A 288,358-nucleotide genomic window follows, 5' to 3' on the forward strand; every position below is an offset into this window, starting at 1 on the left:
GGGAGGGCTGTAGGTCTGAATACACTCCCCACATGAACCATGTGTGTATCACATAAATAGTGTTTAGCTGTGTAAATGTGGGTCAGAGAGCAGGGGACCTGGAACAGGCCTCAAACGCAGTGACAGAATGGTCACCACCAGCATCAGTACATCAGTCCACTCTCAGAGAGACACAGATAGTCAGCCCGGAAACAGATCTACAATAAGCTAGACTAAACAAGGTGTGCAAGGGTGTGTGTGTGTGTGTGTGTGTGTGTGTGTGAGAGAGTAAGAGAGATTATGATTTGAAGGCCTTGAGGAAAAACTCATTCTGCAGATAAAAAACTGGAAAGTAAGAGTACAATGAGTAACGGCAGAAAATGATAACAGCAAAAAATCTGATTTTCGATCAGAGAATTCATCATGCATTTAAAAGGACACTGTGGTCAAGAGGAAAAATACAACTATAGCTACATCTGTTGTAAACATGTCTGCTTTCCTCGTACAGCAGTGCCACAGTAGTCTCTAGAGTGAGATATTCCAGTTTAAAGACTAGGAAAACCCCCTTCAGTGGCTAGGCTAGCAGTCATGATTGGGTGGCATCACAGGGATTTACAAAGGTTATGTATTAAGCTAAGTATTATGGTTATATTTGTGTAATGTATGCTGGGAACTGCAGTGAGAGAACAGTGACGAATAAAAACATGATCAAGCTGATTAAGCTGTGAGATACAATGGTGCACAACACAATGTTATGTAAAATGACAAATAGCATATTAAATTCTGGTTTCAGCATATTCAATTTTTCTTTAACTCCAGGTTAACATGAGTCAGTTAATGATCAGATTTCTTTCTGAAGGCACTGACTTTGCTTTGCAGTTCACCAGTAAACCCCCTGTGATGTAAAATGCAAATGTCTTGCTTCACGTTTACTGTACAGGTGCTGATGTAGAAAGAGAAAAGATATCATAATAGCAGTAAACACCGATCAGCCTTCACATTAAAACCACCTCCTTGTTTCTGCACTCATTGTCCATTTTATCAGCACCACTGACCATAGAGGTTCACTCTGTAGTTCTACAATTACAGACTGTAGTCAATCTGTTTCATTTCATACTTTGTTAGCCCATTATACTCTGTTCTTACCCCCATAGAAAAGGAACGATAACATCAATTCGTCATTTTGGGCTGGAACTGTACTTTTTGTGCAAACAAACATTTCTGGTGAAAACAGACTCAAAGTGAGTCATCATGAACAAGAGGAAGGGTGGCAGTGAGATTTGCCAGTTTTTTGGGCAGCCTCAGAAAAAAAGAGAAGTAAGCTAGGAGCAGTAGGAAAATGAGTCAGGTGACAGACGTATAGAGGAGCATAAGAGAGTTAGTGTTTTTTTGATATAATAATTGCCAGTCAGTTGTTTACTGCTAATATTTCTTTCATGTTCACTCTGGTGCATTCAGAGTAAAGAGAGAGAGGGAGAGAGAGAGAGCATGAGGATGCTGACAGAGCAGGGAGAGCAGGTGACATGTACGTGAGAAAAGGAGCCAATATTGATGGACCAAATAATGACATCACAACAGTCTCGTACTAATAGTAATTTAAGACGTGAATTTCAGATATTTAATATGTAAGAAGTATGGGTTCTTGTATATCCACCCCTGGTTGGAAGAACAGGGTGAAAGGGGGTAGCAAAGTATGCAGACAAAAAGATGGACTACAGTCTGTAACTGTAGAACTACAAAGTGCACCTATATGGCTAGTGGTGCTGATAAAATGGAAAGCAAGTGTAGATATGAGGAGGTTGTTTTAATGTTATGACTGATCAGTGTAAATGTATTGAATAACCTAATTACTGGGCTGAAATCCAGGTGTTTGATTTCTTCAAATTTAAAACAGTTTTACTCTGATATAATACGCTGTTTACGTAACGTTACGCTGTGCATGTAAACGCATTCAGTGACAAACTACTTCAGTCAGTAAAATATTCAAGTGAATATTGTTTGTTCATATCTCAGTCTCTGGCTGACGGCTATAGTTCAGGAATAGAAACAGATGCTTGACCTGTCCCTGTTGAATCAGTGGCCCAGCCTATAACACACGCGCACACACACACACACACACACACACACACACACACACACACACACACACACACACACAACCCGACTGGCTTGCTTCACTGTGTTTGGTGTGACACTCTCTGGGTGAGGCTTTCAGGGTGTCGGCTGTGATGTTTAATTCATTCAACGGTGTGTGTATGCATCCCTAGCCCACGCCATCCACCATCCATCCAGAGAAAGGGTGAGGAAAAGAGGCAGGGGAAGAGAGAGAGGAAGAGAGAGGGAGAGAGAAGTTGATGCAGGGGAAAAAAGTGGGTGAAGCGAAAAGGAATCTGCTGTATATATAATATATAGAAATAGAGTAAAAGAGCACCTTTGGGAATGCAGAAAAGAGTGACAGGAGAGAGGTAGTGAGAAAGGAAAAGGAGGAAAACGAGAGCTATGAGGAGATGAGAGCGTCTTTGCTGGAGTCACTGGGGAGTGTGGGGGGATTGAGATAGAGTGATGGACTGTCATCTTTTTCAGCCCGTTCATCTCTCACCCTCTCTCTCCAGCTCGCCTGAACACCATCCGTCAGCAAGAAGACACCAAGCTAAGCCTCGTACGCTGCTGTGTGGCTGTCTGTGAGGGTCAGTTTCAGTTCACCTAAACTTTCTAGTGGATGGGACTGCACAGGAGAGCCTCTGTGTTAGGGGTGTGCAGGTGTGTCTGTGGATTCAGGTCAAAAATGAATTAATCAATCTTTATAGGCCATCTTTGTGTTTGTAAACAGAGATGGCGTGTTATGTGGGCGGAGCTTAACAGGTGGCAGAAAGTGACAGCAGTGTCAGTGTAGGAATATAGGAATATGGGTCATCATTCACGCCTTCTCCAGTTATTTTAATGGTTTTCCAGCAGACGACAGGTTCTTATACACTAATAAGCTAACTCTTAGCAATAGGGTGAGGTTTCCTCACTCGTACTCACTGTCAGATCATTGGGTCAAGGATCCAACTAAATGGATAAAGTTACAGTGTCTGGACATCTTCATATACCTTTTGGAAAAACTCAGCCTTTCTAAGACAGAAAAACTCAATTTTGTACTTTACGGTCAGGTCCAGGACCTTGAATACTGATTTTGTTGGATGGTTTTTGTGTACTGACGTGCTGCCTAGGCCAGTGACAAGGACATAAAATATAGCTATACAAGATCTGGGCTATTATAAACAAGTCAAACAACTATATACTGATGGCGAACTGCACTTGCACAGCTGGGTTAGTATTACCTCTTTGTTTAATGTGTTTGAACAACAGCTGCGTTACAAAGTAGGGCGGGTCCTCGGTAGGACTATCCTATGAAGAATCCTCCTTAGTAGCCTATTGGTCACACAAATGGAACAGTCCTAACAAGGCTGCATGGTGACGTCACCAAAAAGATCCCACCTCTTGCAACTGTGGCGCAAAATTTGTGATGGAACTGGTGAGAAAAAATGGAGCCCTTTGCATTGTGTTTGTTGCTATGTAGCTAATACATCAGCAAGGTTATGTAGTACCATAAACTACATATATATCGCTGTTGTCGGAAGAAAACCTTGTATCTTCAAAGTGGTAACTTTACAGGAAAAGGAAACAATATACTTTACATTTAAGTCAATGGAACCAGAGTTTTTTCCTAGTCATTTTGGGCTGTTTCTTTTGGTCCATTCTTAATTAAGTTTACACACAAGGTAAAGGGCAACAGGCATTTTCAGATCATGTAAAAAACTGAAAAACAACAAAAATGGAGATACAAGGTTTTGCTCCGACAGCAGCTATATACAAATACTTCTGATTAAAATACAACATTTGGACAAATCCTTTAATTAATCAATCATTTTACACTTTATAAGGTAATGAAGATGAATACAAGGATAAATGGATGAATACATTTAAAAATAAGCTCTGCTCCAACGGCTTTCTTTTCTGCCATTTTTGTAGTGCTGTTTTTTTTTCTTTACGTTGTTTGTGCGCAGAGAACTGTGGGTAACCAAAGGCCTGTAAGGATACATTAGTTGTGTCCTTGAAATCACTCAGAACATAGGCTGCATTTCTAGGCTGTACACAAAGGATCCTTCACTTTGGAACATCCTTCTATGACGTAGCCGCAGCTGATGAACACAGCTAATGTAAATCACTAGAACTACTGCTGCTACTACTATTTTAGTGTATGTTAAAATGTTGTCTAGTTATAGTGGGTAGCGCTGTTGCCTCACAGCAAGAAGGTCCTGGGTTCGATTCCCCAGCTGAGTGAACAGGGTTCTCCCCGTGTCTACGTGGGTTTCCTCCTAAAGTCCAAAGACATGCCGTCAGGTGAACTGGAGATGCTAAATTGCCCCTAGGTGTGAGTGAGTGTGTGTGAATATATAAGTCTGTGTGTCTGTGTAATGGACGGGTGACCTGTCCAGGGTGTTTCCTGCCTCCCGCCCAATGACCGCTGGGATAGGCTAAAGCATCCCCCACGACCCAGGATGATAATCGGCTTAGATAATGTGCATGTGTGTGTGTGTGTGTGTGTGTTTAGTTATAGGTCTAAATATTATTTCTCTAAATATGATTTCATGCTGTAAGGTTAATGTAGGGTTAATACAGTTAGCTGTTAGCTGCAGTGCCCTCTATGAATTGCATATGTAAATATATCTAGATCTATTGTCTACATCAAATTAATGCTCTATTGTAGGCAAATCATGGCAGGACAGGGTCGTGCTGCAGCCATGCAGCCGCACTGCTCTTCAAGATTGAGCTGTATGTCAGGATGGGAAGGACAAACACAGCAAGCACATCAAAGGGTGTCTTTGAAGACAGTATTCCATAAAAACGAAGGTCATTTGTTTTTCTGTTCTTATTCTGGCATCTAACAGCACAACAAGACAGTTTTTGTCATTATTCCGTTGATCTTGCAAGTTTCACTCCTCTTGTTTTCTGCTACCACAATGCGCACACAACTGCTAGTGACGCAACCGTGACGTCAACTCCAAACTGGTCTATTAAAGCACATTTATGTAAAATTAGAGGGAACCCGCACTGTTAAGACTTGTATGCCTTAAAACAGTGTACATGTCCAATCTTATTAAAACATGATGTATAAACTAAATGGAAATGTTTAGCTTACTATAAAAAACATGAAAAATAGGTGAAATCCCTTTACCAGTAGGCTGCCAGTGTCACAATGCAGTGATGTCATATGGTGGAGTCAGTTCTAAGGAAATTAAGACAATCAAAGCTTTTCCTTTGGACAACATGTTCTAGCTAAAGGTGGAAAGGCTGAATGATGTATTTGTATTAAATGAGATATTTAGATATTTAGATGGGGAGCAGCGCTGCTGGAAAAACAGCATTGGCCAGCGTGGCTGGTCAAGAGCAAAACCAGCATATGTTGTGTTTTGAATACTGCTATGCTGGTCTACTGTAATCGGGGTAATTAGGAGAGCTGGAGAATTTCTGTCCAGTTAATGTATAACCTCATGCACATGAGGACAAAAACGCTCAGACAAACAATACATTTTACATTTATATATATGTCTGTGTTTAGGGGTTAAACCAGAGGTCCCCACCTCAAGTGGTACAGTCCCAGTTTGGTGATGGTAAATGACTCTTGTACAGTGGATAGAGATTAGATGAAGGTAAAATTAGCTGCTTCTTTTCATTTCCCTGTTCCACCTTAAATGATGCAGTACTGGGCATTCAGACACATGTATGGGTGCTAGAATGTAACTGCAGCACTATTTAAGGTGGAATGGAAATTAGTGTATCCAATTCAGTGCAGTGGTGTGAATCTGGTACTGGTTGAAACAACATTCTGTGCTCTACAGAGTTTACTGCTTTTTATGCATTATCGATGTACCAATTGTCATACATTAATCATGCGAAGCAGCAGCAAGAATTACAAAGGAACTTGGTGGCACAGAGAAGACAAAAATGAAAAGGCTTCATTTTATCTTGGTTATCTCAGTGTAGCATAGAAATAATAAATGAGAGTAAGAAGTGAAAAAGGTGAAAATACACAGGTTTATAAATACAGTGAAAATTTGGGGTGGGCTGGTCTGCATCATGTAACTCCCACAGTGAAAGTCCCACTCTGGTTCTGCTTAACAGAGTTCCCTTTATCCCATATGTATAAATGTGTTTTGCTAAATAATTAAAAAAATATATTTAAAATGTAAACTTTGTTTCAAATACCTACTATTTTTGAATAATTCAGCCAAAAGTGTCATGAATAAATGTTACAACATGGGCTAAGTCATCTGCAACCAAAATCTATGGTGTGTGAGCAAGACATGCTTTCCACCATAAATATATGCATCAAATACATAACACTAGCGAAAATGAGCCAAACTAACCCATCGTGTGGAGCCTGTACTTTAACCTGATGCTCACACTGAGTTGAGTTTCAGAATCATGCTATACTACAGCCACCAAGAGGGTCTTTAAAATAAAACAGGTCTGAATTCTGTGGCTTATTAATCAGAAAACACCAAGGATGAACAAAGTTACTTTTATGGTACAAAAGAGGTCTCAAGAAATATCTGTCCAAATGCTGTGAAAATCCATAAATGATGAGGCCATGGTAATATGAGAAAGTGACCAGAAGCATGCTTTTACATGAACAATCCATGTCCTTGTATAAGGCTGTACCCCTTGCTCCCCTTTACATTATGTGCCACTTATCATCACTCTCAGAATAAAGGTGGTAAACTGTCACTGGGGTGGTACCATCAAGGGTTCTTCTTCAGTACCTTTTATTTATGAAACATGATTGTACCATGCTTCGTTGTAGCTTTAAGTTCCATCAGATCCATACAACCTGTCTGATTCCAGGCTTTTTATTTTATTGTTCTGTTTTAAAACATTATGAAAAAGTAAAAATGCGTACCTTTCATATGGGAAAAACTTTAAGGTACACAGCTGGACCTCAAGACCACTGTTGTAGCTTTGAGAGTACTTTTACATTGTTTGTACCTTCATGAACAAAAACAACAGTACCTTTTTTTTCTGACAGTACACTGAATACTATACCGTACTGTATATAACACAGTCAATGACTGCAAGGCTGTTGAGTTCACAGTTGGAAGTGGGAGACCTGCAAGCATCCTGTCAAGCTGTTTTAAGTTTCTTGGAAAAAAAAGTGTTTACTTAATTCAGTTTTATGGATTATTAAATCCAAAAGAGTTGTACCACATAAACTACTTTTAATGTTGTTTAATGTATGTATGGAATATTTACACCACCCCTTCAGCAGGTGTTAGTTTAGGGGAGAAGAACATCAGATAGAAAACACAAAGACCAAAACCATTACTTTTTTGGTTAAATTAGCTAAACATTCTCAACGAAGTAGGCTGTGGTTTTATACACATTTCAAATCATCACCCTGGTTTTAACTCTGAGCATGAGGCTAAACATCCACAGCTCCAGTTCACTGAAACTCAGCTGCTGCCCCAACGTTTAAACTGAGGCCGCTGTTGTGACAGTTAGCCAGAAACTGTAGTTTAAAAAGCTGCATATTTGGTTTTCTCAGGAAAATATTATAGAATAAACAGACAAAGGCCAGAGATAATTAGTTTTATTCAGGTTCACTTGTACACATTGTTCTCTTTTAGGCTAGATTTTTTTTCCATGGAAAAGTCAGAGCCAAATGCCATTGTGTTTCCATGGCAGCGGGTTTACTGATTGGTTCTGAACATTATCGTTATGTTAAAGCGACATATACATTAGTTTGATGTTACAAGTCATCACTTACGGATTTGTGACTCAACCAAATTTTGTAAAAGGATAGGATGAAATTAATGGCATTAACTAAAGACTTTATACCCAAACTTAAGAATAAACTGTCACAAACTTGGTGCAACCCAATTCCAGAGAGCTACCTTCCTACAGATCCTAGCACCAACCACAATTTGCCAAACCTGCTCCAGCTAATCAACCTCTTCCTAAGTCCCTGATTGGCTGGATCAGATGTATTAGAGTTAAGTAAGGGACAGGGCAGCTTACTGGATACAGGTTGGAATTGAACTCTGAAGGAAGGCAGCACTCCAGAACCAGGGTTGGAGACCACTGTTCAAGGCTATTATAGACATCACTTCATGATAAAAAGCCCTTTGTCCACCAGATGAGCTTGAAGTTATGTAAAAATACCACACAGGCCACTTCTCTACATTTACGTCATGGCTACTCCTCCTTCCAACCCGTCTACTCACACAGCACCTCCTCTTCCCTTTTCGCCTTATGTGAAGAGACGTGCGCAGAGCACAATGAAAAACTCATCGAATGTAGAGTGGACAAGCACATCAAACATTTATACCTAATTAACATGTGATTAAAGGCGGACAGCAGCTGTGAGACCACTCTCCACAGTCCAGCCTCAGCATCTGCTCAGCAAAATACATGAACAAAACAAGACACAGGTAGGCCAGGGCCTCTGATATATTAATATATTTATTATAATTTATTAGACTTTTTCACACTTTTTAATCGATATCCATGTTTAGGCACGCTATATGGAGATGGAGAAAAGGTCAGGGCTGTGAAGGTTTGGTCAGCATGCCTGTCTCGTACACAACAGCAGAAAAGAACATAACATGCTACCATAGTGGAGGAGATCAAAGCACTTATTTTCAACCATGTAGTGGTGAGTGTGCAGTCTTATGCATGGATATCGCATCAGAGAGAGTACAAACGTATTAGCACAGCGTAAGTATGGTTATGTAGGAAAAAAGTACACAATGTTTGTATGCATGTATGGATGCGAGCGTGCATGTATAAGTGTGGATGTCCTGTACCTGTGTGTATGTGTACATTTGTGCAGTTCTTCTGTGAGGACTGCTCTGCCCAAATCGTGCAGACGGATGAGCTGACACTCTTCTAACTTACCTGCTGATGTGCTACTGTACACTACTGTTCAAATGTTGAGAATGACTTGACATATAACAAATTTGCTGGCCCTCTCGTTACGAGATCACAAGTTTGATGCTTGATGATTCCCCTGGTGGGAGTCCAAAGCCCCTTTCAGACCTTCACTTTTACCTGAGAGTTTAAATTAAATGGGAAGTGTGAGCGCAAGTTGTTGGATTTGCAATCGCCGTAAAGCTGATGCAGCAACTGATCAGCACGAAAGGCAGAAAATTACCCATATATATTATTACCAAAATTGATATATTACTGGGAAATACAGCAACAGCTACATTATAGCCTGCAAAGTGGAACATTTTTGTGACCATTTTTTTTTTCACAGTTAAATTTGTAGGTTAGTTTCATGAGTGAAAATGCCTCAGGACTGTGTTTCGTACACGATTTTAGAGAGAAACGGCAAAAATCTACCCTACTTTTATGTGTGGATGCTACTTTGCAAAAGCGGCACAACATGGCAGGCAAAAAAAAAGTTTCTGTGACGCTCCAGTCAAACATTTGCAAGAGCAAAAAGTCATGGGGGTGTATTTTATTGTTACATTCATTCAATGCTATTCTAACTTCATTTGTCATTTCAGAATCATATGTGGTCTATTCATCATTCTAAAGACAATTTTTTTTATTATTTCTATATTATTAGAAATCTGTGTAGTAGCACAATCATATTAGAATCATTTTATATGTGTATCTGGAATGAAACTGGATTATTGAAATTGACATTGATACCAAACTTCTGAATGCTGATTCCTAACTTTTGAACAGTAGTGTAATGCAGCAGGACTTGCAGTGAAAATCTTTTTGGGCCTGCATTCAAAAGGAGAGCTGTTTTTGGAGGAGTCTAGACTAATATTATATGAACAGAATAGACCTGATCCTAGATCAGCTCTCTTTCTGGAGCCCACACATCATTAGAGTGAATCTGCTTTTGGCCCGAGGCAGAAGAACATCGAGGTACACAGACTTGAGCATTCCGAGGTATATCGCTTGTTAATTCAACTTGTATCATTTGCTCTTAGGCTTGGACTCTCATCCCTGTCTTAATATTAAAAATCCAAGGTAAATGTCCATGATCCCAGGGTGTAGCCATCTTTAACAACTTTGAGGCAAAGGGTCTAATATCTCCATGTTAACTGTGGGATATGCAACCGAAGGCAAACTGTTCAGTTCGTGTTTTGTGTTGCGTCCTGTCCTTCAAGAGTGTGGACTTTTTCAAAAGTTCAACACTGAAGAATATCTTGACTACCATCTTTCCTATTTTGACATTTTGCAATATCATGGAACATTAAGTGTCAAATTTCCCAGTGGTCATCAAATTACCTTTCCTCAAATGGTTCCCCTTCCAGAAGCATACAACAGTAAAAAAAAGCCCTCTCATTTCAACCAAAACAGAAGAGTCATAATTTATCACTGTAAAATGGTTGCAAATGGCCCAGGGACACCGAAACTCAGAACAGATGCTATTTAGTTTGAGTAATTCTGTAAATGGAAATAGTCTTTTGAACGACTTCAGCGCTATGCTCATAAGCTTCATATCTAACATTACTCTTTAAGGAAACTTCCTCAGTGCAGACAGAAAGTGTTTCTGCTATTTCAATATTCCAAAGTCACAGTACATTTATAGTTAATTCTACATTCCTTGTTAGTCACTAACAAGGATTAGAGGCCAACATTAATTATTAACATTAATAATTAGTGACAGCTAAATAAATATGACTATATCTAAAAAATGCCCTTGAACTTATACGACTCCCATGTAACAGGTTCTGAAACAAGGCGGTCAGCAGCTTTCTACAGTCAGAAGAGCAATTATATGCTTCTCTTACCACTATATCACTACACACCACGTCAATAATCACAAAGCCATTGGCGCCGCGTCCTTCTCTGTAGCAGTGATGCTGAGGCTTCATCCAGCCATGAAATGGTAGCTCTTGGCTTAATTGGAACACGCCTTCCCCATGTGCATCTCAGTTGCAGCACTCTTCTTGTAAACCATGGGTTAGCTAACACGAGATACAGTCTAATCGATAACATTCAATCTGCTACAGATTCCCATCTTGCAACATGAATCGACTTCATGCACCCTTTAATTTCACATGCCACTCTCGCCCTTCAACACAAACGGGAACTGTTCCTTTAGATCAATTCCTAATTTCCTTCGTCGGCTTCACTGGAAGGCTAGTGATATGTGTCATGCTACAGTTGTGAGAGTGCGGTTAGTTTAAGCTACTGGACGACTTGAGGTTTAAGACAAAGGTGACAATGACCAAGCAATGCCAAGATTAGTCCACTTGACCCAGCAGTTCCATGTGCTTCATAGTAATAAAGATAACAGTGTATGGCCATAATCACACGACAGTGACAACTCAGGAAAGACTGGCAGACAGTGAACGATACTCCCCTTGATAGACATCAAATCTCTTTTTTTTCTAGACACAATTCCTCCTTTTCTAGATTTTTATAATCATATCTTAATAATGTTATTTCATATCTAGTTTGTTTCTTTTCGTGGCAGCATGACGATCTAGAGGAGGGAGGTCTAATCTTCTGTAGAACACACCCATCCTTCCTTCATGAGAAGAATTACTGGCCATTTTCCAATGTTTTACAATGGATACAGTTCCAATGGAAGTTCCCACTTCAGGTCCCATTTAGGTCAATTTCCATGGGTGTCACGCATGTCAAACTGTCTTCATTTCTGGGGATGAGAGTATACAATTTCTACTCCAGTGCTGAAAGTAGATGGGGTTGGGGTGTAGCACCCCCTGTGGAAGGGTGGGGTGGTCTGTCGCTTTAAGACACCTGGTCAAAGTCACAGTGCAGTTCAGACTGAGGGAGGGACTAGCGGGGGACTTGGTGCTGTGATAGAGGAACGTTGTGGGAGCGCGATCACGGGGACAAGCAGAACAAGAACAAAGAGATGACTCGTTAAACGAGGCTACAACAGACAGTTCACACGACAGAAGGAGACAGCAGACTGAGAGGACGAAACAGGGGGAGGAGGGAGGGTTAGATAATACACAGATGTGCAAAATGCAATTCTTACGCAGTTCTTCCGTTGTCATGTAGAGAGGTGAAGAGGAAGTCACAGGAACAGGATGAGAAAGTGAGAAAAGAGACACAGGAATAGATAAAAAAAGAAAAAAGGAAAGAAGCCAGTACCCCTACTACAAGGATTAGGAGGTCTAGTGTGTGGCAGAATATCATGCTAGTCTGCACAGCGTAACTAACAGGTTCTATACAGGTTACTGTCAGGAAGAGGAAGGTTAAAGTGCTACATTTGATGAGATTACATACAGTGAGTGGGGCTACTCTGGCAGTTAGTCTCAAAATGTCCAGTTCAGAAAAGTAGAAGATCCGTGGTCCACATCCTAGAAGTTCTTCTCGGTAGAGGAAGAAGAACGCAGAAGAGAAGCCTTGAGGGGCTGGTCTTGGGGGGGGGAGTGGAGGGGAGACAAAAGGAGAGAAGAGGAGGTGACACAATTGTAGATCAGGTCTGGTAGAGGAGCTGAAGAGAATGGTTCAGGAGATCCTGATGTGGTCTGGGAGGCTGGTACGTGTGCTGCTGACATTTGAGAAGACGGTCACAGGGTCATGTGGTGTGGCTGGTGGGTCTCCAGGAATGCTCACGTTATGGAGAACTCTCCAGAGAGGCTGCAGAGAAGGACAGAGAAAGAGAGAGGTGGGGAGGAGAGGACATGAAGATGGGGTGGGAGGGAGAAAATGAGGAATGAGGGGGAAAAGCGAGCGCGAAAGAGTGTGAGAGAAATGACATGAGGGATTGAGGGAGATCGAGCGGAAGGAAGGAAATTAAATGAAAAATAACAAATACAATTTGAGGAAATGGAAGAGGTAAAAATGAACATGGGCAGGGAAGCAGAAAGCAAAGCACAAGACATTTTAAAAACGAATGTCGATGGGAAGAATTTAGCCAGATTAAAAATAAAAAAAGACAGAGGAGGAGGAAACAACAGGAGGAGGGAGAAGAAGAGAAAGAACACAAGCTTAAAACGGTGGTTATAGTGGTAAATCAATAGAAACATGGTTTAGCTCTAGCATAAAAAGACAGTGAAGGGTCCCACAGTATCTGTATATGTCAGTGAACTGGCACTCCACTAGCTCATCTGCCCTGACAGAGATAGAGAGAGAGAGAGCAAACATTCATATGCCTCTGACATGCCCCGACATGCAACGTGTGACGTGCGGGATCACAACACAACTGGCTCAAGACGTATCTGACACTCAGCAGTCGACAAGTGCAGTTAGATCTTACAGGAAAACACCAGCTGAGGTTACCGTATCAATCTGTATTGAACGAATCACAGCTAAAGTGGTCAGCATCATAAATCCGTACATACTCAACATACTAAATCACAATCTCCATCTCTTGGAGGACCTTATTAGAGCGTATACACTCGAAGAACATGCATTGCCTCCTGGCGAGTATCTGAAATTCATTATCATGGAGCGTCTTGACAAGCTGTCAACGCAACGCAGGGCCTCCATCTCAAGCAGATGCACAGGCGCTGTTGTTGAGTGGGGAGTATGAATGGCTGGCTCTGGAGGCTTGGAGGCTGAACCATAAAGCAGCTATTTTGTTTCTGGAGATTCTGAATCAAGGTCAAGAATTTTCATTTACTTTGCCAGAAGGAGCACCAACATGACAGCTACCATACGTGCACACGCAAGCTCACCAAGGCGCGCACACACACTTTGTCAGGTCAATTGTTGGGAGAAGTGTTTTAAGCCCAATCTCTGAGGCCTAAAAGTAGTAAATGGAGAGTTTTTGGGGAACTTGCTGTTAGGCAGAACAAAAATAACCCATCCTTATGCTTACTGTTAGTAGGAGTTTAAGGGTTTTAAAACAGTGGGCCTCCATGACACCTTGACGTTAGGAAACCGCAACCAGAATCAAAATTTCCAATGTAACAGAGCCACCCCTAACTACCTACCACTCCGAAGACAGGTTAGTCATTTCAAAGACGATCACTAACGTTTATGTTCTGTTTAAGTTTTGTTTGTTTTGTTGAAACCAAACAATAAAAATTGCCATATTCACTATATGTTGTAGGTACACAGTGAATCATTCACTAAAGCCTAACTAAATATTACTGGAGTAGCCTGTTAACCTTTTGCTTTCTACCACGCTGCTCAGCCTAGACTTCAAACATTTAATTTTACTTTATTTAATGCAATTTGTGACTACAACCTGAAGCATTAGCGCTATCCTGCTGGTGTGGGTTTCCTCTTTTTCAGTGATACTCAAAAAAGCAAGTTGTGTTCTAATAGCAACCCCCCTGTGGAGACAATCCATCAAGAACTTGAATCTTAAATCAATCTTTTTTTTATTAACAAATAGATTTTAATCAAGTAATCAGGACAGCCATATTAATATCCCTCTAAATCTCCATCAAAAAATCAAGTGAGCCAGACAGAGTTCTCATTCTTGGCCAGTTGCCCTCTTCTCTTTGATTAACCATCCTAGAGCCAAACGAACGACGACAGTATGAGTTTAGCTCAGAGAACGCACTTGATTCTCCTTCACCCCACTGACTCCATCCTCAAACAATGTGATTTACTCACAATGGAACACAGGAAGAATACACACAGTTCATATGCTACACATGACATGACTACGTTCTGTTTCCTTTCCAAACAAAGGATGTTTATCATCGTAACCTTCCCTTGACGCAATTTATAGTGCAATAAAAGATGACGAAGATAGAGTGTTAGATCTTTTTATCTCTTCCTGCTCCATACTGCCTCGGTGGAAATGATAGATTGGATTCAAATGAATTACAGATGAGCAGCCCAGAGAGAGAGAGAGAGAGAGAAAGAGAGATCCTAGAGAGAGCTCTGGAGGAGAAGGAGCTGGAGGCTACCTATGCATTCATAATCAGTTCGTACCTCTCCCATTGAATTCCAGCTCAGCCCCTGACTGTTCCAAGCCTAGCTTCTCTCTGCCTAAAACAGCCCAAAGCCCTTTGAGCTCCATCATGACTGACAGCTCTGCCTTTGTAGTGGCTGAGGAGCTTCCTGATTGGATGACTTGCAAGGTTTTTTGGTGACTCTGATCTACTGTGGCTTCTGTTTTGGCAAATGACCTGCGGCTACGTTCGAGAACACTGAAGGGGGATAACCGATTAGAAACGGCAGTGGAGGTGAGGCCTTGCATGTTTGGTACTGAGTGCTGAAGGTATATGCTTGCCATCCATTCATGCAGTGAACTTCTAAGGAATTAAATGTACCAGTGAGGAAAGGAACCCACAAACCACCATGGTGTTTCACAGATGTGTGGGCTCACTGATTAATGGCGATTAGATGGAAAGCTATGTAAGAAGTGACAAGGTGCAGTTATTTATTCACCACAGCAGTGCTCTGAAGTGGGCTGCTCTTGAATTTATTACCATAGAATGGGCAATCACTGTAAACCTAGGTCCACACCAAAACACAGCAGTTGGTCTACTTCAGAACCCACATGTGAGTTCAGAGCATTGTTGGGCTTTAAGCCACTGCTTAGTTCTCACCAGCTTAAAAACACTGCTGGATATTTCTCATAGACCACACATAAGAGCATAGTTTTGGATCTGCTGCTTGTAGCCTGTCAGCATACGTACAAAGCTTAAATAGGTCGTCCTGTTCCCCCACACTTTTAGTTCCTGCCCTGATTTCTGATAACAAACAAAAGAGGGAAGTTTTTCAAACAAAACTGCTCATCAGCATAACCCGCAGAGGTTAAGTAAATAGGTCTATTTATGCAGACGGAGTCGTTTGCTCTTTGTTCTGACTCTCATCATTGACGCTCCCATTTGTCGCGTTTGCTTCCTCCCCTCCCGCTCCCTCTCTCCCTCCCTGGCTGTGCTGAGTATAGAAGAGGCACGAGGAGAAGGACTGTGGAGAAAGGAGGCAGACAACAGCTGGTTTAGGCACAGCACCGGTTCCCCTGCTGACTGCAGGAAGAGCTGTTGAATAAATCACTTGAAACAGCATCCTAATACGCTTTTAAAACATTCAACATTTGACAATTAAACTCTCTTCTTGGTTTAATCAGAGTCAGATGAATTCATCGATTACATTTTTGACCATGCATAGTGTGAAGAGCCACTTAGCTGAATATACACTATTAAACCTATTTCATATTCTAAGCAATAGACTATTTAACAGCTCAAGAGTCAAATGATGGCCGTTTCTGGTGATTAAAAATGATTATAATAATTAGATTACATAATGCAGTTGTTAAGTCATTATTGTTTTTTTTTAAACTGACATACTTTCACTGAACCTGCATATTCTATTAATCTATTGAGCATTTCAGACCGTGATAAACCTCTGAAGATGAGAGCTGTGGTGGGTAACAGAATCCCACCACTAAGGACTTTCAGTAAAATGAACAAAATTTATGAAAGACTGAAAGCTTTATAGTGCTGCGTTCAGTCATTCCCCAAACTGGTTGAGGAGATGAGCTAGGCAGATGCTAATTATGCTAAGCTAAACAGCTCTTATGCTGTACTGAAAAAAGAGAAGGAACGAAAGCCTTTGATGTGGAAATGCTGTGGACTTCTAGGGGGTTAACTGCACTCTTTACACCGTGTGTATGAGTAAACGTGTAGTGTGTATAATTAGTAGGGCTGTCAAATTATTAAAATAATTATTTACAGTTAATTGCATTCTTTTGGGCAGTTATTTGCGAATAATTGCGTTTGTCTTATTTGCTCAAATTTGAAAGAAAAAAAAAGAACCAAAAAGCAGTGCATTTTGCTCTAGCTATATGAGTTGACAAAATATGGCTCATACGAACATGTTTAATATATTCAATAATTCATTAATATTATTATACAATCACCCTTAACATTAAAATCACAGAATTAGGGTGAACGTAGTCCAATTTTCATTACCAAATGTCCAGTCAGAGTAACAGTGGCTGCAACAGCACTCTTGCTCGTTGTGTTAAATCTTATTTTGAGAACTTATTTTGAGAACTCCAGCTTTCCACTTTTCTATTACTTTTGTTAGTTTGTTGGTCACTTGCTTAGTTGTCCCAAGATCACTGTCCAGGGTAGTCTGCTGAATTACTGACACCTTGTTTTGTTGCAAGCGATACTGTAGACTTGATGTACTACAGTGATAAACAAATTCACGGCATGGCAGTAACTGGAAATAACTTGTTGTATCAAGAGAGCAATCAATGAAACATCATTTAAAACCTGTATTTGAATAAGAGTCACAAAGTCAGTCAGTAATATACAGTCTGGGAGCAGCTGGTTGGAACTACAGAAGATTTGAAGGGTCAAAGCATAAAACCGTGTTCACAGCGTTAAAAAATGAACGCTTTATTTATTTTTCAACTTTGACATCACTAATAATGAGGTCTAAATAAATATATCATCCTATGTTCTTTAGCTACAATTGGAAATTTGGGTTCATCAATAAAGTCTGTCTCTGTGTTTGCCTCTCTATCTATGTCCCTATTAATAAATGCATTAATTACATAATTAAGCAATTACTTGAGAAAGAGGTTAAACAGGCAAAAAGTGTAGCTTTCCCTTCAAAACTAGTTGATTTATTCAACAGCTCTTCACACAGTCTGCAGGGGAGCTCAGCATAAGAGGCAGGTCTTAACCAGCTGTTCTCTGTATCTTTTCTTCACTCTGTTTATGCTCTCTCAAACTAAGCACAGCTGGGGAGAGTGGTCCTGATAGGGATGAGCGAATGGGAGGCAGAGGAGGACAACATTCCGGTTAAATCAAGTACAATGAAAGGCATGGCTGGAGGGTTGCAATCGTGGCTAGGATAAATTTGCACTCATTCACAATCAGGTAAAAACAAAACCATGGTGACGATGCAACTGCAACTGCGTAGTGAATCAGTCTGACTCACCTGTTTCACCGTAAACACAAACAAAACAGAGAGAAAAATAAAACATGATGCTCGGGGAGATCAGAGTGGGAGAAGCTGGAATTAACTCTGACAGCGAGGAACCTCTCCTTCCTTCTGTGATGTAGTGGTGCAGCGCTGGCTGTAGCCTCAGAGTCAACGGTGCATGGAGTCTGGCTGAGTTTGACACTGATAAATACCTGAGGAACTGGTCCCACTCGAAAAAACACTTTCTCTCCAATCATTAACCTTGTAAAACCTAACCTCCAGCCTATGATTAACGACACTCCATTATAGCCCTATTAGCTACCATTATTAGAGGCTGTATTGCACATACAAATACAACAAAGTTTGCCAAAAGAGGAAGAAGACTCATATAGGTGTTAACTGGATGCACTGTGCAGTACCTTATATACTGATGAGGAATCCTTCTGTCGATAATAACTTAAGAAGTTTGTATTTTATCTTTTAGTAGTTAACCAATTATCTGTTATTGTGCTCTTCCACTTCTCAGGGTGCTAATATTTATAACTCTGAATACATTTAGCACTAGAGGGAATTTTACAATATGGCCTCAAAAGAAAAGAGTATTAAAAGATAGAACACAAGAGCACGCAGAGAAGGATAAAGAGAAAGAGGAACAGCGCAAGTGAGAGAGAGCGGGAGAGAGAGAGAGAGAGAGAGAGAGAGAGATTGAGTGAGAGAGCACACAGATGAGGGGAGGGCTGTATTCCCTAATGTGGTTCTGGGTGTAGGCTCTCAGCTCCTGCTCAGAGGATTACTGCATTTACACTTCAGCTTAAAAATAGCCCCCGTGATAATTTATTTAGCCTGAGCACGCCTGCCTGCATTGTGCTCCTAGAGAATGGCTTCCTCTGCCCGAGGCATGATAACCTTCCCCGTACCGCACATCTCCTGTCACCCCACCTCAAACACCCTCCACCCAACCGCCAAAAAACATGCAACTGCAACTATCACCACCTCTTTTCCTCTTAATCACATTATGCCAAAACCACCACATCATCAAAGCCTGGTAGGGATCTGGAAGGGTGAAAAAAAGAGCTTCTAGCAAAGCTCAAGCATTCAGGCTTGCCCTTGAGGTTTGTCCCTCTGTTGTTCTCAATCTCTGCTGCGAAGAAATAAAGAAATAAATAAAGCCTTGAGGAGTTTGATAAGAAAAAGAATGAGGTCCACAGCTCCCCAGAAATGAGTCCATGGAAAACTTCGAACTTGTCAGCAGCAATTACAGCAGACATTGATAAGGGGTGTAGCCAGTAGCACTCCTTCCTAGGTTGGAGGAAGGCCTGTGGTGCAGAGTGGAGAAAGCCGGCCAGAGCTAATCGGTGAGGTGCCGAAGCTCATTAGCCTTTCATCGGTGGGGAAGAACTCTCAAAAGAGCTCTAAAAAGGGACAACTCGACACTTTCAGTTGCTATGATCCATGTCGGCCAGGAAATGGGTCCAGGAAGGAATCCTAATGTTTTGACTCAGCGCTTTATCTCCATAACCTTGAGATTCATTGGTGAATAATGACTCTCCTTCGTGAGTTGACATTGCTCATATGGGAAAAAGATATTGTCCACTGGCACCACCAAAGCGCTGGCGCTTAGCTTAGTGAGGATGCTAAATTTTGTATTCTGTGACATAAAATGGAAGTGCAGATGGTATACATAATGTGTAGGCTAATAAAGAGGCAGAGAATATAAAAAGCTATGAAGTTTAAGACAACGAGGAAATTTACAAACTTGGAGTCGTGCCTTATGGCGCAGTACATTGTCATGACATTTCCTTGACCTTGCTATAAAACAACAGAAGTCTTTTCAATTACCCTTGATAGTGCTATTCTTTGATACAACTTCAAAACAGATATAATCAGCAACTGTTCCCATAAAGAAATTATACCTCATTCACAAACTATACACAGAACTCATAAGCATGAAAAGTGGGTCATGATCATATACGAGTCTGAGATAAAAGTGCTTTGTGTGATCAGCCGTTCTTTATGACAGTAAACAGCCGGCCTTAAACGTCCTCACAGCTCCACAATATGTTAGTAGATGTGATGGTGAATTTCTAACGACTAATGGAGCTTGTGGAAGACTGGGAAACTGGGTGTGGACTCGAAAACGGCGCCAAGTTAAGAGCATTAAAGAAATCAGGTTGAGTGGTTTGGACTTGAAACACAAACTTTTCTCAAGCTGCACTGCCCTTTTCCCTCCAGAGCTCTGCATGGCCCAGTGCTTTGTGGGGAAATGAATTCTACAGTAAAGTAATTAAATCAGAAATCAATTCAACAAACAATTAGTCTGGGAGAGGAGAGTTCCTCCATGAGTGTGGGTGTTGGGATGTGGGCTGACTCATTTTGGCTGATTACAAACATGCTTTCTTTCCTTTTTTTCCCCCTTTTGGTTTGTTTTTCAAGAGGCAGGAAATTCTACTCAGGGCATGTCTGGGCTTAATTACCCAGGTTTTGGAAGGAAGGTCTGTACTAAAGTTACAGAAAAGAAGAATGGGAAAACAGATGGAGGATAAGGTAATATTCCAGTCACACCTCAAGTAATATTCCAGTAACATGATCAATGACTGGATGATGATCGTCAATGGTCATGTGCTTAGTTTGGCTTTTGTAAATCAGGCCCTTTTATGTATGTCACAGCGTAAGTGCAAAAATACAAAGGCTAAAGGCACCAAAGGTCAAGCTCCAAGTGTGGTTACTTGAGGCTGCGTGCCCTTCCGACAGGCATCAGCATCAGCATACATCATATTCTATACATTATGAATCACATTAGCAACTGTAGGCTATGTAGGTCGCATCAGAAAAGGGTGTTTGCCAAGCAACTAAATGATAAATATTAATAACAAGAGTGCATGGGGACTCTGGGGAGCGCATGTCGCCATGACGACTCGCTTCCTTCCATCTCTGGCATGTTGGCCCCTCGTCGGCTCTCATCAGCGAAGAAACCGTCGAAACAAACCTGCCAACTGATTAGCCAAGCAGCAGTATCCAGAGATCTGTGCCAAAGAGCCATTTTTAAAGAGTTAAGCTCTTTAAAGTGTCCTTCAAACAAAAGACAAGGCCAGTTAGAGAGAGGGCGACAACACCGGTTAAACAGGTATGCACATAGATTGCGCATTTGCTGATGACTAATGGGCAACCGTTCATTTGTGTTCCAATAAAACGTGTCGCCTGATCAAACACCCACTCCCCACTGAATCATGGAGGGATACATCTGTCCTGTGAGCTCAGTCCCGCCTTTTTCAGCCCACAGCCAATCAGAGTGCACAAACCATAAGCTCAGCAAACATGGCTGTGCTCACTACACAGATCTCTTGCTGAAGACGTGCTGGGGAAATGATGTATCTGACTGTGCCAGCGGGATTAAGGTGAGACTCAACACAAATGAGTCACTCACAGCAAAAGACTGTTAAACAATGACGCAAAGTAGAGAATGATAGAAGCATAAAGGAAATGACAGGAAAAGGGCGAGAGAGAGAAAAGGCACCGTCCTTGTTATCCGTTACAATTAAAACTTTTCTGCTGGGAGCTCTGGGAGAGCTCAGTGAAGCAGTGACACAGTTGCAAATCAGTCTTCTCCTAAAGCACCTATAATAATCAGTCCTTTTATGGGCATGGGGACTTGCCCACGTTTTTCTCTCTCACTGCAATTATATTAGGAAAGGAAAAAGAAAAAAAGAACACAAAGAGGAAATGATTCAGTGAATCTTAATCACTCTTCAAAAAGGAATCCAAGGAGCAGAAAAGCCCAAGAAAATAAGCTGACTCGTTCTCAGCATTGAAATCAAGTCTGTAACTCAACCAATCACAGCAGATCTGCTGGACGTGGGAGGGGAGAAATTTGTTTACACAGCTCTGTCTAATGCAGAGTCAACAGACTTCAACTGTATGAAGAGGCTGAAGGAGAAAGCTGCATGGAAAATGGCCTCAGTCTTCAGTACTGAACCAAAATATAAATTTTCAATGAATTCAATCCAATTTTTTTCTAAAGACACTAGTTAATTTAGCAGATTTGTCTATTTATTTGAAGACATGTCAATAGGTAAGCAAACACAGTGAAACACTCTGCTGTCATGGTAAAGCTGCTGCTTAGTGACTTCCACACTTACAGTGGTTTCCACAGGTACAACATTAACTGCAGATTTATTTACGGTTGCTGTATCCATCCCTACAGCTGTTGATGCCGAATCCCAGGGTGTAAAAAGTGTAAAATGCAAAATATTTGTATGATTCTGGAATTCAGTGTTACATTAAAACTTAAGCAAAGTTTGAATAAAAAAAAAACAAGACAGAAATATAATAAATCACAGCTTAAAAACAACTGATCAGACCTATCACAGAACTGTCTGGTTATGGTCCTTATATTCTGATGAGCACGCGTGATTGACATCCTACAGTCTCTTGGTCCCAACACTCCCAGATTCCCAGCCTGCTGCGCTGCTGAAGCAGAACCAAACACAACAATGTGAGTGAGAAGGAATTATTGAAGTGGCGTGCAGGTGGTGTTTCAGATCCTGCAGTGTTACCAAAACAACCAGCTTTATATCTTAAAGAAGGTAAGGTTCTTATTCACTTTACTGCAGGATGTGCATCCAGGTGTAATGTAGTACATGAAGAGGCCAGATACAAGTGAGTTATTTTTAGTGGCATCAGATTTAACAGAGTCCAGAAACTGCTTAGCAGAAGTAAGAAAAGCCGGAATATCTGTGGATAAAGGAAATATAGAACAAGGAAAACTGAACTAAAAGAGTTCAATATAGAACTCAACAAAGAGAAAGACAAATTTAAAGCCAACAACATACAAAGAGAGAAAATATGAACTAGAAGTATCAAATCAAAGCAACAAATTGTCACAAAGGCAAATGCAAGACACTAAGCAAACACAGGGTTGTAGATACACTGAGAATAAAGCAGAAACACCTGTGGCTAATAATGAAAGGGTGGTGCTACAGACAACACACAGGTGAGACAAATGAATGGATGACAAATGAGCTAGCCTAAAATCTCAATTATGCTTGCTTAGGTAGCTTTTGCTTGTCATTAGCTTTACCTTGGTATGTTTTACTGACTCTGAGAGAGATTGTGGGGGAAAACAGCTAAGCTGCAAACCACACGAGCTTTGTAATTAGTGAGGACACTGGTTTTGTATGGAAATGTACCAGTTCAATTTGTATTGCTGTAGCAGGAGTGAGTAGGTTTTTTTTTTCTTTATCAGATTTGTTAATTACAATATGTAAAAAGTAATTAAATATATGTGCTTTATTGGTAGATTTCCAAACGACCAAAGGAATCTAGTAAATCCAAAGGACCTCAATATCTCAATATATATTATCTGTCAACTGATATATCAATCTCCAGAGACTTTGAGTTTCTGGGTCTTGAAGCTGGAACTCTTCTCAGCACATCCAAAAGCTCCAGCACTTCCCAGGTTGGATGCTAGCCGCCTGGATGCAGACGCTGGCACTGTTGTACGCCAGAGGATGTAGGCTACCAGAGCTGGTGCATCAGGCATGCTGATATAGCACTGGCACACCCTCCTGCTAATCATTTCTGACATAAAAAAGCAGCACTGCACACCACACCATCCCTATTAGCTGCAGAACCAAGAAAAACAATTGAAGAAGCCTGACAGTGGAAAGTAAAACAGTGCCATTACTGCATTTGTGGGTTTTTAAGACCTGGTGCTGGTGTGTGGAGGTGCACGTGTCAGCGGGTCTGCAAGCATGTGCACTGCATCTTGATCTATACATAGTGTGTATATTTCATCTAGTTTACACCCCAGCTCTCAGCGTTTCTTTTTTTTTCCCCCAGCTGCATCAAACTGAGGTGAAGATGGGCTGTCACACACCACGGGAGCGGAAGAAAATGACAGGATTTCATTCTTCATTAAGGGAGGAGAAAATGAGTTTGTCTTCACGGCTCGCTGCAGTGCAGGTTTGCAACAGTCTGCTGTATGCATGGTGGCAAGCAGACTCCCACTCATTTTAATGACATTTACAGAGGAAAGGAGCACGTGCCAAAAAATGAGAGCAAATTAGAAAATGAGCCGGGATCTTGATGAATGTAATTTGATAAATGGTTATTACCATTTCTCTTCAATTCATGCAAAAAAGGTGCTTTTTGAGATTCAATCCCAGAAGCTAAAAATAAAAAAAAAATAAATCCAAACAGCCAGATAATCATCAGGGCCACGTCTTGGTCATTGTCATGTTTTCAGCATAATGATGTTTCTGAATAGGGCAAAAATTAACATCTTGAATTGCAGCCTTATTATTCAGTTATTACTTTATTCAGATATTACTATAAAATATCCAGTTACTATTATGAATCTAATATGTGACTTACGTAATAATGAGAATAAGAAACCGAAGTGTGGGCCCAATACAGTATATTTCATTAATTAATTAATTACCCTCTGATTGATTTAAAGATATGGACATTTTATCTCCATTTTAACAATATTGAGAGATGGATGTCACATGACTAAACAAATAAAACTGAAGAAACGTCTATGTAAAATAGTTTGTAAAGTGTAATTGATAGAAATGCAATTTTCTTGTGAGGAGAGAGTTAGGACACACCCACATTTATTGCTACTTAAAATACCTAAAATTAGAATCCGGTGCAACACATCAGCTGCAAATGATTAGAACATCTCTAGAGAGGATTCTGCAGGAGACTGTCTTATTTACACCTCAGACATTTAGTTTGGTTTGCACTTGATTGTTGAAGTGACTGGTATCACCATGGCAAGCTCCAAACAGCTCTCTGATGCCTTCAGATGGAAGGTTGTAGATGCATATGAGTCTGGGAAGGGATTTAAAAACATCTCAAAACAGGTACATTCATCTACCATCAGAAGGAGACTGAGAAGTTTGATTTTCATGTGTGCAAGGTGAAACCCTTGCTGTCAAAAAAACCAAAACAAAACAAAACAAAACAAAAAAAAACACAGGACCAACAGAGTCCAGACACTGAATAGCAGAAGTAAGAAAAGCAGGAATATCCATGGATAAAGGACAAAAGAACAAGGAATAATGTGCTTTGGACAGATGAATCCAGTTTTGTTTTTTTAATATTTGGGCACGGTAACAGACAACACGTTTGGCACAAACCAACCACAGCATTTGAGCACAAGAACTTTATACCAACTGTGAAGCATGAAGGTAGAAATGTCATGGTTTGGGGCTGCTCTCAATCACAGAATCCACTATGAATTCTTTATTGTATCAGAGGATGCTTTAGGAAAATGTGAGACCTATCTATCCAAAAACTGAAGCTGAAGCAGAGGCGGACCATGCAACATGGCAATGACCCAAAACATTACAGTAAATCCACCAAGGAAAGGCACAAAGAAAGAAATTCTTTGAAAGAAGATCAAATATTGATATATTAATATTTCTTAAAGAATAACTAAATATTTATTAGGATATCCTAATGTTTTCATTAGTGACACACACATACACACACATATATACACATACAAAAATGTAACTTTTTAGGGAAGGAAAATATTTTGATACATATAGTGATTTTATATATATATATATATATATATATACATACACACACATTATATATAGGTATATAGGTATATTGTGATTGATGTATCGATATATAAACTTTCAAGTTTTTATTCCAACTATATTTTGATTAATCCAGTTATTTAATTTGCCCATGGTGCTGGAGCCTATCCCAGCTGTCATTGGGCAGAAGGCATAATTAACATTAAATATTTCACATTATACTTAATGTTTCCTTATACAAGCGATTTCTTCTTTCAAACATAAAACACCAACCTTATTTTGTAAAGCACCAAACTGCAAATCAAATACAATCTTTAGCATAAAAGAAACAATAAAAGAATAACATATTAATAAAACCTGCGTGGCAGTCCAAGAATTGTTATTGGGATAAGCTGATTCAAAAAGAACTTAAATAAGAAAAGCTCAGTTTTCAGTGGCCTAAAATGTTATTTTTGGGTGGCGGGAGACCGAAAAACAGAAAAACATCTATGAAATCTGTTTTCAAAATGTAACCGTGGTAATGAAATGGCATAATTTACTCCCACAGGAACCATATTTTTATATGATGTTAAAGCAGAGCCAGTTTAACTGCACAGCACTGCCTGTTGTACTGGCTGCAGCAACTGTTATAATTAAATGAAGTGATTCACTAAACCTGCGCTGTGTCGTTCCCTTGTAGAGCATTTGGCAGTGGGAAGCATGTATTATCTTCTTAGATGCCACGGAAGCCTGTGATTGGGTTGTACATTTGATCAAATAAGCCAGAAAAAACAATGATAATGAACTTTCCTTTATAATGTTATTTTTGTTTTGACTCAACTTTAATATCATCAATGAGTAGATTCTTTGTTTAGCTGATGTTATATCAGTGGTGAAATGAAAAACGCTTTAGCAAGATTAACACTCACTCTAACTTTTACAATCTTCTGTCCAGCATGTAGTATAAGCAAAACGTGTGGTAGGAGCAATTTCTTTCAATCAGGCCCCTGCTAGCATGCCTAACAAAAGCCTTTAGAAAGCTGCAAGGTAAACCAGCCCTCCATTCCTCTGAATGGCACATTAATGACAGTACCGACCAATATCTTCATACATTCCATGGACAGAGGACTCAGCTGGTGGATGCGGCTAGTAAGTTATTTCATTAGCAGACCAGCATGACAGCTGCTGACAAAGCAGAACCTTGGTTGGGCAATATACAATAACACGTCGTACATAAAGATTTATATACGAAGAAACGTATTTGCAGATCTGAATGCTAGCATGGCCAGGCTTCAGTAATGACTGCCACTGCTGGATATCTTAATCAAGACATGGGCAGGATGGAGGGGGTTGCTGGGACAAGTGTTTAGGAGAAGTAAGTTAGTTTTTTTTTCCCCTCATAGCCTGATGCTAAATGTCTAAGCCAGTTTCTCTACACAACCTGCAATTAGAGCATCACTTCAGGGCATCCCAGTTACTGAGTCAAACTATGCTTCTGATGGGTGTGCTGAGATCTTGCCGCGGGCTGAACACTTCTTGACGTTTACAGTCGAGAGACGGCGGTAAACAGGGATGTTTGCGTCAGCTGCTGGCGAACACCTTTTACGTGCACATGCCACACATTAATAGAGGTTAAACAGTGAAAATGGTTTACATAGAGATCTGGGAAATGCTCAGGCTCTCAAGGAATCCACGGCTTGTAAGGCAGGACAAATGAGAGAGGACAGAGGCATTCTGTGAATTCTGATACTGAACTCAGCAGACATTATTTTCCCCTTGATTCCCACTAAACGGAGACGTTTCTGTGACTCCTTTGGGGCTGTAATTCCTTTGGGGTTTTATGATGTTCATGACTTTTCTTAGCTGGGTTTATCTAAGCCATCGTATAGTTTATGAGATTGCTGCTTACCACAGTGGGGGGAGAAGGAGAAGTCATATCTTAACAAAATATCCTCGGTTAACCCTGCCTTGAGCATAATGAACAGTACATTTGGGACATAAGCAGAGTATGACCCACAGCCTATATATTCCACAGCTGTAATCAGTTTTCAGGGCATGAAAATATGTATATGCACACTCAAGCATTCTTCCTTTCAACAACAGCAGGCTCTTTCTTTTTAATACATACAAAACAGTCCTGTGGTTTCAGGCCATAGTCACATTACAGGGTTAGAGTGGCACAAATCTGTATGTGACACAGATCTGATTTCTTCAGAGCAGCGCAAACACAAAATCTCATCTTTTAAAATTAGATCAGAGACACTTTCAAATGTATTTGATGCATTTCTGATACATTGCCATTCTGAACTGACTGGAATTCATGTATGTTTTAATCAACTCTGCATGTTGTTAGTAACAACAGATATATGCATCGCTTACAAACATGAATGTGACATGCCAAACAAATGATTCCATGAGAAAAAAAATTGAGTGCTCAGATGACGTTATTCAAACATTCTCAGGATGCTTCTTTTCATTGTTGTCTATGGAGCAAAGTGCACCACAACTAAAAGGCACACTTCCAGCCAGCACAGTGTGCTTCATGTTTTTAAACCAAGAAAAGCTTACAATTTTTGAAATAATACACATTTCCATAAATGTATTCCATCAATGTTACTGAAGATCAAAAATTCCATCGTAGTTCAACTGAGAGACGTCCAAAACATACAGAAATGGCATTTTATAGGTACTTTGAAAAACAAAGTTGAAAACTATTTGACCTCCCATGAAAGGCGTTCAACATCACACATGATTTTCTTTGTGTTTTGTTACTGAACTATTTTATGTATTCCATTGATTATTATATGTCATTTTCGAAACGTACCTTACTTTTACATACTTGTGAATCAAATGCACCAACCTGCCAGTAAGTAGCATCTTCTGCTTCTTCTTTAAGCGTGAGACATGGTGCAACTTGCGTTTCAAATACGCCACCTTACACAATCTCCCCTATGCTTCAAATGTAGTTGATTAGCATGTTTGAGCTGATTAAGACGTGTCTAAAGTTTGTTTCTTTAGTTTTTGCAGGGAGCTACATGGCGAATGTAACTAAAAAGTAGTAGACGTGTATATCCCAAAATCTTCCTGGTCACATAAACTTCTAATATATTTGGAAAAATTTGATGTTTCTATGTATGTTCCTTGATCTTTGCGATGATATAGTACAGAAATATGGTTTAAACATTTCCTGAATCTGTAGAGTCTGCCCTTTTGATTCCAACTTATTACAAGATCATACGTGACTCACCTCTGGAGTTATGAGGCTATGAAAGGGCTGAAATACACATCCTCTGTCTCTCATTGTGTGTACTAGGTGGATTTGTGTGTCTGTCTACATTTTGTGTGAAACTGACCAATGGAAATGATGAATACTCTTTTAATAAGTAATCAATAGATTAGGTATTGATTAAAAAGAGAATACTGATTTCTCTCACAAAGAGGTAATATAGGAAAATAATAGGCTACAGGCTGTGTGCATGGGAAATTCAACCCTTAGTGAACTTTTGAACTCACATGGAAAGTTATACAAGATGACACTGTCTGGACAGAACGGCCTGGTACAAGCAGGATAAGACCAGTTTTTTTAAAAAAGGATATTCTATATATTTTGATTTAAGGGTGACCAAGAAAGGTGAAGAATTTGAGCATAATGGCGACTAAAATGGAATGGAAACTTTGTAAAAAAGGGCAGGGTGATTAAGATAGAATTAAGATAGTTATTAGTGTAAGTGTACAGTAAGAGTTAGAGATTCAACTATATGTCCAGGCCCTGAGCTGTAGGGAAAGCTCTGGATCATGACAGACATATAGGAAATCACTAGAGACTGACCCATCAAGTCTAAAACCCTTCGTTCTTCATTCAGTCAACAGCTGAGACATGAAATGGCATGCAAAGAGTTTATAGCGACTGAAGTTGCTTCAGCGGTTTTGCAAAGTTGCGCTGAAGATAACAGAGCATTTTGATATGAAACATATTGGTACCATGTTATATGTAAGTGCTTTTAAATGCAAATTTAAAAAGATATGCCTTTAGACCCCAGAGGGTTAAGCCTCAGAGGAGAGAAAACTCTTTGGCAGAGATGATGCAGCAAGCTGTCCCACAAACAGAACAGAGCTACACTGTATAACACACAGTCTGAAAATGACTCTGCCACGGACTCAAAGCACCACACTTAATCCTTTTTTCTTTCTGTTATATCTCTGATACTTATGCCATGTGGGAAAGGCTGCTGAGGACAAAGAGGGACAGAGTGAGGAAGAGGAAAAGGTGCAGGCTGAGAAGGGTCAGCCCTAATGGCCTGATGACACTTCCCATGAGGTGTGGAGAGACAGGACAAGAGACGATTATCGCCAGCCATGCTTTTCTCCTCTTTAGCTCGAAGAGTCTTTAGCTCTGAGATCACCACACAGGACTTTTTTCTCACATCCGTACTGTGGAGATGCACTAAGAGCTCTTCAAGCCCTCTCTCTGGAGAGCCAGTGCTATGGCCCTCCACCTCTGCAGAGGGCACACAGCTTCAGCCATTTCAGGATGCTGATATTTTACTGTCGTTAAAGGTCATATACTGATGCCTGCATTTATATTCTAATGCATATTTCAGCTCTCTGAAATAAACGCCCGGATCTGACAAACTTATTTTGATTGGCACTGCGAAATAGGTCTTGGCATTCAGCATACTTTATCAGCAAGTCTCTCTCTTTATTTCAAGAAGTGTTGTTTAGTACCGAACTGAGAGCATTTTTTATGGCTGTCCATTTAGAAATATAAGTAAAGCCCAGACCAGCTTGTGGCTGGGAGAGGAAAAGGGGTGCATGATTTGGACGAAATACTAGTATTGCTTTTTATTGGGAATTTGCTTAATGGTTACTATTAGAGACCACTAGTTTCTTGTAGGGCACTTTCAGATCCCATTAGGAAACCATTAAATGAATCTGGTATCAGTCCCAGCACACTTGTTAAACCATCAGAATCTTTTATACATCTTTACAACCCATCAGGAAGCACAAAACAGAATTAATGACTACTGAACACCACCAGGAACAGTTAATGGCTTCTATGACTTTTTTTTCAGCAGGGATGAGATTGACGATGCATTGGCGAATCTTTTTCCTGACATATTGGTTGATTGGTTAGAGGGCTCATTTGCATATTGTAGTATAGTGTAGTCAGTATAGACCTCAGAAGTCGTTATTCTGTATTTGTCGTTATGTCCAAATTAGGAGCCCTGGGTCTAAGCAGATTTCTCTATGAGAAAAATGAATGGAGATTTTAAAATGGCTGCTATTAAATCCTCTGGTAAACACAAATGCTCAAATAGAAGCTGATACACTTCTCCATATGGACATTTTTTCTCTGAATGACACTTTGTCCTCTAAATTACGAGGTCGTTAAGGAGCTGAAATACAAATACTGCTACATGCCAACTAACACTGCTGTGGTGACATCATAGTAATAGGAGTGGCAATGTCAATAAAATTCCCCATGCAAACAAGTAAGCTTTGTAAATTTGGTAGTTAAGCTGTTTTGGCTGTAGTAGCCCACTGTTTGAGTTGCCTGTCTTGGTAAATAATTATCTTGAGGTTTAATAGTAGACTTACTTTTATGAGACATCATTTCAATGCGTTGTAGTAGGTATGTGGCGTTATTGGTGTTTCTACTGCAAAACAACCTCCTAATTCAGAGGATTCAGTGATTTTTCCATGTAGAGTTGCCAGCAGTCCAGTTCAGGACCAGACACTGCAGTTTTAAACTCCGTTGTCCAGTGTCTAGCTGGTCCGGAGGTTAAAATGTCTGGTTGAGTCTCACTTTAAATGCATTCCATCAATTGAAGAGGATAAAGTACTGCTCTAGTCCTGTCATTACGCCTCTCTCTCTCTCTCTCTCTCTCTCTCTCTCTCGTGCAGAGATCTTCAGTTGCAGGACGAGTGCTTTCTGCAGCTGTCTCAAATCACATATACTGTACTCAACAGCACGTCAAATTAGTATACCATCAACAGTGCCATTGCTATTCTGAACATACTTTATGGTACAGAAGTATTCAGATTGAGACACAGACTGCATGTAGGCACATAACTATGTAGGCAAAGTTAGGCCACATTATGGCCTGTGCAGGATACAGCTGTAATTTCTCTTACAGCTACTTTCAAAAAGCAATTATATGCATTTTTATCTTATGCATGGGTTAGCCTATGGAACACTCGGCGAATAACATTAGGTAGTTTTCTTGTGGTTTTGTTTGTGTTACATAATGGCAGAACAAACCGTCGACTGGAAAACTTATTTGTAAGCACTTAACGAGTTTATTCTATAATGTTTATGCATTATTTATGTACTTTCTTCAAGTATGAAGGAAAATGTCGACAAAGATAGAAGACATATTTTTAATCCACCTCCTCCCAATAAATGCAGTCCAGTTTTGCCACAGCCAAAATCTGGCAACTCTACTCGTGGGGAAAATGTACAGAGTACAAATCCATCCGGTTTGGAACACTGCTGTTTACCACATGACATGACAGCATTTTTCTCATGGAAAACTTGTTTACACCCAGAGTTCCTCATATGGGCAAGATGCCGATCACAGAATGAAGCACACATTCAGAGGTCTGCTGCAAAAGCCAATATCATGACAACAATTAACAAATTATGTAATGCACAGACTGGCACTTGTATGCAGTTGAACCCCCATCTGATGCACAAGGCTAATGGGAGTTAACAAGGCCTCACGTCTATGTTGTGTAGAGGGGCCTCTGACTCTCGCTTGCTTTTTTCCTCAGGGGCTTTCCAGCCCTTGCTGTAAAACATTGATAATTAAGGCCAAGTCAGGACTGTTCTGGTCACTCTCATATATACACCCTTTTAATTGCCTTTGCATGTGACAAAGCCAAACAAAAAGGATCAAAGGGTCTGTTCTGGTTTGCCCCCATCTCTCTCTCTCTCTCACTCACTCTTACACTCTCTCTCTCTTCAAGCCAAAAGGTGATTATTCTCTCAAGCCCGTCTCAAACAATCAGCACAGATGGAGAAGAGGAAGGAGCTAGGGTAAACATTAGCTTTGTGAGTGAGGAGTACACAAGCTCTGCATATCTAAGCCCCCTCTTCCATATGTGACCACCTCATATGAGTGTACACACTCCCCCGCACTTTCAGGAATGAATGCACACACCACACGCATACAAATACATACACTCTCCTGCATAACCCCCATTTATGCAGAATGCACCATATGCCTTGTCTACATTCTAGGTGAACATGCTTTGAACCCTTAATTGCACCCACAGTCTAACTGCTGGTCCGGCTGCAATGATAGCAGCAATATTTGGATCTTTACCTTCTGGCTTTTTCCATGTTTGAAGAAAGGAGAGATACAGGACTAGCCAGCTCCATCTGCTTATCATCAAGTCTTTAAACACAAAGTCCCTAGTGTGGATGAGCCGTATCTCCAAGGCAGTGCACGTCCATTGCCCAGTGACTGAACGGGCAATTTAATTTTAAGTTCCAGTGTCTGAAAACTGGTCTTGACAATTATGTGATGTTACTTGTTTAACTTTTATGTATAATTTCTTGCTGCTGCACATTTTTATGGTTATGACAGCACTGATCACCATGGGCAATGTCTGAAAAATGAGATGCTGAAATAGTGATTACATTTTAGTGCACCTCATAACCTATTGTGCACTACATTGTGCATATTGTGTGACTTCAGCATAAAAACACCCTACAATGCACATGTTAGCATGCCAGTCCCTACAGAAATTCACAAATTCAATATTTGCAAAGTCTTGCCATTTTGTTCAATCGCCACATTGTTTCTGCATTAAAACATACAGTTTTTTTGCTACACGCTAACAAGCTAATAATGCTGAGTTCACATTTGGCTACTAATATCTCAGCTACAGGAAAGGCAAACCAGTTCCCAAATGTTTTGCATGAAAGCAGGACACAGTCATTCACAAGATTCTCCTATCTGTCCTCACCAGTCTCGTAATCACAGTATGTAAGTGGCTCGACTCCTATCTGGAAGGTCGCTCATCAGTTAACGTGGAGAGGTTTCACATCCGCTCCTTGCAGGTGCTCCACTGGTGTCCACAAGGCTCACAAGAGTGCTGGGCGCTCTCTTGGTGATGTGTTATCCTCTCATGGCTTCTCTCACCATTACTATGCTGATGACATCAAACTGTTCCTGTCTTTCCCACTTTCAGACAGTCAGATTTTCAGTTGCATGTCAGCATGTCTGGCGGACATCTCTTCATGGAAGACAGCCCACCTCCTGAAACTAAATCCTAGCAAGACTGAGCTGCTATTCATCTCTGAAACAACAGGTCCTCCATGACCATGATCTTCCCCTTTTATTTAAGAACTCCTCTGTCATTCTGTCTAAAGATGCAAGAAGCCTCGGTGTGATTCTGGATGGCCAGTTATCGCTCTCATCTCATACTGCAAATCTGACTCGGTCATGCAGGTTTCTCGCCTACAACATTTGAGGGATTCGACCCTTTCACTCTAGGGAGGCCACCCAGGTGCTTATTCAGTCTTTTGTCATGTCCAGGCTTGACACTGGAACTTGCTCCTGGCTGGCCTTCCCATGCGGGCCAACAGGCCCTTCTAACCGATCCAGAACGTAGCAGCACGGCTTGTCTTCAAACTTCATACGTTCACTCATGTCACTCCGTGGCTGCAATCCCTCCACTGGCTTCCGGTAGCTGCCTGCATCAGATTTAAAACCCTGATGTTGGACCAGCCCCTTCCTACCAAATGGTAATGGTCAAAACTCAATCCGCACCTAGAGTCCTTCAAGCTTCAAGTACAGCTCGGCTTGACCTGACATTCTTCAAGATGCATGGAAGGTAAGCATTAAGACTGTTTTTTCTCCTGGCACCTAGGTGCTGGACAGAACTTCCACTGGCTGTCTGAACAGTCCCTTGCTGTCTTCAAATGCTGGCTGAAGACCCTTCTCCTTGTGAAGCACTTACATGAACACTATCCTAGCATGTATCAAAATGTATTTTATTGTGCTTACGCTATGTCTTAATTCTGTATTATATACCTTCCTTTCAAGTTAACAGCACTGGCTTTTGCTGATGGTGTGTTAGCTCAAGGACAGTTTGGACTTATTTGCACAAGCTAGGAAACATTTTCTGAGTGGACAGCAAAGCACTTTTGTAAGTCTGCTAAATGCCATAAATGTAAATGTAATGTTGAGTCTAGACTAATTCAGAGTATGAACAGAACTGCTAGATGTTCCACCAAAATAAATTAGATGGCACTGATTTTTTTGACTGTAGAATGACACTTATTTCCTTTACAATCAGTTTCAGGGTACAATTTCAATGTAAAATCTTAAAAATCCTCCTCTTCAGGATTATTTAATACAGAGAACAAAGAGTCATGCATTTTAGCCAAAAACCATCACAAAAAACAGCTGTGAGATAATCAAATTCGACATAGAGTTGTGTCAGTTGTGAGAACACTTTCAAAATTCTATTGTGTTTTTAACCTAAAAACAGTTCTGGGATCGCACATTAAGCAGCTAGGACACCTTGACAATACCCAAACCCCATCTGTGCCACCTCAACACTTCAGAAAGACTCTTCTGCTGCCAAGTCATGTGTGAGGAAAGGAAGCCACTGAGAGCAGAGGATCTGCCTAAGCCTGTATGCAGGAATGCTGATTCTTCATTATGTTTGTTCTTCAACACACAGAAACTACACACTTTGCCAGCTGATTACATCAGTAAGGTAGGTCACTGCTCCAAATGTAACCAACAGAACAGTAAGAAATACTGTTTTCAGCAAAACTACATTTTATTTCTCTGAATTTCTGAACTCATCATTATATAGTATTTGGTACAAGTGGTGTCCAAGGTAATGTGTAAATAGCATGTTAATCAGATACATTTTTAGTGACAATAGCAAGAGTAGTAAAAACAAACTTTCGTAGTTTGGCCCTTTAAACCCCCTGTAGTTCCAGCCTGAAGCTCAGCTGCTTGCGTGCTGTTACCATGACTCCGCCACTGTAGCCCTCTCATTCAAATACAGCTTTTAAATGGCGATGGTTGTCTTGATAAAAACACAGTCTAAAATGCAACTGCATAATGGCCACAAACGTGCATCTAAAACATCATCATTTCCAGGCATTGAGCTCCAGTGAGAGACAGCTCTGTGTGAATAGTTTTGAGAGCACTGACCTTAAGTTGGAGAGGGCAGTGACCTTAAGAAAAAATCAATTGAGATAGAAAAAATATGAGATAAGCATGCTTAAGTGTAAGCTGATCCCTGGTCATCAGTACAGCCCTGTGATAGTGTATTAATACAGGCCTGCACCACAGATCTTTGGCCTCAAAACACACAGACAACCTTCTGAAAGCACCATGAAATTTGCACATTCCCTCTCTGTTGTTTCCCCTGCCAAAACTCTGAGTATACACAAAAGCTGTATCTATATTTCTTTTTGTAAAAGTTATAGCAGCATCTATTTTTTGTGTAAACAAAGTTCAGTTCCAGAAAGTCTTTTTGATATTCCAGGCCTCCTTCAGCTTTCAGTGCATCGCTTTCTAGCAAGCTGTGTTTGGCATCAGTGAAAAAGAAAATAGAAAACTAATGTGAGCTTTGCAGAAGCTATTCTGAAGACCGGTACGTGTCAAATGATATCTTCCATATATAACTTCCACCAGACACAACTTTATAATAAAATTCTATATACCAGCATGCCTTGACATTTTTTGGCACCTGCTCTAGCTCCAACTTCCTCCATTCACCCTAATTAGAAGCAAAAGCATATGGAAAATGAGACAAAGATGCTTAACTGCTTCATGCTGTTCTAATTTCAAGTGTACCACTGTACACCGGCCCTGTCAGAGATATTTTCCCTTATTCATCAAAGTTGCATTAGTAAAAAGAGTGTAAATGTGACCACCTTTAATGATGTACAAACTACTCTGCATCTAAATTCATGAAACCTTCGTAAGACATGGAAATGACCAGAGATTTAACGCAAATGACAAATCTGCTTCAGTGCATGAAATCAAGCGCCAGCCTACCAGCACCTTGTTTACATATCATTTACATGAAGCACGCTCTCCTTCAGGCAGATATTTCGGTAGGGAGCTAATAAAACGAAAGCATTCAGCGACTTGTGAGCCAATGGCTGTGCTTGTAGGTGGAGTTTGAGGTTGGAGTAGCGAGTGCGCTGCTCCCCCTACTGACGACAAGTTTATAGTGTTAAATTTATGATGACAGGAAAGAACAAAAGGTGAGCTTTTTTTTTAAATGGTATAATGATGTGATTGTGTAGTCTGATTATTTTTCTAGAATAACATATTTAAATGCAGTATTATTTGATATGTATGAGATGCTTTGGCACTAGCCGTGTTTTGTAGCTTTCATTTTTTGTGCAGTGGCAGTAGAATAAAACAAAAGCACAGTGTAAAATGTCTTTAAACGGAACATGGAATAGTTGCAGCATTTCTTTATACCAATGTACATGTTAAGTAAGTACATCCACTTTAGTATTACAGGCCTTTAACCCTTAAATACCAGCAAAAACGCAGTTATTTCTGCATGTTATTCTGTAATAACATGTTTTTTTCAAAATTTAGTTTTATCTATAAGAAAACTTTATATTTTATTTGTTTCACAAACTACTATTTTGAACATGTAAACTGAAGAATAGGAATATACTTTATTTACTAGTTGAGAGGGACAGTATCACTGTCGATACATTAGGTTAAACAGTATTAAAGGGGAATTCCACTGTTTTTTCTAAATATTTGGGTAATTTAGTTGTTGAAGTAGCAAGTGTGAAAGAAGTATGCTGGTGTGTGTGTGAGGTTTGATAGCAAGTGTGAGAGAGTATGATGGTGTGTGTGAGAGTCAAGTTTGAATATTGGCCTAAAGGGCATCTCATATCTTTACAGTAAATAGGACCCAGGGGTTACAATTTCAACAATGCAAATATAGCCATTTTATTTACTATCCAAAATGACTAGTAAACCTACGTGTCTTGTGAGTTTTTCTAAGTAATGTTGATGATGGTGAAAAAAGTTAAAAATATGGAAAAAATAAGCTTTCATTGGGGACTGCATGTACCCCTCCACCATAAATGCAAAAAACATTTAAGGCCAAAACATCACAAAACAATCATAAAACAATATGTCAGGCATCCAGCAGCGTATTCACAATCTATCATTTAATACCTTTCTGTGACAGAGCTTTTAATAGGCATTAATCTCAGTTCAGATGTCTGGTTCCTATCACCACCACTGTGAACAATTCTGACTGGGTACATTTCTCTAGAACAGAGCATTTCATGTCAGACCACTCAGACAGACCTTGTTTAGATCTATACCATTTAATTATAGAGAAAGTTTGAAAAACTGGTGGAACTCCTCTTTAATAATTACAAGGCCTAAAGCACATAAGAAAAGAAACAGTGTCAAACACGGTTCCAAACTGTAGATATAAAACCATTTAAACCACCTATTCTGGAGGACTTACTAAAGCATTACATAAATGTCCAGGTTTGCTGCTGTATTCCCTCCCACATTTTAGTCCTGTTACTTGCTGGTGGTTTTCTCTTCTCAACTATCCATCCATGTTCTGCAGTAGACTATATTGTTATGCCTCCAGACTGTTTTTTTGACATTCTTTTTCAATAAGACACTGTTAATGCAATTTCTGCAGGCTCTTTTCGGAGAAATCCAGCCGGTGACAGGCGGGCCCATCAGCTGAGTTGGCAGGGGATCTGGGTTCAATATCTTTGTCAGATATATTGTAATTGTGAGGGGCAGTGTGGCAGAACCCGCTGGTTGGGATATTGCTTTGTATTTCCCCAGAGTCCACCTTCGCCTCCTCCAGTTCTCGCTCTCTTTCCCTCACTCTATATGTCTCTCTTTCTTTCCTGCTTTTCGCACTGTTCTGGGAGAAGGGATGGAGGAAGGCCCAGGAGAGAGAGGGTTTGTGTCTCGCACACTCATCCACTCGGCCTGCTGGAGCACGCTGATACAGTGATCCATTTAAAAGCCTGCATGAGAAGCAGGTGTCTAAGCAACTCCCTGAAAAACTGGCGAAGTGAAACAAACAGGAGGAGATACAAATATGCTTCTATATGCAAACGAAAGCACATGCATTCACATAGAAATGCACCTCCGAGACCAAGAACTGGGCAATATGACCTTCAAGCAGTATCTGAATTCATATTTTAATTTCTTTGTTTTGCACACAGAAACACACTCACTGCACTGAAATGCCAAACAAGGGTGTTTAGTGGGGAGTTAAATTCATTTAAAGGGCCCATTTCATGGAAAAATGAAGATTTCTTCACAGCGTTTGACACAGCGTACAAACAAAACTGCAAAGGCAGCCGGTTCTGAATTCATTGTTTTTGTGATGTCACGAAAAAGCAACACATTATCATATATTCATCTATTTAGCCTACAGCAATTTATTGTTTCATTCTAAGGCATAACTGGAAAATTGTGATGTAAAACAAATTAAGACTCTTTTAATACATAAAACCACTAAAGGGTAATAAGTGGACTTCACGTGTAAAACATAACATGCATGAAAAAAAGCAGAATATGGGCTCTTTAAAGGAAAGCAGGGTGAGCTGTGTAGAGACACTGGGACTGCTATATTCTCCTCCACCCCCAGTCTGTTCTTGTTCTCTCTTTCTTTTCCTCCTCTGTCAAAGTCACTCTCTCAGCCTCCCTCTCTGTCTCTCAGTCCCAGTTGACTGAAGCCTGCTGGCCGTTAATCCTGCTCAGCCGCTGCCTTTCTCCTGCACACTGTGTTATTAAACACAGGCCTGTTTTAGTCAGTGGGATTAAGAGGGACTGAGTTGTGAAGTTGTAAAAGTCGTGTGGGAACGCAGTCAGCTCACCATCTCATGCTGCGGTGCTGTGATTGTGCTACAAATAAGGCTGCAACTAATGATTATTTCTAGAATGTAGAACTGTATTTGATTACTCTTATGTTACCTAATGTCTCATTGGTGATACAGTCAGAGACATTGGCTTTGTCCCCTATATCAGCTCCAGAGTAGTTAAGACTAATGCATGTCCATAGTGGGCATAGAAATATATGTGGAACATGTGGAGCTGAAGCTTTCTGTGTGTTTTTATGTTTCCTATCACTTTATAAAAGAGACACTGTACTGCCTTCATTGTTGGATGCACTGCAATAGTTTCTGAGCTCCCTTGTGCATACATTCAAATTCAGATGGCTAAAGTTTTATTACTTTTATTTGTTTTAGAAGAGTAATGAAAAAGGTGATATAAGTATCTGCCATTCAGAAGGAATCACAATATATTACAACTGCTGTTATCTTACTTAATAATAACTTATACAGTTAAATACTATAAGCTACACACCAGGAGCTATTTTAAGATGTTTTTGAAGAACATCAGGAAGTTGTTAAACGCTAACTATTAGTTTACAGTAATTCCACATTTGGTTATCTGTCTAAGATTTGACCACCACTCCAAACACGAGGCATTCAGGTTGTTAATTTCATAATAACTTCGTTCTCAATATTATACAGCCTTCTCAGTCATTAATGAATTTTCTACAGCCATGTTAATAATTCTGGATTTGTTCATTTTTGCAGCTCCCTACAAATTAGTTACAGCCTGTAAAGTTGTAGAGGAGTACTAGCATCATGACTGACTAACTTTTTGCTTCACTGTCTTGTAACTGACTAATTGAATCATTATATCTTTAGTTTACTCTCACTTTGCTCCTTTCACAGCATCATCATCATCATGTGTTCAACAACTATTTCTTTTACGGTGCAACAAAACAATAGAAGCCATGTCACCCCCAGTGTTAGTTGTGTGGGGCCAGACGTGATCTCTCGTTTGTAACAAGAACGTCTGGGGATATTCATGAGCAATTTGTGGATAAATGTGGGTGGGAACAAACTGAGTGTGAAATTCCTAAACCAATTCAATGCCTCGGGAAGATGGAGCTCGAAGTAGAGGTGCGCTTGTCAACTCTGTCGGACAACAAGGCAGCTCTATTAGCAGCCTGTCTAGCTTGTGTTATTAACTGTTCTCCAGATGTTAACAGAGTACAAACTTGAAGAATTTGGGGTGGGTTTTAGGGGTGGACTACCCTTGTTTGTGGCAGATTTTGCCACAGTTCAGCACCAAAAATTGAAGTTGTCTCCAAAAACTCTTTTTATGAGCTCACGTCTAGACATGCAAGACTACCTCAGTGTCTCCTGCAGTGTATTTCAATTTGTCTGAACAGCTGCATATATCATATAAACACTGCAGAGCAACATAGAATCAATTTGTTTTTAAATAAATTGATGTTGTCACTTGTATTATTTCCATAATCAGCGCTGTTGATGACTAACTGACTTTGTCAGCTAATCTTCAAACTTGAGTTGCAAACTCCAAGAGAACGGTAAATGCTGAGAGAAAGAGAAAGAGAGATAGTGAGTGAGGGTGAAAAAAGGCCCTCCCCCTGATACTAAAGCTCTCCAGGTGGCTTTGGCTCCTCGCTCACAGGCCGTCTCCCACTTAGCCTGTCTCCAATCAGGTCCTGTGTGCAAGCTCTATCAACCCACTATCGCATCTCCCGCTGCTGGAAGCTCGCTTAGCACAGATGACAGTGCCTATGGCTAATGAATACAATGCAAAAAATGAGCTGATGTGAGGGGCCCGCAGGCTCAGGACTGCTGCAGATAAGAGGCTGAAGATGACGAATGGCCTCGTGCACAGCACCGCACAGATAAGCTGCTCAGAGGCAAGTCTAGCTGGGGACACATCTATTGTTGACCACTGTGAATACCCGGTGCTTAAGCGCAGAAAAATGAAGTGAGCCACATAAACATGCATTCAGTGATGGAATGCCTAATTAAGACAAAGCGGGCCACAAATCTGTCTGACATTTCGCCAGTGCCAGAGGGGCTGCCTGTCGGCATGGCAATGCATTAAGATTGGGCCAATGACAGCCTCCACGGAGAGGCTGTCATCCAATCTGATAGTGGTTTTATCCCTGACATCCAATCAGAGTTATCAGTAATCTTTGGCTATGTACATAACTAGGCTAATCTGAACGGGATGAGAGGAGATTCTTCCAAATCCACTTAATATTCATATTGGCACAATGCAAACTGATAAGAATGAAAAGTAGAGGTATGAACACTACATACAGGGAATAACCCAAATAACATTAAAAAAAAACAATTACTCATCATTAATCACTAATATAGTTATATATTACTATTTAAAAGTTTAAATTCACTGTTTTCAATGTAACAAAAGCAATGTTTTTACAGAAGAATATATAAAACTATTCTAATATTCTAGTAGGGAAGAGCAGGGTCCAAACGACCACAGGGTAAAATGTAATATGGATATTTTATATAGTTCAATAGCAGAATTGCATCTTTCTGTATTCCCACAACAATGTCATCTGCAGACATTTACAGCAATCAGACAGACTTTTTTCCAGATTCATGCTGAAGACATCATTTATGTTTTTTATTATTGAACTGCATAAAGTCAGTCACACCCATATTATTTTAATCTCATCAGGCTAAAGAACAGCCTCCACACATCAGAGTTAGTTTTAACACAGTGTTACAACTAAGCCACCTAAATAAATAATGAGAAAAGTCCATATCCCCCACATAAATTCAACATAGTAATTCCCATATTTGACACAGCCTCTTTTCACAAATTAAATCAACAATTTCTTTTATGGTGCGACAGAACAATAGAAGCCATGTCACCCTAAGTGTTAATCATGTGGGGCCAGACGTGATCTCGTAACGAGAACATCTGGGGACATTCATGAGAAGTTTTGGGATAAATGTGGGTGGAAACAAACTGAGTGTGAAATTTCTTAACCAATTCAATGCCTCATGAACGTGAAGCTCAAAGAAGAGGCTGACGGTGTGTTCGTAATCACTGTCAGACAGACAATAAGCCTGCTGTTAGCTCATGGATGTAATATAAGTTAGCACAGAGGAAAAGTCCCCCAGAAGTTCCAATTAAGCATGTAGATGTGTGTCATGTGTGTCAGTCTCTTTTCACAAATCATACTTATTATCTCTTAGCTATGCTCTTCCCTATTGTGCAACTTCGCAGGTTTCAAATGATTACATCACTTCACTAAAAAATCACGGGAAATAGTCACATTATAATATATATATATATATATATATATATATATATATATATATATATATATATATATATATATATATATATATAACCAACAAAGATTACATGGCAAAAATGACTAGGACAAGTGATTCTAAACTTTTGAATGGCAGTGTTTATGTATTCACTCTTCAGGGAATGCTAAAGCAAGTATACATATCAGCGGAACTTTTCCCGAATCACAGATAAAGGAAGAGAGACAGAGAGAAAGAAAAGAACAGAAAGAGAGGGATCTTATCAGCGTGGCAGGCATGCAGAGATCAGCTCAGGGATCAGAGTGGAGCGAAGGAGGGTCACACTCAAAGACTGAAAGCAGCTTTAGATTGGCCTTATCACTGCAGCACTACAGAGAGGGAGAGGGCAGCGGGGTTGGCGGCGGGGGGAGGGAGGGCTGACCGGGTGCGTCAGCACAGAGGTGATCAGCCCCATCTGTGTGATGTGGCTCCAGACAGAGCAGACAGCCACAGCCAGCAATGAGATTTTGCCCTTGTTGCCTAAGAGATGGCAAATATTGTGCTTACCATGAAGTGCTGCTTATGCTAGAAAGAACTGGCTTACGCTGCCATCTGATAACATTCTTCAACCTTTTACAAACACAAACTGTTGTGGGTCAGAAGGATCTAAGAACGGCTCAACCAGGTTCAGTGTTTCCTCCACACACCGGGTCAATTTATTCGCTGAACTTTTTTTTATTAATGAGTTATTAATCTTTAGACTTACTATTCCATGATTGCTATGAATTATTTGATAACAGTAATGAAATTAATATGTAAGTTAAGTAGTTATGATGCTGTGCTCACATTGTAAAAAAACATCTCTGCTCCTCATTGGAGTCAACCTGTGTATACAATGATGTGACTACTGGCTTCATTTACAACCAGTAGCTTCATTTACATTTGCAAGCAGCCTTGTAAATAAAGCCACAGGTGATAGCATTACTGGAGTAAAAGCAGTGGTGGTCCTGGCTGAATGGGAATCAAACCTGCTAATCACTAGGTGTTTTGAACACATGCAGACATATTGTAGTACATGTATCAGTGTGTTTGCGTCAACATTCAGGTTTTACTGCAGATGACAGGACTTGAGCTACAGATGTGTGAAAAACAATCAACTTTTAGATGCATCATGATTCACTCTTGAAAGATTTTGAATTGATTTTAAAAAATCATCAGATTTTTGTACAGGATATAGGATATACAGGATGCCTTTCTCTAGGAAAAAAAAGTTCATGTGCAACCAGAGACTTTATAAATTAATCACAGTCCAGCTTGGAGGAGGAACTCCATAAACTCCATGACCTGCATGAGTGAGTCGGCAGAAGGAAGTCTTACCTGTGACCTCATCACAAAAGCCAAGATCTAAAGTATGCAAAACAACACCTAGATAAGCCAGAGGCATTCTGGTAACCAGTGCTGTGGGCTGATGGAGTAAAAATGAAACTTTTTGGCCACAATCAATAAAAGTCTGATGGGGGAAAACTAACACCATTTGATGAATTGAACACCTTGCCAATTTTTAAGCATGATGGTGGATCTATTATGCTTTGAGGCTGTGTAGTAAGCAGTGGCACAGGAAACACTGCATAGGTAGATGGACAAATGGATCCCACTACAAGCAAATGTTGCACCATCAGTCAAGAAACTGAAGCTGAAAAGAGGCTAGATTCTACAACAGGACAATGACCTCAGACATATTTGAAGCTTTTAAAATGGCCCTCACAGTTCCCTGATTTAAACAACAATGACCATTGGTGGGTAGACCTTAAACATGCTGTGCATGCAAGACGACCCAAGAATATTGCAGAACTAGAGTGTTCTGCAGAGGAAGAGTAGGTGAAAAATCTTGAAACAAGGAAAGAAAAACTCTAAGCTGGCTACAAGCTTTCGCAAGCTGTGATCTCTGCCAAAGGGCTGTTACAAAGTACTCACATAGTTGGGTGTCTACACTTTCACACATTTTATTTTATTTTCTATTTGTTAATCAAATATAAAGTAGCTGCAATAAAATTTGCAGAAAATAGAGCTGCACAGAGAATCACACCTTGGCATCCTGAATTGAAATTGAATAGAATTAGGAGATGCCTAGATTTCCACCCCTATTGAACTATGAGTTGTTGAGTGAAAGTTGACCAAAAAAGGAACACCTGGTTTATACCAATGCTAAGACATGATGGGATAAGTTGGGAGAACTGAAGTCTCAACAGAACGTTTTGCCATGTTGTATGCTGCTGTTATTGTTGGTCATGGCCCGTGTTTTGCCACTTCTCCTTTGAGAAACATAAAACAGCTGGTCTGCTGTCTTTCATCTAATGTCATAATAAAATGACCACAAGAAACTGAGGAACTGAAGAGCGGCCTCACATACAGACCCTTGTGGTTTGAAGCGTTAATGGATATGATACCTGTTGTGAGATCAGCAGAGTTTGGTATGTCAATGTCCTATATGAAGGTGGTCCAAAGAAGGAGGCATGTTAAATCTAAAGATGTCTGGCGTCTTATGAGGTAAGCTGCCAAATGCTTTTTTGTTGTAAAAGTGGTGATGTGCCAAGGCTTGATGAGTCAGACTGGGATTGAGTGAAAAGATCCCAGCTGAAACACTCGGCAGCAGGCTGCAGTGCTACAGAGGCAGGAGGAAGGACAAGCTGTACATTCGCTTTACATTCAGATTGCTTTGTTATGAATCATCGCCCAGAGCGGAACAAATTGCTATAAATGGCACTATTACCATAAACTAGAGGGTAAAGAAGACTTCAAATTAAAGTCTACCGCACACACATACACATCCACATGCAAGCAGTGTAATTATGCGAATGCGTGGAGTAAATACAGCCGGCTGGTGTTTGCTCTGTAATTGATTTGGTGGAGCTGCTTTGTTGCTTAATGGCCAGAGGACACGGCACTGACCTGCAGTGCGGGGGTGAGGGGGAGGGGGGGCGTTGTGGGCAGGACAAACAGGTGCGGTTAGATTTGATTTGTCGGGATGCCGAAATGCTCGGGAAGGCTCCCCTTAATCATGCAGCTTAATTAAAAATGGCCTGCATGGCGCAGGACAGACAGCAAATCCCACCGCTGCCGCCGGTCCATACCAGAGTGTAAAATAAACCATGCCCCCCCACCACCAGCAGTCATAATTAAGCGTAAAATGAGGGCAGTAATGAAGGCGTCACGGGCACTTGTGTGCGATCAGATGGAAACATATTACGAGGGGCCGTGCAAAATTGAGGCACTGTGGAAATGAAGTGGTCAGAGGATGATAGCTAGACTTTTGTGCTAGCGTTTAAGCCCTCCAGTGTAGCCTGCAGGTTTTGGCCTTGGGTGTGCCAGGCATCGACTGCAGAGCAGTGGCTCAGGGGGACAGAGACTGATCCTACTCTGTTTGAACTCAGTGAGCCAGATGTGCGTACAACCACAAGCACAAAATGTGCCTCAATATGCGCCCACATGTCTAAAAGCAATATTCGCTTTACTAATGGTATGTGTTCACTGCACTTGATTTTTCATGTGGAATTTTATCCCCATTCATTCTCAACAGTGAGTAGCAAAAAAATGTGCCAGTGATTGTGGGATAGCGAGTGGCACAAACATGACTAACGGCGCAGCAAGAAAAGTTAAGCTGGTTCCAACTTTATGCAAATTACACACAACAGCTGTGCAGTGCTGACCAATCAAGTAAAACCAACTTTCCATTGTGCATGCACAACAAGGATGTGCCTACATAGTTACGTCTGAACCACATGGATGAAAAGTAAATAAAAGTTGTCTGGGTTTCCTGTTCTGTACGATCCAAACATCAATGAATAAAAAGACAAAAGTAAGGCTACGTTCACGTTATAAACCTTATATTACATTGCTCAATTCTGACTTTATGCTCAGATTTGATCTTTCTAACTTGATGGTTTACATTCATGTAGGTAAGTAACTTTAAATCTGTCTTGAATGTGAACAAACTTGTGTCCTGAAATGACCCACATGTGCATATCCTAACATCATGTGAATTAACCACATGTAGCCAAGATAATTTGCTCTGAATAGCTCTCAGCCATTTATTATTAGAGCATGACGAGGTCAAAAATGGTCAGATGCACTGCTTTTGTAGTGTTTACTGGAACTAACTTCAGGTTAGGCGCTGCTGCCATGTTAACACTGAATGATGGCACATGAATTCCACATGAAAACACATGAATTTCACTCTTAGCATTCTCATTTAGATAATGAGGCAATCGGATATGTATCCAAACTACGACCACATATGAAAGTGGCTCAGATCTGATTGGCAAAGATCAGGTTTGTGTGTCCACACATCTCTGATAAAATCAGATCTTGTCACATTAAGGCAAAAATGATGGATTTGTGCCACTTCAGCCTGGTAATGTGAACACCTAATAGAACACCAGCCTAATAGACGTACCGCAGAACACGTTAGTGTTTCTGGTGCATTTCGCAAATATAGCAGGCTAATCTTTCTTGCTGGTTGATAGACTGTGTAGCCAGCCAACATACACTGAACTATACTGAGCTTTTTAAGTCTGAGAGAGTAGCTTACTTGAGTAGAGAATTTATTTGAAATACACACTGACTGGTTCCGTCGGGCTCTGAGTTGTAGACAGATATGCCCCTCAAGCGGCGAAATGCTGGCGAAGAAAGTGGAGGGAGAATTTTGCCCGCCTGCAGCGGACAGGTACCGTGCATATTACGCAAACAGCGTGTAGCCCTGGCCACTAATTGCACAGATGTAAGGCATAGGTTTTAAGAGGGGCAGTGAAATAATGGAGCCAGCAGTCAAGCAAGCTAGAGACAAAAGAGAAGATGAAAGTTGAGTGACAAAGAGATAGCCGTGTTGAGCTTTCTACCAGAACATTTTACAGGGGTGTTATTGTACTCCGGCATGGAAAATACTGTTTGGGAAACCATGACACGGACTGCGTATGCTTGTTGCAGCAGGATCACAGCATATTTACTGATGCGTCTTCATACATATCTCTGATCCCGAGAGTTTAAAAAGAGTTATTCTGATGGTAAACATTTTCTCAGCATGTGTTCAAGGCTCATGCCTCAGTCCAGATGCTGTGTCTGCAGCCATTGTTAAAGGAAGTCTCTTAACAACACCTCTTTTAAGGCCCTAATGCAAATGTATGCCTTGTTTTAAACGGTGGAGGAAAACTGTTGCAAAACTATTCATTTATAAAAAGAAAATGGAATATATAAATCAGAGGCTTTTTGTGTGAACCTCTCTCGTTTTGGATGGACCTCCCTCAAATGCATATGCATGAGGAAGAGTAGGGCATTACCATGCACACAGCCTATGAACTTATAGTTTAGGCTGAAACTGGCACAAAAGGCTTAACACACAGAGCCCAGGGTGTCTGTCTAAAAGACTAAAAGGAACAAAGTGCTAAAGGTTAAAATAGCTTATGAAATTAATAGTGCAGGACTTCCTTTGCAGTATTCTCCTACCTGAACTGAATCTTTGGCAGAGTCTGTTAGTGTCAAGTCCCTGTGTACTTTCCACTCCAAAGACTTTCATTGTCAGTCATCTGACATGACATCTGCAAGGTTTGGTTTCATTAAAGCAAGTGTACTGAAACCAAGAGAGAACAACATGAATTTAAGAAGCCTGTTTTACACACTAACCCACCTCTACTCTTCCTCACACGTACACATAGTGGGTAACAGGTATGCAATAATGTTCTTATACAATACATGGCAATGTAAAAATGTGATGATGTGCAGTGTGGTGCTGGACGATACAGGGTGGCATGCAAAAGTTTTTTTTTTTTCTGTATTTCTGTAATTCTGAATAGTTAAGTGAATTGACCATGAACTGATCTCCAAAAGGCGTAAAGTCAAAGATGAAACATTCTTTTCAAAATTTTAAGAAAGATTAGTCTAATATTTTGGTTTTGTACAATTTTAGAGTGAAAAAAGGAAAGAAGCACCATGCGAAAGTTTGGGCACCCCAATAGATTTCTCAGATACCTTTTACCAAGGTAATCCAAATTTAAGTAGCTTATAAGGACTCACAATCATCATTAGGGAAGGCCAGGTGATACAAATTTCAAAGCTTTATGAATATTCTGACTCCTACAACCTTGTCTCAACAACCAGCAGCCATGGGCTCCTCTAAGCAGCTGCCTAGCACTCTGAAAATTAAAATAATTGATGTCTACAATGCAGGAGAAGGCTATAAGAAGATAGCAAAGCGTTTTCAGGTAGTCGTTTCCTCAGTTTGAAATGTAATTAAGAAATGGCAGTTAACAGAAATGGTGCAGGTCTGACTGTTTGTCTGCAAAAGACGATCAGGAAGATTTGGCATAGCAATGAGCAGAGGTATGTTTGGAGAAAAAGGGTGCAATATTTCAGGAAAAGAACACCTCTGTTAAGCACAGTGGTGGATCGATGAGCTTTGGGCTTGTGTTGCAGCCAGTAGCATGGGAAACTTTTCACTGGTAGAGGAAAGAATGGATTCAATTAAATATCAGCAAATTCTAGAAGCAAAAATGACACCATGTGTAAAAAAGCAGAAGATAAAAAGAACATGACTTCTTCAACGGGATAATGATCCTAAACACACCTCTAAATTCACAATAAACTACCTCATGAGCGAAAGCTGAAGGTTTTGCCATGGCCCTCACAGTCCCCTGACCTACACAACACTGAAAATCTGTGGTTAGACCTCAAAAGAACAGTGCATGCAAGACGGCCCAAGAATCTCACCGAACAAGAAGCCATTCTAGGTAATTGCATCATCTGATCACCAAAAATTGTCAGCTTAACCCACACCAACACATTCAACTTAACCCTCACTAACACATTTAGCTTAACCCACACTAACACATCCTAAGTAAACCATATTACCACATTGAACTCAACCTACACCAGCACTCTCAACACAAAACAGTAGCTTCAACTTAGCCCAATGCAGCACCTTAAACCTAACCCACTCCAGCATGTTCAACCCATTCTAGCAGCTTCAACTTTACCCATAACAGGCCCTTTAACTCAACACACACCCGTAGCTTCAACTTAACCCACTTCAACATGTTCAACCCGCACCAACAGATTTAACTTTACCCATAACAGGCCCTTTACCTCAACAAACACCAGTAGCTTCAACTTAAGCCACACTAACACCTTCTTCATCCACAACAGCATCTTTAACTCAACTCCATATAAAATTAACATTTTAAAGTATTGTGAAAATACAGAATCATGAACTTAGTATCATGAATTAAATTGTGACTTAGTAGGTAACGTTGCACTAAAGAACCAAAACAAGTATGCTGTAGCAATATGCAAAGCAGCATATCAAACATCACCACAGAAAACAGCTCTTGAAGTGAATACAAAAACTGAAATTAAGATTCTGTGGCAAACTAGACACACTGCCAGAATGACAAACTTAATACAAAACTGTAAATAACACCATGCAATGATTATAACCCACTACTGTGCAATATCATTCCATTTTACAGTCACTTTCCCAGCAGAATGAGCCAGTGGCACAGTGCACTCCACTGACAGTAAAATCAAACTCCTGATTCATTCGTGACAGGCTGACACGTGACCCAGTGACAGCTCATCAGGGCACAATAGCTCTCCTCCACAGTCTCCCAGACAAACTGCCATGCTGCTCTTTCAGGAACATGACTGCTTAACAACTGCTGAGATTAACTAGCCTCATAAAGCAAATGCTGCAGCGCAGCGCACATCCAACATGGCTGCCCCCAACAAGTTCCTGCAAATGAGATAACAAATCACATCACATGTAATAAAAGGAGCCACTACATAGACTCAGGCCAAGCCATTGAGGTCATCTGCTGACCGTGCCCCAGGGTTGGATAACGAGCCATCAATCAGGGGCTTATTTGGATGCCATTGGCCACGGAGCAGCACCATCTGGGCTCAACCGTCTGGCCTGTGTTGGAGCAGGTGACTGCTGCATCATTCCTTCTGCTCCTCATCTCTTCCTCTCCAGAAGAACTGCAACATCTCATTCCATTAAAGGACTCGTGTTCTACATTTTCTGTTTTTATTCTTTCCCCTTGAAGTGTGTTTTATGTACAAAAACATTACTATTTTCCAACACGTCATTATTATTTTCAACCTGTTGTTATCGCTTATGATAGTATGTGGTGAATGGAATATGTGCTGTTTTTGAAACTTCTCCATTTAGGGATTATGGAGGGAATGGTATATTTCGATAGTTTAGCAGTGTTTATGGGTCAATGACAATAACAAGACTTTCAAAGTGATCATTTAAAAGTTGTATATGAAGGTGATGCTCATATGATGTTCATTTTTGTCTAGTCTTTGTACTTGGACACCTGTATAGACTTTTATTCTTGAACTCAATGTTATACTTTCCTTTTTTAACAAAGACTATTATAGTAATAACACATTTTCATGGTTTTCCTGGGGTCAAACCACCTGAAGCCCAACCATGACCCATACACACACACACACACATCTTCTAAGCCGCTTAGCCTTCTGGGTCACGGGGGGTGCTGAAGCCTATCCCAGCTGTCATCGGGCGGAAGGCAGGATACACCCTGGAGAGGTCACTAGTCCATCACAGGGCAGACAGACAGACCCAGACATTCACTCACACCTAGGGACAATTTAGCATGTCCAATTGGCCTGACTGCATGTCTTTGGACTGCGGGAGGAAACCGGAGAACCCGGAGGAAACCCACGCAGACATGGGAAGAACATGCAAACTCCACACAGAAAGGACCCTGATCACCCGGCTGGGGAATTGAACCCAGGCCCTTCTTGCTGTGAGGCGACAGCGCCACCTACCACGCCACCGTGCCGCCCCCAACCATGACCCAAACATGACAATTTTTTAAATATTTATGAATGGCCTACTGACCTTTGCATTGCACCATTAAGGTCACTTAGGGACTTCTTTATGATGCAATACACTGCTCACTCTTTCTTAAAAGCATGTCCGAATGAAGGTGCTTTGTTGTTAGTTGCCACTTGGCATTTGAAAAAAATCAGCTGAATACTTTTGAAGCAGCAACATGTTCTGATGGTATAGGTTTCACAAATAAAATCATTTTATTTAGAATTTTATGTGACTAAATTACTCTAAGACACTACTGGTGAAAATGCTTCTATTTTGCATTCCTTTAATACAACATTTTCATTACAAATGATAACAGCAGCATAACAATTTGAGTGGAAAGCAGAATCTTTACGTGTTTGACAGAATTTCAGAATATCTTAGTATTCGATATGTTCCCTTTTGCTTTAATAACAGCACCTGAGCTGACATGGACTCCATAAGTTTGTGATCAGTAAGTTGAACCCACCTGAGAGTTTTCTGTGTTTAAATAGTAGAAAGACTGACCAGTAGAAAATCTGACCTTTTTGTACAAAAACCTGAACTTGGTCAATGTCACAAATTTTCATCAATTTGAATAGTGATCATGTCATGTCATTGACTCTTATAAAGAATGTTAAAGTTTTGTTTTGAAAATGCAAAGAAAATCCATTTTTATATAATGTGGACTCTTTAACAGTGATTCTTTTCCTGTCTGCCATACAAAGCAAGAGTGCACACAGGAAAAGAAGATTCAAAGCACACACGTCTGAGGCGGAACGGCTTATACCATAATGGGCATTTCAGCATCAGATGACTATCTAAAAAGGTGTAAGACTAATGTGAACAATTAGAAGGGGCAATTACATACAGGGGGCAAAGTGACAAGCAGTAAAGTGGGTGTGCATGTCAAGGGGTGGGGGGTGGGTCGGCACAGGTCCTGAGAGACATTCTTCTGTTTGCCGTATCAAAGGCTTGGGGAAGATCAATCAGCCGGAATAGCTAAGAGACCTTTCAATGAACTAGCTTTAATCTCCCCCAAATGTTACAATCAAACTGAAAGTTAGCATCCTAAAGATGACCCAGGGGTTTAATAACTATCGCTGTGAAGACTGTAAATCTTTAATGGAGGGCAAAGTAAGCCAACGGCAACCCTGATGCATGCGCACACATACACACAACACACACACCAATACAGTATGAATTAAAGAGCTTCGGTGACTCATCTGCAACACTTCGGGCATCTTTTTGTCTGTAAATATTTATTATCTGATCACTATCAAGCTCTGAAACCACTAGAAACCAAATGGCTCTCCATGATGAATAAGCACTCCAGGTTCGGTGACTCTGAAATTCACCACCCAGAACTTAAGTCAATGAGATCTTGGCATCGTCAGCTGTCTCCATTATGCAAGCACCGGAACAATTACAACCACTTCTGCAGTGGGAAAGGAGGTGAATGTGAAAGAAGAATAAAACAAGCCAAGAAAATATTGGCTATGTGACATAGCTCAGAAATTGGCAAGGGTACCTACTGTGGCTAAAGGCATCTTTCAGTAGGGCTATTCCAGCCAAAATGCCATATAATCACTCCAGGGCAAATGAAGCTGTACCAAGCTGCATTCTCTGGCTGTCTTTACTGTATACTGTTGCTGTTAGATCAAAATGTTGTAATTACAATTTTTAGGCATATATCGATATGGGAATTGTGGGATGACGCTGATATCTGATACCTGTGATATACATACCTGTGAGAGATTGGGACTACATCTACCTGGACTACCATTATGGGTATATATCACATTTATTTCTAATGGGTTAAAAATGCAGAAAAATCGAATAAAATGCAGAGATTTTAGTAGCCCAGCATCACCTAAACATTCTGATCTTCTGAAGTACAATGTATGTAGTCATATGCAAAAGTTTGGTTACCACTGGTCAATTGATTTTTCATGTGAAAATACGTTAACACATCCTCTACAGAGAACACACTTTTGCATATTTTAATGCACAATAACTGTTTATTTGCTGATTTTAATATGCTAGAAAAAAATTAAACTTAAAATGTGACATTTACACACATTACGCCACATTTAATGTCTTATTTTTCCCCAATATGTTAAAACGAACAAATAAAAAGAAATTGTGCCGTAAATTTCGCATACAAATGTATGTCATCAAATCTAAACATCTGTCTGATGCCAATATATTTTTGAGCAGTTATCTGCTGAAACCGATATGATCCTGATATCACTGTGCATTTTTTCTTACAGCTGCCCTTTAAATTGTATGAACATTTCATGACAAAATGGAAATAGGAAAAATGGAATAGAAAGGAATAGACCAAAATTTCATTGTATACATTAAAAGTTGAGCACATCTAATGGATATTTATGACCTTGACAAGCAGGATTTTTATAGATGTCTACAATGCTACACTTAGACAGAGAAAGACAGAGAACAGGGCTGAAAGATTAATTGTTTTCATATCGACCTTTCAGATTGTTTATGAAAATAATGGATGTGGTGTTCCCTGAGCCAAAAAGCCAAATTTCAGAAACAGGAGAAAATGGCTTAAGTCTCACTCTGATTTCAAACTGGACTTAACCATGCCTAGGAGAAGTACCTGAAATCAAGAGGAGATCTCATTTAGAATATTTTTTTTCTCTGGGGCATATCTGTGAAAGCAGCATTAACGCTGGACATGTTTTGAAGCAACATAAGCTGCCTTCTAGAAGACATCTTTTTCAGCGATGTCCATGCTTATTTCAACATGACAACACCAAGAAACATTCAGCATGTGTCACAACAGCATGCATAATCAGAGAGTGTGGGTTGCCTGGCCTGCCTGCAGTCCAGAACTGTCTCCCACTGAAAACGTGTCTTAATAAACTAATAATATCACAACAAAGGCTCTGTGCGACTACACAGTTGAAGACCTGTATAACAGAACAATGGCAAAAAAATTCACTTTCAAAACTTGAGAAAGAGAGAGTCTTCAGACCCAAACCATTATTAAATGCTGTTAAAAGGAAAGGTGATGTAACACAATGGTGCTCCTGTCCCAACTTTTTTTGGAATGAAATTTGGAATGAGCTTATATTTATAAAAACAATAAAGTTCGTAAGGTAAAACAAAACAAAACAAAAAAAAAGTGTTTTGGTACTGTTTTTAATTTAATACAGGTCAAGCAGAATTCACTAATCATTGCTTTCTGTTTTTAGTAGAATTTCACATATTGTCCAACCTTTTTTGGAATTGGATTTGTAAATAGTAAAGTGAATTGAATCCATCCATAAGAACAGGGTGCTATTCGAGACTTTGTGGAGCAACAATGGCTAACCATGTTCATATTTTTTAGGCATGTCCAATTATCCAGCCAATTTGGAAGAAAGTACAATCAATAATGAAGGATATCCTGAGAACAAACGTTCGCGATACATACTTTGTTCTCTACTTCGTACAGATGCCAAAACCGGTGCAAGTTAAAAACAAATATTTACAAAAATTAGTATTGGTGGTCTGCAGAAAAGCTCTTACTCAAAAGTGGCTACAGATCCAATAATATCTCTGTCTGGAAATTACAAATGAAATTTGCACAAATTGGAAAGACTTACTTTAAGGCTCCAAAGAGATACTTTTATAAAACACATAACCCGAACCTCCCCATACATATTTAACAGACACAGTTACGTAGCCCCTTGCAAAGCAACACTGTTCACAAAATGAGATAATCCTGTGGTCCTGATAAATCGTTTTCTATACTTTAGATATTGACTCTGAATACCAGGAGAATATGTGACCATGAGCTGTAATTTTATTTAATTTAAATAATAAATAATTAAAAAAAGTTATTTAATTCATTTAATTTTTGGTTATTCATATGCTGACTTCTTTCTTTCTCTTGTCATAAGAAAATTATAAATATAAAGCAAAAAAAAGGTAAGAATGTCTTTTCTTTCTCGTGTAGAATTACCATTTTGGAAATACAAGGTTTATTCTGAAGACTACAATATGACAGTGGCTCATTAACTGGACTTTGACTGATAATCATGGGCTTCGTGTGAATCCACAGACATGCTGCAAATTTTGACAGTCCATCATCTCTATATCTTAAGGCCTGTGCGCATGCACTAACAGTACTGTCTGTCTTAATCAAGTCCAATCTTCTATAATTACAGTCACTCTTCTATGCAGAAAATGACTACAGAGATTAAAACACACAACAGCACAAAGAAAGTTACCCTTCGTCTGTTCATTCACAGGTGTTTGGGTCCGTCCTCTCTGCTTTGCGCAAACTGAAAACTGCAGACAATAATCACTTCTCATCCAGCTCACCCACAGAGATAGGGAAAAGGGACATTCGGGCAGGCAATTAAACATGAAATGTGCAATAGCACCAATTATGTCTAATGATGGATTGTTGGATTGTTGATTAGTGTTTGAAAATGCTGTGGGATCTCTTTAGAAAAGAAGAAAATGAGAGAGGGGAACAGAGAGAGAGAGAGAGAGAGAGAGAGAGAAAGCAAAGGAAACACAGTGTGTCAGAGAGAGAGCGACCACACACACACACACATTTGTGTGTGCATGCTGTCACAGCAGGAAGAACCATACTCAATAGTGCACTGAAAAGCCACAATCAGGCTAGCACAAGCGAGAGGGGAAAAATTAGGCTTGTTTGTTGAAAACCTGTGTGATTCCGTGAAGAAAATGCATCATAATGGGCCAGTTTGCTGAAAAAAAAAAGGTTTAAGAAGTCACAAACTCAAAAGCACCAATCAGTTTGACGCAACAGGGTCATCAGGTGCTGCACTTGGCTCATGCGCAGCTTGACACAGTGTATTTTTCAGCACAGCTGAGACCCCATGGCCCCGTCAAGGTCAGCAACTCCACCAGTTGCAAAACCGAACACTCAATGACGCTTGAGAGCTATGAACTAAAGCCAAGTGACCTCAGCAGCTGGACTTTGAGAGCGTCCTCTAACAGACTGAAAATACACAGCTGAATGGACAGTGAACGTGATGTACTCCATGGAAGAGTAAACTGAGGCAGTATTTACACAAAAACAGCACAGAGATCCATGTGCAGCCATTAGCACTGTCTTAAAAATGAAGGCTCCTGAGATGTTCTTGTGTTGGATGTAAAAGTTCTAGGAAAAACATGTTATTAAAAAGTAAGGCTTTAGATTAAGTGGAGGTACTTTAAATTGTTGGAAAGGTTGTTCATGCTTACACATCTCATTTACAAAATGATTCTTAGAAGAATCATCCACTGACAGCTTCTTCATAGAGCCAAAAGTGGTTGTTCCATGATGGTGCACTAAAGAACCAAAGAATAGAGATGATGGATTTTTATAATTACAGCACATCAATCAGAGTCAATATAAGCCATTGTATTCTTAAAAATAAAAGTTCTTACATGGTTCTTGGCTTGGACAGAGGGTTCTAGGAAAAAATTGGTATTGAATAGGCCTGTGGACGGTCATGGGTAAAATTTCCACATGATAGCAAAAACTCACTTGCTGCCAGTTTAAAAAAACCTTGCATCCCTACTAATAATTTTATGCAAACCCACTTGTTTTCCAACAGGTGAGAGTAACAGAACTTTTAAACATGTTGGTGATGTGACTTCCTACAATAATACTCCATTTACTATACCTAACATAGATGAGATTATTCTAGAAACATGGATATTGAGCAGTTGAATGCGCTCGAAGATATCCTTCCTGAATAAAAAGCCATCTGCGGTATGGTGAACATTTCCAGACATCCTCAGACCTTAGCATCAGGTTTCAGACATCAGACAAAACAGCCTTGGCCAAAAAGGCAAACGGAGTGGCCACAGACAAAACGGCCTTGGATGGTAAAGTTTCTATGACATTCACAGCTCTGCTTCTTTCTTAGTAGATAAACCACAGTGTTGTGATCAAATTACAGATGACAATATACTACAACCACAAATTTTACTGAACTGCGCTATTGTTATGTTCTTCAACTTAATGCACTGATACCCCCCAACATATATACACAGTGCCCTCCACAAATATTGGCACCCCTGGTAAACAAGCAAAGCAGGCTGTAAAAAAAACTCTTTGTTTATCCATTTGATCCTGCATTCAAAATATTAACAAAACTTTTTTTGATGTGCAATTATTGGAGAAAAAAAACTAAATCTTGTCAGGACATTAATAATTTTCTCAAATGTGTGTATTTCACATCCAATTATTGGCACCCCTTCATTTAATACTTTCTGCAGCCTCCCTTTGCAAAGATAACAGCTCTTAGTCTTCTCCTACGCTTAATGAGACTGGAGAACACATAGCACGGGATCTGAGATCATTCCTCCATACAGAACATCTCCAGAACCTTCAGATTCTGGGGTCCACACCGTGGACTCTCTTCTTCAGCTCATCCCACAGGTTTTCTATGGGGTTTAGGTCAAGGGATTGGGGTGGCCAAAAGAAAATCTTAATTTTGTGGTCAGTAAACCATTTCTGTGTTGATTTTGAGGCGCGCTTTGGATCACTGTCGTGCTGGAAGATCCAAGCTATGGCCCAGTTTAAGCTTCCAGGCTGAGGCGGCCAGGATTTGATTTTATTTACCTCTGATACCATGTATCTGAATAAATAGTCAAGGGCATTTGGGAGAAAAACAGCCTGAGAACATCACAGATCTCCCACCGTACTTCACAGTGGGGATGGGGTACTTTTTTGCATGGCTATCTTTGTGTCCTGGCCAAACTCACCTCTGGTGCTTATTGCCAAAAACCTCTATTTTGGTCTCATCTGACCATAGAACATGCTCCCACTGAAAGTTCCAGTTTGGCAAACTGTAGGTGCTTAAATCTGTTGGTCCTTGATAGCAGAGGCTTTCTTTTAGCAACCCCAAACACCTTGTGGTTATATAGGTGATGTTTGATTGTAGTTTGGGAGACGTTGTAACCCCAAGACCTAACTAATGCCTGCTATTCCCCATCTGTGATGATCTTTGGAGATTCTTTGTCCACTGTGAACCATCCTCCTCAATGTGCGTGGGGTCAGGATGGAAATATGTCCTGTTCCCAGCAGATTCTTAACATCTCCACTGGTTTTAAGCTTCTTAGTTATTGACTCATTTCCTGACTTGTGCAGCTCAACAATGTTATAAAGATGGATGACTGAGGGAATTTGGCCCGTGTTTCATTTCATACGCGTGCGTGTGTGTGTGTGTGTGTGTGTGTGTGTGGGTGTGTGTGTGTGTGTATATGACAATAAAGACCACTTGACCTGCTATCACTGTTTTCTTCTGCCTTCACCTCAGTGTTAGGGGCGGTTACAAAATTACCAGAAACAATTGTGTAAATGCTTTGCGTAAATAAAAATTAAAAGAAAAAGCAAAGAAAAAAAAAAAGCACACAACCATTTACCGCATTTATTTTCCATGCTATTACCAGAATAAAAGGATTCTGTTACCAGCACAGGCCTTGTATTGAACTTTCACATTATGTTGAGAGTCTTTAAACTTTAAAAAGGCTATTGACACTCTTACATCCCATTCAAAGAACCATCCATTCACAGCTTCTTTAGAAAACCAAAAGTGGCATCATTCCATAAAAACATATGATAACTATAATAAACTCTCCCCAATTTTACTTTACTGTACATTTCATGCATCATGCCCCTTCATAATCCTTACTTTTTAAATATTCTTTTACATGCTCTCTCCCTTCAGACACCCTTTATTCTGTCTTCTCACATTTGTGCATCTCTAAACTGCACACCCTCTGTCTCTTTATGCTACTCCTAGCATCTAAATCAGTATCAGTTTAAAAGGTACAGCCTCATGGAGCCTAGGCCCACTCAGTGACCCAACCCAGAGAGGAAGAAAGCTTGCAAATATCTTATTAACAAGCCTCAGTGGAGTGGAGGAGTGATATGAACTGCCCAGCCCTCCTTTAATGCCCACACTATTGATTCTGTTAGTGAGGTTCATAGCCCAGTACTGGGTATCTGAATGCATGGCAATGGGAGGCATACGTGGCTCAGCGTGAGCGGTTGTGCAAGTGTGTGCGAGCGGGTACAGCTCAGTGTGAGTGTATGAGCACTGTGTGTGTGTCCTGGCGTCTGGTGGTCCCAGAGCCTGGTGGTTTTACGCTGGAGACAAGGGGCAGACAGTGCGGAACCGGGCCGATGTCTTTTTAATGGACTTTGCTTCTCTGTGTAAGCTGATGAACGAGGCTCCTCACTGTGAAACTCGAGCCTCCAGGCACTTCATTGTGAACTCTTACTGACCCGACGCTCCGCTCACTTTCACTGACCTGCTGTACACTCCAGCCCCATTTCCACTGTACACAGGCCCTGTCTATTCCTCAGTAATGTTTATCTCTGCACTGCATTCATTACAGCTTGATGAAATATGTATTTATACCAAGTATGTGCATCTTTGACCTCACAATGATTCGATTCAATTAGGATTCATGAGGAAAGGATTCAGTGCATCACAAAATCTCAAATTTCATGATACAATTCAATTTTTTTTTCTTTGTACAATTCAAAATGATCTTTTAAACATACACTGAATACACAAATATGACTAGAGGAACTTTTTATACAGTAATGAATTACATACAGTACAAACACATTACTTATCTTCTGGATATTTACACCTGAAAATAGCCCAAGAATTGTCTTTCGGTCTACAAATGAGAAAATACTTCATTAAATGTTATTACAATCAATAATAATTGCTTCTAACATGTCAAACTCCATGTAGTTCAGCTGCCACCTTCAGACTGATCCCTCACAATCCAGTTATTTTTTTACACTAACATCCATCACCCAGATGACAGACGAGGTACTGTTGAATGATTCTTTGAAACGCAAAATCTCTTAACTTGACATCAAAACTGAGCATTTTTTCCTTTTTTTTAGTTCATGTCCCTGGTCGCATTCAGCACAGCTTATCAAACCATTCCATTTAAAGACAACTTTCCAAGTTTAGTTACTTTTGCCTGCCTCTAAAACATCTTCTGATTTTTGTTTACGTCACCAGCTGCTGGGGAAAAATATAAATCATGCTTTATACGCCCCCCCTCACCACCCCCACCTAGGAAAAAGTAAAATAAAATAAAATAAAATACAATAAATGAGCTGTGATTTTTAGGGACACACAGTTTCTCAAAATGTTTTGAATACCAATGATTGTGTTTTCCTTTGCAATAAGTTAACACATAAAAGATGATGATGACATCAGCGCTCATCTGCACTGAAACAATGTAGATGTCTAAACCACCTTTGAGGTGAAACATTTTCAATATGTGCTTTGAAAAGAAAACTCAGAACTTTTGCAAAATCTGCTCTTCACAGCAAGAAAGACACTTTGATAAACATGAAGCTGAGCGTTGCAAAATATAAGTATTAGTGATCAGCCGTTTTATATTAATGAAGCCTTTGCAAGTTTTTTCCTTTGGTTGGAAAGTAACAGCAAGAAAATTCAAATTTTAAATGAAGGAAAGGTGCCCCCCAACTTTTGACAGGCAGTGTATATAGTGTGTGCATGTGTGCATGTGTGTGTGTGCATTTATGTGTCTCATTCTCTTTGTGCAAACCCATCCTGCCTTGGTGTTATCCCCCTCTCCAGCAGGCTTAAAGACGGAGCTTCATTAAGTGCCTGCACATGTTGCTCATGCCTCACTGCTCCTGCTTCCACTGTCCTTGAGAGCCCCGCTTCTCTCCTCACTCACTCACTCACACACACCCACCCACCCATCCACTAAGAGAGGTCTACATGCATGTACATACACACCCCCATCCACGCATATTTATATGTGTATGTGTGTACGTGTGTGTACACACACACACATATATATATATATATATATATATATATATATATATATATATAGATAGATAGATAGATAGATATGGTGTCTAACTTTTGCATAGTACAATATATGTAACTACCTATGTGTAATAATAATAATAATAATAATAATAAAAAAAATAAATGAAAAAAAAAATGTAATTCCCACATGTAATACACACACAAACATACATTATCTAAGCTATGGGGGCTGCTGGAGCCTATCCAAGTGGTCATTGGCCAGAAGGCAGGACCTATATTTAAAAGTAGATGCTATATACAATACATAGGTAAGTATCTGCACGTACTAAGTATTTTCTAAGACTAGACCTAAACCTAACCCTAATCTTAACCTCAGTAAACAAAAAGAAATTACTTTCTGGTTTAAAAAAGAACCTTAAGCTTTTGTAACAAGCACTTTATCACTTTTTATCAATTTGTTGGGCCTGACGTTGTAGACTACCTTGCCTTTCTCCGGTTTTCCTACACGACAGGACATTTTTATCCTGAAAATGTACAAAAATAGCCTCCACCCTCCCCCAACAAACACCTATATCTAAACCCACAAACGCACATGACTGTGTTGCATTCTCACTTTCCTTGCTTGTCTCTGGATGAATGAGGCTGAGATGGGCCTCTTTCTGACCTTGGCATTCAGCGCCCACAGTGTGCCATACTGCAGAGAGGGAAAAGCACAAACCTGCAGAACTAAGATTAGACCAGCATCGCCGCTAAAGAACATGCGGCTTAAAGTGGAGATGGAAATGGGGAGCTCTCACCTCTTCGTGTCAGGGGTATTTTAGTCTCAGGTGGGTGGTGGAGGCAGTAAGGAAATATTTCTGATGGTACTCACATATAGATGTATGACTGCAGTCACTACAAGGCAGCATGAGATCTCTACAGGATTTAAAGCAGCTCTCTATACTATCAATCACCAATGAAATCTTTATACTATTTTCCATCAAAGTTTTTCTGTCCTGGTATCCTTGACGTGGCTTTGCTCTGCCCTAGCACCTTCCCTCTCATCTCTGTTTCACTCACCACCTGTGTCTAACTCTGTGTAAATATAAGTACCCCGGTTTTGTTTAGTCTCTGCAAAGTCTTGCGTGTGGTTTATTCCCTCTGATTTTGAGCCATGTTTTCTGTGTTACTGTAGTCTAGTTCTTCCTGTTAGTTCCTAATTCCTATGTTTTCCCATTCCTGTTTCCGAGTATCCTGTAATTTTCTGGTTTTGACCTTCGCCTGCCTTCTACCTAGTCTATAACATACGCCTATGATTACCCTTTCTGCACTCAAAACGGTCCCCTAACTGTCAACTTTGCTGTACAAATTCTACTGCTACTACAGAATACTACAAGGCTAACTTTCACAGTGTAAACTGCTTCTGTGATATGATGAATTTTAAATATTAATTATTTTTGTCTTATGTATCTCAGAATAGTCCAAATGTGTTGCATTAATGTACAGCTGTAGGCAAAAGTTTGAATACACCTGGTTAAATTCTATGCTTTGTTGATTTTTTAAATGAAAATAAATTGACATTTTCTCTACAGAGAACATACTTAAATATGACATTGTATGCTAATTCCAGAGCACAAATTCTATTTAGTTGCTGAGTTTAACGTACTGGGGAAAAAAAAGATAAAATATAAAATGCGCTGTAACTTTTGCACAGACCATATTTTAAGTTTTATTTTTTCCCAAAATGTTACATTCAACAGATAAAGCCCAAACTCTCTGTCTTAGGGGCCAAAGTGTAATAGGCTATGTTCACATTACCAGGTTGAAGTGGCACAAACACTGTTTTTCATCTTAATGAAGTCCTATCAGGACTTCATTAATATATTATAAGTATTAATATGATACTTTACATAAGGGTGAGAGAAAATATACAGAACTCCTCGTTACAGTTTCCTGTCAAATTGTGTAACAATCACCATAATGTGCTTGACATACCAAAAATACAGTGAGCTACAAAGTCAATTGTCATAACGCGAGGTCATTTCATCCCAGAAAGTGTTATGACATGACCTAATATCAGGAAAAACCTGTCACTTGACATTATAGCGTTATATCAACTTGACAGTGAAGCTGACAAAAGCAGCCTTTATGACAACTGACGCTTATTGGAACCAGCCTTTATAAATGTTTATGTAGGTTTATGTCAGCTGTCATAAAAAGCTTATGTAATTGTCATGTCGCCTTTTGAACTTGACCTACAGTAAAGTGTTACTATAGCCATTCTTTTATGTTCTGCACATAGGTAAAAGGGTTACTCTCAAAATCACATAGTTCTCAAACTGGGTGCGGTCAGTGAAATTACACAGGAGTTAAACAGTGATTTTACAACATTACATAGTTTCCAAATGCACAAAGCATGGAACTCAAATTCAGATCATCCCACCAGGCAAAAATGTTTTAAAACAGAAAGTAAAAAAAAATGACCTAATCTCCTTGAATTTCTGATTAATTCCTGGGGAATTTTGGACAGTGAGGCTAAACTTTGTGCAGCCATATGTTCAAGGACAAAACATTTAACCCCTTACATGACACTAATTTACTGTGGTGTGCTGTGTATCATAACAGGCAAGCATCAATATAGACTGAAGCCTTTTGTAACTAGTCCAAGCACTGCACAGCCAACTTTCTGAACTGTGCAGTTCACTCCCTCCATAATGAGCCCCAGTCTTTAGTACGCAAGTCAAAGAGTCTGACTAATGCGCAAACTCATCTAATACGGCCAGATTGTGCTCCCATTAAAAACGAGTCACAAGCATGAGAGAGGACTTCATTATATGTAATATCTCCATGTGGCTTGAATTTATGGAGGCATTAAATGACAGGCTATTCTTTTCTTTCTTCTTTTTTTTCTCCCTCTTCAGCAAGACTTAATCACAGCTTCCCAAACAGGACTGAGATAGTGTCTCTTTTGGGATCGCCAGGGAAGGCAATTTAAAAAAAAACGAAATTAATCTGACCTTCTGGAGGAGAGAGGGAGAATTTCCCAGTGTGGATCTTGAGGCTCTGGCAGATAATGACACCATTCGGCTTTTTTTCTCCTTCACGACCCCCCCGAGCAAGGAGCGCTGAGCCCACTCCAAATCCCCACAGCACATACTATGCCTCCATAATGCAAAATCCTTTAGATATGTTAGAAACATGACTAATATTGTTACAACAAGGATAAAATACTATCATAGATGTTTAAAAATAGTCTCTTTATTATTGTTGCAGAGATATTACAAGGCCTCCAGTTTAGCTTTCAGCTTAGAAACTGCTTTTAAGCTGCTGTACTAGTCTTGCGAAGCCAAACGTGATCTTGTACAGAGAATACACGTCTGGGAAAAACCTGTTAAACATTTGGTGCTGTTTGGTGGCGAAATCCGCTGCAAATAAAGGTGTGACCCCTCTAAAACCCACTGGCAAATCCATCCTTCATGCTCTTTTGACGTTCAAAGTAAAATTGATAACACAAGCAAAACATAGCTAGCTAGTGATACCCTGTCATTAGCTCATGTTCATTATTTTAAATGTTTCATTAAATGCTTCGAGTTAGTTTTATCAACGATGTATTTGATGCACAAAATCGAAATCAATGGAATCACTTCTGAAGACATTCACTCAGGAGAAAGAGATGTTTTGGCTTGTTTGCCAACAGGATATGGTAAAGTTTTAGCCTACCAAGCTTGGCCTAGCTGTGGACAAATTCACATCATTTCTCAGTGGTGAGTACACATATTTATTTATTTTTAAGTAAATATTGTTGTTTGCTATGGATAACCAGTGTCCTTTTTGCAGGCTTGTTATCTGTCGGATGACGCTGTTAAGTGCACCATCACCTCCTACTTTGAGCTCCGCCTTCATAAGGAGTTAGACTGGCTTAGAAAATTCACTCTCGGTTTGTTCCCATCCTGATGCGTCTACATTCCACCCATATTCAGCCCAAGTATTCTCATGACTGTCCCAAGATGTGTATTCTTTTTTGGCACAAGCTTGCGACTGTCCCCGTGAGACTAATGGTTCACATGCTTTGAATTATAAACCTGCTGGGCAAAATGAATGATTTAAATGCATACAGCCTGGCACCATGCCTAATAAAAGACATAACTACAGCTAATTTTACATTTACGACTACCACTAATATACCGCAAAACCAGCTTTACACCAGCCTTACACCACAGCCCTGTGATGTACTCCACTACACCAGAATCCACACACTTCAGAAAAGAGACCCTGAAGACATTCAATGCACTACAAACAGCTTGTGAAACCCTCATAACACATTTAAGCATCTTAGAAGTGGATGCACCCTTTTATACCCCATGGGCATTTTACACATCTGTGATGTAAGTATTTTAAAGAGTTTAAAGTTTTACGATGATGTAAAATACATATCTTAAAATACCGGTTTTGTATCTCCTCCACTCCTTAAAAGAAGCTCTTTGGCAGATAAAAAGATTTTTCCATCACTGCCAGTTGGTTACTGGTCACACTGCGTGTCCATGGGTTTGATTAATGAGTTTTAATAGCCTGCTATGAGGAATGCTGTCCCGTGTAATTAATGGCGGACAACCTGAAAGCTTGAAAGGGAACTACAGAGGTTTGACCTCTGTGAATTCCTCAAAGTATAAGTAATAAGTTAATTAACATACAAAATATAAATGAGCACCAAGTATGCTGTATCTCCAGCTTCTGCAGACATGCAAGAAGAAAAACCATTAAAAAAGGAAAGTAAGAAGGAACGTAGAAGAAATATGCACTCACTCGCCAAAGAATAAACTGTTTATGAAACCTGTTTGTTTATGCTTTAGTCATTCTCCACTTCCTGAGCTGTCTGGAGCCGGGATTCATTAAACAAACGAATGGTGAGAACATCTATTTTTATCATCTAGATGCACGTCGCCTTCATCGTGTTGAAGTGGATGATTATTTGATGTAGTCATGGATACAGATTTGAAGGTACTTTATAAAACACTAATGAGAAGTATGTGTGTCAAAATGATTAGCAAGGAGCAGTTTTCACAAGCCTGCTAAACAATTGAACAACTGCATTCCAAGCCATCTGCTGTGCTTGTCTGAAGACCATACATGTCATTAATGTCGACAGCTTGTTATTTATTTTTGATGTTAAGACATTATCTGTCATGGGCTTGTACAAGCGTCAACTTACATAAAGAGAGAAAGGAATCTGTCCCTTCTGGACACAAGATATAGCATTCAAGTCAAGTTAAAATCAGACTTCGGTTCAGTCATTTTCACGTAAACACGCATTAAAAAAGATCTTAAAGGCTGTCTAGCACCAACATAACCCTTTTCCTGAAGAGGCAAAGCCGCTGAGTGAAGCACTTCAGACGTGCGAAAATAATCTGATTAATGTGCTTCATCGAAAGCATGCTGAAAATGGGAAAAGCTTGCTCCTCTTAGCGAGGCTCCATGCACTGAGTCATGCTCCAGACTACTCCGCATCAAGAGCACATCCTAGTGTGCACCAACGACTGCACAAACTCAATGATCTCCTCAGGCTAAGTCAGCTCTGATGATGACAAAAGTGACATGAAAGACAACAGTGAATCAGTTCTTTCTGCCCAGCGGTCTGCTACACGGGCTATGAACAATAAGTGACTGCTACTGCTTGGCTGACTGTAACTGATAAAGCCACTACTTTCCAATCATCCTGCTGGCATTCAGGGAGCCAAGATCTAATTATTTTCCTTCCATGGCCCAATGAGCCTTAAAGGTTAATTACCGTCCGTCTGCATGACGCTGCCGGAGCGCCAGAATAGCTGCTAGTCCATCAGTGTGGACGGAATGGTAGCGCTAATGTAGCTTCTGCCAAACAGAGCTAGCATCTCTGTCACAAAGTTTGTCCAGCTTTTTTGCATTCAAGGATGCTAATATCTCCAGCCAAACATAAAAGCTGGCTGCACTACCGTGTGAGGCAAAGATCTGCTCTTTTCTGCCAGCACTAATACGCTCTATACTTCCACTGTTTGTTTGGACAGAAGGCACAGTTAACAGTTCAGTCAAACAGACCACTTTCCCAACACTGACAAGCTGGAAAGAAGCTATAGCTAGCCCAGTGTGCAGCAAACAGGCCTTCACCATCCTCTCCTCTCCACTGTCTGTCAGAGGCTAAAGCTAGCCTGTCGTGAGCTTGCTGCACTTTCCTTCTTCATGCTGTCAACTAGTGCTGAATCAGGACCCCGCTGTGTCTATGTGTGCTGTCCATCCTCATGTCTGTCAGGGTGCAGGCATGGGCGCACCAAGCACACTATCTTGGTAGTCAGTCTGCATCTCTGAGAAAAGAGGTCAATATAACATCTGTCCATCATACATATGTCAATTGGTTACAAGCCCCAAGCAAGTGCAAGGTCTTAAACTCTGAATAAGGCTGATATAATGATGTGTTATCGTTATCGATATAAAATATTCAACAATATGCTTTTCTAAGTATATTGTGGGCGTAGTCTGTATACTTAGACCAATATATATCAATCAAAGCAATGAATTAAATGACAACAATCAGTTTATAATACCTTACAGTCAAAGGCAGCTGACTAGAGGCCTGGATTAGGCCTTTATCTTGTGTTATTGAATTGTTTTTATACATTTTTTAATTTTTCTAACCTGTTCCTTCTTAAAACAGTTTTGATTTCCAAGTGGTGAATTACAAAAAGTTTATTTTAATGTAATTTATGGCACTCCTACTTTTTGCCTGTTCCAATATGTTGCTCAGAAAACCTTATAAAAAAAAACCACAATATCACGATACATATCTTATACCATGAAAATGTCTTGAGTATTGCGAGGTCGGTGTGGCTGCATGTTTTCATTCCAAACACGCTGAAGTACACCTGATTCTACTTAACTAAGCAGCTGGTCTTAGTCTAACCTACAGCCACACCAGCCCTCTGCGGTTAAGATTGGGCACCCCTGCCTTAGAAGTTCTGGTAAAATACATGGCCTCAATCTCTGCATAGTTTACATGGTCTTAATAACACATAATAAAAATTGTAAAGCTAACTGTCAAATGGATCTATGACATCATCATCATCATCATCATCTATAAATATAACCACAACAGAAAGAAGTGAAAGACGACACTTCCTTGCAGTTAGTGGAATCTGAGTCTGAAAACAAATCTTGTTTCGGTTCAAGTACTGTAAGAGTCACTGGACTATACACTGTTCAGCCACATTGTATTTACACAGCTGAAGTACTTTAAAGTTCAGGGCACACCAACCCAGCATATTCTAACTATCCTGACACTCTAATATTGGCAAGAGTAATTATAATGTTCAGAAAAAGAAGTGACAAGCCAAATCAACTGGTGTGAATTGGGCGGTAACTGGGAAAATTATATGTATTAATGATTACAAAAGGTACACCACCCTACGATTTAGAGTTGTTAGTACTTGTTACTGGATTGGTTTTCAAACGGCCTAATTATGCTGATATGACGTGTGCTATTGTTGAGTTTCAGTCACAGGATTTTTCTTCTGAGGCCACAATTTTCAGGGCTGGATTTCTAACAAAGTGAACTACATGTGAAAGATGGCTTAGATTACTTACCCTACTTCAGAAGAGAATAAAACCTCGACAAAGTGAAAAAAAGTAGGCTGTGATCCTTATAGAGCAACAGCATTTGACTGGCCAGTTTTCAGTGGACATGCCAGTTTTCAGTGGAATACGCCAACAATGAGCAGAATATGCCCATCACAAATGGGGTATGTCACTGATTTTTATCCTTATCTCATTTAAACGATCAAAGGAATATACATTTAAGTCAAAATGTGTAAAATGATATTATATTGCTATAACATCTTTCAGTTTAGCAGACTTAAGATGACTAGTTTACTAAGGTTCACTATGCTAGCAGTGGTTGCTAAAGGCCTAATTGTAAAAGACCTAACAAATTACATGTTTGACTGATTTTCAAAGTGAAAATAAGTACACATCTTTTAAAAATGACTTACTCTAACACATTTTTCTTGCACAAGTACTGTTCATTTGAACTTCACATATTAAAAAAATAAAACAAAATTCAGCATGCACAAAGGTTATGGCACATTTAACAAGTTATGTTTTGGTCCCCTGCCCCCCCCCACTATGTTAAGGCAAATGTGCATATAGATATTTTTTACTGTGTGTTCTCTGTAGAGGATGTGTTCATTCATTTTCACTTAGTAAATCAAAAATGATGCACTTTGACCAGTGGTATTCAGACCTTTAAATACAACTATATGCAAAGTTCTTAAACAGCAACCTAGCTAAATTAATCTGACATCTGTAGAAGCATTCTGTAGAATGCCACGTGGCACTTGACTCAGGCATAAAAGAAAATGATGTTTCATGAGCCACTGGTACATTTTAGATCAAATGGCATATATGCCAGTAAAGAGCGGAACCTGTCATTAATTTCTGCAACCTACTAGCCGGTCACTGCCACCGGGATCTGATCTTTTATAAAAGAAAAAGTCAATTTTAGTCAGGTAAAATGAAAGGATTTATGTTAGCTAATTTATAGACAGACCACAGTGATTAGGTTTTGATCACAACAAAAGGGAATGAGGGAGGCTTACCGTGGTCAGCCAGACCAATCTTGGAAATAACTAAAGTTTATTCTGAATATACTGTGCAGCTGAATACATGAGAGAGGGTAACAGAATTCACTGACAATCTTAATCCCTCGCTTCCTTTATGGTTATTGCAACCAACAGCATAGAAAATGAAAGGCATCTCAGTAGCTAGAGCAGTACGTCCCCACAGCGCCCCAATATACAATAAGAAAATACATCCCAAACACAGTTAACGGGCAGATTTCTTGGGATGAGCCAGAACTAAATGGCAAGAGAATGGGCTAGCACTATCTGAGATACTACTAATGTGTGATCTGTGAGCGTACCTTGTGTGAGGAGCTGCAGGGTGCGGACCTCCTCTCTGACACGAAGCTGCAGGACCTGTTGAAGGATGTACTGTCTCTGACTCTCCTGCATGATCCCCATTCTCTCAAGCTTTCTGTCCGTCAGCCTCATCAGAGCTCGGCCTGCGCACAGACACAGATAAACACACACACACACACACACACACACACACACACACACACACACACACAAATAAGAACTTATCTGCTCCCACTTTATTTCAGAGAGAAACACATCAGCTCAATAACTGCAACAGTAATCATAATGCTAATAATTTGTATTTACACAGTCCTCCTACTAATTACTTACAAACTCTTCAACATAACAAAAATGTGCAACATGCACTGAACTCAAACAGTGAATTGTGTTTTGCATTTGGTTTAAATGCTTGTAATAATAGGTCCCTAAAGTAACACTGGACTGCATATTACAATACATTACAAGGACATAACAAGGATAAATACTGTAATTAGCGAAAGGAAATGGACTGGAAACTTCTGCTCCAGACAAAAGACTAGTCAAGGTCGGATGAAGTTCACTGCGTTTCATTCTTTTTATTCTGCGCACTTTCCTCAACATTTCCCATTTCCTAATGACACAGTTGCCGGGGGCAGAGTGAATAATCTAAGTAATATGAAATTTTACTGCCTCAGCTGATAATTGGCATTTTTGCATGCTGAAGCACTACGTGGCTGGATCTCCATTAGGCTTAAGGCGCATCTCTTTGTATGAGTAAAGGTCGTAAGCACATCAGGGTAAATACTTAAGTTTTGGTTGCTTCCACGAAACAAGCAAAAACACAGCATCTTTCTTCACCAAAAGGCTAGTTAAACGAGTGGCACTCAGCCATCAAACAAAACATGCACTCCTCTTTTCTTGTTTGATGATACGAGTGAAGAGAGCACTCTCTCTCATTCTTTCTGTTCGTGCTCAGCCAGTTCTCCCAGGCTCTATTACCTCCATCCCCAATACCATGTCAGGCATTCAAAGCATGTCACAAGTACTGTGCAGAAGTCAGAGACTACTCCTCATTTATTTCATTTCACATCAAAATGGCTATTCAGTAAAAATGATTTATTTCTCAGCATCATAAACATATGGGCAAAAGTATGTGGACATCTGACCATCAAACCTATACAAACTAGTTGAATATCCCATTCCAAAACCATGGACATTAATATGGAGTTGCCCCCCATTGTGCCTCCACTATTCTGGGATGGTTTTCCAAAAGATTTTTAGTGTGTCTGAATTTGTGCCCTGAATTTGTTGAGTCATAAAAGCATTTGTGAGGTCAAGCACTGATGTTGGATAAGAAGGCCTTGCTTGCAATCGATGTTCAAATTCATCCCAAAGGTTTTCAGTAGGGTTGAGGTCACGGCCCTGTGCAGGCCACCGGAGTCCCTCCACACTAAACTTGTCAAACCAGGTCTTTACAGACCTCATTTGGTTCACAGGAACACAGTCATGCTGGAACAGGACAGGGCTTTCCCTAAACTGTTGCCATAAAGTTGGAAGTATATAATTGTCTATTATGTTTTTGTGTGCTGTAACATTACCCTTCACTGGAACTAAAGGGTTGAGCCCAAACCCTGAAAAACAATCCCAGATCATTATCCTTCCACCACCAAACTGCTGGTACTACGCATTCTGGTCGGCAGCGGTCTCCTGGCATCTGCCAAACCCTGATTTGTCCATCAGAGTGCCAGATAATGAAACGTGATTAACCTCTCCAGAGAATATTTCTCCCCTCTACTCAAGAGTTCAGTAGCAGCGCGCTTTACACCATTCCAGCCTTTCTGGGAGACCTGCTTTCCCCACCACCAAAGTTCAGTCTTACAAATTGGTTGCATAATTCTCATGACCCAAGTAACCCCATAAACATTAAATGATGTTGAGGTCTGGACTCTAGGGTGGACAGCCTAATGTTGTGAGAGCATCAGCAGCTTCTTTGTTTGACAGTTACACATCCTTTCAGACTCATAGTGCTGAGTTGTCTTCTCACAGTGGAAGGAAGAACAGAAACACCTGTGATGTTTTGAGATCTGAAGCAAGAGTGGTGACTGATTTTCTCCTCTCTCTCAAAGATGAAAGCTTTAAGTACTGTTTATCTGATGGTGACACTCTTTCTATTTTCTCTGCATCTTCCACTCTTTTTTTTTTTATCTCCAGCTTGGAAACTCCTGTTTTTTCACTTGTCTACCGTTGACTTTGTCTGTCTTTAAGCAAGTGGATTATTTCACATTTAATCTCCCCAGAAATGTCTCCTAAAAGTTAATAAATTGTATTAATGGACATTTTAATTAGGAATTAAATCTCTTTTGCACAGCACTGTACATGCTGCATGTATACAAGGCTGCTCAAAACTCTCCAACCAATCAGGCCTCCAAATCGCTAACCACCATTTCTACAAAGAGTGAAATGTGGAAATGGAAATAAAGACATCAGAATTGAGAGGATGATGTGGAAAAACACAAGAAAGCCTTTAATGGGTGCGATTATCTGGACCTTGAAGAGTGAACTTGTCATAGAGTCAGCATAGGTCAAACAATGTGGACATGGGAAAGTGTGATGATAGAATGAAAGGAATGTGGAGGAACGTGGAGATACAGAGTGCCCCTTTTTGTTTGTAAAGCTTGATAGAAATGGGACATCGTTTCATAAGATTATTGACGGGGGGAAAAAAACACAAGCATAGCAACACCAGCAGTGTTTTCATGCCTGTCGCCAAGCAACAAATGCATCAAAGGACATATCAAATTTTTGCTGACATTTACAAATGCCTGAAGTGTGTATCTGGCCGGTGAAAGCACAGATGGGTCTTGTCTTTAGTCAGGCTACATTGGAAGCGGAGAATGGGCGTGCGTTGTTGTGTAGGTTGATGCGATCAGAGGAAGGCGTCTCCGTCAGCTGGACGCGGGCCAGGCTGCCTCTTCATTTGGCAGCCGTTGGCCAGAAAGGCTCAATAAGGAGCTGAAACTCAGTGTGCCTTCTTTCTGACTCAGTGCCTTCAGAATCCCACAAAGACACAAGAGCGGATGAGTCAAACCACAGCTAATACAGAGAGCTGTGTAGCGTGGCAGAGAGGAGAGGGAGAGCAAAGGGAAAGGAGAGGTACAGAGAGGGGAGATAAGAGAAAATGCGAGGATATTCAGGAGAAAAAGGGAAGAAAAGATGAAGTGAGGAAATTCAAAGACAGTGGACTGGACAAATCATACACCAAATAAGCTGCAAGGGAACCCAGGAATGAAACCACTCAAATGTGTGCTACAGTGCTCTATAAAAACATTAGGGATGTTTCTCAGCTGTGACTGGCAAAAAAGAACCACAAAGGAACCACAAAGGAACATCAAAGGTCACAGAGCAGGAGCACCATCACAATACAATAAGCCAGCAGAAAGACTTTACAGTTCATCCGAGTCGACAATCTCCCTACAATGCACTGCATGTCAAACAGAAGAGAAACAAACCATAAAAGGCAATAAGACTGCAAGGCCAATGCGCCTGTGGGGCCTACACTACCACCCAGGACTATGAGGAAGTCTGCAAAATACAATAATTTGGGTCTAAATATCTGTAAATAATAATTTTCCACTCAAAAGCTCGACAGACTCTTAACAGACTTCTACTGAGTGAGATCCATCCGTAACATCTGCACAAACACCACTTGTGTTTGTGTGATCCAGAGTGATTGAAGAAAATTGGCTTTGCTCTTTCTGAATGACTATAATGGTCTTCCTTTTCCACTGCTTTTCAAAGGAAACAGAGCCAGGTGACAGGGCTAACAGTATCAATTGCTGTTTATTTTTTTTTCTTCCCGTATCCACTCATTTTTGTCCAATTGACTGGGAAAATGATTTAAAACACTTCAGTGTCCTGGACTACAGGATATTGATTTGATTCAAATTCTTCTTTTCACTTGGCTTCCTCCAGACGCTAGGTGCTGATTCTGCTCTGCTCATGCTGACGTCCCCTCAACTAAAAGAGGCGATATCAAATCGCTGCCAAGAACATACATAAAGGTTAATGCTTGTGTACTCCTACACCATTTTTTGTCCTCTCCTTGATAAATGGGCTCAGTTTAGACTCTTTCTCCCTCAAACTCAGCCCTCCCACCCAGGGGACACATCCTTTTTACATGTGAACCAAAAGCCCTGCTAATTACTGCTCCATCCACCAGAAGAGCAAAGAGGGAGTGAGACAGTGAGTGAGGACATCAGGGCCTCTGAAGCTGCAAGTTAACCCTGCTTTCTCCTGCTAAACTCTCACAAAATGGCGAGAAGTCAATAAATACTGTAGAAAAGGATGGTGATATGGAATAAATGTGAGGAGAGTTAAAAGCAATAAGTAATATTTATATATTATAATATTTATTCTTTTCCTGAGGTTTGTGAACAAGCTGGAAATTACAAAAATGCACCAGCAAAATAGTAGTGTCACACTTCAAAACAGACTATGAAAAAGTATGAGGACAAAGTTTTAAACCAACATTAAATACTGTTTTGACAAGTCTATAAAAGCCCAAAGAGATCTGCTCTTGATTAGCACTTTAAGAATGTTTTAGGAAATTCATTGCTTTTATCTGCAAACATCCAAAAGGCAAGCTTTGCTGGTTCTACTTGTCAATAAAAATGGCAACAATGAATCACAACACTTGAGTTTCACGTATGTATGACTATTTATTAGTGATAACTCATATTTCAATAAAACAATCCCGAAGTAAAACAAAATTTGGTTTCTTTAAAAACTTGTGATTAAAACCTACTGTGAAGAGATGACAGAAGAGTAGAGCTGAGTTAGACACTGCTCCTCCGGCACAAGCCTGCTCGTCTATGCCACACGAGGCTACATCACACTGCTATAGCAACGGCTGGATCCATGCTGGACTTGGGGTCTGGATTTAGTGCATACTTCTGGGTGAATAACTTGCATCCAGTCAGCATGGAAGCAGCTCAATTTACAGCATAATTTAAATTTAAGCATAACAGAAAAACAATGGGCCTCATTTACCAACATCTTCCTAAGTTTTTTCTTAAATTTGTTCTGGAGAAAGGTCTCAAGAAAAAGTCTACATCAGATTCATGACGTGTTCTTAAACTGCAGAACTGTTAGCACCTTTGTGCTCTTGAGTGTGTGTAGATTCTGTCATTACCTAAGAACAAATCTCAAATAAGAAAATACAGGTAAATGTCAGAATCTTTGTAAAAACTGTGTATGTGGGTTTTAGGAAGAAATTTCTTCTTAAGAATGGCTGGTGAATGAGGCTCATTGACAATAAGGGTAAAATCTGGGCTGTAGTATCAAACGTACACAAGTATTTTATGGACTTGCGTTTTTCCCGTTTTCCAGTGTTCAAAAGCAGATAGAGCTGCTATAAGTAGTATTAATTCGTGAGGGATTCCATTTGACTTTTATAACACTTGCAACTGAAGTCAACAACAATTTACCAAATACGTTACTTTTCCAGACGAAGACAAAGTTGCCAAGCAACCAATAAGAGCAGAATGCAAACTAAGACAGCATGTTGCTATTTTTAGAATTATTGCTTTGAAATGAATTTGACATAAAGCAACATAAGCAAAAAGAAGCTTCCGCTATGGGCACTTACGCCAACCAACGAGCAAGTGCATTTGGTAATATTTCGCACTTGGCAGAGAAAAACTGTAAATCTAGACATTTGTGTGAGTGCGCAGAACAGTGCAATATAGCATTTCATATCGGCCAATAAGGTAAGCTGACCAGCAAGCAAGGTACATAATTAGCCAAACTAGGTGCTTTTTAGTTTCATAACATGAACAAAAAAACTATTAAATCACTTATTGTGGTTATTATACCAGCTCCAGCTCTCTCCCAAGCATGTGGGAAATTAACTAGGACTACAACTGTAAGTTAATGTGGTTCATGTTTGGGTCAGTTCTTGTTTTTGCATGTTCATGATTAAATGTTCATGACAAAAATTAAACACACAAAGTCACAAAATTATTGACCTGAAAAGATTAGTTGAGAAAATCCTTCTGTTTTTCCAATATCTTGGTTAAATGAGTCTCAGGATTAGTGTATTAGTGAAGTGCTACCTGCATTATCCACCCAAAAGTTCTTTGCTGTAAATCTTATTTGTCCAATACACTTATAATTGTATATTTTTACTATACATTCAATTGTTTGGTGTTCTAGAAGTTCAGATACATATTATGATGTAACTTACCACAATACTGATAATATATTTTGTCCCATTGCCCACTCCTAGGTTTCAGCTGGGACACGAGAGAGAGATGTGGGTAGCATAGGGAAAGCTCCTCAGGTGAGACTGTGGCATACTTCACATAGTTTAGGTGCAGCTGCCTTCATAAAGCCTGAAGGGCAATCTCTCCCTTCCACACAAGCAGATCTGTGCTTGGTGACTGGCAGGCACTCAGTCTGATGCAAAGCCTGAAGGAGTGTCTGGCTCCCACACACCCAAACAGCCTTTAGCCCCAAAGACACCATGATCCACCCTCAGCACTGGCCACACAGAGATATCACCCACTTTAATTGAGGTCTACAGCTGTGGACTGAATATACCCAAGGAAACATGCCAACAGGCCATTTTAGAATAAATATCCTAAACTGATTAGTAACTTCGGAAGATTAGTTTAGGCACATAGTCAATTTAATCTTACAACTGACCAAATGTATTGCTGACGATACATTCAGAGACTCTGATCCCCTTTGATTCATCAAAATCTATCGCCAGAGTAGTTGGGGCACGTGCATGCGCACGACACTGAAAATGTATCAATGTGAAACTGGAGCTTTCTGTGTGCTACTGGTATTTTCCATTAGTTTATAAAAGAGGCATGATGCTGCCTTTATTGTTGGATATAGCTTCTAACACATTCAGAATGGAATTTGGAGGGGTTATTAAGAGACTAATATTTCGCTGTTGTCAGAAGAAAACCTCCAAAATCTCCAAAATGATAACTTTACAGGACAAGGAAAAAATCCACTTTACTTTTATTATAAATCAGTGGAACCAGACTTTTTCCAAGGCGTTTTGAGTTGTATCCTTTGGTCCATTTATCATGAAATTTACACACAACGTAAAGGGCAACAGGCAAAAATGACAAAAATAGAGATATAAGGTTTTCTTCCAACAACAGTGATTTATTTGTTTCATCAGAGTAACAATTAAAAGTAGCTGGAGTGTGAAGCATGTTCCGATTCATATGTCTGCTTGCTAAAAGATCTATGAATTTTCAGCTTTCTTAGATTAAATGTAATCTACTCTTCATTGTTGATAACCTGATGTCTCAATGCAAAAACATAACCTATCAAAATGCCAAGATTTTTGTTCAATTTATGTCATGAACTACCTTTTACAACAAGAAAACATACGAAAAGGAATATACTTCACACTTCAGTCACCTTGCTTGGAAACATCACAGTGCATCCAATAATAAAGGCAGCATTGAGCATCTTTTGTATAGCGATAGAAAAACGCAGAAAGCTTCAATTACACATGCATATGCATTTTGCGGTGCTCAACATGAACTTTACGGAAGGGCACTGAAGTCAAATTTAGTATTCAAATTATGAATTATGAAATGTTGTTTGAAAAATATTTGAATAATACTCCCCTCCTTAATAAACAAATACATAAAGTGAAGAATTCTTAAGGCTACAGGGTACCACAGTTTGGATGCGTATAGTAGACACCACCAGAGACAGTGATGCAACTCAGTAACATCTTACTCCTACTGTACTTTAGTAAACCCAGAACCAGACCATAAATCCATAGTATGTCAAACATGGCTTGAAATTTACACAGAGAAAGGCAGACAATCTAAAGTCCTTCTTGTTCATCAGTTCTTTTCTGCTATGCCTACTATGTGTTATAGCTACGCTTTGTACCATCTGCTAATGAGCATCAGAGACCTTCTAGTGATGTGGTGTGCTCGCTGATTATGTGACAGCCTTTAGCTTTGGCTGCAGTATTCTTTCTATGCTTCCTTCTCTGGACTAAATAGGTAATAAACTCACAGGCTTTTCGTTCTCCTCCAGTGGAGTAGAGAGTTCAGACGTCTCAAAGTTCTTCAATATGAGAAAGTGTAAAGTTAGACAATTAGACAAGTTCGGCAATTACAGACTGTAGTCTATCTGTTTCTCTGCATACTTTGTTAGCCCCCTTTTACCCTGTTCTTTAGTGGTCAGGACCCCCATGGACCCTCACAGAGCAGGTACTATTTGGGTGGTGGATCATTCTCAGCACTGCAGTAACACTGACACGGTGGTGGTGTGTTAGTGTGTGTTGTGCTGGTACGCTCACTGTCCACTCTATTAGACACTCCTACCTTGTCAGTCCACCTTGTAGATGTAAAGTCAGAGACGATAGCTCATCCGCTGCTGCACAGTTTCTGTTGGTCATCCTCTAGTCCTTCATCAGTGGTCACAGGACGCTGCCCACAGGACACTGTTGGCTGGATATTTTTGGTTGGTGGACTATTCTCAGTCCAGCAGTGACATTGAGGTGTTTAAAACTCCAGCAGCACTGCTGTGTCTGATCCACTCAGACCAGCGCAACACACACTAACACACCACCACCGTGTCAGTGTTACTGCAGTGCTGAGAATGATCCACACCCAAATAGTACCTGCTCTGTGAGGGTCCATGGGGGTCCTGACCACTGAAGAACAGGGTAAAAGGGGGCTAACAAAGCATGCAGAGAAACAGATAGACTGCAGTCTGTAATTGTCTGATAAAATGGACAATGAGCGTAGAAACAAGGAGGTGGTCATAATGTTATGCCTGATCGGTGTAAGTGTGTTAACTACTCTGGTGACTTTTCAATGAGATTAAGAGAGAGTTAAAGGGGACAAAGACAGAGTTGAAGGGAACAATATCTCTGAACAGACTGCTGTCAAGATGTGAGGTAAGATAGGCTTAAAGGAAAAGAGTAGATTAAAGGCAGAAATAGCTGATTTTTGCCTGGCAAAAAGGGTTAATCTTAAATCCAGCACGTAACTGCAGCCTGAATGGCAACTTTGTAAGTCTGAAACACTTGAAAGACATTTATGTTTATTTGACCCATTCTATTGGTAAGTCTGTATTGATTTTAGGATAGGAGGACAAAAGTGTTTGGCATTTAATCAAGTGAGGCAAGGATTAAGATACTGAGAGATGGAAGACAGGAATGGGGCTACAAAGAGAGAGAGAAAGAGAGAGAAAGAGAGAGAGCTATCAGTAAAAATTGGCTTACTGATCCTCATCTGTAATTGTGTTCACGTCCTAATAAACCAAGGCCCACTTCTCCCAGCCGACTATGCACAAGAAAGCCTCCTCTAATGACATGCTGATTTCATTGGAGAATACTGAAAAAAGGGGGGCATTATTCTAATGGCTAAGAGCTACTCCTTCCTAATGAGAGCTGCTCCACACCCGCCGTACAGAAATCAGTGCCCAATCACGGCCTGTTCTTCACCACCCTCAGCATAAAGGGACAGAGAGATCCCTAAACTCAGGCTTAGGCTTTGTGGCTGAGAAGCCACTTGGAGAAGGTACAAAGCCTCCATTTACAACAACCTACTTTAGAGAGCTGAGATTCAAGAGACGGATCAAACTTTTCTTCCGTAGCCTGTCCTCCCTGCTGCAGTATTCAGTTTAACCTGAGTTATGCTAATGAGGTGCTCAGGCTGGAACCACATTTTATAGACATCATGCCACTATAACAGTCTTCACAGCTGAACACAGGGCCAAGTTTTACTGCCTGACTGTTCAAAGTCAAGACATGAAAGCATTTATGCATTCATCTAAAATGTATATGGTGATTATAAAAAGGTATTATGCCCCAGAACACAAAACAACAATAGCTCTATTCATAACTCATCTCGTTTCTGTGTTTAAAAATCATAGCTGTTCTGCCTGATCACTGCTGAGCGCTCTGGCCACGGCAGCTCTATGAACTATCAGCAGTTCTGTCTGATCTTTCCTCTTATAATGCTAAAAAAAAGACCCAGATGGGATCTGCATCGCTCCAGAACCCAGAACAGTGCAATTTTGGCTGCTAGCACCTCATCATCTCCCTCACAGTAATGACCGCTGAGCTATGGAGCGCTCAGCACAGCCATCACATCAAATATCCCAATATACCAGAGCCACTCACAACAGCTGCTGCCTGGAATCCCTTAAACTAAACTCCACAGGTTTGGGCTGGATATTTGAGAGGATTTAGGCAGGGCTGTTCATGGAAAAGTGGCATGATTAGCCAGCAGATGTTGCTGCTTCCATTTCTATGGGCTTAGTGCTCCCAGTGGTTATTAAAACTTTACATATCTGATTCTGGCTATTATGATGGTTAAGTTGTGATTAGACAAAATAGCTGGTTTGAGGAGAACTTACATCCAATATTGATTTTGCTTTTTTGCCATTATTCACCTATTGTATATCTTCATTAGAACCCAACACCTCATGTTCACCTACTGCCATTCATGTGGTCATTTACACATCAATCTCTAAAGTCTCTTCTTGTCCATAGCGGTCAAGTTTGAAAAAAAGAAAAAAAAATCAAGGGAGGTGGTGGGTTCACCCAACAACCATGGGATGGGGGGTGGTGCAGCAATTCAGTATCGCTCACTAAATAAAATGCTAGATAATTTATTGGTGCCTCTTGACATTTAGAAGGTTTAGAATATTAGTCATAAGGGTAACACCCATTACCATAGTGTTAGCAACACATCTGAGAGTTATATGTCACTAAGTTAGCTTAGCAATTCTCATTCTGGAGATGCAGTTGGTAGATCGCTTTTTTATATGATTTTTTTTTTTTTATCTTTTATTTAATGAAACATTAACCCTTGTGTGGTGTTGGGGTCTGTGGGACCCATCTTCAATGTTTACCAACAGAAAAAATGATGCGATTATTATTATTATAAAAATGATTGTATTATTATTTCAACCTCAGATTCTCTGGGCTTTGCTCATTTTCTGTGAAGAACATATAAAACAACACATTTTCCGTGACTTGACACTGTACAGCCCCTACACATTCATATTAAACATGTGGTGTTATGGTGAACTCACAGGGAATAAAAGTGTGGAGGTGCTGTGTCCCTCCACTCTGTTCTCCTCTGTCCTGCTGTTAGCGTGTGTGTGTCTGTGTGTGAGGGTGGACAACATGGACATGCTGACTGGCTACAGCTGCTAAAGGAGAACCCTATGCTGGCCACTTGTGATATTTTAAGCATTTGGTATTTTACATAAATTGTTATGGCTGTATTGATTTAAAAAACAATGTGGTGGGTCCACCAGACCATTGAGTAACAAACACATGAACACCACACAAGGGTTAAGACAATTCTCAAATATTAAGCACAATTTTCAGTTTTATTATCTTCAAACATCCTTCACTAGTTAATGGGTATCATCTCTGTTTTCCTTCTTAAAGACAGTCCAGAGATCATGCTCACAGATTTTAGCATTGCCTACGGCGGGAACACTTGTCAGCTCCAGTAAAAATCTCCAGGCCACAGTTTGCTTAAAAGCCTCCCAACAGAAGCTGCAACTTTACCATGTTCTCCCACGACTGCATTTTCAAACTAGACCAATTGGTGGGAGCACCGCAAAGCATGCAATTCTAACCACCTCATGTTTGATATGAAATGTGTAAGTCTCACATAGGGATGTATTTTCATGTTAATCTTATGGATTACCACAGTTCAAAAGAGATGCCGGGGGGGGGGTTGGGGGGAGGTTGTTTGACAAGGGGGATGGTTTTTGTCTAAGGGGGGGGTGGCATCCCCTCAAATCAAGCCCTGTTTATGCCTTTCTTAGATCAGCAACTATGCAACATAACCAGATAAAGTGAGTAAACTGGTTCTAAACTTCTGGATAAAAAATTTATGATTGAACACAAAAACTAAATGAAGAGCTGTAGTGGCATTAGATTTGACCTTTAAGGCCTATCAGCATGTCCTTCTAAAAGTCGATATGAGCTGCAGCTTTAACTCAGGCTTCCTAGGGTCACTTCTTGATCCATATTTCTCCCTTGGCACACAAAATGCTGAAGAAAAGTGAAACTTGCTTTAGAGGACATCCAGATTTAAGTGGTTTGTCATCTCAGAACGGAAAAACAGGATTGACAGTGAGAACTGAAGGTTGCTGAACAACCTCAAGACAGCAATGAAAAAGACTCTTCACTGGATTCTGCATGCACAAAAGGAAAAACAGAGAGAGAGAAAAAGATTCCTCTTCGTTCTCGAGCCAAGACTTCTAGTATGTCAGCTCATGGGTGCCTCACTTACACTGATTCTTCATAAAACTATCATCAAGCCTCGTAAATAAACCCAGCCTTTTAGCCACACCCTCAGTGCAAACTCCCCCCCCCACCATTCTTTGGAAAAAAGGAGCATGGGCGGCTGAGGCCAAAACTCTCCAGATTCATTTGCTTTCCACTGAGGACATGAGCGCAGAGCCTGTTAACTAGGAGCGTCCCAGCTGGTTTCATTTAGCCTGACAGCAGAAGATCTGGCTGGCTTTCCTATCTGCCTTCAGTTCTTTCACTTTCCTGCTGCAGCCCCCCAAACTCCAGGCATGTGTGCACAAAATCTGCCGGGGTTTTAGTGTTAAAGTTTGGAGAGCCAGTTTATGATATACAATCCAGTTCTAGGTTGTCTGACAACAGCCCTGAGGCTGATGGGCCCGGCTTGAGAGGAATTCCCAAACTGGGCAGCCTTGTAAAGGAAACTAGCTGAAATAACAGCAAAAGATCAAATATTACTGAAGGTCTAATCCAGACCTAATTTGTGACACTACAAAGCTGCAGTAGCAAACATCAGGCCTCTTGTAAATGTGTTTGTCTGCACTGTCAGCTGGGGCCTACAGTACCTCAGGATAGTGAAGCTCTTACATGAACTTACAAAAGCCACAGCATGACCATTGACATGCACTATAAATGAGCGTACCCAGAGACTGCTGTATCTTTTCAGCTAGAATGTGAATCAATACAATATGGTGCAAAAGTCAGAAAACATCTTTCATTTTTTTTCATTTGCGGTCAAAACAGCTATTAAGTACAGGTCATTTATTTTTCAGGAGATATTTCTAAGGTGGTCAGTTATAAGATGATCCACTTGCATAAAAGAGGGGAAAGTCAAAGGAAAATAAGCAAAAAAACAAGAGTTTCCAAAGATGGAATTCAAAATACTATTAAAAGATATAGAGCAAGTGAGACTCCTAACACCCTTGCAAGACCTGGTAGACCAACCAACAAAACTGTCCTTTCTGTCCTTCCTTTCACTGTGGGAAGACAACTCAACACCATGGGTATGAAAGGATGTGTAGCTGTCAAGAAGCCACCACTGAGAAAATGAGACCAAAAAAGACAAAAATTTGGAAACCGAACAATGAAGCGGCTGGTGTTCTCAAAACAATGGACTGACCACCCCAGACCTCAACATCAGTGAATGTGTTTGGAATTACTTAGATCGCGAGAAGCAGAAAATGCAACCAACTTCTAAGACTGAACTTTCAAGGTGTTTATAAGAAGCATGGAAAAATAGCTCCGCAGATTTCTTTGAAAAAACGAAAACATGTCTCATAAAAAAAGAATGGAAACTAAGAGTGGACACACTAAATACTCAGAATTTTGATATTATATTTTCTGTTCTGTGTTTTTCCTGACATTAGAAAACGAATAACTTGTACTTAATGGCCGTTTTGACTGGAAATTAAATAAATGAAGGGTGGGGTCGTCTCTGACTTTAGTACAGCACTGTATGTGATGGTGCTTAAACAGAAGCTGCCATCTTCACACCACAGGAAGAAGAGAATCAGAGCCCAGAAGCTTAAGCTATACGTTCCATATGACTGATCATGGCAAAAAGTCAATAATGCTGTAACTATAAAAAAACAATTGTAACTTCTTTTGAGCTTCAGGGAACTAATTAGTCCCTGGAATCATGTAATAAAAACGCAATCGTTAAACGTGCTATTATTGTACTAAAATTAGGCGTGCATTCTAAACGACCTCTAGAGTACAGCTAGCTTCAGTCTCGTTGTGAAATCTTGCCTCCTTGAAATGCTATCATTTGATACTTAGTCTTCAGCAGAAAGTCACACTCCTGTGTAGATACAGAGAGATTTCTGTGTCTGCATAAAGTTCATCTGCATAAACACCCTCTCTCATATTCACACACTTTCATGAATGAGCCCCTAATTTCAGCCCAATTTCATAGCCCGCCTGCTGGCTGGTGGATGGTTAGTGTGGCATTGTTGTGCTGTATGGATTTTCCACAGCCCCACTGCACGATGGCCCGTGGGAGCAGAATCTGAGTGAAACTCAGCCCAGCGTTTGATTGTGTTTGACATCCATGCCCCGGTTCAATCAGCAAGTCTGCCTCTCCCCTCGGCAGATTACACAGTGCGAGTGCACCTTCTCTGCTGATTACACCTACGCTATCAGAAATATGTGCTTAACTCATTTACCAAAACCACTCACTGCCTCTGTCTTTGTAATTACTGTAGATTAGGGACTAATATCTAATTATGCCTTAATATGCTTTAATGCATTTTTAATGACAGCTCGGTGTTCAAGTCAAACCCGGGGAGTCTGCCGGGAAGCAGCGAGGAGGTATCTTGGCAATCTAGGGCTGGCGACGGAGAGAAGAATGTTTATCTGTCTGGATGAATTCTCCCTCTGATGGAAACGAACCCATACTTTAACGTCAGTTAGTCACAGGAAACATGTTGCCTGAAAGCAAATATGCGACTTTTATAAATGGAACAAAGCCATCTGTGAGAGGTTTTATCTTCGGTAAATAAATAAAAAAAACATTAATGTCACTAAACTACATACAATGTATATTAAAACGGTTGCCAGCAAAAACGGTGGCTGTTCCACTATTGTTGAAATTCTTGTAAAGAACGCTTGGTTAGATGAATCTCTTTAGACAAGAGAATTAGAAAGAAAGCATTTAATATTCAAATAAAGGCACTTGTTTGAGATTAATCCACACCAGTGACTTCCTGAAAGGGTTCCATTTGTATTTGAGTTCTTGATCAAAACAATTTCTTTTCTTCACACTGTTTTGTGATTTGAGTCCTAATCTTTTGTTTATTCTAATGAAGTGAGTTGAGCTACGGAGGGCATTACAATCACCAGAGAGAGATGCAAATTGCATTGTGTGACTAATTGGCAGGGCCTGGCGTTTATTAACTAGATTCGGTTAATTAATGTTGGATGGCCAAACTGAGTTGCTTGCATATTCTGTGCATATTTTAAGGCTAATTGGAATTCACATTACCCTGACCTTTCACGCACAATGTAATCAAGATCCTGTGAGTCACATTAGAATGATTCAGGGAAGGACATGCAACTGTTTTAACAGAGGCTGCATCTAATTCAAATGACCAGTCCAAGTCATGACAGGTAAACAAGGAGTATTTTCAAGGGAGTGAAACACAGTAGATCATAGCGGATTTAAAGGAATTTCCTGAGGAAAAAAAAACTGCCAGGGGTGGAAAAAGTAAAAGGGAGTTTCTAGGCCTGCCCCAGTTATTGACTATTTTCATTTTTAAACATTTAAATATTTTATAAGAATAAGAAAAATCTCCCTTAGTAACTAAATAGAAAAACATTCTTGTTGTTTTGATAATGATGATTACTACTGTTGTTATTTTTACTAATGTGTATGTCTGTCTGTCTGTCCTGCGATGGACTGGCGACCTGTCCAGGCTGTATCCTGCCTTCTGCCCAATGACCGCTGGGATAGGCTCCAGCACCCCCTGTGACCCAGAAGGATAAGCGGTTTAGAAAAAGTGTGTGTTATTTTTACTATTACTACAAATATTGCAATTATTTCTTCTTGTTCTTCTTCTTCTTATTATTATTATTATTGTTATAATAACAACTGCATAACATCTATTTATATATTTTGCTTTTTGACAGGCCTTGCGATGGACTGGCGACCTGTCCAGGGTGTATCCAGCCTTCCACCCAATGACAGCTGGGATAGCTCCAGCACCCCACCGCAACCCAGAAGGATAAGCGGTTTAGATGATGTATGTATGTATGTATGTATGTATGTATGCTTTTTAACAGGACTTGCCGCAACAATATAAGATGAAAAAAGATCACAACACGTAAACACAACATGTGTGATAAAAACACGTAAAAATGTTTCTCATTAAAATGCTAAATTGGGGATGCTGTCCAATCTGGCAACCCTAAACAGGTTGCTGGTTCTGACTGAACAGTGATGAGCGGTGTAGCAAAGTAAAAGAAACAGAGTCTTTTTAACCATCGTCTCAAAAATGAATTTTTTGTTCCAGAATTATAAAACAGAAAAGCCTTTTCCATTTTGTAATGTTTTAGTTATTGAATTTATTGAATATGAGTGAATATTTTTTGCAGCCCCAGAAATTGCAATCTCAAAGTTCTTTCAGAATACAGTGAGCATAATTTAGGACTAAATAAAATTTCTTACGAGTGATTGGCCCCGGAAAGAAATAAATCAGAAAATAAAAGGGTGCCCTTTTACTGACTTTGACATTGATGATCAAGTATTGATAAACAAGCACGTTATATCCTGAAGTATCGCGTTAAACAAGACCCCCACAGACCTAATAAACATTAAAAAGCAATCAACTCTAATCCAGGCGGTTGAGGCAGTGACAATTAGTGCGTGTGTGTCATTATGCATGAGTTAGTTCATTTAAGCACAGAATGTGTGTGTGACCTTGACTGGGCTCATTATGTTGCCAACTGTCATGGAGGATGTGTGTACCTGTGATATCGTGCTGTTTGAAGGAGTCGCTGTAGACTTGGTGCTGGTTGGGGCAGTGCTTCTTCAGCCACTTACACACGTCCTGTTGGGTCCACAGAGCCACCGGTTTGGACAGCTTCACCGTCCCTGGCTAGACAAAAGAGACAGACAAGAGTTCAGACTTAACAGATCAAACTTAGTTTAGACGCAATATTTCTAACTCTAAACCAGTCAAATGTCATTCTTCCACGTTTGATGTACATCTTGTCCTTGAAGCGTGAAGAGAAAGCAATGATATCTAAGGTTTAAAAACTGTTTTACCACCAGTTACATGGGAGGTAAACACTCATGTGTTTGATCTTCAAAAATGTTTTTCCCTCTGATTATAGTAATAAGTGGGTCAATTTCTAATGATTTAGTTATAATGAAGTTGGGTAGTTAGTGTTTTATAGCCATGTCTTTGGGCTTTGCTAGCTGACCCCCGCTAAAAATAAAATACCTGCTATGCCTCTGCATTATGAGTTACAGTCTAATTTAATAACTAATCTAATTTAATACTTAATCATTAATTAATTAATCATCAATCATTAATTATTAATTAATAATTTACCTACAATCTAATTTACTAATGAATGGACTTCAGGCAGGGGCTGTTCTGTGTAATCTTGACTAAAATAAAAAAAGGAAAAAAAGATTTTTAAAATGTTTGAAGATTAGGACTGTGGATAAAGCAGAAGAGCAGCTGTTTTACAACTGTGTAAATAATCTTTTGCCTAATTTTGAAAAATAAAGCCTAATAAGCCTTATGAATTGTCAATGGAAAATCAATGTCATGTATGTTTTTGGGTACTAGGGCTCTGACACTGATCAATTTTGGAACAGAACTGATAATATTAATATCAATTTTATAGAGCAGAAAACTCTGATAATATTGGTCAACATAACCATCAGAAAATAAACAGACTCCAATTGTTTGAATTACACAATGGTTTTACTGCTTGATATGATCAGTTGTCAGATATGTTCACGTAAGTTCTTAATTGTCAAATTTCCTCAACTCAAACAACTCACAAGGTCTTGGTGGTAAGGTTCCTTACTTCACATCCTCGTACAGGAAGAAGGGGATACTGCTGCATCCCTAGGAATGCGTTCAGGGACGAATATGGCATTAAGGACCAATGACAGCTGAGAGCTCATTGGCAAAATCTCAAAATGCAGTCACACACACCATCCTGAAGGCAGAGGATGAATGTCCAAGTTGATTCTTTGGGCTGCCTTTCCTGAGGGCTTACTCATCGTTCAGTCTAAGACTGCCAGCCGAGGTAAACCAATGACTCTCACGCTCTCCTAAGTGCTTCCCTTCACTGAAGGCAAAGGAGCGCGAAACAATGGCCGGATCTGTCCACTCATCCCCTCGCAAGGTCTAACCTAGCGTGCTAGCTAGTTTTCACAGGCAAGCTAATAAAGCAATGACACAGCTCAGTCAAACAGCCAGACACTGAGTTGCCAGAAACCAGTTCCTGTGTGTGTGTATGTGCATGTTCTATGTGTATGGGGGCTACTGTCCCCACTAAGAGCAACCCAGTGCTAATTAACCCAATCTGCCAGCCTCTGAGACCAAGAGCACATACTATTCATGCATGCTTTCACTCTGACAGAGCGCTTCACTGAGCCGTGATAAGGTGCAGTATCTGTGAGGTGTCATGTGCGCTGCTTTGAACAGTGGTGGTGCAGAGATCTGGAGGATGCATCCAGTAGCCACGCAGCTCTGGGAGGGAACTTTGCTGTATGAGGATTTCCAGCCAATTAGAAAGATGAGTGACAGAGCTGTGGGGCAGGAATGAGATGAAAAATCTGAGTGGAGAAAGCTTTGAAACTCTCTCTCTCTCTCTCTCTCTGTCTCTCTCTCACACTTGCTCACTGAAACACAGGCACACAAGAAAGGAGACTTTATCATTCACAAACATTAGCTGACATGGAAATGGAGAGCCAACCCAACTGTGAATTTGACTATGGAAATACAAACAGCAAGCAAACACGCATGCCAAGTCTCTTTGTCCTTGGTATAATTAGACAATGCAGGTATTTTCATGTTCCTATAGCAACAAAGCCAAGTCAAGCTAAAGTCATGAATACATAAGCAGCACAAAATCACCCCATCTGTGAAGTTTCTAGCGCTCTGTCAATACAGCACGACTTCAAAGTTCTCAAGAGAATGTGAAAATAACATAAAAAGAAAGCCAGCATGTTTATCAATAAGGATTATACAAGGAGAATGGAACAGAAAACATGTACCTTCTGACAGGTATTTTCAACCAAATCTACTTAAAAATTCATTCCAAAAAATTAAAGACATCGCCAGGCCATGTTTCAAACGGTTTCATGAACTCTCCAGTATTCAGGTGAATTCTCTCCTCTTCTCCAATGCAATGCTTTAAAATATTGATTGAGATTTTCTTTTTTTTTTTTAAGCATGTCAGTGGTTTATTTTCCAAAAGCACAGAAAGGACTCTCATCTGAAGGCATGCTTGAACTGGATTGTAGCCAAAAATACACCCCAGACACTCTTGTGAATGCAGAGCGCCACCTCGTGGCACATCATTCCGACTACCCCACAAGTCCTAGCCTGCATCTTCCTCATCTACAAATTTCCCTATCAGTCCGTCTCAAGGCCTTTTGCCTGAAGCCACTGCCCGTGATTGGGCCGCTCCATTAATTAACTGCCCATCACGGTCACATTTCCCTGCCTAAGTTTTCTCCCCCTCCTCATGAGATGTGAAGCAAAGGCTCTCCGTTAATTATTCCCTTCTATGCAGTGCTGAGAGCGTTTGAGCAGACAGCTGGAGAAAATAACGCGCTGCGCCCTGTGAATTCATAAGCGCAACGGACGCCCCGTGTTTAAATTGGATTTACTCAGCGAGGGAACAATTGAGCACATCAAAGGGCTTGAAAGTCTTAAGAACTTTAGTGTCAGGAGAGCGCCGGCTGATTAGAAACTCAGAAAGCAAGCAAAGCTCCGTCCTGATCAGCACTCTGCAGGTTGCTTACAGGCTGTAGTGCTTATGTACAGTACCAGTCAAAAGTCTGTAAACATCTGCTCATAAAGGGTCTTTCTTAATTTCTTTTTAACACTTTCCACATTTCAGAATAGTGAAGACATCAAAGCTAAGAAATAAACAAAGATGTAAGTATAAGCGACCAAAAATGTTAAAAGAAATCTTAGATTCTTCCAAGTTTATATATATATATATATATATATATATATATATATATATATATATATATATATATATATATATATATATATATAAAAGACGAAAGTATTTGGACACACCTCTTAATTACTGAATTCAGGTGTTTGATTCAGTACTATTGCCACAGGCGTATAAAATCAAGCACCTAGCCATACAGTCTGCCCCTGTTGCAAGCCAGTTTGCGAAAATCAGTTTTTGAAAAGCAGAGGCATTTATGAACCACAGCCACTCAGACACGAAGTGGCAGATCACATAAAGTTACAGAGCGGGGTCGTCGAGTGCTGAGACGCTTAGTGCATAAAAGTGTGATTCTCTCGTACCAGACAAACAGCACCCTCCTTATAGGTATGACGTTGTTTGTACGGTGCGAGAGAATCACAGTGCACTTAATACCACCGAGGTCCCTCTTTCACGCAGTGAGCATCAGATATATTTCACATATGTCCGACACAATTTTTGATTTTGAGGTATTTAAAAAAAATGTATAAATATCTTGATTCTATAGAGCTATAATTTTAGAATATACAGATTGATTAGGTTTTATTAAACACCTGCAACACCACCATAAACAAAATAAACCCCAAAATTCCTAACCCCTACAATTTATAAGGTCTTCAGAAAAACAGCCAGTAGGGCTGGGCGAAAATGATAACAATAATCATTGTGATATAACTTTCCTTGATATAAATATAAGGATGGTTGATATACTTTCAATATAATAGACCATTCCCATTACGTCCGTGTTCTAGCGACAGTCTTGGTGGCGTTTCCCACTGCAAGAGAAGTGACGCTACTCTGTTGTCGCCACAAGAGGGCGCACTTCCAAGTTTTTCAACATGAGGGTTGCCGAATATACTTAGATGTAAACGTCTGAAACATGGGGTTTCCCTGTTTGAGTGAGTGATCGGCGATCCGTTCTGTGACAAATGTGAGTGACAAGATAAGTGGCATTTAACTGTACTGGCTCAGAGCGAACTCACTTCTATCCTAATATCCTAACTAGCTTTAGTAGCCTCAAATCATGCTCTACACAACTACAGTGCTGTTTTACAGCGCTCAGACAGTCATATTTTAGTATTAGTGCATTCCTAAGCAGCAAACGTGAAACAAAGAAGTGGGTTCATGTCAGTTACAGCACTGATTTAAACAAAAGTAAACTGAAGATGCTGTATATGTTGGCATGGGAGAGTGGGAGAACGCTAGTTTCCCAGGCTAGCTGTTTACAGCAGCTGGCTAACTTGAAGCAGCGCTCTGTCACTCGCGCAGCATGGCCGCACTGATGTTACTGTAGTGGACAACAGTGATGAAACAGGACAAAAGAGACAGACCTTGGTAGCAAAAACTGTAGTGTGATTCTCTCGCACTAGACAAACAGCATCCTCCTTTTAGGTATGATGTTGTTCATCTGGTGCGAGAGAATCACAAGGTCCATCCAGATGTCTGCTAGCTGGTGTTTAAATACAGTGATGTGCTCTGACATGGATGTGGTAGGAGTGATAGGAGTAAGGCGGTGTGATCCGTCACTGACATACTGAGCCAGCTAATGTTTACTGCTCGTACTAAGCTGACGTTGAGTTTAGCAGCAGGTAGCCTTACACTTGTCATCACACAGATAAAAATAATCTGTTTCCTTTTTAAATTATAAATATTACAAAAATCGTGGCCGTGCTGTGGGTGTAAGAGTGCTGCTTTGACCAGCTGGTAGAAACAGCTAGCCTGGGAAACTTTCTCTCACTATCTTATGACAGAATTTGTGAAATGTTCCTCTGTGTGGCGAGTGTTTGTCATGTTCTGACCATAACAAATAGTTTGAAACCACAATTAACCATCTAGTTTCTTCAACAACAAAGCAAAAACCAGCCTTTTAAACTTTAAATAATGATTTGACACTTGTCGTGACAATTATTGATATCGACTGATATGAAAATATTTAACGTATTTAACATTTTTGGCTATATCGCCCAGCCCTAACAGCCAGTCATTTGAGCGTGGGTGTGTCCATATCATCCTCCAACTCCAACCACTCCTGCCCACTTTCTTTCGACAGGCTGCACTGTGGTTTCCACAAAAGACGATGCAAATGAGAGGCACTCAGAAGAGACGAGGGCAGTACCGGCGATACAGCTTTACATTTCCGTATACTGTTTCAAATATATATATTTTTAAGTATTAAGATTGTTGAACCCTTAGTATCAAAACATACAGTTGTATGCAAAACCTTAAACTTTACTACGTTCTGCTGATTGTCTAAGTGAAAATATGTTTACGCATTCTCTGCAAACTTAAATTTGGCATTTTTTAGCATATTTTAATGCATAATAAGCTTTTTGGTGCCATAAATTTTGCACAGGCCACATTTTTGTTTTTTTCCCCAATATGTTAATGTCAACAAATAAACAGTAATTGTGCATTTAAATGTGCAGCTCTCTGTGGTCTCAGAGGATGTGTTACCTTTTTTTCAGAAAATCAACAACAGCAAAAAAACTTTTGTGTGTGACTGTATTGCTGATATCCCTGTTGGTCTCTTCCAAGGGTCTTGTACTTCCTATTTTTCATGGAAACCAACATCAGTGAACAAAACTAGGCATTCTGGGTGCATCTTATAAAGAAGTCAGAAGGGAGGGGATGGAGCTTGTTTTAACTTGAAAAAGTTCGGGCTGCCTTCAAATTATGAGTTAACAGAACAAGAATCTGTGATTTATGCCCTGTCAGCTTATTATTTAAAGTTCCAATAATTCTACATTTTAAAGTAGCCTGGACACTAACTTTTTAAAGTCAAAACCCAAATATTTCATACACCCACTCTCAAATGACTGGGCTTTTTTCCTGAAGTCACTTATAGAAGTTGTAATTGGATTTGACTGTTATAGGGCTGGCAGGCACTGGAAAAGTTCTATTTGAGAACTCCTTTACAAACTACAAATAAAATCCTGACTCAAATCCTCAGCTCTAACAAGATCTTATGAGATAAGTATTTTCCAGAAGGACGTTACTTTGCAGTCTTTTGTAGACTGTATATATATATATATATATATAATATATATATATATATATAATATATATATATATCATATATATACATATATATACACACACACACACACACACACACACACACACACACACACACTATATATATATATATATATAGACACACACATACATATATTCTAATACTGGAGGAGCCTACATGCTGAGGTGGAAAGGCATAAATATTGTCCTGGTGCTGTCTGGCCAACACTGCAAGGCCTTTAATCCTCTGCTGATCCACATCTACTGATCAGCTTCTGCATAAACGTTCATCTAGAGGGCTGTTTCTCATTAGGGTTTGAAGAAATACAGAACGTTCCGTTACAGCTGAAAGTATCCAGTAAAGAAACACACCTGCACAGTTCTTCGAGTTCTTATTGTTTTTTCTTCTTTGATTTAAAACAGAATGGCTTATGGGGAGATGTGCCAATGATTTATCATAGCGTCAAGCCATCGCTATATTTGTATCTATTTTAAACTAAGAGAGTACTCCAAGTTCATGTAAAGCTCATTTGCTATTAGACTGAGGACAGGAATTCACAGGACCCATTTGTTATCGAGACCAAAAAAAGAAAATATGCCCCACAGAAGCATGGCTCAGTAATACATCACAAATGATTAGTCCACAGATTATGCTTAGCTTCACACAGAGAAAATGCCACACTCTTTCTAGAGTTCTTTCTGTAGTGCTGCGCATAATGAATTCCAATGACATCGTTTTTTATAAATAGTGGATTAGTTTTTTTCTGAAGTTGATTATGAAGAATGGACTGACCTAAAATGCCTAAGATTCACAAACACAAAGATTCACAAACACAAAGCTATCATTTATTTACAAATAAACAAATGAGTGAGCCAGCTTTACCAAGACTAATTCAGGACTAATCCTGGCTCATACTACACTGTTAAAGGCCATTTTCAGGATTCACCCTTAGAAGACTTGCAAGATTTAATGTTATTGTTGTGTTACACTATTTGATATAATTAAGCATTTACAATTTTTTTGCTTAGTAATTAATGACAGTTTGTTACATGGTGCACTGCCCTTACATTCAGTTAACAATAAGACTACCCTAATAAAGTGTTTGTGAATGGTTACAAATTAGTTTATTAATCATTATTAATCAGGGCACAAACAATAAGTAATTGTCACACAAATAAAAGGCCAATAGTGACTTGTTGCTTGTCAAACAGTGAGGCTACATTCATCCATCTTGTTAAACCTCAGATCTTACAGGTTACTTATCTTATTTGTCTTCTCCACCAGTCAGCATTATACCTTATATCAGCATCGTCAGTTATCCATATTCATCAGATACAACAGCTTACTGCTGCTGTTTTTCTTTGTGTTATAACTGCTTATTAATGATTTTAAAGGTGTTTATGACCTAGTTAATCACCATTAATAAACTAATTTTAAACCATTCAAAAACATGGCAAAAAGTACTTTACATATAATAGCGTTTCATCAAATTCAAATCATAATGAAGTATCTCTTCTTCAGCATACAAATACAAATCCTGTACTGATTTAACATACAGAATGAGCACAAAATCTCTCCCCTTGTTTTAGTGAGCTACGAGTGAAAAATGATCAACGTCAAATTACACCAAGCTTTTGTTATGACTGTTGATAAGTGCCTCTAACAAGGGTTAATCTGTGCATTATTATTTACTATTTACTGTTTTAAGATACTGTATCTTTATAAAGTGTCACATATTACGTTGGAGGCATGGTGACAGACTTACCCTGGACAGCTCTGACTCGGAGACTGAGCGCTGAGGTGGGGATCGGCGCTGGAAGCCCGGACTCTGGTCGTGAAACCCTGGGCTGTCGTCATCCAGTCCTGGGCCGTGGTCAATAGGCTCTTCCTCCAGGTTTGAAGTCACATCCTCTGTGCACACCTGGTGATCGATCCCATTCTGACTCAGGTTGCAGTGGACAGCTGGGGAGAAAAAGAGACAACTGCCAATTATTCATTTTTATAACACATTTAAAGGTAACACTGATGTACTAGGCTTAGTATCAAAACAAAAAGATGTAAAGTCTGACTGCAGTAATAATTCAGAGAATTTGCACCTACAGCTTTAGGAAAACGAGAGCTGGTATGATTTTGACATGATACAGACTCTAGAGAATTTTAGAATGAGGTGCCAATTACAAGCTGTGCCAATGAAAATTAAAACGTGCGTCAGTAACATTACTCTTAGCGCAAACCTATATCACCACATCATCACTTCACCGTCTGCAGCCACATGGTGGCAGCACACACCCTGTATGTGATCCACACACAGCCTAGGAAGGTGTGAAGGTTATGAACATCAATCTCTTTTTACAATGTAGAAAACAGTGCATAAATAAAGTGTCACATTAAAGACTAAAGCTCAGCAGTCATCTGCACCCTTATGTTTCTGGTTGCTTCTACACATCCCAATTTAAAAAAGGATGACCTACAGGCCCACAAAAGGTCAAAATGAATCAGTCATATGCAAAAGTTTGGGTGCTCCTGGTCAAATGACATTTTGTTGATTTTCTAAGTGAAAATATGCTAACGCATCCTCTACAAAGAACACACTTCTGCACCTATCAATGCACAATTACTGTTTATTTGCCCAATTTAACATTTGCTGAATTGCAAAAAAACAGAAAATGTGGCCTGTGCAAAAGTTGAGGCACATTTTATATGTTATTTTTTCTAAAAATTGTGAATTAAATTGTGTATTAAAAATCGAAGGAAACGCAGCATTTAAGTTTGTTCCCTGTAGAGCAGTCGTCACCAACCCTGATCCTGGAGATCTACCTACCTCCAGCGCTAATCGTCCTCACCCCATCCGTCTAATAATTGCTCTCAGAAGTCCTTGATTAGCTCCAACCCAAATCTAGGTGTGCTAGATGTGGGTTGAAGGTGATACCCACAGGAAGGCAAATCTTCAGGAGGAGGACTGGTGACTACTGCTGCAGAGTATGCGTTAAATATATGAGTGGATCTCCAAAATGGTAACTTTAAAAAACATCATTAACATTTATGTATGTATTAAAATTAAGTTAATGTAACAACATTTTTTCCAAGTCATTTTGGAATATTTCTACTGGTCCATTCATCATGAAATTTGACCACAATGCAAAGGATAACTGGAGTTTCCAGTTATGCAAAAAAGTAAAAAACAACAAAAATGGAAAAAAGGTTGTTGTGCAACAATAACAATATTTATATGTACATACATATAAATACACATACATTGCTTTGTTACATATATAAATCACTGTGTATGTATGATTTAATGCCCAAATGATACTGCAAGCATTATTATAAATAGAAAGACAAACCTAAAAATTATCAAACATCCCTATCTACATTTTAATGTTTGTCATCAACCTCAGATTAACTCATATTCATGCTTATTTCATGCATCTGTTGAAGATTTCATTTCGCTGTCTATGGCACTGACCAGAGACCTTTTGTGCAGCACAGTTATTGATGCCACAGAGAGGGAATTATGACAGTTAATTAACCGACTGACAGATAGTTTGATCGACTGAATGACTGAATAACTAACAACACATGAACTGCATGTTAATTGAACCCCTCCTTTACATAAAAAGAAAACAAACAAACAAAAAGTCTTTAAAAAGATTTAAAGGATGAACTAGAAAAGCAGTCACAGGGACACTGTGATAGAGTTTAAGGGTTTGGGAGCCAAAGCACTGAAGAAGGACAGTGCCTGATGATCTAATGGTATGGGGGATTGTGAGGATGAAAGACTTCAGAAAAGTACGCAGGTATGAGACTAAGAGGGTCTTTACATGCTAGAATGAGATTACTTAAGTTCCTATAGAACAGACATCTGCAGATCACTAGGTTAGTGTGAGAACTCTGGCTGCTGAATCATGGCGGCTGAGAGCGACTTCTCAGTGTTACACTAGATGGCACCAGATAGCAATATCAGAGTTAGGCATGCATAATCACACTGAGACAGGATTTACTGTTATATTTTTAAATGCCACATACAGCCTGTGCCTGTCAGGGTGACCCATAATTGATTAAAATGGATCATGTGCCATACAGGCCTTTAACATTTCTAATGCAATGATGCTGAAACAGCTTGACCACAAAACTCTCAAGAAAGCCTTAACCATAAATTCAAGCCAGACACAGAGTCCAGTTTAGCCTGGATTTCTTTATGAATCACAAGCACGCTGTTCTCTGTGCCACTCAAACCAGCCAACTGAAGAGCCTAATCCGTACACGGCACTTCTGAAGATTACTCTTCAGCCACGTCTGTGACAAGCTTCGACTGCAGAGCGTCAGAGAGGAGAAGATGACACTTGCATAAAGCTGCTGGTCATGTCACTTTGACAGAATCGAGGCCATGCAGCACTCAGAGCTTGTTCTGCCAGCGATTACAAGAATCCAACACGGAATTAACAGCCAAGAATAAATATCAAACACTTGCTCAAGCAGGAGAGAAGGAGGGAGAGAGGGGGAGAGAGAGAGAGAGAGAGAGACAGAAAGAGAGAGAAAGAGAGAAAGAGACAAAGGGAGAGACACAGAAAGAGAGAGAAAAAGGGGAGAGAGAGACAAAAAGGAGACAGATACAGAGAAGAAAGACACATACACAGAGAAAAGATAGAGGGACAGAAAGAAAGAAAGAAAGAAAGAAAGAAAGAAAGAAAGAAAAAAAGAAGCAAGAAGAGGAGAAAAGAGAAGAAAGAAAGAAGGAGACGTGAAAAAAAAACAAAAAGAGGAAATGGAGAAAGAGGGAACGAAGAGAGGAGAGAGAAAAAGAAAGAGTAAGACTCATACAGAGACGTACAGCAAAAAAGAGAGAAACAGAGGTTAGAGGGAGAAAAGAGACTCATACAGAGAAAAGACAGAAAAAAAGAGAGAGAGATAGAGAAAGAGGGAGAGAGTGAAAGAAAGAAAAGCAAAGTGAGGAGAGAACAAAGAAAAAAAGGAAAGTAAGAAAGAGGAGAGAGACTCACATACAGGGAGAGACAGAGACAAAGAGAGAGGGAGAGAGAGGAAGAGAAAGAGAGAAACAAAGAGAGGACAGAGACTCATACAGAGAGACAGAGACAAAGAGAGAGGGAGAGAGAGGAAGAGAAAGAGAGAAACAAAGAGAGGACAGAGACTCATACAGAGAGACAGAGACAAATACAGAGGGACAAAGAGGAGAAACAGAGAGAGAAGAGAGAGAGTGAAAGAAAGAAAGAAAGAAAGAAAGAAAGAAGTGAGAGACAGAGAGAATGTACTCCTTAAATTTTCATGCTTATCCTGTTGCTTTTTTGTTGCATATTTTACTTACACATATTATCACATCTAGAAAAGAGAAAAACAAAGTAAGGGAAAGAGACAGAGGCAGGGAGAGACAGAGAGGAGAAAGAGAATTAGAGCGATAGAGAGAGACAGAGAAGAAAGAGAGTGAGTGAGAGTAGGAGAGCGAAAAGAAAAAGAGAGAAACAAAGAGAGAAAGTGAGGGGGTGCTGTGGTGAACAGTTTGCTTGTGATGAACATGTCTCGTGACGTGTGTCCACAGCCTGACTGAGACGCTGAGTTTTCTTTAAACATTGAAACTCTACGTTGTGACATCACATGTCTGACGGCCCACTCTGTACAACGAATGCAAATAACTGCTGTCAGCAGTGCAAGACTCCAGCTTTCTTGATGTTCTCGTGTATAATTCATCAGTCAGACACTAAAATGATCAAATAACTCTGTAAAAGCGCTCCTGCTGGAAGACGTGCGTCTCTCACTGACGTTCTGCCTCAGTGTTGCCCACCTCTCATCCTCAAAGCAACCAAGAGCATTATGTAAGATGGCCAGTGAAAGTAAGCAGAAATGACCGCTGTGTGCCAGTGGCTCTGGGACAGCAGCTCCATCAGAACAAATCGCCCGAGTCGCATTTGCCTCGTCCTGTTGCTATGAATGCTGGGAATATTCCCTGGCCTTCATATATCTGCTCCACACTAGCGAGAGCGAGCGGCTCCACAGAGAGAAAGCCTTTAAACAAAGGCAACTTAGCATGCACGGCACAAAGCGCTTATCTTCTCTCTGTCCCTCACTGCTCCCTCCCTCCCTCCCTCCCTCTCCCTCCCTCCCCTCTCCCTCCCTCTCCCTCCCTCCCTCCCTCTCTCCCTCCCTCTCTCCCTCCTCCCTCCCTCCCTCTCTCCCTCCCTCCCTCTCTCCCTCCCTCTCCCTCCCCCTCCCTCTCTCCCTCCCTCTCTCCCTCCCTCCCTCCCTCTCTCCCTCCCTCTCTCCCTCCCTCCCTCCCTCCCTCTCTCCTCCCTCTCCTCCCTCTCTCCCTCCCTCTCTCCCTCCCTCTCTCCCTCCCTCTCTCTCTCCCTCTCTCCCTCCCTCTCTCCCTCCCTCTCTCCCTCCCTCTCCCCTCTCTCCCTCCCTCTCTCCCTCTCTCTCAAGCAGAAAAGCTCACCCTCCTCCTAATGTTCACTCACTCTACAGAAGAATAAATTATTCATCTAGCTGAGTATGGCTGAGCAATACTGAGAAAAGAAAGGTGGTGGAGAGAGGGGAGAGAGAGCGAGAGAGAGAGCAAAACAGGAAAAGGATACAGGGACAGAAAGAAAAAAAGAGATAGAGAAAAAAAGAGTGATGAGATTTAGATGTAAGTTCTTGTCATTTTAATGATGCAGATTAAATGTAGTCTAAATATAATCATGCTAATAAAGCTTAGAAAGATAAAGAGTGATATAAACACAGAAAGAGAGACTTTTAAACCCCATTATTGATCAGATAAGATTTTACATGTTAGAGTAAAGAAAAAAGCGCATAATAATGAGGATCCACAAAATTCACCAGTGAAATGCTATCAGCCCTGTATCACTAACAGATGCAACACTTTGACCAGCACACCACTCAAAACCAGAAATATTATGAGTGCTTTGATAAAAAAACTAATTCAACTCTATCGTGTGATTCCACTAAGGCCTGGAAAAATTTTAAAACATTCACCTCCTGCCCTTTAGACACCAACCTGAAGGACTTTCACACTGAAAACTTTGATTGTCCCACCAAGAAATTAGCCAAAGTACATTTAGAATGCTGAACTTTAGCGTATCTACAGCCAAAAATAAACAAAGTCCAGGTGAACAGAGACCCCAGCCCTCTGAGCGCTCTGTCCAGGAGCTCAAACAGAGGACCCATCCTCTGAGTGCTCTGTCCAGTAGCTCGAACAGAAGAACCAGCCCCCTAAGTGCTCTGTCAAGGAGCTCGAACAGAGGACCCAGCCCTCTGCGTGCTCTGTCCAGGAGCTCGAACGAACAGAGGACACAGCCCTTTGCGCGCTCTGTCCAGGAGCTCGAACGAACAGAGGACACAGCCCTTTGCGCGCTCTGTCCAGGAGCTCGAATTAATTTTTTTTTTTTTGGCTTTATAGTTCAAGTCATACTGTGTTCTAAATCACATCAACATGTCTACGGCATGTACTCATGGGACTATGGACTATGCTTCCAGTGTTTGTTAGCAACATTAACCTAGTAGCTCCAGTTTTAAATAAATAAAGCAGATTCTGAAATAAAGAAGATTCTGATTGATAGAGAATGTATTATATAAAGTTCTATATAGAACCTTTTTTGAAAATGGTTTTAAACATCACCAAAAAGGGTTCTGCTGTCGCTATGATGCCAAGCTTGTACCAACAGAAGAACATTTTTGATGCTGTATAGAACCATATACAACACATTCGCCATCAATTAGAAGAGCAATTTCACAATGCAAACAACCCTTTAACCCTTGTGTGGTGTTGGAGTCTGTGGGACCCATTTTCAGTGTTTACCAAAAGAAAAAAATGATACAATTTATTATTATTTCAACCCCAGATTCCTTGGCGTTTGCTCATTTTCTGTGAAGAACATATGAAATAACACAGTTTCATTGACTTCACACTTTATACCCCTACACATTTATTTTACACATGTGGTGTTGGGGTGAACCTGCAGGGAATAAAATTATGGTAGGTGCTGTGCCCCTGCTGTTAGTGTGTGTGTGTGTGTGTGTGTGTGTGTGAGTGTGGACAACATGGACAGGCTGCTGACTGGCTACAGCTGCTAAAGGAGAACCCTACACTGGCCACTTGTGATATTTTAAACATCTGGTATGTTTACATAAATTAAATTAATTATTAAAAAAAACAATGCAGTAGGTCCAGCAGACCACTGAGTAACAAAAACATGAACATCACACAAAGGTTAAGTATGCAAATGGTTCTTTGAGTGTTCATGGCTCTACACAGAACTGCTGTCTTTACTAAAGAACCCTTGAAGAAACATTACCTGTACAACTGACAAGCAGAGAGGTTGAGCTATACTCCCTTAATTTTGAGGGTATCCCAGTACCACTAGTCTGGAAACACCTATGGAGAGATCATCTTGAGACAAAGATTGTCATTTCAGTGATGCTTTGGCAATACTGTAAATAAGTAGGCCAATGCCAATAAAGCTGGCCTACTGAATGAATTCAACTGAATGTAACTAAAAAAGCAAGGAGAGGAGAGAGAGAATGAAATTAGAGGAAGAATGATAAGAATGCAGAAAATCAAGGCATGAGGAAAGAGAGGGGAAAAAAGAGAGCCTCTGAGTGAAACAAAATGGGGAAAAAAAGGGGAGAAAAAGAAACGCAGAACAGTCCAGGTGTGCAGTGTGAGTATCAGAAGAAGGCAGCAAGACTCTCTGTGGGGAAAGTTCAGCTGGGGGCGGAGTGCTGGGGTCTGGGAAGGAGTGATCAGGGTGCGAGGGGTGATGCTACTGGGTAGGATGCTTTTTTTACATCATCTTCTAAAAATAGCTCAGAATGTTCTTCGCCATCGCCTCTCAGGCATGCGCAGTGAAGAGTGGAGAGAGCGAGCGAGCGTGAGGGGAAAGATGAGGAACGCATCACTGAGCACACCCCTCCCTCCGCCTCATTCACACAGGCTAACGAGGAGGAGAAGGTGAGAAGGCGCTGAATGAACACTCCATCGATCCCTCCCTAATGGCGGCAGGACAGAGATAGGTCTAACAGAATTAGCCTCCCTAATGCAGTCAGCGGAACAGACAGCCTGACCACACTTTGCTTAGCATTTGTAGTGCTTCAGTGCGCTTGGCAGGGGTTTGGGGGGGGAGGTCTGCCCGAGCTTGTGACAAGTGCATAATCAGAAGTGAAGCTGGGTTAGGCTGTAAGTTTCTGCAAGTGGAGCACAGCAATTTGTTTATGACCCAGAAACAGAGCGTATACACGCAAGGTCAAGCTGAGTCACCATTGGCTCTCTCACCTGAGAACAACAGGGGAGCTGAACCTAGTTATACCCAACAGATGGCACACAAATCCAGCAGAGTTCTTGAGAAAGAATTTCACAATAGGACAATAGGAATGGACAACTAAAGCCAAAAGACGTAAGACGTATCTGGAATCCAAATTTTGCTGCTTTAGTTTAAAACCGGAGCTAATCTTTTCTGTAAATACACCCCCTAAACTTCCCTCGATCACCTCAACTTGTAGTTGGTCAGTGTGACACAATATGACCTACTATGAGCTATAAAAATGAACAAATCTCACAAAATCACAGTGCAGCTAAATGCAGTGCGCAGCCATTGTGGATAACTGCCAAAAAGTCCCCTTTGCGTGTATGCATATCACACAAAAAATATGAAAGCTACAGATTATATTTACGATTTCTGCTGCATGATGTATGCGTACACAAGGTGTCAGATTTTGTGGGGGAGGCAGAATTAGGCACAACACCTGTTGTGCAGGTTTGTTCATTTTTATCCATAATGAAGACCTGGATGCAGTTTGAGTGGGTTGAAAAAGTTTTAGTTATGAGTTTACAGAAAACATTTAATGACTTTGGGTGACTACTGACTTCTACTGTTTGTTAGAGATGTTAGCCTTGTAGTTCCTGTGCTAAACTAAAGATGCAATTTGGACACCCAACATGTCTTGGCTGATCGACTACATCTGGAATAAGTGGAAAACTGGGTAAATTTGATATTAAGCTGAGCCATTTCTTAATTCAGGGGTCTTCAACAGAGTTTGTTTACTGCCCTACTCAAAAAAACACCTACTAAACCTGGCAATTAACAGATGTGCTGAATCAGGTGTGTTTGAGCAAGTAAATCACAAAACTGTGCTGGACACAATCCCTCCAGGACTGGATTTGAAGACCCCGGCTTTACGCTATGTGGTTAAAGTGATAGCTGTGTGAAAAACGAGATGCAGCTGATCAGCCAAGACATGTTCGGTGTCCAAAGTCTGCTTTGCTGGCAGATGTCTTGAAGCCCAAATTTTGCCTGTACTTTTGTGCTGTGCATGGTGTTTGTATGGAAAAGAGAAACCACGTAAGCAAAACTATTTCAGATAATAAAGCAACTTAACCTGCATCCTTCAAGTGTGGGATTATTTAAGCATTCAATTTGCATGATGCTAACTGGTACTGAAACTAGCTTTCACTATTTGCTAGTTATATCAGGCTCCACTTTAAAAAAAAGTGGCACCAAACAAATCTTGACTGATCAAAAACATTAGGGATAAGAGGACAGTTGTGTAAATTAGTTTTCATGAAGTACAAACAGTACTATTACTGTAAAAGAGAAATATCATTCTATGAAATACCCCCCAGTGCAGACAGGGACTGAGTGAAGGTGATCACTCTTGGGGGCGTGAGTATGTGAGAGAGGGAGAGTAAACGAGTGTGTGTGAGGTCCGAGTTGGCAGTGTGAGGGATCAACTGTGTTCACAGCCAGCATACAGCTGTTCTTGCCACACTGACTGTAGCTGGGAGCAATGACCTACACACTGACCAAAACAAAATTCTTTAGAGAGACCAAAGGGAGAACATTATACTACTCATGCATTGGGCCAGTTAGCATCTGTATTCACATTCAGAGTGTACTCACCAAATAATGGCACCCTTGATTGAATAAGCAAACTTGTGAATACAGGTTAAATTAGCATTTTAGATAAAACCCCCTCCATTCATCAGACCCAAAGCCTTCCTCATTCCACCCACTTTTTAAAATGTAATTCACCAATTACAGACTCATGCAGATGGCATTCTTGTCATCTGCTGAGATCAGACAGTAACAAGTCTCTCAGAAACCATATGTGCTCAAAAACAGTCTCTTCTGCCATGTGTGAGGGTGAGTTCAATGGTGCTTTTTAAACCAAACCCCACAGAACAGCTTTGCTGTCAGCAGGGGGACTCTTCTGTGGGCGCCTTGTTACACGCTTGCTAAAGTTCTAATTGAGCTCTTTGAAGACCAAGAAAGAAACAGAGTGAAAGAGCGAGCTAATTGTCCCATATGCGGGCCAAAGGCTGGCTCGCCCTCACCCTCTCCCTCTCCTGCCAGCAACAAAGTTGAGCGGATTGTCTCAGTCCACTAAAGTAGGTCATCTTTCCTTCAGCATTGGGTAGAGATGAAGGTCCTCGTGCATGTAAGTGTAGGTCTACCTACATTATGCCTCAACTGGCTCTCAAAGCACCACAGGTCATTCTATACTCAACTCAGTTCTTGGGAACCACTGGACTGAGGTGAGATCTGGCCATCTGTAATTCAACCTGAAGCATTCTTAACCAAAAGTTAAGAGCAGAGAAGGCTGACCAGGCTTAGAGGCCTTTCATTCTCTGCCTGTTCAGCTTATGCCAGGCTCAGCCACCAATGTGTTCTGCTCCAAATGATCTCTCCCCCTTTGTTAAATAAGAACACTCGACCCACTTTTCAAACAGACACAAACGCTCTAAAAATAACCCTGACATCAACCCACCAATGAGTACACTTCTGAGGCTGAATGCTACAATTATTTTGTACATCCAAAACAGTTAGGGCACAAGGAAATCAATATAAATAGCATTACAGGCTAAGGTAGATGTAGAGCACAAGGGCAGCTATAAATATTTCAGCAGACGTCAGAACTTTGAGAGCTTTTCCGAGCTTACCAAGCCTATTTTAAGAATTTCTGGCTACTATTGCCAAAAAAAAAGTTTCAGATGCTACATGCTTTTTCATATAGGCTTGTTTTTTTTTTTCTTGAGACCTCCACAGGGAAGTTAAATGGTAAGACATTCTTGTACTTAAAAGCATTCCACCATTTACATAGCAGAGCCTCAGGAAAAGAGAACATGCAGTCGTTAATGGAGGAGATTGGGTTCTTCTGCAGACACAGCACTAAGGTTGGGCTGTGCTGGTGTATGACTTCAGTTCTCCATCACCGACAGCTCCTCTGTTCACTGCTATCACCTTACTACTTAAAGAACAATTTGCAGACAACATAAGTAACAACAGCTTGCCTGCCGTAATTGGATCTCTAAGTAGGACTATTGATTTTTGTATAGAAGGGCCTCACAGACGAGGCAAATTCTCAGCAACTCTGTGTTCTGTTGTCTGAGTTCATTGATGTTAGACTAGGAAACTGTAAAGCCAGTGTTCCACGCTTAAGACCGATAAAGAGACAAAGGTGTGACACAGAAAAGCTTTTTTTAAGATAGTTGTTCAATGTTCTAGTAGTACTGATGACACCCACAAAACACCTGAAAAGCACAATGTGTTATAAAGTTCTCACAATAGTGATAAACAGGGTTCCCACTGTTTTTTGGAAAAACAATACCCATAACTTAAATCAATTAACCAATTACTTGCACAATAGCTGTTGCTCATGGAAGGTCATCTTAAAATGATGCACAACTAGCATTAAAATTAAAGTCAACAATACAACCCATAACGACTCCCTACTGACTGAGTGACACATTGACACACTCAAATAAACCGGTCCTCAAATCACTCATTTGATCAGTGGTTCTGCTAAAACACTAGAACATTACATGCTGCAAGAAGCCTTGTATTTGTAGCTTCACTCTAAATGGCGTATCAACACAACATCCACATAGGCCTATCTGTCCACTTGCGACAATGTAGCAAACTACAATGTAGATATGAATGGACATACAAACTGGGCATTGGCAGCTAAAAATACACTAAAATATGCAGGAAAGAATATGCTTAAATATGCAGTCTTGGTGGTTTAATGGCCAAATATCACACTTTTGATTTTTATCATTTTTGGTTTTTTTTTGTTTCAGGTGTTTTCCGTGACTTCCAGGGCATGTAGAAACCTTGAATAACTATTGCTGTGTTCACGTATTAAAAAAATCGTCTTGTGCACCAACAGTGGCATGCAACCAAGGAAACATTGCCATGGTGACAGCATCACCAGCGAAAGTGGATCGATTGGATCACTCAAACTACATTCAGAGGTAGTCAAAGATGGATCTTAATTGCATTTAGCACAAGTGTAAACGGAATGTACTTTTGATATCCATATTGAATTACATGAGGGGTAATGCATCTGCTGAACGCTGACTAGCAGGTGGGAGAATAAGCAATGAAACAAAAAATGGAGGATACATAAGGCTGGAGCTCAAACCAAGAACCTTCTTGGACTCTGGGCTGATGAAAGTGTCCAAGCTAAGCTTGTTAATAGGAGAAAAAAAGTAAAGTAAAGTCAAATGGAAACGACGCACATGTTGATGTGCTTTTTTTTGCGGGGAAAGTAAAATCAAATCTCATCTGGTGACGCTGTGGGGATGCATTTTAGTGAAAAGTGTAAATGGAATTTGGTCGAGGTTTATCCGCTTTATGGACTTGAAACATGTTAATGCAAGGTGTAAACAGGCTCAAAGAGAACTCAATTTAGTAAAGGCCATGTCTTTTGAGGATGTGAGTACTATAGTCATTTTGTACTATAGTCATCATATCTTCATCAGCTCATTTTGCAACTGAGACCTAAACATCTAGCCAGGCCGTCTTTCTGGAAACACTTACGAACAATTAAGTTACGTGCAAAAACTTAACACTGAATGTCTGTAAAATACAGTCATGAAATCCAGCTGTCCACACCTACCCTAAATACAGCAATGTTCTATCCAGAAAATATTTTAATTCACTGTGTAACTGGCATTTTTCATGAAATTTCGACGGCTGACATAATGCTAATTTCTGTCAGCCAAACAATGGGAATTCGTATGTAATATTAGCATCAAACTAATGATTGTATCCGTTCACATTTTAGCATGCTCTACCCTAAACATGGACAACTGAAGCTTGCACTAGGCATTTAAGAGACATTTTCTCACTTTGTTTGTTAAAGTTTTACAGATCCTGTGGAATCACAGATTACAGTCGAGTGCTTGTTGTGTTCAGTGATTAGCCAAAAACGTCTCACAGTGCCCAAGCACTTACATTGCTGCCAACTCTCATTATTGCAAGGGAGCACAAAATATTTGGGAAGTAGTGCACAGATTTTGTAAGTGATCACAAAACCATTGCAGGGGAATACAAAACGTTTGCGGGGGGAATGCAAAAATATTGCAATGGAATGCAATGTTGTTGCAAATATTTTTTTTTGCAATGACAGAGCTGCCCCCAGTAGCGACACCTCTCCCACAGCTTCCTTCTCATGGACATGCACGGATCCTTGATCTCGTTCGCATTTGCTAAGCATCGTTCAATCATTTTGCTAAGCACTCTCTCATGGGGTCATGTACAAAGACATTAAGCACCACAAGTGGATATATTTCTCCTCTTCACCTCACCTGCTAACATAAGAGTAGCTATAAACTCTTTGACTGCCATGTTTTCAGATAAAGCCTTTTACAGCTTTTATGGTACTGTTAGCCCCGCCCTGATGGGATGATTGACAGGTTGGGAAAACCACAAAAATGAAAATGAAAACAATCTGGCCAAATACATTTTCAAAGGCATTTTGACACAGAATAAGCACAGTAGGTGAGAATATGTAACTGCAAAGAGGAATTTAGAATTTTGCCATCATTCTAGGTTGATGTTCTCTTTGATAATGCAAATTAAAAACGTTATTAGAGAGTGAACATGCTTATGCGATAAATTACGCTTTAATTATGATTGACACAATTATTGCATAATTACATTAAGCATAAATATGCTGTTTTGGAAATACATTCTAATTTAAATAAAGCTACTCATGAAGCATCCAAATCTTTGTGTACATTTAGATGATGTGTGTGTATGTGTGTGTGTGTGTGTGTGTGTGTGTGTGTGTGTGTGTGTATGTGTGTGTGTGTGTGTGTGTGTTTGTATGTGTGTGTGTATATATATATACACCAAATGGCAAAATAAAATGGCAGCATAGAATTTGAATTTTCATTTTGAGCTCAACAGTGCACATATGAGTGGGAAATTTAAATGCAAACACACAAATACATTGCAATTTTACATTTTAATTTTGATACTAATATGCTTCCATACATCACAAGGGATAAAGTGATGCTTTAAAACATTACAGAACTCTTGATACTAAAACTCTCATTTCTAAGCACATAAATGAACTTATGCACCATAAGTGTGTTTGTGTCTGAGTATATACTACACGTGTGTCTGTGTACATGTGTGCTAAGCATGAATACTGTGTATTGCTGACATTTGTTGGTTTTAGAAATACATAATATGGTAGCATGAAAATTCTTGGGAAACAAGTGTTGTTAGCAAAGCCATGCAATAATGTGGACTGCAAGGTTTCTCTTTCAGACAGATGACAATATATTTTGCGGCGGTCCTGAAAAAAGTTCGGAAAAGTCTGGAGCCCTGGTTTTATAAGTTGACTCCCAGCAGTGCATGAACACCATATGTAGCATGTTTTTTCCCCTTATTGAGTAATGCCACCTCATTTAATTTCAACATAAAAATTTACAGTGCATAATTTTTGAAACAGTATTCTGTCAAGTTTTCACACTCTGCTCTACTGAAAACAACGGAACATTCAGCTAGCCATTGCACATCTACCATCAAAAAGTAAATGCAACATACAGTACAAAATGAGCCACAGACCAAACTACATTATCTATGTTTAGCCATGGAAACGAGACTTGTTGACACATTATAAGTGAGGCAAAAAATATTCTCCCTTTTTCTCTACTTGGCAGAGTCAAGAAAATAAATAAGACGTCCGTTTTAAGCCTTTCTCTTCATTACTTCGACACATGACACCCTGCGATGATTCATCGCTGCTACCTCTGTAAATTTAACGGCACAACAAACACAGCTCTCTGCACTGCATTCAAATGAATGTTAATCAGATACAAAATTAGAGCCCATTGCTTTCCCCAGCCATCAGCGTGAAGGAGCCACAGTATAAATAGAGCTGGCAGAAATATAAATAGAAACATCCCCCAATTTATTACTGATCTCATTTAGTTAGCGTGATGTACTCGGCTTGAGGAGATGATTCTTATGCACTAAACCTTGCGAGTCAAACTGAAAGGAAATCTGACTTGTCAGTCATGTTGATGCTGTGATGATGAACAACTCACTGACTATATACATTGTACATTGGAGCTTCTACAGTGCTGTGCAAAAATTAGAGACCACCCTTTTCTTACTCAATTTCTCATCAAAACAGAAAATTACACTAAAGCCTCCAACGCAATGGTATAATTTCAAATCTATTAGTATGTTATTTGTTCACTTTTAACTTTTTTTGCTAAAGGAGATTTTTCTAACGGGCGTTTAGACAATTTACTTAAGGAAGGGAAAAGACAAAGTAAGATAAGTGGAAAAAAACAGGAGCTTCTAAATTAGGAGTTCAAAAAATTATTGAAAGATATACAGAAAATGAGACTTAACAACCATTCAAAACCCTGGACTTTGGTAGACTACCAAACTGTCACCATCAGATAAACTGTACTTTACGCTCAACAGATTTGTGAGATAGGAGAGAAGCCATTAAAAAAAAGAAGAAAATTTGCACTAGAACAGAGGTTCTCAACTATTTATTCAACAATTTAGCCCCCTATTTATCACTAGAAAGCACGAAGGGCCACAGAAAAACTTAAAAATTATATTGTTGGAAAATTCTTAACACAGTATAGTTCAGATGCCCACCGCTGCAAATTGTGACGTACATCACTGAAAATAAAATACCGGTGTGAGTGGACAGCTGGTCAGAGAGAGTGTTTTTGCTTCTAAAGGCAAACTCCAAAATAACTGATGAAACTGCCTTTGGCACTTTTATTGCAGGACTTGTATTAATGTTGTTTACTGTCTGAAAACATTTTATATTTCTTTTTCAATGTTACGTCAATTATTTTTTCACTGATTTCAATGACAAGTTGTCATCACAGGCTCACTACGGACCACTGACCCCCCTAAGAATAAGCTCAAGGACCACCAAAGGGTGCTTCCTCGGTCCAATGGTTGAGAAACACTGCACTAGAACACATATCTGGACCATATCTCAACATCACTGAATGAGTTTGGGATTATTTGGAACTAAGGCTGGGCAATAAAACGATAACGTTAAGTATCACGATATAACTTTTCCTCGATAGAGCGATAAGACAGGGTTGATAAATGTTCGATATAATACACCATTCTCACACTTCCACGTTTAGCGACAGCCTTGGTGGCGTTTTCTACTGCAAGGAAAGTGACACTACTCTGCTGTCGCCAGGAGAGGGCGCACTTCCAAATTTTTCAACTTGATTAGAGAGGGAGGAGACCACGAGTAAAAAAAGGGTCGCCAAATATACTTTAGCAACATCTGAAATGCGGAGTTATACAGTCCCTGTTTGAGTGGAGCGACCGGCGATCTGTTATCCTGTGACCGAGTGTGAGTGACGAGGTCAGTGGTGTAACTGTACTGTCCTACAGCGAACTCACCTCTTTACTAACATCGCAACAGCTTTAGCGGTGTTGAATCACGTCTACAGCGCCGTGTTACAGCGCCAAACCGTCATATTGTAGTATTACTGCATTCTCGAGCAACACAAGTGAAAGAAAGAAGTGGGTTCATGTTCGAAAGTAAACTGAGGAAGCTGTGAGGCATTGGAGAGCGGGAGAGTGCTATCTTTCCAGGCTAGCTGTTTTTAGCTGCTGGCTAACTTGAAGCAGCGCTCCGGCACAACACGGTGAATTGATGATGCGGTAGATCAAACATGACACAAAATCACCGCTTTCAGTTTAAACATACCTAAAAGGAGGACTCTGTGACTGGTGCGAGAGATTCACACTGCTTTACACAGCGAACGTCAGATATACTGCGGTTCACCCCTTAAACTACTACGATAGCATAGAGAAGTCCAGTCGTCGCTAGCTGCTGTCTGAATACTGTGATATGCTCTGACATGGATGTGGTAGGAGTGACAGCAGTGACCTACCGAACCGAGTTGACGTTGTTGAGAAACTAAAGAGTTTAGCACTGTTGTTGGCCACTTGTTTAGCATTTGTAAGGGGGTAGCTGAGTGCTCGTCACCAGACAGCTAAAAATAATCTGTTTTCTTTCTTAAATCATGACTATTACAAAAACTGCAGCTTTTCAAGCTGATAAAAACAGCTCAGACACTTTCTCCCACTCTTCCATGACAGATTAGTGAAATGTTCCACTGTTTGCCGAGTGTGTGTCATGATCGGACCATAAGTGATAGTTTAAAACCACAATTAACCACCCAGGAGCAAAATCAGCCTTCAAACGTGAAAGAAATCATGATTTGACATTTATCGCGATATGTATTGATATCGAACGATATGAATTTTGTTTATCATGATAACGTTTTTGGCCATATCACCCAGCTCTATTTGGAACATAAGAAGCAAAGAAAGCAACCAACTTCTAAGACTGAACTTTGGAGGTGTGGAAAAATATCCCTGCAGAAACAGAAAGTGACGAAAATGAAAGCTGTACTACAGAGTGGACACAAATACTGAGAGTTGATCATATGTAGTTTTCAGGCTTCTGTGTTATTCTCTGTTAAACACATGCTTTCTTCTTTTGCTAATACTGAAAACTAGTACCTTAATGGCCATTTTGATAGGAAATTAAACAAATGAAAGGGTGCACCCTGACTTTTGCACAAAGAAAGACACTTGTGATGACTGGAAGTAATTCTTATATTACTGTTTTAACAGTTAGTGATCACATGCAAACCCATGAATTAAAACTGTGTGGAGGAAAAGCTATTAGTATAGCCAATAGGCAGAGAGCTCTTGACCAAGTTCCTCACTTAAAGCAGCTGTAACACAGGAGATGAAGCGTGAGCTTCAAAAGTATTCAGACAGTGAGTAACATGGTTTTGTCATTTTCTTTTTAGTAAACAATTTTCAACTGTCTTCAACTAAAAAAAAAGTGTTACCCAAAAGTAGTCTATAATGTGAAACATATTTAAAGAGCACATTTTGCAAATACTACAGGTTTGTTCACAAATTCATTGGTAGTCACAGTGCAAGCACAGGAATGAAATGTACTGGAGACTTAAGTACACATTGCAGTCAATAAAGTAGGCCATGAACTTACTGCTGTATCATCATTGCTATCTAGCAAAAATCCAGTTAGACTCATCTTCTTATCTGACACAAGGTTACAGCACATCTGTCTAATGGCATTTTGGGATGTCCATCTTAAAAAGGGATACATAAATGTAGAACTATTCGCACAAATGTGATTAAAAAACAAACTCACATACTTAAGTAAACATACTTACTTAACGATTATAGTTTATTTTGAAATGGAAATATTGTTTTTAGGGGTTGTATTGAGAATGAGTATTCAAGTACTCAGTTAGAAACACCAATGAGTATTTGAAGCCTGTAAAATGCTAAAGTGTGCAATCTTGGTGGCTTAATGGCCCAACTTTACACTTTTTCTAGTGTGTAAATTTCCACATTTTCTACCCTGATATGACATAAAGTACTAATACCATGTAGATTATCTGACAGAAAAAAAGAAAGACTGCCCAGAGACACAGCAACAAACCATTCCATATCATGAAGAAACACTGTTTTAGAACTATTCTCCAGAGTGCAGGAACAGATGTGTGAAAAAACATATGTACAAAACTACACTTGCAGAACTTCAAATAGCAAAGAAACTGCTTAATGAGGTCTCGTAAGAATAAGAATTGTAGATGTAAGAGACTAACAGAAAAGCGTGGAGACACAAGGAGCTGCATCTTTACACCACTAAGGAAAAGCTATGAATCTGTATATGTACCACTAGAATTGTTAAGATGAGCTGTGGAAAAGTGGTGCTCAATGCTGGTTCTACAGTAACCTCACCCTGCATGTTCTAGTGTTTTCTAGATCAGTATTGTGGCTTTTAATGTATCACTCATTCCCCGTCCTGTTCCATGTTGGTTAGCATGAAGTCCTTCAGCCAGTAAAAACCCTTCCCTGTAACTGATGAAACATGTAGCAGCAGGAAATGCACAGAATAGGTGCCAGCTGTGTTGCAGAATCATGCTGTTCCACCTACTTTCCGTTAAAAAAAAGTACTGTAAAGAACCAGAGTGCTTACGCAAGAACGCTCAGGGCAAAGGCAGGCAAAGATGTCCCCAGGGATGAAGTGATTTTAAAGAGAGGAAATCATTACTAAATTCCCTGAGGCTGAAAACTTACTGGGCGACCTGACTACCTTTGGCGGATGTAATTAGACTTCTGCAGCCAACCTCTGTGGGTGTACATTTCTCAGCGGACCTGTTGAAGCACCTTGGGCCCACAGGATATAGGGCAGGATTTTAAGCTACAAGACTGAAATGTAGGTCCTGCAACTGGGCCATGCGATCTTATCTTGTCTGATCCATGTTTAACAAAATGATGAAACAATGACGATGATGCCTTTTTTTCAATATATAAGCCATAAATAAGTTTACGGGTGACCTACACTCATTTAGCAGTTAGTCTTTGACACCTTGGGAGTCATGTTTTGACTTTTCTACCAATCTAATAGGAATACCAAATTTCTCTCTTATCTCACTGGTCATAAATGTGAACATTGAACTTCTACAGAAAAAGGCTTAATGTAAAATGCCATACTATGTTTCTAATACACATTTTGGAAACAGACAGTGCCTTTGACCAATAAAACGTGAGAGAAGTCTGGTGTTCCTAGGTCGGAGTTCCACCGATTTTCCAAAAATAAGCACGCACTGTATTTATTAAGATGTAAATAAAGTCATTAAGGCTGGTTTGATGTGAAATGGTGCATTGTAGGGAAATATACTGAGTCAATATTGTTCACGCTGGTGGTGATAGGAAGCACAAGTCTGAAGTATTTATTACCTACAGAAGACAAGGCAAGGCAAGTGAGGTCAATTCAATATGATTTACATAAACAAAAGCAAAAAGAACATCAAAATAAAAAATAAAAGACAAAGTGATTGAGTAAATAGTATAAAAAATATAAAAAGTATTATTTATTCATAAAGTAGCTTAAAAAATAAAAGATTATTAAACAGGCATACAAAGTACATGAAAGCAAAATAAAAACATGAAAGGAAATTAAAGACAAAGGGCTTAAGTGTTATTAAAATTAGCTTATTAAACAGCAAGAATAGAGTGCAAGCACACAAAAAGACAGATGTTTTTAACCTGGATTTAAAAACCTACTTCACAAAAATACATGAAATTGCTTGAAGTCTGCTACCTGGTGCCTGAGACACTGTTTCTCAATAGTTTCATGTTAAAGTTTTGCTTTAAAACTTATTTTTAAGATCCATTCACTGCAGAGAGGTACAAAACAGTTCCCAAAAAAAAACAAACTTTTTTCCATATTTATCACTATTTTACTACCATGCACTACCATGCACTGTAGACATAATCACCCCTGGTTCCTATAAGCACCACTGTAAAGAAATCCAGACTGGTGAGTTTCTTTTCATTGCACCATTAAATCACTCTGAATGTGCTTACATCTTGCTTACATCTCAAGCAAATTATGCAGATTTCATATTGGTGGAATTCCACTTTGATGGGTTTCAGTGGAGAGAAAAAAGCTTAATAGGAATAATACCGCTTTGCCTTTGAAATACAGTTTTCTGTTTAGCAGGACACAGTGTTGACCAGTAAGACATGTAAAAGAAGATTTGAGCTTTTCTTCATTCTGCTGTATTAAGTCACATTGAGCTTTTTTTTTTTTTACAGTAAGTATTTTAGAACAGGATCCCCCAACCTCTGGCCGCAAAACACCCCAGTCCTATACCGAGGGGGGCCGGTGGTTCATAGCTGGCCTATGATGGCACTCTGTCTTAAAAATGAGTGGGAAAATAACTGACTTCACCGTCAATAACAGCTTTAACACAACAGTAATACAAGCCCTACAATAACAGTATACAAAGGCAGCTTTGTCCATTTTTGCCTTTTGCTTCTAGAACCAAAATACACCCTCCCTGACCTTTCAGTTGTCCTCTCATACCAATATTCTGTACACTGACACACGTCATATATTGCAGGGGTAGACACTCAAATATCACTGCGTTGAGAATTTTCCAAAAAATTACATTTTTTAGCAAAGAAATTGAGATTTGTTTTCCAGTGGGCCTTCGAGTTTAAACAGGTGAGCCTTGAGGTGGAAAAGGTTGAGAACCCCTGTTGTAGAACATGCCCACGCACTAACACGCCACGTTCAAGTTCAGCATCTTCCCAAACCTGGTGAGCTGCCTAGTGCCTAATGTGTAAGGAGAGACTCTCGTTATTCCAGTTGACAAAACAGATTCATCAGATTCCAGTTAAACAACCTGCTGAACGAGACCTGGATACAATGGCAGAAGTCCAGTCAAACTTCTTTAAATTGCTACAGAGACACCTCACTATGCAGACCACCGGCTCGTTCCTCGAGGCGCTTCCTAACCGTAACTAACTTCAGGGCCGAAGCTAATCAGCTCAGGTTTCCTCAGGAACGTCTCTGACTGACAACAGGAAAGCAGAACGAACCTGACTGGAAGTAAAGTAAACGTACCTCGCATGGGGTTTTGAATCCACAGGATGCCCCCGATAAGATGAGGAGACTGGCCGAGCATCGTGAGAGCGGAGCGGAGAAAGAAAGCACCTGTTCAGCTGAACCAGACCGAACTAACCGTTCAATCACGCGACCGCTTCTGGCCGTCCGCGTGCATGACACAGTTCTCCACGCGCGATAGACGGTTAAACTGATTAAACTGAGCGTTTGTTTTCTGTCGTTATTACCACCTTTTCTCAATATCTTGATCGGCTCGACCTGTGATTCGCTCTGAATGTAACTGACAGTCGTTCCTCACAATAAAACGGAGATAAACTTCCTGACAGATAAACAGAAAACAAACGACACTGGTGATTTTCTTTCCTCCAATCTGTAGATTGTCTTGTCTTTCAGTGATCCTCTGTGCAGTCAGCCCTGCAGCTCCTGGGCGTCAGTGGGCGGATGACAACAGCGCATGAGCTGAATGATTTGAAATCGCGAATCCGTACAGTATGTGCATCGGTTTGTGTCTCTCTGTGCCGCCTCGGCTAAGACCATCTCCATTTCATACAGCATGCTACGCGCGTACGAGAAGGGCAAAGATGTGCAGCACTAGCCAATCATGAACTCTGCTCACCACAACATCAGTTCCCCACTGCCCCTACATTTGATTTGTTGTCGTTGCGGTCTGTAGCCCCGCGCCTGCACGTTAGCCTGTTAGAATTCAAATTCTCACCGACACAAGTCTTACCTTCGACAGCCATTCTGCTACTCCACAGAGTCACGCATAATTCTCCAGGACCGCGTATCGCTGGGTTCGCCTCCCCTCTCCCTAATCGTCCAGCTCGTTTAACACTTGCTGCAGGCAGGCAACCCCTGTCAAGCTGAGCGCGCTGCTGAAACCGTGTAGCTTTATCTCAGAGAACTGTGGGTCTTGTAGTTGTCACACGTCCGTAACCACAACTAAAGCCGCGCTTCTCCAAGGAAGCTTACAGGAACTTCATTTCCCAGGCAGGAACGCGGCGCCAACACGCAAAAACGGGGGAGTGAATTAACCCCATTTGTTACAAACGTGCAAAAACTAGTAATTTTTTTCTTTTTCTATTTTTAATGAACAGTCTTTTGGTGTCTTGTGTGTTTGTTTTACTTGTACAGCATCAAAGTTGTCTATTTTATGCATATACATTGTTTTATGTTGACACCAGCACTAAAACAAATCCTTGTACATCAGGGCCAAAAGCTTTCCTAGGAAAAAAAAACCTTAGTAAGGATCTTAAGACAAACACTAAGAAATTCATTAGAACGTTCTTATCTTCAATTCTTGTGAAAAAAAAAAATCGCAAGTTCTCAAATATTTTCTTAACGTCTTATTTTCTACAAAGCCCTGCCGGTGACATCCCGTATAAATAAAAATAATGCGTGGCCATGCCATATTAACGCGTGGGTACAAAATCCTAATTTTTTTCCAAAATCCTAATTTTTTTCCACGAGATCATGCCTTATTAAGCTGTGGTCAAGGCTTAATGATCCCATTATCTCATTGCATGAGGATCTCATTCCCACGCCTTACTAAGTCGTGGCCATGACTAAATTATCTCGTTCCTATGCCCTACTAAGTCACATTATTTTTATTTATACGGGACGTCACCAGCAGGGCTCTGTCATTTTCTTCAGAAAAATGTACTTATTTTCACATAGGCTATAGAAAATGTTCTCATACAGCTTAGGTTGTACATCAATATCATGTTAAATTTTACAGATTAGTGGAATTTTAGCAGCTATATTCTGTCACACTCATTAGAAGTTACCATTTAAGAAGTTTAGCCTGTCCAGTCTAAGACAAGTGTGAGGCTGTCATACGGGTAAGAAACTAATTAAGAATATATTTTTTCAAGAATACCACGTTCTTACAATACTTTTTTACCGACCTTGTTAATTCATATATTGTTAATTAATGCAATTTAAAAGACACAATTCTTTATTAAGATACTCTTCAGTCAAACTGTAGTGATTCTTGCCCACCTCTAAAATTTCCTCTGAGGTTTGATTACATCACTGTGTACCAGCAGGCACTAAAGAATAATACTGACCAATAATAATTCCATGTTTCTCTTCCCCCTCCCACCACTCTCAAGTGGAATGCTCAGCCAGCTCTGAGACCCTCACTGATAACGTTTCCTTTAGAAGTGTGTCACAGTATGGAAGGAAAATAAATTATGATTTCTGATTCATGTTGACTTTAACCTTTGGTACATTATAAGCCATAAATGCTACTTAATGCTTAGTACATGAACAGTGATAGAATTTGTCACTGGACAGAGAATGTGAGGTTGTGCAGAACGTGAACTTTAATCTGAGGGTAGGCTCAAATTCTCTTCATGTTACAAATCACCCATTTTAGGGGAGCAAAAGTAATCGGACAGTTGGCTTCCCAATTGTTTCTAGAGCAGTTATCACTGTCATTAGTTTATGTATTAGAGTATTAGTAGAGTTGATTCCGGATGTTGCATAAGCATTTGGAGTCTGTTACTGGCATCTTTCAACATGAGGACCAAAGAAGTGTCAATGGCAGGCATTACAATCCATCAGAATAAATCAATTAGATATACACAGTCGAGTCACATTATTTTGACCACTTCAAGTCCACAAGCTGGCGGTGGCAGCATTATGGTCTGGGGAATGTTTCCATGGCATTCTCTGGGCCCACTCATCCACGTGGAAGGCACTCTCAACTGATTTGCATATGAATCCATCCTTGCAGATCACGTACACCAGTGCATGCTGATTGTCTTTCCTGAGGCGGATGGGATCTTCCAGCAAGACAATGCGACATGTCACACGGCTAGAAACGTCCGACACTGGAAGAGCATGACTAAGGCGGAAGAGCATGACAAGTGCTACCCTGGCCCCCTAATTCCCCAGATTTGAACCCAATTGAGCATCTGTGGGACCACCTTGATCGTTGTGTTCGCTCTATGGATCCTCCCCCATGCACTCTCTTCAGCAGCTGTGGGATGCACTGCAGTTAGCAATGGCTCCAGATACCTGTGAGAACCTACCAGGACCTTATTGAGTCACTCCCGGCCAGTCTAGCTGCTGTCCATGCTGCACACGGCTGTTACTCTGGATATTAGCTGGTGGTCATAATAATGTCACTCGACTGTGCAGCATGTCAAAATAAACTGAGTAGTACATTGTGGAAAAAAAAAACACAAATAAAGTAAGTGAGCTTATAATTAGCACACAACCTGGCAGACCACTTAAGACCTCAGTGGTGAATAACTGAAGAATGTTTCAGTCAATCATAAAGGAATAATTGTTGAACAGATCAGAAACTTATGTCTCAAGAGCAGAAAGATCATGTAAGCTGTATGAGGAAGGTGTGGAGAAAAAAAGGACAGCATCTTAACTGCATCTTAAATGCCTCAAAACTCAGGGGGGGAGTTGCTTCATCTTGCAGCAGGATAAAAAGTGGAAACATACTGTTCAAGCAGCTCCATTGTTTTTCAGGAGAAAAATGTGGGATGTTCTTGACTGGCCAAGTCAGACACCTAATCTGAACCAACTGAGCATGCATTTCCCTTACTAAAGGCAGAAATGAAGAGAAAGAACCTAACAAAAAGGCTTGCATTACAAGAAAAAACTGAGAAACGGCTGAACAACAGGACTAGACGAACATTGACAGCAAAGATACGCAGTGCTATGGTGATGTATCTGAGTCACAGACTTAAAGCAGTCATTGACTGCGAAGGATTTGCAGCCATGTACTATAAGTATAAGCTTAATTTAAGATTAACTTCTTTTTTCTAGTTACTCCAGGTCCCTAAACATGAATACAAAGTACTGTGATTCCTACATGGTTCACCCAATATAGACGTAAATAATCTCAAACCCAAACATTTTGCACTTCTTTCTTGCAGCCATGGTTTCAGGCTGGTGAGCTGATAACACAATAACAGAAATGATCTCTGTCCAATTACTGCACATATTTATGCAGTGACAAAGAGAACTATACTGAATTCCTGAATATGTATACATATGTACAGTCCAGTTGTGAAACAGGGGAATGCTACACAAAGGTTTCAAATTCCAGACTCCACCGTGCTTAGAAAGATAAGGAAATCTGTACAGTGTGTAGCTATTGTCTGTTTGGTCCAGATAAAGCATCACTAGTGTTGTTTGGCATGTATGGCTTTGAGTACAGATACAGTAAGTCTTGTCATTAAGTCTTGTTCGCATTCCTGCAAACCAGTTTGGTTGGTCTTTTTCACCTGCCAGTCTCGTTTAGAATGATTCAGGCAGAAAACAGATTTTGCTGATAGTAATGTGCTGTTCTTTAGCTCCACTTAATCTGCTGTTGCAACTTAAGAGAAGGGTATGAAATGACCAAATTTTGAAAAGCAGTGCTGTTTTATGTGAAGTTCTGGCCAATATGACAAGCAGAAGCAGGCGTTCTTGAGTATTTTACTAGCATTATGTATTTTTCATCAATAATATCATTGACTTACACTCAAGTGCATTTGCAATAAAAGGAATTGCTGCTTACTCAGTTACATTCAGTCACTCAGATCTGGCTCCTGGTTTATATTTTATGTTTAATTTCATCACGATGTGTTGCCAACAGCAGCAAAACCACTGTGTCAGCTTCTTGATCTAAGCAGCAAACAGCTACTAAGGCCCCTGAGCCACAACCAAGCACTGTATGTTGATTTTTCTTTTTTTTTTCTTTTTTTTTCTTTGGTAACACAATGCAGTGAGTCCTTGGTAACTATTGTTCAGGTCAGGTCAGCTTCACAGCAGGGGGCTTTTCTAAGGTACCCAAGTTAAAGATGTCCCATAGCAATGTCAATGTTGTAGGTAAACTGAATGATGATTCAAAACCCAAATAAAACCTGCTCAGCGATGGTCCTGTTGGGGGTCCTGACCATTGACCATTGTGTAATTGTAGCGCTACAAAGTGCTGCTATATCATTAGCGAACCTAACTAAATGGACAATAGGAGTAGAAAAACGGTAAGTGTACTTGAATATGAATGAAGTGGCCAGTGAGTGTATATATGTATATATATATATATATATATATATATGGGGAAACACGTATTTTAATACAGTAATTTAATACAGTTCCAGCACTGGTGGTGTACATATATATATATATATATATATATATATATATATATATATATATATATATATATATACTACATATATACACACTATGTTAAAATATATATACATGTAAATACTTTCCTACATATTAATGCTGGAAAAAGTTCACACAACAAGTAGGTGTTGGTGAGAGAGCTTCCTAAAGAGCTGGTTTGATGATATGCAAGTGGACCACAACTAATCATCCCCCGAAAACCGTGCAAAGCAAGGATTCACAACACAGATTGTGATTGTCAGACTATAGTGAGGAATGTAAGAGAGAAGCCAACAGTCACTAGCTGCAAGACAACATGAAAGCAGCAGAAACAGAGATGTGCATCTAAAATTTGCACACAAGCACATAAGCAGTCTTTTGAAACAATGTCCTCTGGTCAGACAAAACAAAAATAGAACTCTTTGGCAATAAATCAGTTCATCATGTTTGGAGAAGGTAATGCTGAAAGATGGATGTTTCAACAAGACAACGTACCCAAACATGCAGCTGAAATAACTTCAGACTAGTTTCTAAACAAGAAGGTGAAGGTGCCCCAGCATGCAAGATTAATTAACGGTCTAGCCAGTGGTTTGAACATATATTTTAAGCTAATATGTAATAGTCTCATAACTATAATAATAATAACAACAACAACAACAACAACAACAATGATAATATTTACATAGCACTGTTCAAATCCATTCCTAACCAAGCACAGGGTTAAAGGGGGTAACAAAGTATCCAGAGAAACAGATACACTACAGTCTGTTACTGTAGAACTACAAGGTGCACCTATATGGTAAGTGAAGCTGACAAAATGGACAACGAGTGTTGAAACAAAGATGTGGTTTTAATGAAGTGGCCAGTAGGTGTATGTATGTATACAAAAATCTGGCATCAGACTTACCTGGCTTTAATTTCGAGAAGCTTGCTTCAGCTCTGCATATCAGCACCTCTGATCTTTGGTCTCAGATCTCAAGTCATCATTCTCTCTCCCCATTCATTCACATTCAGCTGTGCCTTGCTTATTTCACATGGGCCCTACACTCAGACTCAGCATGTTTGTGAGGATTTCCCCTGGGTATTTCAGAAGAGAAATAGCAAGCAGCTGTTTTCAGTGATTGAAAATGTTCCTCTTTAAAATTGTGAATGGATATTAGTAGGTGCGATACAAAACAGTCAACAGTCATCACAAAAAGATTATGCTGTGACTGGGAGCAGATGTATCATCAGTGTGCCCTCTGCTGGATATGCGTGTATATTACAAAGCACTGCTCATCAATGTTACAGCTGAAAAATCTATTAATTTAAAACTACAATTTCACAGCTGAGGTGAAATATGCTCAGGACCATGTATTAGTAGAAAACGCTACATTTAACCTTATTGTGACATTTAATTACATGTAAGTACAGTTTATGAGACATTAAGAGCACACAAATGAAAGATAAAATATCAGTTCATACACATTTCTGAGAAGCTTTTAATCCAAATTTCAACTATTAAAAAAAGTAAACTTTCCTACCACCAGTATTACTCTTCTACCACTACAAACTACACCGAGTTTCCAGTTTATCAGGTACGCCTACGCTGTAGGCTCACTGGCCAATTTATCAGAAACACCTTGTAGGTTCACAATTACTGACAGTGACCCACCAGTCACTGCATAATGAGCTGTTCACCCTCTTCACCGTCCATCAATGAAACCTCTGATGACCAGATATCAACTGAAGAGTCCATTCTCAGCACAAGAGTGACTCCAGCATGTTAGTACCATGCTTGTGCGTATTGTGCTGGTAGAGAATCCAACTACTATTGGTCCTGTGGTCAGAAACTGACCACTGATGAAGGGTTAGAAAATGACTAATGTAATTGTACACAGTGTAAAGTCCAGCAACACTGCTGTACTTGAAACACTTGTACCACATTAAAACCATGTTGGGATCACTGCTGGGCTGGGAATGGTCCATCTCCCAAATAATATCTGGTGAGCAATGTTTCTGTGGTGGTCGTTTTTCCATTGATAGAAAGGATAGAGGGTGATTTGTGCATAGCAACTGATGGGATACAGTAGATATTTGTACACTACAACTTACATTATTAGTAAAACCTAGGAACACGTGAAATGACTTCAGTATCCAAGTTTTGCAATTTAAATTCCGTTGTTTTTATGTAATTTTGTGGCTGACCTCAATTTTTGAGTTAACTGAAAATCAAATATTAAGTTAACAGTTGAACAGTCTGTGTTATATGTTGTAAGGTAAACTTGTATTTTGATATTTAATAAATTGAAAATTTAAAGTCACTTACTTTTTGAAGTTAAAATGACTATTTAAAGTTAAAACAACAATCCTAAGCATCCTTAGAGGCCCCAAAATCAAGAAATAATGTCTTTAAACCACAGCAATGGCACACTTGTGGCACACTTGTCAAAAGGAGAAAATGCCTGGTGGGACTGTATGATAAATGAAATCCCAGCTAGATATTGTTTACCTAACTAAGATGTAGAACTAGAAGAATTAGGAGGACTTTGGACTTAACTATGAAGTTAAAGCTGGGTGAATTCTAGTGTCGAGTTGAGTTAGCTGTGTAATAATTTGCCTTATAACAGTGTATACAGTATATACAGTGTATACTTGGATCTATATAATAGGTACTGATAAAAAGGTCAAAGTCTATAAAATAGCTGCTCACTGTACGTATCTGTCTATATCTTATTTATAGCAGCAAACTCAATCCTCTCTCCTCTCCTCGCTTTTAGAGTGCATGATGTCATAAAAAAGTGCCTCCTTGTGTCACACAAGTAGCGTGATGATGACCTCATCGTCCCGGCCCTGCCACAACATCTCTCCCTCAAAGTCAACTTTGCCATGCTTCCTGGCCCTCATCAGGATGCCCACTACTTTGTCAGAGATTCGCACATATCTGTCAAACAGTTGACCGAAGGTGATCCGGGTGTAACCATCCGGGTCCGGGTCAGCCATGGTCCGTATGATGAAGCACATGTGTTCGATCTCGCGCTGGATGTGTGCCTCGGCCCGCTTTGCCCTCTCTGCTGTCTTGCTGCCCTCCTTGGGCCGTCCGTAACCCTCCTCGCCTTTCCGCAGGCGCGTGGACATGGAGTACTCATAGTCGAAATCGTCGCTGAAAGGGTTCAGCTTCTGGTTGATGGTGTGTTCCGAAGCCCAGTTCTGCCAGCGGCTCTTTAGATTCCCCACAGCGCTGTACTTGGTGGAGAGGGCGTTTATTTTATTGGCATCCTCCACTTCCTTTTTGGACCTGTGAAAGTAAAATAGATTGTGTTAAATAAATACACTTTTAAATTACAAAATAAAAGTCTTTCAAACTGCTCTATGACCACAAACATATAAATATGGATGAGACCTTGAAAATACTTGGAGAATATAAAAGTTTTAATTTTTACAAATGAGGGCAGAAACCTTAACTAGAATATTTGTTTGATATAGAGATTTGATTATATTGGTGGAGACCAATATAATGCAAGTAGCAACTACCTTTCATTGTAATTACTAGTCATTTAAAGTAACTACTACGAATGATTTGGTAACTACTGTGAAGTACATATGCAAGTCAAGAGTGAAGAACTTAGTTGTGGGCCTGCATATGCACCCTCAGTGTTTAAAGTACTATCCGGACCGTACTCACCCAAGTGATGATGGTCTCTTGATCTTGAGTGATGATGACTCTTCTTCATTCTCTTTGGTGTCCTCCAGGTTCTCCAAATTAGTGTCCAATTCCAGCACTCTCTCCTTTGCTTCAGATGAGTGGCTGTCCTCATTAGCTTCCCTGGCCTTCTTCTGCTCCTTCTCCATCTCTTTCCAGCTCTGTGTCAGCTCCGAGACCATATTAGAGCACTTCCTGCGCCGTGTGGGTGAGCTCCTTTTGTTCAGCATCTTGTCCAGTTCCTCTGTTGTTGGGTCCTTACAAATGAGGTTGGTCAGAAACCCAATGCCGGCGCTCTTCTCCTGGACGTCTCGTGTCACCGTCTTGACCACCTGCTTGGTCTTGATACGAGATTCCTCAGGTTCCTCCTCCACTTTCTTCTCCTTCACCTGACCCTGGGGCTTTTGAGTCTGGCTAAGAGGAACTTTCTTCTGAGAAGGTTGAGGCTTGGTCTGTTCCTTCTTGATGGTTTCAGGGGGCCCATAACTGTCTGGGGCCCAGCCTGTGGGCTCGCTGGCCTGCTTCTCCTCATTCTCGCATATCCACTGCTGCCAGCTCTTTGCCAAGTTGCACACTACACTCAGCGTCCGCAGCTTCTTGATGTTCTTGTTGGTCGAGGGCTTCCTCGAGAACGAGTTTGCAGGCTTAGTCTCAGACATGGCTGGAAGGAACCTGTTAGTGCTTACTCTTCTCTGTTGTTTTTGTACTCCACACTGTTGTTATTCTCTATATCTCTGGTAATTTCTAGACACAGTGTCCTCTCTTAAGCAGCGATAGCTTTCAAATGAGGAGCAAACCCTGCATGATGGTGGAAAGTATGCCCGGCATGCCCACCTCCCTGCCGATCGTCTTTCCCTGACACTTTCCCCCGACCTCGGGGGGACTGCTGCGGAATCACGTTTCATCAGAGACAGTGGCCATTGCTGAAGGTAAACAGGGCAGAACTCTGAGAGGGCTCTAAGCTCATTCAAGCTCCGTGCAAATGCGCAGACAGCTGTATGGGCACGCACACTGACCGGCCAGGCCACACAGCTTATCTGGATGTGTTCCCTCTAATGCACGAGGCTTGCTGTTGTTCAGTATAAGGCTTGAATTAGTCAGCAGTTTAAACCTACATCTACTCAATGAATTCAGAATTAATAGGTCCTCCAAGATCCTCCAAGGAGATTTGTAAATGCAAAGAGAGCACAGGCACTGAATTTCTTATCAGAGAATTACAGTGCAGATACCAAAATGACAAACATCTATTAGAGTGGATCGATGTGTAATCAGCAGGGATGAACAATATCGGAATCATATCTGTTTTGGCAGATAAATGCCTTGTAAAAATTTGGCAACAGATATTTAGATTTGACCGATATTTCAAAATTATATTTGATGATATATTTGTTTTCTGCATTTGCATCCCTATAGAAGTAAATGTTAGAATTTTCTGTAATGCATTGTAAAGTATTTTTAGTCCCAATTTCTAAATTTTCTGTATGCATATCGCTGCTGTTGGAAGAAAACGTTGTATCTCCATTTTTGTCATTTTTCAGTTTTTGGCATAATTTAAACATGCCTATTGCCATTTACATTGTGTATAAACAGCCTAAAATGACTTGGAAAAAAGTCAGTTACATTAAACAACCAATAACAGCGATATATAAAGTTACACATAGCCAATCATGTTAAACATTATATTTTACACAACGCATAATGTTATCGTTGATGTATGAGATATGAATAGTTAGTATAGTGTAGAGGGCACTACCTTTGCCTTCCACGGACTTGGGGTTCAATCCCTTGCCTATATATATATATATGTTATTTATATAATATATTTTATAAATAAACAATAACGCTATACACAATGTTTATGTATTAACATCAGTATTGGCAGATATGTTCATGAAAAATATTGGACATTGGCATTGGCTCACAATTCCTATTTCCCTACAGTGTCATATCACAGCTACCACTTATTCAAGTGTCTTTGAGTCCACTACGAAAAATTCTGTTGAGTCTTTGTTTATGGAAGGCATATTGAATTGTGTATGAAATGTGTTATATAAATAAACCTGCCTTGCCTCTGTTGTGTGAAGGATGAATCCACTGGTAAAATAACCTGTGCTAAAATGAGCAAATTTACTTTTGCTGAGCTACTCTGTGTTGCTGATAGTTGTAAATGTGGAGCATTTGTCAAACACTTGTTCATGTTCAAAGTCATTGCAGATGTTCTTTGCTAAAACATCTGGGAAATATTAAACAGGAAATGTGATGCATGTGGAGTCACAAGACGTGGAACTGCTTAAGAACAAGCTTGTAAAAAATGCTGAAATTCACTGATGCATGTAGATTCAGGTTAGATACAGAACACCATACATGTATCAGATTTCCATCAGTTTGCCACTGAAGAAGCGCTGTAATGCAGCTCACAGCAAAAAGATGGAGTGATATATACAGCACATGGAGGCCATGCATGGAGCAAGTTTGCCAAAGGCAAGCCTCATTTGATCCAGGTCTGTAGTGCTGATGTCTCTGCCCAGTAAAGAATGTGACACCTGAAGGAGACGTGAAGTCCTACTTGCGTATGTTAGTGGATCATCTTGCATCGCATCTGGCACCATGCAAAGACATGCAGACATGAACCAAGTTACACTGTGCTTCTCTATCAGTTACATTTTGCTGTATTACTCTTGCATAGCCATGCATTTATGTGTATATGTGCATTTGTTCTGAATAAAGGTTGAATGTATGTTCTATATTTAGAAAGTTTTTATGTGTCTGTTTTTGTTTTCTGGATGAATTTAAGCCCTGTATTATTAGTATCAGGCTGGAGCAGCGGCCAAATGGTGGCAGCTGTTAGCTATCAGTCATGAAGGAGTGGATGTGTGTCAGTGAGCATGTGCAGGAAACAGAAGACCTGCTGGTGACCCTGGGGGGAATTGTGTGTAATCAAACTCTGATCTCATATCTGTTGGTCAAAATAACAACACTGGGAATTATTAATTGCTAAAAAAGCACAATTTGCAAGAAGAGTTGTGCTGAAGTAGAGTTTTTATGTATTGCATGTAATTGCATGTGACCTAAAATGACTTCATAGCTGAACTGACTTCAGTCAGAATAATTTATCTTCTTAATAAATACTGAATGAAAAGATGGATAAAGTCTATAGATATAACACACCCTGTCCAGACTCAAAGAGAATGCCAAATATAAGGTACGTGTCATGCACAATTAAACTGTCTCAGTGTTTAATAATAAGTTTATTATTTTTATGATGATGATGATGATGATGATTATTATTATTATTATTATTATTATTATGTTTATTATTATGTTTATTATTATTTACTCAATTTGCTTTTTTTTTCTTCTTTATTTTACCTCCAATATCTGGGCCAGCTTTGTCTTCTGATATCGATATAATACAATACCCAACACTACTAATACGCCATCTCTTATTTAAAATACATACTTTGTCTTTTATATTTTTTGCTTTAGTTTTAGTTGTCATAGTAAAGTACCCAGACTTAAAGTCAGCACAGTATACATCATCTAACTATGGGACTGAGGATTGTTTCTTCATCACATTTGGAAAATATCAAATTTTATATCTCAAGAAGCAGCGATTGATTACTTACTGAATTGTGTTTCCATTTGTGATTCAATTCACATTTGTATCTTCATTTAGGTTGTTTTTTCTTTGACCGCTTTAGTTTTCTGTTATAACCCTGGTTTTAGGACTATCTATGTGCAGGCAGTACTCTTGAGTTGTGTGTGCACTGTCAAACCAGTAGAGGTCCTCATCGTTACAGCATAGCAGGTCAGCAACAGGACAGGATTTGGTCAGTGCTCTTCTGCTGAGACAACTGCTCTACAGCTACACTACCATTCAAAAGTTTGGAATCTGTTTTCATCAAAATGAAACCATGTAGTTGCAGATAAATGTATGAAATGATTGTAGATGTTTCTAAAATTAAAGCTGTATAGCATCAGTAAAAAAGGTATAAAGAAAAATCACTATCCAGAGTACCTTTTATTTCAAAAGTGGCGATCAAATCTCAAGGCAGATTACATAACTAATTCTTCTGCAAATATATAAACACATTATATTATTTATCAACTGATAACATCCTGAAATATTGAATGAAATGTAATTGAATGAAAATTCTGTTTGATGTCTAGTTTAGAATATCAAAGTCCATACTGTATTTTGGCTTTAGCCATTATTGTAATGAAATTTCAAAGATTATTACGACAAGTGATTCCAAACATTTGAATGTTAGTGTACATAGTTCCAGACAGCACTGTAACCTGGATGTATTGAAAATGTACTGTAAATCTCAGTGGCAAAGTATTACTATGATTGCTAGGCCTTCAGTTTGGGCCATAAACAACAAACACCTCTATGACAATGCTAAGTTCTGCTAGCACCCCTATGGGATTCTAGTAGTATGTTAGCACTACGCTAATGGTGACACACGTAAACAATTTTTGTCCGTTCTAGACTAAACATGGAGATCTGAATCTCGTGAACAATGTTCCATATTTTATTTGATGCTTGTGACAGATTATACTAAATAAAATTATAATAAAAAATACAGACATGTATTTTTTGATTTCTCTGAAAACATCGGAGGGCCCTGAGGGTTCACCACAGGTAAATGTATATGTGTCCAAAGTATATTATTCTATGTAAGCTCATGAATTCACTAAATCATTGCAGACATGTTGCAGGAGTGCTTAAGAGTGGCAGTTTAGTTTCAAGCCTATTCTGTAAAATGAAATCCACTTAACCTTTTAAAATCCCAGGCTTTTTACATTCTGAGGCTTATTATTGGTTAAAGGCCTTCAGGAGCTGCTGAATAAAAAGAATTTAATTCCATTTGTGTTGGTACTACATTCTCCAGGTTACCAAGACCAGACATGGGCACCCTTGAATAAGCATATTTGTTCACTTATGCTATGTTCAGTGCTGCTCTACAATAGGCGGATGTGATGACCTGAGGAACTGCAATATTTCCACACTTTCACACCTCCAAACAGGATCAGTGCAGTCTCCCATAGGAGACACCACTCTGGACACAAAATGTGGTTGTGGGCGGAGCTTCAAGGATGAGTGTTACATGATGAAGACCTCATGCGGTCATAGGGTTTTCCAGGTCATGGGTCAATGCCATAAATACTTTTTCTTTCCAGCTAACTTGAGGTCATTGAGACTACCTCATCATGCTCACTATCTCCAAAAAAAAAGCTGTAATAAACATGAAAACACAAGCTTGGGCCAGAGAATACAGCTGTCCCAGGGTGGTCTTGTTCGAAAAAGACAGTCCACTCTATGTTAGTTTAGGAAGCAGACTATAAAACTGACTGTTGTTGAATGAACAAGAAACATCTTTCTTCTGAAGTACTCAATTTAAAGCACGGCTCTCGCAGAGACATTCTTTCCATCTCAGCTCTGTACATTAGCTTCATGACTGGACCACGTCCCTCTCGAAAAATATTAATATGTTACTCATACCAGCTTCATACCCGCCTCAGGTGGTTTCCATTCTGGCTAAGCTCTAAATTGATTAATCACCTCCATCATTACGATGGATAGTGGCCTTGTCCAGAAAGCCAGGTGGTAACTGGCTCTCCATGACGATGATGTCTCGTTGACCAGAGCTTCCTGAGCCCACCTGGACCGAGAGCCTCCCTGTCTGCCCAGATGGGCTGCATGGTTGAGGGGGCAGAGTGAGAGCACCTGTGCCCCGCTTCCCCGCTTCTCCTCCGCTCTATTTATCTTTCAGTTTCTCCGAGTCGCTGTTCCTGAGCTTGTTTTGTTTGGCCATCACAGCTAATTGAGCAGAGTCAGACCTGGTTGCACCATCCGAACCCTTGGGGGCTTTTGCTGGTTTGCAGGGTCAAAAGCCTGCAGTATAGTTTGATTTGCCCTAATTGGATTTATGTTGTGGCAATCTGTCTTTGATTAAAGGGATCATTAAGTGCTAAATGTTGACGAAAAAAGTGGCAAATACTCTGTTCTGGCTTGTGATTTTCATATATATTATGTCATTAGTGGAAAAGGCACTGCAGTATAAGTTACCACAGACATTTTCCCTTAGAACTAAATGTTGGAATCAGGGTGTGAGGCAGAGCCAGCAGGAGGGTGTGAGACCCCTCCCTTCAGGAGGCCCACAGACATGGCTATTTAAATAAATAAATAAATAAATAAATACTATAAATAAATGCATGCTCAGCAGAATTCTGGCGTGTGTTAACATAACTACGTAACAGTTACATAAATGATAGAATAAGCCATAATGATATGAGTAGTTTCAGCACAGTATACTTGACTTTATAAGCTTGGAGGATAATAAAAATTTGGCGAAAAATTACTGTCTGCAGAATAATCACAATAAATGACATCATTGTGATCCAAATTCAGTTACAAACCACCACATGTACACGTTAAAGAGCCCTAACCTATGGCCTGCATTTTCTCTCATGGAAATTTAATTACCGTATAATTACCAACTGGGCTAGCTTCTAATATTGCTTACAATTTTGTAATTATAACTATATTCGCCACAGACGGCACATAACACTGTTAACATCCAGTGGTTCTCTTGTTAGCTGGTTGGAAACCAAAATTTTGCCACACTGCAACGTTAGCACCCTTCTTCTGGACAAGCTTGTCTATTTTTATTCTTCACTGGAGAGCAGATCTTATGTGATGGATCTCCTTAGTTTCATTTGTATGTTCCCCAGCATTTTTTGCCAGACTGAAAATCTACATACTCTTTCCAAAAGGCGTTCATGTGCAATTCATTACTTAGTAATGTTCTGTTTGTAGAGCCAATATTTAAGCAACCTTTTCTTTTGTATATTTTTTAAATCAAGACTAATAAATTAGACTGACTGTACAAAAAGGGAATGGTTAAATAAAGCTAAAGCTATAAAAAATCATGTGTCACATGAAAGAGAGCAAAAGAACGATAATTTGTATAATAATAATAACAATCAAATTGCAACATTTGGTAATGTCAAGTGTCATTCCATAACACTCACGCTAACCTGCAAGAAAATGAGTAGGCTCATATCAGGCAAGCTGAAGCCAAAAGTAAATAAATAAATAAATAACTTTAACAAATAGTTATTTTTGTCTTTGACCAACAAAACAAGGGAGAAATGGAGCCAATTTGAAGAAAATTACTGTAAAATATTCTAAAAAGTGAGGGAGGATGAGGACAGGCCACATACTAAGGAAGTAGACACTGAAAACAATGACATAGTGACATAGGAAGATGGTAGGCCTAGCAAGGGAGCTGAATATGTATTTAATGCTAGAGGGGACAGTGATGCTATTTGTTGTTCAATATGTTTACTTAATAAATGATTAGGTGTGTGTTGTGTGTCTACATGTGTGTTGTGCTGGTGGGGATAATTACCACAGTTTGTTCCCCTAATGTAAGAGCACAGCTTTATCACTGGTTGAAATATGTTAAACTTTAGCTGTCATACTGTAAAAGTCATCTTTTAATTTTTCAGTTATCTGCTTTTTGTTTATTTGGTTTGTGAGGCCAATTTGAGACATAAGACCATCTCCTTACTAAACATTAGGCAAATGAACAAATGGGAAATATTGTGACACAAGAAAAATGAATTTGACTTTATTCACATTTCTTTGGATGTGCAGACAGCATCCGCTCCCATCCTGACCTATCACAAGGCCTCTTGACTCTGCTTTGGCCTCCTGAAAGTAAACCATGTCAGCACATCCATTTCTGCATTTAATCCAATAAGGTTCTCTTGCAACATGCAATACTGGTTGTGCTTGGCTGTCTCACAGATGCTCATAAATAAATGAAAGGGCCAATAAATTAACTTGTACGCAAGTAAATTAGCTTGTACAGGGTCAACCATGAAGTTTCCAGGAGAGGAAATCCCATCCCCGCGTAGCAACTTAAACACACTGAGTGGACCATGGCAGCAAGATGAACTCATTACGAGTGAGAAGAACGCTCTGTCCTAGTCATTTGAATTTATTAGATGTGCCTGTTATGTATCCGTTGTCCGTAGAGTAAAAGAAAGAAAGGAAGTGGGAATCACAGCTTGACATCAAAATGCAATGATGCGTAAAGAATAGAGACTGACCGACATTACTGGCTTTTCTATCGCTCATTTTCCTAATTCTGCTTATTTACAAGGTTGTTCATTTCATAAATGCACTCCAAGGTGTTGTAGAGTTGTTTCTATGTTAACCTGCTGATCCAATTAATCAGTACTATGGAGCATTCTGGTGAATAGACCCTAATGCTACTAGACATAATTTGTTAAACAATTTACCTCTCAGCAGAATCTGATCTGGACTGCTGGACCTTGAGTCTTGAGATCAGTACACTACTACACAGATAGTGAAATTAAATAGTGACCTGAAAGCACATTGTTTTGGGAAAGTAGTTGTTTCTGCCTTTTTCAATATCCAGCACAGATCTGATTTCATTTGTTCTAGATATATTCAAATCTGTTTTGTGCCACAAAAACCAAAGTTTTCCAGCTGATGATAACCTGCTTATCGCTGCTGTTGGAACAAATTTTTTCAGTTTTTGACATAATTTGAAAGTGCCTGTTGCTCTTTACATTGCGTGAACGTTTCATGATAAATGGACCAAAAGAAACGGCCCAAAATGACTTGAAAAAAGTCTGGTTCCATTGACTTACCTTAAAAGTAAAGTATGATTTTCCTTCTCCTGTAAAGTTACCATTTTGGAGATAGAACGTTTTGTTCCGACAATGCATTATGTTGCTTTGTAATATGGATTTGATCAATCTAAGCTACATTGCACTACAGTCCTCAAAGTTAGAAATAACCATGATGCTTACTTTGCTAATAATGAATAAAACAGAGAATGTACCCAGATAGCAAGAGGATAGTGGGCCACTGTTGGCCCACTGATGGCAATGCTGGCAGCCCACTGGCTTTGCTCAGCGTTTTCCAGGTGGCCCAACAGTGATTAAGCAGAATGTTAGACAAAATGCCACTTTTCAGAGCTCATTTTCCACTCACAGTCTAATTAACTAATTTTTTGCTTAATTTCTTTCTTTTGAAATTCTTTGTAAATTAGTTAAGTATTTTTTTTTATTATAGCACAATGTCAGCACCAACATTTTCAACAAAATCATTTTAAATAAGGCCTAGTCATTTTTTTTTCTTTCAGTTGTATGTAATATTTCTCATAGTTCTTTTTTTCAAATTTAAAGTCTGGGTGCATTTCAAATCAGTTTGAGGAGATTAAAACCAGTTAGACCATGAATGCAGGACAGTAATCTGGATGGTTGAAGGGTGGATCAGCAGTGGTATACAGCCAGTGGGGTGCGATATATACTTGCTATCTGGGTATATGCTAGATAGCATCATATAGGCCTAACTGATTTCTTACTAGCAGCAGTTTTGTAGAATATACCCCTTTTAAGTTCTGATAAGTGAACAAACATGTTCTTACCAGTTTTGTGAGAGGTTTAGAACCAGCTAAACACTGAAGTGTTTATTAAGGCTAAGCTATCCACATTATGCTGGTCAGCAAACATCAAAACAAGCTAAAGCATGTTACTAACATGCTAGCAATGTAAACTATTTAAAGACATCTCTCTGAGCTTCCAGATCATTGATCTACAGGGAATGGTTTGCTCTTGAGTCAGCATCCCTTTGGAGATCCATTACGCAAACGTGACATGGAACGCCACAAAATTTGTCATGTGGAAGCCTACAGTACATCTCTTTATGGGGAGTCTGTACATCTATCCTAAATCATCAGTTAAACTATCCTGTGAAGAACAACATCATAAAATACAGTGGTAAAAACTCTGAGTAAATATAAGGAGGGAGTACACATCTCAGAGGAGTACAACAGCCTAATGGAGAAAACACACATCCTCTTCTCGGTAGATTAGAACATAACTAAAGAGTCCCAGTACACCTTAGCGAGCGTTCCATGATTGAATAGTCCTTTTCATCTGCCCTGTTTCAGGATGTAAAGGTTTGTTCAGTTAAAAGCTATGCTGTCATTCTTCTCCTTTGTAGATATCAAGCATCTTCAGTAAGATAAAGTTCTACAGTGCAGGCTGTGTGTGAGTGGACAGTGACAGTTTCTGTTGTTTTGGCTCTGTAAAAAGTGACTAAGTTTTAAATGTAGACTGTCAACTTTAATTTAACGGTATGTGTGTTCATACTGAGTAGGATGTAAAGCCTCTTTTATATATAGTTCTTTTATTTCAAAGTACCAAACAGTAATCAGACACGGTTCACGGTTGTGCCAAGCCAAAGAAACTCTTTAAGACATCAACCTATCCAGGATGTGGGAACAGATGTGATAAAGACTACTAAAAATAGAAGATTAGACCTGCATGATCTGTTTACCATGACCTGTTTACAAGATGCAAACCACTGCTGAGCAAAAAACTTGAGTTACAGTTTGCTAGAAAGGTCATAAAAAAAGCACACATAGTTCTGGAATAATGCCTTTTAGTCAGATGAGATGAAGGTTCACCTGAGAATGGAGTGGAGAACATGATTCAAAGCCAACAGCAACAGAAAGATGAATGCCAAAGTGTATGGAAATATACTTTTTTAATATCTTAAAGGAGTAGGTTGACAAAAGATGTATGCAATGTTCCCCTTACTTTGAATGTAGTGTAACAGCCAAAACATGTATGGTGTCCACAATTTTTTTTTCTTTAGTTGTGCTTCAGTGCTAATGAAGCTAGCAAACCATGTCAATTTGTTATGTAATCTCATACAGACTTGTTTATGACACATGATATGCTGTTATTTAAAAACATTGATAAAAGTGTATAAAATGTATATAAGATAATACAGTATGTCATACAGTGCAAGAAACCATGATGAAGCAAATGAAAGAAGACCCAAGGTAAATTATGAAGATGTGATTAAGTGTATCATACAATAGCCCTTACTTATCAAAGTTGAACAGTCAAATCTGATAAAAAATCAGTGCATGCAAATTTCAAAGTCAGTTTCGTTATTCATCAAGTTCATCTTTGGTGTATCTGTACAATAAAACTCATGTCTGGTAGGAGTGTGTGAAAACCCGAGCAAACTAGATTAAGTACCTGAAAAAAGTGTTTGATTTGCAGCTAACTAACCAAAAATATTAGCAATATTATATATAATACTAATAACAAGAATAAAAACAGAAAAGAACAATAATACTAACAATTTGTACTTGTGGCAATCCAATATAAAAGTGGATGTATTTATTGTACATGCACACAGACATAAACAAATACCATATTTCAGTTTAGGAAATTACATCTTGCTTTTGTTTTATACTACAGACACCACCCAAAAAATACAAAAATGCAAAACACAGCTAGTTAAGAAGTATCTAATACACTGCATTTTAGGAAAATAATCTCATTACACAATCACATTATTCTATCATCTTAAAAACTTTTTTTTTAAAAGTGGAACATACAAAAAGACATTTTATATGTTCCACATTTTATACTTACCAGTTGTCTTAGTTTTAATGTTATAAAGTTTGGTCAGTAGAAGGAGAAGTGCACTCACTGCTCAACCTCAGACTCTGCCTGTGGGCACAGCCATTTGCTCACAAGCTTCTGATTACTGTTGTCTTATTGGCTCCATATCAAAATATCTGTGTGACTTAGGGTTTGCTTTGTATAAATGATTTGTAAATGAGATGCTGGCAGGCTGGTGCTTGATTTCACACACTGATACTGGTGCATCCTTTCCGCTCAAATCTCCGCTGGTTTCCATGTCGTATAAAAAGTTTCACAAATCAGATGCACAATATTAAAGGCAGTCCAGTCTGCACTCGTTTTATGCAACCTTGATGAATATGGGCCAATATGTGAACAAAATAGGCATGTGATGGGTAAGGTAGCTAATCTATTACTTGTTAGCTGGTCTTGTAACTCGAGGGTGTGACTAAAGAAGCAAACTCAACTACATTTGGAATAAGGGGGAAATTGTATGATTTTAATTTTTCAACAAACTATTCCTTTAACTGTTCAGGTCCAACCAAATTTCTCAAAACTCAGAGGAGAGTGTTTTACCTTGCAGCGGGACCATGAACCGAAGAATGCTGCTAAAGTAACCATGGGCTTTTTCTGGGCCAAAAAGTGGAATGTCTGACTGGCCAAGTCAATCACCCAACCTGAACACCACTGAGCATGCATTTCATTTAATGAAGGCAAGATTGAATGCAAAAAGCCCCTGAAACTGAAAATGTTTACGTTATAGGACTGGCAGAACATCAGTAAGGAAGATATGCAGAATGGGCTGATGTCTGTAGATCACAAACTTTAAGCAATCATCTATTATACTGAGTAAATCACTTATGGTTCCCTGAAATGAGCAAGCATTTATAGAATGGGCTCTGATTTCTATGTGATGATGTAAATATCATTGAATTAAAGTTGAGGTCTACTCTTCAACCTCATAGTTGTGGTTTCAATTCAGTGTGGAGGAGTACAGAATGAAAATAAAACTTGTGTCAATGCTCTGTTGCTTATGGGCTGCAATGTATCTTTGCTGGATTCTGAAGAAACAAAAGAAAGAAAGACTCAAAAAATGGGGATTACTTGGATGTTCACAAGGATGTTTAATGTCTTTTTTAGTGCTTGTACGTAGTCGTTCTGCTATTGTCAGCATGTCAGCATCCTCTGATGCCTTGCATATGCATGTGACGTTACTCTAATGTATTTGAAAGTCAGGGTTAAATAGGTGTGACATTGGGCACCAGAGTCTTCACAATCAATTGCACCTCATTATCTAAAAGTAGGCCAAGGCTTCTGTGATGTATCATGCATCAGATGAAAAAATGGGATGAATCATGCTGTTACACTGAATTCATACAGAACACGCTGAATCTTTAAACTATAATGAAGTGCCTATTATCACATTCTTTCAAATTGGCCTTGGTTTCCACAGTTTCAATTCATCATTCAATCCAAGGTGATTCTGTCCCATGAGCGTATTTCTAAAGATTACCCTGCACATGATGTATACGCTAACATGCTACTACGAGCCCCTGAGTGCACATAGCATTTCTACACACTGTATATCAACAGGCACGGCCTGTCTCTTTGTGTTTCTCTATCCGTCTATGCTTCTGAAATTTAAAGATCACTGCTGGCCACTAATGCCGCTCTGCAAACAAACAAACAGGGGGCCCTTCTCGGCTAACCCTGAACGAAGAAGGAGGGAGGCGCTCCCCTGGGCCTGCTTCGGGAGGAGAGGGCAGAGGGGGGCCTGATAAACAGGGCTTTGACTGCCCTGTGCCCCGTAGCTTCGCCATAATTTATCTGGCCCCCCTAATCTAGACAACGTCTCCCCTCCCCAACACCCTTCCATTACCTCAGCCCACTCCCTCTTTCACACCGGCCCTCCAAACCAAACATCGCACTCACTCTTCCTATCTATCCATCACGGCGAACACCTATCGGGCTTCTTTAAGCAGGGGTCGCGAAACTCCGGCTGCGTGTTTATACTTTCTAGTTCCTTTTTTCGACTGTTTGTGCTGAACGAATCAGCGCGTTTTTGTTTAAGATCAACGCAGCCCAACATTGTCTTGGTAGGAAAGTCTCGAGGGCTTCTGCTCTCTAGCCAGACTGAATATCTGTTTCTTGAAGAATGACAGAGTGTGCCAATAACCACCACTTGCACTTCCCAAATAAAGACCTTGGGATCAAGTACTGTTGGCCTTCTGGTACGTTTTAAGAATGGGGCCTGTTGCCGTCAGTGTCGCAACTGGGTTGTGAATTTTAATAGAGTTTTGTTTGTTTCACGAGGAGAGGCCATTTATTTTACACCTGGTGCATCGCCAATGAGAGTCAAACAGATCTCACAAGTATTTCAACTGAGTTTGAAAGCCTGAGATGGAAAGTCATACAGTGCAAAAGGGCCCCTAAGTATAATGCTGGAAGGATAGGCTGACATCTCACAAGGAAATCTTGATAGGTATCGAGTTATCAGGATTGTTTGCCGTAGTTCTAAATGTTGGCCACACAACACAAACGTAATCTCTCTGCTCTGACTGTGGTCTGTTTCCATCCAGTGTTCTGTAGTATTTTGACAGATGACCACTTCACCCTAATCTTGTTTCCCCTGGTAAACAGCTGCCTTGGAGCGGAGAAAATGATATTCACTGCCACATAACTACATTATCTTCTCCAGTAAATTAGATATCACAACATCGAGAAAAGCTGTGCTGCATGGAACAGGTTGAAGCTGTATTATTTAACTAAAATTACATTTTCCTAGGACACCAAACACCACCCAGTTTCAGGGCACCCAAGTTCAGTGAAGTTGGCTCACTTGCAGCACTGACATCAGAGGTTATTGACATCAAATCGACACCATACTGATGTACTACGTCTTCCATTCTCTTCTTCCAGGATCTCTGAGATCTCTACGGATTATTGTTTCATCCTCAAGATGTGGCCATTTGACATTTGAAAGTTTTCTTATTTCCAAAAAAGGCAAATAACAATACAATTAGAAACATTACATTTTTTAAGTGTACCTTTCTGATAATCTGTAATATTTTCACCTCTGTATAACATTACTTTTGCAATGTAGTGCTGCCTAGTACCGTATATTATCCATAGTCACTGTCTGACTCTTATAGAAATTTGACAGGTATTCCTGTAGTGTTACTGTAAATCCTTTTCCTACAGGAACGTTTTCTTTGTCATTTTAAAATATTAATAAAAAATCCTTCAACCAGGACTTCAAATATTCATTTGTCAGGTTTAGAATATTTATGCATGTACAGTACTTTGCAAAAGTCATAGACTACCCTACATTTATTCAGTTTCCAGTCAAAATGTGAGCTGGACAAGTATAAGCTGTTCATTTTTCAGTATCATGAAAAAAAGGTACAAAACATGTTTAACAGAAAATTATATAGAAGCTGGTTGCACGGTGACACTGTGTGGAGTTTGGATGTTCTCCCTATGTCTGAGTGGGTTTCCTCCCACAATCGACCCTGTGACGGACTGGTCGCCTGTCCAGGGTTTCCTGCCTTCTGCCCACAGAGTGTTGGGATAGGCTCCAGCGAGCCAGGAGGAAAAGTGGCTTAGAAAGTGTGTATATTGAAGCCTCAACAACCTAATATAGCAGTATTCTTTCATTATTTAGTGTATCTACCTTTGGGCTTTATTACAGCTTCCATTCTTTTTGGGCAACCACACCTCCAAAGTTCAGTCTTAGAAGTTGGTTGGCTTTTCTGCTTCTCACCATCCAAGTAATGCCAAACATATTCAGTGATGGTGAGGACTGGACTCTGGGGTGGTGAATCCATTGTCCTGAGAACACCAGCAGCTCCTTAGTTTGAATTGTGTTCTTTTGCCCATTTCTTTATCTCTCTGTCACAGCTTCCTGACAGCTACACATCCTTTCAGACTCATAGCATTAAGCTATCTTATCATAGTGGAAGAATGGACAGAAACATTTGTGGATTTTTTCAGATCTGGATCAAGAGTGGAGTTTGATTTTCTCCCAAAGATGAAAGCTTTACTGTTTATCTGATGATGAGTTTTAGTGGTCTACCAGGTTTTGCATGGCTGTTAGGAATCTTACTATATTATTTGTAATCTTATAGTACTTTTTTTTTATCGCCCGTTTCGGAAACTCCATATGCAGTCTTGTATTTTGTTATATTTTACATCTCCTGAACAAAATGACTTGTATTTAAAGGCCGTTTTGGCTGGAAATGAAATAAATGGCGGGTGGTCTACTGTATGGTTCTACTGTATACTTGGACCAGGACTGAGAACCACTTATCTGGAGGTAATGCTAAATGCTGAAAACAATGTAAGTTGCTGTAACCTCAATGGATTGCAAAACGAAAACATGCAAACATTATACAATATATTGAAACAATACAGCACACAGTATAAACATATACTATTTTTATTCCTTTTTCTTCACTGTGTAGGCTGAAGCTCTCTCCTATTGCATGGCAGCCACCAACCTGGGAGTTAACCATTTAAGATAATACCACCAACTAAAGTCCACTTTTGGCTCCACAAGATGAACTGCTGAAATGGTGCCATGTCTGCCCCAAGTCTGGCTCTGACTTAAATAAAAGAAAACATGGCAAATGCACATATAATGCATTTCAGTATTATATGTCTTTGGCACAGCAGTACTATAAAATGGCCTGTAAGTTGCAGCAGTTTCTGATTGCAGCTGTAACAAACAGTGGTATTCAGACCATTTAATCTTTTGGCAAAGCAAACAGCCTTACCTGGTGTGCAGAAATGGCCTATGAAATACGTCAGATACATTCTCTCTAGAGTTCTAGCTCTGCTGTAATTATCTGACTGGATTGAGATAGTGATCATTCAATTCCTTATAAGGTCATAACTAGTTTATTTTTGGAGAATTTCAGCAAGTCTAAAGCTGTGGAATAGAATTACGGTATAATATGATCTTTTTTTTTTATTTTGTCCAGATGGTTCCATTTCCGTTTTCCAGTTTTATCTCTGATGTTTTTGCTGTGCTGTCTCTCAAGAGGCTGGGATGGCTTTCCCCATTCACACTGCAGGTATGGTCTCTGTCCTTATCTGATTTGGCACGGGGCCTGACGCTTGTCTGTAGGCCAGGCCTGCTTCTTCTCTGGGGCCCTGAGGGACCCCTGTCCCCCATCCACCTTCTGCTAACAGGAAATGATCCGTCTCCAGAATAGCCAGTGGGCCATGGAGGCATGTGAGTCAATCTTCACCTAGCCATGTCTCGGCTTTGGGAGGTCATGAGGCTTCGTATGGGCTCTGCACCGCATCAATGTGTCATCAATTCAATATGTGAAAATATACCCTAAATATTGCAAAGCACCCGGTTGTGAGTTTGAGCTCCTAGTTCTGGTTCTTCCTGGATGTGAGGTTGCCTCAATCCATTATCCACCATCTTGGGTCTGAGGGTTCCTGATGCTCCTCTTTTGTGTGGGTTTCAGCACTACATCTGGCCTGCTTGCTTCTTTATTGTGTAACTAGGCCCATCTGATGGTGGCTGCGTTCCAGAGGGGCTGGTGGGTCACTGCAGGTGTTGAGGGACAGGCAGTGGTTTGCAAGCAGAAAGCGTTTGCTTAACCCTCCTATTAGGGTGGAAGAATGTCAGCTATGGAGTGACTTGGCCATCCTGACAGCATCGTTTGACACCTCGGCAATCTGTCACGGCAGTGGCAGTGCATGAACAGACAATAGCAGCTCGGCTTGCTCAGGGCCTATTCTCAACACCATCTGCTGGAAGAACTTGTGTTCTCACACTTCTTCTTCTTTGTCTGGGTGCAAACATGCTTGCTAGAGCGCAATGGGACGAGAGTGAGGCAAGCTTAATGGTGACCTTAAAGGGCCTGCATCATGGAAAAACTAATTTTCTCCACTTTTTTTTAAAATAAAAGAATTTTGTGTAATTTGTCATCAGAGTTTCAAAATGCACTCCCCCAGTCCATAAAGTCCATATATGGGAACTAAGCTAAGAAACAACACAATTGCATATATCTACTCTATTCAGCCTACAACACTTTGGGCCCACTCATTGGCATTGAAGTTATAAGGAGTTTTTCAATCTGGCCTCCTTTTGGAATGAGGCACACTACAGGACAGCCAATCAGAAGATAGATCATTCACATATATCAGTTTCTTCAAGGCATAGTAACAAAAACAGCCTGTTGAATTCAAAGAGATAAAGAGGTTGGAAAATGGTTATGTAAAACAAATTATGTCTATTTTTGGTACTAAAATACAATAAAATGTTAGAATACGGACCCGGTAAACGAACGTTTATACATACAAACACAGGGAAAAACATGCATGACCTACAGTATTGTGCAAAAGTCACTGTGTTATTTAGCTAAACAACTAAATTTAATATCAAATCTTGAGTATTTAGTGTGTCCACTCTTTTCCTTTATTACAACTTCTGATTTTTTCAGAAGACTCACTTGTAGCATTTCAAAGAAATCTGCAGGGATATTTTTCCACACCTCCAAAGTTCAGTGTTAGAAGTTGGTTGCATTTTGTCTTTCTCACTGTCCCAGTAATCCCAAAAACATTGAGTGATGTTGGTGGTCAGTCCATTGTTTTCAGAACACCAGCAGCTTTTTTGTTTAACAAATTCTTATCTTTTTTGTCTATTTTCTTTTCTCAGTAAGAGCTTTTTGACAGCTACACATCCTTTCAGACTTTCAGTGTTGAGTTGTCTTCTCACAGTGGAAGGATGGACAGAAACACCTGTGGATTTTTTTTCAGATCTGAAGCAATCTTGATTTTCTCCTCTTTCTCAAAGATGAAAGCTATTAGTACTGTTTACCTGACGGTGGAGGTTTTGGTGCTCTACCAGGTCCTGTATGGCTGTTAGGAGTCCTATTGTTTCAATACCTTTACTTGAACTTCAGTTTTGGAAACTGAAAAATGAATAACTAAGTCTGCAACAGCCATTTTGACTGGAAAATAAATCAATCTCTGACTTTTACATGGTACTGTAAATGGACACCAGACTCAAAATGATTAGCCCAGAACGCGAGACTTCGGTGCATCACATGCATTCTTTTATTTAGACATCACAAAATTCTGAATGTTACAAAGAATGAAGTGTTTAAATAAAATGACAAATGTAACATTTTTACGAGGTAATAGTAGAGTCTTTGAAGGCAGTCTGCACTAGTATCATTATTATTTCAGTTACTTCTGTAGAGCAGAGCGTATCATATGGCTCTGAGAGAATAAAAAACCCTCTTTCCTCAGGAAAGCAATTTTACACAAACACACATTAAATTACAATATTTTACGTATGCTAATAAACGTCATGCTATTGTTTAATATGCTCCAGATGCTTATGGCTTTTCTATACAATGACCTGTTTTCAGTAACACGAAACAGATAAGTGCATGTAGGTGTTCCGTGCTGATAGTTACGCAGTAGAAGTACGGTGCACTAAAACGAGTCGTTAATTTTACTGTCCTTCAGCCGGGGCCTATTAAAAGAGTGTTTTCAAACTTCACTGATGAAAGAAAAACAGACTGGAAATGAATGTGTGTTTCCTCAGATCAGTTAGAGAGTGTGTGTGTGTGCGTGTGTGTGTGTGTGTGTGTGTGTGTGTGTGTGTGTGCGTGTGTGTGTGTGTGTGTGTGTGTGTGTGTGCGTGTGTGTATGCATGGTGGTTCGCAAGCTAAAAATACAATCTCACCACAGTCCTGCCAAGTTCCCAAAATAGACTGTAAAGACATACAAAAGAGATAAAATAATCTTTATCGCATACTAAAACAAAACATTCGCACTGTATCCTTATTTAAGCAGCAATTATATACATTTGCAAATTATATACATTTGCAAAAAACAAAAAGAAATAATGATTCAACACAATAAAATGTTACCTGTAGAGTATATAAAAGTAATGTACAGTACCATCTGTCTTCATTATTTTTACTGATGTAAGAGCCAACAATAGTTTCATATGCAATGATTCTCACCTTCAGCACTATGTTTCTCAGCTCTAGGATGGGAGCCTGCACTCCAGACTTTTGGGTTTTCCTGCTGTAAAATATCTGATTAAAGTGAATTCCAGTAGAGAAGTCACTAACCTGTGCAGTGCAGGTCCAGGACTGAGGAAGAAATGACTAAATATACAAGCAATTCCTGGCAAATAAACTTGTTTACACATGAAACTGCAAAGAGGTTTGATTTTTAGTACATTTGCATGATTTGACCCTTAATTTATTTGACTTTTCACATAAATTCTTCTCAAATGTAGCTAAATTGTAACTGGGATAAGCACTCATACTGTACCTCTGAACCCTGGCCTGTATTCACATTGTAATGGCTAGCTGAAGGTCACTAAAGGTCAAAGGCAATAATAATAATGCAGCTATTTGAACTCTGAAACAAACGCCATCTGGCAAAAGTACCGTCAGCTGAACTTTCTGTAGATTCAAATTTTGACTTTTCTGAGCTGCATGCTTTGCTTTTTCTCTTTTTTCATGAGAAGTATGTACAAAGAAAAACATTGTGTAGGTATAAAAAGTGTAACAATAGAAAATAATGTATTCATGTCCCAAAGGTAATTGTGCAACACAGTTTGTTAAGAAACATTAATGGCTCACTTTTGGTTTTCAGAAGATTCCAGCTGCTGCGAGTTCACCAGCGAGCCAAATAAGCCAGAGGCTTTGCAGATGGGCAGCATCGTCCAGTCTGCTCCCTTCAAAGGTGATGTGCCTGCCTCAGTAGTTCACAGGGCACGAGTGACCCACCAATGCCACTTGAGCTCATATCTCTGATATATAAAAATAAAAACCAGCCAAGAACGCTCCCCGAAATTCCCAGAGAGCTAACCCTCTGCTGTGAGCTGCAGGATAATAATAGGTCACCTTTCTTCTTTGCTCAATCCCTGTTTCCATGAGCAGTGGGTTACTCACGGAAAGTGAAGTGTCACACAATCCAAGTGTTGTATATGTTGCTGAAAAAGTGTCATTTGATAGCGTAGCCCTTTTTCAAGAATGTTCCCACCTGCACTGTGGGTGAGGGAAGATTTCTATGAAATGTCCAGTGGTCGGATCATCATGGTGGTTGTTCGGAGAGAGTAACTCGGGCCTTTGAAATAGTGCCACTTGATGCCGTTGAGCTTGCCGACATGTTGACCTTGGGTGTAGTACATCCCATTCAGGTTTGACGGGCCGCAGGCATCAAACCACCAGCCTTAAGAGTGGAAGAAACAAAAAGGTGAATGAGTAAGGTCCCCATTAGCTGGTCAGTGCTGAGTCCTGAAACTGAATGGTACAATCTAAATACTCAAATGGTAAAGAGAGTGAAGTAAGCAAGCCAGTTATCACTGTTATATCAAAAACCTTATAACCTTGTATCCCATTACATTTTGTGAACATTTAATGATGAGTGGGCCAATAGAAATAGTCCAAAATGATCTAAATATACCCTTTTTACAGTAACATACACTAAAGTTAAGTATGTTTTATTTAGATGAAGGCCTCTGTTCTAGACCATTCTTGTCATTGTTCTGGGTGGAAAACTGTTGACAGAGTGGACTGGTTGCCAGTGGTCAGTGTGGTATAGGTGAAAAGTGAGTGGCAGTTCATAGTGTGCAACAGGTTTGGAACCTAATAAGCTTCCTAAATTTGGAATTGAAATATCTGGGCAGAACACTAGAGGAGAGGATAGTATACAGTTCAAACAGAAGGTCAACATTTACCGCTGTTTGCTAGTGATCATCAGAAATGACTATTTTCTACTTGCCAAGTTAAAATTCCAGTGCCAGAGTATTTACTCGCTGTGAATATGGAAACTATTTTAGAATGCTTATGGTTGATGAAGACAGATTTCGCCTTTTTTTTCCAGATATCCAGCTTCTTTGAAGCTGACAGATTGTCTTTATGATAATTCCAGTAGCATCTCAAAGCCAAATGCGTGACATAAATCCTTTGGACTTACATTGTATATTAAATGTTGTAGCACGCACACTTTAGGGGAGACAAAAAACAGCTGGATATGAAAGCTAGTAGAAACAATTTTGTATTCCTGAAGGATACACAGACTGCAAGATAAATTGATATAAAGTCATGTCTTCATGCTATTCATGCAGCAGTTTAAAGGCAGTTTGCTAGCACTTTCTGTGAATGTAATGTCTGTGAGAATCCATTCATAACACATTATAACACATTTAGCAGTTTCATAACACATTATAATGCATTTTAAGACATAAAAGACATTACTAAAAATGCATTATAGCCATGTTAATTATGCATGTATATAGATTATGCATATAATTCTTTATGACTAGGGTTTATAACATGTTACACTGACAGTGCCAAAAGCCACTTGTTTCCATCTTGCATTGCAGTATGACTAATAAACACATGCTGAGCAACAACAACTTCTAAATTAAAAGCATAAATTTAAACATAAAAACATCTAAACTGAATAATAGGGTGGGAATCTCTAGGCACCTCACGATTCGATTCGATTACAATTCAGAGGGCTGCGATGCGATTATAAAACGATTATCGATGCATCTTTTTTTTCTATACAGGATTTCTATTTTCCTACTGTGTGAGGACTCGGTAGTTTTAAAGCAAAGTACTCGTAATGATCCATAACGCATTTACTTCCAGTATCTTTTATTAATAAATCAAATGGAAGTGATCTAGAAGACTCAATCAGTGCTCTTGAGATGCTGCTGCCACTCATCTGCGATTAAATGCGCATCCTGTGGTAATGGATGTCCACGTAGCACGATACAGCCGCCCTGCCCGTTTAATTCAGTGATTTTATAACTTCAGTTTTGGTCTCGTTGTATTGTGGTCACTGTGTCAGTAAAATATTTTTGACACTGCACGCTGAATCTCTGCTCCAAAGTGTGCAGAATAGCGCGAAAGCCCTGGTTCTCCACGACTGAGAAATGGCATGCAGACTGTAGGTCACATAGCAGCGAAGTCTCGCCTCGCTAGTAGCGAATGAAGAAGCAAAGAGAGAGATTTAGCTAAGACATTTGGAGACGAGTGGACTTTTCGCATTTATATGCGGCGCAGTTTCCTGGAACGTTAAATCTGCAACGAGAGACTGTCAAACACTAAAAAGTTGCGTAGATGAACCCGCTTCTCTTTCGAAATTTCCCGTTCCACCTTAAATGGTGCAGCAGTTACATTCGGCGCCTCAGGCACAATTTAAGGTGGAACGGGAAAATTCGAACGAGAAGCTGGAGAATAAGAAGCGACTTCAGCCTCGTAAAACAGTTGAATGCTGAGAGACATTTTAGAAGAAACTGATCTAGTTTCGAAGAAAAGTTTTTTGGCGGACATTGGCTGTAGCTGAGCTAAAGCTTAGAGCGGAATGAGGTAAATCTGCGCTCTCGTTTATATTTTAGCCTATATTAAGACATCAGCACACCCTGAGACATACTAGACAATAAATGTTGTGGCTCCCAAGCTGGTTTGATTTTTGCTTAAAGGACAAAATGGCGTTCCGTCAACATTATGGAATAAATAAAATATTTAGAAAATCGATTTTTGACATTTATGCGATGCATCTAAGAATCAAGTTTTTCCCGCACCCCTAATATATATATATATATATATATATATATAAAGATATTTAAGCCCCGGATCTCCAAAATTGATAACTTTTCAGGTAAAGGAAAAAACATACTTTATTTTCAGTGTAAGTCAATGGAACCAGATATTTCTCCAAGTCATTTTGGGCCATATATATATATAAGCTCCCACTGTATAAGCTCCCACTGTAACTGTAACATTGATAATGAGAAATATTCTGTCTACATGTCACTCTGGCACCAGGCACTGGATTTCACTCAGATTCGAGTATTTATCTTCTAAGCTTGCCTCAGTGCAGCATGAATGAGCTGGAATTGCTAGTGGTTTAGCCTTCTCGCTAAGCTAACGGTAGCCTCTGGCGCTAACAAGGACATAAAATAAAAATAATTCAAGCTAACAGCTTCCCACACAAAAACTTAGGTTTTTATTCAGATTTGAGTCTTTATTCTCTAAACTTGTGTCAGTCTGGCCTCAATGAGCTGGAATGCTCCTGTGTTGTTGTGTGTAAAGCTTAGGCCTTCTCTCAAAGCTAGTGCTAGCTTCTAGAGAATGTGGTCAAACATGGAGCAAAAGTAGCTTATGCTAACATCTCCACAGACAAAGGTTTACTCACTCAGATTTGAGTCTTTATCTTCAAAACCTGTGTCAGTGAGGCTTCGGTGAGCCAGGTAGAACCTGTGCTGTGGTGAAACTGTTGCATGCTAAGCTACTGCTTTAGCATGCTACCTACTAGAGGTCAGTGCCTGGGCCCCAATGGCCAACAACTGCTACGGGAAGCAGTATGAGTCCTGCAATTGACCCCCTGACAAAGTCCCCATGACCTTAACCATTTAACAAAACACATTTTTGGGTGCAGGGGGTCTTTAAATAAATCATGACGTGGAATGGAATAACAGCTTTTCATCATTTCTAATGAACTGTAACATGTCTTTGCGAGCTTCAAGTAAAGTGATGATTTAAATACTTGTCATTATAGATGTAGATTATTATTCGATATTTGTCAGCTATAAGTAAAGTGGAACATCACAAACTATGCACTGTGCACATTGGAAGCAAGTTACTTGGCACAATATAACGTCTTATGAGCACTATTTATAATGAATTATGTGAACCCTTCATAATGCATGGTTATAAAGTGTAATGCATATTTATAAATATCTATAGACATGTTTATGATTGCTTGTCTATGCATTATAATGTATGGTGAATGTGTACATAGTTTCTTGCTAACCATGCAGAAGTTTAAAGGAGCTTTTTGCCTTCATGCTGCTTTATTTACTGTAGCTTTGTCTTGAAAACTTGTCACTTCACAGTCCATTAGACTCAGCTCTGTTGTGGTGGTCATACTCACGCATACGCCCACAAACACATACTGACACAAAGAGAGCGACACACACTCTCCACTTGCAGTGCCAGTGTGCCCGTTGTGGCATGTCTCACTTCTGTGAGAGCTTGGCCCCTCTTCACAAGCTCAAATACCACTGTCGTCTGTGACATTTCAACAGACTTCCAAAAGCCAAGTATGCTGCCCTTTTATTGGCTTGGCCCAATCCAACAGAGCTCTCTGATTGGATTCTTATATAGCTTGTTACCCTGGTCATTTATTTCAGGTGTCTGATTAGGTCATGACTGTGGTCACAGATTGTGGTCAGAACTTTGTGACCTTGTTAAATCATCAACAGCAAGGAAAGGGCAGCAGGACAATGTGGACGGCTAAGAATAAACCCGACTGAAATGTAAACAAAGTACTTTCATTGCAGTGTCTACAGTGAAACATACATGAAAAGTCAAATATGCAAATATGCCTAACTGACCTATCCATGCTTTGCCCACAAATGCATACTTTGCTAATAAATGTTGTGAGATTGGACAAACTTTCGATCAGCTTTATTAGAAATTGTAATTACTGGCAAACTACTTGCATTCACAATGTGATATTAATATTAAATATATTTATTTAGTATGCATGTGAAATGTCCAGCTCTTAGGGTTGATTGGGTGTTTTTTTTATTTTGTTTTGTCATGTAATGATGCTAACGTTAGCATGCTGGCAAATCTGATGTTATTTCCACACTGTTTCAGTGAGCTATAGCAACAAAGTGCAGCTCGCTAATGTAGCATTTTAAACTAGAAACCAGAGATTGAGACTCAAACTGCATGTTGACTGACTTAAAACTTAAGACGTAGATTGCGTAGATTGCCTTTAACTGCCTTGTGACTCGACTTGGACCTAAGACTGAAAACGTGCGAATGTTCAACCTGAGGAAAAAAAACCCCACAAACAAAACTGATTAAATTATGACTGCCAACTTTAATGCAGTAAATTTATAAAACTTTTCTTTTCTGACCTTTTGTGACTTTGCCTGTCAGTTTTTTCACACTCATGCACAGTCATTACTCCAGTTCTGTTCTCCTACAGCATGCAGTAGTATCAGGTTTGATATGGTTTTAAATAATGAGCCATTCATTATAGAAAAAAACCTTCAGTGGAACAGAATTCAGTGCAGTAGGAAATTTAGCTGAAGTTAGTATCTAATCTAGCTGAAGTTTCAGTAAGTTACAGATCACATTCATTTAAAGCGTACTATTTAGCTATTATGCTAGCTAGTTAGCATACCCACTATACCACACGTGTCAAGCTCCAGTCCACGTGGGCTAAAACACTGCTGGCTTCAGCACACTGCTTCATTAAACACACCTGATTCAGCTCATCAGCTAATTAGTAAGGCCTTCATGAACTGAATTCAGAGCGTTAAATGAGAGTAAACGCTAATCTCCACAGCACTTTGGCCCAGAAGGTCCCCAGTTTGACATGCATGCACTATACAATCAACAGACTAAACAAATGATTTTGTTTCTTTCTTATAAACAATGCATTTACTGCAGAGATGCTGTACTCAAATCGGTCTCACAACCCACAAACTCAAGACTCAACTTGTACTCACATGAATTAACTCATGACCATGTTTCTAAAACTCAACCTTATCTTTATTTCTCAAGTGTGGCTTCAATTCTGCCTTAAGTTGACTGGATTTTTGCCAACATTCTATAAAGCTTGTCCAATCCAGCAGCAGTTGCTATGAAATAATGCATGTTTTGGGCGGAGCATGGATGAGTCAATTCTAAGCAGTAAATATGTTCACATCCAGTCCAAAAACCTTTACTGGCCTGTTCCTGAACGTCCCTGCCCAGTTCCCTTTCACTTTATGTATACTCAATGTTCCTCATCATGCTATTCAATTTCCAGTGATGACTCAGTATTAAGGCCCCATTTCGCACTTGTGTAGCTCATCATAATGCAGATTTAGGAGGACAGGACCTCTGTGACTCAGCTATGCTCTCATGCTCTGCGTAATGATGTATCACAGTTATCTGAAACATAGAAGCTTCCTTCGGGACAAGGAGGCCATGCTCACAGGAGGAAAAGGAAGAATTCGTGTAGTCAAAGAGATGCTTGGGTCATGGCCCGTGTTGATCAACTCTTAACAGGATGTAGAGGTTCATAAAGATGTCATGATTCCTCACTCAAAGCAATTGACACTTCTTTTGCCAGTACATTGTGGTTCTTCAAGCACGTACCTTGGGGTATCCATGCTGCTAAGATCTACAGGTTGTATGGGGAAACTGGAAGCTAAATGGACAGTGAGATGTGTCTTTTTGGTTTTCCATGCATAGCCTGACATCAGAGTAGAGGCTAAAATAGAATGGTAACAATAAAGCTGATCCCTACATAAAACTGATTGTATTTTTTTTTTTCATTTATTTGTGTATTTTTTGTTCTTGAAAGTGAATTATGGTTATTCTGCATATGATAGTTTGGACCACGTGCTATACTGTTCATGTGCATGGTACCAACAGCAAAGCCAGTAAAATAAATATAACATTCTACAGATAAAAATACTTGAATCAAGTAAAAACATTTTTTAAAAAGTTGAAAAGTCTTGAACAGTGAGAACAGTGTTCTTGCTTCACTCTCATAATGTGAAATCTTACATATATTGACTAGATTTGAGATGTTTTAACTTGCTAAGGTGTTTAACTTTCAGTAGTGGTTTGGTAGGTTCTTGATTAGTTGACATAGGTGGAAATCAAGCCTTTTGGTTAACATAAACCTACATAAAAATTTATAAAGGCTTATTCCAATCAGCGTCATCAGTCATAAAAGTTGCCTTTGCCAATATCAAAACTGACATATCATCTACATCAGTTTGTTAAATTGACATAACACCTTGCATGTCAACTTGCAAAAGTGACACTTATATCAACTTGACATTAAGGTTGACATAAGCAACCTTTACAGATGATGCCTATTGGAATAAGCCTTTATAAATGTTTTTGTATGTTTACATCTGTTGTCACTGATGACTTATGTAGGTGTCATGTAGCCTTATGAATACTGCCCTTCAGGAAAATGATACCAAACTTCTTAGCCAGAGACTGTCCTAGTCTGATTGACGTCTGATAGTTGTTGGGTCCATTGTTTTATGTTCTTGAACTGCAATTCCTAGAGCAGAAGCCTTACCTCCAGTCAGCATCAGGGCACACTTGCAGCTGCAGTTGTCGTTGTCCATGTCTTTGGTGCTGAAGTCCGCACCATGGATCACCAGACTACTCTGCCTTCCTGCTGTTCCACTGTGGCTCTTTAAGGACAGCCTGAAAGGGGATACAGGGAGTTGAGACATTGAAGCCATGACCCTAAACCAACATTATTCATACTACAGGCCTGCATCTCCAATCTTTTTGATGGAAAGGACTGGGGAGGAGAGGGAGGAGACAGTCAGAAAGATCTCAGTAAATCAGAGCATGTTAAGCCCATCTGGCAGTACCAGATAGCAGGATATCATTACAGGCACTATCAGGCATGAGAGCGCTCAGAGCCATGTCCCTCCACTGAAGCTGACCCTAGTTTGTCCGCCTGATGTCTGACACGTCTGTGTCTGCACAGTGTGTGCACACTGTCCCTCCCCTCTTCGTTTATTACAGTCGGGCCGTGGCGGAGATGAGCGCTGTATTAGGCTTCATCTGTTTGTGTCAGAGTTGAACACGCACTTAAAGCAGGGGGGCAGTGTGTACAGGGGCTGTGCAGTCGGAGCCGAACATGTGGAAGGTGTAAATCAGGGGCCCTGAACGGAGGTGCTGAGAGATGCTGAGAGACAGAGGCAGGGGAGTATACTGGAGACTTTCTGCTGAATGTGCAGATATGTTTATTGCATGCATTATGAGTAAATGTAGCTGCTTGGTAATAACAGAATACAAATGCAAAACAACTGGGAGTGTTGAACTACTAAAAAAATAAGCTACTAAATATGTCATCGCTTCCTTTCAAGTTCAGTGAAAAGTCACATTTACACAATTTTCACCTTCATCCAAATTAGTTAGTAGTTAATCAGCCAAGACATATTTGCTGTCCTTCTAAGGACATTTCCTTCTTTAGTTTTGTATGGAGCTATGAGGTTTATTTAGTGAGCAAGCAATGGCAGATTGAGTAATCAGGAGAGTCAGGAGTATGTGTGTTAATGTATAAACTCATGCATATGAGCAAGAGAAACGCTTAGAAAAACTATAAATGTTACATCCAAGTCTAAGGCTTATTATTCAGTAACTACAGGGACTTCGATACAAACTGGTTAAGCTATTCTTAGGTTATAGAAGTGTATAATAAAACTATAACAAAACTATAGAAGTCTATAATAAAACAGGGCCTACTGCCAGGCCATGGCCAGTTAAGGGGTTAAACCACCAGCTGCTACTTCAAGTGGTACAGCCTCGGTTTGCTGATTGCTGAGACTTGTATAATGTATAGAAAAAAGATGAGGCTGAAGTTTTTTTATTTTTATTACCCATTCCACCATAAATGATGTAGCAGCTACACTCAGATGCCTGGATGAAAGCAAGCATGTAACTGTTGCACTATATAAGATGGAATGTAAATTTGAATAAGTAGCTAACATCAGCCTCAAGAGAGTAGTGTATCAAATTCAGGGCAGCTGTTTGGATCTGTGAATCTAGTATTGGCTGACACAACAGGTAGACTCCACAGATTTCATTACTTTTTTCCATTACTCATGTATCAGTTTTTATAGCGGAATCATGTGAAGGTGACAGCAGTGGCAATAACTGCAAAAAAACAAAAAACCAAGGTGGTACAGAGAAGACAAGAATGAAAAGGCAATTTAAAGAGGATGAGGACATATCCAAGCAAGTGGGCAGTGAGAAATGCTGTCCTTAACTTCGCTAGCATTAGTTTGTAGTATATTGACTGTCATTACTGCCAGCTTCCATTTTACCACCGGCTACTCGCCTTGGTCATCTCATTACAGCATATAAATTACAAATAAAGTTAGAAATGAAAAAGATGGAGGTGCATAGATTTTATTTTGCAATGCTGTATGTAGATGATGGTTTATCTGGTATAACCAGATATCAATATTATTATTATTATTATTATTGTTATTATTATTATTATTAGTAGTAGTATTATTATTATTAATAATAATAATAATAATAATAATAATAATAATAAATTATTTTTAAGATATGATTTTTGTCATTATCTTTGTACTGGTATGGCACAAATAATTGCCTATAATGCAACATACATACAGTGCAAAATACACTCTCACCTCCCATGTAGTGAGTTGCAGTTTGAAGAAAGTTAGTGCAGTTTGCTGTCAAAGGAGCAGACATCACATTGTAATGAGTTAATGAGTCAAAGTAAGGGGGGGGGGTGGTGGAAGAAAAAGCCTTGGGTTCTCACTACAAGCTGAGAGGCTCCACAGCTTCTCAGCTAATACTGATAGCATAAATGGCTTGTAATATTTGCCAAGTTGAGGCAGTGTTTGACTGTCATAGTTGCAAGCTTGAGCAAAAGAGACGGACATACAAGACAAATGACTTGAAGCATCTGGATGTAAAACACCAACATTTAGCACCATTTTTGCTGTTCTGCTGCACTCATCTTCATCTTATTAGGATTGGAAAGCATTATAGACATCTGTACATATTGTTCATGTCTGTTTTTACTGTTTTGCCCAATAAAAATATTTTAGATTTCCCTCAGTTAAATATGGGTCTTATTAAAAGTGAAAGGGCCTTCTAGAATAATATGCCACTGTTATAACTTTCTGGCCATACCACCCACTACTACTAACAATTACCAATTAGTATCGTGCAAACTGCATGCCTAAATCATCACAGACTGCAAACTATGCTGTTACAAACATGACACCAAACATCTTGACTCGTCTTGACTGGTTAACTGTATTTGGGCTAAGAGGAAAATTTTGTAACTGCTTTAAATAGTAAGCCTAATAAACCTTTTAGGGATGGATAAGTTTTAGTTGGGGATCATCAAACCTAAGTCTGAATATTCAGTAGACATGGCCAAGTAATGTTAACAGATTGTCACTGGAACTATGTAAGACAAATTCTGCAAGAATCACCAGCCTATTTCTTTTCATTTCCTCTGTTTAGCATCTATGTGGTAAGTAAAGATCAGCATGTCTTGACATAAATGTTGATAAAAGCAGCCTTTATAAAAGATGACGCTTTCCTGAATAAGCTTTTATGGATCATTATACTGAGATGAGTTGGAAACTCATTTTGGAATTTTGACTGATGTAACTTTAGAGTAAAATCCTTTTACTTTGAGTGACCCTGTACCTTAATTATGTTTATTTTATTAAAACAAAAGTTTGAGGATTCCATTTTGTCACTACCAAAACAATCATAATGCTACCAAGTGTTTCTGTAGTGACTGTTTTGGTGGTGACAATTTTAGCTAATTTTGAGCATAACTGAAAAACTTCAAAAATGTGTGTTTCAGTAGTGACAATTCTTTAGGTTACACACTGATTTTCAGACTTTGGGACACATTTATGTCAAAACAATGGTATCTAACTGCTCACCATGTGGCCATGAGGGACAGGGATGCAGTCTCACTTCCTGCTCTAAAATGCAGGGGTGTGGCTAAAATAAGACTCTGTCTATGGACTAAAACTCTTTATGTTTTGGTAGTGACATGAAAATACATGACAGAATTTTCTGAATAAAGTTTATTTAATTAAAAAACTGAACTAATCAATCTTATAATCTAATAGTACATTGAAATCTTTAACTTCACTTGTAGAATGATCCTTTTAAATGTTCATAGAAGTGTATGTCTGTGATGATGAGCTCATGTAGGTGCCATGTGGCCTTATGAATGCTGCCCTACAGTAGTGTTACCAATTAACGCAAGCTTGAACTCTAGAAAATATCTCATTTGGATAGCATCCAGGTTGCCCTATACAGTGTTGGAGCTTCTCTGTTGACCACAATTCTCACAGTATCGGGTGATGGTTGGCCCTTGGTCTCCCAACCTGCCTTGACCCTCCTCATTAAAGATTTTGCCTGGGGTATGACTTTCTCTTATTCTTATTATCCGTTCACTAGGGGCTTTCTCTCCAAACATGAATGCTCTGAGCCAGAGAACAACACTGCAGAACCATGCCAACAAGGAATGAGGAACACCAAATGAAACATGCTCAGTCTCACAAAATGGTTTCCTGAAATCCACCCCTCTTAATAGGAATAGACAAGAGAGAATGAGTGTTATAAATCTCACTTCAGATGAAGCTTGGAAAAAGAATAGGAAAATGGATTGTGCTTTTTGTGGTGTTGAAGGCTTTTTGCGATACACTAAGAGGGTGGTGATGCAATGTAAGGGATTGAGGAGCCAAACTTGTGGTTGTTATTGTGATGGCTCTGTGGGAGTTCTATTGTTCTTTTGTATCGTTTCTAACACTTAATCGATCCAGCAAGCTTCCTGGTCACAGGTTACCTGATCACTGTGAAGCCACACACTTCAAACATTCACATCAACGATCAAGACGTGAGGTAATATCTCCAGCTTACATGGCAATTACAATGCAGAACAAGACAAATGAGTTGCTTGTTTGGAGACGTTCTGTAAACTTGCTTTGTCAGAGCAATAAGATTTGTGTTCACATCCTCGCCGAAAACATGTCAGCAAACACAAAGGCATATTTCCCCAGTCAACAAGACGGTTTCAGCTTCAGTCAACAATATCGCTTCAGTTGGAAAATACCTGGGCAATTGTACTTTTCTACTATATTTAGTGGTGGACAAAGTACCATGCACTCTTAAACAAGATGGTTCTTCAAGGGTTCTTTAGTAAAGACAGTGGTTCTACATAGAACTATGAAAATACAAAGAAAAGGGTTCTATATAGCACCAAAACGGTTCTTCTACTGTTACAAGTTTGACATCGTAACAATAGAAGAATGCTTTTTTGTTGGTATATAGAACCATTGTGTGTTATCATGAAATAACATCATGGCTGTGATGTTACTCACGATAACACATGACCTCGAGTGTTCTATTGCTTTTATACAACAGTTAAATAAATAAAGTAAGAAATAAGTAAACCGGGCCATGAACGTGGCATTTAATATGTTTTAATGTTAGCAATTCCTTCCACAAAATTATAGTTCCTTAACAAGCAGCTTGTTGCTACATCAGAATAACAAACTTGGCTCACTCTGCACAGTCTGCTGTAAACCTTGCCTTTTGAAGTACAGACTGAGCCATAAAACCGCCACAATATCAAGTTTAGCTCAGTGTTGTCTTTTTTAGGACCACTGTCTTTACTAAAGAACACTTGACAAACCATCTTTTTTGAGAGTGTTTACAATGTGAAACTTCTGTGCAACTAGTTGCATGTTTTAAGTTGGCTGCAACATAATTTCTGTGTAACTTGACAATTACACAAAGTATTTCAAAAACAAAGTTGTCATGCAACAGATTCAATTACTTTGAATATTTAGGTAGACATTATGATTATAGCTCAGATCTCCTTTTCAACCTCCACAAAGAGTTTCAAGTGAGTTGCAGGACACTTTACATTATGCAGCTCTAGTGCAATTTAGTTTCATGTAGGTTTCAAGAGACTTCACTGTGTGAAGCCAGCCTTACTCATCAAAGTAATATAACACAATATCAACAATAACTTAAAGAACTTATGATACTACATATGTTCAGTACATTTACAAGCAATTACTCAAGCAAAAATACTTCTACTGTTCTACTTTTTCTCAAGTACAGACATATTGTAGTTTGTCCACTGCAGCTATACTTAAGTATTATTTCATAAGATCTGTACTTTACTTAACCCCTTACATGGTCAGAGCCCATTAGCAGGCCCAAGGTTTTATTACACACTTCTATAACCTACGAATAGCTCAACCAGTTTGCACTGAAGTCCCTGTAGTTACTGAATAATATGCCTTAGTATGTAATAAGCCTGGGATGTTAAGGAGTTTAATGTTATTACATTTGATTTTAATAGGCAAATTATTTACTCCTTACATTTTCATTTAGAGCTTCAAAGTACAAGGTTTTTCTCTTTTTTTTGTGCTAACCAATTAATTTTCTATGCGTCTGAATGTTTTTTTTTCCAATTAAAACACTCAACAAAATTAATGTCAGTGCAAAATGCCCACAATTATGGTAAATAGTGATGGTTATTCAAGGGTTCTTTAGTAAAGGCAATGGTTCTATATATAACCATGAACACTCAAAGAAAAAGGTTCTATATAACACCAAAAAGGTTTGTGCAAAAACTACTACTTTATATACTAGCATGATTAAATTACTTTATTTGGAAGCACTTATTTGGATGGTCCACTGTAGATGCTTTGTAAATGCTCAGTATGTCTTTAAGTACAATTCAACAAAATTTCCATGAAATGCAACTGAACTTCAAGTTCAGTGTGAAAGATTTTATTAAATCTACTCCTAACCCTAACCTAAAGGCAAAACCTACATCTACTCCTTCCCCTAACCCTAACCATAACGCTGTTGATAACTAAACTGAATATCTGAACTGAATATCAACAGAAAGTATGTTAATGGTTTAAGTATCTGTAGAGCATCTATAGGGGACCATCCAAATAAAGTGTGACCCCTTTTTTATTTTCACTGAGGTATATTTTTTTAATCCATACGTTTACGTTTTACTAAGAGTAAGCTTTTGACAAAGTACTTTCATTTAAGTATAGTTTCTCTCTACTTTTTCAACCACTGATTAGCTTCTAATCGAAAGTCTCCATCACAAACCACCAAACCGGTGAACCCCGATGTAAAAGACCTCCAGAGTCTTTGAAAAAAGACAACAAAACAAAATTGCAAAACAGCAGACAAGCTGAACTTCCTCAAGTCTTACACGAATAAATAGAATCCCACTTCCTTGAGGAACGTCTATGAGCAAGATTCTCTCCGTGACCTCCTGAAGGCACACGGCCAGGCCAGTTCCTGCTTAGATGCTTGCACACACAATGACCAGACAGATAAACACACAGCAGGTCATCTCCATTCCAGAGAAATTGTTGTGCTACAGTTCCTGCCTAGTGGTGATAACTGGACCAATCCAGAGCACTATGCAGTTAAGGAAGATGAAACGACCTCCTTCCTGGGTGCCCAAGTCATTGTGCTACCTCACTGCTGTTTTAGTAACTCACACCATAGATGAGAACATCTGCACAGCTGATAGTGTTCCACCAGCCTGGCCAATCTTCACAGCCCTTCAGGCAAGCTCCTAGTCGACCACACTGAAATAACATCAGGCTCTGTGGGGCCAAGTCTCGTTTAGAGAAGCTCTGATGAAAACCAAGGCTCGAGTTGGATTTTCTCGGCCTTTCACAACAAAACCCCCAGGGGAAGTGCCCCTGTGTTTGGCCATCTGATTTTCCCAATAATCCAGAGGAATTGTGGTTTGTTAGGATTCCTTGATCACCGGATATGTGACGTTCACACAGAGTAATGGCAAGTGTAACGTGGAATTTTCTCCCATCTGCCCGTCTGTTTCGAATCGTGTTTCAGTGATAACAAGAAAACACTCCGCACTGAGGCAGCTGCTTGTAATATGATTTTAACCGAACAGGCCAGAATGTGTAACAATGAAAATAAATTTTGCATTTAACTTTTATATGTGAAGGACAATTAAACCTGAGTGGATCTTCTACTTGTTTGCTTAGAATGTATATGCGGCTGCTTCAGTCATCCTAAGCTGAAGTTACAGTAAATTGCCTCTGCACCAACAATGGTTTCCAGAGATGCAAATGCAGGAGAATACTCAAGAGTATTTTATTATGAAAGCAAAGCAACCACAACGCCCCCGCTTCTCAGTCCAATGGAGCTATAGCTAGCTTTCCCACTGCCTGAGATGTGCAATAGGCAGCCACAGCTGGGAATGCTAGCAAAGGCATATGCTAACAGTAGCAAAGCAAGAAAAAAAAGAAGCTAAAGTGCTTAGGATTCCATACATCTAACCTCCACTCAGTTAAATGAGAACAAGAAAGACATCTTTCTCCCTTTTTCCCTCTCTCTCTGCAACTCCAAGATGTGTCAGAGCCCATTCGAACACTGCATGACAGAACTGTTGTAAGCACAATGGCCTACTCCCTAAGGGGAACTGCAATCAGCCCCCTCAATGCATCTTTAATCTGTGACCCCTCATCTGAAACCCAGCACTCTACTGCAGTAGGGCTGTTTCGTTAATACTCTAACATTACCGCAGAATCTGAGATGAGGCCTTAGGAGCACATGCGGGATAGCCACATAATTCTCTCTGGCGACAGTTATTGCATCCGTTTGCTTCTGCAAAAATAAAGTACCTTAAAAGTTCATCGTTAGAGCTGCACAAAATGCAAGCCAAACAGTGAATATATTGGTGGAGCATTATTGAGGCATTTGGATGGGATGCAATGGTTGATTAAAGACATTATATTCAAGATGGGGAATTGTTTCAATAAATCATGCAGGATATAAGAGCTATCAGTTTGTATTCAGTTTTGGGGTTATTTTTCAGTGTGTTTTTAGGATTTATAAGGAATGGAAGAAATGGTCTAGACTTGTGAAGAAGTGGGTCCTTCCCAATGCAAGATGCAAAACATTCTTTTTGCATTGTGGCTAATATTGTTGCATATAGCATTAAGCACATTACAAAGGTACATTTGCCCGATTTCTCTTTGCCATACTAACGTTAGCATTCTGAATAATGAGGCTCTGGCAGGCCTGGACCACCCTACATTTATTACTAAATTAATTATTTTTATAAAATTGCAATTACAATAATATTAAATACATAAATTTCAAATATTCAGTTAAAATACTGAACAAAAAATGGAACCCAAAACTTTGCATTGAAAAGATAGCATGCCCCACACTGTGTCTCTACACTGTAAAAAATGGCTCGTCAGCTCAACCTAAAAAATACTTAATGTAGAAACAAGCAATTGAACTAGTTTTATTCAACTCAAAAATTACATTAATTGAAAGAATCCTTTATTTAAAGTATTGGATAAAAACTAGTTAATTTACTTGTTACCACATGAAGTAATTTTTTCAGGTTGAATTGGTGAACTATTTTCTACAGCATAAAAGTCCAGCAGTATTTTCCCCTCTTTTACTCAAAATCCTAACCCAGCAGCAAGTCTATTATTATTGGCATCATTTTTGTGTTACTTTTAACACAAAATGTGTTGAAGCAATTTGTCACATCACTTTTTAGAGTGTAACTCCTGAAAGCCTCTTAGCTTGTTAGCTTTCTGCTGAGCTGGTTGTGAAACTAAATCATGTTTATTCAGAGTTTGCTTAATGTGACCTCATGCCTTTTATTTCTAAGATGAGATCAGATTTCCACACATTCAAATTCCCAAACTTTTTTTTTAACTTTATATAGTTGGGCATGTTTAAATACTTTCACTCAAGTATGTTTTTGGATCCACACTTTCACTTTTTGCTGAGTAAGTTTTTGACAAAGTACTTTAATTTAAGTATAGTTTCTCTCTACTTTTTCAACCTCTTGCTTGCTTGAAATCTGAAGCCTCCATTAAAACCACCAAACTGATGAAGCCCAGTATAAAAGACCTCCAGAGTCTTTGAACAAACAAAAACAAACTGAAAAAAAAAAACAGCAGACAAGCTGAACTTCCTCAAGTCTTACACGAATAAATAGAATCCCACTTCCTTGAGGAACGTCTATGAGCACACGGCACGTGGCCAGGCCAGTTCCTGCTTAGATGCTTGCACGCACACATGACCAGACAGATAAACACACAGCAGGTCATCTCCACTCACACACAGAGAAATTGGGTGCTACAGCTCCTGCTTAGTGGTGATAACTAGACCAATTCAGAGCACTGTGCAGTTAAGGAAGATGAAACAACCTCCTTCCTGGGTGCCCAAATTGTTGTGGTGCCTCACTGCTGTTTTAGCAACTCACACAAGAACATCTGCACAGCAGACAGTATTCCACCAGCCTGGGCAATCTTCACAGAACACAAGTCTCGTTCAGAAAAGCTCTGATGAAAACCAAGGCTGGAGTCGGATTTTGTCGACCTTTCACAGCAAAACCCCAGGGGAAGTGCCCCTGTGTTTGGACATCTGATTTTCCTGATAATCCAAAGGAATTGTGGTGTGTTAGGATTCTTTGATCACCAGATATGTTACGTTCATGCAGAGTAATGGCAAGTGTAACATGCATCATTGAGGCATTTGGATGGGATGCAATGGCTGATTAAAGACATTATATTCAAGATGGGGAATTGTTTCAATAAATCGTGTAGGATATAAGTGCTATCAGCTTGTATTCAGCTTTGGTTTCATTTTTCAGTGTTTTAGGATTTATAAGGAATGGAAGGAATGGTCTAGAATTTTGAAGAAGTGAGTCCTTCCCAATGCAAAACATAATCTTTGCATTGTGACTAATATTGTGCCAGATAGCTTAAAGCACTTTATAGAGTATAAAGCCTGTTAGTTTGTTAGCTATCTGCTGAGCTGGTTGAAAAACAAAATCACGTTTCTTTAGGGTTTGTTTAGCACCATCTCAAGCCTTTTACTCTAAGATGAGATCAGATATCTATACATTCATATTCCCAAGCTTTTTATTTTACTTTATACATTTGATCCATACTTTCACTTTTCGCTGAGTAAGCTTTGGACAAAGTACTTTCATTTAAGTATAGTTTCTCTCTCCAAGATCATCCCTAGATCATGGTCCATATTGGTGTTCTCTTCAGTACATGTCAACTTGGGTTAATGTGGTGTGTCTCCACCATACTTGAAACTAAACTGGGCTGATGCATTTGACACAGAAGCTGAAATATAGTCATGAACAGGCAATACATTAGGTGTCACTGACATACAGCAAAATGAAAAAGTCTGTGGAGAAAATGGAAAGGAAACACTTGTTTTAATGCAATTTTGGAAAAAAATGTTGAAAGTGACTGAAATGTTTAAAAGAGCCATTACTATTTTTAACAGAAATGAAAAAGCAAAGATGTGAAAGCTTTAAGAACATTGAGGCTGAAATTAAGAACCTTGAGGCTTTAAGAACCTTTTAGAACCTTAAGGCTGATGCTTTAGCACTGAAAGAAAGCAGTTGCTAATCTAGTTATAGGACTTAAGTTGCCTTAACCAATAACTGATGGTACTACAAAAAGAAATCTAGGCCAGCAGGTTTTATTTTACACAGTTCTTTCTCAGTGTCAGATACAAATCATCAACAATATAGGCTTATAAACGTTAGCAAATAGCCGTAGCAGACCACTAAACCCGCTACACGAGGAGAGGGTTGGGGTTGCGGCTGTTGCGAAAATGTCGTGCAGTCCACTGTTACAGTCATATTCATAATGATTTATAAAAGACAAACAGAAGATCCTAGCTCAGCCCTCTTGCTCTGAGAAGTCTGTTTTGCATGTTCCTTGAGCTGGAGAACACACTGTAAGTCGTCAGCAGAGAGTTTACAGCTTACTCATATCCCTCATCCCCCTGTCCGCCAAGTCCCCCTCACAAATCCATATCAAACTGAGCCGCAGAGATTGCTTGATTCCAGAGAGGATCTCTCTATTACTGTAGGGCAAAATCCAGGGATTTAAGACTTGGCTGGTTAGTGTACAGCGATATTAAATAAAGATGTAGCTTTCGCTGTAAGAATAAGCACGCAGCCTAGTCAACAGGACGTGAGCGGTGGACATGAACCATATTGCTGCTTAACCTCACTTGTGGTGCTGCATATGTTCAGGCGCACACGTTTGAGGAAATCTATCTATTAAAACGACATCATAGATGTGCATGTTTTATTCAAGGCTAAAGCTGCTATTATTAAAACCCTATGTACGTGCTGAACTTGTAGAGTGACGCACGAACACATGCCCACATGCGCACACACACAAATGCTGACTTCTGGTCTTGGAATTTCAGAGCTGTGGTACCAGGGGCCGCACAAAAGCTCCCCTCAGTCAAATATACAGAGTTAGTGTGTAAACACAGGCCAATTTCACTTGTCTCTCAGCACTGTTGGCATTAGAGTCAGTGCAGAGGCATTCTTCATGGGCTTGGCAAATGACCAACAGAGTTCTCCAAACAATGATTGTCTGTATGACCCTGCTAAGACCACTGACCTTTCAGAAACACCACAAACTTGACTCAAGCATTTGTCCACTCACCCAGCACTAAATACTGCAAAAGGATACCACAGCTCCATCTATTCCATCCAGAATACCCACTGCTTTGGCTCTATTATATCTCCACATACAACACTGATGACACTTCTCAGAATTAGGGTTAAATATGATTGTTCTTTAAAAGGTACTTTATCAAAACTCTGGACAGGCACTTGTACTCAGCTGGACACAGGCGACATGACCAATAATTGTATCCAGTGTAGTGATATAGAGGCCTCACTGCCAGGCAGATATTACGAGAGTTTTGATCGCTTTGGACAACTCAGACTAAAATCTGCAAAGCTGATTGTTACACACTGAAGGAGCTTCACGATGTCTAGGCTGTAGAAACTGGACTGTAAGCAGAATCAATATATTTCCTCAGGAATTGGAGTGGCGCTTACACTCACAATTTATAGCTTGTTTGTAAAAAGTCCTTACATAACATGACCTATGTAATGGGAAATGTTGTTCATGCATTAATTTCCTGCAATTTTGTTCTCTCTCTCTCTCTCTCTATATATATATATATACTGCTTATGCCCTCTGACTGTCCTTACGGAAAGTGATTAATGACATCTGCAAAGAAGTTTGAGGTTTACCAAAAGACTGCAGAAAAGCTAGCCAGGTTTGCTAAAGTTCCCATGCCCACTTCTTAATGCACTGAAACTATTCCTATTCTGCTTTTTTAGCTCTGTTTACAACAAAACACAATCTACTCCTTAATTGTCCTAACCAACCTCACCTAAACACACGAACGCAGAGCGCCAGCATTCACTGGCTTGGTGTGGAAATCGCCTCTGCTTGCAAATGGAAAGTCAAAAAGACTTGGACAGATAAACAGTTGAACTGTTTATTGAAGGTATTAGACATGTTTTTTTCTCCCATCAGTGAGTGTGATCATTCTTTTCCCTTGAACAGTACACCCACTTACGTAAACAGGGTCACAGAAACTTTACACTAGTACATCTAATTTTAAATGACCTCTATGACGTTTCTAGTCCTCTAACATTTTGTAGTCTCTCTCAATTGCTTACACAATTTTAATGTACATTGGCACACAATCCTCAAAAAGCAGGGTTCGGGTTTCTTTTGCCTAAGCCACTGGCGCTAAACTCTAAACACACATTACTGGAGTTGACTCCTTAGACACTTTTTTGCAAACCACTTCACATGATGCTTCACCTGTAAGTATGAATTTTGTGAAAAAAAGCCTTTTCAACTTTATGTAGAAATATACTGACCAGTGTTCAGCCAGGCAGGTCTATGAAATATAAACAGACAGATGAATAAAAGCAGTAATTAGAGAAGCCTGCACTGTTTATTGCTGTACAAAGGAAAAAGTTGGAGGAATAGAGAGTTTCAGGATAATGAAGGACAGAGAAAAGCCTCACCTGAAAGGAGAAACAGTCTCAGATGAAATACTGGTTACACTAGTTGACCATATCAACCATAGTTCTGAACAAAACACAGGCAAGTCAATGTGTGCAGCCCAACTTGTGGCGTTTTGTACTGTTTCTGATGCTGCATTTGTTGTATGATATGTCATGTAATATGGCATATAGAAATTACACTATTATAGCATTTACAGCACATATAATGTGTGCCAGCAAACTTTACAAATATCAGAAAAGTTCTCACAAAGTTGAAAGAAGACCACCCAAGGGATGGTATAATGTAGAGGATGACCCCACTGCCCTCCGCACAGTAGAGTGGGGTTTCATTCCCCACTCAGGTAGGCACACCATGCTGTTTAAATAAGAGTCTTTGGGCACCGAACATTACATTAACCTACACTACACATGTACTGCTGCAACATGATTACAATGTAAGTCACTCTGGATAAGAGCTTCAAGCTTCTAGATGGCTGCTGCAACTGTTTTTTGCTATCAAGGTTTCAAGTTTTTCCATTTTTATACAGTATGTCATAGAATGCTGGAAACCACCTAATTAGTCTATTTAATTTATTACTTAACAACTTTACAGGCAAGTATGTGATGATTTAGGCATTCTGCCTGTACAATGCTAACAGGGCTATAAGCTTCCATTGCTTTTCAGCCACATTAGTCTTGTAGCTCCAGTGCAAAACCAAAGTTCAGAAGTTCGAAGTTCAGACACTGTATTTGGCCAGGAGACAGTGTAGTACGAATGTAAGTGGTTGTCCCTGGTCAGCATGGGTGCAGTATTACCATGTGCCGCTGCCATCAGAATACATGGGGTCATCTATCACCATGCCATACTTTAACTATATAACACTAGCAATCTTGTTTTTCTTTACAATCTGGGCAACATTCTCAGTCCAACTCAAGCAAGAGACGTACATGTCCAACAGATTATCTACACAGTAGTGTGACACAAAGTCAGTTTTTATTGTACAGTAGATGTTAAAGCCTGGATCCAGATCCAGATCCTGGATACAGTTCTCTATTTTACACATCCATCTTTGCCAAATGGAGAAATGCTTTCTTCATGCCATCAGAAGTTCTCTGACAGTGATCACTGCCAGGTGACCCTATTTAAAGCCCTGGGAGATGAATGTAGTGGCACTGGGATAATGCCATAGGTGGATCAGACATTCCATAAGCTTTTTCCAACGTATTTTTGGCCAGGCAAAACATTGCATGTTATTTGGATGAACGTTTATTTCCAAATAGAGATGAGAGGGACCAACAGAATGATGTTACATTTAGTTTGATTTTGTTTGCTGCTCGAATTTATTTTATACATTACAATGTCTCCATGAAAGGGTTTTGTGTATTTTCTGGACTCTTTACAGTTTTTGTTTTATTCTTCTTATAAACACTACAAAGTAAAACAAAATACATCACAAATGATCTTACAAATTGGCATGCAATGTGTCTATTCATTCAGTGTCTAGTTAACCCGTTACATGGCCAGGGCCCAAAGCTTTATTATACATTTCTATAACCTAGGAATGGCTCAATCAGTTTGCATTGAAATCCCTGTAGTTACTGAATAATAAGCTCTAGGATGTAATAAGTCCAGGATTTTAAGGGGCTAACGTATCCAATAATGATAGCAGCACATTGCTGCTGTCAGAACAAAGCCTTATATCTCCATTATTCAAGAAAATCATGAACCAATAGAAATGATTCAAAATTACTTGGGGAAAAAAATCGCTCTGTTGGTTTTAATCAGCTTTCTCTTGTTGATGTTACTTAACAAATGCATCTCAGTAACGAGTCAGTAATGTTGTTTCAATGAAACACAGTGATGTGTCAGGTTTACTTGATGAATGTTTGTTTGGTCAATGTAAACTTGTTCAGTTAAACTCATTGTCTTTCCCATTTACCCCGGCATCATCTATTTGCACACTGTTTCACTTATTTCACTCTCCCTCTATGTTTTGTTTTCTACCTGGCCCACTTTCCCTTGTGTGTGCATATTTTTCATACTCCTTGTTTTAATGCCTAGCCTCATTGTTGTTGGCTGGAAGAGTGAGTTTCCATGTTCCCTGCTGCTGACTGCGTTTCTATGACAAAATGTGCGTATGGTCTTTAGAAATGCATTAGGCCAGTGGTCACCAACCCTCCTGGAGCTCTACTCTTCTGCGGAGATTAGTTCCAGCTTGCATCTAAAACGCTGCCTCCTCCTTACCTGCCACTAATGTATCTGATTCAGCCAATCAAGGCATCCTGAAGTTGTTGATTATCCATGTCCAGGGCTGGTGACCACTGTGTTAGGGCCTTTTAGATACTGTTTCTTGAAAAGTGAATAGGCTGTTGAGAAAACTGTCAGAAACCAATAACTCACAAATGTGTAATATCTTATCTAGAGCTTGTACACTTTATCTTCTGGCAAAAGCATTGTCTTAATCCAGTGATGAAAAGTTGGTAAGGGAGAAAAACGTTCACTATATAAGGTCATTAGCTGCACTTCATCATGCTGTGCTGCACATGCGGCCAAGCCCTCTAGTTCATTTCAGACTTCAGCCTGTAAGTATAATTTGGAACTCATTAACTCGAGGAGCAGTAATATATGTGACAGTTAGCCCTTGTTTGTGATTTAGGTTATGCCGTTAGTTCTTCTGCTTCTCTGTGCAATTACTCCACTTCTAACCCTAAGTCATTTCCCGTCTAGCTTTAAATAGGCGACTGCAAGAGGCTGGCAGTCAAGCAAATGTTTCCTGGCTGGCAAGCCTCCACCACCAGTTATGATAACTGAGAAGGCTTGTGCTTCATAATCCATTAAGCTTTAAATTATCATCTGTGGTTTCCACTGCAGCTTTGTGAACTGGAGATTGTGTACTTTCTTATCAGAATGGAGATGCACAACTGCACTATTGCTTTATATGGTAGCCTATAACTACTTTGTCTATAACCTTACATTTTCCCTGCTCTGGGCATTCATTTAAATGGAAATAGTAACCTTCATCTCTGTACATGACTTCCTCATTGTGTGTAGTGTACACAGACTGTAAAACACCAGTGAAAACTGGAGGTGCTGGAGCACAATTAACAGAAGCAGCAACCTCTCACACACTTTGTTTACAGCCAAGGGAAAGGGTTTGCTTTGGCTCACGTTCCGCAGAAGCAATGCGTAATTATCATACCACAACAGTTTGAAAGAACAAATCTATTTATAGAGATCAGACTGTTGATTAGATTCCTGAAACCCTTCGAAGGCACAGGCTGTTCTGAGCCAGCTGAATTTGCAAAGCAGAAAAAGAGCAGAGCATTTTTCACTTGGTTATAGCGAAGGCTGTATTATGAGTAAGAAGGTAGTGATACATATACTGTATTTTCAGGTTCGGTATGATTCTCCTACAAGGTCAAAATCCCATTTGATTTTTGACATCAAAATAAGCACAAAAATGCAGCTCCTAGAATTTATAAGTGACTAGAAAATAAGTCATTTGAGCAGTATATATTATCCATATAAGCCTTCTGCCTTTACTGTGATGCGATCACACCTATTTAAGCGCAAATCATCAGGACATGCCTCTTAAGCAATAGAGTTAATGCATTTTGATTGACCAAAAAACACAAGAAAGTGATTTGAGAGAACACAAAAGACCGAGGCGAGTGATAAACATGTCAAAACTGACTGATAAAAACTAAATTGAAAGCTTTTTTTCACATTCAGTTTGTGTCAATGTTTGTGCCAAGTGTCAGTGATGTGTGTTGCTCCATAGACAACAGTGAAAAGAAGTGCCCTTGAGAGAGTTTGAAAAGGCCTTGTCTGAAGACATTATTTTGATCTTTGACAATGATTTCACAAAATATGTCGATATACTGTTTCCAGGGGTGTGGCTACATGCGGGACCCACCTTTGAAATAAGCCTCGCATTAAAAAGCCCTTGTGTGAATGCTAGCTTACACAAGTATAACATTAAACAATAATAAGAGTATAATAATAGTCATTATTGCGTTCAGAGTAATCGAGCTGTTCATTATTCAGTATACTCTGTCTTTTGTTGAATTAAATTATACCAACATGCTAGCTGCCAATGCTAGGTCCATGAACCTGTTCGTACATCAAATTTGATGTTTCTCTATCTTTGTGATAATACAGCGCAGAAATACAATGAAAAAATGTCCTGAGCCTGTAGAGTCGCCCTTTCGATGCTATCTGAGATCATAAGTGACTCACATCTGAAGTTATGAGGCTATGAAGAGAGTTTCAGGATAATGAAGGACGTCATCAGCCTCTCTTTGTGTATAATTGGTGAATTCGGTGTGTTTGTCTACATTTTGTGTGAAACTGACCAATGGACGCTCAGGAAATCACTAAGGACCTACCGACATGTTGGAAACCCTTTAGTCGACATTGGAGACACATGTGAAGTGGTGTGCAAAGAGTTTACAGCCATTGAAAATGCTGCAGCAGTTGTGGAAAGCAACGAAGATATCAAAGCATTTAGATATGAAACATATGGGTATCATATTATAGACATGTGCCATTAAAGGTGAATCTAAGAAGACATGCAAAAATGGAAAAAATGCACTTATATATTTATTTTAAGCCTAAAACCGCTAGGAATGAGACAACAAGTTAGCAACAAGTTGTTACTATTTTCTCTGGATATCTGAAGAATATGCTATTTATTGTGTTCTTGTTTACTTTGCTGTATCAAACTTGGAAAACTGAGTTCAAATGAAGAGAAAGGGAAAGGTTCTCAGGTTTCTTCTCAAAAATGGAGAGACTAAAAAGAAAAGGAAGAAACTATGGAAGAGGTGGCTGTGACAGAGACAAGCAGAGAGCTAATGGACGGAAAAGAGAGTGAAGTGGAGGAAGAGGAGGCTGGAGAGGAGTCTGAAGTGAAAGAAAAAGACTGATGTAGAGACAGAGGAGGCTGATATGCAGGGAGAGATGGATGTAGAAGGAGGACAGCGGTGTCAAGGCAGCACCAAGTTGTGAGGGACCCCATGGTATGCTAATCATTTTCCCTAATCACTGCACACAGAACAGCTGGAACAACAGAATCTTTTTTTCAATAAATGATTGCTTGAAGATGCATGATTTTGACACAGTCAGTGCACATTTTTATATTTAGTGTCAACTTGGAACTGTAGAGCAAATATGAAGCCAATAAAGTCTTATTTTTATGTAGTGATTCATTTCACCCCAAATGACAAATCAGATAATCAGCAAATGTAACACTATATTGTACAGAATTAGGCAGTGCCACCTCCTAGAGTGCTTTTGCCCCCCTTATGCCACTCATGTCTAAAATTCTGGACAAGCCTTTGACTGTTTCAGATCTTCATTTTTTTGACACTGAATTGATGTGGTTGACTAGTGCTATTATTTTCCTACTGCAGTGTTTGAACCACACTTAGCAAACACCTTATTTAATACACTCTTATACCTTATATCTATTAAGTGCTGAATATGATGAAAGATATGTGAGGAAATGCACAGGGGAATGAACGTTCAGTATGCAAAAGAGGTTGAGGAATTGCATGAGGCTGAAAGTACGTCTGCAAGAGAGTAAAAGGCTGAAAGTTCGTCCGTGAACTCAACGTTCAGCCCACCCACGGATCCGTCATGCCTGTGCAAAAGATCTATGAAGACAGTTCAAGACTGGTTTATTGTGTGTACATTTGTCTTTTTCACTCCCTACCTACAGAAGCAAGAGCAAGCACTAATATTTTCCACTCACATATCAATACATTTTAATAGGTACCAAAGATAAAGAAATGTTCTTGTAAAGGTGGCCTGAACAAGTGGATTCATGTGGGCCCATGCGAGCATGCGTGAGTGAGTTTTGGTAGTTCAAATGCCTCTAAAAATCCATTACACCTACACAATTATTGGCACCCCTGGTAAAGATGAGCAAGAAGGGTTATAAGAAATTTACCTTTTGATGAACTAACTCCATCACATCTCACATCCAACCTTTAATTGAAGAACATATTTTCTGAGAAAAAAAAAGTGTGACACTTATTGCCTCCGTTGCATTTAATACTTTATATAACCTCACTTTGCCAAGAAAACAGCACAAAACCTTTAAAGAGGGTTTTGAGACCATTCCTCTTTACAGTATCTCTCCAGATTGCCCAGGGTCCCAGGTCCTCTCCTGTGCACTCTCCTCTTTAGCTTGCATCACAGGTTTTCTATGGGGTTTAGATCAGAGGACTGAGATGGCCATGGCAGAAGCTTGACTTTGTGTTCACTGAACCATTTTGTGTTGATCTGGACATATGTTTTGGATCATTGTCCTGCTGGAGGATTCAGCGACGACCCATTTTTAGTTTCTTGGCTGAGGCAGACAGATTTTGATGTAAAATGTCCTGGTATTTCATGGAGTCCATGATGCCATGTACCCTAACAAGGTTCCCAGGGACATCATCACAGGCTCTCCACCATACTTAACAGTGGGCATCAGGTCATTTCAGTGTAGTCATCCTTCTTTTCACAACAAACCTGCCTTGAATGCTTGTTGTTTTTGTTTCATCTGATCATAGAACACAAGTCCCAGTGGCATTTAGCAAAATCTAGGTGCTTACGTTTGTGGTTAGATGACAGGAAAGGCTTTTTCCTGGCATGCCTTCCATATAATCTATTGGCATGGAGGTGGCATCTGATGGTAGTTTTGGAGACTTGGTGCATCCAAGATTTTTTTGCTTTTTTCTGTGACTCTCCAACAGTGATCCTTGGCGATTATTTTGCTCTTTGTCACAGTTCCAGTTGGAACTTTTTAAGTATTGCCCTAACTGTAGATATGGGCATTTTCAGTTGAGCAGCTATTTTGTTATAGCCATTCTCTGATTTAGGAGGGTCAACAGACTTTCTCTTATTTGAATTATGTGTTCTCTTGTCTTTCCCATGTTGAAGATTGACTAAAGGAATTTTGAGAATTCCCAAGAGTGCCAATAATTGCAGCACATGTGGTTTTCAAAAGAATGTATTATTTAAAAAAGATCTCAGAATAAATTTATTTCAATTAAAGGTTGGATTCTTCTGAATGTTTCAGTGTGAGTATAAGCTAGTTCACCAAAAGGTGAATTTATTATAACTTTTCTTACTGATCTTTACCAGGGGTGCCAATAATTGTGGAGGGGACTGTATGTATTGTACATTAAAATGTATAGGTCTTGAGGTAATCTCTTCTGAAAGAGTGAGAAAAGAGTGAAACTTTTCAGTGGATTTCATGTTACTAAACTCCAATTCAATCTCCAAACAAATAAATAAAAAAACAGAAATAGCACATTTTCTCTCCTCAGTTTTATCCATGAAATCCATGTAAAAATCCCACAGAGACTGCCACTGTGAGTGTGTGCAGAATGGAACGTGATGCTGTCATCGCTTTGTCAGTAAAATTTCCACAAACTAGAAATGAAGCTAAGAGCACCACTAGGGGTTATACCTGACCCCACTGCTGAACATAAAAGCTTAAGGCCATTAAAATATGTGAATTTTGATCTGTTAATCCCTGTTTTCTGAAACTTGCCATCACAGAAATATGTTAAGTTGTTGTGAAACGAGTCAAATTTCCTTTCAAGTTGAAAAGAGGACAGTGAGATGTCAAAGAAGTCGGTATCAGCCAGGCTTGTTATCAAGCCCACTGACAGCCTTGGAAGAGAATGTCTCTGCTCATGAATGTTTGATCACTTGTGATGATTTGTCTCAGAATCTGGAAGAGCTCAAACGTCAGCCATAGACGAATGCCTGCTGGGTTTGAACCTGCTTTACTTCCACTGAAAGGGTCAAAGACCACTAGGACACTTTAAAGCAATGCAGAGTGCCAATGCTGTCAATATTAGGTCCATTTTCTGTCAGTTATAATGTACTCTATGGCCAAAAGTATGTGGACACCTGACCATCACACTGTATGAGCTTGTTGGACATCTCATGTCAAAACCATGGGCAATAATACAGAGTTGGCCCACCTTTATCATGGATAACATTACTGCTGTGATTTGGTTACAGGCGTGCGACAGCGTTATGTACTACAGATCATAACAGCCATGATGTTATTTGTGATAGCACATAGTCTCTATTGATTGCAATGTAACAGTTCTACAAAACAAAGAAATAAGTCAAACAAAGAAACCTAAACCACTGTATTAAATGCTTTAATATTGGCAACTCCTTCCGCCAAGAAAAGTAGTACCTTTTGAAAAGAACCATAAAACTGTCACAATATCAGGTTCAGCTCAGCTTTTGCAGTATTTGCCAGATTATGTTGAAAGTTTTTTCCAATCAGTCTGTAAATCATTTCACAGCCCATCATGTTGGCTGAATTGTATTCTGTTAATGTCTGGCAACATTCTGCAACATTCTTCTGAATCTGCAACATTCTTCTGAATCTGACCAAACAGGCTGCAGGTCAACTATTCTCTTTTAGAATCTCTTTTAGTTATTTAATGTCTCATTTTTATTATTTTTTTTTGTATATATTAAAATAAAAACTAGTAATGATTAATGTGAGCTGCAGCGTAAATGGAGTAAATAACAGTACAACATTTCTCAACCAATCAAATTATGTTGTCAGAACTAACTGTTTAGTTTTAACTGTTGTATACAATAAGAAAATGTATTAATGTAATGAGTGATTCAAAAATGACTGAGCAATAGTGTGTGGTATATAAAAAATAGATGTATTTAATGTGCTTGTTAAATAGGAGGTCAAGGAACAGTGGGGGCTCAGCAGTACCTGTAGTTGTTTTTCTCGCTGCCGATGTTGAAGTGGTCATACTGGGAAAAGGCCTGATGTCCATCCCAGTCGGTCAGCTCCACGCGGAGAGCATACTGCCTTTGACTGGTCAGCATGTACACAAACTCGTTCCCCAGCCAGTGCTCAGCCGACACACTCCCAAAGCCCTGCAAAAGAGAGCGCGCCCAGGTCACTGCAGGAATTCGGCAGGGTTAGTGACGAACCCTGGAGGAGGCCATGGGAACCACAGGCCGGTCCAAGAGAGCGCAGGAACCAGCAACAACAACCAACTCTCCATTTATCTTTTTTTCCTTCTTTCCTTTCCCTAAGCTTATAATTGCATAAATTCAGGGATGAGCTGACATACAATAGAACCAATGCTCATTGACCTACCTTAGGTCTTTAATGCCTGCTTAAAAAAAAATCTATATTTTTATATATATATATATATATATATATATATATATATATATATATATATATATATACACAATTATTATTAATTATTATTATTATTGACATGCTACTACTACTACTACTACTACTAATAATAATAATAATAATAATAATCATATTGTAAACAGAGCAGCAGCATTCAACATTGCATGTTTTTTGCATTCATCATTTAATTGGTAGGTGTAAATGATCATTAGACATGACAGAACAGATCAGGTGTGGAAGAAACGCTGCTGATCTGCAAAACGCACAAATAAACTCACCTCCAACAAGATGGCTAAGCATGTAGCCTAATTCTAGCTAATGATCACTATGGCTAGCATATAACACTAAAGCTAGCTAGTCAGTGAAACTCTAGTGAACAACTTTGTGTGCTTATAATAAAAATCATAATAAATATAATAATTACAATTTAAATTTGAAATCAAATTTAAAAGATTTGGGCAGTATTGTAAATGAGGGCACTATTCACCCTAAAGGTCTAACTTTATATTTCAACATATTTGCCACAACTCCTCCATAATATTGTATTTTAACATTTCTTGTACAACTTAATGCGGCACTATGTAAGATTCGAGGATTTGGAGACATCTCTGGTGGAAATGTGTAATTGCACACAATATGAAGAGGAACATTTTATAACATGGGTTGTAACTCAGACTCCTTCCCCAAGTGGACAAATCTGATGTTTGTGAGTGTGTTGAAATTCAAAGAGAACTCAGGCAAAACTTGATGAAGGACATGTCTTCTGAAGATGAAAGTGAATTGTGTACTATTGTCATCATATCTTCATGTTGATGTTGATGGTAGCATGAACATGGCAGAAATGAATCACAAGGACACAAAACAAGTTCCTTAATACCTCATATATCATCCAAATACAAGTAACTACAGCCCTCTCCTTTCCCTCTTTGTTTTCTGGTGACTTGCACAATGTTATACTGCTATTGCAGTTTACATACAGTTTGCACAGTTCATCCACTCAGGACTGAGTATTTACTCAGTATTTGTTGTTGGTTTTGAGTCTAGTTGTGTATTTATTGTACCGTAAGTTATAACTGTACTGTGTAGTCTGTCTCTTGGTCACTTGTACTGTGTGGTTCAGTAAACACTGTCTCTGTCTTGTATGTTGTTCCACTGTATATTTGTATACGGTTGGAACAACAAAAAATTCGTCTTGATTTTTATCTTCTCCTTTTCTCTTGTTTCATAAGAGACTCAAGCAATCAGTAAAGCATTATGAAGACCAACCAAACAACAGTCATCTGCGTTAATAAGACTGAGATATGATGTCAAACGTAATGTAGAGGAACAACTAATATGCAAAACAAATCATTCTGTCCCACAGCCACAGTCTTACCAATGCATAATGCGCTACACACATGCAACAGTTTATGCTGCTTCTCGTGAGCAGGGCTTTTGCGATTCTCATTTGTGTCATCACTTTGTCATTACTCCTAATCTCCTAATATAACAGTCAGGACTCCCCTCTCAATAGAACTTGCGATTACTTCCCATGTGTGCACTGTACCGGCTCAGCTCATTAAAGGGGCTGGAAAGGCTTCTGAATCATGTCTTAATGCAGCACAGGTGCTAGCAACAGTAATTACACCCAGTCCAGCAGCAGATCAAACCACAGCCCCCTTTTTTGAATGGACTGTACCTGTTTATGGCACCCTAAATGAAGACCATATGGCTCTGGAACACTCAGCACCTTTTCCTTCATTCTCTGTCTTTAGGGGAAATAAATGAGTAATCCTTCATCACATACAGAAGAAATAAGTTGCTCTTATTGTTTTAACAATGACAGTTTATAGATGATTCCAATGATGTTCGACACAGACAATATGTTTTAACAAAGACTACTCTTGATTTTCTCTGTACACTATATGGCAAAAAGTATGTAGACACCTGACCATCACACCTATATGAACTTGTTGGACATTCCGTTTCAGCCACCCCCCTGCTGCTTCCTGCCTCCACACGTCTTGGAAGGCTTCCTGCAAGTTTTCTGAGGTGAGTGAGTTTGTGTCTGTCCAGTCAAAAGAGCATTTGTGAGGTCAGTCACTGATGTTGGACAAAAAGTCCCGGCCCATAATTCTAAATCATCCCAAAGATGTGCAGTGGGGTTGAGATCGTGGCTCTGTGCAGGCCACTGGAGTTCCTCCACACCAAACTCATCAAACCTTGTTTTCATGCACCTCAATGTGTGTGGCACAGTCATGCTGGAACATAAAAGGTCTTTCCCCAAACTGTTGCTGCATATAATTCATAAATACAAAGTTGGAAGCATATAATTATCTAAAATGTCTTTGAATGCTGTAGCTGTAACATTACATTCACTGAAGCTAAGGGGCCCAAACCATGAAATATACACTGGCCAAGACCATTATACCTCCTCCACCAAACTTTACTAATTACACTAAGCAGTCCGATAGGTAGTGTTCTTCTGGCATCCAACAAAATTCATCTGTCAGACTACCAGATAGTGGAGCATGATTCATCACTCAAAAGAACATGTGTGCTTTACACCACTCCAAACGATGCTTAGCATTAAGCACAGTAATCTTAGGCTTGGGTGCAGCTGCTCGGCCAGGGAAACCCATTTCATGAAGCTTCCAAAGCACAGTTCTTATGCTGATGTTGTTTCCACAGGTAGTTTGCGCAGTCAACTGCTTCATGATCTAGCAGGACAGAGCTACCTATGACAGTCACTGAGCTCATGAGTATGAGCCCTTCTTTGTATGTAAATGACGTTAAATCACTTTAACACTTTAAATGGCCAGAGGCCTCCGGCAGGCCTAAAGTTTTATTACACACTTCTATAAGCAAAAATTCAGCTATTTTGCACTGAAGTCCCTGTACTTACTGAATAATAAGCTTTAGTATGTAATAAGCCTCAGATGTTAAGGAGTTAACAAACATATTATGGCTGGTATATTTCAGTCACACCCCTGCTGGTGATGACAAAAGTATGGTGTAATTTTCCCTCAGGGCTTTGTAAAGGCCTAATGATTTCTGGGAACTGAAAACTGCATGTCTGTAAAAATTCTATTTTTATTCGATAGAATCATGCTTGTATCTAAACTCTACAAGCATTACACTACCTCTGTTGTTTCACTGTTAAGTTTTGGATGGAAACAAAAGGATTTAATTCTTTATACAGCAAGCAGAATATTGGCCAATTACAACTGTTTTCCTTCATGGCATCTAAGTAGATACAGCTAAGCAAGTTCCCTATTAGTAAGGACTTCAAGAGCTGAAGAGTAGTCCCAATGCGCTAGATTAATAGGTTCTCTCTAACCTATTGGTAACCAGCAAAGATACTTTCTCTGGATAGACAAGGCACTTTTTGTAAGTCGCTCTGGATAAGAGCGTCTGCTAAATGCTGTACATGTAAATGTAAATTAACTAGCAGTGTAATTACGAAGTGACAGAGGAATCAGCTAATCATGTGCCATTTCCAATAGGCATGACTGATTTTGTGAGAAAAACATCACTCCAGGCCTTCTGGAAGTCCTACATACGTCACTGGCTGTGAATACGAGGGACAGTCTAATTAGTGGGTTGTTAGAAATGAAAAACAGCCAAGTTTTGACCAAGTTTTGACACTGAACTGAAGGCCTAGTTCTAATAGTTCTAACATGGAAATTTTAGATTCATTGTTTCTAAGTAGAAGAGGAGAAATCTTATTGTTATTTAAATTTAAAAATATACTTGTTGTTTGTTTTGCATTAATAAAAAAGGTTTTACATTTTGTCATTGCTTTTTTTAAAATTCTCATTAAACTTGCTGATACAAAATGTAAATGTAATTCATTATCTAACTATATAACTACAATGAATTATGTAGTTAAATGACTACATTTATATAGTACAGCAGTTCAACAGTAAAGGGTTAAATTTTAGATTTTAAAAGGGATTGTTAAATTAGATTGTTAAAGCCTGGTCTGTTCTGTTGTTAAGTGCTGGCCCTTGATATCGAGGAAACCTGTATGTTTATGCGCTTACGGCAGGGTTACAGGCTGAGTGGTTTATGACGTAAATATGGGTCATGCCTCTGGTCTAAGGCAAGTCATGCGTGGGTGGAATGACATTACTAAAATCCTCTCTAAATGTGCCTGTGTGTGTTGTTGAGGCGTGGGCTCAATGATTGGTTTTTAAAAGCCAGGTCTCGCACCCTGAGCACATAAGTGTTCTGGAGTACAGCATGCTCTGAGACAAGTTCACACGCAGGTCCACTTCATTTCTCATGCGAACTTCATGAGTAACTGAAACGGCAGAGGGGAGATCAATTGCTATTTAATATTCAAAATGAACCATCCTCTTGGGTGTGTGGTTATGGATAAAGCTCAGTGTCGCAATAATCCTCTCTAAGGTTGCTATGCATCACTTCTCTAATAGGCGTAAATAGCAACCTTTCCAAACCTGCTCTCCTTTAAAATCAAATCGCTGCCAAAACCCAGAAATATGTTTCAGCCATCTGAATACGTTACCCAATTCCGTTCTTTATGCTATCATGAGAGCAATGGCAAAAAAGAAGTGAAATTGGAGATCCTGCACTGCTAAAAATAAGGGTTTCCAAATGGTTCTTGGCATGGACATATTATTCTAATTAGTGTTGAACTTGTACACTATATAAAGGTTCTCTAATTTTGAAAAGATCCCTCACACTTACATACCTCATTTACAACAAGTGTTCTTTAAAGGACCATCCATTATAAAGTTCTTTACGGCACCAAAGATGGTTCTTATTTAGTAGCACTCTGAAGAACTCTTTTTGGCAGCTTTATTTTTAAGTGTCCAACATGCTATGTTATTTAAATGTGGGAGTCATTTCAAACATCTCTTTATTAAATGGGCTTCAATAGATTTCGCACTACCTCATTCACCCTTAGCAGTGCTCTCAAACAAATCCAGGTCAAACATACTTCTCTCTTAAAACAGAACTGTCAGTCTAGGTCATTGTGGAGAATATATAGAGTCATTTAGCATACTGAGATCCCATCAGTCAGCTATTTTACAGCAGATATAAATGGATTGAGTATCCAAATAATCAATTTTCCAGGCAGATGTGCCTGTAATGCCAGCTGTATTGGAGGTCAGCCGTGATGTTTCCTTTGCTTTTGGTTGAGATATCCAACTGTGGCTTTACTCCATATGTTTTTTTTTTATTTTCAGGGTATAACAAATATGCTTTACAGAGGGTTTTTGTGTACTCTGAATGTCCCTTGATGTTTCTGATGGTGCATATATATATACTTGTATATGTGTAAGTCTGTATGTAATAACTATTTGTGGCAATAGTGCAAGTGCGTTGCTCCTAAATAGGCTCTAAAATCTTGCAAAGTTTTGTGATTCTAGCTTTAAGCTTCAAAACTGTGACCCATCAAAACAGCACAAAAAATGTAGAATAATAAAACAAAGAACAGTAAGTTGTCTTTTTAAATTGCAGTTACTTTAATAATAAGAATAATAACCAAATAAGACTAGGGTTCAAAAGTTTAATATTGTATTTACTGCAGCTTACCACACTGAAAATAATACTGGTAATAAAAAAGTACTTAACAGCTCTTTAAACTAGCTGGAGGGGCTTCTGGACCGATGTAGCAGTATGTAGCTTCTGAACGTAATGGAGCATTAATTACACACAATTCACGCGGATCCAAAGCAGTTAATAAACACCTGCTAAAGTCTTCTAACTTAAATCGCGCCGTCCCATGGCATTTGCTGGAGCCATGCAATGCTGACAAAACCTTCTTCATTTCTCAAGAGTTGACTTATGTCTATATCATGTGTGCAAAAAAATGGTGCATGTAGCCAAGAGTCTAATATGCAGAACAAACTGTTATTGCTTTTGGACTTTGTGAAGTTTTCTCATCTGCGAAAGAGACTGAAACCGAGTCATGCCCTCTGGCGCTCACGTGCCAGCCCAGACGCTCAGTTCAGCGTTGCTAAGTGGAGAATCCTCCCACCTCTAAAATAAAGAGCCATACATCTGCTTACTCTTCTACTGGCCATCTTAGACATTCCTCAACAGTCTTTTCAACAGGCTAAATCAAGGACAGCTGAAGTTGGGAGATATATAACCTACATGTGTTGCCTGAAAGGGAGTGAATCAACATGATGGCTATAGAGATGGATGTTATAAAGTCAGGATGAGGTTAGAAATGAGATGTCTGGCTGCGTACCATTTTGTATTCTTTCCATGTCCTCTGGAAATCAACGCTGCCATCCTCCCGATGCTGGATTACTGTCCATCCTCCACCGGCGGACTCCATGTTGCAGTATACCTGTTTGCATACAAATCCTTTAATGTTCATTCTCAAGAGAATCACATTTAGGCTCCAACCACAAAAAAGCTTTGTTCTTAGCAACTGTTGTGAGGTTGAGCAAACTTTACAGAATGTCGGCCAAAATGTAACCCCTTAACATTCCAGGCTTATTGCATACGGAGGCTTATTATTCATTAACTAGGGGACTTCAATGCAAACTAATGGAGGTTCTCTTTGGTTATAATAGTGTGTAATAAAACTTTGGGCCTGATGGCAGGGCCATGGGTTGGTAAAGATACAATTGATGCAATTTCTCAGTTGCATCAAGCTCATCTGTAAAAAGCCTTGGTGTCATTATAGAGACCGATCTGTCCTTTGACGCACACGTAACTAATATAACAGCCTTCCTGCATCTCCGCAATATTGCTAAATTGAGAAATGCATTCTCTCTACAGGATGCAGAAAAGTTAGTTCATGCATTTATTACTTCAAGGCTAGATTACTGTAATGCCCTGCTGGCTGGATGTCCTAGCAAAAGCCTTAACAAGCTTCAGCTAGTCCAGAACGCTGCAGCCAGAGTTCTTACTAGAACGCGAAAGTTTGACCATATCAGCCCAGTTTTATCAACCGTACATTTGGAATAATCTTCCTGTTAATGTTCGGGACTCAGACACAGCCTCAGTGTTTAAGTCTAAGCTAAAAGCTTACTTGTATAGTCAAGCCTTTGGTAATTAGTTTTCCCTGTCAGTTCTATACCTGCCAGAGTCTCTGCTGCTCTGCTAACACTGTAATCTGTGATCAGTCGCCCATTACAGAACTGACACCCATTACAGAACTGACTCTCAGTTCTGTCAGTCACTCATTACAGAACTGACTCTCTGTGTGTTTTTCCTTTCTTTCTTTCCTTTGCCGAGTTGAACAGCTGCCCATCCTGTTCATTCTGATGCTGCTGCCTCTCTGCCTTGATCGGGTGCCACTGCTCGCCAGCCCTCTGGACCGGCTTGACCACCATTGAGCTTCTTGCTGTACAACGCCGTGCAAACTCACCCTCACAACCTGACCCCACTGATGCTGCTGTTGCATGAACTAAACTAATCAAATTAATCATTTGAACTAATCAATCATTTAAACTAATCAAATTAATAAATCACGCCTTGATCGGGTGCCACTGCTCGCCAGCCCGCTGGACCGGCTTGACCACCATCAAGCTTCATGCTGTACTACGCCGTGCACCCTCACAACCTGACCCCACTGATGCTGAAGCTGCTGCCGCTGCTGCTGCATGAACTAAACTATCAAATGAATCATTTGCTCCACCTGTTTTCCCTGTTTTTGTACTAACAATGTTTACTATCCGGTGTCGACCAGAGGAGGATGGGTTCCCCTTCTGAGTCTTGGTTCCTCTCAAGGTTTCTTCCTGTTTCTCTTAGGGAGTTTTTCCTTGCCACTGTCACCACTGGCTTGCTCATGGGGGCTTGGACCCGGATTTCTTTCTGTAATGCTGATTTCCTTGTAAAGCTGCTTTATGACAACACCTGTTATAAAAAGCGCTATATAAATAAACTTTACTTACTTACTTACTTACTTATAATAGTGTGTAATAAAACTTTGGGCCTGATGGCAGGGCCGTGGCTTGGTAAAGAGTTAAAGAGAAAAAATATAAAAATTACATGCAAATGATGAGAATTTACATATACATTATTTAAACTGGACTGCTGAATAGTTGTTTTCAGTGTCTACATAACACAGAGTTTAAAGTTTAAAATGTTACTTGGCCAATCAGGACTACGCTGTTGTAGATAATTAAAAGTAGGCAGGCTGGAAACAGCAACATAATTGGCTACCCTATTAATGTTAGATTAACTACACAACAAAAAACTACCTCTTATCTATTGGAACAGTGTGACGGATCACAACCTCACAATAGTAGCTATGAAAGAATTTATGGGCAGAGCATGGTTAGTTCAATTGTAGGCCTATTTTGTGTTGCTCTTACTTCTTATCACTACTTAGAAAATTCCCACCATGTTGATTTTTTTTGGTTGGCAGCAATTAGAGCAGGTCAGAAGATCAGACCAAAGATCAAAGCGGGGACACAAAGGGACACATGGCTGTAATCTAGTCATATATGAGCAGCATAAAGTTCTCTTTGGTGCCAAAGCTTATACACCTAAATACACACAGACCATTGAGAGGACAGTTATCCAACTACAACTGACTCTGGATCTTTGGTGAAACAAGACACCCAGACACATGTCTATACACACACACATACATGCACACATAAACACGCTCTTTTGACAGCACCTTCTCCCTAAAGCCCCATCTATATTATACAACCTATTCATTTCTGCACTCATATCATCTTTCACCCTACACAACTTACCATAAAGGGATTATCTCGTGCTTTATCACAGTGTCCCCACCAGTATGACCCCGATCTCCTAAACTAACCCCAAATATCCTTAGAACATAAGGAGCCAATCCAGTCTCTGTGGACCACCAGCCAGTCCACATTCCCAATCTATTCCAGTCCTCAGCACACCTGGGCTATAAAGTGCTGATTACCTGGGTCATCTGAAATGTGTTCGAGAATAGAGCAAAAACTTGGACCAGCTATGGGTCCTTGAGGACTGGACTGGAAACCTCTGATATAAATAAGCGCTAAGTATTTTTCGCACAAAGTTGGCTCAAGTTTACTAAGCGGCCCCTCCACCCTACCTCATACCCTCTGGCTGCACTCTGTCGAGGTGCTGACCACCTGCCTCCCTTCACTGACCCAGCCAAAATGATTCTAGGCAATCATTCCTCTCTGGATCAATATAGCCACCATGGCTCTCCTCCTAACTTTTCCTATCAATAATATAGTGTTGCCTAGTACAGCACTGCCAAGGTTTCCTTATCTTCCACATCTCGTTTAAATTTATGAAAGGCTTGCTAATTAATGGATGATTTGAAAACGGTCTGTTGGGAAGGTACTAAAACATGCAGGACTGAGGACCAGGACGAGACATAAAACACATCAATAAATACATCGTCATAAGAAGAGAACAGCAAGAAAGATGAGCGTGAGTTCATGTAGTTTAATGCCAGCCCAGCAGGGGACAATAAGACCCCATAAAATTTGATGCCAAACATCACAAGAAGAACACTGTAAGCACGCGTATCATGTAAAATAGAGATTTTCTAAACAATTGATGGCTGCATGTTATAACCATAACAGGCTTGTTTGACTTAACTCAAGCTGACAGATTTCCATAATTTGATATTTCACATAGATTCAAAGTCGGATTTCTGCCGGAAAATAAAAGCTTGAAAGAGGAAAAACAGCCAGTGTTTGCTGCCGTTGATACGCAACTGTTTCTGAAAAGTCTTATGGTCCTGATTAGGCAGGGAAGTTTCTTGCTTTTCTCCATTTGAATTGTGTATTTTTTTCCCAAACCTGACTTTGCTATTGCAAATTGGTTCACCCAGTTGGTCCTTCATAGCAACTGTAACTATGCCTAAGATAATGTGATGCAGCATATTTGTTAATCTGAAAACTCAGTTTCACAAGAGATTGGTGGAAAGAGTGAATTGTTGCTTTTCTTGATGATGAGGAGATGTGTAAGATCTACAGATTTTTAATATTTACAATCAACTAGACACCCATTTAATAGAACTGAGTGCAGTACAATCTGATGCCTCCAACTAAGAGTATAAAGAAAAAGAAAAACTAAATTCAATAATAAATAATTGATGAACCCCCAAATTTCGGAACATTCTGAAACAACCTAGACATCCGTCATATTTCATACAGAGTTCTGCTTATTCATTAAATGAAAACAGAAACAAGCATGCACAACAGTGAGTGATTTCAAAAATCTCCACCCTGGAGAGCATTTTTGAAAAGATCTGTTTTCATTGACCTAAAATGCAGGTTTCTTTTGAACAGGAGGCCAAAACACAGAGAAAAAAAACATGTTTTCAAAACTATAAAAATACCAAAAATATGTGGCGTCTTTGAGACCTCATATTTTCTGACCTTCTTAGAAAAGGCTTTCACTGGCTCCATTGTCTGTACATTCAAACTTACAAGGCCAGCAGCAATCAAGAGGAGTTACATTTCATTTCTGAGGAGATCTGAACACACACACCTTTTTGGTTTCCTGAGGGCTGATGTTGATTGTGTATACTCCGTTCTTCCGGATGCCTGACTCGTACAGATCAGCACAGTCCCGGAATTTCTTCTCCTCGTCAGCTTGCTTTGTGCTGTTGGGCACCACTGTAGAAACAAAAAGCCTGTTTGGTTATTCACGTGTTCAGTGGTGGTGTAAATCTCTAAACCTCACAATAATCCAATTTGATTTTGAAACCTCAGGGAATAAATCACTGTATCTCAAAATTTCAAATTTCACCACAATTCAAGTAGATTAGATTTGTCAGTATTGCACAACACAGTTGGTTTCTATGCCACATAACTGTTTGATTGGTTGCTGCTTAGCTTATATGCATAAAGCTTGTTCAGAGGGAGTGAGAGTGGGAGTGGGCGGGGCATCCATCAATTTGCTGTGCCGATTACATGTGTTCACTGTTATTTTCTGTCAAATATACATTCAGAAGAAAAGTATATATGCAGACCATCGCTGTTAGGACAAAATGGGGTTTCACTTCGTTTGGATTGTCCACTATAGTCCCCTATAGATTTTCTACAGATGTTTAAATTGTTAACAAACTATCTGTCGATACTAAACAGTGGTGGGGTTAGGGCTAGGATTTGGACCAGGGTCAGGGCTAGGACCAGGGTGAGGGTTGGGTTTAGGCTTTGGGTTGAGGTTAGGGTTAGGATTAGAGCCAGGTTTAGAGTTAATTAAGTATCTACAAAAGAATCTAAAGTGGACGGTCCAAATAAAGTGTTACTTAAAATGGTCTAACCCAAATTTTGTTGTGTTTTGTTGTCCTTCATAATTTGTGAACACTAGCTGCCCTTTGCATTGTGTAAAATTTAATAGGATTTAATAGGATTAATAAATTATGTGCAATTCATGTGATGCTTTAAAATATATGTGCTAAATATATTTAAATGTGCCATTTATATGCATAAATATATGCCAATATATGCACATATATGTTAAGTATAAGCAAATACAATACACACTTCACAGATATTTGTGGAAATATACTTCCTTTGCATATGGGTAGCATGTTATGACATGGTTTATTTTGATGTCATCAAAAAATTAAAATAAAAAAAAAGAATCATATAAAATTGCACCCTCCTGCATCCTTGATGATGGAAGATTACTTCAAATATGACCGATGACAGTTTACAGTTATAATGCCAGTTGGACAGAACATGGCCATATACCCTTCAGTGCTGTAACTGAGTCTCAACATGGGTGATGCAGGCTGCCACCACTAAGCTCTCCATTTCAGCAGGGCTAAATTTATCCATGTAACAAAGTGAATGACATGCGTCTACAGTCTGGCACTGAAAACTCTGGTGGGTGATGCTAATCTTCACAAGTTCTATTATGCTATATTTCAGCTGTGGTCTGAATGGTTAATAACATCCATGCGAATGGAAGGAGGGCAGTTTTGGTGATGGAAGGCTTTTGGAGGGAGAGCACAGAATGTTTCAGCAATGACATCCAGTAAGGATTAAATATATAGGGTTGTGGTTGGCAGAGAGCGTGCTGAGGATGGAAGGGATGGAATGTGTATAAAAGCGTATGCCACTGTTTCTGTCTCAAGTTAGACATGCACAAATCAATCGCACTTACAGACAGTGAAAAAACACCAGTGAGCTGGGCTGTGGTGATGTGAAAACACACGCTCCAGGAGACATTCTGAAGGCAGTGGAACGGATTAAAGATCCAGTCACTAAAACAAAGCATGCTCAATCTAAGTGAGATAACGGAATAAATAATACACACAGGCGTGGAAAATTCAGAACGCAGGATGGAGAGCACTGAAAGAAAGTATTCGGGGCAGCTCTTTGGCATATTATCTGTAAGATCTTTCCAGCAGTGAGTGACACATTTCCAGTGTGAAAGGCCTTTAATCAGAGTGCTGATCTCTTGCTCCCTGTGAGGAACCGTCCCGTTCTGACAGGCCTTTCAGAGCTGGCAGCTGGTTTTGCCTCCATCTGCACATAATTACCCCCGCCAATATTTTGAAACTAAGCAAGGGTCCGTGGACAAAATACTACAAGCTATAAATTTCAAGTTCCTGTTATAACAAGTGGTTTATATTTACGCGCCGGGGTCCCGCTTATGTCGCTGAAAATTCCTTCCGATCCCTCTTCTCTTGCGCTCGGAAAGAGCCCCGGCTCGGCTTTCACACCATTGTTTTCGCTGTTGGAGCTGTTTAGGGAGAAGAGATGTCACCACCAAGTGGGATGTGTCAGGGGTGTTTAGGCCTGGCTTTGATCCCTGGCGTGAGGCACAGGGTGAGGGGTGGGGGAAGCTCTTCGTTAGGGGCCATTATGCCTGCCTTTCTCTTAAAGGATTGAGTGTCAGTGACAAGGATCCCCACAGTGACAGGTTCACAGAGTGGAACTGTGCGCTGCGGAGTCTAACACAACAAGAAGCCCAACCTGTCCAGCAGCAATTTACCACCAGACAGGAGCCCGAGAAGCTAAGGCAGCAGAGGAGCAGGGGAAGAACGTCCTAGAGAGAGCAATGTTCAGAGATCTCGAGTGGTTTTAACCCTTCAAACTGCAAGAGCTCATATATATGCCCTCTCTTTCATAAATACATACCTCAGATCACCACTGTGCGACAAAACCTCCAAAATGGCAACTCATAAAGGCAGAAGGTCTATTCATTTTGATGTATGATACTGTGTAAAAGTCAGAGACCACCATTCATTTATTGAAGTTCTAGTCACAGCGGACATTAAGTACAAGGTATTCATTGTTTCAGGCAATATTTTTGAGGAGTTTAAATATAAGCTAATACACTTGCGTAAGTAAGGGGAAAGTTAAAGGAAAATAAGTAAAAAGAGTTTCCAAAACAGGAATTAAAAAAAATATATGAACAGATATTAAAAAAACAACGATGCAAGACCTAGTACTGTAAGTTGTGCAAATGTACCAGTAATTTTGGATAATTTCTGTTGATTCATTAATGACAATTGTTTGCAGTTTCTAAATGGTAGCTGGCATTTTCAAAGGAATTGTGAAATAACTGGAATTTGGGGCAAGGAACATGCCTGAAACCCCTCCTCCTTCCAATCTAACACCCTATAAATTCCCATCCTTATTTCCGTTTCCTGTGACAAAGTTCTTGCAATCCTCACCTCCACCCCATCTCCTCTCTGTCCCTCAGTCCTAGGTCAGTCCTCCCACAGTTACAAGGAGGGTCTGGCCTTCTAGCTCCAAGCAGAAGCTGCTCAGCACTCCAGCCCAAGTTCCAGTCCCCTCCCTCAATCAGTCTTCCCTCATACTACCACCACATGTTGAAGGCATGGTCTGAACTCACAAAAATAGTGTTTAAACCTATAGTGTTAGCAGGTTTTGGTATGCCGGTGACAATATATGAGCTTAATAGTATTTACCAAATAATTTATAATGGTTGCTGAGTAATAAGTATTAAGTTTAATACAGTATGAATGTACCATGAAGAGCATTGAGTATAGCACCATGTTTGTTGTCAGTCGTAGACTTCAGTGACACTTTTAGTTGTGCTAGCTTTAGCTGTGTATTAATACTAACCCCCTTGAACCTTGGGCTTATTATTCAGGTAGTAAGCCTAAGGATTATCATTTAGAAGCTACTTTGAAACTAATATGTATTTTGTGAGTTTATGAGAGTGAGGAACTGAAATGTAGGCCCACATACATGCCCTTAGTGTTTAAAGAGCCCAAATAATGAAAAAAATAATTTTCCTTTTGTAAAATAGAAGAGCTTTTAGTATGTAAACATGTTAATGTTTCAAAAGCTACAATTCATTTCCCAGATTTCATCGAACTCTACACATTACACTGAGACATTAAAAAGGACCAGCTCTCCAAACAAGGGCTAATTAATAATCCACATTTGGAAAAACTGCTGCAAAGGTTGCCTGTATTGAATTTGTTGTTTTGGTGATGTCACTGAAACCAACGCATTTAAATATATATTCACCTAAACAGTTTAGTTTGTTTTTAAAGTGAAAAAGAATGTTTCAGCATGGACTGTATATTCATCCACTGACGAAAGTCGTCAACATAGCGTTGACGAAATAGTATGCAGGCATCATAGGGATTCTCACAGAGAAAGAAATTACACTTTAAACTGAGCTGTTGTAACAGGAGCTATTAAACAGCTTGTGTCCTGGAACCAAGAGCCATTTTTTCATACACTACTATCTATTTACATATGAATTCTTGCTGATTCAGTAGAGACTTCTGTTCAGTGGGGGGTCTATGTGAAAAGTACAAACAGGCAAATCAATATCTATAAATTACGACTTCAGACAAACAAACTTTCCAAAACTCTACAAACCCTCATTCAACCCAAATAAGCGTTATAAGAATTAAAGTGTCCAGAGTAAACTGTGGGACTAAAATAGGCCAAGCAAGGGCAAAGGTCAATATCAGCTAGCAGTGCCAGGCTGGCTTGAAATTTAGAGGCCGTATTAATATCATAAGAATGATGAAAACATACCAACAACTGAAATGGCGACGATCAAAAGGGAGAGCAAAATTATTCAGTGGCACTAGCCAACTGGACTGCCAACTAAAACATTACATAAGGACCAAACATGCCATCCTAATAATGGATTGTGCTACAACCTAAGAGATCCATTTCAGGCCTGAATGTTTGGAAGTGCATAAAAGTGCCACATTGAGATACAATACATCCCTAGAAAGCTAAACGTGGTGACTGAAAACAATATTTTGCAGCAGACTATGCTATCCTGGCTGTAAAGATGATTGATGCTATTCATTAGGTGGGATAATACAATACAGAAAAAGAAAATCATATTTAGCAGCCAGGGATTTGTAACAGATGCCCAAACTAAGCTCAGTTACCATTAAAAACATCATTTGGTTTACTGAGTTGTAGTGTGTTTATAAGTGATAATTGTATTACAAAGATGAGTTCATTACACTTTGGCATCATTAAAGACACATGTCCAAAAAAAAGCATAGAACAAGAACTTTCGTGGCAGCCATTCAATAAATGACAAGCGTGCTCTTATTATTCAAACCTAGATTTATGCTTTTCTGCTTACAATAACATTCATAGCTTATTTCACCCAAGAACTCAAAGCATTATTCAGGTTCAAGTCTCAAAACAGAGGCTAATTCATGTAGATCCCAGATGATGATGTTATATGCCCCACATTTGTAGTAACTTGGTAAGCAAATGGTTCTCTGTCCTCTCCCAGAAAGGCGCCTTGGAGCTAGTTTTGAATTGCAGTAGAGGAGTCATGTTAGTCCGACAGGCGACCTCCCAACCTCCATTTTCACCTCCAGAGCGCACACTGTCCCGTTGGACTCATTAAGGTTTGACTAATTCAGCCAGAGGTGAAGAAGGTGACCTCTGTAGTGGACCCAAAGCTCCTTACTGCTATATGAGAGCAAAACAGTAACTCCAGAGAAGCCATTCTTTTGCCCAATAAACACGTTTTGGCTTTGTTATACTCTGAAAACCCAGATATGAGCTCAAGTGATTAATTTCCTGCAGAACCACAAAATTCAGTAGCACAGATTCATTTGTAGGGCAAAGCTACATCTAGGGACAGTTCAAACAAGATCCCTGGGATTTCCACCACTAAAACCATACTAAACACCTCATGTTATTTACAAAGAATTAGTGTCAACAAGAATACTGTGAGAGGATAATAGCAAGAACCATTTCAGTTCAATATTTTATTGCGTGCTGGGAATGCTGACATGGACGAGCGTGTGGAAATGAAGGTTTCTCTGCTACGGGTTTCTATCACTATATAAAAAAGGCACAATGCTGCCTTTATTGTTGGATGCACTGCAATAGTTTCTGAGCAAGCATGCACACACATTCAGAACAGACTGAACAGTACTAAGACTATATTCACACTTCAGGTAATAGTGTCCCAAATCTGATCTTTTTGCCAATATGTGAAACAGATTTGTGAAATGCGTGACTGTGGTTACGCTTCGTATCTTCTTTGGCTTTGGAACCAAGTGAGGCAAGTAAGCACAGTGCTTTCCAACACAGAGAAATCAAACTAACAGCTGTCCAAATTCAACTCTACTTCAAGGATATTTTTGTTTTAAAAAGTGAGTGAAGGATTCTTACCTAGATCATGTTTCTTTTCCAATATACACCCTTAAAATGGTTCTGTAATGGTTCCTTAGTAAAGAAAACGGTCCTATATGGAACCATGAACATGCAAAGAACCATCTTTTTTAGGTGTGTACATTGGTGTTTTGGTGCTGAGTTTGTGTCCATTTGCTAGTATTCTTCTTCACAGAGGGAAAATGAAATAGAGTGCTCTTCCTTTCTTTGATTAGCTTTAACAAATAAAACAAGCACAGAAATTCATAACTTTTTCCTCTTCTCTGTAAACTTCAGGTTGTTTAGGTGTCTGCTGTTTGTCCTCCAAGTTTAAAGCAGGCATTAAAATTTAATGTCACATTATGGAGTCTTTTAACCTTAAGGAAATATATAGGACAGCTAGCAGATGCTGGATGAACTTGCTGGGTGAACTGCTGTTCTTTTGCACAAACAAATCAGATTTGTGCAGTAAACCAGACTTGGGACACTTTTACCAGCAGTCTGAATGCAGCCTGAGAGCTTTCAATTGATTTGTTTCATTACAGCAACAAAAAAAAGGCAAATGAATTGTAAAATCATTTCTTTTTTTTATGTTTGGCTGCTAAAAATACCTGGTGACATCTTGTATAAATAAAAATAATGTGTGGCCATGACTTAGTAAGGTGTGGGAATGAGATAATTATCTACCTTTAAACCTACTTTTCTGTTATTTAGTTTGTCACAAGCTGGTATTTTACGGAACCCTGATGATGACATCCTGTGTAAATAAAGATAGTAAATGGCCACGACTTAGTAAGTCGTGATCTCGTTCCCACGCCTTACTAAGTCATGGCCACGACTTAATCATCTCATTCCCACGCCTTACTAAGTCGTGGCCACGCATTATCTTTATTTACACAGGACGTCATAATCAGGGCTCTGTAAATACCAGCTAGTGACAAACTAAATAACAGAAGAGCAGGTTTAAAGGAAGATAATCACATTCATGCCTCAACATTAGAACTGCAGACAATATATGTACACATTTACTTTGAGTTTCTGTCTAGGACTTCAGCAGCGGTCAGAGGCAGCCGGCTTATGTGTTTACAGCTTTTTCACAGTGGTCAGAGAATGCAGAGGTCTGGTTAAAAGAGTCACTTGGGTGTCAGCTGAGTGTCCTAATGGCAGAAAGAGCAACAGGAAGCAGGCACGCTTGCCATGCCCTCCCAGCAGGAATTGAAGCTCGTGCTCAGAAGGCTGAAGTTTCTCCACGCTTGGGCCGGTCCCAGCACAGACATCCAGGCTAAATTTCCTGTGACCACGGAGACGTGGGGCAGACGCAAGGTCAAGAGGGCACGCTGGGGTTAGGGTGGGGAAACGGGGCTAATGAGTTCACTGCATGGCCTGCTGTTACCGTAAGGCCACCCCCAGCCCTGCATCACTGCAGTGGGGAGACATTATATAGGGCCAGCCTGTAACTCAAACAGGGGCTGTTTGACATTTCAGTCAACCAGGAAAGCACAGGCAGTGTGTTGAAGCGTGATAAGGTCCATCCGTTAGAACCCAACATTGTCTGACTGGAGCAAATTAGGACATATGAGACAAGCGCACGTACGCCCACCAGGAGCTGACGCTTTTTAATCCCATCACATATATCAATATATAAACTTAAGGTTTTCTCCTTCACCTATGGCACTATTTTGATATGAAGACACAACATTTTCTCAAGGCAGCAATGATATTTTAGCACAGCGAGTAGGAGACGTTCTATTTCTGTCCACTGATTCATGCTATATTTATCACTGTGGCTATTTATTCCAAAGTGTAAAGGCCCAGAGCAGAGGTCACCAATTTCAGCTGCAAAGGGCACGTGTGGCTGCAGGTTTTGTCACTTTGCTTGAAGCTTGCAAAGCCATGTTCCAATACATTAAACATGACTATCAGCTATTATTCCATTCCAGATCATACGTCATTAAAGGAAATCGTGGCATTGCTCAGCGTGTTTTTAGGACTAGGCAGGACTTAATGACTGTGAGTGGGGACTGAGTTCTTTGTTGCTGAAAATATAACGCGAACACTACTTATAATGCATTACATTAACAATTAATAATGCATTGTAAACATGGCTATAAAGTGTAATGCATTTTTACAAATATTTATAACCATGTTGAAAGTGCCTTATATATGCATTATGATGTATAATGTGTCATGAATGCCCATTTAGATTCTTATAGACATAGTATTTATAGAAATTATGACTGAAAACATTTTTAAGCTGTAATAGGCTTACAGTCAGTTGCTAAATTGTAAAAAGGGTGAAGGGGGGTGACATAGTGTAATTACATATTAATTGTGTTGAAAACTACCTCATACCACTTAGTGAAATACCTGCTCTTATGTAAATACAACAAATCTGTTTTATATGCTATGTAAATATGCAAATAGATATACTTCAGATAGATATGCTTCTATTTCTACTCTCTCATACTTTAACTTATGTCTATTTTTTTTGTTTCTGCCTAATTTACGTCTATTTTTATTTCTGTTCTTATTTCTGCCTAATATATATAAGTTTGTGTTTTTATTATATGTTATTAATTATATGTCTTGCTACTATAATACTAAATGATCTATCTATCTATCTATCTATCTATATATACTATATATACTATCTATATATATATATATACATACATATATATAGTTGTGTGCACGGACGGGAAAAGCTGCAAATGAATTGCTTTCTTTGGGAATAATAAAGTACTCTGAATCTGAATCTGACGTTTTTACAAGGAGAATAATTTGTCATTTTTTACCTCAACCCCCCTCAAATGCATATACTCACCAAAAAAATCAACAAAACATGTAATTTGACCAGGGCTTTCAGAAACATATGGTCATTGCTTCGTTTCATGTCAGCTTTTTTAAAATTGCATTTAATTGGGAGACACTGTGTGCTGTATAATCATACCTCCATCTTTGGAGCAGAGGCTGAGGAGGCTGTGCACAGTGTCCATCAGGTCCTGCTGCTGTCTCTGCAGTGCTGTGCTGTTGCCCGTGGCTCGGCCCAGCTGGCTCTCCAGCTCGCGGATCACTCCGCTCTGCCTGGCCACCAGCGCCTGCAGACTGCTCTTCTCCTCCCTCAACACCTCCAGTTCCTGCTTGTGCCTTGCCTCCATCTCCTGCATCTTCAGCTCCAGAAACCTGAGAGAAAGTAAAGAGAATAAAAAACAACCCTGCTCACCCCTGCTTGTCTCATATCAGATGATGTTCAGATAGGGATAATCCACAAAAAATGCAGTTGTAAAAGTGCCCATAATGCACTTAGATCAGATTTAAACCCAATTGCTAAAACACTTAAGGAGGATGTTGTACATGTATCAATACATTTGTCATGTTTGACAACCAAAATCCTTCCCAATATATTATGTTATACTGTAATGTTGTTCATTACCACCATGACTTGCCAAGCCTTGTTCTTGTAAACATTGACTGTGCTGTGCAAAACTGATTTTTGAGGCGGCATCTTTTACATAGAACTTGGAAATTAAGAAAATGAAAGGCGGTTGGTTGTGATGTTATGAGCTAACTTGCATATTGTGTCCCATATAGAAATAAGATGTCACTCCAACTGACCAGAGATGCATTTGACCTCATATGGTTAACCCAGTAGCCATAAAACTCAATTTCCTGCTATTTCCTCCACAGTTGAACTACACATTTTTGTTCTTCATTAACACTGATAAACCAAAATATTTTGATGGAAATGTGTACAATATACAAAACTGAAACAAACTGGGATTTTGTCATAGGTGAGCAAGTAAGTAAACCTTTTTTATTGTTTTTAAATGCTATTTTTATTGTGGCAGTTGTACAAGACTGTTTGCTATGAAGAAAGCTGTAATACTGTCTGGTCGTTTTTGTGGAGAGATGGGAAATATTTTTAAAGCAGGGGGTTTCACCCCTCCCTTTTCACCCCTCATTGCTCGCTAACAGCTCAACAAACAGTCACAACATTTCACCCAGACAGCCAGCAGTGTCCTTGTTCATCTGATAACACAGTTACAGGGAAAAATACACTTTACTTGATTATGTGAAAAATGTTTTGCTGGAAAAGTGTCCACTAGGGACCCTGCAGAAAGAAGTTAAAATCTCACCAGGATACAATCCAGAGACAAGTTGCATAAAATGAGTGGGTGTAAATGGGGTCAAACAGAAAGACAGTAAGGAAAGAGTGAAAAGATAAAAACACACTGTAGCTGTGAGAATCAATCTTGTGACTGTGATGTGATTCGGCTGCCTTATTATTCACACTCAATAGGGGGTAAAATTGATTTGCTATGGTTATAATAAGTGCATAAATATTTTTATAAATGTACTCAGTATCCATGACTAAAACACTGCACAAGCAAACACAGTTTCATCATATACATCTGGGGATTTTTCTGCAGACAGATAGGATTGGCGTGTCCTAAGGTTTTACGTCTCGGGCACATGATGCTCACTAATCTGAGTATGTTGGCTCAATCAAAAAATGTGCATATATGAAGTTTTGGATGATGACTAACCAAGTCAAAATATCAGCTTTATATCAGTGGCTTCAACAAGATAAATGGAATGACATCAGCACTGGAAACAAAATACAGAACACAGATGCTGCAAAGTTGCTTTCTTTATGATGGTGATGAGGAAATATGAATTCTCCTCTGCATTTTTCAACTGCAGCTGAGTAGCCATGCAGAGAGCGCTGGGAACCAGACTCGTGCATTGGCGATGAGAGACAAGTCCCATCAGGCCAATTAACGAACGCCATGCTGGAAAGCTATCCAAGTGACATGTATTGCAAAACCATTAAACGTGCAATAGTCCATCTAGGAAAATATGTCTTCATAAAGGTTATATTTTAAAGGCAGAGCAGGGGACATCTTTCATCTCTTTGGCAGGTTGCTTTACATTGCACAGTATGGGACCAAGTAACTGTCTGAGAACTCAATGTGTTGTCGGTTGTCGAGAATTAAAAGTTGTATTGTGTAATGGGCTGTTTTGTGTTTTTTGGACGTGAAGCAAGTATGTTTTTTTCTCTTTTTTTTAACAAGACCAAGCAAGCCTAATTTAGTCTGATCGTGACTGCAGCTTGCAGGGAACATCTTAAAAAAGTAGATCAGCAACAAGCTGTAAAAGATGATACTCAAGCAAAGCTTGAAATCAAAATTTCTCGGATGTGAGCCATCTGCATAACAATGGCAAGAAGTCAAATTATTGGTGCATTCAGTGTTAAAATATTAGTCTACTTTGTCCTTATAAAGTTGACACATTTATGTGAAGTAGTAAGTACCCCACAAAATGTTTTTTTTTTTTTTTTGAAGTGGATGTGTCATTATTTGATCTTCAGCTAAACATTATGCATAGTTAAATATGTGTAACAGAACAAAAACAATGAAAATTCAACTTTGCAATCATTTAATTTAAAAAAAAGGTTAGATAGTTAGATAAGATGTCATTTTTTTCAGTGTCCGTAACTGGTATTGCCACCTTTGCCAGAAACAGGTTTATGTAAGAGTTTGCTATAACTGTCTACCAATTTTTGACGTCTACTGGGAGAATTTTTTGCCCACTCCTCTGCAAAGAATCCTTTTAACTGTGCAAAGTTTGAAAGGTTTTCTTGCATGTACAACGTGTTTCAAATCCCCCTACAGCATTTTAGCGTGATTCAGATCTGGTCTTTGACTAGGCCCTTCCATAACCCTCTATTTCCTCTATTTTGACCCATTCCTTGGCAGATTTATTTGTATGTTTGGGATCATTATCCTGGTGGAAGATCCACTTTTTGGTTTAAACTTTTTGATAGATGGCCTCACTTTCTTCTCAAGAGTGCTCTGGTATGAAAGAGAATTCTTAGTTGATTCTATAATAGCAAGTATGGCCAGGCTCTGAGGCAGCAAAGCAGCCCCAAACCATACCATTCTCACCACCCTGCATTACAGTTGCTATGAGGTTTTTCTGATCAAATTCTGTCTTTGGTTTTCACTGAACATGGTGTTTGGTACTCTGGCCAAACAACTCTACATGTAGATTACTGTGATGAAATTTTGAAACTTCTTTTCTTACAGTCTGCTTTCAGGTTAAATTTGCTGGGCCGGCCTGCCCTGGACAGCTTGGCAGTGATTATTAATCCTCTCCACTTGTAGATGATCTTCCAGCTATTTTCAAAATCTTTTTAAATCCATTCCCAGTCCCATACATACATATTTTTTTAGGAGGCCTCAGTGAGTTATTTTGATCTATACCACACACTCCAATAACAAAGTGTAAACCAGACCAGATATCTGAGGTTTAAATAAGACAGATAGCTCCACAATGTTCTCTAACAGTGTTCTAATCATTAGCACCTGATCGGGTGCACTTGATTTCAGTTTGACACATTTGAAGTAGTGATATATGTAGTGCATTTCTGTATATAACAATTATAACAATTATAATTAAACTTCTCATACATTCATTAACCACATAAAAAAACGTGTTTTTTTTACATAGTAAGGCTTATTATTTAGTAACTACTGGGACTTCCATGAAAACTGACTGAGCTAATCTTAAATTATAGAAGTATGTAATAAAACTTTGGGCTTGCCGGTGGGCCCTGGCCACTTAAGTGGTTCAATTATATCATCTTTATCTATCAACATTATATAATTGGAGATTTAAATTAAAATTATTTTAACTTTGGATATCTGAATGCCCAAATATGTTGAAAAAGTCTAAACCTTTCATGTAGCGTACTTATTTCTTCACAAGACTATACTTAAACTGGTGCCACCTACAATTGCAATATCCCTTAAAACTCTTTTACATGCATATTTCAAAAATAACGAGACATTGACAACCCTTGGCTTGCTTACTAGGCAGGCTATAAAAAAGTTAATGTTTTCAAAGAAAAAAAAACATTTGACAATCTGCTGGGACATCATCCCTAAATTCCCAAAGTGGGTCATAAATGTACAAACATGAAGTCTAACCAATAAAATATTACACAGATCTGTAACTGTAACTGACTCTTCTTGCACAGCAAAGAGTCGCCCTTTCTGCAGTGTTTAACACTGTGAGGTTCCTTTTGCTTGTTCATTTCATAACCTAGACTACTTTTGCAAAGTAATGCTCAGAGCATGTTCTTACCCATTCTTGTCGTGCAGTTTGCTGATCTCGTTGGTCTGCACTATGAGCTGCTTCTCCAGCTTGTTGGTGGACAGGGAATTCTCCAACAGTTGAATCTCCAGCCTGGACGTCTGATTCAAAACCTGAACCCAAATAAGGCAGTACAGCCAGACTAAAAACATGGTATGATGCAGGACTCATAAACACACCATAGGTCAGTGTTAAACCAGCAGCACCTCTGGAGAGGTCATAAACAGGGGAGAAGGAGCTACTGCTGCGTTCTTTGGCCATACGGTAGCACTTAAGAACAGTGGTTTCCCCAAGCAAACCCTTCATTTGACAAATCAGCAAAAACAAGCCATGCCATATTCCTGTGTGTCTCATTCAAATTCGCATTAGACACCAAGTGCGGTGGGAAAGCAAACATGCAGGATGCATAAAGGGAGAACAGGCATCTTATATGGCTTGAGTGCTTTCCTTGGCTTTTTAGTGGTGATCCTGCAGATACAATTAGAAGAGGACTAGCTTAGTAAGTGTTGTGTGGAATGGATCCTAGGAGGGACATACCTGAGTCTCAACGTCGGTGAGCTTGCGGGTCTGTTCGGCCGTCTGGGAAAGAAGATTGGTACCCATTTCCAACATGGCTGCTGTGTGATTGTGGACTGCACTCTGCTGTAACTGGGCCATCTCTGCTTTCATGCTCTCTTTAATGTAGTTCTCGATCTGTGCCAAGCAAAAGAAATGAGCCTTATCAACCAAGAGCCATAATGTTACATGAATCTAGTAATATCACTGCAAGGTAAACTTTAAGGTAAAATCATTTTTGCATTGCTCTATGAGTTAAATGCAATACCCACTCAGAAAATGCACACATTATATGAACAAAATTATTGGGACACCTACACATTACACCTACAGGAGCTTTAATGACATCCCATTCTAAATCCATTGGCATTGATATGGAGGTGGTCCTCCTTTTGCAGCTATAACAGCTTCCACTTTTCTGGGAAGCTTTCTACACGATTTTGGAGGGTGTCTGTGGGAATTTTTGCCTGTTCATTCAGAAAAGCATTTGTGCAGACAGACATTGATGTTGGACAAGAGGGCCTGGGTCGCAATCTGTATTCTAGTTTATCCTAAAAGTGTTCAATAGGGTTGAGGTCAGGGCTCTGTGTGGGCCAGTCAGGACACCAAATTCAACCAACCATGCCTTTATGGACCTTGCTTTGTGCACTGGGCACAGTCATGCTGGAACAGAAAAGGGTCTTCCCTAAACTGCTCCCACAAAGTTAGAAGCATACAATTGTCCAAAATGTCTTGGTATGCTGAAGTATTAAGATTTCCCTTCACTGAACTAAGGGGCCTAGACCAACCCCAGAAAAACAACCCCGTAGCATTATCCCTCCTCCACCATACTTTACATTTGGCTCAATGCAGTCAGGCAGGTAATGTTCTAGCAGGGCAGAAATCTACAATCTGGCTTGTGGCAAAAGTGGCATCTTAAGACAGTGCCATGTTTAAAGTCACTGAGCTCATCAGAACGACCCATTCTTCTGCCAGTGTTTGTCTATCAAGACTGCAAGGCTATGTGCTTAATTTTATCCAACTGTTAGCCTTAGGTGTAGTTGAAACACCTAAACTCAATCATTAGGAGGGGTGTCCTAATACTTTTGTTTACATAGTGTATCAAATCCTTCATGATGTATAATCTAGTAGCTGAAAAAGCAATACAGACGCAAAGAAGCTGTAAAAAGATTTCTTTCAAATAAGCTGTAGAGACTCTTAAAACACCTTTCCACCCAGACCAGAGAGAGTGTTTGACATACTTAAAGAGACCAATAAAATGAAAATGGACACCAATTGAGCACAAGGACACAGAAGTAATAGACCCTATCACAACCTTGAGGAAGCAGGACTGTGGACTATTCAGGCCTCTAAACACTCCCCACTCTTTAATCAATGGATTCTTCCAAGCAGCCATCATTTCAAAGGAGCTTCTTATCTACAGTATGGTTCTTCAGTGAAGAGGAATGATTCACCCTCATACTAACCCAAATCCCAGACCTTTCTAAGCAGCGCAGCAACTGCTTAAAAAGCTGAAGATGTAGGTGGAAGCAGATGTTGGGTCATTTGTTAAGGAGAGGAAGAGATGGAGATGTGGAGATAGAAGAGAACTCGAGGGCTTATCTTTAAAGCTTTCTTTCATCTTAATCTTCTGGCTGGCGAGATGACAAGGCCAGAACAAGGTTTTACGAACACAAAGACTATTTATGTGGATTAAACCCCCTGAGCAGCTCACACACTTACATCACTGTGGACCTAACTCCGAGTTTGACCATTTGGAATGATTCATCAGCTGGGCTTGTCTCTGGACTATCGTCTACATGAGTAGACTTCAGAGCTTCGGTTGAAATCTATTGGAGGACGTTCAAAGACTTATCACTCATTCTCCAGCCTCCCTGTATCTCACAGCCTCACAATCTAACTAAGCCACTTTGTGGGCAGCAACTATTTCATATAAACATCATGACACATCAGAAGTGAAAGCTTTCCCCACGCAAGTGTGACGGCTAATATTTGTCCATGTGACACTAAGGCAAATTAATAATGACAGTAGAGTAGTCCACTGTATACTTTCCATGATTCACCAGAACATATTGTTCCTCTGATTACATTAGTAATCTCTGAAGATTCCTTTTGACTACATATACAGAAAAGTCCTATCGTACAGAGATCTACTGGGACCCGCAATGTATAACTAGTTTTACCATGACTTCAGGGCCTGATGTTCCATTTATGTCTGAGTCAATTGGAGCTCCAGTTTGTGATTTTTGCCATGTCCCGTTTTTATTGTTAGGAAACAAAGCTGCCCATGTCTACATTTGGTACATCATTGCTGTCCAGAGAAAAACAAGTATCCCTAAAATGGTAACTTTACAAGAGAGGACAAAAGCATTCTTTACTTTCAATATAATGTAAAGAGATTGTATTCCAAGCAGTTTTGGAGCATTTTTATTGGTACAATTATAGTGACATTTTCACACAACGTAAAGGACAGCTACTGTGCTCAAATTATGCTAAAAATTATGCTAAAATTCACACAAAATGGGAATACAAGGTGTCCCGATTTTTGTTGAGACAGAGGGGTAGGGCGAAGTGTTAGGGCTACATGGCCCTCCAAACTGAGGTTTTTCATAGGCACTCTCCAAAAGGAGTGTTATAAGAAAAAAAGAAAAACCAGAAAGATGGCTGCACAAGTGACCAAAGAACTCCACAAATGTGAGTGTTTTCTCCAAAAATGATGACAACCATTTATTATCTTAGTTTAATGTTATGTCAATGTACAGTCATTTTCTTCATAACAAGCATTAAAAAATCACTAGTAATATACTAATGTCTTGGTAGCTAGCTAGCTAAATTTCCCATTCCACCTTAAATCGCCTCAGGCGTCAGAGCTGCTGCACCATTTAAGGTGGAACATGAAAATTCAAGGAAGAAGCTGGCTGAATAGTTGACTTCAGCTTCATATCACTGAAGAATTAGGGGTGGGCTATAATAAATAATTGCAGCAAGGTTACTGAACATTATCCTCCTCTGCTATCACTGCAGACGGGCAGGGTCATCTACAGAGCAGCGCTGGTAACCCATTAATGAAATAATGTTCTTTTTTATTTGGGGGTTGTCCCATTTCAGAGAGGAAGATTTCAACCACTACACCTTGTAACTCAGTTCCAAGGGGCACGTTGAGACTCGAAAGCAAGAGGTAGAGGTAAAAATAAGAAATGGGATTGGGCCTAAATCATGATTTAAACTTTGATAAAAAGTTGTTTATGTAATTTTTGACATCAACTTAAACAGAAAGATGTATGTAGTAACTGTTCTAACTAATTACTGGGGTCAGAGTCATAGTATTTTGGTTGAAGCCATAGGACACTCTACTCGGTGTGTTCTCATTAGCCAGTCCATTCAAATACACTCCCACTAAGTCATAACTGAACATGTCAGTACATCATCTGATTTGGCTCAGAAACTGCTTACTCTACTAGCAAACTAAAGTATGCTATTGTATTCTATCAAGAAAGTCCAGGAAAAAAGCACATCTTTTCCAAACTCTACTGTGTAGAGCACATCACCTGTTCCAGGAACATCCCTATGGAGGTTTTGAATAATAATAGCAGCAGGCACCTGAACAGCTTCTTTCCCAGTGCTTTATCTCTGGCAATCAAGGATTTCATCTCAAATACAGTCCGTTTGTACTGCTCTTCCACCCAACCACTACCTATATTCCCTTGGAAAATTGAGTTTTAATATATACAGTATATCATATTACCTTTCACACTCATGTCAGCTATATTCTGTGATATGCAACATGAAATGTCCTCATAAAAATACACTCTTAAAAAAGGTGCTTTGTTTGGAGTCATGCCATAGAAGAACCTCTAAAGAACCTCTCAGTGTATTGCTGTTTAAAGAACCATGTTTGTAAATGAGAAGTGTGAAGAACATTTTAAAAGATTTTTAGTCATTTTACAGAACCTCTAGATAATGTAAAGACTTTATTCTAAAGAGTTTTTTTTATGTCTTGAACCATACGACCAAGCCAAAACCATTTAGGACCCTTTTTTAATAGTGCATATCACATAATGGAGAACAGAACTGATTCTGTCAGAGTAATTCATGCAAGAGCATGTACAGCTGACACAAAGTATTGTTAATTGTTGTGTGGTAGCAGGGAGCTCAACTCAGTCAAAGTTGGTGTGCGAAATAAACTACTTGGCAAAGCAAATCCCATTAGTCTTAAAAAAAAATGGCAGCTGACTGTTTGGGTTGGAGAAAATGGAAAAAGCGGTCACAACCACAAAGCCTGGACAGCCAGAAGGCACCGAATGTTTCTGGCTGCAATATTACGACTGTTATCACAGACAAAGGTTGCAAGGGTGAGAGCAGGTCACTTTACGATACATGTACCAGGAACAACCTGAAAACATTGGATACTACATGGAAGGAAATGAAAAGCTGTCACTTTGCTTGAGTTCATAAAATTTAGAGTTCGGCACGAAGCTTGACCAGGGAGTGAGCAGACAATAACACAGGCGAAGCAAAGACAGTTCATTTCAAATCTACACCGTCACCGCCTTAGCCATCAGCAAATGCCTGTCAGAAGGAATTAAAGTTGTATTCTGATATTTCTTCTTGGCTATGATTACAAAGTCAGCTGTGCCATTGTTTCATGAACACTTGAGGATGTAGTGGACATTCTCTGGCTGTGAAGTACGTTAGACTGATATAAGTGTCACTTTCCAATAAACTTCCAAACCTAAGTGGATTTGATTGGAAGGAACTCTTTGTTTGAGGTGCATGGGTATTAGAACTGATTGAGCTGGAGTTTAATCAGTAGTTCACTCAGACATATGACTTCAAGTATGAAGTGATATTAGTTTCACACTGGATTGGCCCAAGCTGCTTTGAAATGTGTGCTCCATTAAACCGTATCTCTGTGGATCAGATGTTTTTGTTTTATAGCCTTCCAGTTCTAGAAGGTAACAGATTTTGTTATTAAAGAACCCATGTCCTACATATTTCTTGTATTTTATTTTTTCCCCGGAGGTCTACTCAAGGCATTTTTGTGGTTTTATGTACCAAAAACAGTCAGAATTCATTTGTACATGGCTTCTTTTTTATTCCTGTTTTGTTACTGTTTTTGTTTCTCTGCCGTTAAGACTGATATATGTGAATGGTCCCTGTTATGATTGCCCTGCATTGCACCTCATTCAAAATGCAGCCCAGGCTGAAACACTCCTTATAACTTCACGTGAACGGGTGGGGCTAAACTGCTGTAGACTGAATAATCAGATACATATGAATGTTTCGTTTTTTTGCGATATCACAAAAACAGTAAACTCAAAACAGGCCTTTTTGGCAGCTCTTCAAAAAAGGTGCTACAAAGGGGTCTTTAAGCAAGGCCACAGAAGAACCCTTTTGCGTCCGTAAAGAACCATGTTTGATAATGAGATTTGCGCATGTGAAGAACCTTTCACAGATGTTTCACATAATAGAAAGGTTCTTTATCAGTGTTCTTTATCAGTCATCCTTTCTAGGATCTTTACATTATGTGGAGGGTCTTTAAACTTTGAACTAGAAGGTTCTTCACATTCAAATTTGCAAAGTCCAATTTCCCAAGAACCATTCATTAAAAGGTTCTATAGAAAACTAAAAATGGATCTTCTGTGGCATCACCCATATTTTTAAGAGTGCAGTTTGCCTCCTTGGACTGTTTTGTGATATTCAAGTGAACTGGGAGCTTTACAGTGTTTTCAAAAGGTGAAGAACGTTCATTTTTCTACAAAATGGGACCTTCATCCGATCAAGGTCTGTTTCTAGCTAAACAGAACGTTGGACAGAGCCATGAGGGCTACATTTCACCTTGAGAGTGAGTTATTGCCAGCTCGCCAGGCTGCAGAAACATTAGCTTAAAGATCCTTCGCTGAGTCTCTCTTAGGGAATGTGGCTGAGTCATGGCCCGAACTGGTGGGTGTCACTAACGGAAAGTACCAAGGAGAAGCAAGATTAGACAAACACACACGTCGTGTAAAAATACAACTGAGGAAGCAGTAAAACGGTCTGGAGTGGGTGTCTGATCATTTTCCACTTCCAACCACAAACAAGACCGATCATCCAGAGACAATAGACTCGGTGGAGCAAGAGAAACAACATCAGCTGCTATTTTTCATTATCACTGCTCACTGAGCAACTCAGGATTGCTTACGATGGCGGACATACAAGAGTGATTAAATTTAATAGTGTGTAAAAACCTCGATCGTGTGTAGTAAACTGCAGTCTAGAGGAACGGTCTAAAAGACCTTAAGCTAATGCAAAGAACATCGGCATCACAAAAAGAACGAGAATGAGAGAACCCTTTAGGCACATCATGCATTCAGATTCTATTTCTTCTCACAGTTGTGCAGGAATTTGGTGCAATCAAGACTAGCCAAGCTGTTGACCGTGCCAGACATGGCTAAACTGCACCTGGGAGGGTTGGCTTACATCTCTCAGCTGACCACCAACTGGGGGTCGTGCCAAATGAGTCAAGGTCAACCCTATCAGTGCTCTAAAATCTGACCTGGGGGCATCGATGTCTAAGTCAATATCACCAGCATAGCATTAAACCGCAGGAGTTTAATGCTTGACTTGAAACTGATTGTGTTTATTTGCAAGGTGTTCAAAGGTAGGAAGGTGAAAGGGCCATCTTCTGAGAAGGTCTATAGAGTTGAGAGGTCTATAGGTTATGTGCAATAACCATTGGTGGATCACATCATGGCCAATCGATCATGAATAAACAAGGAAAATATTGGTGCAAGGCATGGATATGGTCTGCACAATATAACGTCATGTTTTTCATGTCATCACTGTTGTTGCCAAACTCTATATCTCTAAAATGTGTTGACAAGACAGTGATGATACAGTTATTGCAACAGTAAGAACTCAGTATTAGAACACATACCTCAGTACACTGAAATTTAACCCCTGTAAACAGTTTGAGAAGCATCAGGCTTGTAGATCCACATGCACTGAGGAGCAGGCTTGTGATTTATTGTTCTCTCTTAACAGCCTTTGTGTGTTTCATAGGACCACAGCTGCGATGGAATACTAGCTTAGAGAGCGGAGAGGGATAACATTCTGGCTTATCTCACCCGCTGCTCTGAGACAGGAGGGTGGCCTCTCTCGGACAGCGTGGTCCTTTGAAAACATTGAAAATATGCTAATGGCTACAAGAAATGAAAGATTACAGCGAGCCAACATCACTGTGTGAAAAAGACACAGCATTCTGGTGAGCAGATTAGTACAGCATACAACATGAAAATAACAAATCACTCTCCACTTTAAATAGTCATTATCAACTCTAGTAAGGCTTTGTGTTAAAAGTAAAAAGCTAGCATTATGACCTGGCCAGAATCACGCTGTGTAAAAATCTAATAACCCAGATAGCAAGCATATATAATTCTCCTGGCTTGTTAAGGCTGGCACCACACTGACTATATGCCACCACTGGTCCACTCTCAGATCACCCAGATTACTCTCTGTCGTACAAAGTCTAACTATTTTTTAAATTTATCAAACAGATTTTAAATGCGCATAGCCTTTCATTTAGGAAAAGACGTTAAAAACGTTGCTGACACTGCTGGATTGATCACAGCTATATAACCAGCTTTATTTACCATACTGCTATTAATATGATTAAACTAATACACAAAGGATAACAAAAGAATGAGGTGAAGGAAATATCAGTACGTTGGACTGTGAATGGAAAATGAGCAATGAAAAGTGCAATTTTGTCTAATCCTTTGCTTAACCACCAATTGGCCGATTGGAAAATACTGAGCAAAAAGCTAGTGGGTCACCAGCCGTTGCCATCAGCAGGCCAGCAGTAGTCTGCTATCTTCTTGCTAACTCTAATGAGGCCTAGCAGGTGACAAAACTAGCATGCCAAACAGTGACTGTGAAAATAGCTAATAACTATCAACTCTAATAAGGACTTTGTGGTAAAACTAAAAGGCTAACAGGTGACTAAGCTAAAACCATGCTGTAAAAGTAGCTCATAACCATGAACCAGCAACATTATAAAGGAGGAGATGAGGAGGTCACTGGTTGGAAAATGAACAGGAAAGCTCATAACGCTCAACATGGTAACTGTTTATGGAGAAAGTCCCACACTTCAAAAAGATGAGCCAATCAGTTTGCTGGTAAAGCCTTAAGTGGGAAAAGCGCCCCCTCATTGTGGAGATATGTGTTTGCACAGTAGCTAAAACAAAATGAAAAATCATATTTTGTGCATTATTTTAGACAAATACTACAAACTATTTATGCAATTGTGGTCAGATCTTGACAGTTATTTCCAATATGCTTTTGAAATGATAATTTGGCTTATGGTTTCAGATTTATAGGTTTCTCCCCATTCAAAGAGATAAGAGATAGCCTGGTCTTGTATGAGAGGCAACAACTTTGGCAATAACGTTGCAAAGATGGCTACCATGTGGACTTCCTTTAAGGACTTTGATTTGAACTTTAATGAGGGCTTGGTGGTAAAAGAAAAAAAAACTAAAAAAAAGTAGCAATAGCATACCATACAAAGACTTTGAAAATAGCTAATAACTTTTAGCTTTAATGAGGGTTATGTGGTAAAACTAAAACAACTAGCAGATGACAAAGCTAGCACACCAAACAGTGACTGTGAAAATAGCTAATAACTAATAACTCAACAAGGGCTTTCTGGTAAAACCTAAAAACTAGCAAGAGACTAAGCTAGCACACCAAACAGTGACTGTGAAAATAGCTAATAACTAATAACTCTAACAAGGGCTTTCTGGTAAAACCAAAAAACTAGCAAGAGACTAAGCTAGCACACCATACAGTGACGTGAAAATAACTATCAACTCTAATGAGGACTTTGTGGTAAAACAAAAAAAGCTAGCAGGTGACAACATTAGCATATCAAAGTTACTGTGATAAACAACTTATAGCTGTCAACTGTAATGAGGGCTTTGTGTAAAAAAACAAAAAAGCTAGCAGGTGACTAAGCTGGCACACCAAACAGTGGCTGTGTAAACAACTAATCATTATAACGTGGGCTTTGGTAGACCCAAAAAGCAAGCAGTTGATAGAGCTAACAGACAATATTGTTACATTTACAACTACATTTAAAATGTATCACATATACATACTATATATATATAATTCACCCATGGCTAAAAATTATAGTGAGTTCTCTAAATTGAACATAACTCATAATAGGTCTTCAAGCATGTAAGCCAGGACGGGCTGTATTTTAGTCTAATCTCATTTCATATAGTCCTATAAGACCGTTTTGTGAAGGTCTGTATAACTCACTCTGAGCCTGTGACTGACGTTGTGTGGGTGAGGATTAGTGGAGTAACACTCCGGCTGGGCCTGCAGTTAACCTTTACGACCTGAATCCCACAGGCTAGCTCCCAGGCATTCATTCAAACACAAGCATCCCTCTAAACCCCTCTCTCACACACATACACACACACAAACACAACCATGCACGTACTGTGTGACAGTCTCTCACCAAACACACTCACCAGGCATGAATGTGTAGGGTCTGTCCTCTCTTCAAACTCAAGATACATTCACACGTTTCCTGTTAATTTATAACCAGCCTATCAAACACAGAAGGTCAAACACACACACAAATGCACACACACGCACATACTGACACTGATCCTCATTTCCCAGCAGGCTGGAGGATGGTTAAACGTGTGGTTTCCTTTTGCCACAATTGTTTTAACTCATTGTGCCATACAGCTGCATTGCAATTGAAGAGTGCAACTCATACACAGAATATGCGCCCAAGTGCCAGATAACAAGCACACAGTTCAAAACACCACTGAGCTGATTTTATTTCATGACATTTTCCAGCACCCTTTCAACAGAGCAAAGCTAAACCAACCGTCTCACAGAATTGCAAAAATTTAAACTGATGCCCAAAACTCACTGGGAGAAATAGTCCCTGCTGCACTTTTAGCTTGTCAGCTATTCCAGTGCACAACACTTTGACAACTGTAAAGGCCCTAGAACAAATGTTTCATTGGAAGCGCAGGGCTGTTTTCTTTTGAATTCAAAAGGCCTGGTATTCAGGGAGCTGAGAAAAGCCGAGGCCAGCTAGATCCCTGTTTAATTGAAAACCATCACATTTGCATACAAGACAATCAAGATCTTTAAGCTTAGGTAAGCATCAATATCAGTGTCTGATCTGGTTAGCATTTCAGACCGAAATCCAGACAGTCTTCTGACTCCTGGACAATGCTCAGTGGACTGTTGTTCCACCATCTTCCACCAGAATATGCAATTGCAGGGCTTGATGACATATATATTTATATATCACTGTTGTCAGAAGAATATATATATAATCTGACTATATCAGAATATGTTAACAGGGCTCTACTTCAAGAAAGACACTAAGGTATAAATGGTGCTAATGTGCCTCACTGACAGATTAAGTTGCACTTAATATAATGCATGATCATTTTGATTCGGGACAGATTTATCAACCAAAACCATTTACAGGACAGGACTGAAACATTAGCCTCAAGATTGATAGTCCTTCAACAATGGATATTAAAATGATCAATTGTAGTGCTCAGTCAAATATATCACATCTTTAAACGTCATTGTTTACAAAATTATGATAAAGCTATGCAGTGTAAGTGCTGCTGAATAGAATACGCAAGCCGTGCACATTACCTAACGGTATGTAACAAATGGCAGAGATAAGCAAATTACCTTCTAAGAGAAATGGCATATTGAATGTCTGGAACTGTGAAATATCTGTACCAGCTCTCTGGCACTGTGCCGTGCATTTTGACTTTGGTTTTGCAAAATAAGTCGACTGTATAATATCACTGACTAAAGTGCACTGCAGAAGTGTGTGCTAGGCCAAATGTAAGAGATATGAAATGCTTTTTGTAAATCATGGAGTGGTCTGTAACAGTGAGTCAACACCCTTGTTTAACTTTGTGTCACATTTTATAGAAGCTGTTTATAGAAAAATGATTCCACAAAATGGTAGTACATTAAACATTAGCATTTAGATTGATATTTTGTACATTTACGAGACCAAAGTGAGGTCAACCCGTGTTAAGGAGGGACCAGCTACCAGAGTGGGAACTGTACTTAGACAAATCACCACGGACACTTATTTGAGTTACTGTAGGGAGGCTGGACCCCTTTCCAAAAGGCAGATGTACTGTTCGTCTTCCAGCATTGGTGTATCTCATAAATCTACATCTTACACCATTGTTCACCCTTCAGAAGTCCTCAGTGTGTTAATGCTTTCATCTCATTCATTTTCATTAAAAGAACATTAATGGCCTTCACAGTAGATATCACACTGCTGCCCTAGAAACACTTTAAGGAACATAAGACAGGTCAGATTAGCCCCTCCGATGTGAGCATAGAGGCCAATAAAGCAGAAGAAGCAATGGCAGATAACAAAAACAAAGGGCTATTAGTTTTTGATATCCTGCCTTAAAATATTAACTTCTTTTACAACTTAAAAAGTACTGTTTGCTTTGACTTCGTACTGTGTTTTCAGAACAGAGAGGACTGAATCCAAAAGAAATGTTTACTTTTCCCTCTTTTTTTGGTTTTGGTAGTGTGAGTAGGACATTCGCTTGTTTTTCTTATCAATATTCTGTAAATGGTGTTTTAGAGCTGGTCTAGACAGGGATTATTTGGAAGACTGTTACGGTACTGTGAGGATGCTCAATAGTGATATCAACTGTGAATTTGCCAATTCAATATGACGTACATGCTGTATCCCTTGAAATGCGAACCAGCAGTCCAGAGGCAGCAGAACAAATCCTCTATAGTTCTATCCAGTACCCTACCCTGTTTAACTTGTGATTCAAGCTGGATGCATTTCCCCTTTTGCGTCTTTCAATCACGTAGACAGTGGACAAATATTTTGCAAACCAGATTGTGTGTATGAGTGTATATTTGCTCAAATCCTCCAGTTACAAGGGCTCTCTCATGCCCCTTTATATCTGAGCATACCAGCCTTGCGTCTTCAAATTACTCTGATTAATTACGTCTAGAAGTATGGGAGAGGAAACGTTAGCATTCACCCGAGACAATGCAGAGGGAAAACAACAAACAAAACAAACTCGGAAAGCAGCCATGCCCCCCGCACTAGCTCAGCAGCAGACCTCCTTCTAGACTTTTTTCAGGCCAGAAAACCTGGGAACATTTCCACTGAGATGCAGCCTAGCAGGAATGTGCATGTTAATGGCTTGGTAATTCCACTGGCAAGGGTACAGTCTAGCTGGTCCAGGATCACACAGGAACATTAGAAACACTGGCTTTCTGGAGTTCTGGGACATCCTACGTTCTATTCTGGGGAGATTTCATCTGTCATCAAGATGTCCTCTTAGTAATCTTTTTTTCCTTTCAAGGATATTAAGCTTTATATGGAATTATTTGTTGCTTTCATTCAGATTCTTATCCTGTAGTTGGACAACAGCATGCACTGCAGAGTCAATTAAGTCTTGACGCACATCTCATTTCATTAGATAGGTAGCTATTAGAGCTAGGCCTTAATGTCAAAACACATCCACGACAATGCTAATTTCTGCCAGCGCCCCTATGGGACTCTAGTAGTATGTTTGTGCTGCACAGTGATCCACGTAATCTTTTTTTGGCTGTTCTAGATTAAACATGGTCATTTGATGTTTGTAAAATGCATTCCATATGTTTTGTATGAAATTTGTAATGGATATATTAAAATATATTTCACCTTGTAGCAGTTTTATAGTGACTCTTTCAGTTAAGAGCCCTGGTGTAGAGCTGCCACCACTGTTTCCCATTACTAACATCAGACTGAAACCTGGTGATGAATCTGTAGCTATCTCATGCATTCATAGTCAGTGACGTCTCTTGGACTTCCAGAAAGCCTAGAGTGATGTTTTTTCTCACAAAAATGGTCTCACACACTGTAAATTAAAATGTCGTTGTTTAATTACATTGTCACTTTCAAATTATGTTAGAATAATTATATTATTCTAGTTATGTTACAGGTATGACTGTGTGTGTGTGTATGAGTGAGTGATGGTAGGAATGCATGTTTTATTTTATTTTATTGTATTTTATTCTATTTTATTTTATATTTATTTTATTTTATTTTATTCACTACATGTAAATGTCTGTCTGATACTGTGCACTGTGAGCTCTTCTAACCAAACCAAATTCCTTGTATGTGTAAGCATACCTGGCCAATAAAGCTTGATTCTGATTCTGATTGTGAGAGATAAAATAATATGTATGGTCTTCGGTTCAGCTCCTGAAGCCCTAACCAATGGGAGAGCCCACGTGGCTGAATCTAGATACTACAGAGAAAGAAGTTCCGATGGGACAGTTTTCTTTTGGATGCTTCAACATTTTAACCCTTTCATCACCAACCAAAACTTACAACACTTGAGGAACTTCAACAAAACCAGTACGATGAATATAAACAAAAAGGAACTAAAATTACAGACATGTAGTGGTTTATTTCACTTAGATTATTAGGCATTCTCTGAAGATAGATAGATAGATAGATAGATAGATAGATAGATAGATAGATAGATAGATAGATAGATACTGTGACGTTTGAGACTGATATATGCATTCTAATTCTCCACTCTCTATTTTGATTTATTCAAGCAATCTGAGCCTGAATGTACAGAACAAACTGTTAAACTTGGACTGAAATCCTCAGGGACATCAGAAAAAACAAACTTCAGCTGCTCCTTTCGGATCTCCGGATGCGTTGGAAGGCTGCAATGATATATTTGCATCCTGACAGCCAGGAACAGCATGTTTAAACATTTCCCCCAAATCTTCCCCCAGTTCTGCTTTAATAACTCTTAGGTAACATATTAAACTATTAATGCAACAAGAACAGGTGACCTAAACTGCTGCAGGCTGAATGGACAGTCATATGTGTTTATGGTTCTGACAACACATCCGTGGCAAATACAAAACATTTTTTCCAGCTTAATTCTTAATTAACAGTATGGACTGAGGAGTTTACATACTTCATTAAACTCTTTTATTTAAAAGGATTTCCACCATATCATCCCTTTAAATCAGCATTATATGACAAATGGTATTTTTTGCCCCCAAAAAAACTAGAAAACTCTGTGAGACAGGGATGACACAGATAAGGTTACAGCCTATGTCACAGTCTTTCACACATAACATTGGCAGGGATGTGCACTCTGCTGTCAGATTGTTATTGTTTTCCCGTTAGGTGTGAGACTGTCTTGCATCCTTTTATCTCTTTTACTCTTTTAGATCTCACTCCTCCAAAGTTACATAGTGCTATAGCAGGCATTCCAGGCCCAGAGTGGCCATTCTCCATGTTATAAGTCAGTGTACCATCAAAATGACTTTAAAGCTGTTATTTTAAGGTAAAACTGTTACACAATGTTTCTTTAGTTACACTGGTGTATGCACTACTAAATCATTCAACTTTTGAATAAAGAACAACAACAGGATTGAATTACAACAACAACACAATACCAATAACAATACAACCCACTGTCATGTGCCACATGGACCATATCCTTTTTTTCCCAAATATCTTGTGATCACATCAACAGTATCTTACATCAGGGTTTGGATTTGAAGTCCTGCGAGAATGAAAGTGGGCGAGAATGAAACATGCTTCACTGATTCCCTGCTGGGTTTATTGAATTCTCTTTGAAGCTCTGCACGCTACTGACAACAGACAGAATCAAAACATTGCACAGAACACAGACTTAAAGATGACTAGTATAGGGTTTTACAACGTAGACCTATAGTGATATCTATGTGGAGTAATGAGAAGTCAGTCTCTGAAAGGCCAGTATTAGGCTCTCATGTACGAAGCTATACTCTGTACTAGTGGAGCATCATGGTATTGCATCTGACTTGTTTGTGTTAAGGGTGGGTGATATGGAAAACACATCACAATACTCAGGGCTTTACATAAACTTTTTGAGAAGATAATAAAGATCCTAGAAAAGCTACATGTGCTGTAGCAAAACTGAACAAATGGTTCAGTTTTTAATAATAATATGGCCTTTTATTTGTGATTTAGAACATTTTTCCTCAATTCACACACACCAGCAGAATCTCACAAATATTAGAATTGCTGCTATTAACTGGATGGACCACAGCTACCATAAACACCAGAGCTTATTCTGTCTCTTAGTTGAGGAGATGGCTTGCATGTTCAATATTGCACATACTTGGAATTATTATAATAATTGAATCCAGGGGTCTACTTATATGGAATAAACATGGTATGGTGTGGTGAATGCACTACAAATTCCTTTTTCTCCAACCTGCATGCAGTGCTAATGCTGCTCTTTCTACCTGTAAACTGTTGCCCCATTTTTTACCCAAAGCAAAAGTAGCACTGTTCCTACATATTTTGGGCAGCAGTCATGATCTTGGTCTCATTTGAAAGGTATCACACTCACGTTTTTTGCCATTGTATTACCAACACAGAGTAACAGAGGCCAGACTGGAGAGATTTATATCCGCCTGACTCATAGATCTCTAAACTGATCTCTGACTCTTGCCGTGTTATTAGGAACACATGTTTGGATCTTTTTGAATAGCGGCAAGGCTTGGAACGTAAGGACCCCAGATTTACTAGCATTTGCTCGTTCTGTGTTTATGTTGCAAATGAGCCGATCGTAACTACTGTGGATAACGGATCACAGAAAAAGATTCAAATTCTGAGATTTCAAGCTTTATAATGGTATATTGCATCACTGTATTGCTGGACAATTTGATGCATAAAAAACAATGTTTAAAAAACAGAAGTGAGCGCTTCAATGGAAGTGTTCCAGTAGCAGTACAGTGATCTAGATAAGGTTAAATCATAAGCATCGATGCATGGCCAGTACGTATTCATGATACTTTCATTTTTTAACCAGTTGCCACAGAAAATACAAAAATGTGACAATGGCCTAAATAAAGCACAAAAACAAAACAAAGGATTGGGCTTAATATAACTGGTACCCATTAAAATGTGTTTGGATGAGCTCACCAACTATAATTTTTGATATTTTGGAGATATGTACACTACTACTTAATTTCTCCTAGAATGTACAACAATACTGTCAAATTCTGATACTTCAAGACATTTTCACAATACACACTATGCATCACAATATTGGGTTTTTCTGAGGTTTGATAAGTTTGAACAGAGAAAAAAAATACTATCAAATCTAGCAGTGCAATCATTTTTATTCAACATTTCACATACTACACTGAATAAAATCCAGTTAACCAGGTCTAGTTATGCTCGCTTTGCAGGTTGTCAGTGTTCTTAAAGTAGCAATGATATCCATGATACACTCAGAAGAGCATACTGTGATGTAATGTGATGCAATTCATCATAACAATACATATTGTTATATTGTAGAACCCTAGTTGTGTTAACCCCTTAAAATCCCAGGTTTATTACATATTAAACTTGCATGCCCAGTAAAAAAATTGTGTAATAAAACATTGGGCCTGCCAGCGGGCCCTGGCCATTTAAGGGGTTGACGCCACAACGTGGCAGTTAAAGTGTCAGTTCTTATTGGTGAGCATGGTTTAATTCCATAACTATTTCTCACTCATAGTGTAATAAACTGTGACATGTGATGAAAGACTCTTTGGTAAGTTTACATATCCTTTTAATGACAAACCCGGCCATTTCTACACACATGCTTCTTGTCCAGCCACAGCAAGCAACAAGTTTTCGGTAATACCTCTATTAACACAACACTGTTGTAAATACTGCCTACTATGACACAGAGCTTATTGGAAAAACTGCAGATTATAAAGGTCTATATCACATTTGTGTTTGTGAGTACAAGAGGAGAAATGTCATTATTATTTGAACTTAATGAAAAGTCATTGTACACAGAAAGCCTTGTTTTGCATTTTTGTTTCTGTCATTTCTTAAAATAAAGTCTATATATATATATATATATATATATATATATATATATATATATATATATATATATATATATAGTATCGTTTGGTAGTTTTACATACTGTATCAACATGTATATATACAAAAATATATTACTCAGATCATAGCAGTCTTGAGGTGCTTCAAAGCACCTTCAGTAGATCCCTGTGGAAATGTATGGTGCTCATTTTGAATATTTATATACATAAATCTACAGTGAATTTGAGAAACGATGGACTACATCATGTTTTGGATGTAGCCTAGCACTGAAAAAAGATTTCAAAGCGCACAGACTGAATCTTGTTTGTGTGCTTACCACACCGCATAGAAAATCCTGTATAGGAAAATTTTCAGGGAAATGAAAGGTAAAATGTTCCAGTGTTTTTGTTTTCATGATGAAAGGAAAATATTTTCAGTTTTTCTAGTTTCACCAAATTAACCAAATGCAGAGAACCTGCACTCAATTACTGACTTTCTGTTGTGAACAGCTTTGTTTCAGCTCCTTGTCTGTGTTAGTAAGGCTGTTTAGTGTTTATGATTGGAGCCAGCAGCTACCAATTACTGATTGCTTCATGTCTAATACTGGCGAGTGTGAACATGAACCAAGTACACGAATGTGCTTACATAAAATGAACGTGAAGCCCATAAAATCCCTAGTCCTCTCTCGTCCATGAAACTCTTTGCTCCTTACAGAGGGACTCTGCGGGGCTGGTGTCGCCAAGGCCCCCTCCTTTCATGTGCCTCAGCCAGTGTTTATTTTTGCTTTTGCAGACCGAAAGTGCAGCAGAAGTGTGTATACACAAAGTGACGAGTAGGGGAGAGATCAAATGAGCTAAAGCAGCCCCAACAGTGACGGCCCTCTCAGCTGCAGTATTCACTCAGATGGCAGCAGGGGGGATAAGGGCCAAAATTTCAGAATAGCTTATGGTATTACGCTGTTATAACAAACAATATTCATATTATAAAAGTGTGATTAAAAGCTACCATTTTTTTCACTTGGAAGGCATAATATCCTGGCAGAGAAGAAGAGGAAGTTGACAAAGAAAGAAATCCCATTCCTGCACTGTATAAGCTCACATGACGATTGTTAGATGACATCTAGCAGGGACAAGGGATCGAGTCAACATGAATGTATGCTTCAGAAGAAGAACCTGCCCAGAAATCATAATGAAATGATCTATTCATGAAACATCAACATCAACAACATATCAGAACCATTTCAATCTGCTGTGTTCAAACTAGGATTTATGTAGCAAACTACTCCATCTGCATGACAGCTAAAGTAACTTTGCTAAACTAAGGCCTGCACAGCTAGCATGAACAAACTTGTCTAAGTCAGACAAAGTAATTATATAGTTCATGCATGTTGTTCCAGATTTCTTGGTTTGCATCACAAAGGTTTTAGCTAGCCAATTAGCTAATTGACAATAGCCTAGCCAAGGGCAAGTGTGTTTCTATAGAAAAATCTGCTGCTTGTTGTCCCTTTCAACCTCGTGCTAAGAGTGGCCATTTGTGTAACATTTCCGAGAACGTGACATGAGGTCAGTGGGGGCATGTTAAAACAAGTACTGAAATGAAGAGGAGAGGCTAGGAAGAAATAAAAAAGAGGAATTTGATTTTAATGGCAAAAATAGATTGATCTATTGATTATCTATGCTCCTGGCTATTGTTTGAGAGGTTGCACAACATTGGAGGCAAAAATCCAACTCAACCTATTATGAAACTGTAGCTCATTTTCTGTCAAAACACCAACATTTCAAGTGATATTTATTTTGTATTCATACTTTATTGATAAAGCTTGCATTGAGGCAAAATTAGTCATACTTTCAGTGCTGCAATGTCAGTATATATGGCATGTATGATGAGGAAACTCTACAGTAGCTACCGATGCTACAATGTTAACTTATGTTAGCAATGATATAACAGATAAAGCCAAGGAGATTAGCCTATCAAACAGCTGTTTATTTCTAAAAACTTTTTATTTGGAAAATAATGATAACACACTCCAGATTTAAGTATTTTAACAAACATTGGAATGCTCCGTAAAGCTTATCCAAGCTCATGACAGCAAAAACAAAACAATGCATTTGTGGGCAGAGCATGGACTGGTCTATTGTATTTCACCAGTCCTTCATCTGCCAGTCAGCCTTCATAGAAAGATGAGGGGATCGCCAAATAGCACAATGCCCTTACTCCCACTGTACATGGACGTCTAAATACAGTTGCACTGGTTTGGCAGGAGGCTGCCCTCACAGACACTGCCAGAGATCCATTCACAAACACAGTCTTCTTGCTGACAGGCTCTGTGGGAAACGTGTTACCTTCAAAAACCCCATGCTCCATCTGTATTATCAGGAGGAATGTATTCCGAGATTAAGAGGCTGTGCTATGAAGCCTGACACCTGCATTCCTACCCATTTATCATTGTAATTAAAGCTGAGTCTTAATAACTGATGGCATTTTGTTGCAACTCCTTCTTTTAGGAGCACTTAGAAGCAGCTTTAGGGTAGAAACTTTATTGGAACTAAGTCAATTGCCAATGCTGCTAGATCTGTAACCCGGACCACTGCTATAAAGGGCCCCCATCACTACTGCAATTGAGCCTAAATTGCCAACAGTTGCGGCCTTTTTGAAGGCGCAGTCGTTTTCTCTCTCTGATAGCATAATGTGGGCTGACCTTTGACACCTGCCATTACCCTCGATTCATACCATTGGAGCTGAGAGCCTAGGAGGGGGAGGTGTGAGGGTCACCTCTCCATCGTCAACAATTATCTGCAGTGGGTCCTGCCCGCCACACCCCTGGAACCACGCGGAATGTGAGAAGGCTGGACGCAGGCCAGGCCGAAACAAGTACAATACTGGCCTGGATTCAGATCCACTGTAGAGCTGAGGTGGAGAGGTTTCGAGGCATTTCTCTGATCACAGCCCCAAGTCACTGAAGTACTTTCAGACAAGAGTTTTCTGGACAAACAAGACTGTGCAAAAGTCTTAGCCAACTACACAAGTTGTTTAAAACTGACAAACTGTATTTATATTTAATAAATGCAAACAAACATTAATACAGAAAAAAAAGTTGACATCTTTTGAAGTAGTTAGAACAAGAAAGGTTTGATTCCTGTTTAGGAATGATAAATAGCTTTCAAAGCACCATTTCAAATTTCAGGTGCTTAAAGCCATTGCAGAGTAGATGCATAGATAATGTTACCACAAGTCTGTAATGTTTATAATAAATCCCAACAGGATTAGACACTTTTGTAAAAATTACAGAGATTTCACAATGTCTGCACAATTTCATCACACCAAAAAAGTCCCATGCATAATATGTAGATTCAGCTGCTCACAAGAAGAAAACACATACTAATATTTATTGTAATTTCTCTTATCCAACTATCCAAAATGTCTACCTGGCTAGCTGTGTTTGGTGAACACACCGTGCCATTAGTGTTGCCATTAGTTATGGAGAGCTGTGTACAGACAGCCATCAAAATCAGCACAGAAAATCAGACTACAGTTATTTTATTTTTGTTTGTTTGTTTTGTTTTTGTGACAGATAAGTAAGTGAACAGTTACACAGAAGAAAATTTACTTAAGGCTTCCTTGAATGCTCAGGAAAAATCATGAAAACAATTTCTCAAAGATTTGATGGACTATTTACCAACATGTCAGGATGGATATAACCTGGTGTTATTTCTGCAGTTCAGATTACATTAGATGAAAGCACATAAAAGGTATGTTACTGACATGACAGATTAGAACAAGGCAAAATCTTTTCACAAATTTAAAGCTAAGAAGTTAATCAGTTTTATACAAACTGCTGTTTTGTGCAAATTCCTGAAGTTGATGTGACGCACTTGTGTTGTACGGTAAGAGTCTTGAGATAAGAGTCTTGCTCACCATGTGTGATGTACACAACAGAGGGCTTTAATAGCTCTAGGTTGCTCAGTTTTTACAGTTAGCTGTATACGTCTGCAGCCCTAACAGCTCAGAGACACTGGGCAGAGTGGAGCAGGCAGTGGCCCATTTAATGAGGGATGAAGCTGCTGTACTTTGCTTTCACTCACCAGCCTCCTGCAAACCCCACAGTTCTGGGGGGATATAATGCCAAACATGTGACTATTATTCCCAGCACATGAACACTTTTTTTCAAAAAATCCATCACCACTTTTGATTTTTCCTTTATATGTAAACCAACGTTTCCACCACATTCAAGCATAAAACATTATAATATTTCTGGCTTTTCCATGAAAAAAATGTCCAAAATATCAAAATTTGCATAAAAGACATAAAAGTAAAACACTTTACAGAATCTGCACATAAAATGAATCCAGGCCAAATAGTCATCTGCAACACCAGAATCCTCAGCCCTGACAATATGGATGTGAGCTATGCAGCTGTGTCCAACAGCAGGTCCATGAGAAGTGAGCCAGGGTCATGCAGAACTCTGTTCTTATGCTGGTCACATCTGCCAACCTACAGTTACAGTAAAAGCCAGTAATACTGCTGCAGTTGATTCTGTGGAATCAAACAATAGAGTGCCTACAACCACAAACATCCCTGTACTAATCTTCTCCTCCAAAATGCCTCGTTATTTTCAGCACACAAATGCCTCACTCCTACTGTGTGACTTACTGCATCCCATTGTGCCAGTTTCTTTTTTGTTTTTCCCCCAAACTTATGTTCACAAACTACTATATCTTTTTTTTATAATGATCATAGCATTTGCATCTGTAAACTGGTGAGTTTTCGATTGTGGAGTCTATCGCTAAACTGATAAACTACGCCCAAATCCCTGAGAGGAGTCCCAGTGAGAAAAAAAGACCTGTGGCTCGCATACAAAACAAGTGCTACTCAAACAGAAATGTGAGAAAGATAAGAAAATTATCCATATGTTACTCATAGGGAGGAACGTATAACTCATACTCATAACCTCTCTCTCTCTCTCTCTCTCTTTCTCTCTCTCTTTCTCGCCTTCTTTTACGAACACACACACATATGCACATGCATGCGCACTTATTCTGGCTTTCCCCTCCTCCTCCTCCTCCTGCTCCTCCGCCAGCTCTTCATACGTTTTCCCACAGGCAGGGTTACATTTTTGCTCATTATTTATCTGCCTCTCTTTCCTTAGCGACGTTGCTGTTTGCCCCGAGAGCCTTTGGTCGCCGCCTTTTAATCTTCAAATGTGATGTTTTGATTTGCAGTTGTGGAAAAGCTGAAGGAGCTGAACCCACAGATAAGGTAAAACATCGTCCCACGAAACCTCTGGCCTGAGTGTGGGCTCAGGCGGAGGAAGACAAGTACTCAGAGCGGAACATCTGCACAAGGCATCCGCACTGGGACGCAGCTCCATAACAGCACACACCAGAGGGGACAGCAGTTCCTGTCCCATAGAGTGGCTTTCATGCATGAGAAAAATATGTGTCAGATGGTGCTGAGTCTGATCTACGAGGGAAGACAACTTGGACTCTCAGAGGAGATTAATGTGAACAAACTCCAAGTCATTGTCTATGAGTGTAGCACAAATAAAAAGCTGAGTTGTTGAGATTTTTGCTGAATCCTCTTACAAAACCAGTTTCTAAATGTTCTTGTTGTCATTGCACAGTTTTAAACTATTAAAAATAAATGTTCTTAAGTGGTTTTTGGCTTGGACAGTCTCAACTCCCTCACCCAATGAGAGAACAAACAACTATTTTTAACAACATTTTTTATATCATATACTATTTATTAAACTCACTCAGATGGTAGCATTTTAATATTGTGTTTTTGAAATATTTTAGCAAATGTAGTATGATTTCTAAAATATATGTTTTTAAAAACACTATTGAAAACCTAACTTGCCTTCTTTTTTGTATATTTTTTCCCTCCAGCCCACCACAAAGGTTGCACTTTGGTCCCCCCCAAGAGAAAATGTTTTGGCACCCATGATATAGGGCTTTTACATTATGCGGAGAAACCTCTTATAAAATGTTTTCGTACTCATACAGTTCATTACAAACATTACAAACATGGTAAAAAACCATCCACTGTTATTTAGGAAACCAGAAAGTAGTTCTTCTATGGCATTGCTCCAAAGAACCCTTTTTGGAACTTTTTTTAGAATGCAGGATAAACGTATGCTTGTTACATGTGGAGCTTCTGTAAACTTAAATCTCTCAAAATCTCAGGCCTATTACATACTAAGGCTTCTTATTCAGTCACTACAGGGACTTCAATGCAAACTGTTTGGGTTATAAAAGAGTGTAATAAAACTTTTTGGCCATTTATGGGATAAAAATGGTTCTTCTCACTCACATTTCTCATTTATAAACATGGTTCTTTAAAGAACCATCCACTGAAAGGCTCTTGAGGTCACCAAAAATGGTTCTTTTATGACAATGTTCGAAAAAAAACATTCTTGAAACTTTTTTACATTATTTGGATGTTTTTTTAAACTTCTGTTCTATTTAAAAGTTCTATGCACAGTGAAATATCCACTGAAAGGCTTTTTAGGGATCCAAAAATGATTTCTCTAAGACTCTCACAAGCACAGTTTTTAGAAACTTTAAGAATGGAAAATAAACATGTAACAGATATAGAACCTTTACATTAGGTTTTTAGGGAACCCAGAATAGTTATTCTATGGCATCAGTCCAAAACCCTTTTTTCAAACCTTCATTTTTAAGAGTATAGAATAAATATTTAAAGGAGCAATGTGTAAGATTTAGGGGCATCTATTACAGAAATGAAATACAGTAAACCAAGTTTTCATTAGGGTATAAACACCTGTAACTACATAGGGAGCACGTCTTCTTCCAACAGAGGCTGCCACCACCATGTTTCTATGGTAGCCCAGAATAGACAAACCAAACACACCAACATACCAGAATGGACAAACCAAACACGAAAGACATAGAAAGAAGAAGATTCAGTGGTTGCTGCCAGTGCTGGCTAACCATTTTGTGGTGGAGGAGGATTGCAAGAAAAAGTGAGGGAGAGTGAATCCTGATCATCAGAGAAGCAAAATATGAAGAAGCAAATCGGGACATACGACGGCAGAAATCTGACAGCTACCATAGGTTCTACTACATGCTTGGAAAGGGAGGTGTAAGGGAGCAGTATTCGGTTGGTTTCAATGTGCAACTTCACCGTTACCTGCCACTAAATCTTAAACACTGCTCCTTTAACTGATAAAGAACCTTTGCATTATGTGGAGGTTCTTTAAACTTTAAAAAGGTTCTTCATGCTCACACATTTTCAAACACTACAGCCTCTCTGAAGGGTTCTTCAGGGAATTACAAAGGATTCTTTTATGACATTGCTCCAAAGAACCCTTTTGGAACTTCTGTTTTTAAGGTTATAGATAAAATGCTCTTAGAATGACAGCTCAGACATGTGTTTAAGAGCTTGATGTTTGCAGAGGTGAAGATTTACGCTACACCACTTCACACCACTCGGAAACTGAGCTCATCCTTGGAATCTGCCTTCATGTGTGCCGTAATGACTTTGCAGTGATGTGAAACAGCGTGCGTGCTGAAAGCCGTTTTTGCGTCCAAACAGTTTTTTAAACTCATCAAACTCTCCATGTTCAGCTGGATAACAGAAAGACTAGAAGCTAATATGTTTTGACGCTTCAGTATCTGCTGATATGCCTAAAAGGACTTTTCTGCTGAATAGCAAGCTGTGTTGTTGCAGGCTGCTGATGCACTGCAACATTGTTGAATAGTTGCCCAGTTTTTATTTGAATTAGCCGTCCAGTCTCAGTACCAAGATTTAGATAAGAAATACCTTATCATATGACACACTGAACACTGAAGAACACAGAACCAAAGCAATACAACTATACATTGTAATAAGCCACTTTAAAATAAAGACGTATGATGTAGCGTGTTATATATAGAGATGATAATCTTAGCTGATGTTAATCATCACCAGAAATGAAAGTCTAAAGGCTACACGCTTAAGTTTGGAAAGTCTTTTCAAGTTCAAGTCCTGTCCAGTTCTTTGCCCAAAACAATATCCTTTGTTTATTTTCACTTTAGAATAATAAATTTAACTCCAAGGCATTTCAGAATGGGGTCAGGTTTCTGTGCCACTGAAAATTAAAACATCTAGGTTAGTAAAGCTATTGATAACAAAGATGAATATCACCTGAATGACACTTTGAGGCTTTATTTTTGATACCTGGGGTAAAACCAGGAAGAAAAATGAGAACCATTAAAGAAATGAATATACTCCAGGGCACCAGGAAAGACAAACATATTTCAGGAAATTCTCAATTTATTCGACACACGTTCTGGTTGGGCCTTGAGCGAAATGTTGTGAATGGAAAGATAAGAGTGAAAGGCTCAGCGCACCTAAAAAAATACAAAAATGTTACGGCAATTAAATCTAAATAAATTCTGAACAGAGCGAAGACTAGTGGGTAATTAACTAAAGTGATGCAGGAAATTTAACAGTATAAATGCCTGATGCTGCTTGTGCAAAGGAAACAGGAGAATGTTTGAGTCTGAGTGCAAAAGCGAAAGGGAAATGAAAACTTTCTTCCAGGCCAGGGTGTCAGGCCTAGGTGCTTTCTCTGCCCTTTATCAGCAACAAGACCCAAAACCAGCCTAAAGACTTCAATGACTTATGGTTTCTGGAAGGTGATTAAAAAAGAGTGACCTGCCGAGCAGGCTGACACACTTTTAACAAATGTCCCCCTTCTCTTTCTGAAAAATCGAGAATGCGAATGACCCTGGCTTAAATTTTCACATATATTTCGATAGGGCTTGACAGAGTCGTAATGTATTTTCTTACATATTCCCCTGACGCGCTAAGTAGAGTGCTCTGCTTTGCTTTCACCATATGTGGGGATTGAATTTGAGGCACGGACACATTTCACTGTGCGGTGATGAATGTGCCACTATTCTGGTTCCTTTAAAAACAGGAAGGAAGAGCTTTCAGTCTGCCGAGCATCGGCTAGCTCTGCCTCGTTCGTTTTGTTGGTTTTGGCCGGCACCATCAGCGAAAACAAACTTTGATACAAAGGAAGTCACCCCTAAAATAGCTTGGTTCTGCCTTGGCTTTTTAGGCATTCTGTGTGGCCTTCAGATAGTCAAGAAGACAGTCAAGAAGGAGAAGCGGGAGACTGCCTTTGTCAAGTTTTAGGATTAACCTCTCTTTACACTAGCTGCCATCAGGCTGTGTCTAGGGAGCAGCAGAGCAATGTGGATTTTCATACAGCCAGGGTTTAAATGTGTGATTTTAAATCAAGAGCACAGTTTGGCAAGAGGCACGTTCTTTGGAAACTCAAGCTTGTAAAAAGTTTTCTCTGAACACAGAGTGTGAAGATCTATCATTTAAGCTCCACTGAGGACTTCCACATGTCTTCATGGCAGAAGCTTTCACTCTGCCTGAAATGGAGCTAGCGCCAAGCTCCAGTGTCCCACTGAATTCCTTTAGCTTGAGAACAAACTTTGATTGGACATGCTCGCTTCAAGCTTACAGCAGGATTAGATATGCTAACACCTATTTTAAGAACAACCCCATTTTTCAAGGCCAACAAAGGTGTCCCCTCACTACAGTTCTGAAACTCTAAGGACAAGCCTTTCAGGAAGATCCATAAGTGGCTAGTTTCCTGTACCGAATGATAAAAGATCATTTAATCCACTGCAGTCCGTCTCAGGCCAAGCCCTTCTTCTGTGGTAATCCTTGGACAAACAGAAGCCACCTTTGACTGGGCCAGAATGTTATCAGGGTTTTCTCTTCTCCCAGCACAACAGAATTCCAGAGAGGGAATGATGCGCCCAGCCGAGTCGTTCTGACTCGACCCCACGCAGACCCCTTCTGCATGTCCAACAACAGACAGGCCACTATCTCCTGTCTTTCATCAGCTCAGGGATGGAGAGGTATTAGGACCACCTCGGCCATGCAGCAGCAGTCAGGACGTACATGATTAAGATAGATAGACTTGCCTGGGACACTTAATCTTCCGTGATTAAGTATGTTGACTGAAATATGTTAACTGCATCCTCATGTTCCACTCGCACAATTAGGTTGAATTAGCAGAGTGGGGTTTAGCTTTGCTCTAATGCAGCCTGTAGTTGTGCAATTGCCCTCATGAAACGATTACTTTGAGAAATGTTAGTTTACTTTATCCTTGCTGGAACAAAGATGTGCAATTGAGCGTATGACCTAATATCACTCTTATTGCCTCCTAATGTTTAACAAAGACTTAGCATAATTTTATTGGCCTCCTTGAGGAAAATGCTTTATTATTTTTAAAGTAAAATAAAGCTTTCACTTGGAAAAGCATTCACGCCAGAAGATCCTCTTTTGCTTTCACATGCAAGCGATAACAAAAGGACAGCGTAATTTTATATTGTTAATATTATTTATTTTAATTATATTATTAATATTATTTATTTTAATTGCTATATTTTCATAGAAAGAGCATCCATCAGCTTGACATAGAAACAAATGAAACTGTCAGAAGCATACAAGTGAAGCTAGTGATAAAGAATGTAATCTACATGTAAATGTACATGCAGGTAATGTACAATGCATGTAATGTAATGCATTGCATTGCAGCAGTACTGTGCAAAAATCAGAGACCACCTTTCATTTATTTCATTTCCAGTCAGAATTAAGTTTAAGGAGATATTTCTGAGGAGATTATATACAAGGTAATCCACTTATATGAAGAAGGAAAAAGTCAAAAGAAAATAAATGAAAAACCAAGAGTTTCTAGAACTGGAGTTCTAAAAACTATTAAAAGGTATAGAGAAAATGAGATGCCTAACAACTGTGCAAGACCTGGAAGACCACCAAAACCGTCACCATCAGATAGACAGTACTTAAAGCTTTCATCTTTGAGAGAAAATCAAGCTCCACTCTTGCTTCAGATCTGAAACAATCCACCACCACTGGTTCTGTCCATCCTTCCACTGTAAGAAGGCAACTCAACTCTATGAGTCCGAAAGGATGCTGCCAAGAAGCCCTTACTGAGAAAAAGAAAATGAAGAAAAGAAGAAAATGTCCAAATCAGAGAAGCTGCTGGTGTTCTCAGAACAATGGACTGATCACAGAGTCCAGACCTCAACATCACTAAATGTGTTTGGGATTACTTGAATTGTAAGAAGCAAAAAATGCAAGCAACTTCTAAGACTGAACTTTGGAGGTGTGGAACAATATTCCTGCAGTTTTCTTTGGAAAACTGAAAACAAGCCTCCTGAAACAAATGGAAGTTGTAATAAAAATGAAATTGTGGCCATGCTAAATATTGCAAAAAATCATATTTGTTGTTGAAGCTTCTGTGTAATTTTCTGTTAAATATACATTTTTCACTTTTTTCTAAATAATTTGCACTTAATACTCATTGGGACTGGAAATTACATAAATGAAGCATGGCCTCTGACTTTTCCACAGTACCATTAATAAGTAATTAATTATGTAACTACATAATAACCTTTCAATAGCAGTGCAAAACAATGACAGTAAGTCCTGACTTCTAAGGCTTAATGTTAAGGTTAAGTGTGAGTGTAGCAGTGCTTGTGTTTAGTTACAGTAATGCACAGTTCAGTCACCCTTACAGACAGTAATAGAAGTGTGTGTATTTTAAGCTGGAGATGTATGAAATGAAAAATGTTAAAGGTCTTCTCTGTGTTTTTAGTGTGAGTAAGGAGGTATTATGGCATTAACAATGTTGGCAAAAGCTCTCACACTCCCACATGTGAAGAAAAGTCTCTCATTAGTCTAGAATCCAGCCTGTAGACGCTGTTAAGCATGATAAGGACTAATGGAATGGGTTGAACCTACCTACAAATGTGCTTTAAATTTGACTTTTTCACCTCAGAGACAACCCGAAATGAAATGAGGCACAATGTGCATGTCATCTAAAAGTAAGAGATTTTACTGCTCTGTACAGCATGAGCAATTTGTATGATAAATTATAAAAATTTGAAGCTATAAAAGAAAAATAAAGATCAATAAATACTTAGAAATAATGAAATAGTAAGAATAGCATAGGATAATATTATTCAAAAACAACTTCATTATTAAAGTATGAAAGTAAAATGGTAGAAAGTGGAAATGAAAATGGAAATATAATTATCCTGTCATCACTGTACTTATGAGTCTTGACTTCTGCAAGGTCATGAGTTCAATTCATTAAATTCATTAAATTTAATGAATTCATTAAATTCATTAAAGATTTAATACATACCTACTCTATAAAATAGTTTACTGCTTCAGTCCACAGAGAATGTGCTTCAGTATGGGACCAGTCTATCAAAGCCTCTTCTACACCTACTATACTTCAATGTTTATACATTGTTCTTAATATGTATACAAAATGTACAAACACTAGTCCTAACCTTTCAAAGGGGTGTTAAACATGCTGTCGGAACAGTGTAGTTAACATGTTCACTATGTTAGGGGCAATTAATGGTAGTATCGACAAAGAATCCATCATGAACTATGTACACTGCATGCCAAATAAACCAATACATTTGGGCAATTAATCACTGGTTATCTGACATTTTCTTTTAATGGTACCAATAAACCATGAATTGACTTTAAAAGCAAAAAGTGTGTTTGCCTAATGCATGTATAGATTTCTGAGATAACATTCACTATCAAAGAACTTGACTTCTAAAAACAATTCTATCATCAAATAATACAAATTGCTATATTCCTTTGTGAAGCACATGTATTACAATGTTATAACAAAAATCCCTAAATTGGTCTGCTGATGCATAACACACATTTACAAGAAAAGGAATGAAATCTTGTTGCTTCAAGCTACTTACTGTTATGTAAGTGTAATATCATTTTAATAAAAGTGTGTTTATTAAAATGCCAGCTATTCATAGCCTACAGAAATACAATTGCTTTGATTTGTAAGAAAAACAGATATGAATTTTCATCATACTTTAGTTCTGTAACTTGCTATATTGTAAATATTTATACAGCACTTACATACTTTGGATATATATTGTTATATACATTTGTGTATATACGCTACAATGTTATATATTTTTGTTTCTGCTCATGTTTGATGTAAATTATGCAATAAAGCTTCCAGCAAATGTTCAATTTGATTAATGTGTACATAGTTTCATCTTGACTCTCATAAAACAGTGTCATAATGAAGGAAGTGAAAGTTTAAAGAGGAGGCCACAGTCTCCCGGGACTCTCCTTCACTTCCTGTCATTAAAGAGACAGTGTAGGAAAAGCTTGCAGGGTGACTGACTGACCAGCACCCGCGCGACGTGTGCAGTCCACCTGGACATCTGCGAAAGCAGGCACTGCTGAAGCGAGACGCCCCTGCCAGGCGGTCACGCAGTGCGGCGCGAGCCACAGGGAACGGATGCAAGCTCAGTACCACATGTATAAATCAGCAGCTTGACAGTTAAGTCACAACTGTAATGCTGTTAAAAAAGAAGAAGCTTTCCAATAAAGCACTTGTCACAGCATGGAAAACATTGCCAAAGGCTTACGGTCACAATTTGTTCTCTGACGGCGCTGCTTCGCAAGCCATAACCAAAAATATCAAGCGCATAATCTAATATCTTTCTGTCAACACTGGCAAGATCAGAACCAAGTGGAAAAAAGCTGCTAAATCCCACAGTTATATAAACAGAGAAGGACAGAGACAGTCAACAATGCGAGCAACAATAACTTACGTGACTGCTGGAATAAATTACACACGTTTGTGTAATAGACTCTTAAAAATAAGTGCTTATAATCTGATTATGGTCATCTTGTTGAAAAAAATCTTTAATTGGTGTAGAACCTTCACATTATGGGAAGGTTCTTTAAAGTTAAAAATGGTTCTTCACATACATCTCATTTACAAAAATAGTTCTTTAAGGAATCATCCATTGAACGATTCTTTAAGAAACCAACAATGGTTCTTGGTATTGCTCCAATGAACCCTTTTTGATACCTTTATTGTCAAGAGTGGACTTTTCGAACTCTCAGTCTAAGCTCCACCATAATTTGCTTTCATTTTGTCCAGCAGTTGCACATGCATTTGCATGCAAGCAACGTTATAATCAAGTGACCCCAAGTTTAGACCAAAACAGCCTTACCTTCTGTAACCACTGTGTGTAGTTCTCCATGATGTGCTCCAGCTGCTGGATCTTCTGGCTGGGGAAGTCAGGCTCAGGTGGAGGGGCATCTCTCTGCAATGCATTGGCATTGTACTGGGTGGCTGCTTTTGTCTCCCGGCATGAAGTCCCACCGTTTCCATCACCTTCTGGGAGGATGAAGGTGTAGGTGCACTGGCCGTGCTGGAGCCGGTGGTACCTGCGGCTGCTGGAGCTGCCGGAGCCGCTGCTGCCTGTGCCATTGGCCTTCCCTGAGGAGCCCCGTGACCCTTCATCCGTTTCTCTCTTCTGCTCACAACCGGCCACCACCAAAAGAGCTGCCAAACACACAGCACGGCAGGCGAGCCTCCACCAGAGCATGGCAGTCAGTAGTCAGTGAAACAGGTCAATGATACAGGTCAGTGATGCAGAGCTTGTCAAGCAGGGTCTCTTTGAGGGCTTCTTTGGTCAAAACGTCTTCCTTGGGTCGTCTTGATATTAGAAGCTTTTGGAAGAGTCCAGTGACCCAGGGCATGTGGGTATGCCCATATGGTATGTCCAGGTCAGTGATGCAGAACTTGCCAAACAGGATCTAATTGCGGGATTCTTTGGTCAAAGCTTTTTGGTCTTCTTGGGTAGTCCTGAATCTGGTGATATTAGAAGTTTCTGAGAGAGTCCATTGGTCTGGGGATGGATACGTCCATATAGGACATCCTTGGGAAAGAACTTGTATAGAACATTGCTGGTCCAGTCCTATACCTCACACTCCTGAGGTGTATTTCGGCCATCCAGTTTGTCTCTTTGAAGAAACAAGTAACCTCTTGAAGAGTTCTGTGCACGTGTTGCACATTGACAGCTTTTATATGGACACAGCTGTGCAGCTGAGGGTCTACAACAAGGCTTCCATGAAGGTGCAGCATACAGAGAAAGTGAAAACTGTGTCGTCAGACCTCCTCTGGTGCTCCCTCGCCCTTTCTCTGTCTCTCTTTCTCTCGGTACCGCCTCTGTTCTGTCTGTGGCCAAAGCGACTGCGTAAGATTCTTTGCTGTAGGCTTCTAGCACGCTCTGTGCCTGCCCCTCAGAGTGACTGAGGAGGAATGTGTGTGCGTGTGTGAGTGCGAGAAAGAAAGGGAGAGTGAGGCAGTGAGGGACCCCAGCGCAGAGGATGTTCTCAGAGTGTAAGGATCGTTTTACAGGCTCTCTGACCCTGGGCTTGTGTGGTAGCCCTGCCTCCTGTGCACTGGGCCATGCTGCGGCTTCCTCGAGAACGAATGTACATAAAACTCACAAGGATATGCAAACGCATTCCGCACAATGTGCCATACGCTTGATTAATTTTACACTTAGAGTAGTTCCATTTGTCACCAAATTTGTCATTTTGCATTAGTTCCTACGTTCCATGTAATTCTATATGCACAGCAACTTAAAGAAAAACATTTCAAGCAATTAATCTATCTGACTTCATTTTCACCCTCCGAAATTGTGAGAAAATATGAGACACCGCATGGAATGTGACATTGTGAAATTCTGCTCCTGTCAAGAAAACCAACCAGAGTTTTCTTACTCTGCTATTTTCAGGAAAGCAACAGTGAAACGCAGCACTGGCCTGATGGAGGGACTGCATCATGAGAGGAGACAGCAAAAAGCCAGGCTTTTCTGAGAGTGGTACTGTGGTTTCTCTCATAACGGGATCTGTTTGGGGAGTTGTGCTCCTACATCAGTGCAAAAGAGCTGGAAACAGTAACAGTCAGGATACCTTGGTGAAAGATGAGGGGTCGGAGGTCAAGTTCCAATTAAGGCTTCCTGCTTTCACACCCCTCCTCCCCCCTTCTCCTCAAGAATCCGCCCAGTAGATAAAGCCCGGGACGCCTCTCGGTGATGTGCCGTCTGCTGCGGGGAGACGTTGTGCATTAATTCACACCGCCCTCCTCACACTCTCTGACTCGCGGCCCAAGATAACGGGCCCAGAATATCCCTGGACCAGCCTCGGGCTAAAAGCATGTGTAAACATTTCCCTGAAATCTGGTGCCTGACGCCGTGCCCCTGTGGCCAATCTACAGCCTTCTGTCCCGCCACGGTATCTGTAATAAAATACCAATTTGGGAACTGTTACATAAGCTGTGCAAAAATGGCCAAATCCCATGTGTTATGACACTTTGTCACTAATGCTGTAAAGCCTAGAAGGATTTCATGCTTGTTTGCCATGTACCTAGGGTAGCATTAAAAGACTAAACATCCAGTGTGTAATATGATTTTATTGTCTCTTATAAATCAGTTTTAACTTTAAGCTTGTTTTGACACCCAAGAGAAAACTCCTGCACTTTTATGGTGTTGTGGTTAACTGCTTTCTGCAGGCCTCCTAGAGGCCATTCCACCAGTGGAATGGAAATCGACTCATTGAATACTTTTATGAATATAATCTAATCAAATAGTTTAATCCAAAATATAATTGAAACTGAAGTAAACTATGTTTTAAAGGTCTGAATTCATTAAAAATGTTAACATTTAAGACTGAACTGAGGGCTGAAATTGTATTGTATGGCTACTGTGAAAAGGGGTTAAGGCATCTTAGTCCAATAAGTGGCAGGGATGTTAGGGAAATGCCTAAGCTGTCAATATTTACATCATGTTGAACAATGTGGGACTGGAATTTTGCACAGGTACGTAGACAAGAACAAGAAAAATCTATATTGGTGACTTAACTGTTGAGGTGCTGAAAGGTTGCTTTAATATTTCCAATACTGACAATTTGTATTATGTATTAAATTATTGAATAATTTAAACACCAGCAATGTATCATTTCCCACTGTGTGAGCATGTAGGCCATCTTATACATGTCATAAAGGCCTATTCACACCAGTTGTTTCAGATGAAAAAAGCAAAGCAAATGTGATTTTGAATGCAGTGGAACTTACACAAGGTCCAATTCACCTTTTTAACCACTCTGAGAATGTGGAAAAGACATAAACAGTCACTATGTTGTACAATATACTTTGTTTAACTTCCACATTTTTCTAGTCAATATGTTGTTATATAAGCTTTTGTGCCACAAGCAAGATGAGCTGAAATCCTTCCATCTTGACGCACATTTGCTTGTACTGCAACCAGACAACAGAGCTCTGATAACTCAGCCTTTTTTTAATGTGTCCCCATAACACAGAAAATTGAGTTGGTTCATATTAAAAACTTTACATAACACCTTAGTCTGTGAGTTTCAGACTCAGTGTTGAAGATTCAACACTGACTCAGACTCAGTGTTTTCAAAATTTGACATGTATTTTTTTAATCTGTAAAAATAGGTTTGAATTTTAATACATATTGTAAAATATTAAAGACCTTTTTCTTCACAGCTTTTGTAAAATAATAATAATACGTAATGTAAAAAACCTGAGCTGGTATTACTTGCATTCTATGTTATTACATTACAACATCATATATTACAAAGTACATTTTGCAACCAGCATTTGCAAGCGCCACATTAAGAAGGGCAATTTAAATGAATTACATGGTTGTGTGCACTCCTCAAAGCTTCACTGTTCTCATGCAGTGGAGACATGGCACAACATTTACTCTCAGAGCCTTTCTTAGTCAATTGCAAAACTGAGCCAGCGCCAGTTCACCATTGAAGCATTTATATGGTTAATTAGCAGGAACTAATATGTCATTCCACCACATTCTTTGAAATTCAATAGGCCAGTTCATCCGTGTCATAGCCAGGGCCTCTCTCCGACAAGTCTCTGAGTTTAGTTCATCAAGTCCCAAAGGAACTGTGTGCATTCCACAAACAGCTTCATTCAAACCTGTCACTCTTAAAGCACTTAACATCTCATTTGATAGCCTACCAAGCCTGCAGAGCTAATTACATTCAGTTGTGGGTGGCATCTCAAGAGCTGTGACAAATGGTGAAAGTTGAATTGAGAGGATTGTTAGCAGCTTCTACGCAACAACATTTATCAAAGATTTATAGACATGACACAAAGACTCTTCATGGGTCTATAAACTGGTTAGCTTACGCTTGTGCTAACAAGCAGCAGCGACCAGAGAAATTAGAGTATTTAGCGGAGAGAGTGCAATCAGTTTCATTTCAGTTTTGAAAAGGCCAAAGATGGCATCAGCCAACTCTAATATCTACAGAGATTTATCACTGATCATACTCTTTTACTTAAAGTCTTAAAAAATAAAGGTTCTTACAAAAGCTCTTGGCTTGGGCGTATGGGAAAATCCTTTGATTGGTATACAACAGTGTTCCAATTGCACTCTGGCTTTTAGGGGCTTGTTTCTTCACATGCCCAGATTTAGTTTATTCTAATCTACACACATGCATACACACAGCCTGCCAGCCTCATTGCAATGAGGTGTTTTGTTTTGCATTTGAAATGTGCAGTATAGTTGGTTGGCAAACTTTGGTACTGTTTTTAATTTTAGTTCTGGAAAACATTTTGATCCTTTATAATGGTGACATGCATGAGTACCTACAGATATGAAACTGACATTTATTACTGATATACTGTACATACAGTTTGCTAAAGGTTTGAACACCCCTGGTCAAATTACATTGTCTTTAAATTTTGAGTTCATTGAACTTCTTTTGTTCCGTTAACTTCAGTGAACTCAAAATTGTACAGCAGCCAAACAAAGAGTACAAAACAACAGGCTACAACAGATGACCATACCCCATAACCATAATACATACAGTGGGTTATATGCATTAAAGTACATTAAAGTACAGTTGCAACGGTGAACACACAACGACTTACATGAACTTTCAGTAGTACATGCTAACACAGAGCATTTGTTCTTAAAATAAATTCAATGGCAACAACTAAAGCTTAACAATCTGAATGACTGAATTAATTAGCTTTTGCAGGAAAACTTACAACACTTATGCCCTGTTGGATAAGAACCAGAACAGACAAAATATGCAGGAGAGAAGAGCTCTCTGGAGTTAGATTTGATTTCATTGTTGTTTTCTGCATAAATCAGTGAGGGAGTAGGAATATGTTGGAATAAATAATGGAATAATTAATAAATTAGGCTATTAGTATCAATGACACCACCCAACTACGTATTTTATTGTTTTCAATAATTTAGATCTTATCAAGTAGATAAGCTCCTTCTGGCTCACCTGTAATTTGCATGCTGAGAACTTTTACATTATCTGCAACACCCTGAGATACCATAGCAATGCCCTACTAACACCTTAGCAACTACCTGGGACACCAGGTCAATAACCTCTTAATCCCTTGGCAACCAACTGGGATACCATAGCAATGGCCTAGCAACACCCGAGTAGCCCCCTTGGATAACAGAAAACCAGCCAAGTACCACCTTAGCAACCACCTAAGCTACTATAGCAAAGGCCTAGCAACATCGTAACAACCACCTGGATTAACATAGCAGCATCTCAGCAACCACCTGGGATTTCATAGCAACCGCTTTGTCAAGCCAAGCCAAAGTTTACTGACAAAGGTTACCTTTATAGTTTATAAATGCAGTTCATTAAAGAACCACTCACTGAAGGTCTTTTGGAAACCAAAAGTGGTTCTTGTATCTTCAATCCAAAAAAACGCTTATCTTTATTTTAAGAGTTTATATTTAATTTTTATGTCATTACACAGATCCCAACTACTAAAAATGCAAATCAAATTTATCTTAACAGAACACAAGTTTATGACAAAGCTTTATGGACAATGACCTTTATTTCGCCAGTCAAAGGGGTCTGATTTTGTTTGATTTTGCCCTGAGGAGTAATGTATATGTAATCAGAGTAGGAAGGCATTGGTAAAACTATGGCGCAAAAACAGTGAGAAAAGAGGATGAATATGTCTTGCCACAGGTTGAAAACACTGGTGACGTGCCCTTAACGTAAAAAGGAAATAAAGGAAACTGAGATCACATATGACATGTTTAGTCTGCCCCCTAGCACCTTGGACTAATTCATTGTGGCAGAGAACATGACTGATTTTTTAAAGCGGCCAGCGTGGCACATGCCTCACAGGGTGATGTCATGAAACAAAGAAAGCTGAGAGAATGACACTAGCCACCATTACGTCCTGCCATGCAGGGTTAGCTCCAGGGCCGCCCCCTCAGGCAAACTCAACACCACACATTGGGGTCTGGCCGCTGTCAAAGCAACCCTCTCACTCCTCCACTGATGGCAAAGTTCAGGTCAAGTTTACAGAAAAGGTACACACGCACCTGCCTGTCAAACATGCCATCCTGTCCTTTTGTTCATCTTGCCCTTTTGCTCCGAGTCTCAATTAGGGTCTTGCTCCACTTGTCTGGTTTCAGAGGACTCAAATGTGATGCTGTCACAAAGAGAAGGGCAGCGGAGGATATCAGCTGAAAAATAAACTGCAAAGAAACACATCACTAAAGTACAAGACAAAGGACAAAGGTCAAATTCTAATTTAACCTTAAAAGTCACAGTGATTGCTGGCAATAACAAAGTGTAATGTGCATTTTTAGTGTTTAAAACTGGTTTTTAAAAGCTAAAAAACCCTTGGAGGATTTGTTGTTGTTGTTTTGTTGTTGGTGACATGCCCATAAAAGGAATTCTGGCTCCAAACCATTTTTCTCTATAGGAAAAATGAACGCCGTTTTTGCCATCTCAACCTGTGATGAACAAAAATGTTTCAAACATGATTTTTCCCTCCAGATTTACTGTCACTGGAACAGGAACATTGCTACATGCCATGAAACAGAAATAACAAATATAAGATCATCCATCATATCAAAATACCCCACACAAACCTTCAAGCTTTGTTAAGTGAGGTAGTTAAGTTGCTTTGGCAGTAGTAGCCTACAGTCTGAGTAGCTGGTGTTGTTATATGATAGTGTTAAAGTTTTAATAGTAGACTTATTTTTCCGCTGTCTTTTCAGTGCACAGGAGTGTTAGTTCACTTGCATGTGCAGTCGTATGCAAAAGTTGCAGATGATTTTGTGATTGCTGCATGTGATCAGATTGGCTGTTATAAACTGACTCAACTTGTGGGGTGTGAGTGTAGAAAGAGAGTCTGTCTAACAGAGATGTTGTATTGTTACAGTCGTATGCAACTGTTTGGGCACCTCTGGTCAAATGACACGTTTTGTTGATTTTCTAAAGGAAAATGAACAAAATTCTGCACAGTTTAATGCACAATTATTGTTTATTTGCAGAATTTAACATAGTGGGGAAAAAATAAAACATAAAATTGGTATGTGCAAAAATTATGGCACATTTTATATTTTTTGTTTTGTTTTTCACCCAATATGTTAAATTCAGCAAATAAACAGGAATTGTGCATTGAAATTTGCAGAAGACATATGTCATATTTAAGCTCTTTGTGGAGGATGTGTGAACTTATTTTGGCTTAGAAAATCAACAAGCACTTTGACTGGGGGTGTTCAAACTTTTGCATATAACTGTATGTACTTTAACTGCTCCATGGTCTCATAACTCAGTGATATTAGAGAGAAAAATGTACAAAACTGTACTTATTTTTAAATATATATTAAACAGTTTAATGTTCTACTGTTTGAGACGTTTTTGCGCATACAGTTTTGTAGAAAATGAAAACTGAATCAAAGAGAAATAAGTCTGAAATGCTGATCTTGCATTATTTTATAATTTTATAAAAAGGTTTTCATTCCAAATTCAGTTTTCAGCTAAACAATTCAAATGAAAAGCAGAATCTTTTACATTTTAACAGAATTTCTTTTTCAGAATTGGAATTTCTCTATTTGGTCATTTGTTTTGCTTTAATGACAGCATGCACTTGACCTGGCATGGTCTTCATAAGTTTGTGAAAAAGCCTCTAATAAGTAGATGAAATCCACCTGAGAGCATCTGAAAAAGAGCTTCAATGGGAGGAATAAGACTGAAAAAAAACTGACCTTTTTGTACTAATGCCTCAATGGTCAGTGTCACAAATTTGCTTAAACTTAAGCAGTGACCCAGAAAGTTGTAGAATCTTGGATATTGTTTTTTATTGTACTTGTCAATGTGCTTTTATTTTCATTTTCAAAATCCTACAATGTTTTGTTTTTCAAGTATAAACAGGTTTTCAGACTTTTGAACCCCACTGTAATGCAATTCAAATGTAGATGTAATTCATTGTACAACTCACTATATTATTAAACGTCTAAATCATGTAAATACCTTTGAATGATACATCAAAACAAAAGTAACAACTCAACTAGGGGTTTAAAAACCACTAAAGATCACATACAACCCATTATAAAACTGTGAGCCAAACCTCTGAAGCCATGTGTCATATCTCCATCCAAAAATGCAATTACTTGAATAATATTGGATATTTTGCACCACAGAGAAAGAGACTGTTAATACATGTTCAGCTTATCTGGCAAAGCTGTCATGTCTGTTAACTCGGTTGAACCAAAATATCATAAGTTTGAAAAGCAGATGGTGTGGGTGTGATTATATGATGATTATTGTACACCAGGGACTTTCACAAGATGACCTGTTAAAACATTTAATGGAGATGCACTTCAAAACCTAATATATCTGCCCTTGTCCTGCATATAACTTTAATCCCCTTGTGCATGTTAGCAACTCAAGTTGGTATTTCCTCAGTACTTCTCCTATAACCCAACCTGGTTAACGACCCCATCAGTCATGGGGGTCTGTTTCAGAACAGCTTTGCAGGGTCTGCCTGTCAGGTAGAATTAATGTTTCATAATATCCAACTGTGTTTTTAATCTGTAATCAACAAGCTCAGTTCCAAACGATGAATCTTTAAAGAAGTAAAATGTGACTCTTTATCCAATCCATGTTCAAAAGATCAGCTTTGCTCTGTATAAGTGATCTGCGTGTATATGCATTGGTGTCCACATGTGCTTGCCATGACTGTGCAACCTAATTCTGTTAATATTCTGTTAATATTTTAAGTAAAAAACAAACTAAAGAACCCGAAATTTAATTAGATTTACCATGACTTGGTTACAGACCCCTTAACATACAGTATCATTGAGAGCAGGTCCGGAGTGGTTATTGTTTTCAGATCAGGAGTTATATGATGCAGACTAGCCCACCTTAAACTCTAACTGTATTTCTCCTGCTACTCTCACACACAGCATGGTCTTCGTACAACAGATTGTTTTTAAAATCGATGCATTTTCATCTTCTTCTTTTCTTACTCTTACGTCTTATGTATTATTCATAAACTATACAGAGATAAACATGGTGGCTAGATTGTGATAAAATGCAAACTGACAAAAGTTTTTGTCTTAAATGTGACACAATAATCATGGCACGCAATGTGCTACATACAATGCTAATGTTGGCTAAGTGACTTAACATGCTGTCAATATTTCTCACTGCCCACTTGCTCGGATATCTCCTCATCCTCCTGAACTAGCTTTTCATACCTTGGTTTTCTGCAGTTCTTGCCGCTACTGTCAATCTTCACATAATTCACCTATAAAAACTGTGAAAACAGTAATAAACTCAGTGGGATAAATAATTTATAGTTTGTCTGAGTGTTCTTGTGCTTTTATGCATGAGTTTATTGATTAGCTCACAGTAAGAGGCCCAAAATGCTACCAGCCCACCAGGATCTCTCCCGACTCTCCTGATTACCCACTTTGGCATTGATTGAAAGACTTGAGTCTGAAGTTTTAGCATTAGCTAGAAAATAATCACTAAGTTAGACTAGTTATAATAGTCTTTACTGACAGCTCATAATCCAAGAGCCAGCCCATATGAAGAGGTTTTATTTTGCACCAAAAACATCTTAGCAAGTTAAAAATAAATGTTAATGAGCTCTGTGTTTGAGCTTTTGCATATGACTATAGATGCTACAAGCAAACTAACACTGTATATTGAACATCGTAGCAGATGACTGTAAGGGGAATTGAGGGATGTGTTGGAAAATTTACCATTTGTTTGGTGAGGATCAAACTATGCAGTTTGGGTGGGGTGAGAGTGGGCAAGTCAAGTTTTGCTTAGGGCCCTGGGAAGGCTAGAAACAGCACTACTCCAGATAAGGACAAGGTTGATGTTATGCCCATTGTAAAAATGTGTTGGATCAGTGCACTTTACTCTCCTAATCCCCTTGTACTCCTGCATGTGTGGGTCTGCTTTACTGTCCTCCGGGTGCTTTCCTGATGTATGGACAGCCGCTGAGCTCACTGCCTGTTCTGAGCCAACATGTTTAAATTCTCGGCCCTGTTAGCATGTGTAATCTGTCAGATCAGGACTGTTCATGGTTGCTGCTGTGCATTTGTTATCTCTCCAGACCATGGGAGGGGCTTCCCTTCACAAGAGTGTTTACAAAGGATCTGGCAACATACCTTATCTGACCCCCACCCTCAGGTCAACAGAGCCAAAAACCTATAAACCATGTTTCTACTAGGGCAGAAGCAGTCAAGAAACTTGATTACCAGATGGCAGTTGGTGAATGATCTTTAAAATGACCATCCAACAAGCAGGAGAGAATGGGCTAATATTCTACAGTGAAATCTATCCCAACATAACACTGGACCCAACTAGGGGTGGGTGATGTGATAACATGATAAATTACATCACAGTAGCTTTCTGAATGTATCATATAGCCTCCCTGCTTGTTTCCACCTCTATTTTCCATATTTTATATTGCTCTCTACTTTCACTACCTTAAAATCATTTAAACTGTCATAATGAAATCCCACACTCATGGACAGAATGTAGCACCGAGGTTCACAATGAAGGAAGTTTATCCAGACTAAACATTTGGAGTAACGCTTGAAAACACAACTTGATAAATAAATTACTTATCAGAATTTCAACTTAATTTTGGACAGCTGATTATTTTGTTACATCAAAAATATATATTCATTTTTTTTATGTATCCATTGGGTGATGATGGGCTGGTAAAGGTCAGTGCCATATATAATTCTGCTGTACTGCTGTCAACTCAAAACTTATTGTTATGGTTGTTGTCGGCTCGGGTTTGGACAAAAATGTTTTCAAGCTGGGTCAGATTTGGATTCAAAATTTGGTGCTGTGAGTCGCGTAGGCTTGGATGGAACATTCTTGGGCTGTATTTAAGCCAAAATTTCAGGCCTGATTAAAGCTCGACTGCCAGACTCTTGATTACTTTTGCTATGTCTGACAAGTTATTGCATTTACCATGACAACTATGGCACGAAAACTCTCATGATTAAAAAACTGATGCTTAATATATGAAATTCTTAGTACTTCAGATCAGGACATCTAGCCCAAAAGTGATAAAAGTATAAAGACAGAGAATAAATGCACAGGGAGGATGTCAACATATAGCCGTTAGCTAACGTAGCCATGTACCTTGCCAAATATGTGCCTGTTTCGTGTGGCTTTTGAGTAAGAACACAGCCTTCCTCACTGTTCCTTCACATCCTACACCTCTCCTCTTGTGTTCTTAGTTAAGGTCAAATATCTCTCCAATTTCACAAATTTTCCTCCTACTCCAAAAGTATCCAATTCTACATCCCCCGCTCCCCCCACACAGCACAATGGAGTGTTATTCAATTCTAAAAACTTGTCAGAGGTGCCCAGGATGTGTTACAATTGCTGAACTATGACTGGACAATGTGTATTTAGGGTCAGGATTTAATAAAAGTTGTGCCTTGGTTTTGATCAATTTGAACATATGTTGTGATATACAGTATGTACAGGACATGAATATAGCATTGATCGCATTTTTCAAATGTGGCACTACTGTTTCTCTTGCACATGGTGTTGTGTCCGTTTCAGTCTATCAAGCCTTAGAAAAACAACACATCACAAAAATCACAAAAACATTGTGTATTATGAAAATATCTTTAAGTATCATAACGTTATTTTTTGCCTTATATTCCCTGGTCCCAGCCTGACCCGACAGACTGTCCCTGGGCAGATCCACTAAGTCAAAGTCAAGGCATTTTTACAGCATCGTAAAAAAAGCTCCTCTGTAATCTGTTTGCGGCTAGAGAGCATTCCACCTTTCCCTGATTACACCCATAACCCTTTTCAAGCACTCAGATCTTCCTGTGTGATACACAACCACAGCCACTTAAGGCAGAGGTTTGTCAAGCCTCCACACCATTAGAAACGCAGCAATTTAATCTTCAGCGAGGGCAGATGGAGACGAGGCAGTTATGTCTGAAACACTGTTTGACACACGTCATGACATAAAAATCGCTGACTGAGGCCTTTTGTCATGGTTACCCTGGGAGGAATCGCTTTATGTCATGCATTAGGCGATGTTTTAAGAATCCCCAGCTATCTTCTTACTCAAAGTTATTTCCCGTTGGCTGGGCTGTTTGCGCTCTGATTTGTAAATGCTCGAAACATGCTGCCATTTGTCAAGAGGGATTTGCCTCGCCTGTAATACTGCTTGTCACATTGCATGAGAGAAGAACATGACGTCATGCTGAAACGGGTCCTAGCTATTAAAGGCTACAAACACGATGATGCTTTCAACATGGGCATATATACAGTCGCTGCTGAGTGGATTGTAGTGTTAGGTCATTAGCATGTCTCTATACTGCAGATATAACTCAAGAGATGGGAAAAATACCATTGACTGATAGACTCTTTCTGAACTTGGATGACTTCAAACTGAGAAAGGAAGTCAAGCTGATTTCTTGCCAAGTAGAAAGGGATGTCCATCTATACTAAGATTTTCTGCTTGGCTATGCACTGTTCGCCCCTTTCCACAGCGGGACTTGTGTGCCAAATAAACCTACAGTGCAGGATATTGTCAGAACAAATAACCCAGTCAGGAAAAATAGCTAGAACCAATCAGGAATCACTGCCTTAATGTGTGACTGAAAAGGGTTTCAGCAAGTTGTGGGAAACAGTGGTTTAACATAGGAAAGGGGAGAACTGAATCAAATGTATATTTACATTTATACCTATGAGTGGGTGATATGGCAAAAATGTAACTTTGCTACTCAATTCTTTAATTGGACAAGCATCTAGACTTTTCTCTGTCCTGGCACCCAGATGGTGGAACAAACTCCCACTGGCTGTCCGAACAGACTGTCCAGACTCTCTCATGGTCTTCAAAGGCAGACTGAAGACACATCCTTTTTCACAGCACTTAAGTGAGCACTGAGTTAAGTACTTAAGTTAAAATGTATTGTATTGTACTATTTTTAATTCTGTTTCTTTTTCTTTAGGTATCAACATTGGCTTTTGTTTCTAGCAATATCTGAGCTCAGGACAAGCTTTCTCTCTAACCTATTTGTAACTAGCAAAGATACTTTCTCTTTTGTAAGTCGCTGTGGATAAGACCGTCTGCTAAATGCTGTAAATGTAAATGTATATGTAAATGTGATGATACCCATGATAACATTTACAGCATTTTTGCATCCTAAATTGTATATTTTTGACCTATGGAGCCCTTAAAGACCACCAAGTAAAAAGAGGCAGACAATTAAAAGACATCCATGGCTGCAAGTCCTAGACAGCATAATTGGCCTCGCTTTCTCTGGGTGGATAGGATCACCCTCCCTCACCCCCCATTCACTACAATGGATGTAAAGCAACCTGTTAGTGTTCTCCTCCAAGTGTGTTGAGCTGTCCAACGATGTTACATTAGCAGCAGTTTGAAAAGACATTGTAGTTGGATTCATATTTCTTGGACGAAGCACATGCTTTACCCTCCCAACTTGGTAGCATGGTGTGATATGTGAAGACCTGGCTAATGAGTGGGAATTGGCCATGACTAATTTGGGGAGAAAATTGGGTAAAAACAAAGCTTCAAGTGATCCAGCTCCAGTGAACATACAGGATACATCTATAGCCAGTAAATGGCCGGAAGGAACTTCATTCTGAAAATTGGTTTTCATCAGAGGTTCGTGCTCATGACTCGACTGCTCTGCTTTAGTTTTGAACAACATGCCTTTCTCTGGCTTCAGTAATATTGCATGCCTGCTTAAGTGGAACATATCGTGTGTTGTGAGGATATGCAGTGTGTTTTCTCAGGCCTTTACAGTTGGATGATGAATTAGGTTGGCTAATACTAGCTCACTCATGCTTCCCTCCCTGCTTTTGGCTCCTGACATGAAGGATGGAAGTAAAGGATCTGATAAGGCTCTCAAACAAGGAGCTTTCTGTCTCTTCTCCTGGATCAATTGGCCAAGAGCATTCTTCCTCCTAGACTGTTTTATACGCTGTTAAACATAACGGATCCCATGCCACAGTTTTCACCGTTCTGTCACCATGGTAAGCTTTTAATGGCACATCTCTGTGGGAGGCCGAAAAACACACACAATTCATCCAGTGAGTCAGGTGTCACCAGACACAATGAAGCTCAGTAACAGGGAATGAATGATTATGGCCAAGAGCAAGAAGCCAAGGTGCGTTCAACTTGACCACTCATGAATGTTGGCAAACAAAAACAAACCTTTGCCCATTAGCCTTCTGTTTAGTGCAGGGTGAATGGTTTAACAATATACCAGAACAGTTTAAAAGACCCACAGATCTACTAGTGGAATATTGCCATCAACTTTAGGCACCCAAAGCAAACTGTAGAATATTTTGTGCAATCTCAACTGGTCAGTCAAATGTTTCCAGCTTTCAAAAGAAACAGTTGATTGCTAATAAATACTGAACACTTTCACCATAAAGATGTCAAAAAGATTGTTTGGAGCGATGCCAAAGAAGAGATACTTTTGCTTATCTAAAGCAAGAGTTCTGAAACTTTTTTAATGCCAGGACTTATTTAGAAAAGGTACTAGAATCTCTAGCTAATAGCCTAATTCTACTTTGTACTACTGTCCTTATTACATACTGTGAAATAGGAAAATACTAAAATTATAACAATACATTTGTTCTGCAATCCATTCAGTGTGAACACATGAATAAACATCAGTAATGACTAGTTGGACATGAAATGTCTAAAATTTGTCTAAAATTTGTCCTGTTCCATGTTGTAAGATAGTAGGATAGTACAACAATCAGATCACTGTTGCTTTCAGCATATCAGTAACTGATGCTTTACCAGGAAATAACCAGCCTCAAGTGACACGAAGTGTTTTCTACTTGTTTCAGGTTGCTTTAAGGTTGTGGCAAACAGCAAAAAATAGACTCGGTGACCGCACGTCACTTTGTTTGTCTTTCGCATGACACTTGATGCATTTTTATACTCTTGTGACCATCCAAGCCACATTCAAGGCCACACTGATAACACACAAGCTCTTTAGAAGTGGCAGTGGTGCAGAAACAGAGTGGTTTCTGCTTTGGATCTAAAATGTGCTTCATGTAGATCTGCACTTGTGGGAAAAACAAAAAATATGCATTGATCCAGCTTCCTCGAGGCCCAGTTCTTCCCACACAACCCAGAGTTTGAAAATTACTGCCCTAAAGAATCCTTCAACAAATGGCTCTTTTACATCAGCATAAATCAAAATCATAACATTCCTTCTGTATCGTGACGTATTTCCAAGTGGGAGGGTCTCTGAGCTATCATCGCTCAGTGATAGATGGGGGTGGTGGGTGTGGGTAGAGAAAAAGGATATCATTGGTTAATTTTATTTTCATTTTTAATTAAAGATTATGGGAAAACAAGACTTCTGTCTTTCAAATGATATGATCAATTATGCTTAATATGAATAGGAACCTGAACTAATTAAGGTAAAAAAGTCCATTCAGATTCAGATTCGTTCGACTTTAAAGGAAGACGTCAGTGCTTATCAGTTGAATCTCTATCTGCTGCATCTGTAGCATACTAACGGTTACTATGGACAATAATTTGGTCACCTTTTCCTTTATTTAGAAAAGATCAATAAACGTATTGACTCCAAACACACTTATAAAAGGAAACGTTCAATAGGGCAGTTGCTCCAGCAGAGGTTTTCTGTTCTTTTAAGCATGGGAAAAATATCTAAAATATTGCCTATTTTGACCATATCATGCAAAAACCTTGTATCTCCAATTTTGTCTTCTTGTACTTTTTGGCAAAATTTCAAAGCTCTCTTTGTCCTTTGCATTGTGTTAGTTTCACAATGAATGAACCAATAGAAATTATCCAAAATTACTGAGAAAAAATCATTAACTTCTTTTACAAGTAAAAAGGGTTTTATCATTTTGGAGATATTTGTTTTTCTTTCTGACAGGGACGATATGCTACTGTTGCAGCAGATGGATTATTACATTAAAAAACAATTCATTAAAAGGTGATTTAGGAAATCATATGTGTTTTCTTTTCTTTGGCATTGCTCCAAAGAACCTTACTGCAGCTTTATTTTCCACAGTATGTGCTGGTAACTGAACCTAAACACACCTCTGGTTATTGTAACTCTTCATGCAGATTTTGAGCAGAAATCCCCTAATTTAGATCCACTGTGTATGTATAAATGTTCTGGCCCTGTGTTAAATGTATGTTCCAGTCATATATACTCATACTGGGTGCTCAGGGAAAACCACAGTGTGCACGTACAACCACTAACGTTTCTCTTTATGTTTGCTTGTTGCTGTAATTATTTTTGGTAAGCCTTTGAAAAACTCTAAGTGGCACTCATTACCATTACTCACAACCATACAGAGAGCCTCCACCACATCCACATGCTCGTTATATAATTATGGTAACAAAAAAAATAATAATAATCATCATCATCAAGGAACAGTAACATGAAACATAAGCACCTGTGCAGAAAAACAAGCATGATGAATGCACACTTAAAGCTCCGAGCATGCGTTACATCGTCACACAGTGTAAAGGTAAATATTTATCTTTGAAAAAGCCCCCGTCTATGGCTGCCTCATCACATCTGGTGTGCAGTACGGAAATGTGCTCTGCTTTTCATGTTCCTTACACACACACACACACACACACCACACACACACACACATAAGCAGCAGATGATGAAATATTTGTGAATCTTGTACTCATTTACTGTTCAAACCTATGTACTTGGCAGCAGTTTGGAGACTGAGGTATGATATGTCAGCTAATGGAAAGTGCTAGGCTATTGGGACATTGAAAGACAACAGGGAAGCTGCTGGCTGAGGCTAAAAGGGCTGTGAGATGTGTAGATCTGGTGGTAGACTCTGCGGGAGGGATGTCTGGTTGAAAAAGGAAAGATAGTTTTCTCCATACGGGAAATAGCACCAGTTTGACTCAGTGCTCTGTCTTCTCCATGTGGCAACACAGTTATATTTTTAGTCTCCACTGTAAAACTACCTGGCAACACTTTACTTTAAAGGGAAAATCCAAATTCTGAATCCAATTCAAAATCAGTTAACAGAGCACTCAGTTGCTAAGTAATTTACCTAATACCTAATAGTAACACCTAATGCTTAATGGTCACTTAAATAATGTTTAAATAATTAATAACATCAATTCATTTGTGACCTGTAATGTAATTTGTTACCAAGTACAATAAGTGACTATTGCCCTTCTCACAGTTCTCAGTTTAGTAAACAGCAACAAATATTATGACCCTAAAATGACTTGCAAAAACGTCTTACGTTAAAAGTAAAGTAGAACATAATCAAATCATTTGCTGCATTTTAAAATATTCAAATAATCACTTTTGGTTCACTTTACAGAAAGAAGGTCCAATGTTCAAGATTTCATTGATTTCACTGACTACCTAAGCTAAGTCTTCAGCTTACCTTAAACATTAGCTCACAGTTGTATGCAGAGGTTTAGATGATAGTTTTTTTTTATTATTATTCTCCAAAGTGTTAAACTCAGCAAAGAAACTATGCACTGAAATTTGCAGAAAGCTGTCATATTTAAGTCTGTACCTTGTGGAGAATGTGTTAACTTATTTTCACTTCAACAAAATCAACAAAACCTGTAATTTGACCAGAGATGTTTAAACTTTTGCATAGGACTATATCACTGCTGTCGGAACAAAACGTTGTATGTCCATTTTTGATTTTGACATAATTTGAAAATGCCTGTTGCTTTTGAAAGTTTATGTAAATTTCATGATGAATGGATCAAAAGAAACAGCCCAAAGTGACTTGGAAAAAGGTCTGGTTACATTGACTTAAATTAAAAGTACATTATGTTTTTTCCTTATCATGTAAAATCATCATTTTGGAGATACAAAGTTTTGTTCTGACAACAGTGATATCAACAGCGATATGTTAAACTGGCTAAAATCAGCTAGCTAATAGGCATTTATAACAGAACACTTGTTTTATGAAGAGCGGTAATGTTTATTATTCTAAAACTTTAAAATAAAAAGGAAATAGTAAGAAACACAGTAGCTATTTAGTAAAGATCAGTTAGCTAATTTCTTTCTTGGGGTTGACTTGCAGTGAAGAGCAGAAGTTTTTTTATTCTGTAATTTGGTAATACAACCATAAATAATTCAGCAAATATTATAAAATTAATATGTATATATGTAATATGCATACATGTGTGTATATGGACTGATATGTATGCTGTGAATGGGAAACTTAAGTACCCACATACTGTATATTTCTTTGCATTGTAGTGAACATGTGAATTCAGAGTGCCTGTGGTTAATATGGGCCGCTTACCATGACATAAACCATCAGACATAAGCAGAACTGCTATGAGATGGTAGAGATTGTATGCAGAGTAAATATAACACTGTGCTGTAAGTCAAAGGCGACAAGTATAACAGGGAACACAATTCATAGCAGCAGCTGGACACATCTAAGGGCACACCAGACCATCAGTGAAGTCACTGGGCATTTAGTTGCCCAATGAAGTCATTGAGTCATGTAGAAGACTGAAATACTACATCTACATCTCAGCATGCGATACAAACATTTAAACTCACTTTAAATGGGTACACAATTAAGGTCATATGTGTTCAGTGAACTCCTATAGGCACTATATCACAGTCAATACAGTGATTTTACTGCGTTTGAGACATATCTCACTTATTAAAACCAAACAGTGCTTTGTTTTCTGCCCTGTTTTGGAACAAAGTGTACCTGCTGTAATACCACAGAATTTTTTATCCATTAAAGCTAATGCATTTCATCTGACTAAACCTCATGGTCAGGAGTGAGAAGTCCTGGCCAATCAATGAGTGTTTTAACAAATCATTGTCACCCATTTGCTTTGTTTTGACATGTCATCAACACCGCAAATTCCGTTGTACATTCTTTCAATAATTTTCACTGATTCGATTGTTTTGCTTTTGTTTTCATTCTTTCTGCCTTTTTCATTCTTTCAGTCTATTGGCCTGAACAGGCAAGTCATGTTTTCGTGAAATCATTTCAGTTGCATGACGTTTTTGCCAGTATGGATTTGTCTGTTTCCGCTGGTGCATAGCAGCAGACTGAGAGGACAACAGAACAGCCGGTAGCTCTCTGTTTTTTCTTCCTTTGAACCACTAAAAAAAAAAAACACACACAAAAAAGCAAGAAGAAATTACAGTAAATACACATTTGAAAGTGTACACAGCAAAATCAGCAGGGTTCAGTTAACTTCTGTTAAGTGATCCCACCCTGCCTGTAGCTCATGTGGACTCCAGAGGGGCTAATCTAATCCAGGTGAATGTAAGGTCTAGCCTTGATGAAACTGTTTGTTTCTCTTCATAAAGAATTGTAATAGTGCTTGTTTTGACATAGAACAGGTTTCTATAGAGTTCCTGATGAGATATTAATGGACAGGACAAGTTACAGAACCTTTTACAGCCTCCGGGATGTACTTTACAGCTGGGGCAGTGGTGCAAGGCAGAGGCCTAAAATTTTATTTCAAATCTGACTGAACCCCACTGACAGCACCAAGTTTTTGAATGTACACCCAACAAACTGCTGTCTGGACCTGACCTGAACCCAAGACCAAATAACAGACCTAACGATAAAAAGAGAAATAATGACAGTGCTTGTTAAGTTAGCTTAACAACAACGCAAAGTTACCAGGTGTCATAACATCAATCAATAAACAAAACAATATATATATATATATATATATATATATATATATATATATATATATATATTGTTTTGTTTATTGATTGATATATATATAAAACAGGGTGAGTGGGACATCAGGTAAGAAAGGAATAATTAGTTTCATGTTGCAGTGGTCTTTGAGTGACAGGAGCTAGTCCAGGGGTCAGCAACATGCAGCTCTTTTACTGCTGTGTTGCGGCTCCACAGCAGAATTCGATTTTTAGGTAAAAATATAATAATTCTCCTTTGCAGTAAAATAAAGCTCTGCTGATCATTCTAACACAGGTTTAGCAATAAATGGTCTAAAACGCTGGAGTTAATAAAGTCTATGTCTGCTAATTCACCCTTTAACCCTGACGATTGACACACAGGCTGCTGGTCACCATAGCAACACAGACAACATCTCGCCTAGCTAGTAGCTAGCGAAAAGACAAAGAGAATGATTTAAGATTAACATCAATAATTTAGAGATGAATTGACTTATTTGCATTTATAAGAACTCCAGCTGGTTTCCTGAAAAGTCATGAAGCTCAAGTCAGTTTCTTGTTCAAATTGCCCCGTTCCATGGTGCCGTAGTTACATTCTGGTGCTTCAGGCACCATTTAAGGTTGAATGGGAAAATTCAAACAAGAAGCTGGCGAATGTGAAGCTGACTTCAGCCTCATAAAAAATTGAATATTGAAAGACATTTTACAAAGTCTTTTCTACTTTTGTGGAAAGGTTTCCTATCAGAGATGTGAGAAAAGTGGCTATAGCTGAGCTAAAGCTTAAAGCAGAGCAAAGTAAGTCTACATTTTTGTTTATATTTTTTAGCCTAAACTAGTACATTAGCACCTACTGAGACTTACAGCCAAGATGTTCAATAAAACATCCAATAAAACAACATAAAATATTGTGGTTCCCAAGGTGGTTTGATTTTTGTTGACAAAATGACAAAATTACCCTTCTTAACATTTGGGTTGCTCATTCCTGACCTAGTCAAATGTAACCATCATGAATAATTACATAAGGATCAAGAGGATACTTGTTATTCAGTGTTTGTTTTCATTGGCCTGGCATCATTGTTTTGAGTGTGATCACAATTTGAAATCCTAGTTTTTTAACGTAATTGACCGAAAATTCTGGGCATGTCCCGCCTCCCTTAGTCATAGTTGTTACTTTCACTTTAGACTAACTGGTAGCATCCATAGAACTTAAAAGTTCAGTAGCACTAAGAAAAAACTAGAAACACACAGTGGAGTAGAGGTGAAATATTCAAATATTCACTGGCTTTGCAAGATGTTCAGTGCAGACATACATGTTTGAGAATTTAAAGAAAAAAATGGATTCTGGAAGGCATGTTTACATTAATCAAATCAGGGAAATCGCTTAGTCACTCAACGCTAACGTGGTATGTTTTCAGGTTTTCTAATAAAGAGGAGGTTTTAGTGATGTAAGCTGCCTGTTCAGATGAACTAATGCTAAAACTAACAGTGGTGGCTGGTCAGAACAGTGTTAGATGCCGAGGACTCATCTTTTACACAAGGTCTGTAAGCACACTTTAATGAAACAATACATAGAATGATGTGTGTATGTGTTCTCATGTTTATCTTTTGATAGCTTTTCACATACTTTCTGTATGTACAGTCCTGTATGATCTGACTGCTTTATCAAGCTAACAGTCAGCAGCTAAATTAAGAATAACTGTTCAATCACTTCAGACAACATCCCAAAAGTCTGGATTTTAGTGTGGATAAACTTTAGACTGCACATTCTACTGTATTGTTTTCACGCTGGCATTGTGGGCCTCAGTGGACCTTGGTGCAAACAACACAAGTGCCTCTAGCGTGCCAGATTAAGAATTATTGAAGGTAATAAAAGTGAAGAAGATGAATAAAGTAGGAAGAACAACTAAAGTGGGGTTAAATGCAGGACAAAATCCGTTAAAGGAAAACAGGCAATGAAAAACCAGAATGCGATATATGAACCTGACCAGAGCCTGACAAATATTTGAGAAATAATGTCTGAACGCAGTTCAAACCTGATGCGAGTAGGTGGGTCTTTTGAGTTCAGACAAATATTTCAAGCTCTACTGCAGGGAAAAGGTTTCCTTACAGAGCTAAACTAAAGCACACCGTTAAAAAACTCAAGCCCTACAGAACAACACAATACAGTTTAGGTAGATCGAGAATCAACATTTCTCAGATACCTGTGCGCTCTTTCAAAATAGCTCTAATAAATCAGAATGTGTTACTATTTTATTTTATAGGTCTGAGTTTTCAAGCTCCAGGGTTGTCAGACGTTTTAAAATGTGGCCACCCATCACCCGTCATGCAGGGCTTCTGCTCATGATGCACTGGGGGTTTGGAACAGACGTGGGCCAAGGCCAAGCAGACCGCTCATATGAACTGAGCCGTTCATCAGCCGAGCATATTTTTATGATAGGACTCCCATGCAAAAACGTCGTATTTGACAGCATTTCAGTGCCTTCTCATGAAAACCACACAGACCAGCCAAAGAATTCCCTCCGTTTGGGGTCAAAGGGGAAAATCTCGAATTCAAATGCAGTGTGTAGCGCAAGCGTGAAAGTAAATAAATATATAACACATGCACTGCGCTGAAAGCAGCTCCATCCCTTGGGCTGACAAGACCTTCTTATTACTACAGACATTTATGGGCCCTCACAAACCAAATGGAGGTGGAAAGATGAGGAAATTGAACCCAAGTGTATTATGAGCATTTCTGCACTAAAAAAAGTGGAGTTTCTCAGTTGGAGAACACAAAGCAAGTCTAAACAGCTTGATTGCGTCAGCATTGGCGATGTGTCTTTTATTGCTCATACGCAGTGAGGTCACACGAGTGTGACACGTTTCTGTGAGGCCCTTTAAACACCTAAGAGAATTAAAACCATTAGCCTTACAGCAGAGCATGCAACACATGACAGATCAACACGTCTTTGCCCAATAGGCTCCGTATTTGCTTTGTGATTTTAGAGGCCATATATCAGCCGTCACCTGTCTAGAACGCTAGCTCTGCAAAAAAACAGATCCAGTCATCATCTGCACTGAGCCAACTGAGAAAAAGTGTGAGTTAAAGTAATATATGACAAGCTCTTATTAGGGTTAACATTTTTTACACATGTAGTGTAGGTGTTCAGACAAAAAAGCTTAATTTGTGATTAAAGTGATCTTAAGTTCAATAATATAAGCTAATCTGGCATTAGTCAGTATGAAAAACATTGTATCAAACTTCCACAATCGACACACACCATTTTGCTGCACAAGGTTAAAGGTCACAGGGTTGACCCGAAGGCCCGAGGACAGAAGCACATTTGCGGTTTCTTGAGTATAGGTGTCAGAGCACTGTCGATATACGTGTCACATGCTGATGACACAATTAGAGAGTAAAAATAAATGAAAACTGATTTGGCAAAAAAGCAACAAAGGCACCAACACATGGTGCATGACCTGCTGACCCCCAGTCTGACTGTCTAACAAGTCTGGCTGCTTGTATTTGTTGATCTTAGTTCTCTAACAGTTTACAGAACAGGAGACTGGTTAGAGAGAGCATTTCCTAGTTTTCACAGATGTGCAAGCACACAGTCGTGTTAAATGCCTCTTTAACTCTTTGTGATGTGGTGGTCTCATTGTACCCTCTTATAAGCATTTATTTTTATTTTTTGGAAAAGTGCGTGAGTATGCTTTCATTATTCACCCTTTAAGGCTGATACAGAAAATGTGTTTCTGACACTATTTCCTAATGCTGTTGTTGCATTTATTTGATACGTTGGAAACATGATCTAACAAAACTGACAATGCATAGAGTTTCGTTTAGTTTGTCTCACAAATAGGGCTGTTTGTAGCCTTTTGGGCACTCAGAGTGGGATTTTTTGGGTTCCATCTTGCTAGATAATTATGTGCTAAATAATAACAGTGACTACTGCAAGCTGTCTAAATTCTTTGCGTTTATAAGATGTTTAGGTGGTCCTAAAGGAACTACAACAATTTTGTTACAAATGTTTACAAAGAATTAGGGTCTCACTTTGTATTGAGTCTCTAATAACTGTGTAGCTCCTCGTAAAAACATATGCAACAACAATGTAACTACTGGTGATGTATTCACAGTTACATATAGATTTTGGTAGAATAGTTCATGTTAAACACCTGTGCATCAACTTCAGTTGTGTAATTACACAAGTATATTCTGATTGTTATAACAGTTTCTCTTCTGTAGTTACACATGTAGTAGGGTGAACTGCCGATTATCCAAATAGTGTGCGCTGTCTCAGCCCAGGAAATGCCAACTTTCCATTTAGCAAGCTGTATGTTTGGAGTAGTATGTTTGTGTTGTGATGTGCTAACCTATCCAAAGTTCTCGTGTCAAACCATTGTGTAATGTGATGATATTTAAACAGCAACAACACATGTCCAAGTATGTAAGTGTGGACAGTTCCTGTGTAGTTGTTTTGTGTAAACAATGACATTACAGATTAGTAATCCAGGCATTGCCTTTGGGGTAGTATAATACTACATTATAGTAGTTTAATAATACATCTGCTGTCTATCTAATTACACATATCCTGCTATAAATAGAAAGATGTTGTAGGAATAACAGCAGTTCACCCTGTTATAAATGTGTAATTACATGAAAAATTACATAAATTGTTATAATATGAAATAAAGATACACTTGTGTGATTACATGAGTATAAGTATGTACTACTGTAATCCATCTATAACAGTGGATATAGTGCAACCAGAATCTGAATAGTTAGAATAGTAGAGGACTTTAAATTTAACTGTATTTGACACACAGAATTAGGCTATTAAGATACAGTATTCCATATAGCAAAAAAGGCCAACTTAGCTTGTTTATATTATTGATAACACTCGTGACATTCTTCCTATACACATAATGACTTACGTCCTGTGTAAGAGGTAACACCTTTTTGATACATCTTGCATGGCTTTGAGATCATGCTAGAATTCATATTTTCACAGAACTGGTTGTAAGCCAGGTCATAGAATTTCAAATACCTCAATCTAGCCATTAAAAAAGAAAAAGAGAAAATATGATTGAGGAACTTTTGAAAGTTGGAGCCAAATGCAGAGGAGTTATCCTGAAGGTGAGATGTTTTGTCTTGTACTGGAGCCACATGCCAAGAGGTTTAGGGCGGACAAAAAACCCACAGCATTATTAGAATTACAATTAAATAAACAGAACAGCTAGGGTCGCACAAAGTCAGCCAAAAATCAGAGTATATGGCTGTGTTTGTTACCATGACAAACCTGTGGGCCTGTGCCAGTACTCCCCAAGGCCCAGAGAACGCATAATTATGGTCTTAGGTTTTATTTGTACAGTGCAACACCTCAATATTCCTATAGGCCTTACAAAACAGATCTCCAGTTAATGGTGCATGACGATCTCTTTTCATCATATCCCTTGCTGTGGTTACATTTAGGAGTGCAATTTTTCAGTGTGACTCCCAGTACTCGTCTAAAATAAATGAAATGGAATGTGCGAATGAAATGAAATCAAATTCAGATAAATGACCAAACCTGGGCTCTACTGAGCGGGCAGTTTAAGAGAATTCAAAAGAAAGCTTCTTCAGGTCATGGGTAAGCTCTCCCCAAATAGATTGCTAATAAAAAGGTGAAAGGCCGTGACTACTGCGCTTCACTTTTTATCACTCCCAGGCCTGCATCAAGTTTAGAAAACATGCACTCTTCTTTGAAGTGAGGGAAACTCTTGAGTTGTGGCAGAATCTGAAAAATGCCGGGAAGACAATCTCATTCTTTCTCACTCCCGCCTTCAGCCAACGTCCACAGCGCGAAGGGGGCGAGCGGGTGACTGATTAACGGGTTGGAAGCACTGTTAATGCACATTTTGGAGCACGCTGGCTAAATACTCTGCTCTGTTTGTCTTGTTCTGTTTAAAAATATTTGCTCACATTGTCACTGAGTGGAGAACCAGGACTGGCTTTATGGGTTCCTCAAATACATTTGAAAGCACAACATTGCACAGAGAGCAGATGTAAAGCGCAAGCAGCTAGGTCAACGGTTTCGAACTTAAGTCTGTAACTCTTACTAATGAGGCAGCTGCAGTGGAGACACTACGCTCCTAAATAAAAGCATTCTTCAAGGGTTCTTGTAAAGGCAGTGGTTATACATAGAACCATGACAACTCAAAGAACCATTTGCATGCCCGCATAGTTAAACATTTTTTTCCCATTGTGAAGAACGTAAAGTTCTTCACCTTTTAAAACATGGTTCTACATATCACCAAAAAGGGTTCCACTATTGTTACAAGTCTTACTATCTGGTACACTGTTAAACAAGGGTTTTATAGAGTACCAAAAAAGGTTCAATGACTTGGTAACAATAGTGGAACCCTTTTAGTGCTATATAGAATCTGTTTTAAAAGGTTCTTTAAAGAACCATATACAAAAGGTTCCTCATTTTGTATTTAGTGTTCAAACGGTTCTTTGAGTATTCACAGTTCCACATACAACCATTGCCTTTACTAAAGAATCCTTAAAGAACTCCCCGTTTTAAGGATGTGACACATGTTTACAATACAGCTCCTTTATTTATCCTTAAATAATCATTCAATTTAAAGTACCACAGTGGTTCTTCATTAATTATTTCTCATTATAATAAATTGCTATGTTGATGAAAGTGTAATAATTTAGGAAGGAATCTTCTACCACTACATGTTAACTTAGTAATAAGTAATAAAGTGTTATCACTGGAGTTCTCCATCAATTACTCCTAACTGTAATGCTAAATTGTAAAAAAGTATAATAATGTAGCAATAAACCTTTAATAATTGTGATAAGTACATATTTAACATTTTCTTAATTAATGCCTAAGTACTGAAATACTTAATAACAAAGTAATCACGTGTTACCATATTAATTATTAATTACTCATTAGTAAATCGTTGTTGTTAGAATAAAACCTTGTATCTTTATTTTTTATGTTTTTCATTTTTTACATAATTTAAAAATACCAGCTGCAGTTTAACCAGCATCAGAATTTCATGATGAATACACCAATAGAAACCATCCAAAATTACTTTAAATTAGATCTCGCTACATTAACTTCCATCAAAAGCTAAGAAAGTTTCTTCCCCTTCCCGTAAAGTTACTTTTTTCAGACATACAAAGTTTTGTTCTGACAGTGATGATATACTGATGAAGTGTAAAAACGTAACCAGTCTTGAACTGTTGATGTTATCTACTCAGGTTACTGTTCTTACATTGACATTAGTGAGACATTACAGATAATTCTAAATTACTTATTATTCTCAAGTGGAGTACAAAGTCAATACCCTACTTATGCAATAAAAGTTAAAAGCTAGTAGTCACTAGCTCATTATTGATGCCAGAGTGTTAACTGCCGGTACTTTTAGGTAAATGGTTCTATATGTCATCAAAAAAGTTCCACTATTGTTACAAATCTTACAATCCGGATGGTGTCCTTTTAACAAAAGAGTTCTCCAAGGGTTCTTTAGTAAAGTCAGTGGTTATATACAGAACCATGACAACTTGAGGAACCATATGAATGCTTGCATGATAAAATGATTTTTCCCATGATGGAGAACTTGAAGTTTGTTCTATATCACCAAAAAGGGTTCCACCATTGCTATAAGTCTTAGAAGCTGGTACACTCTTAACAAAAGGGTTCTATATATTACCAAAAAAGGTTTAATGACCTTCCTAAGTGTTTTTTTTATTGTTCTTGAGAAAGGTCCTAAGAAAAAGGTAGATTCATGATGCGTTCTTAAACCGCAGAACCTTTGTGCTCTTGAATGTACATAGATTCTATTCTTACCTAAGAACAAATCCCACAGAAGAAAAGGTTTTCAGAAGGAATTTATTCTTAAGAACGGTGAGTGAATGAGGCCCAATGTTTTAAAAGCCATAAAGAACCTTATACAACAGGTTTTCCATCATAGAACGCATCAGGCGTTCAGCCAGTTCCTTGAGTGTTCACAGTTCCATATATAACCGTTGCCTTTACTAAAGAATACTTGAAAAGCCACCCTAGTAGTCACTGGTTGCTCATTATTGACACCGGAGTGTTAATTGTCAGTCTGTGTACACTGTAAAGAGTGGCTCGTCAGATCTACTTAAAAAATCTACTTCATGTAGTAACAAGCAATTGAACTAGTTTTATTCAACTCAAAAAATTACTTTGATTGTAATTTCTATCAAAAATTGTTCATTCAAAGTGTTTATTTAGGTTGAAGAAAACTAGTTCATTTGCTTGTTACCACATGAAGTAATTTTTTAAGTAGATCTGATGAACCACTTTTTACAGTGTAGGTAAATCAGATAACTATTTTTCTTGTATTTACTGTTAAGCAACATAGTAGTTTAATATAGTAAAGAGTAATTAATGAAGAACTATTATTGTAACACCTAATTACTTACTGTTTAATAAGTAAATACTTAAGCATTTGACTCAATTGGCTCAAAAAAACTCAATGTTCTGTATCTCTTTCACGTTGTCCCTAAAATTAAAGCAATTAAGGCCTTCCTGGAAAATACCCAACTTAATGTCCGTCTCCTGTGGAACTTAGCGTTATTCTGCTTTGCTCTCTCTTCCTCTCTTTCTCTCAGTTGCCAGTTAAAGGCAGAGGTCTCTTCTCTAAGCACATTCATATGTTCTCCTGCCACTGCCAAGAAAGCTCTCAACAGATGGAGGATGGCCCAGAGCAATGAGCTTCTCTGGACTGTGCTGTCACTGCCATTTTGGGGTGAGCGCTGCCAGCATGCTGCCCGTTAGCCATGACAGGCAGATGAGGGACATCAAGAACAACAACTGTCTAACGCCTGTCTCCATTTCAATCTTCATGGAAAAGCTGTGAGGAACCAAGGGGCTGAGAGTTATATCAATGTAAGTCTGACCACCAGCGCCAGACTGAGCCATAGCAGCATCAAGAGTCATGATAAATCGCTGTCCCTTTGGCATGACCAAAGATGCTTTTGATTAGTGTGATAAAGTACTAGTAGGATTGTGCCACTAAATAGCAATAAATCCAGGCCAGAACACACTCTCAGCAGCAGCTAAAATGGGTCTTAATGACTGGCTGTCTGGGTGGGTACCTTTAGAGGAATTCTAACTCAGGGGGGAAGCAGATTTTGGGGACAGCAAGGGCCACGATGTAATACATTAACAGAAAAGTGATGTAAAAGTTATGGGGAGAGCAAGACACAGGCCAACATGGGATAAAATATAACATATGTATTTTACATAGTAAAAAAAGTTCAGTTGGAATATGCTTTTACCCAGTGTTAGAGCGTATATCACTCTTACACCACTGTCGTAAATACACATTTCGCTGTGAGCTCCTCCATGCGCACATGCATTTGTTGACGAGCTGAAAAATACAGAATCCATGCGCATCATGCAGGCATATGGATACTACAGATTACATTCATGATTTCTATGTTTCTATGTGTAAACAACTGGAATGGCAAGTGTAGTCTGTACTGTCCATATGCTTGCATGACACACGTGCACGCGAAGGGGAGTCGGATTCTGCCGGCAAGAAAGAATTTGGCACAACTCCTACAAAGAACATCAGAAAAGAAAGAACCATGTCAACTTACAAGACAGAGTAATATTACAGGGATTTATTACAGGAGGTTGCAAACCTTTAGGGCTTAGTTGGCATGAAATATGACAAAGAATATCAAACGTTTTGGTGTGTGATGAATTTATTTCTTCGCATGCTAGCCTGAAACGGGACTGAGGTTAGATGACTTTTGGCATCCAGAAAAACTACAAATCTCCATGAGACAGAGATGACACAGATAAGATTACAGTCTATGTTGTAGTCTTTCATATATAATATTGACAGGAATGTACACTTTTCTGTCAGATTTCCATTGTTTTCCCGTTAACCATAAGAATGTCTTGCATCCTTTTATCTCTTTTAACTCTCGCCGACGAGTAAAAGCAAGTCCAAGATTTACTCTTGTTTGGTCTCTTGCCTGATCACTCTCCCCCACGTTTCCTCAGACAATGAATTCGTTCTTTTGGCAGCTTCTGCCATGAGATCTATGCTGGGAATACTAAGCTACTTCTTATAGCTAGCTGAAAACCTATATCTTTTGGTGTGTGATGTGGTGCCGTAAAGCCATATGCAGTTCTTGTGAGAGGTTTTGTGTCTGCTCCTCCAAAGTTACATAGCACTATAGCAGGCATTGCAGTCCGAGAGTGGCAGTGACAGAGATTCACAATTATGAGTCAGTGTACCATCAAATTGATTTTAAAGCTGTTATTGTCAGGTAAAATTGGTACATAATGTTGCTTTAAACCTCACTTTTTGGCAAAATACTTATTCACACTGTTTAGAGTTAATGGCTGATTTTCCAGTTTCCATGCGACACATAGTTAAATGCTGCCAAGCTGCACTACATTGTTGTAGCTAATGGAAACTAGGGATGTTGGAATTCATGACATAGAATTTGCCACCATGCTAATGTTAGCTCATTACATTGCAAAGACTCCATCTTGTCCTGTAACGTTGGTCCAGGCTACCAGCAGATGCTGCATGAGAGCAAGGACAGGTCAACTGTCCATAATGTCAACAAAAACAGCATTATAAAGCTGTCTCAGTGAGAATGCAATGCTAAAATCCACACTGATCACTGGATCAAAAAAGTGAAGGAATTGAAATGAGCCTTTACCAAACATGAATCCCAGTTTTATTGGCCTGATATAGGAACATTATGACTTGATATTGATTATAATGCCTTGGCTAAGGTACTACCTCAGCTTTAGTGAAAAATGTTTGTCCTGCTCCAAGGCCACAAGGAATTTGGCCATTGTAGTACTACAGCAGAGCCAATTAGTCCATTACCACATTCATGCCCAAGGTCACTCACATACTTATAAAACACATTTATAAATGGAATTATTTTAATGTGTACTCCACCCCAACATAATCCCCTCACCCCTACTCGCTGTTCTGCCAAACACACTCACACACTAATGCATCACTCAGTGGTCACTTAGGCATCGACCCCATGTATGTGTGACTGGAGTGGTATTCATTTGACCCCCTGAATTTATGGCAGCATGATGTTCACACACAGCTTGCTGGTATTTCCTGGGCAGCTTTAGTGGACATCAGTACACAAACTGTGGAACAAACAATTTGGAGGCCAGAAAAAGCCAAAGCAGTATAATGAAGGAGAATGTATCATACTATTGTAGTTAAATTTATGTGTTGTCTTAATTTGCTGAAGCTTCACTTCCAATGTAGTATTATGCTGTAAACAATATTACACCATATGAAAAGGTGACCAATATTTAGCTTCATAAAATGCCCAATAATATGAGTGTTTTCTATCCTCTTGGACCCACAATGACCAGTCGAGCTTAGGCACAGATGGCTGAGGGCAAGCAGATGGCACCTATACTGGAGGAGGGTTAGCGTCCTATTAATAAAATCCATGGCATTTACATGACCAGCTGTGTGCGGGTGAGAAGAGATAGAGTGAGACATAGCACATTGCAATGCCAGGTGTGAGTGTATATGTCTCTGTGAGAGATACAGAGTTGGCAGACTGCAGCTAATGCTCTCGACTTAGCACACCAACTCAGCACAAGGTCACTTCAAAGGGAAATATGGTTGACACTCAGAGCACCAAATAATTATTTATTAGAAATTATATTAGAAGTATTATTAGTACATTTCCATAACTATATGAAATAAACCAATAAATGAACAAAAAGGGGACATGCATTAAAGTAATTCTACCATGGTTCTGGTGTGTTGTTAGGTACAACATGTGGACATCACTGTACCACACAGCCTTGAGTGGCCTATTGCTTTATTTATGTATAGTAACTGTTATAAAACACAATATGATAAAACACTATTGTTCAGTAAACATTTAAATTTTATTAAAATTAATGGCAAAAAACTATTCTTGTAGTACAGTAGGTCAAGTAACATAAAGTGTTTTCCAATGCATGAAGTACTGGAACATTTGACGCCTAAAAATGGATCTGTGCTTTTTCCATTGGCCATTGGTCCAGTATCAAAAATTCTGGTTTTATGATGTTTGATACATGCTCAAAAGCAGTGCCAACAGGACCTAAAGGTACTCATGGGTTTCCTCCTCTGTCTTTGGTAGTCCTTGCAGCCAACATTAATAACCATTTAGCAAATTATTTGCACTTTCAGATGATCACCAAGTGTAACAACTGAATTATAGTTTTATGCTGAGTTTCATATATTGTGTCTTTCCGGATCTCATGACATAACCATTACCCCTAGCATGAGTACAAGTTGAGTAGGTGCAAAGCACATCGGAAATGTGTAGATACCAGGAGTTTAGCCAAAGGGTGGACAGTCTAGGGAATGCTACTAAAACATTAACATCATTCAGCTAATATTGCCTATCAACATTAGTAAATCATTAAAAAGCACAGAAATAAATCTATACATCAGTGTATTACAAAATTTGTATTTATTATGTTGTGCTCTATGTGGATTACTGCCACATTTACTGTAACTGAAGATTTTAATATGTTTCCTAGAGTAGAAATAGTACAAGGAACAAAACATACAATATTTTCACAAGGCGTAATGGAAAACAGGATAAAAATCACTTTCAGTTTTACAGAGTGAAACTCTATTTAAAAATATGGTTAACTAGCTTGTGGACTATTATTCTGTTAATATTATATGATTCATAACACACTAATAATTTGTCCAGTACACTTGGGCAGTGCTGCTCTGTGAGCTACATTATATGAAGTAGGCTACACTATGAGGTAACTGTCAAAAATTTGAGTACATGTTTATTGATGCAAGCTAGATTTTATCAGAGGTGAATCCAGTGCTAAGTAGAAGTTTCTGCTGATGCTACAGCATTAGCTTGTTACCCTGACAAATACTATTCTCTCATGTTACTACACAACTCTTTGCTGGGTCTCACCTGGCCACCCCATTAAAAAGGTTCTGGCTACTCCCCTGGTAGATATGCTACAGACTTAACCTAAAGCTGACCGAGGTAAGAGCAACTGCCAAAAAATCAACAAAACCCAAGACTACACAACCAACTAAACATTAGTCCCTGCTGAAAAAAACTAGCACAGTAGCTGGTCGATGCTGGTCCATGCTGGTCTGGTGCTGGTTTAGCTGGTCACCCCAGCATGGTCATGCTGGTTAACTAGCACACCTGTGTCAAAACACAACATATGCTGGTTTTGATGCCGATCGGTATATTACCTTCCATTGCTGCTGACCAGCATAGCAGCATCCAAAACACAACATATGCTGGTTTTGCTGGTGACCAGCAATGCTGCTCTTTTTTTTCTAACAGGGGAGGAACTATTTACATAAAACACAATCATCCAACACAGGTGAGCACAAACCATGAAATGTCAAATGGCAACCAATGATGATATGTGGCAGAACCTGGCCAGGCTAGAGAAGGCAAATCTAGCATGGAGTGGAGCTGATTGGACCTCAAGCAGAGCCATGTTGGAGGGAAGCCATGGTGAGGCAACGTGGCACTAAGCACTATTATTCGACCAATAAGTTCACCAGAATGTAAACTGTAAGGATATGTTGATATATTAACTGTTGTTTTTTACAGTTGTTTGTAAAGAGTTCCCTAAGGTGACATAAGCTAGTTAGAAGGCTATTAGCACTTAAAGCTGTTAGCACGTATGCTAATTTATGCAAGCATTCTTGCTTATATTTTTACACTTGACAAGCTTTGCTTGACTCTACACATGATTCTGTGTACTTTTAGACATTTGTGTTGGTTTGTGAGTGCAGAAAAGTGCTCTTTGTCATTTCATGTCAGCACAACAAGTGTTAAGTTGTAGTAAGCAATATATAGCTAATGTAGCAGTTCACAGTCTGTGTAAATGTAGACATTTTTCTGAGTGCATGACCTCTACAGTGTAGAATTTTGTTTCATGTCAAACAATAAGTCAAGCTAACCAGCACGTAAGATAGCTAATAGCCAAATTAGAACATAAAAGGAATATAAATAATCAAAAAATGGAACAATCTGATTAGTATCAAAGTTGTTATGATGGTTTCTATAAGATGGAAAATTAACCTAGAATTAGAACAAAATTCTGTTGGTTTCTGCTTAGATCAGTTCTTGTTTTTGGATGTGGATGTTGTGTTTTTAATAATGTAGCTTTATGCATTTAGCCAATCAGGTTTTAGATTTGTTAAATCAATTTTATTGCAACCAATTTAATTAAGAATGCTGGTTTCAAGTCAAATGGCAGCTCAAGTAACTATGGGCATTTGGGCTGCTTCTGGTGTTGTGACAGAGTTTATAGCAGAGATCATGTGTATTGAGTATTAGTGCAGGCTTTAAAAGAGCTGTAATAGCTAAAAGAGAGGGCTGCAGGGGGCCTGGGAGTCGTGGGGGCTGTGGTTTTGTGGCAGGGTCATAAGGTCTGCTGCTCTCTCACCCAGTTGGCAACAGATTGGGCTTCTTGTTCTCAGCCTCAGCTCCACAAAGCTGAGAGGCCTTGAGTGACAACACTCTGAATAGCCATTTGTAAGTGACTTCTGTTCACGTCTCATTCAGTCTTGAGCTTAATCGAGCTGAGACTTGGGTTCAGAAAGCCACATTCCTCTTCCTATTAATGCTGAGGAATTGTTTATCATGATAATGAGAGAGCTTTCCTTTCAGATATTTCAGAAGATCTCATTTAGACGGTGTCTTTCCAGCTCCACATTTTAGCAACAATGAACTGTAAAAGCCTGTAGTAGTGTAATAAAAATAGATATATAAACAGATAAACTGTTCCAATTGCTGAATGATGGTGAAAAAGAAGGAAAAAGAAAGTTTGACATGTATTATCAGCATTTTCTTGTTTGTAGATCTAAAAGCTGTCCTTCTATGCTGAAAACCAAACTCTGCCAGCCATCCTCAGAGAAATCAAACTCTGGAATGTCTGAGAGCAAGCCAGTACAGAGAGACCGCTTGTGTGTGATAAACTTTATTAAATGACTTTAAGGGCAACTGCAGCTCAGTATTTTAAATTAAGTGAACTGAGTATACTTTTATCAAAAGAGAAAGAAAAAACTTTTAAAAACTTGGCAGCGTTGTAAGGTCATACTTTCATCTGTGACAGCTATATTACTTGTCCTGAAGCCACACTTCAGAAATTGATAAGAACTTTTCATTTCGTACGGAGGAACTAAAGAACACAGACCTCCACTTAAAGTTATGCTACAGTCGATATCATTACAGAACTTTGCTCAAGCATGAAAGAGACACTTGCTGTTAGTACTGGCAAATGTAAGCGCAGTGCTCAGGGAGAATGGTATGAACCCACAGTGATCCCACAGCGCTTTGCTGTGTGATAAGATAAATCAAAAATAGATATACAGTATATAGATAGAGCCGAGAGTTTCCCTTTCCCCGTAAAATCCCCTCTTTAGAGGGTGTGTGCAAGGGGCCCAGTCAGATAAACATAGACGCCACCTGCCCTTGCAAAGGTTAATTCTGTTACGGAAGAAACACTCGATTAATTGTAAGTGTCTGCTATGAGCTGAAAGGTGTCAGATGAGAGTACAGTTCCGTTTTCATCTTTGGAGCAGGCTCAGTTTTACACCCTCTATTTTAGTTCCTTTTGACAGCTGCTTACAGGCTGGTCCTCATAGAACATTTTCCCCTTATGCTGAAATGGCTGGACAAATGACAGGATATCAAAATTAATCTAGGCCTGTAAGTAAAGCTTTCAAATATTGATATTGCCAGGGCTGATGCCTCACATATCAAAGGAACACATAACTCCTTTTCCGATTCCGAGTAATTTCTGATTGCACCCCAGAGAGCTGAACCTTCAGTCGACCATAAATGTAATTGCACCTACATCGAAGAAGGTGTGATCATATCACACCCTCTACAAAAAACCCTAAGACCAATTTATAGCAATTAATGGGTGACCTGGTTAACCGAACTGCTGTCAGACTAAAACCGAACAAATCCAGGAAATGATGGAGCTTAATTTATCTCCAATTGTGCAATATTACTCCCAGCTGTTCTGTATTACAGGCAATTCATTCAGGGGTCTTCCAATAGAGCTGGGGTCTCCTGCCCACTATTGCCATGCTTGCCCCCTAGTTACCTACTATTTGCCTTGGCCTCAGTGAGCACACAACTGTCTGCTTGACATCACTAATGTGAGGTGGAATATTGAGCATGGACCATTAGTGGTGGTGGGTGTGTGCATGAGTCTGTGTTTGTGATCAGTGGACGGCTGTTTAGCCTGACCACTCTGGTTTCAATAGGAAATAAAGATGTTGAAAGTGGGCCAACACATAGAGTACAGTGCAAAAGTCAGAGACTTCAGTTGTTCGATTCCAGTGAAAGCAACTAAAAAAAACTTTTTTTTTAGAAGATAATTCTAAGGAGACTGGATATAAGATAATCCATTCACATAATGAAGGAAAAAAACAGGAGTTTCCAAAAATATAAATTTGTTAAAGGAGATAGGTAATATGAGACTGCTGATAACCATGCAAGATCTAGACCAACAAAACTGTCACCATCAGATACTCAAAGCCTTCATTTTTGAAAGAGAGGAGAAAATCAAGCTCTTGCTTCAGATCCAAAGAAATTAATAAATAAATAAATACTCCACAGGTGTTTCTGACCATCCTTCCACTGTGAGGTACGGGCACTGAGGTATGGATACTGAGAAAAGCAAATGGACCAAAAGGAAGAAAAGAGAAAAGCTGCTGGGGTTCTCAGATTAATGGAGTGGTCAGCCCAGAGTACAGACTTCAATATCATTAAATGATGCTACAAACTTCTAAGACTGAACTTTGAAGGTAAAATATCTCTGAAAATTTCTTTAAAAAGCTGAAAGCAATTTCCTCCAAAAGAATGGAAGCTGTAACAAAGGCAGGGTGTGGACAATCTAAATACTTGAAAAAACAAATGTGGCTAAAAAAGTTGTTGATGCTGACAAATGAGTAACTTAACAGCTGTTTGGACTCAAAATCAAGTACAGGAAGGGTGGTCTCCTTAATATTCCTTAAGGTTCCTTAATATTCCTGGCTTGGAAGTACAGCTCTAGACATTATTTGGGATGGAATATTAGGGCTTCTTTAAAGAACCATCCTTTGAAAGGTTTATTGATGAACTGAAAGTGGTTCTTCTATGGCATTGCTCTAAAGAAAACTCTTTGGCACCTTTATTTTTAGTAAGTGTTCCTTTCATTAATCTATGTTAAGACCCAATCGAAATGTCTGAGGTGATTTCCACAGTGTACACCAAAGTCACGCACTGTTTCATTCCATCCACCCACACACACACAAAATACCTGAGCCCTTCCTACAGGGACCTCCATCACACAGTGGTACGTCATCCACGTCTCTCCTTGTCTTCCAGCAGGCGCGTGGAGCCGTGGCATCTGCCCACAAGTGGTATTTTCAGCCCCGCTCTGAAAGAAGCCATTGTATGACACAGGGAGAACCTGGTCTCTGTGAAGCGTCACAGCAGCGGGACCTGTGTTGTTATCTGAAGCAGAAATGGTTTCCAGACTCCTGCAGGTTGGGAGGCTAGAGGCCGAGTTGATTTGTGAACATGTGCTCCACTTACCAGGCTCATATATTAATGGGGATTCTCCATTTTGGCAATTTGTCATCATTGACAGCATGTAGTTCCTTCCACTCATCTGCACGAATGGTTCCAACTTACTGCCTCTGAGCTGGGCTATTATCATTTTGTTTACTTTTAACCCTTAGAATTGAGAGTTATTATTGCGACTTTGCTATACTTAAACATAATTACACAATTGTATGATTAATGACATAGTTATGTAAGAAATAACATTAAGATCCTGTATCAACTGGGTGAAGTCTGCACTTCTGACTCTTATGTATTTGTTTCAAGGTACACAAAAATGTAAAGGACGTTTATTTCTTACTGCAAAATACGACTACTGACATATTAATAACTTCTCATCAAAATCAAAGCATAATAAAACCTCTTCCTTTAAACTTACAAACAAAAATGTTGTATAAATTAAACATTTCAAAAGATTTTATTGGCTTTTTTCAGTGAGATATGAGAAATAACTAATATAATATTCGACACAATTTGGCTATTGTTGGTAATAACGGTGACTTATGAGTCTCAAAGGGGAGAAAACATTAAGAAATGTTTGGAGATCAGGACTGAGTAAAACTGAATTTATCCACATAAGTCCTGCCATAAACGTCAGGAGAACCCATTAGATGTGTATGATTGCTAAAACAAATGAAAAATACTAACGATTTAGACCACCTCGAAACATCACACATATGTGGTTTAAATAGGCAGATCCTCACCCTTCAATAAATATTCATTCATTCATTCATCATCTACCCTGCTTATCCTCTTGGGTCCTGGGCCCTTCAGCATATAAACCAAACAAAATGACAGGGGCAAACTAATGCTCATCATTATAAAATTTGAAATTGAATTTATCCATGTAGAAAATAAAGTAGTTTTTGGATACTTGAAGCTGAAATTGTCAGCATTTGCTATTGTGAACATGTTTCCTCTGTATTCACCAGCACATCTTTAATGAAGAAATGAATGTATGGTAACTAATGCATTAAAAGGTTAAAAGTTTGATCTGTAAACTAGGGATGCACTGAAATTTCAGCCAGTAAAAATGTTTGGCTAAAAAAGGTTTGAAATGGCCTTCTTGAGAAAAAGACTTCATAAATAATTTTAATTCTTTTAATGAAACATGGTGATCTAAAATGCAATTTGTTCACTTTGCTTTCCTGTGGTGGTCAGCACAGACATGTTCAAACAGCTTGAGCAGCAGTAGACCAACGGTGAAAAAAGTCAGCAGTATGGAACTTTTTTACAGTTTCTATGGGGGACCTTACAGTACATGAATACAAGACATTTGAAATCAATGTTCCTATTAAATGTTATGAGGGGTCTAAAGACAGGTTTGAAACCACCTGAAAAGGCATCCCACTTGAGCAAAATAGCCAAACAACACAAGCAGCGGAAAAGTCATTACAAACATGCTGGCACCATCTGTACCCTCAGTTTTGGAAATAATAAAAATATTCATAGACAATAGTGCCAAAGTGAAAGTAATTGAAAAATAATGTAATTCATTGCCTTGGATGACCAACCATTCTCTGTAGTTGAGGATGCTGGATTTCGTGACAGGCACTGTAGTCTTGTATGCAATAATTTCAGAGAGTTTATTTTATCTCAACTGTTTTTATTTATTTTCAGTTTTTATCAGATATTAGTTTTTGGCTCGGTATGTCCTAAATTTTGATATTGGCTTTGGCCAAGAATTTTCATTTCAACACTCTTAACCTATAAACATGTTGTTGCTGTCTTTTCTCATCCCCTTTTACAGACTGTCTGTGATCAGATCTTATCATCCAGTTAAGGTCATCATTAGCACAACCCCAGTAAGAACATCCAGATCAGGGTATCTGTATCTTCAGCCTCTATGGCCATATTGGCCTGTATGGTGAGTGTACTTCTCTCCCTCTTAGCCTATTGACAGGAATGTGGTGGCTGATAGCAGGTTCATGGGATCATCCAGCCTAGGCTCTGCTACCACTTAAGCTTGAGAAGCTCCATTTATGTGGTAACACATGTAAAGAATGCTGCTTGAGGCTGTAATAAACTCCAGTCTGGCTGAGTAACCTTTGTGTTTGATTCTCTATTAGCCTCCCCATTACGGGACACCTTCCTAATCTGACAGGCTCTGCCTGGAGATATGTCATACTCTTAAGAGCGGGAATTTCATACCATTTTAGACTAATAGCATGTTGCAATTGTTTTCATAAATAAGAATGATGACCCAATTTGAGCAAATAGATTTGTGCACAAGTAAGCAAGTAAATAAGAGAAACACTATTTGGCCAAAAATATGTGGGCACTTGACCATCACACCTGTATGAGCTTGTTGGACATCTCATTCCAAAACTAAAGGATTGAATATGGAGTCCACCTTTGTGGCTATAACAGCCTCCACTCTTCTGGGAAGGCTTTCCACACAATTTTGGAGTGTGTCTGTGGGAATTTATGCCCATTCAGACAAAAGAGCGTTTGTGAGGTCAGGCACTGATGTTGGACGAGAAGGCCTGGCTCACAATCAATGTTCCAACGTTCATTTCAAAGGTGTTCATTGGGGTTGAGGTCGGGATGCTTTGCAGACCACTGGAGTTCCTTCACACTAAACTCATCAAATCTTTATGGACCTCACTTTGTGCACAGGGATGCAGTCATGCTGGAATAGCAATAGGGCCTTCTGCAAACTGCTGCCACAAAGTTGGAAGCATATAAGTATCTAAGATGTCTTTGTATGCTGTACCATTGACATGAACCTTCACTGGAACCCAAACCCTGAAAAACAGCCCCAAGGATCTTAGGCTTGTGTTCAGCTGCTCAGCCAGGGAAACTCATTTATTAATCTCCCAATGCACGTTTCTTGTGTTGATGAGGATAGACAATTTTTATGTGCTCTCTGCTTCAGTGCTCAACAGACCCACTCATGACTGAGCTGTTGTTGCTCCTAGATGCTATAATAACACTTACAGTTGACTGGGGCAGATCTAGCAGGGCAGAAGTTTAACGTCCCTTGAGCTCTTCATCATGACCCATTCTACTGCCAGTGTTTGTCTATGGAGATTGCATGGCTATGTGCTTGATTTTAAGCACCTGTTAGCAATGGGTGAAGCTAAAACACCTAAACTCAATAATTAGACAGGGTGTCCACATACTGTTGACCACATAATGTATGTAGAACTGATAAAATAAGAAAGATGGAGGATGTATGAATTGACCTATAGCTTCACTGGGACATGCAACATTACAGGCTGCAGTTCATGCATGTCCTGCCTACAGTATCTGTTGATAGAGCAGTTCTTATCTGTACAGTTATAAAAAAGTATTTTATTCAAGCAGTGGGATGGAGCTTGATTCATCCAGACAATGTTCACATTTTAATTCAGATACAAAAACTCTGATTGCAACTTTAGGCATGGAATCAGTCTCTTTAGCTATTCCTCAGACAAGGGCACTGAACATCCAGATGGTGTAGTGAATCCTAGAGTTTCATGCTTATTCAGCCATGGTCTGCATATCTGTCTTCACCAGGCAAACAGACTGGCTACAAATTACAGTCCAGGCCAAATTCAGCTTTGTCAAATGGCTCCTGAAGACGGAGTGGGTCAAAAACGCATTCAGCAAATGAGCAGCACTAACTTTCATGACACTAATACTTGCCAAACTGCCAAGCAATTTAAAAACCTATCCCCGTTTGAATATTTCAGCAGGAACATTAAAGAAAAAGCATAATTCATTGTAAAAGAGTAAGACAAATGCAGTCTGATACTGACTAGACGATATCCAGAAAATCATGGTTTCACTATCTCAGTGCAGGATGAGCACCATTACCGCAAATGAGGTCAAATATTGATGTGTAGGAGAGAGCGTGCGGCTGAAGCTGGCTCTGATTAAAGACTCGAGAGATTAAGGTTTAGGAGGTGCACGGTTGGGCCTGACGCAATGGGCCAGACGATATTTTTTATCAGCACTGCAGTGTCCTTCAGGCAGGCGCGACTCGTCTAGAGTTGTAATTTAAGCCCAGAGCTCTGAAAGCTCATTCATCAGGCAGGCATGCAAAGCTCATTCACCGGTGCTGGCCTGATAGAGAGGGGACCCAGACATCAAAATCATAACGAGCCCCCAAAACGTCCACGAATAGTTTGCTGCTAAATTATGCAAATAGCAGTATCTAATCTGTGGGATAACTGTGCATGAGTGGTGGGTTGGGATCAAAGCATGCAGAGTGGCTCATCTGTGACCCCACCCCTTCTTCAGAAAGAGGGAGACTGCCACTGCTGACCTTAGGAGGACCATCGATCATCTCCGTGCCTTATCTAGAAGAAGGTGTCGGTGAAACTAAACACAGACGACAGACACTAAATGGAGTAAGTCTTCAAACTCGAACAATGGCTAAAATAAATATTATGAGCATTGTACACGTTACATATCTAAATATATAAACATTGTATAATACAGCATTTTACTTTTTTTTAAAGAAGAGAATGTCTGCATATTTGCATGTCCTTTAATCTCATATCTGTACATCTGATGTATTTAATACAATCTGTATACAGTTATATGCAAAAGTTTTAACACCCTTTGCACATAACACACCTCTGCACATTTTAAAACACAATTACTGTTTATTTGCTGAATTTAACATACTGGAACATTTTATATTTTCTGCTCTATTTTTCCAACATGTTAAACTCAGCAAATGAATAGAAATTGTACTCTAAAATTAGCAGAAAATGCCATAGTTAGTTGTTCCCTGTAGAGGATGTGTTAAATTATTTTTACTTAGAAAATCAACAAAACATATGATTTGACCAGATGTGTTCAAACTTATGACTGTATGTTATGCTGCTGTAGCGCCTAAATTTCCAACCTGTGAAAAATAAGGCGTTATCATGCAGAAATGTAAACACTGCACTCTCTTGTTGCACTGCTTTGATTAGTAGCTAACATTTGTTTCAAAACCCAATCAATGCAAAGAACTGCATGCATACTAGTGCGTTTACATTTATTGCTGTACTGAATATTTTAAAATCATAAATATGAACAAAACTCTCAGACTGATTGCTCAGAAATCCATTTTTAAGATGACAACCTCTACCATGGTTCCAGATGTTCAACTACACCATCATCCTAACTCTATGCTAATACACATAGACATAAACATAGAGTAAAAACTACACTGTAAAAAATGTAATAGGTTTGGCTGCAGGGGTGCTGCACAAAAGCTGTTAATTAACTGTAAAGGCATTTTTGTGAATGAAATACTCTAAAATTACAGAAATTGAATTGCTGACATACAGTATTTTACCATAAGAGCAACACCAACCTTAAAAAATAAATTCAAATGTCTGTGAAATAAAGGTGATCATTTGTTTTTGTGCATTAATTTTCTCTTTCTGTAAATTAACAACAGCAGTGTTAAAATACATTATATGTATGGTTTATTTATATTCATTTAACATTAAAAAAGGTTTTTTGAGTGTTGACCATTAAATACTTTTTTACAGTGTAATGTGCCAACATTCTATATTCAATTATGCACATTTATCTTGTTCTACAAAGTTTATAAAATTGCACTGTTACAATTTTATAATGACCATGACTAAATGAACTTGTAACAACTCTGGAATCTGGCTGATATACAGTATGATCCATTTAATACAGTCAGCAGTTGGAACAAACAACAAGTCTAACATCTAAAACAGATTTTCTTGCTCATATCCCTACATGCTTCCATGGAGGAAGAAATGAATGTATACCAGCAGTGATCTTTCTCATACTTCAAGTTAGCCTTGCAGCAAACCCACCTACAGCAAAGGAATTTCAAAATGCACACAGGAGATAAATCTTTCTAGTGCCATCTTTTCTCTCATCTCCTCTTTGGAAATGGTGCAGTACAGATGCAAGAACTATAGGGATTATAGATGGCACGATTAGGAATACTGGTAATGGAGGAAGACAGGACTCTGATATTGATGTATCGAACATCAAGAATGGATTCCTGGCTAAGACTGAGGCCTGGGGCATTATTAATATCAGTCAAGTGAAGAGATAGTGTTGTGGGGGAGTCTACTTCCTCTAACAGGGCTCTTGGGACACCTGAAGCTATAATTCCCCTGCTGTAGTGCTTTTTACTTAGCAGGGCATCATGTGGCTGGGAAACGGACAGAGTTTGGAGCAACGTGAGACTCATATTCATATAAAAATAAATACTGAAAAAAAATGTTGGGAGATATTTGACAAGCTGTATAAATTGTGCAGGAAATGTTTTCACAGCTCTTGAGAATCTGTAAATCCCCTGGGGATGTGGTTTGTGATCGTAAAGATTGGGACAAATTTAAATCAATAGGTCTGCTGAAAGGAAAAAGGAAGTCTGTGGGAAGTCTAATCTAGTCTTGTATGACCTGAATCTTAAAAAGGTGAGTAGGCCAACAGCCTAAACGTTCATGAGCACTATGGCCTGTGGCTCAATATGTGCTGTATCCTTCAGTACATCAGACAATATGGTGCATAATTCTACTGCCCTCAACTGGTGAGACATGAAACTACACCATATAAGTATTTCATAGTGTTTAATTTTACAACCTGTTTGGAAACATATGACATTCAGTGCATAGTGGGTCTTGGTTGGGAGCTAGGTTCCAATTTATGCTGTTAAAAGCGGCAACACTGGACCCAAACACAAGGCTGTTAAGCTAAAGTAGGCTATCACTATGAGCTGTAAAGCAGTGGCCTTGGTTCTGCAGTCCGTCTGTCCTGCACATTTGAGTGTTTTCCCTGCTCTTACATGCAATCTTCAACTCAGGAAGGGGTTACTAATTAACTAATAAGCTCATCAGTCATCAGGAAGCTGAATATTACATCTTTATTTACTAGGCTCTACATCAGCAGCCACAGTAGCAGTCAGGATATCACTGTGGGGGGATTCCCAATGGTTATATGATGTATTTGAGGTTGAGGGATATAATGCTGCGCTACAGAATTATATCCGTGCTGGTTGTTGACTAGAAAAAGCTAGAAAAGTCTGAAAAATGAATGCAAACACAATCGATGCAATATAATTCTATGTTGTTAATAATTTTATAGAACAAAAAATGAACTGGTTTAAAAACAAGAAGGTGACCAAAAGCATCTGTAATTGTCAAACTATATAAATGCGCCTATGCGAAGTGGTGTAGATACAAGTTAGGTGTAGTGAGTGTATGTTAATCTATCATCACTGTTGTGCAAAAACCTTGTTTCTCCACGTCTGTCATCTTTGCAATGTATTAACATTTTATGATGAACAAAACAATATAAATAAGTCCAAAATTAATTGGGGAAAAATCTTGTTACGTTAACTTCCATCACAAGTTAATAGGTTTTGTTATAACAGTGACGATATGTAAAATTCCAAACACAATATATGAAATTCCGAAAGCACCAAAATATGCAGGGCCATGGTACTTAAGGACCAGGACTGGGACCCACTGACGTTAAACAAGGCCTGGTTTGTGTGAGAAAGCTGATCTGCTTGTGACTCTAAAGAGCTGTAACATGGTCGAAGGAGCAAGGATGCAGACGCTGTGTCTGCTGGAAGAGGCTGTCGTCGCTCGGCACCCAGGCTGGGGCTCACTGGGGACGTCTGCGAGAAAGGGCTGCTGCAGGGTAGTCTGGTTGGAGGATATGGTGAAATGCCTGCATGGTCCCTTAAGTCTGCGTGTCAGCCCTCATGCAGAGAGAACCAAAGAATTCTGGAGTTCAGTCAGACGTCTACCAGCAGGCTGAAGTGTGCTGGAACGCTGGGACGTGGCTGGTGCTGAGCGTGTGTGTGTGTAAGGCACAGGCAGACAGGGCCAGAGAAAGAGAGGTGTGATATGTGCCAGGGGAATTGTGTACTCATGTCACCGGCAGTCCTAAAAGAGCTTTCTGAAAAGGTTTAATCTCCTGAGAGGGACTCTGCTGGAACGGCTCCGGAAATAGCAGTGCTTTCCCGACCCCTCACCAACACACTGCCCACACACACACACACTCACACACGCTCAGACTTCTCTGCCTTCATTCTTTGCCTCACATGAATCCATGAGTCCAAAATATTATGCAATGCACGTGTTTCACAGTCTCTTTTTTGTCTTTTGGCTCTAGCCACAGGTATAAGATTCATCACATTTTCATATAGCAAATTAGCAGATTTGTTTGTACGTCTGGATGTTTTGATTTTCAATTCATACCTGAGACAACAATTTTCAATCATCATAATTAGAGAGGGGATTGATTATGTGCAAGTCATTTTAATGTTGCATGTAATTTGGCTGTAGAAATGTTCTCACTTTACCTTTGAAGGAAATACTGGTTAAAGACACAGCCTCAAAATTGCAGATCTTGCCTGGCCCACACTACAGGCATTTTTAAAATCCTAACCAACGCTGAAAGCATGAGAGAACCCACACATAATGACAGATTACACAGATTTTTTCATCCTTCAGTCATAAAGGCCCCCACATCATAAGACGTGCTCACAACAAAATACCACACACTTTCAAAAACGATGATGAATCAGACTCTCGATGAACCTTTCATTCTCTCACAACCTGAGATCTCACTGAATTTCTTGTGAACAAACATTGGATCAAAAAAACACTAAGACACAGATAAATGTGATAATTATGTGTACATTTAGTAGTGAAAAAGTGAAAAAAAAATATTTTTTTTGTTTATATTGCATCTTTCTGGAAGTATGTCATTCACACGCTGTCCAATTTCCTAAATGTGGAGACTTCTATATAGCCAGGCGTACCTTTACTAGGAGATGACTCTGATATAATTCTCAACTTGCAGCAAAAAGGTTTTAATGGCAGACTTAAAAGCTTCTAAGAAGTCCATTTTAAAAGACTGGTTTATGGATGATACTCAGTAATTCTCATTTTGGCATGACTTCTTAAATATTCTTATTTTGGAGGTGGCCAAGGCCTGATATTCCAATGCAAAGGCAAAAATAATCTATAGCATATACTTGTAGCATAAAATGATGATTTAAAGAGAAATTCCAATTTTTCAAAATTTGTACATAACCCAGTTAGTGAGATGTAAACAAAGTCATTCAGAGTGGTTTAATGGTGAAATAGTTCATTGTAGAGAAACTGCCTCAGATTTCCTTACAGTGGTGGTAACAGGGGTCATATGTCTACAACACAAATATAGCCATTGATCTGTGATGTGTCTTCAGATTTTTTAAAACAGTGGTAAAACTCAACCTTACTACACCTTGCATGTACCTCTCTGCCATGGAGATTTAAGAAATATGCATTTTAGGCCCAAATCTTATCATAAAACAATATGTCAGGCAGTGTATTCATGTGCAATAGCTTTCTGAGAAGGAGCTTTTAGAGCCATTACCACTTAAGATGTCTGGTTGCTATCACCACCACTATGAATAAATCTTGGTAAGTGATTCACATCAAACTGCTCTTAATGACTTTGTTTACATCTTAATGATTTAATTGCTGGATATGTGGTGTTTTTCTTTATCCCCCTCCCTCCTGCATTCATTGTATCACAGATTCTTGTGTATGTAGGATAATTAGACCAGCCAGAAACTGGGGCACCTACTGCGATTGTCGGGATGGGGCGAATCAGCCTGATAATCAGCCTGATTACCCTGTAATGTGGACCAGCCATTACAAGAATCTCACTTTAATTAAGAAGATTATTCATAGTTTATGAATTGTGCTTCAAACTGTGTGTTTCTAAACTACCATCTAAGCAGCAAAATTATAAAAGTTAAATAGAAGCCTATAGTGTTCCATGGATCCCACTAATCAATTAAACAGAATAGCCGGTGTTATTCAGATAAACAATAATCCTGCTGCTTATTGCTTATCTGCTTATTGGATAAACATCATATTCACTACATATTTAGGCAAAGCTGTAAATCCTATGAAGTTCCATACTGATATACTGATAAATGCTTCATCTCTTCGCCTTTTTGCTCACTAATGTTTCCTCCTCAAACTCTGGTTCTTCTTGGGTTCCATCACTAGAGGGCCTCATCGTAAAAGGCATTTTCCTCTGTTACACCTCAACCCACCAGCGCCACAGACTGAGCGAGGTCTTTTCAAGCTGCTCCCACATCAGCACAAAAACAGCTTGTGTGGGGTGATTTCCCCCAAAGCTGGCAACCAAATTGACATTGTGAAGATTCCATAATTAGGTGAGTGCACAAGGGTGCTCGCTGTTCAAATGCAAATGGATGAGAAGATATTAGTACATAGCCCGCCCCCCTTCCCACCCCATATCCAAGACCTTAAACAGTAGGTGGGCGGATGAAGGCATAATCTGTATGGGCTGTGTAGTTTGGAAAGAGAAGCCAAGAGCAGTGCTTCACATGCATTTTCATAGCGGCCATCTGAGGAAAATGGAAGAGTCTGACTACCCACTCAACTCACTTTCCAATGCAAAAGAGAGAGGCTGCTTCTGTCAATACATACTCAGCCATGCATAAATATCAAAAATAAGACACTTATACAGACATGAATCTTCCATGTACAGACAGCAATGATGCGCAGAGGCTTACTCATTAGATGATCTATTATTAACATATAATAACACTTACACATTTAGCCTTTTCTCAATTTAGTATAGTTCCTTGTGCTCACTGAAAGACAATTGTAAAGAGTATAAAACAAACAGCACTTTAAGTCTTTGTTTGATGTGTATTACTACGTTATTTACTTATTTTCTATGAAGAAAATATGATTTTCGTAGGTGTTGATTTTGTATGCTAATGGCTTACTAGAGGAGGTGGCTCAACAATGGCTGCTGCATCGAACATACATGTTTAAGTTTGTCAGCTTGTTTACACTAAGAGACAGATACAGTCACTAATCATGAGCATGTGCCAGCAAGGTATATCTTTACACAGCAATGTTTAACACAGAAACCCTACAATTCACTTTGTAAGTAGCTACTGTTTACCCATTTTGCCACTGCTAATATAATATAAGATAATGCTAGCCTGGTAATAGGGATTTCAGTGTTACGTTAGCATCAAGCGAATGGGGTGAATATTTGCATTTTGTAGCAGGTGTCTAGATTTAAACTCAAATACTGTCTCTAATATTATTTAGGCCTGTTAGCTTAGCCACATGCGAGACTTAATCGACAGAATATGGTCCAATTAGACCAAAGAAGGCCTGTTAACATCAACAAAAAGGAGTCTACTGAATCAGTCACTAACACTAAGATGTAATGTTTCCCATATGTCACATTCATAGGTACATCTCCTTGTATCTACACAGACTGTCCATTTTATCAGGTCCTCATATCACATAGGTGCACTTTGTAGTTACAATTACAGACTGTAGTCCATCTGTTTCTCTGTTTACTGTGTTTTAGCCCCCTTTTATCCTGTTCTTCACTGGTCAGGACCTCCACAGGACCACCACAGTGCAGGTATTATTTAGGTGGTGGACCATTCTCAGCACTGCAGTGACACTGACGTGGTGGTGGCATGTTAGTGTACGTTGTGCCGGTATGAGTGGATCAGACACAGCAGTGCTGCTAGAGTTTTGTGTCTCTGCTGGATTGAGAATAGTCCACCACACAAAAATAGCCAGCCAAAGGAGTCCTGTGGGCTGTGTCCTGTTACCACTGATGAAGGACTAGAGGATGACTAACACAAAACACAAACTGTGTAGCAACAGATGAGCCATCGTCTCTGACTTTTATATCTACAAGGTGGACCAAAAGGTAGATCTTTCTAATAGAGTGGACAGTTAGTTGTTTAAAAAACACACAAGCACACCACCACCATGTTACTGTCACTGCAGTGCTGAGAATGATCATCCACCCAAATAATACCTGCTCTGTGGGGGTCCTGCCCATTGAAGAACAGGGTAAAATGGGGCTAATAAATTATACAGAGAAACAGATGGACCACAGTGTGTAACTGTAGAACTACAAAGGACACCTACATGGTAAGAGAAGCTGACAAAATGGACAGAGTGTTGAAACAAGGAGGCATACTTAAAGAAGTGGCCAGTCGGTCTATTTATACATTCCTGATTACGCAATGCAAGCTGCTGTCTCTGTGGCGCAATCGGTTAGCGCGTTCGGCTGTTAACCGAAAGGTTGGTGGTTCGAGCCCACCCAGGGACGACAGCAGCTTCCTTTCTGCATCTTCCCTTTGGGATCAATATTAGTCTGTCTAAATGTAACTGTGATGGTCAATATATAAAGGTTAGATGGATTAGAGTGGTTCTTTACAGGGGTGGCATTGTACAATCACGTCTTCTCTAAAAAGCACACAGACTAAAACAGCAGAGACTTCACATTTCACAAGTTTCTGGATGGTGGATGCTATAATCAGTGACGTATATGTGAAACCGCAAAGACAATGGAGTTTTGTTTCATCTCCTTTAATAGATTCCTTTTGTGGAATGTCTTCCTATAATGAACAGCTATTATTTACAATCTTGTATGAACTCTGATATGTGCTGTAATAGAAAAGGATAACATTCTTATCATATTTAGCATTCATTCAGTCTTCATAACCAGAAAACTTAGCTTTTGTGTGATGATTACTTGTATAGATGAATTCTGCGTGAACCCCAACAGAACAAGTCAATTATGAGCTGACCACAAAAGAATGATTTTACCTTGTGAAAGAGAGAAAGAACCTGATCTATAAACCATCATCTCAGCTCAAGCGCCCATTGTTTCCAGCACAGTTAACAAGACTCAAGACTCAATTTACTATGAGGTGAGCTGCAAAGTAGTGCATTGTTCTCTGAGGCCTACAGTTAAGTGTTTTGGCAGAGCAGTATCATAAAAGCAGGTTACAGCCTCACCGTTCCTTGTTAGATTCCTGCACTGGCACTACCTCATCAGGAGTAGGTGCAGTGCGACAGAATGTAAAAGCTCTCCACAGATTCAGAATCTGGAGCCTATGTGTTTGTCCCGAGCCGGCAGAAGCTCTGTGTCGAAAACATGCTCTGAAAATATTTGTGCTCACTTGCTGTGCAGTTGCCTTAACCCAGCAGGGCCACAATTCCCAGAGCTCTGTCGAGGACACCTGAGCTTGAGCTGCAGTAGACTTAGCCTGCTGCTTTTCTCTGTTCCCCTGGCAGTTAAGAGGGTAACCTTCAATGGGCATCACTGCAGACAAGAGGATGGACAACCATTCATTTTTACTGGTTAACTATTTTAATTTGGAAAAGCAGTAGACTAGTCACTATTTACCACAATTAAAAAAAACTTCCAGACAGCATTCCAGATATTACGAAGAGGTACTTTACTAGTAGACTGCAGCTAACAGTGGAGGTGGTTGTACATAGAAGTATTTCTGGTGCACTTCAGCATAGTCTTTGAATTGATTAAATCTCTTAGGAAGTATTTCCAGAGGAGCAAATTATGTTCAGCAGAAAAACTACCTCTTCAACAGGCAAGATTCCAGTGGTCGCTTCAGCCCCTGCCCCTTTGCGCTCAGACTGCACTAGTGCCATCTTGGCTAATGTATATAATGACAGTATTTTGCACTGCCTTCAAGATCTGTTTCAGTGAGATGGGGCTCAGCTTCGCTGCAGGAATAGAGCACATGGGTTGCCTTGGGTTTATGATATTCATTGCTCCCTCTCTGGTGCAGTACTGACCAGAGGTTCTCCTCAGTAACTCCGTCCGGTCATGCATCACCATAGTGCTGAAAGTCCCACCAATAATACTGTTAGCAGTTTTCATCATTGAAAAACAAGGGATTTGTTAAAGCATTTGTTAAAGGAGCTCTTACATGAAGTTATGTCTAAATACTGATTAAATAGTGTAGTTAGTAATGCCTTAGCTTTGACTGGGGTTCAAATTCTTGCATCGATAGTAGCACAGTGCTTTTGGCTACCTTTGGGAAAACTCTTGACTCTGCATTTGGTTTCCTCTAAAACATGAATGCGTTGACTGAGTGATTACAATATGCTGTAAATTAAATAATTCCTTTTCTTGTTGGTGCACAGGCCTGCTCCTTGACTAGTCTAGGAAACCCATGGCGCAGACACATATGAAGTGAGTCAGAGTGAAGTTCTGGTTGATTGATCACTAGGAAATGGAGATGTGATGGTGAGGTTCATAGTAAGTGAGCTTACCAATAGTAAGACACAAGTATCAGGCAGACTCTACCTAATTAGGCAGTTCCATTGCTTACTGTCTGGTTTTCAGTGTAAAATTATGGAGTTAATATGGATTAGATTATATTCCACAAAGAGCTCAGTGCTGGTGAATGTGGTTACTGAGTGTGCCTTTGTACTCAGCTTCAAGGAAACCCCATATCAAGGTAGGAAAGACCACCCTCACTGCAATGCTTAAAGCTGCATTTTTCTCTGTAAGGGGTTCCCTATGCTCAAATGCAGACTAACAAAAGCAAGGAAGCTGTGCCGCTCATTGAAAATGATGGGTCTGATATGACTGAAGTGCATGACCAGGTAAACATAATAGAAATGATAAAGAGTTGAAATAGACAAACAGGGAAGTTTTGACAGCAGGAATCCATAACATGCATTCCACTCCAAAGAGCTTTGTGTTTACCTATAAAAGTTCCTGGAGTGCTTGGCGAGGAGCTGAAGTGCGAGAAGAACTCAGGGAAATTCCTACATGGGAATTTCTGTGGTCTAATTAGACATAGGAACGCTGCCTACAGACAGACGAAGGGAAGGGGAGGGACCAAAAGGACATTTGCTGAGATGGAAGCATTCCAAGGTTGTGAAAATGAGGGAGCCTGTCCCTCTCCATTTATGCTCTCTCTTTCATTTTATCAGCAAAGTGATTCTAGGGAAACCCCACGGACCACTGCTCGAGTCCACACTCACCTCCCTTCCCCTGCGCTATCTCTGGAGAGATAGGAATGCATGCTTTCCTCTGTCCAAACCCTCAGATTACAGCGGGATTAAGAAGCATGCATTAGTGAGTCTCGAAATGAGCTGGCCCAATCTCAGAAGCAAAGACTCCAACTGCACAGCCATGCCATGATCAAAAAGTATAAGTGGGTCAACCAAATAATCAGGATAGAGAGTTCGAAAAAGTGTGTTCCTTCATGATAAACCAAGAGATGTAAATGAGACTGCTCAGTTGTGAAAGAACCAAGACAGTTGGTTAACGTGTCCCTGAGGATGGCGAAAAATGAGTTTGAGCCATCAAGTTGAGGAATGGCATATTATGACCCAGGAGAAGGAAACTTGCCAAAAAATTCAGGCTACTTCACTGAACGCTCTGTTCTTCAGCCAAAGCCTGAGGCCTCTCCTGCCTCGTCTGTCCCTTCCCTCCCTCTTTCTCCACGCTGCTGTGTGAGGTCGCAGAGATGAGCCCATGGCGACGGTGGAGAAAAATGATCTCTGACAAGTGATCGTTATCAGCTCAACTGAAAACATCAGCAGTGCCAGTCTGTATTTAACTGGCTACTCACTTCCAAAGGGGAGAACCTGCTGTGTTAGGCAGCTTTGGTGGTCTTGACGTGAACGTCATGATTTAGTTTAGGTTTTTCTCTGAAATCAAACAAAGAGAGCAGGTTTGTTTTTATTTCCAGTTTTCTTTGGGTTGATCTTGTAGAATTTAAGATGGCTGTTGACCCTGACCCTAACAGTAAAATGTACTGTGAAAATATAGTGCCATGTGGTGACCTCAATGAATGATGCTGAGACTGCAGCCACTTATAGCATCCCAAAAGGGCTTTCACAAGCACTTTACCACCATATGGAGTTCATAAACTAAACTATATATACAAAATACACATTAATTCTTGTTTTCGCTCATCATAAACACTTCTACTTGAAGGCTGACCTGCTCTTGTTAACCTTCAGACAGAGTTACACTTGGAGGCAGATTTACTAACCAGGTGTTTATTACAGAAAGTCTGCTGACACTTTGTGCCGCTAGGGGTGGCCAATTTAGGCAAAGAACCTCTATGCAAATGAATATAGGTGCAACTTCATAATAACATATGACTGGTGTGATATAATCCCTTGTTTGGTTCATGTGCTTAGTATATGGAAGCCTATTTTCCACCAGGTAGGAGAAAAAAAGTACTTTATCTTTCCCTCTTTTAGGTTCCAACTATAGCTCATCATGTAGAAATAATAACTTGTTTTTAAAGATTTTAACTTGGTATGCAAAAAAAACATTGAGAAAAAAGCGTTAGCTATGAGCAGAGCATCAGCTGGGGCATTACTGCAGCAGAAGCCACAATAAGCACAGATGCCACAGTGTACATATAAAAAATAAAGTAATGAGTAGCTTTTGTAATGCATGGATTGCACAGCCAAAAGATTTTCAATATGTGTTTGGAAAAGAAATCTGTCAAATCATTGTTTAGGCTAAACCTGCTCTTAAGACACTTTGGTGAGTGCAAATTATACAAAAAGTATTAGGAAACAGCAGTTTAAGACATTGTTTCACTAAAGCGATTTTGTTTTAGGTTTTTTACTTTCTTCGTCAAATAAGAATAATGAAACATGGCAAGTGTTTTTTTGTCATTGAAAATAAATAAATGTGCTTGTTTTTCAGTCCTGGAGCACAAGCAATGTTAGCATCAAAAGTAAGAGATGTTTTTCACAGGAGTTAAATCAAAGTCCATATAGGAAAGTATGTTCACTCAATGGCTTCCTTGGCAACGTTCCCTGGCAGGTATTTCTAGTCAGACAAGACCAGGCTCCTATCTCTTTAAACAAGACCTATAAACCCTAAACTCACAGAAGATTAACATTAAGATTAAGAGAACATTAACATATTTGAAATCACTGGTAAAACCTGACAAAAGCAGTATAAACGGTTTGCAGTGTTTGGCTCAAATAATACACAAAAACATGATTTTGCTTGTTCTGGCACATATTTCTATACCAAGAGGGAACATTTCTTGCTTGCAGCTTTACCTCCAAGCACACTGGATCTTTTTATCAAAGGGCAGGACTTTCCCTGAAAACAGATGCCATGTTGAGCGTTACAAGCTCTCTCATTCATTTTCCAACCAGTGAAGTGTCTCCTCTTCCTTTATAATGTCTCTGGTTAAATAGCCCACAGTCAGTATTGGTTAATCAGAGAAGGTGGTTCATTATAATTATCTCCTCCCAGTATTCTGCACTTTGAAAGGGAAACATGTAAATATGCAAATGAGGCAAAAGCACAAAATAGCAGTGGCAACTGTTGTGATCTTATTATAGATGCTAAAAGGCCATTTTGCCTATTTGGTGAATGGCAACAGGCACTTTTTCCCACCACTTTATAAAGCGATGGCACAAAACGTTAAACAAAATGCAATACGTTGCACACTAAACAAAACGCATATATAAAAGTACCACAAAGGTTTATTTGGAGTGAAGAACCAAATTTTTTTTTATAAATTTTATTGATTTCCTGTAGTTAACATACAATTAACATTCTCTGCATACCCATAACACAAAAGGAAAAGGACCGAGGATGGGGCTAAAAGAAGAAAATGTATGTATATAAATACTTCAAAAAATATGTATATAAATAAGTTATAAAATGGCATCAGTCCAAAAATGAATCGTTGCTGTCTTGGCATTATAGAATCTGGCTGTTGCTCAAGAAGAGCCACTTTTGATTCTCTAAAGAACCTTTTAATGGAGTGTTCTTTGAAGAACCATTTTTAAATGAGATGTGTGTAAAAACCTCCACATGATGTAAAGGGTCTATACTAATTAATGGTTTCTCCTAGATCACTATATCCAAGTCAAGGCCCATTTAAGGAACTATATTTTAAGATTACCAAGGTTACAGCATATTTTATTATATTATATGCTGTTATATGCTGGATATTGAAGCTGATCAAATGTAAATGGTTCTCTTACTTGTGTGCACATTGTTTGCTTGTGCTCTGTGCACTCTGTACTTAGTACTCAGTGTTTGGATGATTGCTTGTAAGTCATGCGTTTAAATCTCTGGAAGTGTTGGACTACAGCCTGCCGCCACCCCCTCTAATGCATGGTTTGAGATGAACTACCATTTCCAACCAAAATGTTTTCCTATACTCAAGTTAGAGTGAAAAAAAGACTCAATTACTGTTGTTGCAAACTTTACTTTTCAAGCATGGAATCCCGTCTAGCCCCTTATTACAGCTATGACCACTTCCTGGCAACAGTTATCTGTAAGCAAAACTGACCACAAATCCTTTTCTATCTCCATGTCAGAAATGATGCAATTAGAAGAGCACTCATTAGCATATTTTAATGTAAGAGAGCATGTCTTTGGCTTCACTGTGGGACAAATTATGAATGACTCACAGGCAATTATCTTGACTGCTGTGTGGTCTGATGACTTTCATTTTCTAGAGAACAATCAAGGCAGATCAAGAGGGCGCTGCTAATAGGACTGCATCCCAGTGATGTTGGACTATAAACTCATATAAATCATATTTGCATGTCATGTTGTGACTATAGAGCTACTGCGCATGGTTTTGTTCATATCGACAAGCACAGTAACCTGTGACAGGAGGCAAAATTTGGCTTTTGGAAACCTATATGAATTGGACAAATCTGGAGCAGAGAAGCTTTACCCCTTTCATTTGATGAGGGGAAATTCCCCAAGTGCTAGAAAAAAAGTCACAGTTTTGATCTCACCCTGTAACAGCTTTGTGGGGGCTGGAAAAAACATCAGCAGTTCTTTCTATATCTGCTCCTGCAGACATCAACACTTTTGATTTTGACTGCATATGATTGAAACACCTGAAGGGGTTTAAATTACTAGTAAAATACAAAAACACACAAGTTTTTGTATCGGCTGTATGTGAATTAGACAAGTCTGAAGTTATTTCACAGTTACTACAGTAACAACCAATGTGTACATATCAAAATAGAATACTATAATAATAGAAAATATTATAGAACGTCCATGAGAGGTGAGTGATTTTGTCAAGGCTGAAATGTACAGAAACTGTTCAGTCTGAAATCCTAAGGCAAATACAGTTTAGTCACTCCTTACAGATATCTGGATACGGAGGAAGGCTTCAGTGATAACATTTGCATCCCGACAGCCAAGAACAGCGCTTCATTTAATACTTCCCCTCACATATTCTGCTCTAATAACTCTACTACAGCCTTTTAACAGTAACAACACTCTGTATCACTTCAGACAGGGCTGGCCCTAGCTGTTTAGGGGCCCTTAGCAGGTTTTTTGGGGCCCTTGTCCATGCAAGCTAATGTGCTATAAAATTAGAGGCTATCAAGAACAATGACTACCAGTAGCTGTCTAAATCTGACCAGTTTATAATTGAGTAATTTGCGTATTACTAAAGATTGAATGTTCCCTTTGGGTTCAAATAAGTAACAATTTAAATTACAGATAACCTTCCCAGCATTCTCGATCCAGGAGTTTCACAATACGGAATTTCTTGCTTACTCAGCTAACTGTAAGCTTAGTTTGATCTAACCCTAATAGCAGTTGCTTCTTTACTGTTAGAAATGTGTTTTCTTACACACGTAGGTCGTATTTGGTGACTACTTACATTTATCATCTGTTCTTCATGAATGTCATGCTTTCACACAAGGATTAATCACAGCCTGAGTATCTAAGCCTGGATTAACAAAGAAAGCTGTTAACCGCTGTTGTAAAAATAGTTAATCACGTCTGTGTTTGTTAAGTTTTGAAGCTGAAACGTAGTCAAAAAGCCTACCTAAGTTGAACCTGCTTCTTTAGACAGACCACACATCAACTATTACTTGTAGTCCAATTACTAGCCAAAACAAATGACATAAGGTTATTTTTAAGCTTTTTCCCCTTTATCTTCTCTTTTTCTTTTCTGTATATTCATTCCAGGAGCAAACATTCTTTTTCAAGGCATGATTAACCAGTTGCTTTTTCTCCTCAATCAAGCATCTTGGACAATGTGAAAGTACAGTAATAACCCAAAGGTGGTTTGAGAGCCCACTGGTAGCCGTGGGGCCCAAAGCAGCTGCTTATTAGGTAAAGCCAGGACTACCAGAGTTCAGTGTAAATGGGCTGGCTGAAGTGCTATAGAATTAAGGGGCAATTATGTGTAAATGTGCCATGATGAATTCAAAACAGGCTGTTTGTAGTTTTCATATATGGACTGTATGGACTGGGCAGTGAATGGTATGTTGGGATGTAGTATATCAAACTCTTTCAAAATGCAAGATTTCCATGATATGGGCCCTTTTAAAACTTGCAATACCCTGTTTATAAATGTCCACAATCTACCAGATACCTCAAAAATTAAGTGGTCATTGAGTGGCTGCAGAGAGAGAGAGAGAGAAAGAATAGCTAATAGAGGCAGTACTGTGTTTTTGTATTAAAAATGCATGAATGCTAGCATTCACTGGAAAGGCAATTGAAGAACACACACATATCCAGAGCAGATTCAGAGATGTGTCACCCCCCCAGAACCCAAAAGACACTCAGCAGAGGAATGGATAAGCACCTCAATCAAACAAATTGCCTTGAAAAAAAGAAAGAACGTAGAAGAGAACTGCTGCAATCATCGTCAGCGTTTGTGTGACAGGTGGAAAACGCCCTCCCCGGCGCAGCACTTAGACGAAGCGACCAATCACAGACCAGGCCTGATTGCTGGGGTGATTGGAATGGCTGCGCTCCGGGCCTAATGAAGCGATGCTTTATGTTTTGAGGACAACAGGGGAGAAAGAAAGGCAATCCAACAGCAACCGGCAACTACTTACAGCCTCTACTAAAGCTACACTCTGCCATCGAGCAGGCAATAGATCCTGGTCATTAAAAGTGAAATAAGGAGCGCTATGTTTTGTTAGTCAGGCCACTGACACAGAGAGATTACCTGCCATGCCCTCGTGCACTTATGAAAAAACTGTCAGAGGCAATGGGCCCTGAGGAAAGAATCCGCCGCAACACACTAAACCAGTTACCTCCCAACTCAGTGCTGAGTTACCACAGCAACGGCAGTGC

General features: G+C 39.3%; 3 protein-coding genes and 1 non-coding gene across 4 annotated transcripts; 1 reads left to right on the forward strand and 3 right to left on the reverse strand.

Annotated features, from left to right (window-relative positions):
* Positions 1 to 12,107: 12,107 nt before the first annotated feature.
* samd12 (sterile alpha motif domain containing 12) lies at positions 12,108 to 116,519 on the reverse strand. Its single transcript, XM_036566643.1, has 5 exons — positions 115,874 to 116,519; positions 94,872 to 95,068; positions 86,861 to 86,990; positions 70,088 to 70,228; positions 12,108 to 12,606 (listed from the first exon to the last, which is right to left on the reverse strand). The coding sequence occupies exons 1-5, from the start codon at positions 115,932 to 115,934 to the stop codon at positions 12,584 to 12,586; spliced, it is 552 nt and encodes a 183-aa protein (XP_036422536.1). The 5' UTR covers positions 115,935 to 116,519; the 3' UTR covers positions 12,108 to 12,583.
* A 5,938-nt stretch (positions 116,520 to 122,457) lies between these two features.
* Positions 122,458 to 125,486, reverse strand: abrab (actin binding Rho activating protein b). The gene is made up of 2 exons (XM_036566644.1): positions 124,659 to 125,486; positions 122,458 to 124,271 (listed from the first exon to the last, which is right to left on the reverse strand). Exons 1-2 carry the CDS (start codon positions 125,333 to 125,335, stop codon positions 123,788 to 123,790), a joined length of 1,161 nt encoding a protein of 386 aa, XP_036422537.1. The 5' UTR covers positions 125,336 to 125,486; the 3' UTR covers positions 122,458 to 123,787.
* Positions 125,487 to 143,229: 17,743 nt separating this feature from the next.
* Positions 143,230 to 230,979, reverse strand: angpt1 (angiopoietin 1). The gene is made up of 9 exons (XM_036566645.1): positions 230,032 to 230,979; positions 199,036 to 199,191; positions 198,490 to 198,611; positions 194,291 to 194,523; positions 185,249 to 185,376; positions 181,029 to 181,130; positions 174,383 to 174,549; positions 152,277 to 152,407; positions 143,230 to 145,388 (listed from the first exon to the last, which is right to left on the reverse strand). Exons 1-9 carry the CDS (start codon positions 230,407 to 230,409, stop codon positions 145,225 to 145,227), a joined length of 1,581 nt encoding a protein of 526 aa, XP_036422538.1. The 5' UTR covers positions 230,410 to 230,979; the 3' UTR covers positions 143,230 to 145,224.
* Positions 230,980 to 279,515: 48,536 nt separating this feature from the next.
* On the forward strand, positions 279,516 to 279,589 carry trnan-guu. Its single transcript has one exon. It is a non-coding gene; the product is annotated as a tRNA-Asn (tRNA).
* Positions 279,590 to 288,358: the final 8,769 nt, after the last annotated feature.

This window comes from Colossoma macropomum, unplaced genomic scaffold (genome assembly GCF_904425465.1).
Source record: "Colossoma macropomum unplaced genomic scaffold, Colossoma_macropomum, whole genome shotgun sequence".
Classification (NCBI taxonomy): domain Eukaryota; kingdom Metazoa; phylum Chordata; class Actinopteri; order Characiformes; family Serrasalmidae; genus Colossoma; species Colossoma macropomum.

Coding starts and splice junctions, on each gene's coding strand:
- angpt1 (XM_036566645.1), bottom strand. CDS start 230,409: ATGCTCTGGTGGAGGCTCGCCTGCCGTGCTGTGTGTTTGGCAGCTCTT. Junction 194,524..198,489: donor AAACTGCACGACAAGAATGG/GTAAGAACATGC, acceptor ACTTTCTCTCAG/GTTTCTGGAGCTGAAGATGC. Junction 174,550..181,028: donor CATGGAAAGAATACAAAATG/GTACGCAGCCAG, acceptor TCTCTTTTGCAG/GGCTTTGGGAGTGTGTCGGC.
- abrab (XM_036566644.1), bottom strand. CDS start 125,335: ATGTCTGAGACTAAGCCTGCAAACTCGTTCTCGAGGAAGCCCTCGACC. Junction 124,272..124,658: donor AAGAGACCATCATCACTTGG/GTGAGTACGGTC, acceptor TTACTTTCACAG/GTCCAAAAAGGAAGTGGAGG.
- samd12 (XM_036566643.1), bottom strand. CDS start 115,934: ATGCTCGGCCAGTCTCCTCATCTTATCGGGGGCATCCTGTGGATTCAA. Junction 86,991..94,871: donor CCGAGTCAGAGCTGTCCAGG/GTAAGTCTGTCA, acceptor TCTTTTGTCTAG/CCAGGGACGGTGAAGCTGTC. Junction 70,229..86,860: donor CAAACAGCACGATATCACAG/GTACACACATCC, acceptor GTCTGTGCGCAG/GCCGAGCTCTGATGAGGCTG.